This window comes from Rhineura floridana, chromosome 8, assembly GCF_030035675.1.
Source record: "Rhineura floridana isolate rRhiFlo1 chromosome 8, rRhiFlo1.hap2, whole genome shotgun sequence".
In the NCBI taxonomy this organism is placed as follows: Eukaryota; Metazoa; Chordata; class Lepidosauria; order Squamata; family Rhineuridae; genus Rhineura; species Rhineura floridana.
This window is the reverse complement of record NC_084487.1, coordinates 132,197,913-132,441,696: the sequence shown is the minus strand read 5'-3', so window position 1 is coordinate 132,441,696 and position 243,784 is coordinate 132,197,913. Positions and strand designations below refer to the sequence as shown.

The window sequence follows — 243,784 nt, the reverse complement described above, 5'->3', positions numbered from 1 at the left end:
AAATCACCAAAGAAGAAGTGGAAATGGAAAAAGTGGAATACAGAAACAAATTCTCAACATAGTTTATTTAACAAAATTTACAACAAAACCTCTAAGTGGTTTATAAGACATTTTAATAAAATAAGATAAAAACAATTAAAACCAAGTCATTAAAAGCATTTTAACCCTCCTCCCTCACCGAACCAGCCACCTAGTCCCTTCCCCTTTCCTCTTAAACCACCCTTTCCTGACCGGACCTGTGGTGGCAGCAGCAACAACATGCCAGCTGTGAGGAGAGAGAAGTCTCACCACCTATTGCATGCCTGGAGTGCTGCATAGCAGCACAGCAGACCTCCAAGGCCCTGGTGCCCCCCACCAATGTATTTCCCCCCCTCAAGAGGTACTGACATTGCAGAAGCCTTGTGAAAATGGGGATGGGGATTGGGGATGAAAGGAGGAGTTTTGTGGACTGGACGCCGGGGGTTATTGAATTGGGATTGTCTAGTTCTGTTCAAAGTCAAGCAATATCCTATTTGGAAGAAAATATTTCAGCTTATTTCCCAGCAGCTCTAACACATGAGAGGGGGTAGGGTAGGGCTTGTACATTGCAAGGAGGGGCCAATGCATGCTTCCTGGAGCTTCTTGGAAAGGTTGGATAGAATGTGGTGGATTTAGCCTGTGTCTGAAGATGTAAGCTAAGCTTCAGATGCTCAACACTAGTGGGGTTGCTTAGCTATTGAGAAAGCTTGTCTATCTGCCTTTTTTTTGGAGCCCTATACTGAAGTACAACTTAGCAGAATGGATTTATATTCAGTGATTTCTCCAACTGTGCCTCAGTCACACACTAGACTTTCCATCAACAATATGGCATGTAATAACATTAGGGAGGGATGGGAAATAGCCTTACAGGGAGAAAGATGTGCTTGCTGTTGGCTGATAAAAAAAAATCTGAGTAAATAGGAATTTTAGTACAAAGGGAATGCACAACCTCCAAAGAACTAAAAAATGAGAGAGACAAACTAAGCACACCATTCACAAAACAGGAGAGTATTGCTGCACTCTGAAAATTGTATGTCCCAACCCCAGAAAATGGCTGAAATCCCCCCCCCAATGTTACAGCCCTGCATCCACAGTTTCGTATTCATATTGACAAGAAAATGAATAATTGGCATGATTTATTTATTTATTATTTGATTTATATCCCGCCCTTCCTCCCAGCAGGAGCCCAGGGCGGCAAACAAATGCACTAAAACACTTTAAAACATCATAAAAACAGACATTAAAATACATTAAAACAAAACAACTTTAAAAACATTTTTAAAAAGCTTTGAAGATATTTTTTTTAAAGGTTAAAAAAATTTTTTTTAAAGGTTTAAAAGCATATTAAAAAGCCATTCCAACACAGAAGCAGACTGGGATAAGGTGTCAGCTTAAAAGGCTTGTTGAAAGAGGACGGTCTTCAACAGGTGTCGAAAGATAACAGAGATGGCGCCTGTCTAATATTTAAGGGTAGGGAGTTCCACAGGGTAGGTGCCACCACACTAAAGGTCTGTTTCCTATGTTGTGCAGAACAGACCTCCTGATAAGATGGTATCTGCAGGAGGCCCTCACCTGCACAGCACAGTGATCGACTGGGTATATAAGGGATAAGACGGTCTTTCAGGTATCCTGGTCCCAAGCTGTATAGGGCTTTGTACACCAAAATTAGAACCTTGAACTTGGCCTAGTAGCAAATGGGCAGTCAGTCCAATTCTTTCAGCAGTTGGGTGACATGATTACAGTACCCTGCCCCAGTGAGCAGTCTCGCTGCTGCATTTTGCACCAGCTGCACCAACCTCAAGGGCAGCCCCACATAGAGTGCATTACCAGCCTGGAGGTTACCAGTGCATGGACAACAATGGTCAGACTATCCCGGTCCACAAATGGCTGCAGCTGTCTTACCAGCTGAATCTGGTGAAAGAGATCATGTGGGCCACTGAGATCATGTGGGCCTCTAGCGACAAAGATGTATCTAGGAGCACCCCTAGACTATGGACCTGCTCTTTCAGAGGGAGTACAACCCCATCCAAAGCAGGCAACTGACCAATTATCTGAACTCGGGAACCACCAACCCACAGCGCCTCTGTCTTGCTAGGATTCAGACTCAGTTTACTGGCCCTCATCCAGCCCACCACCAAGTCCAGGCAGCAGACCAGGGCTTGCACAGCCTCTCCCAATTCAGATGTTATGGAGAAATAGAGCTGGGTATCATCAACATACTGCTGACATCTTGCCCCAAATCTCCTGATGCCCACTCCCAAGGGCTTCATATAGATGTTAAACAGCATGGGGGACAAGATGGTACCCTGCGGCACCCCACAGCAAAACTGCCAGGGTGGCAAAAGACAATCACCCAATCTTATTCTCTGAAAATGACCCTGGAGATAGGATTGGAACCACTGTAACACATGCCTCCAATACCCATCTCACCAAGTTGGCCCAGAAGGATACCATAGTCAATGGTATCAAAAGCTGCTGAGAGTTCAAGTAAGAGTAACAGGGTCACACTCCCCCTATCCTTCTCCCAATAAAGGGTGAAAGGCCAATTCGGTCCCATAACCAGGTCAAGATAATCTGTTTCATCCAAGAGTACTTGCAATTGCTGTGCCACAACCCTCTCAATCACCTTTCCTAAAAAAGGGGTATTTGCGACCGGTCAGTAGTTGTCACAAACCAGTGGGTCCAGGGTGGGCTTTTTCAGGAGTGGTGGGATCATTGCCTTTTTCAGGGTGGCTGGAACCACTCCCTCCTGCAATGATGCATTTACCACACCCTGGATCCACTCAGTCAAATCCCCTTGGCAAGCTTTAATGCCAAGAAGGGCAAGGGTCTAGAGGACACGTTGCTGGCCGCATCATTGCAAGCACCTTGTCTACGTCATCAGGCTGCATCGACTGAAACCATTCCCAAGAAGGTGCAGCAGACGTTGCACTGGACACCTCATTGGGGACTACAGTAGATGTGGATAGGGCAAACAAGTTTGAGAACAATTTATATGAAAGCTTTGTCCTGGAGATGATAGGAGGTGACTGAGACATAGTTTCCTTGTGTCAGTGGGTGTATTATTAGAAATGATCCAAAGATTATTTCTGTGTACAAACCTCAAGTTTCTTATTGGGTGACTATAATTGTTGTTGTTGTTGTTATGTGCCTCAAGTCGATTACGACTTACAGTGACCCTATGAATCAATGACCTCCAAGAGCATCTGTCATGAACCACCCTGTTCAGTTCTTGTAAGTTCAGGTCTGTGGCTTCCTTTATGGAATCAATCCGTCTCTTGTTTGGCCTTCCTCTTTTTCTACTCCCTTCTGTTTTTCCCAGCATTATTGTCTTTTCTAGTGAATAATGTCTTCTCATTATGTGTCCAAAGTATGATAGCCTTAGTTTCATCATTTTAGCTTCTAGTGGCAGTTCTGGTTTAATTTGTTCTAACACCCAATTATTTGTCTTTTTTGCAGTCCATGGTATGCACAAAGCTCTCCTCCAATACCACATTTCAAATGAGTTGATTTTTCTCTTATCCATTTTTTTCATTGTCCAACTTTCACATCCATACATAGAGATCAGGAATACCATGGTCTGAATGATCCTGACTTTAGTGTTAAGTGATACATCTTTGCATTTGAGGACCTTTTCTAGTTCTCTCACAGCTGCCCTCCCCAGTCCTAGCCTTCTTCCGATTTCTTGGCTATTGTCTCCATTTTGGTTAATGACTGTGCCAAGGTATTGATAATCCTTGACAAGTTCAATGTCCTCATTGTCAACTGTAAAGTTGCATAAATCTTCTGTTGTCATTACTTTAGTCTTTTTGACGTTCAGCTGTAGTCCTGCTTTTGTGCTTTCCTCTTCAACTTTCATCAGCATTCTTTTCAAATCATTATTGGTTTCTGCTAAGAGTATGGTATCGTCTGCATATCTTAAATTATTGATGTTTCTCCCTCCAATTTTCACACCTCCTTCATCTTGGTCCAATCCTGCTTTCTGTATGATATGTTCTGCGTATAGATTAAATAAATAGGGTGATAAAATACACCCCTGTTTACACCCTTTCTGATGGGGAACCAATCAGTTTCTCCATATTCTGTCCTTACAGTAGCCTCTTGTTCAGAGTATAGGTTGCAAATCAGGACAATCAGATGCTGTGGCACCCCCATTTCTTTTAACGCATTCCATGGTTTTTCATGATCTACACAACCAAAGGCTTTGCTGTAGTCTATAAAGCACAGGACAGAATATGTAAGGACAGAATATGGAGAAAAATTGGTTCCCCATTGGAAAGGGCATGAGATAGCTAGTCACATCAACTAGCCACTTAGATAAACTGCCTGATTTATAAGATCCGGCTGTAATCCATACCAAAGGCCCTTTCATTTGCAAGGCACTGCTGAGCTGATATTTTACACAAACACAATTGCTGTTCATGGGGCCTGCTGCATGGAATACACCACTGTACTATGTGCCACTGGGAAGTATAATAAAAGGGGGTTACATCTGGTTGAATTGGGAGCTGGGGTCATGGGCATCCACACAATTTTTTACAGGGGGAAAATTTCCGTGGGGAGGGAGAAAAGAAAGTAAAACACAGAAGGGAGAGGGAAGCAGGGTAATTTCTCACAAAAAACCCAATAATAATAATAATAATAATAATAATAATAATAATAATAAACTTTATTTCTACCCTGCCCTTTTTCCAATAGGACTCAGAGCGGCTTACAACTAAAAACAACACCATTAAAACATACAGAGTATATTATTAAAAAAGAATTAAACTATGAGAAAAATTAAAACCATAAAATACAGGTTAAAAACGGCGGACAATTTAAAATAATAAAATCATATAATGTAATCACCAAACCTATGACACTCAATCCTGGTCGTTCTCTATCCCAAATGCCCGTTGAAATAAAACAGTCTTTACTTGTCGCCGGAAAGACGGCAAGGAGGGAGCTGATCGCACCTCACTCGGAAGGGAGTTCCACAGCCTAGGGGCGGCCACCGAAAAGGCCCTATCTCATGTCTGCGTCATATGTGCTTGCGAAGGTGTGGGGAACACAAGAAGGGCCTCACCTGAAGATCTCAAATCCCGGACAGGTTCATGTAGGGAGATACGATCTGTCAAATAGTCTGGACCTGAGCCGTATAGGGCTTTGTAGGTCAAAACCAGCACTTTGAATTGTGACCGGAAACAAATTGGCAGCCAGTGGAGCTGTTGTAACAGGGGAGTTGTATGGTCCCTGTAACCAGCCCCGGTTAGCACTGCGGCTGCAGCTCTTTGTACCAATTTAAGTTTCCAAACAGTCTTCAAAGGCAGCCCCACGTAGAGAGTGTTACAGTAGTCTAAGCGGGATGTAACCAAGGCATGCATCACCCTAGTCAGATCAGGTAGCTCCAGGAACGGGCGCAGCTGGTGCACCAGTTTTAATTGGGCAAATGCGCTCCTGGATACAGCAGCAATCTGGGCCTCCAAATTCAAAGATGAGTCCAGGAGTACACCCAAACTGCGAACCTGAGACTTCAGGGGGAGTGCGACCCCATCCAGCACCAGTTGAATCCCTATTCCCTGATCTGCCCTCCAACGGACCAGGAGTACCTCTGTTTTGTCAGGATTTAATCTCAACTTGTTTGCCCTCATCCAGTCCATCACTGATGCCAGACACTGGTTTAGGACCTGTATGGCTTCCTTGGCTTCAGGTGGAAAAGAGAAATAGAGTTGAGTGTCATCAGCATACTGATGGCACTGAACCCCAAAACCCCGGACAACCTCTCCCAGCGGTTTCATGTAGATATTAAATAACATGGGGGACAAAACTGAACCCTGAGGGACCCCATAGGTCAATGGCCAGGGGGTCGAGCAGGAGTCCCCCAGTACCACCTTCTGGGTTTGGTCCTCCAGGAAGGACTGGAGCCACTGTAACACAGAACCCCCAAGTCCCATCTCAGCAAGGCGGCCCAGAAGGATACCATGATCAATGGTATCGAAAGCCACTGAGAGGTCCAGTGGAACCAGCAGAGACACACTCCCCCTGTTCAGTTCTCTGCGTAGGTCATCCACCAAGGCGACCAAAGCCATCTCTGTCCCATAGCCAGGCCTGAAACCAGATTGAAATGGATCCAGATAATCTGTATCATCCAGGAATCTCTGGAGTTGGGCGACCACGACACGCTCTATTATCTTGCTTAAAAATGGAATATTGGAGACTGGCCGGTAGTTACCTAGTAAAGAGGGATCCAGGGAGGGCTTTTTCAGCAGTGGTCTTATAACTGCCTCCTTTAAGCATGATGGAATTCTGCCTTAACTACTCCCCTGACCCAGTCGACCAGTCTCCCTCTGGTACTTCTAATGAGCCAGGAAGGGCAAGGGTCCAGTACACACGTGGTGGCACGCGCCGCTCCAAGGATCTTGTCCTCGGGCAGAACAAGTTGAATAGAATCCATTTTAATTGGACAAACAGGTGCTGAAGTTACATCCTCAGAGACTGTATCAATTTTAGCATCCAAGTCACAGCGAATCTGAGCGACTTTGTCCGCAAAGTGCCGTGCAAATTCTTGACAGCGGTCTGCTGAGTGGTCAGAATTACCCTCACGGGGGCTGGAACTTAAAAGCCCCCTAACCACTTGAAACAGTTCCGCTGGACGGCTCCCAGCAGATGCAATGGAGGCCGAGAAGAAAGATTTCTTCTTAGCCCATACTGCCTCGGAGTAGGCCTTCAAATAGGCTCTAGCCTGAGATTGATCAGCTTCGCTCCGAGTCTTCCGCCAACATCACTCTAGTCCCCGTCTGACACGCTTCATCACACCAGCTCCTTGGAAAACCATGGAGCCAGTTTGGCTCCACTCTGAAAGAGGGGACGCTCGGGAGCGATCGTGTCCACCGCCCTGGCCATTTCTCTATTCCAGAGGTCAACCAGGGGTTCGACAGGATCGCCTGCCAAGGTGACAGGAAAATCTCCAAGAGCCGTCAGGAAACCATCCGGATCCATCAGCCTCCTGGGACGGACCATTCTAATCGGTCCCCCACCCCTGCAGAGGTTCTGAGTCCCAGTGAGTCTAAACCCGACCAGGTAGTGATCTGTCCATGACAACGGAACCACCGCAAGTTCTTCCACACCAAGATCACCGTCATCCCGACCAACACAGAAAACAAGGTCGAGGGTGTGACCAGCAACATGAGTGGGGTCAGATACTACTTGGGACAGACCCATGGTTGTCATGGAGGCCATGAAGTCCTGAGCCACTCCCAACAGAGCAGTCTCAGTGTGGATGTTGAAGTCACCCAATACCACAAGCCGAGGGGAGTCCAACACCAACCCTGAGACTACCCCAGCCAGCTCAGGTAGGGAGACTGTGGAGCAGCGGGGTGGGCGGTACACCAACAGAATCCCTATTCTGTCCTGGCCACCTAACTTCAAGTACACACACTCGAACCCTTAGAACTGTGGGAGAGGGCACCTGGTCAGGGGGATAGTATCACGATAGACCACTGCGACCCCACCTCCCCGTCCCCCAGGTCTCGGCTGCTGTTGTACTGAAAAACCAGGTGGACAAAGCTGGGAGAGATTAACCCCCCTGTATACCCTGTACCAGTCTGATACCAGTCTGATATTTCCAGTAAGCAAGTAGAGGCCCATAGCAAGATATTATAGCCTTATGTTAAGCATAGATTTAGAATGTATTTGTTAGTGAGCCTGAGGGGTTGTATTTCCCCTTTCAGGCCCCTGCATTTCATAAGCACCTGAAAGCCTAAGATAGTCAAGGGCATGATGACCTGCCCAGTACCTTGTTAGAGAGGCATCAAAGGAGCCCAATTAGGCATATATCCAAGAATATGTTATCAGTAAGGTGTTTTATAGATGATTTAAGTCTAGGTTATACTCCCAAGGACGACGGTTAATGAGCGGTTGCTTGTTAGTATAGCCAGGTGGATAAGTCAAAGGACGGTCAATGATGGGAGTTGCTTGTTAGCAGAGATATATGCCCAACATATAGCTTGCCAAAGAAGTGCCAGGAAGTTTCCATATCATTTTCTAGCAATTAGTTTGCTTTTGAAGATGTTCTGTGGAAAGGTCAGAATAGCCAATTATAGGTAACAGGTGCCGTGATGCAATGTATTGATGCCTTAAAGTCATCATTTGTGTATGTAATCTTGCCAATATTGTATGTAATCATGCCAATACCACGTATAGGGTTGCCAGGTTCAATCCCTGAGACTGATCCTGTATCTTTAGGAGAAAAGAAAGTCAGCCAAGTGCAGGTGTTCTTGCAACGCTATAATGGGAAAAACCACCAGGTGGAATTCTCCCTCCCCCCTGCAGAACTTTTAAAGATACAAAAGACCTCTTGGAGGCTGGGCCTGGCAATCAAGAGGTCTTTTGTATCTTTAAAGTTGTGCAAGGGGAAAGGAGAATTCCACCTGGTGGTTTTTTGCATTACAGAGTTGCCAGAACACCTGGACTTGGCTGACTTTCTCTTTTCCTAAAGATACAGGATCAGTCTCAGGGATTGAACCTGGCAACCCTAACCACGTACTAGTTTCAATACTATAAAAGTGTTGCGTGTGCCCCAATGGGGTATTCAGTCTGACCCAGCTACTGCAGAGCTGTGGGACTGTTCCACTTTTATTGGGCTACTTGGCTGTATGCTGTAAGTTACTCAATAAATTTTAACTCTTTGTAAGCAAATCTCTTGTCTGCATCTCATCTCTGGTAACCCAAAACAACCTGGAGGTAAACACCCCCCCCAGGTTCATCCAACCAGGTTTCCGTAATACAGGCCAGGTCAGCATGCTCATCGAGGACCAAATCCTGAATGAGCATCGATTTTCCATTCACCAACCTGGCATTCACCAGCAGCAGTTTTAATCCAGGGGCACTGTCACCGAGGCCATCCAGGTTGTTTGAGTGGGAAGACAGCTTGGGGGTTATCAACAGTCGGTTACACTCTACCCTCCCGTGATAGCATGGCTGTCTCCCTACTTCGTATCTCCCTCTGCCTTCAACAACATTAATGGCAGCCCCTTGGATTCCCTCCTTCACCCCATGGATCCCCTCCTTTGCCCACTTATCCACAAACTTAAATGACCGTCTTAAACCAGGGGAGAGGGGCAGAGGCAGTCAGGGAGAAGGAAAGATATGTGTCAGCCTACAAACATTAGGGGGAGAACACTTCAGAGGAGCTAGCGAAATTAACGGAACTGGTCCTCGACAACTAGCTGATGACCCCTGTTCTGTATTCTCCAAGTCAGACCAAGATTAGTCGAAACTGGTGTTCAAAGATGCCCTATGAGAACAGACACTAGACAGGGTAGGGGTGGAATGAACAGTCTCAATATAGTTCTCAGATGAAAAAGGATTAGTCAAGTTCGTAAGGGTAGTTTTCAAGGATGACAGCCGTGACAGGATCTCACATTGTTCCTGTTCGGGAAGCGCACAGAAGCTGTCAATGAACAGAAGTTCTTTGAGATAAAAATTCCCGGAGCTGAGGATCAACACACTCTCAAGATGGCTCTCTCTGCCTTGCTCGGCCCTGAAGTTCAGAGATCCTATATTATCTGGGCCAGAGTTAACTGCTGGTGATTTCAGCGGTAAGTTAAAACGAGGCATGGAGACTCCTATATTGGACTTCTCCGATCTTAAAATTGAAGAGGCAGAATGTTCCCTCATGCTATGTGTGACCAAAGGCATGGGAGGAGAAACGTCTCTAAAGTGTCTTTTAACCTCTATTCCTTTGCCTAGAAGCACCTCCTTACACGAGTAATAATAAATAATAATAAATTTTATTTTTCAGCTGCCTATCTGTCCGGGTTAGGGACACTCTAGGCGACAAACAACAAGAATAAAAACAATCCATATACATCAACATAATCAAATTTTAAGCTAAAAAACCATTCATTAATTCAATTGTAACATGTTAATCTGTCCCAATCTTGTAGGCCTGCCTGAACAGCCAGGTCTTCAAGGCTCGGCAATAGCTGGACAGGGAGGGAGCATGTCTGAGATCGAAAGGGAGAGAGTTCCAGAGGGTGGGGGCCACAACAGAGAAGGCCCTCTCTCTGGTCCGTACCAGCCTAGCTGTTCTCACCGGTGGGACCGAGAGAAGGTCTTGCGAGGCTGATCTCGTCAGGCGGCACGATCGGTGATTCTGGAGGCGTTCCTTCAGATATACTGGGCCGAAACCATATAGGGTTTTAAAGGTCATCACCAACACCTTGAAGTGGGCCCGGTAGACAACTGGTAACCAGTGAAGATCTAATAATACTGGGGTGATATGATCCCAGCGACGGCTATGCGTAATCAAGCGTGCCGCCCCGTTCTGTACCAGCTGTAATTTCCGGACCATTTTCAAGGGTAACCCCACGTAGAGCACATTGCAATAGTCTAGGCGAGAGGAGACCAGGGCATGTATCACCTGAGGGAGCAGGTGAACAGGAAGATAGGGACGCAGTCTCCGTATCAGATGTAATTGATACCAAGCTGCCTGGCTCACTGCTGTAATCTGAGCCTCCATGGACAGCTGGGAGTCAAGTATGACCCCAAGACTGCGGACCTGGTCCTTCAGGGGCAAACTTACTCCATCAAGCATCAGGTCAGTAATTCATAGTTTCCTTTTATCTCCCACAAGTAGTACCTCAGTCTTGTCGGGGTTATTATTATTATTATTATTATTGCACTTTTAGACCGCCCTTTAGTGACAAGCTCTCAGGGGTTCAGCTTCAGCCTATTCTCTCCCATCCATCCACTTACAGATTTCAGGCACTTGGACATGGTGTTCACAGCCAACTCCGGTGAGGACTTAAAGGAGAGATAGAGCTGAGTGTCATCGGCGTACTGATGGCACTGCAACCCAAAACTCCTGATGATTGCTCCCAGCGGTTTCACATAGATGTTGAATAGCATGGAAGAGAGGATAGAACCCTGTGGCACTCCACAATGAAGAGGCCAAGGGTCTGAAACCTCATCTCCCAATGCCACCTGTTGCTGCCTATCCCAGAGATAAGAACGGAACCACTGCAGGACAGTGCCTCCTATTCCTAATCCTTCTAGGCGATTTAAAAGGATACTGTGGTCAACAGTATTGAAAGCCGCTGAGAGGTCCAGGAGGACAAGGAAGGTGTATTCACCCCTATCCGATGCCCTCCGCATATCATCTACCAGAGCGACCAACGCTGTTTCCATTCCATGACCAGTCCTAAAACCCGATTGGTATGGATCTAAATAATCCATTTCCTCCAAGTGTGTCTGTAATTGCGCAGCCACCACCCTCTCAATCACCTTGCCCAAGAATGGTAAATTAGAGACTGGGCGAAAGTTGTTTAACTCTTGGGGATCCAAGGACGTTTTTTTTAAGATGGGCTTTATTACCGCTTCCTTGAGGGCTGATGGCATTGCACCCTCTTGCAAGGATGCATTCACCACCGCCTTGATCCCTTCGCCCAGTCTCTCTTTACAGCTCATGATGAGCCATGAAGGGCAAGGATCAACCAGACAGATGGTCGGCTTCACAGTACAGAGCACCTTGTCCACTTCCTCAGAGAGAAGAGGCTGAAACCGATCCCAACAGACCGGAATGCAACTGGCCGACTCTGGTCCACTTCCTGTCTCCACGGCGAGCGGAAGCGTGCTCTTCAGATGCTCAATTTTGTCGGCAAAGTGTTTAGCAAAAGTATCACAGGAGATTTTAGAATGTTCCATGGGTTCCTGAGCAACTGGACCGACCAGGCTTCGGACCACTTGGAACAATCTCCTGGGACAGCACTCTGCCGACGCAATAGAGGCAGCAAAGAAATTTCTCTTTGCTGCCATTGTTGCCACCTGGTAGGCAGCTATTGCTGCTCTAACCCGTGTTCGATCGCCTTCAGTGCAGGATTTCTGCCACCGGCGCTCAAGTCGTCTCACCTCCTGTCTCAGACCCTGCAACCGTGGTGTGTACCAAGGTGCTGTCTGAGTTCTGTTCAGGGGGAGAGGACGTTTCGGAGCCACCCGGTCCACCGCCCTGGTGATCTCCTTATTCCACTCCATCACCAGGGATTCGACTGGGCGACCTCCAGTCAGCTCCATATCCCCCAGCGCATTCAGGAATCCTTTGGGCTTCATCAGGCGTCTGGGGCAGACCATTCTAATAGGTCCTTGTCCCCTGCGGAGGGCGTGCGGCATCGAGAAATCTATATTCACCAGATAGTGATCTGACCATGACACGGGGTTAGAAGAATTCACCCCCATTTTCAGAGCACTATCCTCCCCTCCCGAGACAAACACAAGGTCGAGAGCATGACCGGCTACATGGGTAGGCCCTATATTACTAAGGTGCAGATCCCAGGAAGTCATGGCTTCCATGAAATCCCGACGGGCTCCTGTGAGGACAGCCTCGGCATGTACGTTGAAATCCCCCATCACCACAAGATTGGGGGAGAGCAATCGCACAGCCGTGACTACCTCGAGCACCTCAGTCAGGGATTCTGCTGCGCAGCGGGGTGGGCGGTACACAAGCAGAATCCCTAAACTGCCCTTTGGGCCCAACCTCCAGTACATGCAATCAACAAACTTGGTTTCGTGGAGAGGGGGTCTGGCAAAACACAAAGATTCCCGGCAGATAACTGCCACTCCCCCTCCCCGCCTCCCAATCCTCGGCTGCTGTGCATATCGGAAACCGGCTGGACACATGGCCTCAAGTATAGGAGCTGAGGCCTCATCCAGCCATGTCTCCGTAATACATACCAGGTCTGCGTCCTCATCCAGGATCATATCCTGGATGAGTGATGTTTTCTGTACCACAGACCTGGCGTTACACAGCAGCAACCGAAGATTGGATGGAGTTCTGCTTCCCCCAGGTATCTTCTGGTGGTGAACAGGCCCGGAACAAGGGATGGATATTAAGCATCTATCCCTAGTTCCCTGATGCCGGCTTGGCCTGCTACCCACGCCCCTACAGAATCTGCAGCCTAGCCTTTCAATATTGTGGCCCCCCACCCCCCCACACACTAACCCCCTCTGATCTACACATAGCTCCCTCCGGTACGCCGACAGGCAGGCCTTCTCCCTAGGTGACAGTAAATAAAAATAAAATAAAATAAAATAAAAGTAATAAAATAAAATGAAAATGAAAATAGAAATGAAAATAAAATGAAAATGAAAATAAAATGAAAACTAAAATTAAAGATGGCAATCCAGCAGCAGCAGCAGGCTCTCCTTCCCTGGGCAGCGGTGTTCTTCTCTTCCTGCAGAATAAACAAAGTCCACAATAGAGGCTGAGGCAAACGTTACCAGGGCACGGGCCGTTTTTGAATTGTAAAAAAGATATTCAATCTTCGAGAATGCGTCAAGTTTCAAGGAAGACTTGACCATAGAGGACAGTAACTTCAAAAGGTGTATTTTGCGATCCCTCTGTGACAGCCAACCGTATGGTTTGGGGTAGTTGGTAAAAACCAAAACCCTATCTTCTAGCTGGAGGCACCACCTTTTACTTTCCAGAGTTGGTGGCTGCAAGTCTGTAGATTTTGTAGAAGAATAGTGTCTGTTGATTTTGTCTCATATCTCAGGTTCTACAAATGCTTTTTAAAAATGAACTCTGGGATTTATGGTTCAACTTCCCCCCTGGATGGATGGCTCCAGAAGGTGGTGCTTGAGGAACATTGCTCAGCCCCATGGGTGCTCCAGCATGGGGTCCTTCAGGGGTGGTCTTGTCCTCCATGCTATTAAATATCTACATGGCATGGATGACGTGACAGGTTCAGAGTGTGCTGCCATCAGTATGTCGATGACATTCAGGTTTATTTCTCCTTTTCATCTTCTGCAGGTGAGGCAGTGGATGTGCTGTACTGGTGTCCTATGAGACAAAGGACTGAAATCTGCTATTGGGCTGTCTGTGTGGTGTACAGACTGCTGTAGATGGGGTATTGGGCTTCCATGGGCAGAGGTACATTAGAAGGCCCTGTGTCCATTCCCACAGCTCTTTTTTTCTTTTGCATAAACAGCCGAGTTACTGGGATGTTCAGTTCATGGCTTTTATTAGGAATTAAGTGATCCAGAACACTCCAGCAGTTACCCCCACCAATGCCAGAGATACACCCTCTGGGCATTAAGGCAGCCTCCCTCGATTAGGGTTCTGGACAGTTTCCCCAATAGTCAGCCATTGGTTCCACTCAAGAGCACTTTGGTATCCAGGAAATACAGTCTAGCAGGTCCTTGTCTGGTAATGTTACCTCTGCATTCTCTGGTGCCGGCATGCGGGGGAGAGGGGACTCCTGCTTTCCCTTCCAGGACTGTCCCATTTCTCTGGGGGTTAAGGCAAAGAAGTCCACTGAATAAGGTCTGTGTTGCCTATTTCAGGGACTAGGAGGGCTCCCTTCTTCAAGCATGGTCTCTAGCTTACTAGGTCCCCAGGTTCTTCTAACCTCCTTCCAGCCAACTTCCCAGCCTAGGATGCACTTAAGCGTAGCCTCCAGACTTATAGTTCTCCCCCTTGCCAGTCACCCACTCCAGTCTCCTCCAAGTGTTTCTCCCTGCTTGCCTATTGTTCAGCCAAAGCTCCTCCCAGCTCTCTCTAGAGGTATAAAGAGTTCTGAAGCCTCAAGACCAGTAGCTGTGTCTCCTCCCAGCTGTTTCTTATCTGCCCTATCAGGCAACTCCATGGGAAGCTGCTTGTTTTGTCTGCCAGCCCTGTTGACTGGGGCCCTGCTTCTGCCTCTAAGCAGGTGGGAAACACAGGGTGCAGCAGGGTGGTCCTTAGTGGTCCTGCACGTAAGGCCACACTCCCTTTGAAAGAGTGGGCCCATAGTTTGGGGGTCCTGGATCCATTGTTCTCACTGGACACGCTGGAGGCCTCAGTGGCATTGAGTAGCTTCCAGCAGCTTAGGCTGGTGGCCCAACTACGGACAGGGATAACCTGGATACAGTAATCTATGCTCCGGGAACCTCAGTATTGGATTACTGCAATGTGTTTTAGGTGGGGCTATCTTTGAAGATGGTTCAGAAACTGCAGACAGTGCAGAATGTGGCTGTCCGATTGCTGACAGGCTTGAGCCGAACAGATCATATAGTGCTGGTTCTGTCACAGATGCACTAGCTGCCTGTTCATTTCCAAACCCAATTCAAAGTACGGATTTGATCTATAAAGACCTATATGGCTCAGAACCCCATTATCTTCAGGAATGCCTCTCCTCTATGACCCTCCAGTCTTCATCTGAGGCCCTCCTCTAAGGGAGATTCAGAGGGCAGTAAGAAAGGAGAGGGCCTTTTTAGCTGTGGCTCCCTGCTTGTGGAATGCTCTCCCCAATGAGGTCATTAACATCCTTTTGATGCCATGTAATAATATTTCTCTTTTTCTAGGCATTTGATGGGCTATGGTAAATGTTTTGCTGCTTATTAATGACATGGTTTCTGCTGCTGACGTTTTTGTTGTTTTACTGGATCTATTTATGGGTCGTAATGGTTTTATTTTAGTGTATCATTTTTTATTTTATGCTACGCCTCTGGCTTTTAATCTTTTGTAAGTTGCTTAGAGTAAGTCACTTGCAGTAAGTGACTTATAAGTGTACTATATCATCTTTCCCTATCACATAATGCTGAACCACACAGCACTATGATTAGATATAATTGCACAAAAAGTGGGTTTTGTTTGAAAGGTTACATTGTTTTTCTTCTGGTAGATACATGCACACTTGCATAGACAATCAGTTGTGTATGGAATTTGGTGTGCCTTTGACATCTGAAGGCAAAAGCATGCCAGAGTGGGGAAGCCATGAAGAGTGGGTTTACTAGAGCTAACCTCTGCATAAGCTTTGTGCAAGCAAATCAGGTTGAATGCTCAATAAGTAGGTGATTTGGAGGGGCAAAGCACTGTTTACGCTGCTGGGACAGGCTGTGAAACACCCCATTGGACAAAAGTGGGTGGCAGAGGTTTCAGATAATCTTGGGCCAAATCCATTATACAAGAAATATTTGCAAAGGAGCTAACAAGTGGTGAAGAAGAGAAAGGAAGGGGGGAGCTAGAAAAAGTGTGGAAAGATACATTAAAACAAAGAGAAGAAAGAATAAGAAACTTAATTGAAGAAATGGAAAAGAAACTAGTGAAAAAGATAAATCATTTTACTTAAGTATATGAAGAAATACTGTACATAATATAAGTATATCAAGAAACACCATTCATTTATCCCCATAGGGGACTTGGTCACACAGTAGATCCTGCAGGCTGGACGGATGATCCTGCAGGTCCATCAAGTGTTAGGTGTTGACCAAATAAAATAAAATTGTGGGCTTAGAGGACCACAACAGAAGGGATAATATTATTTGCTTTTTTATTTTTATTTATAAAAATATTTGCACATCAGAATTTCATGAAAAATATCAACACTGTTTACAAGTACGATACAATTAAAAAACCACGCAAAACTTAATGGTACAATAAAAAACCCCACAAAATTTAAAACAGATCACCAGGTGAATATGGAAAATGTTTTTCTTAATTGTCTGTATAAGTCTGATGGTAAAGAAAGGTTTTCAGCAAATGTTTCAAAGTTAACGCAGAAGGCACCTCTTGAATCTCTATTGGAAGAGCATTTGACAGGAGTGAGCTACCAGTGACAATGGATCCAGGAGTACCCCCAAGCTGTTCTATCTAAATCAGGAGAGGTGGTTGAAGTGCTAGACAGGAGTCTGGAGGCAGTAATGGGCTGGATGTGGGCCAATAAACTGAAGCTGGATCCTGAAAAGACAGAACTGTTCCAAGTTCTCATGTCCAGGTGATGGGAAGATAGCCTATTCTGGATGGGGTCGCACTCCCCTGGAAAGAGCAAGTTCACAGCTTGGGGGTACTCCTGGATCCATTGTCACTGGTGGCTCAGGTTATTGAAATGCACTCTACAAGTAGCTGCCCTTAAAGATGACTTGGAAACTTCAGCTGGTTCAAAATGCAGCAGCTGGATTACTGCCAGGGGTTCCTTTTAGAACTTGTATAACCCCTGTTTTAAAGTTGATTGCCAGTTCATTTCTGGGCCCAGTTCAAGGTGCTCACATTAGTTTTTAACGCCCTAAATGACTTAAGTCCCAAATATCTGAAAGACCACCTCCTTCCCAACAGATCCTCTTGAGATCAGCAGAGGGGCCCTTTTGGTAGCTCCACCACCCCCAGAAGCTCAGGGGTGCTGGCCCGGGAGAGGGTATTCTCTGTGGTGGCCCCTAAGTTGTGGAACTCCCTCCCGATTGAGGGGCATCTGGCAACTTCACTGTACGTTTTTTGGTGAATCCTAAAGATGCGTCTCTTTATTCTGGCCTTCAGCACTTGAGATGTATGTTGTCAGGATCCATGCTTTTCCTGTGAATGTAATTTGTTTTAATTGTTTTTAATACTGTATTTTCAATCACTGTAATCTGCCCTGGGACCTACTGGTGGATGGGCAATAAATATCATCATCATTATCATCTCCAGTCTTGGGGTTAAGCACCACAAAAACCTGCCTGCTCTTGAAGACTAAAAGGCATCCCTTCCCCCCCCCCCAGGTGCTGGAGTGGGTGGTGAGAAATGCCACCTTTTAGCCTTAACGAGCAGATACACAGCGGCTCGGGCTTGCAGGAATAGCGTAAGGAAAGCTAAAACCCAGAATGAGCTGAGGCTGGCGAGGGAAGCGAGGAACAACAAAAAGGGGTTTTTCAGATATGTTCGAAGCAAGAGAAAGACCAAGGAAATGGTGGGACTGCTGCTCAATGAGGATGGCAAAATGTTGACAGATAACAAGGAAAAGGCAGAACTGCTCAACGCCTATTTTGCCTCCGTTTTCTCCCAAAGAGGGAACAGTGTGCAACCTTGCAATCTCAGTAAGGGATCGGGATTGCAGTTCAATATTGATAAGGAGATAGTCAGGAAATACCTAGTTAACCTAAATGAGTTCAAATCTCCAAGGCCTGATGAACTGCATCCCAGAGTATTGAAGGAACTTGCGGATGTACTCTCGGAACCTCTTGCCATCATCTTTGAGAAATCATGGAGAACGGGAGAGGTGCCGGAGGATTGGAGACGGGCAAACGTCGTCCCGCTCTTTATCAAGGGTAAAAAAGAAGATCCGGGGAATTACAGGCCGGTCAGTCTGACTTCAATACCGGGAAAGATATTAGAACAGATAATAAAAGAGTCCATTGGCAACTATTTAGATGACAATGCTGTGATTGGTAGGAGCCAGCATGGGTTTGTCAAGAAAAAATCCTGTCAAACTAATCTCATCTCTTTTTTTGATTGGGTCACTAGCTTAGTAGATGGTGGAAATGCTGTAGATGTCATCTATCTAGATTTAGATTTCAGCAAGGCGTTTGACAAAGTCCCCCACGACCTTTTGATTAGCAAACTCATCAAATGCGGACTACATGGAAATACTGTCAGGTGGATTCACAACTGGTTGGAAAACCATACTCAAAGAGTGGTCATCGGTGGCTCTGCTTCGGACTGGAAGGAGGTTTCGAGTGGAGTACCACAGGGTTCTGTCCTGGGGCCAATACTCTTCAACATTTTTATCAATGACTTAGATGATGGGGTGGAGGGAAGCCTTATGAAGTTTGCGGATGATACGAAACTGGGAGGGATAGCTAACACAATGGAAGACAGGAATAAAATCCAAAGGGACCTGGATAGACTAGGAAATTGGGCTGAAATTAATAAAATGAAACTCAATAAAGACAAATGCAAGATTCTGCATTTAGGCCACAAAAACAAAATGCACGGGTACAGGATGGGAAATACCTGGCTTAGCAGTAGTGCGTGTGAGAAGGACCTTGGAATTGTAGTGGATCGCAAGTTGAACATGACCGAGCAGTGTGATGCTGCGGCAAAAAAGGCAAACACGGTTTTGGGCTGCATAAACAGAGCTATAGTTTCCAGGTCGAGGGAAGTAATAGTCCCACTATATTCTGCATTAGTCAGGCCTCATCTGGAATACTGTGTTCAGTTCTTGGCGCCTCAACGTGTGCACATTGGGGCAAAAAATCTTTATTTCACATATACACTAGTGGTGTCTGAACTGGTGTTGTCAAGGATCATAGTAAATGAAGATATTAAAGCAGTGTTTGGCAGCTGTGACAAAGGCTAATTCCTTGTTAGAAATCATTAGGAAAGAAATTGAAAATAAAACTGCCAATATCATATTGCCATTATATAAATCGCATTTGGAATACAGTGTGCAGTTCTGGTCACCTCACCTGGAAAAGGATATTGCAGAACTGGAAAAGATTCAGAAAAGGGGAACCAAAATGATCAAGGGGATGGAGCAACCTCCCTATAAGGAAAGGTTACAATGTTTGGGGCTTTTCAGTTTGGAAAAAACGGCAAGTAAGGGGGGGACATAATACAGGTCTATGAAACCATGCATGGTGTGGAGAAAGTGGGTAGGGAGTCTTTCTCCTTCTCTCATAATACTAGAACTTGGGCACATCTAATGAAGCTTCAATTGAGGCTGAATCCTGAAAAGACAGAAGTGTTACATGAATTCTCATGTCCAGGAGGTGGGAAGGCAGCTTGTTCTGCATGGGGTTGCTCTTCCTTGAAGGAACCGGTCCACAGCCTGGGGACCTTGATCCAGCACTGTCACTGGAGGCTTTGTGTTGCTGCCTACTGCCAGGGCACTCCCAAGGCATCTTTGGGTTCACTTGAGGATTGGCTGGCTTTCATGGGGCCCTTTGGGCTGAATAGGGTGCTGAATGTGTGATGATGATTAATCCGCCCTTCACCAAAGGTCCCAGGACAGTTTACAACAATTTTAAAATGCAGTGTTTAAAAACAACCTAAAATCACAAAATAGGGTGAGTCCCAAAAATATATGTCTCAAAAGTCAAAGGCCAGGGTAAAGAGTTCAACTTTCGCATAAAACTGTACAGTGAAGCCAGTGGGGGGGGGAGGGAGTTCCACAAATTAGGGGCTGCCACAGAGAATACCCTCTCCCAGGCCACCCCCAAGCTTCTGAGGGTGGTGGAACTACCAAAAGGGCCCCCTCTGCTGATCTTAACATCCAAGATGGTCTGTAGGGAATGAGGCAGTCTGTCAGTTATTTGGGACCTAAGTCATATAGGGCTTTAGACACTAACATGAGCACCTTGAACTGGGACCAGAAACGAACTTGCAACTAGTGCAGCTGTTTTAAAACAGGGGCTATATGAGATTTAAAGGGACCCCAGCTCCTTAATTTTGGACCAGCTGAAGTTTTTGAGTTGTCTTCAAAGGCAGACTGACATAGAGCGCATTTTATTTTATTTATTATTTACTTTATACCCAACCCTTCCTCCCAGCAGGGAGGAATTGCAATAATCCAGTCTGGAAGTTACCAGAGCATGGAGTACTGTGACCAAGTCATCTGTGTCCAAAAGGGGCTGAAGCTGGTGAACCAGCTGGAGCTGGAAAAAGGCCCTCCTAGCCACGGAGGCCACCTGAGCCACCAGTGACAATGTTGGCTCCAGGAGCATCCCCAAGCTGTGGGCCTTTTCTTTCCAGGGGAGTGCAACCCCATCTAGAACAGGCCGTCTCCCCACCTCCTGAACGTGAGAACTCTGGATATATAACACTGCTCCCTTTTCAGGATTCATCCCAGCCCTAGCAGGTCCACTTATTCAGTTAAGGTATTTTTATTCTCTCCGGGGTTTTAATGGTTTGTATTTTACATACTGGGAGAATGCATACTTTAAAAACACTGGAAATAAGTTTTCACTTTGCTGTTTTAATATTTAGGTTGTTGATTTTTTAATAGTTATGGGTTAATATGGTTTTTTTATTTAATTTGTACTGTTAACTGCCCTGAAATAAATATTTTGCTTATTTACTTAATGTATATCCCACCTTTCTTCCATCATGGAGCCCAAGGTGACATACCTATGGTTTCCAAGCAGTCATTCATATCATAAAAGGCAATGCCTAATAATGTCTTCTTTTTTTTAAAAAAAAAAAGCCTACCTTGTATGAACGTTGTGAATATCGTGCAACAGCAGGATAGATGGGTAGTATGGGGAGGGTGTAGAAGCAACATTGTGCAGATTTGTGTTAGGAACTCTGCAGGGTGTTGTGTAAATAAAGTCATGTTAACAATATCTCTGTGGAGCCTGGATTCAATAGTCAAGATTCAACAGATAAAACACTAAGACCCGGGCAGTTGACATGATCGCTCCTGCGCGCCCTCTCCTGTGTAGAGCTCATACAGCCCCATGGTATACTCTGGAGCTGAGAGCGATGAAACAGGATAGGAGACGGCTTGAGTGCAGATGGAGGCGAACTCCTGATGGCTGCAATCATACACTGGTAAGTGCTTATACTAAACAGTATTTAGGAGCTGTGAGGGTGGCAAAAAAACAATATTCTGCTGCCACTATTAAATCATCCATCTGCCGTCCAGCGGAGCTTTTCAAAATTGTCGGAGGGCTATTGCTTTCTGGCCCTAGGGACATGGTGGAATCATCTGAGGCCCACTGTAATGAATTTGCTAGGCACTTCCAGGATAAAATCTTTTGCATCCGCCAGGACTTGGACTCCAGTGTTGTAGCAGTTGAATTGAATGAGGTGTCCACAGCACGGTCTTGCCTTGATTTTTTGGATGAGTTTCAGTTGGTACAGCTTGAGGATGTTGACAAGGTGCTTGGAATGGTGTGTGCAACCACTTCTAGATTGGATCCTTGCCCCTCTTGGCTAATAAAAGCTAGCAGGGCTGGAACAGCCGGCTGGGCCAGGGAAGTGATTAATGCCTCATTGCGAGAGGGAGTGGTCCCTAGCTGCCAGAAAGAGGCGGTAGTAAGACCACTTCTGAAGAAATCATCCCTGGACCCAGAAAACCTTAATAATTACAGGCCGGTAGCAAATGTCCCATTTCTGGTCAAGGTCCTAGAACGAGTGGTTGCAAACCAGCTCCAGACACTCTTGGATGAAACCGATTATCTGGATCCATTTTCAGTCAGGTTTTAGGCCCAGTTTTGGCACGGAGACAGCCTTGGTATGATGACCTTTGTCGGGAAAAAGACAGGGGGAGTGTGACTCTGTTGATTCTCCTTGATCTCTCAGCGGCTTTTGATACCATCGACCATGGTATCCTTCTGGGGAGACTTGCTGATTTGGGAGTTGGTGGTACTGCTTGGCAGTGGTTCCGCTCCTACTTGGCGGGTCGTCTCCAGAGGGTAGCACTTGGGGAGCACTGCTCGGCACCCTGGGTCCTCCAGTATGGAGTTCCGCAGGCGTCAGTTCTGTCCCCCATGCTTTTTAACATCTATATGAAGCCCCTGGGTGCGGTCATCAAGAGTTTTGGAGTGCGTTGCCATCAGTATGCTGATGACACGCAGCTCTACTTCTCCTTTACATCTTTTTCAGGTGAGGCTGTCAATGTGCTGAACCGTTGCCTAGCTGCGACAATGGACTGGATGAGAGCTAATAAACTGAGGCTCAATCCGGACAAGACTGAGATGCTGTTAGTGGGTGGTTCTCCCGACCGGATGGTGGATGTTCGACCTGTTCTGGATGGGGTTACACTCCCCCTGAAGGAGCAGGTTCGTAGTTTGGGAGTTCTTTTAGAACCATCCCTGTCACTTGAGGCTCAGGTAGCCTCGGTGGCACGGAGTGCCTTTTACCAACTTCATTTGGTGGCCCAACTACGCCCCTATCTGGACAGGGAGAACCTCGCTTCAGTTGTCCATGCTCTGGTAACCTCTAAATTAGATTACTGCAATGCGCTCTATGTGGGGCTGCCTTTGAAGACGGTTCGGAAACTGCAGCTCGTGCAAAATGCAGCGGCCAGACTGATAACGGGGACCAGGCGGTCCGAACATATAACACCAGGCGTACCTCATCAGGAAGACTATTCCACAATTCGGGGGCCACCACTGAGAAGGCCCTTGTTCTTGTTGCCACCCTCCGAGCTTCCCTTTGAGCAGGCACCCGGAGGAGGGTCTTCGATGTTGAGCGTAGCGTACGGGTAGGTTCGTATCGGGAGATGTGTTCCACCAGATATTGTGGTCCCACGCCATGTAATATGTGTTATAAACATTTTAAATTTAAAATTTTTTAAGGAAGCCCATTTTTAATGTTGTTTGAATTGTTTTAAATATGTGTTTTATTGTATTTTGATATTGTCTGTTGTGAACCGCCCAGGGAGCTTCGGCTATGGGGCGGTATATAAATTTAATAAATAAATAAATAAAATAAATAAGGGGCACCCTCCAAGGTTCTTGGCTCAGCACAGATTTGATCTCAAGTTTACCTGAACCAAGTCCAACCCTGCTTCAACTGCTTGTTAGTTAGCAAGAAATTGTTACTGAAGGTTCTATAACATAATAATAGTGAGTCAACAATATGGCAAGATATTTTTTAAAAAAGAGACTAGAACAATGCCCAAATCAGCGATACTTCCCCACCCCCATTCCAATATTTAGTCTGTTTCTTTGCTCTCATATCATATAATGCTTGAAAGGTAAGGAAACAAATCTGCTTTCTAAACAGTCCAAGAACTTTTCCTGAAGAGTATTGACTTCTAGATTTTTAAACAAAAAGCCACATTTTCCCATGTCTGTAAATTGATTCCCAAAGTTGCAATCAAAACTTTGAGGCTGACTGGAATAAGCCTTGTTCAGGGCTAAATTTCTCTTGTGAACAACAGTGCTGAGTGAGCTAGTCTTTTAGATTACTTCTCATTGGCCTTTTTATATCTTCTTTCACAGAGCTGCTATTTTCATTTTTTTAATATAAAGTAGGCCAATCGTATGTATTCTATGTCAGTCAACTCAGAGTTTGCAGGTTATTGTTTTAATGAGTCCACATTAAAATGTGGAAGCCCACATGTACTTCTGTCATGGGTGGGGGGCAGTGGGATTTCAACAAGTTTTTAACAAAAAATGTATACCTTTTCCCCAATATTACATGAATTTAACCACTTTGGAAACATTGCTGACTAATTTAGCAAGTTAGTGTGATTGTTGCATGCTTATTTTTAGATTGGTATTATGAAAATAATAATGCATTTTTGCATTGTCTTCTTTCCATTTTTTTCAGGTTATTGCTTTTCCTTTAGCTATCTTTGTACTTCATAATGGTTAGGAAAATTTCGCATATTCCTTGCAATTTGTCATAATTAGAGTTATATGTGAAAGTAGTGTTATATGTAGAGTTATAAGTCTATGTGTAATTTAATAAATCAGATATAAAAAGTTACTTTAATTCATCCAGAGAACACAGTGCCACTGCTACCTCATAATATCCCATTTGGCCAACTTTACATAATTTTTTTGTCAAGAAGTATTCCCAATAATCTTTTTTTTACTGCAATGTTCCTTAAAGCTGAATAAAATCCATTTCTGTTTTCAGAGCTGTGAAAATACTTCAATGCCAAACATTGTGTGTCTTCAGTATTCTAACCTGTCCTCATCTTTTGTTTAATCAGAACTTTTACAATATCCTATAAAGGTCAATGCTAGCAAGTGAATCCATAAAAATGGGGTTATGACCAGTTTTTTCCTCCTCTTGTAGCATTGAGGTGCTCTATTATACGTATTACGTTTCTTTGAATGTTTTCTTTCCATAATCATCCTTTAATCCTCAGCTTTCCTAGATCTAAATTGCAGAATAACCTAACATTTCAATTGAGTTATTTTTCATTATGTCACACTGGACTTTGTCCATTTCATTTAATAATCAACACCCTTGTCAAACACTATCCAGATTCTAAGTTTTGTTTCTGGGATTATGAGAATATAATTGCAAGCATTTCAGTTTTCACAGATCTTCTAGTTCCTTTCTTCTGACATAGGAGTTGCCTCCACTTGCATGAGCATTTGCTCCTTCTCATGTTATTTCTTCCTATCTGTGTAACATCTGGCTCTCATAAGTTGGTTTTAGCTTTATCAAACAGAAATTTTAGTTCTTTAATTGGTTCCAATCAGGTAGCAGCTTTCACTCTAGAAACCCCATTACTTCCAGATGGCTTGACATGAAACAGGCTGTATTGTTAAGATCATGCAATTTGCTACAAAACAGTAGGTAGCAAACATTAACACTCACAGGGGTAGAATTTGCTGTCACTAATGGTCTCTGTATTTTTGTTCAACATTTTGTATATAAATATATAATCAATAATAATTTACTTGTCTCAAAACTGTACTGGTGAGTACCACCTTATCAAATAATTCCAGTTTATAGCTATAATTTTATAAACTACCTAGAGTAATCCAAATAGCCCACAGTTTAACATATGAATGCAAACAATTGCATCAAGAAAAATAAGGAAACTTTGACTTAAAGTCGCTCAAACAGTTTTGGAATTTGCACACAAATTCATTGGTTCGCTTCAAAGGCTCTTTTCATAGCCTGAAAAACAGAGAGAATATAGTAGATAGCACGTAAGTTCATTGTTATGTAGACATTCATGTATAATTTTAAAATTTTTGTAGCAATTCTAAGTACCCTTATTAGGGAATAATCACATCGTATTACTTGGATAGAAGGCAAAAGACAATTTACATTTTTTATTGTCTTAGTTAATTTTTTTTAATTGTTAGGCCCTTTTTCATCTAATATATGTCCAAATTTGACACTGCATATTTTTAAAGCCATTTAAAAATAATTTTTGGTACCATAACTTAATTCAAGAACACAACAGAAAAAGGATTTCATCCTTCACCTTTTTTGCTATTCTTACTCCTAACCATCGGTGGGCCCCGTGTACAACTGAGACAAGCGCATTTGTATAGTTTAGCTCTCAAGACAGAATGGCGCACACAACAAAGTACTGTTCAAAATAAAAATGTCCTAGTCAATGTTCTATTGATCTTAAAAAAAAAAGGGGGGGGAAGGAGAGCAGGCATTGACATGCATCAAAATCCAGCAAATTGTCTTCAAATGTGTTGCTCATTAACAATTATCAAATGCATACTATTTAATATTAGTAGTGATAACTATGTTGTGTTTATACACGGCAAACAAAGCTACTACAAATACGACAATGCCTTTTTATTAAACCACTTGCACAAACTTAGAAAAGTCTCAGGGCCACTTTACAAATTACGTAAGAGGTAAATGCAGATCAACATTGTTGAGCAATCTAGATGTTTCATTATCCCAGGGCTCCTTCACTTGACTCCTACATTAACCTTTTGCCCCAGCAGAGATTCCTAGCTCCACGATATGCTTCTAAAGGAGAGGTTCATTTGCATGCTGAAAAAACAGTGAGCAAAAATACACGAACGTGAAAAGCTTGGACAAGACTAAGCAAGACCTATGGGAGCTGAAACACTCGTCTCTTCTGAAAAGTGGCCCTCTCTTTTTGGTTATAAAGGAACATATATCATGCGCCAATCCTATATTCTGTGGTGTTCACAAGCTCTTAATATGAAATATTGAAGGTCTAGAATTTGAACATTTTATTTCATATGTCAGCATTTTAAGAGCAAAAAGGAATTTTTAAAAAATGCACACATCTAGCAATAAATTGTCATTATAAAAGGAAGAAAATAATAATACCAACCACAATTCCTTTCTCTGTAGATTCATCAAGACCACAGGATGAATGCTAACGAGAAAAACAGAAAAAGGAACAAAAACTATAAAATAAGATCAAAAAGAAAAGAAGAAAAGAAGAAAAAGAAGTAAGATGTGCAATATGAATTCAGTGGCATAAGACTTCAAATTGCTAGAACTCTGTTTTTAAAAATTCAGTGTCCTATGGCTTACTGTTTCCCACAATTCCATTTGTTTGGAAAAATTGGGAGAAATAAATCCATTGAGGACAACGTTAAAATTTATTTATTTATTTATTTATTTCATTAAACTTATAGACCGCCCCATAGCCGAAGCTCTCTGGGCGGTTTACAAGAACAAGAACAACATCAGAAAATACAATATACATATAACAATATAAAACATTAAAATTTAAAAATGTTAAGATTAAAACAGTTCCAACATATACTAACTAATTAAAATGCCTGGGTGAAGAGAAAAGTTTTAACCTGGCGCCGAAAAGATAGTAATGTTGGCGCCAGGCGTATTTCCTCAGGGAGGTTGTTCAACAGTTTGGGGGCCACCACTAAAAAAGTCTTTTTTCGTGTTGCTGCTCTCCGAGCTTCCCTATGGGTAGACACTTGGAGGAGGGTCTTCGTTGATGAGCAGGTTCATATCGGGGGAGGCGTTCCAACAGGTATTGTGGTCCTGTGCCGTGTAGGGCTTTGTAGGTTAGAACCAGCACTTTGAACCGGGCCCGGAAACATATAGGTAGCCAATGCAAGCAGGCCAGAACAGGTGTTATATGGTCGGACCGTCTGGTCCCCGTTAACAGTCTGGCCGCTGCATTCTGCACAAGCTGCAGTTTCTGAACCGTCTTCAAAGGCAGCCCCACATAGAGTTCATTGCAGTAATCTAGTTTCGAGGTTACCAGCGCATGAACTACTGAAGCAAGGTTCTCCCTGTCCAGATAGGGGCATCGTTGGGCCACCAGCCGGAGTTGGTAAAAAGCACCCTTTGCCACCAAGGCTATCTGAGCCTCGAGTGACAGGGATGATTCTAGAAGGACTCCCAAACTCCTTCAGGGGGAGTGCAACCTGCTCCTTCAGGGGGAGTGCAACCCCATCCAGAACAAGTCGAACATCCACCAACCGGTCAGAAGAACCACCCACCAGCAGCATCTCGGTCTTGTCTGGATTAAGCCTCAGTTTGTTAGCTCTCATCCAGTCCATTGTCGCAGCTAGGCATTGGTTCAGCACGTCGACAGACTCACCTGTAGAAAATGAAAAGGAGAGATAGAGCTGCGTGTCATCAGCATACTGATGGCAATGCACTCCAAAGCTCCTGATGACTGCACCCAGTGGCTTCATATAGATATTAAAAAGCATGGGGGACAGAACTGACCCCTGCGGAACTCCATACTGGAGGTCCCAGGGTGCCGAGTAATGCTCCCCAAGCACTACCCTCTGGAGACGGCCCACCAAGTAGGAGCGGAGCCACTGCCATGCAGTACCGCCCACTCCCAAATCAGTGAGTCGGCCCAGAAGGATACCATGGTCGATGGTATCAAAAGCTGCTGAGAGATCAAGGAGAATCAGCAGAGTCACACTCCCTCTGTCTGTCTCCCGACAAAGGTCATCATACAGGGCGACCAAGGCTGTCTCCGTGCCAAAACCGGGTCTAAAGCCGGACTGAAATGGATCCAGAAAATCGGTTTCATCCAAGAGTGTCTGGAGCTGGTTTGCAACCACTCGTTCCAGGACCTCACCCAGGAATGGAACATTAGCTACTGGCCTATAGTTGTTAAATTTTTCCGGGTCTAAAGATGGTTTCTTCAGAAGTGGTCTTACTGTCGCCTCTTTCAGGCGACCAGGGACCACTCCCTCTCTCAGTGAAGCGTTAATCACTGCCCTGGCCCAGCCGGCTGTTCCAGCCCTGCTAGCTTTTATTAGCCAAGAAGGGCAAGGGTCCAGCCTAGAAGTGGTTGCACGCACCAGTCCAAGCACCTTGTTGACGTCCTCGAGCTGTACCAACTGAAACTCATCCAAAGAATCAGGACAAGACTGTGCACTGGACACCTCATTCAATTCAACTGCTATAACATTGGAGTCCAAGTCCTGGCGGATGCAAGATATTTTATCCTGCAAGTGCCTAGCAAATTCATTGCAGCGTGCCCGAGATGACTCCACCATGTCCGTAGGGCCAGAATGCAAAATTCCTAGTAACTCCCACATTCCTTAATCTTCAGCACTGGAGAATCCCGTTTCAACTCTACTATGTTATGACACTGGTGTTTAATGCTTTGTGGCAGGGCCCATGAGAGGGGGGTGCAGGGGGTACATCTTACCTGGGCCCGGGGTCAAAAAGGGGGCCAGGAGCCAAAGGAGGGGAGCTCCCTTTTACTCCCTTTGTTATGACATTTCCTGCTGGCTCCCATTCTGCAAGCCTGCTACAAATGGTGCTTTTTTTTCTTTCCCCCCTAACTTGTGTAAAAAAGCATAACATTGTTCAAACAAATATTTGTATTTCTGTTGGATTCTTGAGGATTTTTTTCATTTTTTATTAAACTTACTCTGGAAGAAACTGAGCATGCTCGGTGGCCAAGGTAACAAGAGCAAGAGATACTTTGACCTTAAGAGGGTGTTGTCTTTAGGAAGCTATATTAACCCTTCCCCTTTATTATGAAAGGAAAAATGCGGTTTGAGGGCTCATATAAGGTAAGCAGTGTGAACCTTTAAACCCTATCACGATGAGAAAATCATCTCTCCAAAATGTATTCTCACAAATCAGGAGCCCAGAAAAGAAAAGACAAGAAAGAATGAGAGGAAAATGAAAAAAGGGGTCAACAAACGCTCTTTCATTTGGATTAAGTGTGGCTTCAAAATATTTTTCATTGAACTCACCTACAGAATTGGAGCAAGAAGAAACTGTTGGAAACCTCATCCTCAAACAAGGAGCAGTTGATTTGGGGAATCATGCACAGTATTTTTATGAAGGGGCCGATGCAGAAAATGAAAATGGAAAACAGAAAGAAACAGACATACAGACGCATGTGGAAGTGAATTTGGAAGATGAGAGGAGTAATCATAATGTAGGCCTTGACATTAGATGTATCACAACCGAGTTTCCATTTCAAAAGGAAATAGAAAAGTATGTTACGAATGGTCACATCCCTCTGCCTAAAACATTCCCAAAAGACACCTGCAATCAAGTGTTCCCAGAAAGCATACTGAAATTTCAAAGCACTAATGGAGAACTACATGTAAGAGACTGGCTTGTCTGGAGTCAACAGAAACAAGCTTTATATTGCTTTCCATGTTGATTATTTTGGCACAAGACAGTCAAGACTAGCACTTCTGCGTCTAAGTCTGCACTGGTATCTGCTGAAGGCTGGGATTCTAATGGGAAGTGGCGGAAACTTTCCTACAGGATCCCAAAACATGAAAAAGGCAATAGTCACAGAGAATACCTAGCTTGGCGAGAACTGGAAAGGCGCCTGCTGTCTGAGACAGGAGTTGACATCATCTTAGAAGCGTCAATCAAAACTGAAGCTGTGAAATGGTACAACCTTTTAAAGCGCATCATCGATGTTGTACTCTTCTTGGGAGAACGTGGTCTAGCATTTACTGGTTCATCCCATCAAATTGGTGATTCAAACAATGGAAACTTTTTAGGACTCATTGAACTGCTCTCCAGATAGGACCCCATCCTTCAGGAACATGTGCTAAGTGTAGAGGAGTCACAGAAAAGGAGTGAGTGGCTTCAAGTTCATTATCTGTCCCCTGACTCATGAAATGAATTTATTGCAGAATGCTCAAATCTTGTGAAACAACACATTTTGCTTGAGAGGCAATCTGCAAAGTACTTTGCAATAATAGTAGATTCCACACCAGATTCTTCCCATATTGAACAAACAACATTTCTTTTGAGATACGTACTTTTAAAAGAAGCGCAGTATGAGATTCAAGAAAGATTTCTCAAGTTTGCAGATTGTAGCAACAAAAGAGGGGAAGAAATTGCTCAGTTGATAACTGATACATTGAAAGAAGATGCTATTCCTCTCAGTGTTTGTAGAAGCTCAAGGCTATGATAATGGGGCAAATATGGCCGGAAAATACAACAGCGCACAAGCAAAAATACAAGAACAATGCTCAACAGCAATTTTTTCACCTTGCGGTTGTCACACACTCAATTTATGTGGAAATGATGCTGCTGAATGCATACTTGAAGCAATAACCTTTATCGGAACAATTCAAACTGTGTACCACCTGTTCAGTTCCAGTGCTAAGCGGTGGGAATTACTACAAAACCGTATTGGTTGTTCTCTTCATGGTATGTCTGAAACAAGATGGTCAGATCGTGTTGAATGTGTAAAGCCTTTTGCAGCTCACTTGCCTGGCATTAAATTAGCACTGGAAGACCTCTTAGAACTAAATTTGACAGCCAAAACAAGAAATGAAGTCCATGGAGTTTTATTATATGTGACATCTTTTGCCTGTGTGTTAATGTCAGCCGTGTGGTACAAAATATTAGCTGGCATAGATATTTGCAACAAGGTCATCCAAGTTAGAGATGCCACACTGGATGTTGAAGTAGCAAACATAGAAACAATTTGCAATTGTTTTTGACATGTATTTTTGTTCACCTTGTTGTAAGCCGCCTTGAGCACAATTTTATGTGGAAAGGCGGCATACAAATAAAATGATGATGATGATGATGAGAAACTCTCCTCACAGAGCTGACAAAACTTCGAAAGAACTAGAAATGCATGTGGAATGAAGCCAAATTGGTTGCGTCAAACCTAAATATAGAAATAAAACTCTCCCGTAGATGTGATGGAGTTAGGCGCAAGAGGGCAAGGCCACATGATGACAGCACACCTGATGCTAACTTGGAAGAAATGAATGACAAAGATGATACTCCAGAAGAGGCCTACTTCAGAAAGTGTGTGTTTTACGTTTTGGTAGACAATGTTATAGCAGGATTAACTGTCCGCTTCAATGCTGTTAAGCAGTTGGCAGAAAAATTTGATTTCTTGGGGAAATATCTCACCATGTCCGAAAGTGATGTGGAGAGAAAAGCTTTATCTTTATCAGAGCAATATCCTGCTGACCTTAATAGTAATGATTTTGGAAAAGAAATGCAACATTTACCCTCAGTACATAAAGCAAATTTTGTAAATGCACAGTTAAAGCCATTAGATCTGTTGAACTTGTTAACAGAGTACAGACTTGGTGACCTGTTTCCAAATGTTTGTGTTAGCTTAAGAATACTATTAACAATTCCAGCAACAGTAGCTTCTGGAGAGAGGTCATTTAAAAAACTTAAGCTAATTAAGAATTATTTAAGGTCTACAATGTCTCAGGAACGTCTTGTGGATTTGGCTAGGCTAAGTATTGAATCAAACATTGCCAGAACAATTAATTTTCATGCTGTGATTCGAAATTTTTCACAAAAAAAGGCCAGGAAAGCTCTTTTTTTAAAGTAAATAGTAAGTTTATCTACCTTGTTTCAATGTGAATTCTTTCTCCTTATCTGTATTGTAGCATAAACAAAGATGTTCAAATCAAATGTGCTTTCTTATCTCTGATCCTCTTATTTTATTTATATTTATCGTGGAGGGAGTATAAGAGCATAAGGCCTTAAATGCAGAAAATTAACAGAGCGCTCCACTCCACCCCTCTCTCGTCTTCCATACCCTTTTTGACCTTACAGGCTACAGCTCATGGCATAAAACCGTAGTGGATAAAAACAGAATGACTAATGGAGAAGCGAAGGGGCCCAAAAGAAACTTTATACCCCCTGATAAAATCCCTCTCAGAGGCCCTGCTTTATGGCATCTGCACTCATGCAGCAGTTACCACAGGCTATTTGAGCCCTTTTTACTAACATAGTTTTCAAATTAGACTATAAGTGACCCACCACCATTGCCGGCATTACTTTTAAAAGCAACATCCAAAAGTTCTCTTAGCCCAGATAAATAGGGTAACTCTTGTCATCTCAGTGCTATCTTCGAATAAAAATATGCAACTTGTCCATAATACAAGCCTCTATACCAGGGGAAGAGGTGAGCCAAAAAGGTTTAGTGGCCAATACAAGAGCCAGGCAATTGGCCCATACTCCCCTCTCACTTTCTTCAGTGCGCCTATTTGAGCATTTGCATATATGACTCAGGCTGGGTCCAATCGCCCATCCCCCAGTTCCATAGGGTGATTCATCTCCGACAAAACCAGAGGGAGGATATTGGTGACAACATTCAGGGGCCAAGTACAATAAACAAAACTTTCAGATAGAGGTAAGCATACTTTTCAAAATAAGGTAGCCGAGGTCCCTCCCCCGTTCTTGACAGAAACAAAGCGTTGCCACTGTGTCAGGAAGCAAGTTGACTGTCCTCAGCAGCCAGCAGCAAGGACGCTATGCCCCTACTTACTAAAGGAACACCTTTGGGCTTCTGAGGGCAGCCAAGTCACCACTTGAAGTCATGTCCATTTTCTCCCCTGTTTTTTTTTTAAGGAAGGAAAACACCCTTGCACAGCTTTTCTTCCCCCCAAGAATAATATGATTGCTTCCTTTCTCTCTGAAATCACCCCACCCCCGAGTCCAAGCTGAATGTTTGTGGCTTAGCAAGCTGTATGACTTGATCTTCAGACTAATGTCTGGGGGCAGGGAGCTGATGACAAGTGCCCCGTGATGTCTCTTGCCTTCTGTCTATTGCTGTGGCTGAGGAACTGATGTGTGGAGACTGTAGCTCTGAGAACTCCTTCTCTTTTGCCTCTGAGACGTTGCTGTAAAGTCATGCATAAGGGTGACTACGGCCTTATTCTTTCCATTCCTTATGGTGGGGTTTGAACTCATTTCTGAAGCCTGTCATGGAGGTTGCTCCTATGAGAATGCCATTGCAGCTGCCCTTGTCACGGTTCTTCACCCCCCCCGTGCCTGGCAAAAGGTCTCTTTTACCTCTTCTGTGGTCCTGAACTGTTATTCTAGGCAGGTCTGTGCTGGTTCCACCCAGAGGAGCTCTTTCAGTACAGTGTTATATTCCCTGCCCTTCCTTCTATTTGTGATGTGCAGTCAAAAGGTGCTTATGCGCCTGTGTCTGGATTTGAACCTCTGTACTTATGGATTCCTGGAGATACTCAGTTATGGGGCTGTTGCTGCTTGTCCATAACAAGGGTTCTGTGGCATCATCATCATCGTACCTGCGGTAGGTTGTGTATTGTATGTGGTGTTGGGAGATGTCATGTGGGCATCTCCTCAATGCTGGGAGTAAATTGGTTATTTCCATGGCTGACACCAGCCCATGATTGGTGGGCTGCAGTGATGTTGCAAATTGTCACCGTTGTTAGATGTGTGTCTGCCATTGTTATGCCATTCTATACTTTTTTGGAGTGGTGTGTTGTTTACATCCTGTTCTGTGCTGGATCAATATTAGATATGACCTAAGCTATGCTGATATCACAATAGCATCAGTAGCCCGCTGGCATAGCTGTACTATCGGATTGTTGGCTTGTTGAGAACACTTCTTATTGCTTTTTTCCCTGACATGAAAATTATTACATAGAATGTTTTATTATAACAATTCAGGATATATATATAATATAGAATGTTAAATACATGCTCAGAGTGTTTCATTGTACTGAGATACTCCAGTGAGGCAAAAGAGAAAAAATAAATACTACAAGGAAGGAACTTGAAAATGGAGCACAACCTGCACAATACTCACTGCAAAGCAAAGCAGCAAAAGAAACAGAAGCCTTTTCCAAATTAACATAGGATACCGTCAGCCTTTATTTCACATTTTTCTATTTCATTTTGTGAATTAAGATGTGTCCAGATTAGCAAACATTCATTGCAGTCTTAATGCATTGTTCTTTCTGGGCTGAGCAATCTGCTTTCTAAAGCTTTTCATGTTAATTGCAATATTTTATTGACCTGCACATGCTCTACTTTTTCTCATAGCTTACTGGTCTGTTCTTTGCAATCTAAATGCAGGCTTAATTTTAAACCAAGCCAAAACACATTTCAGTATGCACTACTGTAGACACTATCTGCTTCTTTGCTGAGGTGTTCAAAATGAGGAAAAAGACGAAAAGGAAAGGAGTGAGAGATCAACTGTGCAAAGACCATAGGGTCTCCGTCCATTTCTGTATCTCGTCACCTTGTCCAGTATTGTGGGGAAGATGTGGTGTTTGTTTTTACCCTTATCTCCAGAGTCTTCAAAGGAGGGACTGTACCCAGCACTGGGAGACCTTAAGTGTGGCATGTCTGCAAAGAGGACATCAGTGACAAGGCCCCTTGTAGGGCTACATGCGAGAGGTGGGCTGGACATGGCTCTGTCTCAGTGGTGAGCTGTTTTATTATTTGTTTTATACACACACACACACAAATATGTGTGTGTACTCTGAAGTTTGCAGTTACAGGACTGTGTTTCAATATAGTCATTGAACCACCAATTTGGAGTACTAAATAAATAATAACAGTAGATACTGGACTTTTCTAGAAGGGGTATACATTTTAAAACACATTTAAATAAACATGACTGTTCCATTGCTGTCATGGGGAATGGTATGCAAATGGGGCAGCCAAGTTTTTTTTCCATATAATTCCCCTGGAAAGAGATACAATGCCATTTCATTGGGGGACTTGTTGCATTAGCATTTTATTTATTTATTTATCAAACAATATAATCCATAATAATGCTTGTTTACAAAAATAAATGTCTTTCTCACATTACGTTTCCAATCCAGTAATTGATAAAACAACTCCATCTCTCTGCAGACATATGAGGCTGAAAAGTTCCGTTTCTCCTATGAACTAAATCCATCAATTTGTGCCTTTTTGCCAAGACATTTCAGTAGCAATTCCAAAATAGGTGGGGTTTGTAGCTTCAAATTTTCTGAAACTTTTACATAACTAGATGGGCAATAAGGTCTGTTGGGGCAATAAACAGCAGGCCTAAGCAGCCTAGCATGCAAGCATGGTGGAGGTGTAGTTAAAAATGGGGCACCTATGTCATATGAGAGCCTGGTCGATGACCCATGCAGCGCTCCTTCTGAGCACTAGGGAGGCTGGAAGAATTCAGAGGGAAGTGTATTTGGAGTAGGGATGGAATCTGCCTGCCAGTGACCTGCCCGATGCTGCCCACCCCTGCTGTCACAAGGAGATTTTTCGCCTATCCCAGTCTGCTGCCTGTTGCTTTGTCCCATGCAGTGGCACCTCCTTTTCCTCCTCCATGGTCTGGCCCTGCTCAGGGAGGCTGTTTTCATAACCTCTGCTCTGTTTTTCCACCTGGGCGGGGGCTCCTTTCCTGCCTCTGCCTCCTCCTCTTCTGTGGTCCAGAGGTGGGTGGGCAACAGGGCAGATCGGCAGCGAGCAAACACACCTGATCTCAGATTAGCATCCAGATCCTACAGATTCCCCCTCAGAATCTGCTCCCCTCTCCCAATGAATTACTATGAGGTGTTCTGTAGGCTACCTTTTACATTTTCCTTAATGTAAAAATAGTAAAAAAACTAAACTAAACTTAATAGCTGCTTGGTGTGTACATACAATCACAGGGACATTGTAGGAGGGAAACATGACTGTCCTATGGACCCATAGCACCAGCCACCATGTTTGTTCATCATACAGTGTCCCCAGGAGTGATGACATGTCATCACATCCCATTGTTTCAGGGCCATTTGTGGTTCTATTTTTCCATACAATGCCCTCTCAAGTGATGACATGTCATCTCTTCCCATTGCCCTCTATTTGTGACTCAGTTTTCACCAAGCATGGCAAGAGCTATGTTTCCTAGCTGCACCAATTACTATTTTAAGAAGAAAGAAATGTAAAAGGCATCCACATTCCACCCACAGATACATTTCACAAGTTTTACTGAAACTGTTTTGCTTTCCTAAAATATTTTGACTGAGGTCCAACTCCCAAATTGGCTCCAGTTTTTTCTTTAGATGAAAATACTGGCAGCAACTCAGCACAATATATAAAAGTGCTGTAAATTTGAAACAGATTGCAAATTACTAAAGAATTCTAATGACATATGAATTTTTCCAAAGTAGATAAAGAAATTGTAATTCTAACAAGGAATACTGAGAAGGATTTAAATAATACTGATTGGTTTGAAAATAAGCTACCTTTTCCTCTATTTCTTTTAGCTGCTGCTTCTGAAGTTCATTTTTGTCTTCTAGTTCTTGAATTCTCTGGAATAAATAAGAATATATTTTTTAAAAAATTAAAAAGACATTTATTGTAAATTGCCAAGCAAAATCCTGCTTTTTCACTCTAAAGTGGGGGTGGTGCTCTGGTCTGTGGGCTAATCTTTCCTCACCATCTGTCCAAGTTGGCCCGCAAGGCCATTTTCTCCAAACCATCATCATCATCATCATATCCCACCCTTTCTCCCAGTAGGAGCCCATGCCTATCTACCCATCGGAAGGCATTAATTGTGATTTCATCTGATGGGCAGAAGGGCAGGGTTAAATCCTACATTAGCTGTGCACACTGATAAGCAGGGATTAAATCCTCAGTTTGGAAGGATTCCATGCAGACCCCTTCACATGGGAAGTTCTGCTAAAATTAAGGAAAAAGCCCTCTTGTTAGTAGGGGATTCTGATGCAAGTCCTTTCTTCAATTATGTCACGTACAAGGTGCTTTGCAGTCCCAAAGTCTTGACTTCAAAAACCCTTGCAAAGTGCTGCAAGGCTGATCCTGATAAGTATCTGGTCCATGCAGCCAAAAAGGTTCCCCAACCCTGCACTAAAGCAATAAACAATCTGGAAAGATTTCACTATCTGCTTAATGCACTGTACTAGAATTAAAAAGAGGAATACAAGCATCTCCTAGATTAAACACATTGGACCAAAAGGCTACAACTTCTTTTCTTTGTTACTCTTGCATTAAGGTTTGACCAAAGCATGGGCAAAATTACACTGGACACTTATGAGTTCTTAACAAAACCATTTCAAACAAGAAGCCACCATAGAAACTGTTAAAATTGTCTTTTATTATGTGGTGGGAACGTGGGACCTGTGGCCAAATATTGCTAGATTACAATTGGCAATGGCATCTGAAAAAAATGTCTTGGGGGGGGGCACAGAAGGGGCAAAAGTATATTTCTAGGTGGGAAAAATATACTAGGTGGGGGGTGTTTGGAGGGATGCTTGCCTCCCTTTGGCATTACCCCTGATTACAACTTTCATCATTCCTTACTATTAGCCATGCTGGCTGGAGCTGATGGGAGCTGGAGTCCAACAATATCGGCAAGGCCACAGGTCCCCCATCCCTGGTAAATGGAATGGAGCATGAAAGAGTCTGTAGCACAGGCAGGCAAGAGGCAAGCGATAAAACCCTGACTCCATTTGAAGTTAGTGGCAGTTCTATTTCCAATTGCTCCAATCTGTTCAGTGGCCACTATTTTCTTAATTCTGCCCATTAACATACTCACTAGATTAATGTTTCAGATTGCTGTTTAACCTGATCATTCTGGATTTAAAAACAAAGTCAATAAATTGTTAATTCATAGATTGTACTTAAAAGTTATACTCAAGAAGCATGACAGGAGTGAAGGTTTAGCATCATTACATGGCGAGGGTCACCATACTGCCCACTTTACCTTGATTCTAGCTATGCCACCCAGTGCCCAGCTGCATCCTTAGCTGACCCAGGCTTCTCTTTCATTTTCAAAAAGTAAATTTTTCATTTGTCTCCAGAGACATGAGGCAAAATTTTCAGGCAACATCCTGCCCAGTCGTTTTTGAGAAAGAAGTTTGCTCCTTCCTTTCACTGTTTTTAATCCATTAGTGAAGTTACAGCTATGATTGACATTTAGGGAGGACTTCCAGTTGCATTTTGAAGTCTCTGGGGGAGGGTCTCCCCTCTGGTAGAGAAGTAATTGGTGCCCATCGAAAAATATTGAGAAATTTGGGATTTTAGGGTAACTGTGATGATGGGATGGTAGCATATCTCCCTCCAAACAAGAGCTATCAGCAAAGCTAGGAGTTCATATTCTTTCTCAGGTCTTATGTCACACAATGCTTGTAAACATTTTTTTAAAATACCCTTCCAATGGCAGTAAGTCAATCATTATTGCCCATATTGTTGAGGGGTGGGGGGAATGTTGTTGAGAGGGTGGGGCTCATGTCAGCTCTGCAAAGCAGCCCAGTGGTTTTGTCTACAGCATATTGCTCTGTATTGCAGGCCTGTGCTGTTAACCAGTCTCCTGGTGCGCTGGGTTGTTTTTAGGGAATTGGGAGTTGGGAAGGCTGTGAAGTTGATTGCAGCAGCAAAAAAAGTAATGTCCTGCCTTCAAGTCGATTCCGACTTATAGCGACCCTATGAAGAGGGTTTTCATGAGGCTGAGAGGCAGTGACTGGCCCAAGGTCACCCAGTGAGCTTCATGGCTATGTGGGGATTCGAACCCTGGTCTCCCAGGTCGTAGTCCAACACCTTAACCACTACACAGCAATGTGTGGACAATTAATTGCTTCCCTCGCTCATGGGGGGGATTAGGGGGCACTTATGGGTGGGTGATTATCACTAAAACAGCTTGAAGAGAGAGGTTTATCACATTCCCCAGGACTAACCCAAGACATTTTGCTGCCTGAGTTGAAAACAAGCATGCCCCATGCTCAATCCCTAGTTTGCATTCTCCTAAAACAAATTCAATATGTAGCTTGGAGTTAAACCTCAGGGTTGTTAAAATGCTGTTTACTACTCCCACCACCCTGTTTGCTATATCTGGTTACTTTCTGTCAATAGATGGTTTTGAATTTCTAGCCCAAAATATTATTTATTTATTTTTTCTATCTTATTTCTATTTTTTTTTCAATTAATTTTTATTCTAATTTTCAAAACCAAAATAATACAAAAAGAAAACAACACAAATCAATAACTAATACAAAAAAATACATATATATATAATATATAACAAACCTATCTCTTAATAGATTATAAAATCACCTTCCTCCAGCGGTTATCTTAGTTGGTTTCAAATCTCATTAACATCATATCATTTTAATATTCCACAAAAAGTCAAAGAGAAGTTTCCAATCCTTGAGATATATATCAATTAATTTTTTTTCTAAATAAACATGCCAATTAATCCAGCTCATCAAATCTACTAAATCCAGTAATTTCAAAACACTATAATTCAACTATAAATCTATAATATATAACAGACCTATCTCTTAATAGATTATAAAATCACCTTCCTCCAGCAGTTATCTTAGTTGGTTTCAAATCTCATTAACAACATACCATTTTAATCTTCCACAAAAAGTCAAAGAGAAGTTTCCAATCCTTGAGATATATGTCAATCAATTTTTTTTCTAAATAAACGTGTCAATTAATCCAACTCATCAAATCTACTGAGTCCAGTAGTTTCAAATCGCTCTTCTGTCATTATCCATATTGGGTCCATCTTCCATCTTTACGCACCCAAAAATCTTGCTGTCATAGTCATATAATAAAAGTCTGATAGGAATTTCCTCCATCACAGATATTTTCTTACCATCAAATCCAAACGTAACACTGAAGTATTGTTTCAAAGCCGCATCTCTGCTCCTCTTTTCCACATGATACACTAGTACATTTCTTGAAGGTTTTTCCATTGACACAAAACAGGGATTAATTCTATTAACTTTCTCCATTTCAAGTTCCATCAAATCCTTCCAGTCCAGGAATTTTTTTGAACCGATAATATCTTTATCTCCAATCTCTTCAATTCCTTCAGAGACAGCGCTGTATTCCAAACTGTAATATTTATCTCCAGGATCCGTCACAACCAGGAAATCCAAATCTTTTTTCATGTCCATATTTAAGCCAATCTCCATAGATTGAACCTTGCCTTTAATTTCTCTTTCATCCTTTTTTTGTTTTCCAGATCTATCTTTATTCTCCTTTCTCACAGAATCCTGAGTTTCTTTCAGCTCCTGTCTCATTTCATGAAATTCAGTTCTCCACGCTTGTCTATTATTTCTCAGTTCTTGTTTTATTGAGTTAATCCCATCCATTATTTTCTGAAGCATGTCTAGAAATAAAGTCCCTTCTTGTACATCCATGATCTTCTTAATTGCCATTCTTAAAACCAAAAGAACAAAACTCCTTCAATTTTCAATGTCCCAAGCAAAGAGCAGTTTATTTCTTTATCCAGTTACAAAGGAGTTAATCTTTCCAACCAACTAACGTCACACGCTAGACAGTCCTTATCTCTTAAATGTCCAGAAGTGCAAAAACAGCTTTTAGTTCACAGCGTTCAAATAACTAGTAACAGAGAGAATGAGCAGATTCATCAACAACAAAAAAAAGTAGATCAGAAAAAATAGTCCCTTACATATATTACACAAAAGTCTTGTAAATCAAAAAGATTTCTTATCTCTCCCAATCAGAAAGCTCTCATCCGTTGTAATCTTTAAAACACAATTTTCCATGTCAGCTTTTTGCAATAAAAAAAAAAGATAAGCTATTTATATTTTCTTCCCCCTTAGTTCCGTAAATAAAGAAAGAAAGTCTTACCTCATCTAGGTTATCTTAATTGCTGTTACTTTGACAAATCTCTTTAGCTATATAGATAAGAAAATGATAAATGTAGACAGGAGGTTTGCCGGCTAGTCCGTTGAAAAAAACGGGTCACTTATCCAGCTGAGCTAGCATAAAATCCTCGCTCTGTCTGAACTGCTGGAAGACAGACAATTCTGACGAATTCCAGGCTCCAACAATCGAAACAAAACTATGTGGCAGATCTCACGCTTCTTCCTTATCCGGAAGAAATCATCCCCAGTCAGAAAAAACCCTTCTGACTGAATTTAAAACTGGATAAGTTTCATCCAAGACGGGAGCCCGTCTCAGAGGCAGCACAGGCGGAGGGATCCTCCTGGGAAGTCTTTTTTTTCTATCTTATTTCTAGATCACCCTTCCTTTCCTAGAAGCCCAGGACAGCTTATAACACAATCAAGAAATATAGAAATGGGAAGGGAGATCATTTAAAACCTTTTAAAACTGCTTACCTAAAAAAAGACTGTCACTACCAAATAAGCTTTCTTACTGCTTAGAAATGCAAATGATTAAGGAGTATATAAATGTTATATATATATATATATATATAACACTGCAGACAAAAAACTAACTTTTCTCCCCAAAAGTATGAGTGGACAGATACATCTTCAGCTGATACCAAAAAAAGTTATCAAAAAGGAAGACAAACAAAATTTTGTGGGGAATTCCACAAATGGGGTGCCGCCACAAAGAAAGCCCTGTCTTGCATTGCCACTAGGGATAGGATGTGTTGGCCAGTGCCAGTTCGAAGGCAATCTGTTGCCGTAACAAGCTGGTATTGATTTTAGTTCATTCTTTGCCCACTAGCTGATGATTTTACCAATCCATTTTTTCCCCTTGGAAAAATATTTTAAAGGAAGTATTTATATTTATAAAGGAAATGTGAATAAACTGAATGAAATATTGATAAAAATATCAATGTTGGTATCAGTATTTTAGATATGATTTTTTTCTTTAAAAAATTCCATTCCAAAAATAGCCAAGGAAAATCACCACATAAAAATCTGACCCGTAACTATAGCAAATAAGTGAAAAAATTGAACATTTGGTATTGAACCGAATTGGGAGGAATTCTAGCACATCCCTAATCACCACCGTGTCCATAGATTTAACCACACACAGGGTTCTCCTGCAGATCTCAAGGCATAGAAACAGCATGAACTGGGCCTGGTAGTGTTGCTCTTTAAGGATCACTATACAATCCCATGTCACTGCATTGTTTAAGAGCTGTGTAGCCACATTCTGCACTAGCTGCATCTTCCAGACCCACGTAACTCCATGTAGTATACATTGCAATAGTCCAGTCATGAGGTTACCAGAGCATGGATTGCTGAAGCCAGCCTCTCCTGGTCCAGGAATGACTGTAGCTGGTGAATCAGTCAGAGCTGGGCATAGGCATTCCTTTCCACTTCAGCTGCCTGGACACCCAGTGACAAAAAAGTCAATGTTGTAATTGGTCAGCCTTGCCTAAAACAGCTTCCACTTCCATCCAGTCTACTGCTTTATCATATAAATGTTTAGCAAATAACTTACTAATTATATTTAGAAGATTTAATTGCTGGATCATTTATAATCCCATTCTTAAATATTGGCACCACAATGGGTATTTTCCTTAACTCTTAGATTTCAGTATCAGTTTTATAACTGCATTCCATTACATACTAAATCGTTGCAGGAGCTAGAATTGCTACTGTTGTGTTTCAGTTGTACTTTGCAGTTAGCCTAGGAACAGTAGAGATTAAAATGCCCCTCCATTGTCTGACAGGACATCACCATTCTATTTCCCCAGGTACTGGTGATACATATGCAGCTATTTGATGGGGTTTCACTTTTTCCTGACATTTTGAATAGCTCTACTGTTACCTGCCAAGCTCTTAAGGTGAGCAAGCTGAAGTCTTTTAGATGGGATGATAATAGGGATTCTGTTCCTCCAGGCATCAGTTACTGTGACTGAGCTGGACTTTCACTATCTGCTTCCACTTTTTGTAAGTCACAAAAATCTTGCCTCAATACACCAGGGGCTCATCTACATGGTGGTTTAGTGTCTCCTTTTAATTTGCATTGTTCACATGACGTTACTGGCAAACAGAATCTATCACACAGTTTCCCACCGTAAATCTGTACTAACCCAATCCTCTGATAATACAAAACGGGAAGGAAAAATGTCTTCATTCTGTATCTCTAGTGCTTGCAGACACTTTGCTCCGATGCTTTTAGGTGGGTGTGTCAATTGTTCCCCTCTCCAACCCACTCCCTCCTTCTCCCTTTGTTCATTTCATTTCTTGTGAGCTGAAGAGCAACTTCCAGCTGCTCTCTCCTGTTCTCCTGGCATTTTTATGTTGCTGCAAACAGTGCCTGCATTTCCCTCCCCTAATTTGTGTGCAAAAGCATAACACTGCTCAAAGATTTGTATTTCAGCTGTATTGTACCAGTGAAAAAACAAATAATTGCACTTCCGGGTTGTTTTTTTTAAAAAATGAAACTAACTGGTAAAACAAACTGAGCATGCTTGGTTGCCAGGTAACCAGAGGGTTTGGAAATGTTAAATTAGAGGGTGCGGTCATTAGGAAACTGAGTGATTGATCCTTCCTCTAGATGTGAACAGAAAACACAGTGTTTGCAGCTGGCATTGAGCTCTTACTGTGGACAGTGCAACTAGAAAACACATAAAAATAGCATCTTTAGTATAAAGTGGTGCTCCCATGTAGATAAACCCCAGGTCTTTTGATGAGACAGCTGCATCCCTTATTTTTCTGTGAGACTGAGGGATGCAGCAGGAAGGAACTCTCTTTCTTGAACTCCATGAGAGAGGGGGTGGAGTGGTGAAGAGCAAAGGGCAGGGAACAGCATCCACAGAGAGGGGCTGCCAGATTTGAGGAAAAGGAGAAGGCAATGGAACATGTGTTGTCTTATGTCTCCCATGTTGCTGGGGGAAAACTCCTGGGTTGGAAAACAAAAGCAGATGGATGGAGGACTTCTATGAACTCTGGGGAGAGAAGGTGATGTTCCTTTTATTTGTTGACTTTGAGCATGCCCCCCCATTCAAATTGGACCAGACTAGTCCACACCTGCACATATTTGAATTTGCATATGAGGAGCAACTTCAGTCTTTCCCACTTATACCAGCAGGCGTTTCCTTTTATATTTATTCCCACCTTCTGATTTGTTGATTCTATTATGCCAATTAAGTACTGACAGAGCATGCATACAAATTTCCCACCCCAGAAGTGTGCAAAAGCATACAGTCAGGCAATTGTAAATTCTCAGTATACAGTGTGTGGGGACAGGCTGCAGGTATTGGTGATGAAGGAAAAGCACTCTTGACATGTGTTGGCACTTTTAAAATTATTACTGCATAAAATGCAGGGCTCAGCCTGACAACAAAGAGATGGAAAAGCATCCGTGGGCCCAGCACACATTCCTGAGAATATGGATGGTCCCTTTCCCTGACAGACACTCTGTGCCTTTAGCAACCATGTACTTTTCCTCCTAAATGTTCTACTGCTTCTCAAGCATTATCACTACCTTGGAAAGGCAGGCCACCATTACTATCCCCATATTACAATAGTCTACTTTCTAGTGTTGTAACTATTTACTTGAGATCATTCTTGTGAGCAATGGAGGGCAAAAGCAATACCTGAAACTACATTTACGTTTAAATCAGTCTATTCCCTGGTACCTGCAGTTATCACAAGGGAAAATGAAATTGTTGCCCAAGTCTGCAGAAGCCTTGTGAATTTTGAAGCTTAATAGTTAGCAGATAACTTACTTCAAAGGGGCTATCCATTTCAGTATAAACTTATTTGAATTTTGCGATGCAGTTCTCTATCCAAACAATGTTTACAAAAAAAGCATATATTGAAGAAAAATGTGCATAAACAATATATTAGTGAAAACAACATACAAAAATGCATTATATTAAAAGAAATTGCTTATAAACATGTGTACCTTAGTCAAACCTGCATAGAAAAATGTGTTAATTAGGAGTCATTTGTACTAAAATGCTTTAGAATTTTCATAAGGATTTTTTAAAAAAGAAATTTGCAAACTGCTGCAGAAATGTGGAAAACTGAATTTAAGATTGGAGAAATAGAGAGAACTGAAATTGAGAGATCTTTTCATCCCAATTTCCTATTCTATCAATTCTAAAGAATTTTCCCTCTGTAAGAATATTGCCTGTAGCCCCATGAGCTTTTCATGACATTTACTTATGTAATGAAATTAGGCCTAGTTTGGGAACTATAGTGCATGTGGTGTTAATTTGACACAGCATAGAATGTGTTAACTTGAGATAACATAGAACTAGGAAAACAAAATTCCTAAGGTGCCTGTGAATGCTAAATGTTCAGTTGGTGTTTGATATTTAGATACTTAGTCTACCCATCCCATGTAACAAGATACTGTTCAAGTAGATAATGGCTCACTGGAATGTGTCTTGTTAGGAGGAGGGGGGGAGGCAGAGACAGCACGGATGAAGCGCTCAAGGTGAGGACGCTGGCTCAATGCAAGGCAATGGAAGAAAGTCTGGGGAACTTACTGACAAAGACGGGAGGGGCTGTGTGAGGAGGCTTGAGAGCATATATCACTCGTATCTGTGTAACTATGCTTTAGACTGGTTTTCAGGCACGAGCCAGATACCTAGTCTCTCTTTTGCAAAAGATATTGGTAATCAATAAAGCTGTTGACTTATCTCTTGGTCTCCCATCTGGTGTGTATTTTTGGAGCTTCCTCCAGATGTAAAAGAGCCTTTTTTGGTGTAACACTTACAGTCTGAAAATGTGAAGACTATAGATTAAGAAACATGTGAATACTTATTTGGTGGATATTCAATCATCCATCACCTTTTCTGAGGGAAATCTCCTCCCTTCTTAGTAGTCACTACCCTTCAGTCAAACAAACTAGGGGAATTTTTTGTCATTTATACCCATCAAATCACACAATAAACACATACAGTTCTTAAATCTCTGCCCCTGGGGAATGGTTTAGCGTGTCATTTTACTAGTCAGACAGGTATCTGATTTGTTCTCTTGAAAGAGGCAGAACTTTAGAACTACAGACTGGCTAAAAACACTTTGGAGTGAACAGTCTATCAGAAGACAGTTCTTGTCTCTTCTTCTGGTTCAACATCTGACAGTAACCAACAACACCCTACACAGTTCTTAGCTGTGAACACACTAATCGCCTATAGCAAAGGGTTTCTGAGGAGCAACAGGTTGATCAGCCAATCAGTTATGAAATCTGTTTGAAGCTGAATTTTTAAAAATGCATTCAAGCTGATCCACCAGGTTTTACAGTAAAAAGGGGCGGAGTTTGACTAGTGTCATGTGTCCCTGTTTTCAGAAAAGAAAGATGGAGAAACACTGGAACTAGCAGAACAGTGAGTGTGTCTCTACCCTTAGACTTTGCAGATTTATAAGAGTAGAGCTTTGTGCTATGGCTGTTTGCCTATGAATTCAAGGGTAGGGCTACATTTTAAACTGGAACATGGGAACAACTTTTTCATTTATACCAGAGGTTCCCAAATGTGGCCCATGACCACTAGTGGTCCATCAGCTTAATTCAGGTGGTCCACAGCATGTCCACATTAAAGTCATTTTGAATTTGAAAGGTATTTTCATTGATTCTTTTATTTCTTATATTGTATTACAGTCTAAATTCTATGGAATGCAAAGTGTAATACTATAAAATACAATATAAGAAATAAAAGAAGCAATAAAAATACAATTAAAAGGCCTGCACTGTGCATTACAATTGCTACAACAGGCAGAAAGTTACTGTAAACCGGCCAGAGAGCTTCGGCTAGGGGGCGGTATATAAATTAAATAAATAAATAAATAAAAAATCAGACACTCAGCAATTTTCAGGCAGTCTGCGAGGAAAAAAATGCTTGGGAACCACTTCTCTATATAACATGCACAACTTAAAGACCCCCTTTGGAATTCGGCAGGGTGAAATAAAAGGGGAGGTAAAGTCCCCAAATGGTGGTAGTTAAGGCAGGGCTAGAAATGTAGTGCCTAGGATGGAAAGTTCTAGGTTACCTGCTGTGCTTGCTGCAACAATTCCATGCGCTCATGTAGGATCTGGCAATCAAATTCACGGCTTTGCCTGAGTATCTGCCTCCGCACCTTCTCCACCGCAGCATGCAAGTCCTCCTTCTGGGCCTCATTCAGTGATTCACTCACTCTCTTTCCTGGCTCCTGCTGCAGAGTATTATAGAGTGTGGCTTCCAGCTCCTGGATTTTCTAAACCAACCCAAATCATATACAAAACAGATCCTTGTTTGAATACAGAAAGCCAACACCACACAAGATGAGCAACAACAGAACTGTAAGTGAAAAAAAGCTTGCAATATACAAGGGTACAATTCACAACAGAGACAAAAAACAAATGAACATCCTATGTGAAAGGCACACAACACTTCTTTGCGCTGTAGCAGGGCTGGCAAATTGGATCTGGCTAGTATGGGCCAAGTTTGCCAGCTGGGTAGGGCTGGCCACCTGAGGTCAGGTGAGCTATCTGCACAGTGCTATGTACGGAAGCCCCAATGATCACCCGATTGTCAGCACTTGAGAAGTGCTATGCAGGGGGCTTGGCAGGTGCTGCTGATCAGCTGTGTCTGCAAAAAAAAAAGCCTTTTGGCTCAGCTGCAAGATGTCATATTTGATGTCAAGTGTAGGGGAGGTGGGCATGGCTTGGCCAAAATGTTTTCGTGGGCCTAATTAGTTCTATGGACCAGAGGTTTCCAATCACTGCACTATAGGGACTATAGCATTATTGTTGTTGTTGTTGTTGTTGTAGTAGTAGTAGTAGTCATCACCGTCTCACCCTTCCTCCCAAAGGAGCCCAGGGTGGCAAACAGGCAATTAAACAATAAAAAGAAATATTTAAAACAATTCCAATACAGATACAGACTGGGCAAGATATCTACTTAAAAGATTTATTGGAAGTTCTATACTTAAAAGGCTTGTTGTTCATGTAGTAATCAGGTTTGCTACTGTGCTGGGCAAAAGAACAACACTGATAGGGGCCACAGCATTTTGCAGAGTACATGGTTTGCAGGTAGAAGGGTTCCAGGTTCAATCCTGGAGGTGCTGTCTCCAATGAAAAGGATCTTGGATTAGCAGGGCTAGGAAAGACTCCTGCCTGAGCACCTGGCTTGCTGTGCCAATCACAGTAGCTTAATAATGGGCTATAAGGACCAGTAGGCTGGCTTTGTGTTAAGGTATGTATATATTCAGAGCAGATCAGATTTCCAAGAGAACTCCATTATTATGGACAAACTAATTCCTTGTTTCAAATTGATGAAAATGAACATATCCCTAATTAAAAGTGCCCTCTACCTTTAAATATAAGTTGTATTGCAGTCTTATTTTCTATACAGGAATACCCCTCATTAACGTACGCAATGGGTCCAGAGCGAGTATGTAAATCGAAAATGTACTTACAGTGACGCACTACCTTTTCTTTTTATCTGCCATTAAATGGCAAAGCCAAACGTGTTTGAACGGGGAAACGGCAGCCGCCGGAGCCCTCCTAAGGAGGAGGGAAGGAAAGTAAAAAAGCCCCACCGCCGCCTGGAAAGAAACAAAGCTGGCGGCAAAAGGCGAGAAGGCTCCCAGCCTAGGCTCATCTCGGGGAAACGGTACCCGCCAGAGCCCTCAACAGGGCTGAGGAGGGGAGAGGTAAAAAAATCCTCCAACAAACACCCCATACAAAACGAAACCATGAGAGAGGGGAGGGAACGAGGAAAAGGGAATAATGGGTTCAGTCCCACACACTCAGTCACTCATAAAACTTAGCTATAACGCTACACTAGTAAAATTAAAACAGTTAAGTGTCCGTTCTTGTGAAGTGAGCGTACGTAAACGGGAATGGTGCTACTGTAAATATGTCTGTACTCACGAGTGTCCGTAAAGTGAAGGTCCGTATAGCGGGGTATTCTTGTAGCTTATAAAAATAGCACCTGCTGAGCTACTAACTTGAAACATGATATACATGATCTATCTGATAAAGTCTACATCCAAATTTCAAACCAATCCAACAAAAATGCCACAAGTTAAACAGTGCTGAAAAATGGTGAATTGACCCTTTTTTCTGCCATTTTTATACAGGCATATATTTCTTAACAATTTTGATGAAATTGAAAGTGTACTTTATTCAGATTTGTCAATGAACACATGCTTTTATTGGTTTAGTGATGTTCTGAGCAGCAGTTACAAAGATGTTAAAGTTTCCCAACCCCATTACAGTGTATGGCAACAACTACATGCAAAACAAGACGGCATGGCTACAATGATTTTTGAAATGAACATTTTGCCAGGACTACAATGTTTGCAGAGGGATCTGCCTTCTAGATGCTATGTGCAATGCCCATTATTTTAGTTATGGAATATGACATTGTGATGTAGTGGTTAGTCAAGGGGTCACAGATCTTCTTGGGTCTGTGGACACATTTGGAAACCTGAGAAACTGCCAGGGGGACTGCACCACACTGAACACCCCCAGACTGAACCCCTCCCCCCACATAGCCATACATGGAGAGGCACAGAAATAACATGTAACAGAACCTAGCATTTTAACCTGCTTTTCAAAAACCATGGAAATTCAATGATACAAAAAAACCCTGCCTGTTTAAGACCAGAGTTTAAGCTCTACTGTGTTGATTTAAGCTCCACAAAGCCAGGAAATTCAAAGCTAAGGTTGATGCCTTAAAAGATGTGCCCTATGATCAGGAATCATGTAATGCAACATCACAAATTGCTTGCTTACAACTTACCCTCCATGCGCTCACACTTAATCTTTCAGGCCCAAATCCAAATGGGGAGGAGGAAGTGCCTGGGACCAGCAATGATAGCCCACATTGTCTATGGGAGTCCCATGAATTAAAAACATTAAGCTCCATTGCTCCCAGAGGGACTTGCTCTTGTAATTCAAAACATTTGACAGCAAGGAGTCTCACACTGGCAGGGTGGCCTATAGCAGAACTTATCTTTTCTTTTAAGAAAAAGGGGGGGGTAAAAGGACAGAAGCAGAGCTGTAGCCCTCAGACTGACTGGTAAAGTGGATCCACTGGACTGCGGATTCGAAACTGGACTCATGATCCACTATGGTTCACGAATCGATCCACTTGGTTTGAATCAGAGAAGTCCTTTTTTGAATCTGAGGTCTAACTGGTGGTGACCGACCAGGAAAGAAATCTTGGAGCTGTCATGGATAGCCCAACGAAAATGTGGACCCAGTGTGTGGCAGCAGTGAAAAAGGCAAATTTCACTTTAGGGATCATTAGGAAGGGAAGTGAAACTAAAACTGCTAATATCATAATGCTGTTATGCAAATCTATGGTGCAACCGTGCTTGCAATTCCATATACTAGTTGCCTCACCTCAAAAAGGACATTGTAGAGCTGGGAAAGGTTCTGAAAAGGGCAACCAAAATTATAAAGGGGCTGAAACAACTCCCATATGATTAAAGATTACAACATTTGGGGCTTTTTAGTTTGGAAAAAAGACAAAGTGTGGCACACAACAGAGGTGCATAAAATTACACAGTGTGTGAACAAACTGGATAAAGAGAAGTTCTCTCTCCCTCTCATAATACTAGAATCCAAGGCTATCTAATGAAGTAGAATGTTGGAAAGTTCAGGACTGTCCAAGTAAAGTATTTCTTCACATAGCACAGTTACACTATGGAATTCACCACTACAAGATATAGTAATGGCTACCAACATGACTGGCTTTTAAAGAGGTTTATACAATTCCATGGAGGATGAGGCTACTAGTCATGATGCCAGTCTGTGTACTACTTCCACTACTGGAGGCAGTATGTTTCTGAGAATCACAAGCAGGAAGAGTGCTGTTGAGCTCATGTCATGTCACATGGCTAAAATGTTGGACTAAATGGACTTTTGGTCTGATCCCACAAGGATCTTCTTATATTCTTATCATGTTATCTCATAATAAATCATGAGATCTGAGGGATGGCCATTAGTGGTCCCCCATGGACCAGAAGCAATACTTACATCAACAAGGAGTCACGCCTTCAGTACAGTGGGTCCAACTCTATGGAACTCCTCCTATCAGAAATTAGGCAGGCACCATCCCTGCTAAATTTCAGTCAATTTTGTTTCAGTAGGCCTTTGCACAGGGAATGCTGTTCTAATGTTTTTTTCTTCAGTGTTTTGTTTTATGCTTACATTTCATATGTTTCTATTCTTTGTTAAGTCTCTTTGAGATCCAGATGAAGTGTGATTTTTACAAAATGAATAATCACCCAAATTTTGTGACCTTTGCTTATTAGTGGAGTTGCTGCAGCCCCTTGATCATTTTGCAGTGTATCTTCTCCACCCCTAAAAGGAGTGTCCTTCAAATAAAATAATTATTTTATTTAGTCAGTGTGAAAGTCAACTAATAAATTCACCACAGTGAAATGTCATGAGGGTTTCTAGCACAAATGGTGTAACAAAAGGAATGGTTAGACATATTCATAGAGGAGAGGTATGTTGAAGCCACATTAGTAAACCTTCATTAGTATACCTTCATATATAAATTTGCCTAATGGGGGAGGAGTCATCTATGCTAAAAGCCTTCATCACATCTTATTGTAGTGAATTCCTTAATTTGTTTATATATTGAGTTAAGAAAAGTATTACTTAACATTATTAGTATTGCTGGGAAAGCTACTACTTGTTGCATTCAGCATCATAAAAATATACCTGTCAGCTTAACAACAGCCCTGTTCAGGAGACACCAAGTGCTGCTCCCAGTGTCCCTAACACAATAGCTCCACCTGCTCCACCTCCAACCTTAGAAGCCTCCTCACAATTGAAAACCCTAACGGGGGGGGGACCTCTGGAGCACACTGTGTCTAATGGTAACTAGTTGGCTAAGCATTTCGAAGATAAAGTCACTCAGCTCCACAGTGATTTAGATGCTATTACTGTGACAGTGCCAGCCAAGGTGTCCAATGCAACATCAGACCCAGTGGTTCCAGTTAATGCAACCTGATGACGTGGACAGAATACTGACAAAGATGTGTCGAACCATCTGCTCATTAGATCTTGTATTGAAACCTTCTTTATCTGTGCTCAGAAAATGACGCTAGTCTGTGCCTTGATTAAGCATTCCCATAAACATACTTCCAGTGAATAGAGGGACACATCTGACATTTCCTTGTAGCTACTTTGGAAGACCTAAATATGGACTGTGTACTTTTTAGAGCAGAGATGGGGAATCTGTGGTCCTACAGATGCCCAATGGTCAGGGATGATGGGACTCATATTCTGCCAAACACACCTATGGGGCAAGTAATAAAAGGAATGTGGAGCTTGGAGTCTATTACCGACCTCACAATCAAGGAGAAGACGAGAATGTAACTTTTGAAAAGCAAATTGCCAATGTTTCGAGGAGGCATGATGTAGTAGTAATAGGGGACTTCATTTACCCCGATATCTTTTGGGAGACAAATTCTGCCAAACACGGCCCCTCCAATAAATTTCTGACTTGTGTTGGAGATAACTTTCTTCTACAGAAAGTAGGGGAAGCAACTAGAGGATCAGCTATCCTTGAATTGATTCTAACCAACAGAGATGACTTGGTGGATGCAGTGGCAGTTACGGGGGAAAGTGACCACTCTATCCTAGAGTTCTTAATTTCAAAGGAAGCAAAAGCTGAGAGTAGTCATGCATGTACCCTGGACTTCAGGAAAGCCGATTTTAATAAATTCAAAACAACTACTGTATGAAGTTGTTTAACAACTGGACCCTGCAACAAAATGTTACAACATGGAGTTCTCCTGTTTAGCATGCCAGCCAGCCAAACAGCCATACACTTCTCAGGGCTCTTCCCTCTTGTTGTGCGTTGGTGGTGTTGATTTGGGTACATAAGCATTAGCACTCATGCCTGAACATCAGAGACAGAGAATGACATGTCTTAAATTTTATTCTGATTTGTGATTTGCATTGGATACAGTTTATTGACTTACAGTATATTGTTTTCCATTTAGTTGTTCAATAATTATTTTTTTAAAATGAGAACTGACCTGACTCTGCCTCTTCTGTGTACCTGTTTAGCAGTTGAAGCTGAAGGAGGAAAGTCACCTGGCAGCTTGTAAGAGTTTCCAAAAAAGACTACTAACTTTTCCTTATACTTGGAAACGTTAGAAATAAACTTTATCTCTGTACGACTAGCATTGTTGTGGATAGCTTGAGCTGAACTTTAGCAATGATGGTTTTAAACAACGAAGGTCACAATCCCAAGAATTGCCATTGCAAGGCTATCACAGTGAGTCATTTCAACTTTCCAGTGGCGTTATTGCAGGGTGTTAAAATTTTGTGTATGCCATTTAAAACACATAAAAAATCTACAAGTCTAACTTTTTATCTAAACTAGGCAGTTTCTAATCTCTTAATTTAATGGAATAGATAGCATACATATATGCTTATTAAACTTATTTTAATCAAACACAGATTTCCTACCATATAAGCCTGGTCCAGAGCTTGCTTCCTGTAGTCAAGTTCTTCCTCTAAATAACCCTTCTGTTTACTGAACAGGTCCTGAATAATAATAAAAACAAGGGAGGGTTTGTTCTTCAGCTTGACTCAAAAAGGAATAGCCAGAGTCATAAGCTTTGGCACTTCAGGTGTCAATCACTAGTCTACAACAGCAAAAGAGGGAGCGAGAGCGAGAGAGCGAGAGCGAGAGCGAGAGCACCAAGGAGTATATTAGTAGTTAGATAACAATGTTGAACGTAGTGCTACTGAATGTATTTTCCATGACACGTGATCTGGCTCCATATAAAAGCTTGCAGTTTGAGTAGCCATCAAGCAAAAGTTCTGCCTACCGTGAATCAACATATGGAGGAGCAGGATTGTGCATACTATTTGCACTTTCACAGAGGGAGCCTATATAGCTGGGAACCCTGAGATCAGCAGGGTCCCTGTATCTAAGGTGCATGCTCAGTACACACAGAGTCAATCAATGAATTACGTTGAGGGTAGGGGACAATTGGTGAGAGATCCTACTCTGCCTCCAGCATTCAGCATTTATTTATTTTTATTTATTTGTTAAATTTCCATACCGCCCAACTAGCATAGCTCTCTGGGCGGTGTACAACAGAGAAATAATACAACGAAGAAATATAAATATACACAGTATATAAGTAGCCAAACAATAATAATAAACAACAAACTAATGAAAACATCTCAATAAATATACAATTAAGCAATCCCCACACACTTCACAACAGTGTCTAACAAAAATATGCTGTAGTCCAAATAACAGCAAAAATGAATCTCCAAAATTAAATCTTGACCCCAAAAACAACTAAAAAACAACTAACCCCAGTAGTCTATAGACATCCCGAGCAGCAGGTTCACGCGCACATACACACACACACGGTCTCTGGCCCCTTCAGCAGTTGCTGTTTTTGTAGCTGGAGAGAGACAGGGCCCCGCACTTCCAGGCCAGGTGGAAATTAGCCAGAAATGCAGGGAGCAGGTCTTGCAGAAACTCACACAGGTAGATGGTGTTTGGCCCCTTCAGCAGTTGCTGCTTTTGTAGCTGGAGAGGAACAGGGCCCCACCCCTCCAGGCCAGGTGGAAATTAGCCAGAAATGCAGGGAGCAGGTCTTGCAGAAACTCACACAGGTAGATGGTCTTTGGCCCCTTCAGCAGTTGCTGCTTTTGTAGCTGGAGAGGAACAGGGCCCCACCCCTCCAGGCCAGGTGGAAATTAGCCAGAAATGCAGGGAGCAGGTCTTGCAGAAACTCACACAGGTAGATGGTCTTTGGCCCCTTCAGCAGTTGCTGTTTTTGTAGCTGGAGAGAGACAGGGCCCCACCCTTCCAGGCCAGGTGGAAATTAGCCAGAAATGCAGGGAGCAGGTCTTGCAGAAACTCACACAGGTAGATGGTCTTTGGCCCCTTCAGCAGTTGCTACTTTTGTAGCTGGAGAGGAACAGGGCCCCACCCTTCCAGGCCAGGTGGAAATTAGCCAGAAATGCAGGGAGCAGGTCTTGCAGAAACTCACACAGGTAGATGGTCTTTGGCCCCTTCAGCAGTTGCTGCTTTTGTAGCTGGAGAGGAACAGTGCCCCACCCTTCCAGGCCAGGTGGAAATTAGCCAGAAATGCAGGGAGCAGGTCTTGCAGAAACTCACACAGGTAGATGGTCTCTGGCCTCTTCAGCAGTTGCTGCATGTCGAGATCCAAAACAGGCTATCGTTAGTAGACCTTTTCATGCATTACACATGAGAAGAGGGGAAGGGTGTAAAGAGGAGCTGTGCTTTTGGCCCCATCCTCATGATGGAACACAGTTCCCTCTTGAGTCTTGCTCCTGCCATCTATGCATTAGTACTGCTGTCTGAGGTGGGGAAACCCACAAGAAGCTTTGGACCGCCATAAAAACAACAAACCCAACTTCAGCATCATGCCACTGCTGCTACTGCTTGCACTAGCAAAGCCTTATTTTTTTAAAAAAGAAAAAGCTGCTGATGCCACTATACAGTAAGCCCCATGTTCTAAATTTAGAAGAATTCCCTGTGAAATTTGGAAGGTGTTCTGACCCCTTGCCTATCCTGCCACTGAAACTGAAGTCAAACGTTTTTGAAAGAACTTTCAGCTCAGCATGAACAAAAGACAATAATCTGCATATCTATTTCTAATCTGGATGTCTGCTGTGTAGAAGTTTACCCTGAGCAGTAAGAGGATCGCTTCTACTCTCTATAGAGGCCACCCAACTGTGCAGAAAAAATGTGTGTGTGTGTGTGGAGGTGTCGTACAATCCCCTTTTCCCCAAACCCCCCAAACTGCCCCACTTTAGGGTTACACGGATTTACCTCCTTCGTGGTGGCAGGTTCTATCTCTACCAGCAGACAGCAGAGGGCAGATATTCACTCTGAGAGTGAGTGTGTACATTGGTGTACTTCTTTCAAGTCACAGCTTTCTTTTCTCAGTCAATCAAAAGAGTCACCAGGTGGGATGACTCACACACCTGCCCACTCTAAGTGGGGGATTTTTGCTCAGTGACTTAGGAGGACTTCTTATAGAAACAGTTACTGGCCTGACTGAGAGGACCTCTTGATTTCCAAGGGAGAGATCCCCCTAAAAACATAATTGAAAGCAGGAAGTAAAGCGGGAGATCACCACATAATGAATAGCAAGTTCAATGTATATCACAGATGTGGTGCCCCCCAGATGTTGTTGGACTTCAACCCCATCAGCCCCAGCCAGCTGATGGTCAGCAACGATGAGAGCTGTAGTCTACAACATCTGGAGAGCACCACATTGGCTACCACCAATGTCCATTTTTCTTTTAAATTATGTTGTTATGCTATGAAGGCAATTTAATATTTAGATTTTCAATCTATGGGGTTATATCCAACTAAGTCCTACTCAGAGTAGATCCATTGAAATGAATGAACCTAAGTTAGTCATGTCCATTAAATCCAATGGGTCTACTCTGAGTAGGACTAGTGTTGAATACCACCAACTGTTTTTAAAAAATATACATATAACAAGAAAGCTGCCCACAAAACAGACCTGTGCTTTTTTATTTTTCCTTTAATAAAGGACCCATTTCACAAGCCTAAATGGATTGCCACAGAGGTAACTGTTGTGCCCCAGGTGCCCGGGGAGCTAGATCAGGGAGAGGAGGCAGATGAGGCAGATGTCCTTGGGGGCGTTGGAGGAGGGGGGAATTCTCCTGCACCCTTGTTGAGGCAGGTCCAGCCCCATCTGCAAGTTCCCTGCTTGAGCCATTGGGAAGCGACCCTTAGCGCGTGCCAACCCCACCCGTGCCAGAATCCCTGCCTGGCACTTCAAATGCTTCCCCGCCAACCTGCCACCTGAGGTTGCATCATCACCTACTGAAGCCCCGCTGTTGGATGGGCAGTTGGAGGCTCGCCCCCCCTTGTCATGTGTGAGAAGGAGTGAGAAGAGGGACTTTCAGAGGGTGGGACTCCGGCGGAGTTGTTGCTTAAGCGCAAAGACCTTCCCTACTTAAGCAGGTGCCCTCCCAGACTCTAGTGCTGAGTCAACTCTCCCCACACGCTGCAGAGACTGTTTAGGTAGACTAGTTAGGGAAAGTAATGAGTCAGAGTGGACAGGTTTATGAAGCACACCGCTTTGTAACCATCACACTAATAAAATGAGAATTAGAACAAACCTTGCCTCTGTCTCGTGTCTCGGACTCTGGGCAGGACAGCTTGACTCAGCCACCACCTCCTTTCACTGATGCTCCCATGTCCGAAACCATGGAGGCCAGCGGCAGCACTGAAGGGGGACTTCAGAGAACCATCAAAGCCTTGTATACTGAAGTCCAGAATCTCCAACTTGAGAATCAAATCCTTCAAGCCTTGTTTAACCAAGCTGCCCAAGGAGGTGTGGCACCAGCAGCTGCACCACCCACCCAAGTCAAGGCGCCAGTGGGACTACCTCCTTGCTATGGGGTCCAGAGTGACCAGTTTGCCACGTTCCTTGCCCAGTGTGAACTGTACATACGCGTATGACAAGCCGAGTTTCCAAATGATGATGTGAAGGTGGCGTTTATCATCAGCCTCTTGGAAGGGGCAGCAGCCACATGGGCTACCCCATTTTTGGTGAGAAACGATCCTGTCCTGAGTCAATATACCACCTTTATCGCAGCCACGACTGAGATGTTTTGTGACCCTCAGCGTAAAGAGATGGCATCCCAACAGCTAGGAGTCCTGAAACAGGGGAAAAGCTCCACTCAGACACTTGAGAAGCCCTTGTCCATCGAGACCATTGATGGGCAGTCCTTAAAGGCACCAGGGCGACAGAGACGCTGGGAATGGAAATCCCGGGACATATGGAGAGACTGTCATTCTATGTGGCGTCCCTGGCCCACTTCCCAGTGGTGTTAGGAATGCCCTGGTTGGTTCAGCATAACCCCACAATCTTCTGGGATGAAGTGGTGGTGGTGTTTACCTCGGGGTATTGCCATCAGCACTGCCAACCGTGGAAGAAGACTCCCCTCGACATCATGGCAGGAGTCGCACTGCAGGAGGGAGTCGTCTTGCCAGACAAGTATGAGGAGTACTGGGATGTGTTTGACAAAAAAGAAGCCAATCAGTTGTCCCTCCACCGACCCTACAAATCTGATGCCGGGGGCGCGCATCCCTTCAGGGTGGATCTACTCCTTGTCGGAACTAGAGTTGGTGGCACTAAGGGAATTCCGGGAAACCAACCTCAAGAGGGGATTCATTCGGCCATCCCATTCCCTGGCCAGGGCCCCTTTGCTGTTTGTTAAGAAGAATGAGGAGCTACGCCTGTGTAATGATTACCGAGAGTTGAACAAGATCACCATTCCCAACTGTGGTCAGCCAAGATTTATACCAAGTTGGACTTGAGGGGGGTTTACAATCTGGTACGAATCAAGGAGGGGGATGAGTGGAAGACTGCCTTCAAGACCTGATATGGACAGTTTGAGTACAGTAGGCCCCCGCTTTACAGCACTTTGCTTTACAGCGCTTCGTTTATGCGGTGGTTTTAAATTGTAACCCTGTTTCGTTTTTGTGGTGATTTTCCGTCATACCACAAAGACCCAATTGATGGCGCCCGACGCTCTGAGCGCGTCATCAGAGCTTGAAAACGTTCCTCCCACAGTTGGGCTGATGGGAGTTGTAGTTAAAGGAAGGAACGTTTCCAAGCGGGTGCCATTTTGTATACAGTAGGGCCCCGCTTTACCCACTCCTCAGCGCCATGCCAGGAGACCCAGCAAAGATAGAAGCGCTGCAGCCAAGGTAAGCAATGTGTGTTAATGTGTGTTTACTGAGTGAGTGAGCGAGCTAGCAAGTGGGGGTGGTGGTGGGAGTGTGAGTGGTCGGGGGACAAGTGAGGGAGGCTTTGGAGGTCTGGCAAGTGCTTAAACAAACATGGCAAACAGGCATGTGAGGAAGGCGGCGGAGAAAAGCATGCGAACAAACAGGCAGGGGGGAGTGTGAGTGGTGGTGGTGGGAAGCGAGGGAGGCTTTGGAGGGCTGGTGAGTGCTTAAGCGAACTTGGCAAACAGGCGTGCGAGGAAGGCGGCGGAGAAAAGCGGAACATCGATCAGCTGTTGTGGGAGGAGCTCCCTGCACTACAGCTGATCGATGTTCCACTTTACGGTGATTTTTGCTTTACGGCAGGGGACTGGTCCCTAACCTGCCTTATAAGCGGGGCCCTACTGTACCTGGTCATGCCGTTTGGTCTATCCAATAGTACTGGGGTCTTCCAGAGTTTTATGAATAATATATTTAGGGACTATTTGGATGATAACCTCATCTATTCGAACTCTCCAGCCGAGCATGAGGAGCCCTTGTGGGCAGTGTTACAAAGTCTCAGGGAACATTGCCTGTACGCCAAGCTGGAGAAGTGGGGCTTTGATTTAACCACATTGGACTTTTTGGGGCACTGCATTTCTCCCATTGGAGTGGAGATAGACCCAGGAAAGGTCTACAGCGTTCTCATGTGGCAAAACGAAGAAGGATCTTAAGCAGTTCCTAGGGTTCGCCAACTACTACTATCAGTTCATCGCAAATTACTCCAACAAGACCACTCCCCTCATGGACTGTCTGAAGGGTTCAGGTCCCTTCCACTGAACTGATGCCGTGCAAGTAGCCTTCGAGGAGTTGAAGGTTTGTTTCCCCTCTGAGCACATACTGCAACATGCAAACCCTACAAGTCCCTTTGTGGTGGAGATGTACACATTGGATGTGGCTATCGGTGCAGTGCTTTTACAACCAGCCCGGTGGGGGAGGGCTGAGGCCATGTGCATACTTTCCAAAGAAGTTGACGAGTTCTGAGCAAAACTATACTGTGTGGGCAAAAGAGCTGCTGGCCATCCGGGACGCTTTTGAAACTTGGCAACATCTTTTGGAAGGGGCGCAGCATGAGATAGAGGTGCCTGGAAAGTCTCCACACTGCCAGGAAGTTAAACCAGAGGCAAGTTTGCTGGCCTCAGTTCTTTGCTCACTTCCATTTCAAAATTCGTTACATTCCCCAGCTGCAGAACAAGTGGGCAGATGCTCTGTCCCGCAAACTGGAATATCTGGAGAACCCATCCCCGAGACCGCCACAATGGATTATACCCCTTGAGAAGATGGTGGCAGGGGTGTGTCAGGATTCCTGGGTGGAGGAACTGCATTCGGCGCAAAAGCAAGATCCATTTGTCGAGGAAAAGGATGCCAAACTAGAGGGGCAGCCTCCTGGAAGTGTAGAGGGCTTCACATTGAAGGAGGGTGCTGTGTCATTATGATACTATGTACGTGCCCCCTGGGGATGTGAGAGTCAAGGTCCTGCGGCAATGCCCTTACTCCCCCACCGCCGGGCACTTTGGAGTTTTTAAAACCTTGCAAGCAATCGCCAGGGAATTTTGGTGGCCCTGGATGAAGCGGGAGGTGGAGCGCTATGTCCAGTCCTGCCCCACCTGTGCCCAAGCCAAACACATTACGGGATGGCCAGCAGGACTCCTAGAACTGCTCCCTATGCCCGAGGGTCCTTGGCAGATTGTGTCTATGGACTTTATCACTGACCTTCCTTCCTCTCAGGGGAAAACAATGGTGTTCATGGTGGTGGATGCTTTTACTAAAATGGCCCATTTTATCCCGTGCACGGGATTTCCAAACGCTTGGGAGATGGCTCAGCTGCATGTGCAGCAATTTTCCGGTTGCACGGTCTGCCAGACAGCTTAGTCTCGGATCAGGGCCCACAATTTACAGCCCACTTTTGGTGTGCCTTGTGGCAACTCCTGCAGAGTGAACTGTCATCGTCCCATCACCTGCAGACGGACTGCCAGACTGAGAGAGTGAATGGCACATTGGAGCAATACCTCCGTTGTTAAGTCAACTACCAGCAAGACAACTGGGTCTCCTTTTTGCCCCTCGCGGAATTTGCTTACAACAAGGCGGTGCACACTACCACACAACAGACCCCATTCTTTGCCAACCTGGGATATCACCCTCGAGCTTCTGCCGCTCCACACATCAGTCCCATCGTGCGAGCAGTCAAGGAATTCATACAAGAGCTTCAGGCGATGCAGCAGTTGTTGAAGGAGCAGTTAGAGAGGGCGAAGATCGATTGTAAGAGGGTCACTGATCAACATCGACAAGAGGGACCTGAAATCCATGTGGGAGACAAGGTGTGGCTGTCCACGCGTTATTTGCCTACATGGGCACAATGTCATAAACTGGAAGACTGAAAGGTGGGTCCCTTTGAAGTTGAGGCTCAGATCAATCCAGTGGCTTTTCGTCTAAAGTTGCCACCTTCCCTCAGAGTACTTCAGGTGTTTCATCGCTCCCTGCTTTCCCTAGAACATCCTCCTGATCCCCAGGTGGTTGCATCAAGTCATTAATGTTGAGCAGAAAAAACACCCCAACATGCATCCATGTTCCTGTTAGTTGCCCAAAATGAAAGGTTACAGAACAATTGTTCTCTTACCTTTTCATTTTCCAGGTCAATCATCTTTTGAGTAAGGGCAGCTTCAGTTTCCTCTATTTGCTTTAGCCACTGTATGAAAATGATGACGGCAAAACAAAATTGCAGTTTAAGACAGAACTTATGCCAAACATTACCCTAAATGCTATTATTTTCTCAAGTTTGTACACAACAAATGGATTTGGACACTTGAAAACAATGACTAGTTGCAATGAGAAAGTATTTGCTATATTGCAATATATCAATACATTTCTCTCAGTTAGGGAACTTCATACATTGTTTTAGCAAATGCAAATATGTGTTTTCCCACATGGCTACACATCACAAGGAATTTATGGAGCATTAAATTGCATATCTTTTGTTTATGCTGAAAATCTAGGGTTTGACAGTCCTAGGGTGACATAGGGGCTTGATGCCAATTTAGGAAAGTCCCAGGAGAGCCTAAGCCCTAGCAACAAACATCAGAAGTGATGTTTGCACAATATTTTCCCCAAACAATTTCAGAAGATATCTCATGGGGAAAAGGCAGTTTCCAAGAGCACTTGAACTTTTATCTGCATTGCAATTGCATTGGCTGTTACAGAGATCCTTAGAGACCTAATTGTGGCCTGTTCAGCATTTGGGCTAAGAGGAAATCAGAATAGCAAATTATATACCTTTCTGAGTTTCATGTACTCTAGGCAATATATATGTGACTCTTCTCCTCAAGGTTACTGAGTATTTCATGCATTTCCAGAGTGGAAACATTAGTTTTTGGCTGGGCTACTAAACTGCATTAAATTTGCAGACAGTCTCCTTTCAGGGCCTATGCACATGCAATAGCTGTTATTATTCACTAATAGGCAAAGCCTTGCGGTTTAAGAATATGCCTATAGCCCACAGATATTTCTATCAAACTTTAAAAAGCAGGGAAATTGGGCAGCTGTAGTGAATGCACCAGGAGAGCAGGAGACCTGACCTCCCCCCGAGATATTGTATTGCCCTACAAATTTGTCAAAATGCAAACACAACTTGGGTTGGTCTTTCACAGTCCAATCCGCTTGCTGTGTAGCTTGGAAGAATTTGGTAACATGTTGCTCTGAGCATATGGTAAGTGGTGGCAACACCTGCCATCTCCAAAGATTTTTGCATGTTTGTTAGTGTTCTTCTTACTTTGCTTCTTTTCTGTGCTACTACTGTTTCTACAGAGAATCTAACCTAGAAAATTATATTTCTCTCATTATCCATCATATAAATCTGTGTCAAATTTATTTTTATTAATTTCAAAGTCTTTTTATTGGTCAATGTCATATGATGATGAAGACAGCCTTCTGTGTTTCAAACTGGAGGTTATGCTCTATTTCAGGCGCATTAACAGTTGAACCTGAAACTGCAATTTGATGTAAAATCAAACAGATTACAATATGTTGCTACTTAAGCAATTACTCTAGCTGTCGAAAAAACAAATTTGGTCTGCCCAAGATGCATGTTTTCAGTCTGCGATGCTTAAACTACTCCACTTAAGGAAATGTGGGCATGGTCAATTAAAAACATAGAGCACACCTAGAATTTTCCTAGGATATACTTCACCTCCCACTGTTTTATCTTGTGCAAACTGAGATACTCCTCATGTCCATTGGGAACTATTCTGCAGAATAGTCAGTGCCATTATTCCACAATTGTTTTTGGAGCATTTTAAAATGTTATTTATTTATTATTTGATTTACATCCCGCCCTTCCTCCTAGCAGGAGCTGGAACACAATTAGTGTTGCTGTACTTCACATATTCACAGAAACAGAAGCAAAAGAAAATGATTTACTATAGGAAACTACTAAAATTGCAGAGTAAATCAAACCTATTTAAAGTGACTATCTGAACTATATTGTTTTAATATTGTTGTTTCCTCCCTGCTAAAACAAGATCAGCACAGCACATGTCTTGTTTCTGTTATTTGGGTTGATTGCAGGTGTTGCTGCCACTCACCATATTGTCAGAGGCACATGTTTACCAAATTCTTCCAAGCTACACAGGAAGTGGATTGGACTGTGAAAGACCAACCCAAATTGTGTTTGCATTTTTACAAATTTGTAGGGCGGTACAATATCTGAGAGAGGAGGTCAGGTCTCCTGCTCCCTGGTGCATTCACTATAGCTGCCCAATTTCCCTGCTTTTTAAAGTTTGATAGAAATATATGTAGGCTATAGGTACGTTCTTAAACTGCAAGGTTTTTTTTCCTATTAGTGAATTTCTCTACTTTTCAATCTGGGAAGTAAGAAATGGGATCCTGTGCAAGTTTGCTGAGAATGGATAGATCATTTGCATGCTTATTGAGTTGAATGGGATTTACTCCCATGCAATCACATCTAGGATAGGTAAAACTGACCATGGGGAGGGAGGCCTGGAGTGGGCAGAGAGGAGGAAGAAGGAAGATGGGAGGAGAGGAAGAACGGAGGAGAAAGAGAGAGGAGAGGGTAAGGAGGGGAAAAGCAGGTTTGATCATTTGCATGCTTATTGAGTTCAGTGGGATTTACTCCCGTGCCATCATGGCTACGATAGGTGAAACTGACCTGGGGGAGGGGCAGGGAGGGGAGGATGAGGGCAGGAATGGGAGGGGAAGGGAGGGAGGGGGAGGAGATTGGATGGGTGGGCACTGGACAGAGGGGAAGCCCCTTTCCTTTCCAAAAGGAAAACATTGTGAACAGTATCATTCTTTTTCAGGGTTTCTCCCACCTTTTTATTCTACAGCACACACATGTAGCCTCCCACCCAAATTTACACCAAAGCTGTCCCTGGTCACATCCACACCAGATCTTTATTTCACTTTAGACAGTTATGGCTTCCCTGAAAGAATCCTGGGAAGTGTAGTTAGTGAAGGGTGCTGAGAGTTGCTAGGAGATTCCCTGTTCCCCTCACAGAGCTTCAATCAGAACAATCAATCAATCACTCTGGCCACTGGAGCTCTGTCAGGGGGATAGGAGTCTCCTCTCAGCATCCTTCACAAACTACACTTCCCAGGATTCTTTGGGAGAAGCCATGAGTGTCTAAAGTGAAATAAAGGTCTGGTGTGGGTGTAACCCCAATTAGGCAAACCCAGGAGCTGTGAGTCTGGCCTTTAGAACACTGACAGTTGGTTCTTACTGAGCATGCCTGGCCTTATCATTGAGTTCAATGCTAAATTTCTTAAATTAATTAACTCTTGTGGCTGTATAATAAGGCTACTTTAAATGGCTTGACAGGGATGGGTGGCCTTGTAGGCATGTGGCTGTCTTCCACAACTCATCAAGGGAACCATACCTTTTTCTTTATGCCACTGCAAAGCAGTGCTAGTTGTGTCTTTAGATTTTTGGTGGCATGGCAAAACAAGGAACCCTGTGATGGCTCATTGCACACAATTGTGCATGGCACTGTCATGTCTGCAAGGGAAACCATTTAAACTAGCCTGAGCACAGTGGCCATTTTCTATACACACTAGCCCTTAGTTACAGATAAAACTGAGATAATATGCAACATCTAAAAAGGCATACATATGAAACAAATCTTCTATTCCTCTAGGCAGTAGTGCAGTTGCAAATTCAGAATGGCAGGGTCCCTTCATGATAGTCACAGCCAAGCCCCCTCCCATCCTTGTTTTTTTTGCGCTGCTGGATTGAGAATGAGATTCTTGTTAATGCCTTCTCCTACAACAACAGAGGTCCCTAGAAGCCAATCAGCATGAAAGGGGAGAGTGTTAGCTGCTGAGAAGAGTCTTCGCTGTGGCTGACTCACCTCCTTTCACTCTGATTGGCTCCAATCAGTCGGAAAGGAGAAGGAAGCATGTTAGAAGATTCTTTTCAGTGGCTAACATACTACCCTTTCATGCTGATTAGCTCATAGGATACTGGAGACATAGGGAACCTGCTGGAACCTGGCTCCCCAAAATGTAAGGCGTCTAAGACCCCCCAAGACCCCGGACGACTACATCTCTGCCTGCAGGTAGAGAACGTAGGAAAAGAGCTTATACTGAGTCAGACTATTGGTCCGTCTAGCTCAGTATTGCCTGCACTGACTGGCAGTGGCTCTCCAGGGTGTCAGGTGGAGTCTCTCCCAGTCCTGCCTGGAGATGCTGGGATTGAACCTGGGACTTTCTGCATGCAAGACAGATGCTCCACCCTTGGCACACAGGCATATAAAAAAGGGCCTGTTACAGAAAACCTCTTAATCAGTCAAAGATCAGACTAGATGGTGGGTCACTAACGTGGTGCATGTGTTTGCGTTCCATGGCAAGCACTATGGCCAATACAAGCCCTCTTCTTCATCAAATATATTCAGCTCATTCCAGCAGATATGCTTGGTCCCAACCACCGGCTGGCTATACCCATGTGGCAAATGGATAGCAACCCCATGTGTGCTTCATGATAGTCACAGAAATTTCTGCCTATTGTGCTGATACAGCCTTAAGCCAACATTCTGGGAATAGTGCCTGCTAGAGCCATACCCCCTCTAGCAATCATCAGAGGCGTTATTCTTAATGAAAGCCAGAGGGTGACTTTTGCTGTAAGCTTGACACATGCAGAGCCACCATGAGCTGCCCTATCTAGTATAGCTGATGGGAGTTTTTCCCCACGCATGTGGCAGGTGTAGGGAGCCTAATTTGGATAGCAGAAGGCTAAAGCCCCCTCCCCACATTCCGATCCAGCTAATCGAGAAAGAAAAAATTGGGATGTAGCATGTTGTCTGCCCTTCTGCTTCCAGACTTCTATAATGCAGTGCATATTTTTTGACAGGAAAGTCTGCATATGCACACTTCCTACTTTGATACAAAAGAACTTATAAAGTAAAAATGTTTCGCATAAGTTTTGCAATTGTTTGTTCTTTTTATTATTTCACATACTTAAGGATTGAGAGAGGGCCTGGAGTGAATCTGGCACATATTAAGCTTTGCTCAAATCTGTTCTGTCAATCCAGTTCTTGAAAACTGGATGTCATTTTTAGTGAAAAAAAATACAGACTGTCTGAACATGTTCTGGGACACACTCTTTTAACCATTCTGTTTCTGCAATTTCTAGGGAGCTTGGTAGTAATGTGAGCTGAACCACTGTGTTAAGAGGCAGTTGAAATCTTGCCATGGGTGCAGACGGTGCTTAAGCGTTATATTGGACCAAGCAAATTCCATGTGAAGGCACCTACAATATTCAAGAATGAGTATTATATTTGTGATACTAACTGCAAAAAGCTACGAAAAATAGTGTGAAGCTGTATTTCTAGGGCGTGAGCCCCTTCGGGACTTATTTCTGAGCAAATACATTTAGGATTTCTAGAACTTCTTGAACTTATGAAGAAGTTCACTTCTATCACCTATAGCTTAAATCAAGAAAATGAGATTATCTGCCAGTTTAGGATAACATTCTGTTTCATCTAATGAAGTGCACTCTAGGCCATGAAAGTGTATGCATAATAAATTTGTTACATCTTTATGGTGCCACAAGGTACATTATAAGATTGTGCTGCAAGAATCTTAAATTTACATTTGACTATATATCTGTACTCCTATGCACTTTGTAGAGAAAAATTATGGTTGCCCCTTTTACTGTTTAATATTTTTCTGATAGCATTTCTTGGAAGAAGCTGCTTCAACCATTTAAAATAATCCTATTGTCCCATTACATTGTTTCATGCAATGAAAAACCTTCTAATTGGAATTATGCCCCCCCCCCATTCATGGCAAGTCCTTTTTTTCATTTGTGAAATGCTAGATGGTATGTACAAAAAGCAAGTGGCTTTCAAAAGTAATCTAATAGGGATTTTTAAAAGCAAAGAAAAAACCTGCAAATGAGTCTATTTCTACAAAGGTTGGTACGCAAGTGGGCAAGCACACTGCCAGATAAAAACTTTTAAATAAAATTAAGATTTTAAATATCAGAAAATATTGAAGGAATGGAAAGAAACAATGACAGTCATAAAAGTAGCTGCAAAATGTTTGTTCATCCAACTACTATTAAAGTTAACAAAATGGTCTGTACCTTTCTTTCTTCAGCACTAAAATAAAATAACACATTAGACACATGCCAGTCATTGCTTATACTGCACAGGTCTGATGGTCAAATTGGCAACTCAACCAGTGAGGACCTACCACTTGCTGAGTGCTATTACATTCTAATAGAAATTGAGCTAGTTGAAAGTGTTTTTAAAAAGACTTGCATGCAAGTCTTTTATGAGCAGAGCTACAGATATAAGCAGAATTGTCCAGAAAGCACAGCTTTTATGGGCAGACAAAATTAAGAGAAGCAAATCTTCATGGAATTCTACCTTATCACAGAGAGAAAGAACAGTCCCAGCTTGGATTATTGCAACCTGTTCTTCGTTCCTCAGATTCTAAAACACAAGAAGTTCAACATATTTTACACTGTAGTATAAATCCATCAATTAAAAACAACAACAGAATACCTGTTACAGCAGGAGCCATTGAACACATCAACTTCCCTTCCATTTAAAAAGTTTGGCAAAGGCAATCAAATTGTTGGGAACTATTGCTACAACATCTTTGGGAGTATACTGTAAAGTTGTAAATAATGACTTTTCAGTAGGATCATTTAGGCTGCAATCCTATACATACTCACCTGGGAGTAAATCCCATTTAACTCAGAAGGGCTTACTTCTGAGTAAATATGCATAGGATTGTGCTGCACATAAACAAAGTGAATTCAGAGTCTCTAAGCCCCTTGAGAGTCAGATTCTGGGAGATGGAGGGGAGTGAAGCCTGGGAGTAAAGAGTTGGAACCCTGCAGATTAGAGCGGCAACACTTACTGTGTTGGGCCAAAGCCAAATGGTACCTGATGGGAGCAGAGCAGAGTGTCTGGCTGTACCTGATCCCTCAGTATGGAGCCTGATTAACATGGAGGGAGAGGTAACAAGCAGCAAAACCTCTCAAGCCAAGCAGGAGGTTTTCCCCCTTGATTCTGGCCCCTCACCCTGAAAAAGAAAAAGCAGCTCCGAATTTTTGCAAGCTTTTAAGAATACATGAAGCCTTTCCAGCTTTTGTGAGTACTCAAAGGGAATGCTCATCAACAACCACCCCTCCCCCCAAATTGAAGGGCTGCTCTCAGCAAAACTGCTATTAGAGGGAAAAGCCCGCCATGAGGGGGTATAAGGGTGCCTGATAGTGGATGGGCTCGGGTTTCTGGCCCCTAGTAGCAGTTTTCTGAGGTGCTGCCATCCAAACCACCCCATAATCAAATTTATAGCATGCCACAGAATGGAATGCAAGCAGAATCTAGGCGGCTGGGGTGCGTGTGATGGATGGGGGGCTGCTTCAGATGGGCTGTGTCTGCTTTTAATTCTGCTTGCAGAGTTAAACAAACCAGCTTTCAGTGCTTGATATATCCTAGCAAAAACCATGAAACTTTGTTTTCTATGCTCAGTTTCATTATCATGCAAAATTCCCACTGAAGGCTTTTGATCATTATAACATTAGGGGGTCACAAGTACAGATCAAGTATGCTCAAAAAGTTTTGATTATCAAAATTTTAGGCTTCTGGCCCTAATTATTGTAATAATGTATGTATTTACATTATACTTCCCTCCTCCTGTTCTGTTACATGAAAATGATAACACTGGAGAAGTCATGAAAACTCTTTCCTATTTTCCCAGTTTTTAGGGCTTTTCATCTAACCATTGTCTCCTGTACTACCAGAGCTCATACGTTGTAGGCATTTCATAAAGTCCAGTCTTGGATTCTGGCATATAAGTACAAGGCAGAGTCCCTTTAATTACAGGAACTGCACATCAATATTTCTTTACAGATCCACAATGACAAAGTCTATTTTAATGGAAGGGTGAGCAACTGGTTTAAATACTCAGCTATACGAGAGAGAACTATGCAGAGGACTTTCAATTTACACATATTAGATATATGTTATTGATTCAATTTGCATTAAGTTTTTCAAGAACACAATGAATATCAAACTACATTTGGTAAACATTCTGCATCAATTCTACAATATTCCTGTTGAGAAATTTTAGCTGTCCAACATGAAAATCTGGACTTAAACCTCTGAAAAATCCCAATATATAAAACCAGAAGAATTGAACCAAAACAAGAACAAAAATGAGTGGGTGTTTTATTTGCTTTCATGATCCCAATAGTTTAATATTAATAGTAATAGTTTCATACTGAAATATATTTTGAAATTAGTTGACACTTTAAAGCTGCATTTTAAAACTGAAGTGTTCATTGTCAGAATTACAGTGAGGCCCAGTGAGTCACAAGGAAATGCCTAAGGCCACATTTAGCTCACAGGTTATGCTGCCCCACCCTCCGTTACTACACCCCTGGTGGCATGCTCTAACAAATGAAGGGTCCTTTTCACAAATATGGAATTGGAACTACTTAAATAAATACATTAGCTACCCCATTATCACCAAGGATATCTAGCTTCTTCATAAGTTCAGAAATATTCACATCCTGGAAAAGAAATGTTGACATTTATCTTTTAATCAATAATTAAAATCACATATTTGTGTTAGCTTTTAACTATTACAAATTCTTTCACATTAACTAGGCTGGAGAAACACCACCATGGAAGAAATTCTGGCTGCGACAATAGCAAAATTTCCATCATGTTAAAAAAGGTGAACCTAGTTTCCTCTCAGCTAATCACAGGAAATGCAGGTAAGAACAATTCTCAAAGTTACTAATGAATGCTATTAATTACATCATATATTCTGCTACTATTTACTAATTTGTTTAGATCCTGAGAATAATGAACAGTGAAATAAATATTTTGAAACCACATTATACTGCTACTACTAACACTGAATAGCATTAAACATTTTTGCTTTAAAAATACACAAATCAGGCTGTGTGGACTAGCCTAGATTGAACACATTTTACAGAGAGAAGAATTACTTCAATTAAAAGTCAAAACATCAAAAATGTTTCATGTAAAACAAAAGTAGTGGTATTAAGATGAGATGAGAATAAAAAAAGTGGAATCCACATGAAGCATGTAGGAAGAAGTGGAAAGTGTATTTGAGATTTGATGCTGAATTTTTGTAGGGGCTTGGAGAGAGACTGACATTTCCATAGACTTATATTGAAGGGTAGAAGCTGCATAGGTTTACAAGGTCAAACTGGATGTAATAGTGGCAGCTATGTTTGTTTAAATTGTGTTTCCCCTATTCATATATAAGCAGAGGGTATCTGATTTTAATTAAGGCAGAATGCAGATGAGGAAAGTGGAACCCTCTCCCCTTCACCATCTTACCTCCTTGTGGGCCGTCACCAAAACTCTTTTCTCCCTTAACACAGCTCTGATACTAGAAGTAAGCCATTCTGAGGGGGGAAAGTGCTAGGGGAAATAGGCCATGAGATATCTAGCAGGAGAAAAGGTTCCCTCCCCTATCTATGTGTTCTTTCTTATGTTTAAACCCTACTTTCTGCTTTGTGTGAATTAACAGGAAAGAGATTTGATTAGACAAATGTCACAGCTGTCATCACATCAAGTTTGGTGTCTCACAGACTATCTTCCAGATATTGCACAAGAACCAACAAATCCACATCTACCTTTATTCCCTCGTGGTGACAAAACAGCTGAAGTGCACTTCTGTTGTTTTCAGGGACTGCAGTTATATGGAGGTTAAAAGCTGGAGACCTTCGCTCTCTCTCCTAAGGGAAGATTTTGTTCAAAATAGAATATATGTTTATAAAAGACACCAACCAAACTTCTCTCCTACAAGTCATTCAAGACAAGTAAAAAAATAAAAACATAAACAGTAAGAATTACTGAATTTGGTTTGTGCAGAGTAGAACAAGATGCAACACAGGTGCAGTCCTCCCAAACCAACCTAGACTCAGCTACATAAAGGGACTGATAAGTCATGTAAGATTATTTACAATTACAAGAACATTACTTATTTTAACGTTTTCTTTTAAACATGAAAGTTATGTTTTCAATATGGCAGGTGAAAAGTCTGATATCAGCTTACTCTGAAGGTTAGTAAGGGTGGCAGACCAAGTAGAACCTTTGCACTTCCTTTTGCTTGCAACATAACAATTAAGCAAATTCAAATGCTGAATAGTGCTGATGGGAGTGTTTGTACAGTAGGGCCCCGCTTCTCCGCGTTCCGCTAATACGGCACCAGTGGGGGCAGTCAGCTGGAGGGGGGGCTGGAGCTCCCTGCACTCCAGCTGATCACTCTGGAGGAGGGGAAGATCAGCTGTAGCCTGCTACAACTGATCTTCTCCTCTTCTGGTGCGATCAGACTCCCGCTCGAGCTGATCGTACCCGAGGAGGGGAAGATCTGCTCTTCTCCTCCTCTGACATGATCAGTGGGTTAGGTTTCAGACCCCCGCGCTACACCTGATCCATTTTTTGGCGGTTTTTGCTTTTCGGTGGGGGTCTGGAACCTAACCTGCCGTATGAGTGGGGCCCTACTGTATGTGTGTGTGGAATCTGCAACACAGAAGCCTGGTTAAAGTGGTAATGATCACAAAGCAGCCAACAAGGTGTTTTTCCAGTGCAGCTTATGAGTTGACACAGAGCAATACTGTTCAGATTAGATTTTATTAATTATTTTATTTATGTATTAAATTTATATCCCACCCTTCCTTCTAGAAGGAGTCCAGGGCGGCAAACAAAAACACTAAAAACACTCTAAAACATCTTAAAAACAAAAGACTTTAAAACATATTAAAACAAAACATCTTTATAAAAAAGCTTTGAAAACATCTAAAAATGTTCCAATATCCATCCAGTCAAGGGAGATCATGCATTCAACTAAACATGAGACTTCCAGCTCTGGCATAAGTTTTCTACATGCAGTAGACAAGCAAACTCAAGTTCCACCCCTAATCTCACTATGCAGAGATACAGTCAGAAAGGTACGGTCCAAACAGACTTTCACTATTGTGTATGCAGCAGAAGCAGTCCAAGTGCTGAGACTTCAAATTACAGCAACAGCATCCTTACAAGTCCACCACCATTCTTACCAATCACTCCTCATGGGAGTCAATTCCTGTTATATAGTTCTATAGATACATTTCTTTTGTGGTTACCTATCTAGGAACAACCAGGAGAATTGGAAGCTGTCTCTGCCTGTGCAGCTGTAGAAAAAATTAGTTAGGATGCTATGGGATTCCAAGTTTCATTAAGAGTGAAGTCAGGATAGTGCATCACATTCTTCAGTGCTATCTGTAATGAATAGGATAAAATCTTTAGCATCCACCACGACTTAGACTCCAGTGTTATAGCAGGTGAATCAAGCGAGGTATCCAAAGCACAGCCTTGTCCTGATTTCTTTGATGAGTTTCAGTTGGTACAGCTTGAGGACATGGACAAGGTGGTTGGACAGGTTCGTGCAACCACTTCTGTACTAGATCCTTGCCCTTCTTGTCTAATAAAAGCTAGCAGGGATGGAACAGCCGGCTGGGCCAGGGAAGTGATTAATGCCTCTCTGCAAGAGGGAGTGGTCCCTGGCCACCTGAAAGAGGCGGTAGTGAGACCACTCCTGAAGAGACCCTCCGTGGACCCAGAAAATCTTAATAACTATAGGCCAGTGGCAAATGTTCCATTCCTGGGCAAGGTCCTTGAACAGGCCAGCTCCAGACACTCTTGGATGAGACCAGTTTTCTGGATCCATTTCAGTCGGGTTTCAGCCCTGGTTTTGGCACGGAAACAGCCTTGGTCACCCTCTATGATGACCTCTGTTGGGAGAGAGACAGGGGGAGTGTGACTCTGTTAATCTCTCTGCGGCTTTCGATACCATTGACCATGGTATCCTTCTGGGACGACTGGCTGAGTTGGGAGTGGAGGGACTGCATGGCAGTGGTTCCTCTCCTACTTGGCGGTTCGGCTCCAGAAGGTGGTGCTTGTCAGGCCCAGGATGGGACTCAGGAACCAGGCTTGTGGTTGAAAGCAATTCAGTTTTTATTAAGGTAATATCCAAACATAGACTGCGCCTTCTCATGAAGCAACACAAAGTTACAGGTCCTGCGACGTGGAAGAAAGTTGACAGAGCAAGGGACCGCTTTCCCGCCTGTCCCTTAAGAGGGGGGCAAACGGGCGCGAAGTCTTTCGCTCCTCCTTACCGGACCCTCAGTCACCACCCTCCTGCCCCCCTTCCTTTCCTGTCTTTTCAACTGTCTTCGCGTAGACGGGGGAAGCACGGGCCCCTCCTCTTCTGAAGTCTCCGACTCTGGTATGGGGGAAAGAGGGGGGTCAAATTTCAAACTGTCTTGCAATCTCTCGCCGCTTTTCTCTGGCTCAGGAGGCAGCGTGGGAACTTCGAGGGAAGACTCCAGTTCTGTGAGACCGTCAAGGTCTCCGTTGCTATGCAACGCTATCTCTGGAATTTCCTCTCCTTCTCCAGTCCGCTCTAACGAACTGGGCCCCTCCTCCTCCGTTTCTGAATCCTCATACCCCCAACCTGGCACCTGGACGTCTGACCCCCTGACAGTGCTTGGGGAACATTGCTCAGCCCTGTGGATTCTCTAGTATGGGATTCCACAGGGGTCAGTTCTGTCCCCCATGCTGTTCAACATCTACATGAAACCGTTGGGTGCAGTCATCCAGAGTTTTGGAGTGCATTGCCATCAGTATGCTGATGACACGCAGCTCTATTTCTCTTCCCATCCTCTTCAGGTGAGGCTGTCAATGTGCTGAACTGGTGCCTGGCTGCGACAATGGACTGGATGAGGGCTAATAAACTGAGGCTCAATCCAAACAAGACTGAGATGCTGTTAGTGGGTGGTTCATCTGACTGGATGGGGTCGCACTTCCCCTGAAGGAGCAGGTTTGTAGCTTGGGGGTTCTCCTAGAACCATGTCTGTCACTTGAGGCTCAGGTAGCCTGAGGGAGTGCCTTCTACAAACTCTGGTTGGTGAACCAGCTACGCCCCTATCTAGACAGGGATAACCTGGCTTCAATTGTCCATGCTCTGGTAACCTCCAAGCTAGATTACTGCAATGCGTTCTATGTGGGGCTGCATTTGAAGACAGTTCGGAAATTGCAGCTTGTGCAAAATGCAGCGACCAGATTCGTAACAGGGACCAGACGGTTTGCACAAATTATGTGAAGTTATAGAGGCTTCTCATAGTAATAGCAAAAAACATAATTCAGAACATTTTCAATCAAGATCTACTGTCAAAGTACTAATGTGAAGCAGACAACGACACCAGAAAGTATTGCCAAGGGAGCTAGGGGCCAATGCCGTGAGATGTGGCTCTAGTAAACAACCTTTCAACTGGCCATATGATTACTAACAAAAATTTACACAATGGCATTGCATGGTGATTGCTTCACCCTAGGGTCAGTTTGAATATGCATACATTAAATCCACGCTACAGGTTTGTATTAATTTTTCTTACTCAAATATGAGCATCTCAGCTTTTTGGTTTTGTTTTGCCTTTTCAAAAGCATCTAGTCCTCATAGAAGAAAACTAGTGTGACTATAATGTATGCCCTAATTACTTAGCATCTTTTAGGGCTCCTCTAGACAATTATTCATTGAAGCATTCATCCGGATTTGCTTGCACAAAGCTTATGCAGGTTAGAATTATGTCTGGTTTTTATTAAGCATTTGTTCTGATTTTTGCAGGGTAGTTATGCAATGAGCATTCATCCTGATTTGCTTGTAGGGTGTTCATACGTCTGCTTTTTAGCTAGTCCTGTCATTTTGTCTTAATATGCGTTTTGTATATATTTGAAACATAACTTATTCCAGAATTGCCTTGTAATGAAGAGCAGGTAAGAATTTTTTCAAAAATAACTTTATGAATTGGCCTATGTCTTGCATGGATATTAAAGGACACATATTCTTTTACAGAGAAGGTACATCTTGCTGCTGTATTCCAGTCCACCTATGCCAGGGGGTTGGGAACCGCTGGCCCGTGGGCCGGGGGTTGGGAACCGCTGGCCCGTGGGCCTTTCCCCCAAACCATATCCACCCCTCCATCAGCTGATGTCACTCGTGATGTTAGCTGATAGGTGGGAGGACAGGATTTAATCCTGCATTGGCAGTATGCCAGGATTGCAGGGAACAGAATTGCACAGCCAAGGCAGTAGGATTGAATCCCTGGGGTTAAAGCCCTTTGCTAAAGCGCCATGTTTCTCCTTGGGCAAGTGGGCGGGTGGTGGCAGAGAGGAGACAGGAGCCTGTACTGGACAATGCAGGCTTCATTCTCCTCTCCCCCAAGGGAAAGCTTTGAGAGCTTTCCTGCCCCTCCCCTTTCCACTTCCAACATTAGGGATGGAAAGGAGAAGGACAAGGAAACTTGCAAAGTATGGGTCTGGCAACATCCCTTGCACTGTGGTTCTCAAAGACTTGGGAATACCTCACAAGGGATTTTAACAGGTGGATGGACAACCCACCTGTCAATCATATAATATCATAATGACATCATATGATTGACAAGTAGGCTGTCCTATCCACCTGTCAAAGTTGGCCTGAGGGGTGGGATCAGATCTTTGTCCAAAAAGATTCCCCACCCGACCTCTACCCATCCTACAACTTCATCATGACTGCTGTCCAACCTGTCTGCCAACCACAGCTGACAATCCCATATTAATACAGCATGCAACGAAGCCTACATTGTACTCAATGGTGTGTCAGCAATGCCCATAGACACTTTGTAGATATTTATTTAGGAATGTAAGTAGAGGAGGGCTTCTGGCAGAATGGGACTGTAGGATCTCTCCTATATAAATGGTGAGGACCGTAAGTCAGTTAGGCCAGTTTCTATTAACTGGCACACTTTGGACCTATTTCTGTTCCTTTGCCTCCTCCAAGTCCTTAAATATTAAAGAAAATACTTTATTCCTTTTCAACTATTTTCTTCCATGGCTAGTAATAGATGATCCCCTAGAACAGCTTCTACAACCTGGCACCCTCCAGATGCTTTGGACTACAACTCCCATCATCCCTAGCCAGCATTGACAAGATCATAGGAGCTATAGTCCAACATCTGAGGACCCAAAGTTTAGGAGGGCCTCTGTAGAGGAAGTGCTACCTCACTATAGGGTACTGTCATCCCATCTCCAAACCTTACTAGTCATGGTGGCCAACTCATGGGCCATCTTGGTACTGTTACCCACTGGTCCTTGCCACACCTACTCACGTAAGGAAGAGAGAGTGTGGCTAGATAGCTACCATCCCAGGCCCTATCCCATACCATCTGTCACAAATGGTTTCAGGAACAGGGGCCAACTAGCCCACTGCCACTAGAAGACAGACATCTTCTGAAACACTATTGCTCTGGAAGGCAGCTCCTCCCTTCTTGGCATTCATGTTCTCATCTGTTCCCATTGAGGTGCGCAGCCATAATTGATTGGCACAGATTTTGCCACTACTCCTTGTGGGCCCAGCTCAGGCTCCAGGTCCAGAATCCTGTGACATCCTTCACTGCCTTGTCACTCAAAAGCTTCCCCATAATTTTTCAGCCCTCAGGTTGCTCTTAGACAGCAGTCTTCAGGTTGGCTCTTTTCAATTTCTCAAGGGTCTCCAGACAGGCAATCAACATCTGCCAAAACTGCCCTTCACCAGCTGAGGAAATAAGCTGGAAGAGGGCAGCTGGGGATGGGCAAAGGGCTAAATCCCCTTTCATCTGTTAGACCTAAGCTAGGAGGCATGTCAAATACACCCTCTACCCACTGACTATGGCTCATTAGTCCCAACTGACAATGCTTCAAGAGTTTGCTCCCTTCCCTCATGCAATGTGATGTGGGAAACTGAGGCTGAAATATAACAAGCCCCAAGACAGTGTTTATAGTTGAGGCAAGATATAAAACCAAGGTCTTCCAATCTCACTCTTTGCAGTCTTATCTGACTGCATGAAAGTGGCCTGCCCCCACCCTGCCAAAAGAGAACTCTTACCTATGAAACAGTATGAGTCTGGCCCCAATAGAGCTTTGCTTTGTGATGGAGCACTTAGGTTTCAGATAAGCAGTGTCAAATATTTATTTCACTCTTATTTTTACCATTTTCTGTCAAGAAAAAAGAACTTCTGTTCAAAAATTATCAAAATGGAGAGAAAATGTTGGTGAAGTTCTCATGGGTGGGATGCCATTTTTGTTGTTGTGCTTACATTACTTTTGAGGTGACCAAGGGCTTTTGTGAGTGTCCCTTCTTTCATTCTGCAATCCGTCTCTCCAAAGCTCTGCATCCTGCAGTCTTTCTGGGTGTGTTTCCTGAAAACCCCATGTTGTCCTCCACCGTGCACCTCACAAGTGTTTTTTTTTTAAGTGCAATCTTTTTACTTGAAGAAAAAAATCAGTGCAGAAAGATTTTTTAGAAAAGAAAGCAGTTCTCTTAAAAAAGGCGAAGAGGTGATAAGTTGCCTTAGAAGACGTGGGCAAGGCTATCTGCTCCTTGTTCCTCACTCCCACACCTCCCATGAACAGTTTCCTAGGTGCTCAGCTGCTTGGCCCACTGGCCTGCGTGTGCTATTGTTTAATGCCAGATCAGTGCATGATAAGACCACACTCATCCATGATTCGATTGTGGATGAGGATGCCAATCCGGCGTGCATTACTGAGACCTGGGTGGGTGAGCTGGGATGAGTTGATCTTACCCAGCTTTGCTTGGTCAGAGAAGCTGCTGGGCAGCAAGGGGGACGGTATACCAGCAGCAACCCTAGTTTACTGTCTCACTGGCCCGACACCAGCCAGCTCCAAGACAGAGAGATTTCTTGGTGTCAGGCCAAGGAGACAGTAAACTAGGCATGCTGTTGGTGTACCATCTGACCAAGCTGGTGGAAATGGTCTCAGCCTTGGTGTTGGAGGAGCTGAGAACGATAGGCGATTTCAATATCCATGCTGAAGCTGTCTCTAGTGTTTTGCCTTGGGACTTCATGGCCTCCATAATGACCATGGGGCTGTCCAGTTGTCACTGGTAAAACACAGGACAGGTCACATGCTCAGTTTGGGTTTTGCTCCAGATGGAGGAAGGGGTGGTCTGGAGATGGGGGGTGGTAGATGTCACCACATTGTCATGGTCAGATCACTTCCTGGTATGGTTTGGACTAATGGCTCTGATCTTCCCCTGCAGGGGCGGTGGACAAATTAAGATCACCCACTCCTGGAGACTAATGGAATCAAGTGGATTCCTGAATATCCCAGAGGTTATTGACACGGTTGCCCCTGAGCACTCTCTCCAGCACTGTGGAATCAGTTTTGTGCCTTGGTATACCAGGGAACAAAGGGTAATGAAACAGGCCAGTTGATGGCTAGAGCGCAAGTGGCAAAAGATGTGCTGCAAGGATAACCGGGCATGAGTGAAACAACATAATTGTGCCTACTGTGTGGTGGTGAAGATGGTGAAGAAGGCCCACTTCTCTGCCTCCATCGCATCCTCAAGCAGCTGCCCACTGGAGCTTTTTCATATTGTCCAGGGCCTGTTAACATCTACTCCAGGGAATGAGGTTTTACACTCTGAATTGTTTGCAAAGCAGTTCAAGAGTAAAGTAACTTGCCTTCGTAGCAATCTTGATGCCACATCCACATTTACTACAGTCTCCAGTGATGTTGTCCAGTGCAACATCTCAAGTAACTTCTTGGGTTCAATTTCAGTTGATGCTGCCTGATTATGCAGACAAGGTGCTTCCAAAGATGTGGCCAGCAACATGTCTTCTTGCCCCTTTCCCCTCTTGGCTAATTAAAGTTTGTTGAGGGGGTATGACTGAGTGGATCCAGGGTGTGATCAATATGTCCTTGTGGGAGGGAGTAGTCCTAGCCACCCTGAAAGAGGCGGTGATCCAACCGCTCCTGAAAAAGTCTATCTTGGACCCATTGGTTTATGACAACTACTGCGTGATCACATATACCCCCTATTTAGCGAAGGTGATTGAGAGGGCTGTGGCACAACAATTGCAAGTGCTCCTGGATGAAAACAGATTATCTTAACCCATTTCAATCTGGATTCAGGTATAGTTGTGGGACTAAATCGGCCTTGGCCACCCTGATGTATGACCTTTGTCAGGAGAAGCTCAACCTGTTATTCTTACATGATTTCTCAGCAGCTTTACCATTTGACAATGGTATTCTTCTAAGCTGACTTGGTGAGATGGGTATTGGAGGCACTGTTTTACAGTGGTTGTGATTCTGTCTCTAGGCTGTTTCAGAGAATAGCAATTGTCTTTTGGCCCCTTGGAAGTTGCGCTGTGGGGAGCTGCAGGGTTTATCTTGTCCCCACCAATGCTGTTTAACATCTATGTGAAGCTGTTGAGAGAGGTCATTAGATTTGAAGCAAGGTGTCAGCAGTACAATGATGATACCCAGCTGTTTCTCTGTAACATCTGAGTCAGGAGAGGCCATGTGAGCCCTAGATAGATGCCTGACCTCCTTGGTGGGCTAGAGGAGGACCAACTGAGTCTGAATCCTAGCAAAATGGAGGTTTTGTGGATAGGTGGTTCCTGAGCCCAGATAATTAGTCAATTGCCTGCTCTGGATGGGGTTGTACTCTCTCTGAAAAAGCAGGTGCATAGTTTGGGGATGTTCCTGGATCCATCTTTGCTGCTAGAGGCCCAGGTGACCTCAGTGGCTAGGAGTGCCTCTCACCAGCTTTGGCTGGTTAGACAGCTGCAGCCATTTCTGGACCAGGATAGTTTGACTACTGTTGTCCATGTGCTAGTAACCTCCAGGCTTGATTACTGCAATGCACTCTATGTGGGGCTGCCCTTGAGGTTGTTCCAGATGGTGCAAATGTGACAGCTCAATTGCTCACTGGGGCAGGATATCATCAATGTATTACCCCACTTCTGAAAAATTGCTGTGGCTGCCAATTAGCTATCAGGATAAGTTTAAGCTGCTGGTTTTGATGTATGTAAAGCCCTACACAGTTTGGGACCAGGATACCTGAAAGATCATCTCACTTCTTATATATACAGCCAATCCCTGCACTCTGCAGGTGAGTGTCTCCTGTAGATCCCATCTCCTCAGGAGATCCATTCTGCACAATATAGATATTGGGCCTATAGTGCTGTGACACCTACCCTTTGGAATTCCTTTCTCTTAAATATTAAACAGGTACCATCTCTGGGGTTTTTTAGTGCTACTGAAGACCTTCACCTTTCAACAAGCCTTTTAAGTAGATTGTTTTAAAGATGTTATTGTTTTATCACTTGTTTTTTGTCACCCTGGACAACTTTTGAGGGGAAGGGCAGAATTTAAATTTAATAAATAAAATCAGCAAGCATATCAATCTCAAGATGCTTGGCCTCCTCAGCTGTCCTTGTTTCATTCAAAACCTAGAGGAAGATGTCATGAGATAAGTCTTCCAATGGGCCCCTTTCAATCAGGAGATGCCGGCAGTCAGGGAGGCTGCAGAACACTAGACAACTGTGCAATGAGTAGAAAACCGTACACACACTTTTCTTGGCCAGATTCCCAACAATAAGATCTCTCTCTCTTTTTTTTTAATATAAATTTTTATTCGGGATTTCAAAAACAAAACAAAACAAAAAGAAAAAGAACAAATTAATAACTAATAGAATAAAAAATATTGACTTCCGATTTGTCATAAATCAGCTATAGGTCTATAGTATATAACAAACCTGTCCCTTAATATATTATAAAATCACTTTCCTCCAGTGGTTATCTTGGTTAATCATTAAATCTCATTAACATCATATCATTTTATTCTTTCCACAAAAAGTCAAAGAGGTTTCCAGTCCTTGAGAAATATATCTATCGATTTTTCTCCAAATAGACATGTCAATTAATCCATCTATTCAAGTCTAGTAAATCCAGTAGTTTCAACAGCTATTCTTCCATTATCAGTGTTAGTTCCATCTTCCATCTCCATCCTTGCACACATAATTCTGCTGTCATAGTCATATAGTAAGAGTCTGATAGGAATTTCCTTCACCACAAATATTTTCTTGCCATCAATTCTGACTGTGTTACTGAAATATTGTTGTAAAGTCATATCTCTGTTCTTTTTTACAGGGTGCACTAGCACATCTCTTGAGAGTTTTTCCATTGTCACATATCTGGAATTAATTCAATAAACTTTCTCTATCTCAGGTTCCATCAGATCATTCCAGTCCAGAATTTTTTTTGAAACATTGATAAATTTATCTCTGATATCTTCACCAATTCCTTCAGAGACAGCGCTGAATTCCAAGCTATACTCTTTGTCACTAGGATCCATCACAGCTATAAAATCCAAATCTTTTTCCAATTCCACATTTGATATATCTATTCCAATCTCCAGGACTTGTACATCTTCTTTTCTCATAGAATCCTTTATTTCTTTCAGCTCCTGTTTCATTTTGCCAAATTCAATTTTCATCTCTTGTCTGCCCTGTCTCATTTCTTGTTTCATTATCTTAATCTCATCCATTATTTTCTGAAACATGTTTAGAGAGAGAACCCCTTCCTGTACATCCAGGGTCTCAGCCGCTTTCTTGATTGTCATTCTTAAGACCGGAAAAAAACAAACCCTTCAATTTCCAATATAGCCACTATTCTCAAGCAAAGAGCAATTTATTTCTTTTTCCAGCAACAAAGGAGTTAATATTCCAAGCCTGTTGACATCATCTTATAGACAGACTGCCTTATCTCTTATGTTACCAAGAGTGCAAAACAAACTTAGTTCCCAGCATCAAAATAATTAGTGGCATAAAGAATAAGCAGATTCGTCAAAATAAAGTAAACCAGAAAAAATAGTCCCAAACAAATAGTACTCAAATGTTCATATTAATCAGATTTTTCTCTTCAGATTAGATGCCCCTCATCCGTTTATATCTTTATAATGCTCAATTCCATGCCAGCTTTTTGCAATAAAAACAAAGATAAGCTATTTTGATTTTCTTCTTCCTTAATTCCGTGTATAAAAGAGAAAGGTATAACTCACCCAGGGATTCTTTGTTGCTGATTCTATAACAAATCTCTTTTACTGTAACAATGATAAGAGTAATAGTAGTAGACAGAAGAATGTTTGCCTGTTAAAATCCGTTTTTCTTTAAAGAAAAAAAAAGTCTCGCTTAGTCAGTTTGAGCTTGCTTGAATTCCCTGACTCCGTCCGACATTGCTGGCTAACCTTCGTTCATAGGCGATCCTGATGAATTCCAGTCCCCAACAAACACAACGAAGCTTCTGTGGGTGATCTCTTCGTTTCTCCCTTGCCTGGGAGAAAGTTTTTACCAGTCAAAAAATTCTTCTGACTGGTTTTAAAACTGAAAAAGCTTCCTCTGAGATGGGAGCTCGTCTCAGAGGCAGTCACAGGCGGAGCAATCCTCCTGGGAAGTCCCAACAATAAGATCTCTCAAACCTGCACCCACCAAGAAGAAATTCCAAAACACCCTGTAAATCAATCAGAAATGGAAGCCTCTTTCACGTGGGAAGAAAACTTTCAAGGAATTGGGGAACAGGTTTCATTACGGCAGTAGTAAGCATCCTTCCACTGTGAAATGGATGGTCCACTCATCCACTTAGGGTATGTCAATAAGTCCCAAGACTTGTAAGTTTTCCTTCCCCCAAACTCCCCCCACCCTTTCTGGCTGCTCCCTAACCACCACTACCCACGCACCTGTCTTACCATGAACTAGCTTGCCACGGCTCTTAATGCTCATTTCTATAAAAAAAATTCACCCATGCACAGACGCCCCATCTGCACTATACATTTAAAGCAGTATCATACCACTTTAACAGTCATGGCTTCTCCAAAAGAATCCTGGGAACTGTAGTTTGTTAAGGGTGCTGAGAGGAGACCCCTATATCCCTCACAAAGTTACAATACCTAAAGTTCCCTGGGAAGAGGGATTATTAAACCACTCTGAGAATTGTAGATCTGTGTGGCGTATAGGGGTTTCCTAACAACTCTCAACACCCTTTACAAACTACAGTTTGCAAGATTCTTTGGGTGACGCCATCTCTATTTAAAGTGGTATGATACTGTTTTAAATGTGAGAGCCAGTGTGGTATATTGGTTAGAGTGTTGGACTAGGACATGGGAGACCAGGGTTCAGATCGCCATTCAGCCATGAAACTTGCTGGGTGACCTTGGGCCAGTCACAGTCTCTCAGCCTAACCTACCTCACAGGGTTCTTGTGAGGATAAAATGGGGAGGGAGGAGAACTATATACATCACCTTACATGGTTCCAGGAGATTCCAACACAAAAAACTCCACTGTCATTGCCACCTGGCCTCCTGAAAAACGTTGGAAACGTACACAAATTACCTGCTCACTGCCTTGGTTGCCAAAAATGCTGTCCAGAAGCAGGGGGCAGCTATCTTAGACTGGCTTGGCTTTCCTAAGGCACAGTACAGCCCCACTCCCAGAAAGTTTTTGTGTGCTACACCCTAAGGTAAAAATTGGAAACCTGTGGCCTTCCAGATATTGCAGGACTATAGCTCCCATGATCCTTGGCCATGCTGGCTGGGGCTGAGTGGAGTTCAATATCTGGAGGGCCACAGGTTCCCCATCCCTACTTTAGCAGGTGTGTGCAAAAGCACCCCCCCACACACACTTCAGCAAATGGGGAACTAAGAATCTGTGTAAAATTTTATTTCACTAATACTATTTTCATATCTATTTCATTCACAGCTTGATTTCCAAGATGACAAAGAGTTCATTTTCATAACTTGTGATATGAGCATATTATGCTTCTTTATGCTGATGTGAGGCCACTGGCCTATCTATCTCATAACTATCTACTCTGGCTGATAGTGGCTCCTCAAGAAGCCAAGAGAGTGCATTCCTCAGCCCTGCTACATAAGATCCTTTGAATTGGATAGGAAGACCGTTGACTTAACTTTAAAAGCCCTCTTGAAGATTACAAGTGATCAGTTCAGACCTCTGGCAAAAGCAAAATATCCCAACCCCTGGCAGCCTGCTTGGGAGGGGGGGTGGAGGGGAAGAGAGAAAAAAGAAGTGGCCCTGCCCGGCACTGATGTCAACCTTGTCCATGGCTGACACGCATGCAGCCCATGGCAAATTGTCCCTGAGGGAATGTGGCTGCCAATAGAAAGAAAATGTTTGCCCATCACTGCTTCAAAAGGACTTCAAAAAGACTGATATCTAAATAAATGCAGAACGAAAGCTTCTCAAATAAGAGACTAGAGGTGGAATGTCTATGCAGTATGGAGGTAATACATGCCAAGGTTTCTGAGGTCATGCATTATACTTGGCCTAACAATAATGTCATTGTGACACTTGTCAACGGCCTTTTAATTAGGCACTGTAATACAATTATGAAAATACTTTTGATGTTCCTATAGCAACAGTTTGACACACACCCCATTTTTAAAGTAAAAATGAAGTATGTAGCAATGACACCACCATCCACCCCTTCAACACAATGGAACCACTCTGAATGAATACAGTTGCTATAAAAACACAAACTCTATAGGTAAATATATTTTTCTCTATGTAAAATTCTTCCATTTTAAACTGCACTGTCACTTTACAAAGAATAGATTCAAATTTCTCTTTCAAAACTGACTGAAAGTAAACTTAAGGTAAGAAAAAAATGTTAAGATGAAGGATGTGTCATAGCCTTAGGCTATTTCATGCAGGATGCACAGAGGTGTGTTAATTAAAATAATGCCAGCTGGGAATTGGTAGTATGCATATCAGATGATGTCACATGCAAGAAAGCAGAGGTCATGGAAATGAAACAAAGAAAAAATATTTTATTGGCCACAAAACAAGCTGTATGTAATATACATATTATCTAGGTTACATTTTTGTAAAATTAGTGAGCATGCTCTTCAAAACTACATTAAGGCAGTGGCATTACTGTTCAAATATCTCAGCAGATTTCAGAAAATCCAATTAGTTTTCCCATACGCATGCAATGAACGCTATTGGATGTCATATGAATTTTAGCTTGGGTTCAAAGACAAGTTCTGCTCCATTTGTGAGTTTACAACTCAGAGAATCTCTTACTTCCAGTTCTAAGATTCGAAATTCCAGCAGCTCATTCTGGTCTTTGGCATCCTGCATCTCATTCATCAGCTGGTTTTCTTCTAGTTCTATTTTGCAGATCTAAGAAAAAAATATCATGGAACTATGAGTCTTTTATGACAAGGTAGAAACAGTATATATCTTTGCGCACATCTTTATAGCATGCAAGAGAAATGACAACCACTGTAACAATCCTATTAATGAAGTATAAGCAAGTGTGAATTCCATCACGTATGGACTTAGAAAGTCACTGCTGTGGCTTTGCAAATTTAGGTTTTACGGATACCTGTCCCACTTGGGCCTCAGAAAGATTATAGTTTTTAAGAGAATTGAGCATAGCATGACAGAGGGATTCCTTGTTTAATGAACAATATTTGGCACACAAGAGTCATATTACGGTCATGGGTTTTGCTGAAATTTTCTGGCATCATTACTCATGTGGAAATACAACTACATAAAAATAATCCTATAACTGGAGGAAGGCCCACACCCCTCCCAAAAAGTTGTTCAAGGTGACATTTCAAGCAAAACATGTGTCGATTCTTTTTGCCACTGAACAAGATGCTTTTTACCTTTGACTGTAGATGCATTTCAACAACCCCATCTTTTCCCCCTGTACAAGTCCCCAAGAAGGGACTTCACATTATGACATACAGTCATTTCCTGGAAGCATTTTAAAAGTGACTTTTTACACCACAGAGCTGCTCTAAGCAGTTTAAAATGTTAAAAAGCTTAAAAGGAAGAAAAAGGCATCAGACTAGTAAGTACTCCTGCTCTTTTTTGTAAAAATGGGTGGATTTTCTCCCTTCTCCTCCCCCCTCTCTCTCACACACAGACACACCCTCCCCACTGCCTGCCAGCCTCCCTCCCCATGGGACAGCCCCTCGCCATCCTCTGGTTGCTCCCAGCCAGCAACCCAACCAGCCTGCCTGATCCATTCTTGCCCTCATCCCACCTGCTTAGATTCATTCTGTTCCTCGCAGATCCACAGCCTGGGAAAGTCCAAAGAGATGGGGGAGGAAGTTGGGAGCATTACTCCTTCCCACTTTCTCTCACCTGTATGGACTTTTCAAGGCTGAGAACAGTACCCTGAGCTGCAACTAGGAATAGATGAATCTGCCAACTGCAGTTCTCTCTGTTTCTTTTTTTTAATGTTTAAATTCAGCTCTTCAAATTTCCAAAGGAATTTGTGATTTTTTTTAAAAAAAACTTCATAAAAATGCATCAGCATTTTAACATACATTTCTCCTAATTTTGCAAGCAAATTTCCCTAATAGCGCTTTTGTATTTTATTTTCACTAATATATGTATTTATATGCACACTTTACACTAGTATATGCATTTATGTACACATTGCTTGGCTGGAAAAGTGCATTGCAAAATTCAGATAAGTGTAAATTTCTGTTCACATCTTATTTTGGAAAATATAATGCTTTTAAATGCAAACTGAATCGAATTTCTCATCCATCCCTAACCACAACCTGGTGATTGGACCATTGGTCTCACCTGAAGGGTGATTTTCCTATGAGTATGGCCATCACAGCGGGTTGTAGCTCCACCTATCGTGCGAAGGCAAGAATGTTTTTGAAGTCAAGACTAGGGGCGTCAGGCCCCTCCCACTCTCCAGTTCATTCGCAGCGAGTCTAAGGAGAAAAATCTAAAAATACAAGAACAAGGCCAACAGGCCTGCCAGCAGGAAAATAACACAATAGTAACATGCATAATAACATGACTCCAACATAGCGATATAACAGAACTAGAAGTCTTGACTTCACTCTTCAATTTAAATATAATAGCGTAGCAGTAATATATAATACATTAGAAAATATCTAGTCATCCTCCAACTGGGAGGGTCGTGATGGCCGTACTCATAGGAAAATCACCCTTCAGGTGAGACCAATGGTCCATTTTCCCTATGAGTCCGGCCATCACAGCAGGATGTACCAAAGCAGCCCATAATAGGGAGGGACCACCCACATGCTAATCCTCATTAAGAACCTGTTGCAACACTCGTCTGCCAAAAAAGGCGTCAGCAGAGACATAGCAATCTATTTTATAATGCCTTATAAACGAGTGTGGAATAGACCAAACGGCAGCCCTGCAAAGATCAGCAACAGGAGCGTTGGTAACAAAAGCAGCAGTAGTAGCCGCTGACCTGGTTGAATGAGCAGTTATGCTAGCTGGCACTGGAAGCTTAAGAGATGCATAAGCTAAGGCAATACATGTCCGCAACCAGCGGGATAAGGTGGAATTAACTACTTTATGCCCCATAGAACGTGGGTTAAAGGATACAAACAGAGACTCAGTTCGTCGTATATCCTGGATCCTGGACAGGTAGGTCTTGAGAGCCCTCCGGACGTCCAACGAATGCCAAGCCTTCTCGAGCGGATGGGTAGGATTCGGGCAAATGGAAGGCAAAACAATGTCCTGGTTGCAATGGAAAACTGAATCGACCTTGGGATGGAAGGATCAGTCTTCAGTACAACAGAGTCCTTATAGAAGAAGCAGAAATGGCGAGCAGAGGACAATGCGCCCAACTCCGAAAGTCGTCTGGCAGATGTGATTGCGATCAGGAACAAGACCTTGAAGGACAGCATATGTAGAGGCACAGTCCTGATAGGTTCAAACGGAGGGCGTTGCAAAGCCTGCAGAACCTTTGACAGACTCCATGAGGGAAACCGATGGGCAACAGCAGGGGATTGTAGGGCGACTCCCCTCAGAAAGCGTTTGATGAACGGATGTGAGGCAATAGTCACACCAGAAGAAGACACTGATAAAATAGACGACAAAGTCGAAGCATGTCGACATAATGTGTTGGGTCTGAGTCCCATCATAAAGCTGCTATGGAGATATTGTAGCACCTGCTGCATGGTGGCCTGGGATGGATCGTGATGGTGGGACCGGCACTACTTGGAAAAAGCCACCCAAGTATGTTGATAAATACGAGTGGTAGATGGTCTTCTCGAGGCCAAGATAATATCAATAACAGCGTCAGACAGGCCAGCCGACCTGAAATGTCCCCGTTCAAAAGCCACGCTGTTAGATTGAGCCAAGTGGGGACCTGATGGCACACTGTACCCTGGGACAGAAGATCTGGCCTGACTGGAAGTGTTCCAGGATCCGTCACTGACATTGCAAGAAGATCCGTGCTATCAGAACCAGTTGTGCCCTCTCGCTCCGCGCCTTCCTCAAGGTCTTGGCTAACAATGGAACTGGTGGGAAGGCATACAAAAGATCGTCTGGCCACGGTATTGACAGAGCATCTACTGCTTCCGCTGTTGTGTCTAGGTATCGGGCAAAATACCTGGGAAGCTGGCAATTGCGGCTGGAAGCAAACAGGTCGATGGAAAAGTTGCCGAACCGACACTGGAGACGATGGAAAACGGTTGAATGAAGTTTCCATTCTCCCGGAAAGACCTGTTGTCTGCTGAGCCAGTCTGCAGTCACATTCCGGATCCCTCTGAGATGTTCTGGTTTCAGGGATTGCAGATGTTGTTCTGCCCAACCTAAGATGAGGAAGCTAGGTCCTGCAGAGGACGGGACCTGGTGCCCCCCTGTCTGTTCAAATGTGATTTTAAACATGTGTTGTCCATTCGAATGAGGACATGGGCCAAGAGAACAGAGACTGAAAATGAAGTAAAGCCAAGTGGGCAGCCTTTAGCTCCAGCCAATTGATGCTCTGAGTCTGCTCTGCCATGGACCAGACCCCCTGAACATACTGGGAGTTCCAGTGGGCTCCCCAGCCGATGCGACTGGTATTTGTGGTGACAACAGTCCTGCGGGGGTCTCTGAAAGGAGTGCCCTTGGAAAGATGTTAGACCCTCGTCCACCAGCAGAATGAAAGGCGGAGCTGAATTTAAGGGGATTGCTTGATGGTTTGAGCTGGCAATGTCATGTTGGAACGGTAGCAAGGCCCACTGGAGGTGGCGAGTATGAGCTCGAGTCCATGGCACAATATGGATAGTAGAGATGAGCATTCCGAGCGCCCTGGCTAGGGGCATGACATCTGCGAAGGATTTGTGCATCAGAGATCTTGTAATGTCTGTGATAGCGGTTATGTGATCTGATGATAGGAACACCGTCGCTTGCAGGGTGTCCAACATTGCACCTAGATGCTGTAGACATTGTGTTGGTTGTAGATGGCTTTTGTCGAAGTTGACTAGCCAACCGTGGGCCTCTACCCTGGAAGCGTCTATTCCAGCCTCCTCTGGAGGAGTGGGAATCATATGTAGGGAACTCGCAGCCTCGTCCCCCAGGCCGCGTTCCTTGAAAGGGCTGAGACGTGTGGAATGAAGTGAAAAAGCCTAAAAGGTCTGTGCTCCCTGTTTTTGACGGTGGCCAAGATGGGCTTTCGAGTGTCCTTAGGGTCAACAAGCACCGCTTTTAGTGCTTTCTCACCAAAAAGTAATGACCCGGCATAAGGTATCCGTGATAGATTAACTCTGGCAGTAGGGTCGGCCTGCCAGTGACGAACCCAGAGGGTCTGTCGGGCCACGACTTGAGATGCCATTGCGCGTGCTGCTAGTTGATTCACGTCCAAGGTGGCGTCGGCCACGAAGGCAGCTGTTTTGTGCAATTTTATAAGTGATCTGCGCATTGAAACAGGATCTGGATTGGGATCCTCGATGAGGTCATCCAACCACATCATCGCTGCCCTGGCGAAGATAGAAGCTGAGGTTGATGCACGCATAGAAAAGGCGGTGGCCTCATGGGTTTTGCGTAGTGCAAAATCCAGTCTCCGCTCAGTAGCATCCTTTAAATGAGATTCTCCTTCCCTTGGCAAGAGGGATCTGGAAACTAAGCTAGAAATAGGCTCGTCTATGCCAGGGACGGCCAGTTTGGTAGCAAAGTCCGGGGCCAAAGCATAAAGTCTGCCCGCAATGTTATTAAAGCGGCGTGCTTGTAGGGGGTGAGCCCATTCGTCTTTGGGCAGTTTGGCGATGGAGTCTGACACGGGAAGGTAGTGTTCAGCTGGGGTGGGAGATTTCAAAACCCTAGCCCCCTTTAAGACGGGAGTGGAAGAAGTAGTTGGAGTGGATTGAAGGCCAGGGTGTTCAACACTCTGCGCGCCAGAGGCTGGTAGTCTGAGGCGTCGAAGAGGCGATAGGATGTGTCCTGCTCATGCTCATAATGGTCACTCCAATCATCTCCTTCGTCTTGCAGCGCGAATGTGGACTCCTCCTCACCAAAGGTGTCATCAACACACCTCCCTTGGAGTTGTGAGATAAGCTCCTGGGATAGTCGCAGGGCTGGAACTGTGGACGGTTGCTCTTGGGCAGGCGGACTGGGCGGCCCCACAGGTAGGGTAGGAGAGTAAGCCCCAGGTGGGATGACAGTTGGCTGGTCAGGAAAGCCCGGAAAATCCTCCTTGTCAGAGGAGGCAGCAGGAGACCAAAAAAGGGTAGTTAGCTGTGCAGGGGATGACCCCTGAGGAGTCGGAACAGAGAAATAGCGAGGCCATCTGGCAGTGCTATAGCCAGAGAGGTGCTTTGTTTTGGCAACCGCTTTCGTATGCCTTAGGTGGTTTAGGCTTGGTCGCCTGGCTTGTCTCTGGCTGTTCTGCCATCATATATATATTAGGGTAGCTGTACACGGCACACGACTGAGGCAGAATGCACAGACCCGAAGAAGCTCAGTACATGGCACACAACTGGGGCAGAATGCACTGGGAGATGGCTTACACTGTCACGATGGGGCAGAATGTACACTATGAACAGGCTCAGGACACGGCACACGACTGGGGCAGAATGCACTGGCAGATGGCTAAGTACCCTGCCACGATGGGGCAGAATGTACAGAGTTAACAGTTCAGACAGCTCTATGTGGGGCAGATGGCCAAGTACACTGCCACGATGGGGCAGAATGTACACTATGAACAGGCTTAGAACAGGCTCAGGACACGGCACACGACTGGGGCAGAATGCACTGGCAGATGGCTAAGTACACTGCCACGATGGGACAGAATGTACGGAGTTAACAGTTCAGGCAGCTCTTATGTGGGATAAAAGTCAAGCCGCTGTATAGTATTCACAGCCTTGTATGTATCAACAGTCTTGTACACTGCCACGTAGGGGCAGAATGCACAGATCAGGCGGCTTGGTAGAGAATCAACAGTACACGGCCACAGCGGGGGCAGAATGTAGAGACCCGAGCAGTCACAGTGTACGACCACAGAGGGGGTAGGATACACTGGCAGATGGCTAAGTACACGGCCACAGAGGGGGCAGGATGCACTATGGTATCAGCGTTAATATAATGTAGGCTGGGTTTCAGGCTTGGTACTGGAAGGTTGCGGCTTGGCTGTTTGAGACATGCCTGGCTGTTCTGCCATCTTATATTCACTTTGGGTGCAGTACACGGCCACAGAGGGGGCAGGATGTAGAGACCCGAACAGGCACAGTGTACGACCACAGAGGGGGTAGGATACACTGGCAGATGGCTAAGTGCACGGCCACAGAGGGAGCAGGATGCACTATGATATCAGTGTTAGTAATGTAGGCTGTATTTCAGGCTTGGTACACGGCCACAGAGGGGGCAGGATGTACAGTATAGACTTCAGGCTTGGTACACGGCCACAGAGGGGGCAGGATGTACAGTATAGACTTCAGGCTTGGTACACGGCCACAGAGGGGGCAGGATGCACAGTTCAGCAACTGATATCAGAGCCACAGCCTTGATGATACAGCCACAGTAGAATAGATTCAAGTAGTTGTAGAAACGTATGTGCTCTGCAGCTTACTAACAGACACTGACAGGAAAGGTATACACTGACAGTGGCAGGCCTAGAACAGAGGCGTTTTTCAGTAAGGCCAATAGAAAAGGCGGGAAAAAAGTGGGAGGATCAACATGGCGCCCACAAGGAGCGGGAAAATTGAGCCAATGAGAAAGGTTTGGGGTGAGGAAGGAGCAATGGCAGTCTAAAGACAGCGCCAACTAGCTCAAGCTTCTCAAAAATTTTTAAAAACTCAACAGTCGTCGATGGCGGCTGGGGGACGAGCTATGTCTTAATAGCCGCGGAGACGGGCTCACGAAGCGCCAAATTTAAACGGAGCTGCAGCCGCAGGCTTCAATGGTCGTCACGGCGTAATTAACTGCCGCGGAGAAAGCCGGAGGGAGGGGGGGCAGAGCAAGGGAAAGAGCCGCAGCCGCAGGCTCTGGGGCCGCCAAAATAGGAGGCGATAAAAGGGAGAGAGCAAGGCGGCGCGAGGCGGAGAGCCGCGATCGGAAGCTCTCGATTAGACTTGCGGCCGCCTGCTGAGCGAGGGAGAGTCGCAGCCGCGGTCTCCCGGAATCGCCGTTAGGATTGGCAGAGAGCAGCGGCTCCTGCGAGGCTAAACGAGGGCGGAGGAGTGCCGCTGGGCGAGAAGGAAAGCCGTAAGCTCCCTTAACAAAAGGAGACTAAGGCAGCCGCCTTAGAGAGAGAGAACCGCAGCCGCGGTATCTCTGGGAGCCGTAGGCTAAAGTTCTGGGGGAAAGGATCAGGGAAGGGAGGGCCCCCCCCCAAGGAATTCCCCAGGAACAACGAGACAAATGATGTCAAAGACAAGACAGAGGGAAGGAAGAAACGTAGGATAGACAGATAACAAAACCTTCACACTCTGGGAAACGAATACACAAACAAAAAACAAGAAACTTAGCTACGCTATCTGGAATAACAAACTTGTTCGATACGAAGGCAAGAATGAACTGGGGAGTGGGAGGGGCCTGACGCCCCTAGTCTTGACTTCAAAAACATTCTTGCCTTCGCACGATAGGTGGAGCTACAACCCGCTGTGATGGCCGGACTCATAGGGAAAATGCTCTGAATCTAGTTTTCAATGTCTGTGGCAGTGGAGGAGAAGGGATATTCAGGGTCCCCCAGGAGAGACCCCAGAGGGCCATGGGTTACCCACATGTGTCTTAGACCTGACCTGTAGGCAATAGTACATTGGGAGAGGATGCCATGGATCAGGAAACATAGGATGGGGAGAAAATGTCACTTCCAGAAGTATAGCCCTATTCCAAATAGGGTAACCCTCATAACTTAATTTTTCATTTTTATAAATATGGAAGGTCAGGCCACAAATCTTCCAACATTAGATCTAGCTTGGCACTGAAGCAAACAGCAGGATGAGTCTACACACTATAAGCAGCAATGCCTCTAGCACACCATCTTCAACTCTTTCAGAGAACTACCATCTGTCTCCAGAAGTTCTGTAGTGTTCCTAAAGTTTGCTTTGATTAGCTGACTACTCTGAATGGCTTGTCTTGTCATTTGAGATAATATTTAAGGGGGGGGGAGTATAATTTCTCACTTATGTTTTTCTAGGATATAAAATTCATGATTAGTAGGAATACAAACTTTATGTGGCCCTTCATAATCCAGGAAGCTTCAAGCTGGCTAACTTAACATCTGTTCTTGGGTAAACTGGTGGAAAGCATTACAGTAGGGCCCCACTCATACGGCAGGTTAGGTTCCAGACCCCTGCCGAAAAGCGAAAACTGCCGAAAGGCAGATCAGCTGTAGTGCAGGGGTCTGGAACCTAACCCGCTGATTGCGCCGGTGGAATCAGCTGTAGCACGGGGGTCTGATCACCCCCGAGGAGGAGAAGTTCAGCTGTAGTGCACTACAGTTGATCTTCCCCTCCTCCGGTGCAATCAGCTGGAGTGTGGGAAACTCCAGTCCCCGCTCCAGCTGATCGCCCTGCTGGTGCCGTATTAGCGGAACTAATATTTACTGTATTAAAACTAAAATTGTCACGAACAAGAACAAGCCTTGATGAAAAAAGTAAGTCCTGCCTTGTTAATGATTTAGTTTGTCAAGATCATCTGCTAATATGTAAATGTGGTGATCAAGTAGACATTGTTTATTTGGACTTTCAAAAAGCTTCTGACGAAGTCCCTCACCATAAACTCCCAAATAAACTTAGAACTTACGAGATAAGAGCACAGTCCTCTTATAGACCAGTAATTGACTAAAGAACAGGAAGCAGATAAAAATAGACAACTTTTACGACGGAAGGATGTAAGAATTGGGGTGTCTAAGGATCTGTATTGGGACTGATGCTTTTAAACTTGCTCATAAACAATCTGCAGTTAGGGGTGAGAAGATGCAAAATATTAGTGGTGGGAAGAGAGGAAACCAGTGCCATTGTGAGTGTGGGACCCACCCTCGGAACATTTTCAGGTTCCTCCCACACCGATAGGCTAGCTTTTGGAGGCAAACCAGTGAATTGTGGGTGTGGGAAGATTGTCACAGACCTTGTGTATGGCATCTTTAAAAAAAGGAAAAAAGATGAATTCCGTGCTAGGGATTATTAGGCAAGGGATTTAAAACAACACTGTCAATATTATAATGCCTTTATACAAATCTATGATGTGACCACACTTGGAATACTGAGTACAGGTCTAGTTGCTACATCTCAAAAACGATATTGCAGAGCTGGAAAAGATGCAGAAAAGAGCAACCAAAATATTTGATCAGGGGGAAAAAACTATATTTGGATCTTTTTGGTTTAGGAAAAAAGTGACGAAAGGGGGGCACAATGGAGAAGTGTATAAAATCACACATGGTGGGAAGAACGTGGAGAGGCATACATTTTTCTCTCTCACACATAAACCACTGAGTATAATAATAATAATAATAATAATAAACTTTAATTTATAGGCCGCCTATCTAGCCAATGGCCACTCTAGGCGGCTTACAATAAAACATAATAAAATACAATAAACAATAGTATGAGCTGCTAGGTGATCTATAACTGGAGAGGGCTGCTGTTTGCACATCTTGATGGTGGCTTCCAGAGGCACCAAGCTAACCATTATGGGAAATAGGCTAATAAACTAGATAGATAATTAGCTGAGCCAGCAGGGCTCGTGTTCTTATGTGATCTTTATCAAACAAATAAGTGCAGTGTTCACAGTGTCAGAGAAAATCTGCATAAAATAGCAATCTCTGAAGTTCATTTTAGCTACAGAGTTTTTGTTTTTCCATTACCACAAAATATTTGTGCACTAATGAATCATTACTAAAACAATTCAGTTATGTTCTCCCTCACTCCCTACCACACACTACATAGATTTTTCTGAAGGCTCTTAGCAGTTTCATTCTGGCTAATGTACCTATTAATCACTCCCATTTAGCAAACAAAATTGCCACTGCAAAAACACCTTTAGTATCTTAGTGCTTATGATTTTGTAGCAATCAGCACTGGAAATACTGGAGCTATCATTTATTTCACCTACCTTTTCTAGCAATTCTTGGTTTGTCATGATGAGTGCCTGTTTTTCGTCTATCCATTTAGAGTCCTGCAAGAGAGTTTTCAGAATTAAAATGTATTTTATTTATTAAAAACACACTGCATCTTATCAATTATCAAGGCAGTTTACAAAACATAAAATAAGTAATATAAACATACAAAACAACCAGAAAATAAAAGCTGAATTAAAAAATCATATATTTTAAAATACTTAAGACTGTAAAAATATTTTAAATGTTTGGGTAAATAAAAGTAATTGCCTAGCATCTAAAACAGCAAAAGTGGCATCAAGCATACCACCCTGGGGAAGTTTATTCCACAGCTGGGACACCACTACCAAAAAAGCCCTCTCACCTCTAATGGTGGTAGCATTCAGATAAGGAGGACATGCATTCAGGTTGGTATGGGAGGAGACACATCAAGTCCTTGGGTCCCAAGCCATTTAGGCATTTAAAGGTAAGCAGTTGCACTATGAACTGGGGCCAGAAGTGACTGTTCAGTCAGTAAAGTTCTTTTAAGACTAGTGAGATATAATACAAGTGAGCAATGTCAGTTAAAACTGTGGCTACTGCATTCACTAACTGAAGCTTCTGAACTGTAATAATCCAGATGGGATCTTCCAGAGCATGGATAACCATGGAGAGTATCTCTGCCCAGGAAAGACTGTAGCTGATGCTTCAGGCAAAGCAGGTGGAAAGGTGCTACGTGCTACAGAGCTATTTCTTAAGGGGGAGTGCAATTTCATTCACAACTGGCTGAATACAATCTCCCTGAACTAGAGAACCATCTAGCCACAGGACCACTGTCTTGTCAGAAGAAAGCTTCAGTTTACTGGCTCTCATCCAGCCCAGATACCAGTCCAACTCTTCCACAGCTTCACATTGACTTTCAATGATAGTTTTTGACTAACACTAACCCTCTGTATAGAGAGATTTGTTCTCAACTAAATTGCAAATGCAACTGTTTCGAGTAAGGTTGGCAGGTACATGCTTATGCATTCTGAACTTAAAGAGTGCTACCAAATATTTAATATATGCTATTAGACTACCTAGTCAAGTCTGAGCTTACTGTCACTGGCTTGCCATAGGCAGTCAATGGTCTCCCATTGACTATATGAGGATGGCATGTATACCAAGTGCTTAAGAAAAGCACTATGTGATTTTGTGATGAGGATAAACATTCCTGTTTTTAAAGAAATTGAGGCAATTTGAAATATTTTAAATCTCATCCCAACTGAATGCATGAAGACAGTTACTTGTTTATTCAGGTGAAAACCATCCAGTATTAATGAAAGTGATAAAAGAATGTCTCTAATTCTGCCTCATATCAACAATTTTACTAAAAAATAACATCATGCATAAGAAAACTTTATTTGCAATTTTTTTTTTATTTTGAACAGCTATTAACAGTTTCATTTTAGCACTGAACTAAGCAGCAAAAGCAACATGCCCAAAGAAGAAAAAGTGTTTTTTCTTAAGACTGCAACAGACATTCACAACCATGGCACGATCCATAGCCTGATACAGTATTACACAAAAGGTCAAGCTAAATGTAAAAAAAAGCTCAGAATGGCTCCCTGAGCACCACGGCATGCCTGACTTTTTACCAGTTTTGCAACTGAGATAACTTCTTTCTTTTCTTTTATTACGGTCATAGACCTGAACAAAACATGAAAATACAAATCCTTGATAGATATACATAAACAACATTTATACAGGAATATACTTTTTATAAAAACAGTTTTTATGAATAATTTTTAAAAGTGACAATATAGATGTAAGATAAAGCACAGTTTTGATGTTAAGGACATTTAATCGATATTAGAGCTGTTTTTTCCATAAGGCTTGGGCAATATAAAGAAATTTAGCAACTAACTTAGTATTATTTTTGTTTTTATCTGACAAAAGAAACCGAACTACCCCTTCTGGGGAACTTTCCTGATGCCTTGAAATAAGCGGCAAGATGTATTTGGTTCTAGGTTCATTATATAGCTCACATTGTAAAAGAACATGATATAAAGATTCAGGAGAATTTGAATTACAGACACAATAATGATGTTCTATAGGAATTCCTAGGTATCGGCCCGTTAAATAAGCAGAGGGTAAGCAATTAAACCTCGCACGAGAAAACAAAAATCTATAATGGGGAAATGTTAGTTCTGTTAAATATGACAGTTGAGATGAAGAACAAAAACTCAGCCCAAAATGTAATGGGGAGCAGGATGTAGTTGCCTTAGAATATAAATACTGATAGTCAAGATCCCTTATTCTCTGGCTGATGATATAATTGGCTTTTTCAGAGTCCCAGGATGATAAGAGTTCTGTGGACAGGCCTAAACATTTTAGCTTATTATTGTAGGTTTTGATCCACGAGCTTGTAAAAGGGTCTCTCCATATTAAGTGGAGGTACCCTAAAGAAGGACCGGAATAAGCTACCTTGATCCAAAATCTAAAGGCATGTAGCCAGGCTGTGTGTTCTATTGAGTTTATTCCAGCCTCGAGTCTGAGACCAGCTGGGGAAACACAGTTTGGCATACCGAAAATGGCCCGTAAAAAGCTCGAAAGAACCCTTTCTACTTTTTTATTGAGTTCTGTAACCCAAATTGGTACTCCATAGAGAAGATGTGAAAGTATTTTAATTTTAAAGATTTTCATGGCAGCAGGGATATAACAGCCTCCTTTAGTATAATAAAATCTAATAGAAGCTCTGGAGACGTTTTGTGCTGATTGAATTGCAGTCTGTATATGAAGGGACCATGAAAGTGAGGAACAGAATAAAATACCTAGGTATTTAAATTTTTTTACTTGCTCAAAAGTTTTATCTTTTACTTTCCAATGGAGTGTCAGTTTTCTTTTGGTGAAAACCATTATTTTAGACTTTTGGAAATTAATAGCAAGAAAAATTTTTTCACAATAGCACATAAAGGCCCTGAGAAGGCGTTTAAGGCTAATCTCCGAAAAAGACATCAGAACCGTATCATCAGCATATAATAGAAGGGGACAATTTAATCCTGCTAATTTTGGGGAATGAAAATTTTCATTGCAGCAAATTGTGCTTAAATCATTTAAAAAAAGATTAAATAAGGAGGGGGCCAAAACACAACCTTGCCACACTCCTACTTGTGCTGGTATAGGTCTGGTCAATTCACCATTTATCCCATATCTCACCCTCAGAGAAGTACTATGGTATAACTGGCTGATTAGAAATAGAAGACGCTTATCTATAGAGGTCGCATTTAGTTTGGCCCATAGAAGATTCCTTGGGACTGAATCGAATGCAGTCTTGAGGTCCATAAAAGCGACAAAAAGTCCCCTATTTTTGTTGCTCATGTATTTTTCTGCCAGGAATCGTAATATTAAACAGTCTTCAATAGTGGATCTATTTGGTCAAAAACCTGCTTGCTCGGGACCCAGAATATTTTTTTCTTCTATCCAGGATTGTAGTTTGACATTTAAGAAAGATGCATATACTTTGCCCACTACAGATAGAAGACTGATGGGCCTATAGTTTCCAGGATCTTCCTTATCTCCTTTTTTAAATAAGGGAATGATGACCGCTTCAAGCCAGGATGAGGGTATCTTCCCAGTTGAATTTATCTGGGTAAAAAGGGATGAGAGCAGTGGAGCCCACCATTGGATGTTAGTTTTGAGCATTTCTGGTAAGATTGTATCTATTCCAGGGGCTTTTCCGCTTTTTAGATTTTTAATTAGACATATTACTTCATCTTGGGCAACCGGAGGCCAATCAGGACAAGAATCTGAGCTGAGCTGATAGTCCATAGGAATTTACACTATATTTATCAAACTGCAGGGAAAAATGATGTACCCAGGTATCATCTGGAATATTACATTGCTGAAAGTTTGTAGAACCTGAGATAACAGAAGTTTATACCAGCAAAGTGAATGCTGTTTCAGTCATCACTCTTGCACTTCCCTCCATGTTTCAAGAGAGAGATCCTCCTTTTATTTTTAAAAGTGGAACCTGAGTACATTTAATAGTTTTTATATTTATTTGTTTTCTTATTAATAAAACAATAACAGATTTTTCTAAAAAGCAAGGAGCTGAATTGTTCTGGGATTGTGGAGAGGGACTTCCTAGTGACATAAAAGGCGCCCAGAAATGGTGCCATGCATAGCTGGTCCCTGCTGTACATTTGCAAAAGAGGGTTTTTCCCCAGACCCCAACCAATCTTGCAGAGACAAGTTATAGATGGATTGAGTGCACTGAGGGTGCTTCTAAAGTAGTCCCACCACTAAAAAAAAAGAAAAAAAAGCTATGCTGGCCTTCATTCAAAGACAACTGTTTCCCAATCCAATTAACAAAATTTAACAACACAGAAATGCTCAGCTTTTAATCCATATATCAAGAATGTTACAAATAGATGCATATGTTAATAGTTTAACATTTGTTAAATTTTGCACCACTTGGCATCAAACATGACAACTTTATGCTCATAATAAGAACAGCAAGGAATCTGAACCAAAGCCACCTTATTGTTAACAGAACTATACAAGTTTATGTCTTGCCAGCCCAGATGCAGCAGAGCTGAACCACAATCAGAAAGGTTACTTTGAGCCTGACAATCTCTTTCAACTGATGTTCTACTACTATAAGAATAAGAGGAGTCATTCTGAATGTCAGGAGGACTGTCAAAACAACCAAAATGTGCTGCTTGTACACAGCAGTACCCAAGGCCTACCTAAAAAAGCTACCCTTCCCAGAAAGGACAGGACACTCTATGCCCACTTAATATTTTTTTCCAGAGATAAAGGGCAGTGGAGAAGTCACCATCCATGCCAGGAAGGCCCTGGGTATTGCCGTACGTACATGGTGTATCCAGGGTAGCTAAGCATCAAAAATAATTCCCATGACAATAAACTGCCTTGGAAGTACTGTACATCTACCATAGTGTCCAATGCCTCCTCAGGATCACCGGATTCCCATTATGGATATGACCCTCAGGGCCAACCACCATCTCTAGCAAATGGTACACAGTGAGGGTGCATAAGAGCCATAATTGCTGGGAGGAGTGATGAGTACTGGTAGGCCTTTGTAGGCCTATTTAAAATCCACAAACTCCCAAATGGGGCTGAATAAAATGGTTCCCACAAATCCCGCGAGCAGACTCAGATGTATTCTGGATCTTTCCCATTACTAAATAAAAATTGTACTTTCTGCATTTTGATGTTCCTTGAGTTATGTAAAATTAAGATTTTTTACTTGTTATAGAAAGATTAAACTTCCTAAAGAATCTGCTACTGTCTGTAATCAATCATTTTTGTTACTGAGAAATTCTGAGACTTCTATTTCATAGTCTTTTTAATGTGATCCAGAACCCCTCTCTTATATGTGATCCAGAATCTTCCTGTTTTCTTTGATAGAGGAACATGCGCTTTGCAATCATAGAGATCCAAACTGCACACATAGGTCATTCATCTGCTCACAAAAACAAACAACAAAAAATGAAACAAGAAAACTCTGTGCAAGTGCCTAAACATCATGGAGACTGTCTAGCTGAAAGGTGGTATCGGTCGAAATTCTCTCCTGCAAGGGTTGTGGTGGGAATCGTAAATATCATTCAAGATACTATTTGAACATATTAGAAAGGATATCAATCTTAGCATATTTTTATTACTTTACTACTTCTAATACTTCCTCTCCAGGATATATTTTTTCATTTAATGCATTTTTTTCTCATTGTCAGTTTTTCTAGTGGCAGAATAGCAGCTAATGTATATTGGACACAGAAATGTACCAGGAAGCAATGAAGATAAGAGCAGCGCTGCATGCAGAAGGAAGAGTGAACTGACAGAAAGTACAAAGAGAGCCTTTTACCTGTCCTGTCTCAATCAGAGCTTTCTCCAAGTCTTCAATTTTTGCTTGGCATCTGAGAAGTTCAGCTTGCAGTTGTTCACGTGTCTGAATGGAAAGTTCAAAGAACAACTGGGATATAGGAGGTTCTGCTATATTCTGTTTTTACACACAGTTCATCATTTCAAAACTAAGTATTTCCAGTCCTTTATTTACCACTCCAATTTATCTTAAAAAAAAATTAACTACTGCAAGCAGTAGTGAGGCCAACAAAATTGTTACTCAGTAAATACTGCACTGGATTTGGCAGTGAGAAGATAACAAGGATGTTATAAAAAAAGTTATGGAGAACAAAATTTGTTGAGTAGGGTTTAATTGGAACAGTTGCTAGAATAAGAACTCCAGCTACAATATTAAGTTTCGGCTGGAGAGATTTCAAATAGCTACAAAGACCTGAGAGGTAAACTGGATTAAAAAGTGAATGCCACAATGCCCAGAAGGTAACTGGAGCTTATTTAAATCAACACTGTATGAATTATCAACAGACTGCATATCAAACAGACTTATCTAGATGAGTAACTGCATTAAACAGATTTTAGGTAAACTGGAAAAAGGATCGGATTGGCCTATAATTTAGTGCTGCTGCCAAAAATTAGTTTAAACTGATTTCTGGTGGTAGATTGGAAACCCAAGCATCTCAGCACTAGGAATTACTGGAACATTTCCAAGCCGCATAAGGCCAAAGGGTGCATCAATTATGATGTCATTAATATGTTTTTAATTGATTGTTTTATATTATCACATAACAACAATTTTTATTGATTTGTTATTATTACTACTACAAACAAACACCTCTAGAGTTCTGACAAGTTGCTCTGTGACATTTCAGAGGCACCTGTTCTGGGTTCCACTTCAGAGATTGAAATGGCAATTCCAGAATCTAAAAAATTCAAGATCTAGTCTGAAATTTCAGAAGATTCCAGTCTCTGAAGTCCATCAAAAATGTCTCCACAGGAAGTGATCCCATCCCAGCAAATAGGGACTATATGCAAGAGGTCAAAATAAAGAAAAGAGTGCTACCAAAATCAGGTAGTATGCAATCTGACACAACTAAAGAATTAAAGAGGCAAAGCCTGGACATCTCAACTTTGAATACGTGCCAAATTAATTGAGAGAGCCTGTTTTTCCCCACAAAGCCACATTAAAAAAAATACCCTTGCTTCTCTTTCTGCATCATGCTTTCCCCCGACATGTTCTTGGAGCAATGCATATGCTCTTTGCAAAGCTTGATATTCTCTGGTTAGTTGACAGAACCTCAAGTCAGCTTCTTCTTTAGGAGTGCTCTTTAAAGAAATGCAAAAAAAAAAAGTTTTTTCCTGATGTTGCAAACATGGTTAATAGATTATCATTATCACCAATTTTAAAAAAGAACTACGTAAAGAAGCAAATCATGAAAGATAGGCATGCCATTCTCGTTAAGTCTTTCTAAACTTTGTACTTAAGTAATTAATGAATAGGCCACCAGTTGCTTGCCAAGTCCAAGTTGCAAATTGTAAGATATTATTGGTGATGATAACCAAACCACAAAGTTACCTATAGTTTCAATATATACTTTGTTGTTATGTGCCTTCAAGTCGGTTACGACTTATGGTGACCCTATGAATCAGCGACCTCCAATAGCATCCATCATGAACCACCCTGTTCAGTTCTTGTAAGTTCAGGTCTGTGGCTTCCTTTATGGAATAAATCCATCTCTTGTTTGGTCTTCCTCTTTTTCTACTCCCTTCTGTTTTTCCCAGCATTATTGTCTTTTCTAGTGAATCATGTCTTCTCATGATGTGTCCAAAGTATGATAACCTCAGTTTCATCATTTTAGCTTCTAGTGATAGTTCTGGTTTAATTTGTTCTAATACCCAATTATTGGTCTTTTTCCCAGTCCATGGTATGAGCAAAGCTCTCCTTCAACACCACATTTCAAATGAGTTGATTTTTCTCTTATCCGCTTTTTTCTCTGTCCAACTTTCACATCCATCTATAGAGACTGGGAATGGTCTGAATGATCCTGACTTTAGTGTTCAGTGATACATCTTTGCATTTGAGGACCTTTTCTAGTTCTCTCATAGCTGCCCTCCCCAGTCCTAGCCTTCTTCTGATTTTCTTCACTATTGTCTACATTTTGGTTAATGACTGTGCCAAGGTATTGATAATCCTTGACAAGTTCAATGTTGTCAACTTTAAAGTTACATAAATCTTCTGTTGTCATTACTTTAGTCTTCTTGATGTTCAGCTATAGTAGTCCTGCTTTTGTACTTTCCTCTTAACTTTCCTGCTGGGAGGAAGGGCGGGATATAAATCAAATAATAAATGAATAAATAAAAATAAACTTTCATCAACATTTGTTTAAAATCATTACTGGTTTCTGCTAGTAGTATGGTATCATCTGCATATCTTAAATTATTGATATTTCTCCCTCCAATTTTCACACCTCCTTCATCTTGGTCCAATCCCACTTTCCGTATGGTATGTTCTGCACATACATTAAACAAATAGGGTGATAAAATACATTCCTGTCTCACACCCTTTCCGATGGGGAACCAATTGGTTTCTCCATATTCCGTCCGTACAGTAGTCTCTTGTTCAGAGTAAAGGTTGCGCATCAGGACAGTCAGATGCTGTGGCACCCCCATTTCTTTAAAAGCATTCCATAGTTTTTCATGATCTACACAACCAAAGGCTTTGCTGCAATCTATAAAGCACAGGGTGATTTTCTTCTGAAATTCCTTGGTCTGTTCCATTGTCCAACGTATGTTTGCGACATGATCTCTGGTGCCTCTTTCTAAATCCAGCTTGGACATCTGGCATTTCTCGCTCCATATATGGTAACAGCCTTTGCTGTAGAATCTTGAGCATTACTTTACTTGCATGGGATATTAAGGCAATAGTTTGATAATTATTGCATTCCCTAGGGTCCCCTTTCTTTGGAACTGGGATCTATATAGAATGCTTCTAGTCTGTGGGCCATTGTTTAGTTTTCCATATTTCTTGACAATTTTTTGCCAAAATTTGGACAGATTTAGTCTCAGTAGCTTGTAGCAACTTTATTGGTATGCCATCTGTTCCTGGTGATTTGTTTCTTCCAAGTATTTTAAGAGCAGCTTTCACCTCACATTCTAAAATTTCTGGTTCTTCATCATATGGTTCCTCCATGAATGAATCTGTCATCCTGGCATCTCTTTTATAGAGTTCTTCAGTGTATTGCTTCCATCTTCCTTTTATTTCATCTCGGTCAGTCATTATGTTCCTCTGTTGATGATTCAACATCCCTACTCTTGGTTTAAATTTCTGTTTCATTTCTCTGATCTTTAGGAATAGGGCTCTTGTTCTTCCCTTTTTGTTGTCCTCTTCTATCCCTATACAGTAACTATTGTAATAGTTCTCTTTGTCCCTACGTACTAGGCGCTGTATTGTTGCATTTAGGGTTCTAACTGTGTTTCTTTCTCCTTTTGCTTTTCTTCTGTCTTTAACCATTGTAAGAGTTTTGTCAGTCATCCATTGTGGTCTTTCTCTCTTTTTAATTATATATTAAATATATTATATATATAATTATATATTAAATATTTACTAGCTATTGTAAAAGGTTAGCTTCACGGAGAAATGACATAATGTGCATAAGTGTTAAAGCTATTAAGTCCCAGAATTTTTAGGAATTTGATTTATTAAAGGGGCCAAGGTCTTGCTGTGTACATGAGTATGTTTTTTATTTATTTTATTACGTTTATATCCAACCCTTCCTAAAACAAGCAGTGAGTAGTGTTTTAGACCCTTCCTTTTATCCCTAAGGATTGGGGTAGGGTAGGCTGAGAATGAGAGATCAACCAAAGCTTACCCTGTGAACTTCATGGCTCAGTGGTGATTTGAACACAGGTCTCCCTAATTCAAATCTGACACTCTAGCCATCACACCACACTCTCACATACTTGTGCTTCCAATCTCTTCCACTATTACATTAGTAATATCCATCTTTTTTTCTATGTTTCCTCCTTGTCTCTTCTTCTGCCTTAAAGATCCTGTGTAAATGGGTTCCTGCTAGCAGGAAGAGTGGGATATAAATGTAATAAATAAGTAAATATACCACACACTCTCAGCAAAGTTGCGTTGATAAAAACTGCAATGTAGGTTGGGAGAGGAACCATAGCTCAGGGTGGTGAAACCCATGTTATACAAGCAGATGTTTCCAGTTGTTCAATCTCTAGCATATCTAATCAAAATTTACAAATTATCTCTTTTTCACAGTATTTATATACCATCCAGTTATAAAAGGCAATAAAACATAAAAAACCCAGCATAAGCATAACATCTAAAAAATAATAAAATCAGCAGCAGAATAAATTTAATTTAAAACCAGCTACAAATCTAGGTTTAGAAACAAGAAATTGTAAAAGCACTAGAAGTTTTAAGATGGGAAAACCTGGGAAAATAAAAAGGTCTTCATTGAATGCAGAAAAGACCACAATGTAGGTGCCAGGGGAGCTTCTCTGGGGAGACCATTCTACAATCAAAGGTACCACTGATGAAAAGGCCCTCTTTCTGGTACTTGGTGCGGCACCTGGAAAAGTGCCCCAAAAGCACTTATGGAAAGGTGCCTCAGTATTTCAGTGAGGAGTATATAAGTAAGTAGCCAGGGCCCTTGATGTTTAGGGCTTTGAAGCAGGTTTTTCAGACATTGTTGGACTACCATCATCCCTGACCATTTGCCACGCTGGCTAGAGTTGATGAAAGCTGTATTCTAATAGCATCTAGAGAGCAATTCCTCACCCCTGCTTTACATGTTAATACCAGAAATTTGAATTGGGCCCAGAAACTGACTGGAAGCAGATGGTAAACCTGACAATTTTGCCACCCTTGTTTGGACCAGATAAAGTTTCCAGACCACTTTCAAAGGCAACTCACATGCAACACATTGCAGTAATCCAAACAACAGGTTACCACAACATGGATAACTGTAGTAAGGCTATCTCTTTCCAGATATGGTCACAGCTGATGTATCAGCCAAAGCTGCCAAAAGGTGCTCTGAGCCACAGAGGCCACCTGGGCCTCTGGTGTAGTGACAAATGCTGGATCCAAGAACACCCCTAAAATGTGGACCTAATTCTTTAGGGGCAGAAGTGGGAATCACTGGCCCTCAGCCCTTTTGGATCGATCCCTCAGTACATTTGGAGCACATCCCGCAGCACAGGCTTTCTTCCTCAGCAATGCCCTTTCCTCCATTCAACCTCTCATGCCAACTGCTGAGAAGATCAAACAAGGTAGAGACAGCAGAGGGACACACTGATTCTCCTCCAGCAGCTTGCTGTGCTTTCCTAGCCAGCGTAGAATATGCCTACAAAGAAGCCTTTCTTGAGAACTCACTACCCTGTATGAAGTATACCACCTTCAAGTTCCACGGTGACACTTGGAACTTTCCTCTTTGGGCCACACCCTTTCACTAGAGACAGAGAAGGACACTAAATTGATTGCTGTAAACCGCCCAGAGAGCTTCGGCTATGGGGCGGTATACAAGTGCAATACATAAACAAATAAATAAATTGGTCAGAGGGTGGAAAGGGAAGTCGAGAGGAAAAGCCCCAAAAAACAGAGCCCTGGAGAATTGGCAAGAAAAGCAGCGGTGGAAGGTGGAGTGGGGCAGGGGAAGAGAGAGTTTCAGTATATTTTCCCTGCTTTGTGCATAGAAAGTGAGGAATGAATGAGTGGATATGATCTGAGCTCCTTCTGGGAGGAAGGGTGGGATATAAATTTAGTAAACCAACCAACCAACCAATAAAGGGAAGAGATGGGCAGAGTGAGAATAGAAATGAGAAACAAAACTGGGAACCAAAGTAATAAACGAAAACAAATAAACAGGCAAGAATGTCTAGACTTCTGTGGAAATTAAACCTTGTTTAAGTTTTGAAAAATTTAAGTGAATTAAGGTTGATTTTTCAAAAAAGAAAAACGTTAGCTAAAAAATGGTAAGGAATCGTATCAAATTTATGGGTACTTACTGTTGGCTTACTAGGCCTTACTACCAATGTGTTTTTTCATCAGGTCTGAAATGTTTCAAGATGTATGGGAAAGCAGCCTTATCTGCTGTGCTGGCCTGGGAGCGCTTATTCAAGGCCAGACAGTAGTTGTCATGGTAACGGGAGATAACAGCTGGGAAAGTTGTAACTGCTGTTAGTTCTTCCTTCTTCTGTGTGTGTCTTTGAAGCAAGCAGGTCTATCCTTGAAGGGGGGGGAGAATTCTACTTGTATCTATCCTCTTAAGCCTTTGGCCGTAATGTCTTAGTAAAGACTCTTAAACCTTTCTCAAGCCTCTGTGAAGTTTCTTGGTCAACTTAACTCCAACGTAACGTATGCTGTTCACGCAACAACGCTCACACATCAACACTTACATCTCCCAGGTCTTCTGGTGGTGTAGCTGGAGTCCTGTCTGTTTTATCTGTATTATTGGAGGTTACTGATGATGTTTCTGAATCAACTGATTCTTCATCAAATCCAAAAAATGTCTCCACAACATGCCTCTGAAACAAGAACAATATACTCTGATAGACATGCAAATTATTAATAGAACTATGCCAAAATACCTTTATTTCTATCTAGGGATGGGTGGAAAAATTCGACTTGGTTCGCATTTAAAGGCAAATCTATCAGATTTACATTTACTGAAACAATATGAGAACTGAAACACAGCCATCCTTCAAAAGTTGCACATCCAAATGTTGCGATGCAAATGGATTAGGGGAAAGCGTGCATAAAAATGAATATATTTGTTAAAACAATGTACAATAATGCATTACATTAGGGGAAACTGCTTGTAAAAGCATGTACATTAGCCCAAACTGCATATCACATGTGTTTTGTGTATTAGGAGAATTTTCCAAAAAATGCTGAATAATTTTCTAGACATTTTTTTAAATTGCATATTGCTGCAGAAATATGCAGAACTGAATTTAAGATTAGTAAATGAAAAACTGAGCGAACTGAAATTGACAGATTTTTCTATCCTATTTCTGTCCTTAAAAGTAGGAATAAGTGACAACAACTAGGGGCCAACAGGAATCCTACCTGGTACTCAGCATAGCACCTAATCCCAAAGATAACCACCCCCCAAACTATGCATCTCAGCCATATTCTCTTAAAATGAGATAGGAAAGTATTTTTATTGTCCTGTTCCCCCCCTCAACAAAGGATCCATCAGAGACTGATCGATCAATTAATTGATTAATGAATTATGGACTTATATGAATGAATGAATGAATCTTTATTTTTACCCCACCCTTTTCCCAAAGCTGGAACTCAGGGCGGCTTACAGATAAAAACTACATATGGTTAAAAGCATACAAAAATATACAATTAAAATACAATTAAAACTATTCATGACATTAAAACCATGAAGCATACACCTAAAATACAAAAAAACAATTTAAAATAATTCAGGTAAAACCATGGGACAATACAACTGATCTTATAGAGTCCTATCTTAAATACCTTCTATACTAAAAGCCTGTCGGAATAAAAAAAAGTCTTTGTCTGCCTACAAAAGGATAACAAGGAAGGGGCCATTCGTTCCTCCCTAGGAAGGGAGTTCCAGAACCTTATAGACCACTTACTATATATAAAGTATTGTAAAGTAGCTTACAATAAGGAGTCAGAGACTCAAAAACAATGAAAAGTCAAAGACATTCAAGAAATGCAATACACAAATACAATATTATGAATAACAACCAAATAAAATAACTAATACTTATATTACAGAATACTAAAAATAATAAACAACACGTTCCAGCAATCAACAGCTGGGAAATGCCTAGACAAAAAGATACATTTTCAGTAAGCACCTGAACACACTACAGATATGACCTCCTAAAAAGGTAGGGGGGAGAACATTCCAGAGAAACAGGCACCATGACAGAGAAGATATATTTCAGTATTACCACTAGATTGTAGTCTGCAGGTAATGATATTGTCAGCAGAGTCTCCAGTCATAATCTCAATGATCATATGGATATAGATGGAAAGTGATCTACTAGATAACCGGGCCCCAAGTTATGCAAGCCTTTATATGTTACTAACAAGATCTTGAACATAGCTCCGTAGCTAATAGATAGCCAGTGCAGTTCTTTTAGCAGTGGTATAACATGTGCACAGTTGGATATCCAAGTCAGCACATTAGCAGCCAAATTCAGCACTAGTAGCAGCTTCTGAATCACACAAAGTGCATTACAATAATCCAGTTATGAGGTTACCAGTTCATGGGTCACAGTGGTCAAACTATCCCTCTCCAAAACAAGAGTGCAGTTCACATACCACATTACAGCAGCTCACGAATGTGAACTAACATAAACATAACATAGCTGTAAATTAGAGTAAGCAGCTGAGAGGAGAAGAAAATATTGAGAAGAGAAGGGGTTAAATAAGTGGCACAGAACTTTCAGCCTATAGGCCCAATTCGGTCCATCAGGGGTCCATCATGTTGTTTTTCCCAAGACATGTGCACCTGCCACACACCTGATGTCACATGTGACAACTACAGCTGCAAAGGAACAACTAGGAGCTTTAAAGTGCACTCCTGGTTGCTTTTTGGCAAGCAGGGACTGTATTTGATGCCTTAACAGGTGCCAAATGCAAGCCGCCTTGGTATTGCCTCCACTCAGGAGTTTCTGATCACACCTGTCAAGTGGAACCAATTCCTGCTGAAAGTGGGGTTTGTACTTATAGCATGCTCCTAATTCTTTTCCTTTAAATCGTAGAATCATAGAACTGTAGAGGTGGAGGGGCCTGTTAAGACACGTGTCTGTTGAGAACCTGAGCATGTGAACCTGCCACCCGCGTGCCCCATTAAAAACACCTCCTTGAGAGGAGGGGGATCTTTTGCTAGGTATAAAACAAGCCCTGAAATGTGCCTAAACAGTATGTGTATAACCCCAAAAATGCAGGTCCAAACCAGACTAAAGGAAAGCTTTCATTTATTGAGAGAAAAATAGCATTACAAAATTACTGGGTGCTTGGCAGCATTAATCATTAATACCCTAACCCATTCATAACTCTACACTAAAGAAATAAAAGATTCCTATTGCTATAAGGAATGACAGGTATCAGAGTTTACCTATCTTATGTCCAGGAGTGGGCAGTGGAATACACCTGAAGTGATGTGAAGGACCTCTAACCAAAAAGCAGGAAGGAATCTCTTTGCTTCAAGGTTTGCACTAAGACACAGACTCCCTTCCCAGTCTGTGGCCTGCAGTCCTGCGCTGCGTTCCTTGATAGTATAGTTACACATGTTGGAGCTCAGATTGCCCTATTAGGTTTCAAACTCCACTCTTAAATACACTTTCCCTCTTACAAATCAATGTGAAAAGGAGGGGTTTGATTATGAGGTGATTATTTCTGTACTTTTAATCTTTTGTACACCGCCCAGAGAGCTATTCGCTATGGGCGGTTTAAAAATGAAATGAAATAAATAAATAAATCTCATGTTGTGTATTTCTTGCTGACACTCAGAAAAACTATTTCTGCTTTCTAATGCTGTCTTTGAACAATGGGATTGTTCTGCTGGGCAGGAGGTAAATCTGCCAAAAATAAAATTGGTGAGATAACATTTAATTCCAGGTCTTCACATTTCTGCCAAAAGTGCCAAAAGATGGTCCGTGCTTCTTGTCCTCATTTCACAGTACTTAGGAAGGCACAATGCGTCAGAAAACAGGGAGTGTGGGGTGGGAAATGTAGTCCAGAACACTCCAGGGCCTTGCCACCTCTTTGACTCCAAATGAACCAAAGTGGGGGTTAGCCAGGGCACATGTAACAAACCTATAAAGGCCACTGAGCCCAACCCCCTGCTCAATGCAGGAATCCAAATTAATGCATACCCAACAGATGCTGTCCAGATGCCTCTTGAAGGCCTCCAGTGTCGGAGAGCCCACTGCCTCTCTAGGTAATTGGTTCCATTGTCGTATGGCTCTAACACTTAGGAAGTTTTTCCTGATGTCCAGTCGAAATCTGGCTTCCTGTAACTTGAGCCCATTATTCTGAGTCCTGCACTCTGGGACAATTGAAAAGAGATCCTGGCCCTCCTCTGTGTGGCAACCTTTCAAGCAGAATCATAGAATAGCAGAGTTGGAAGGGGCCTATAAGGCCATCAAGGCCAACCCCCTGTTCAATGCAGGAATCCAAATCAAAGCATTCCTGACAAATGGCTGTCCAGCTGCCTCTTGGATGCCTCCAGTGTCGGAGAGCCCACTACCTCTCTAGGTAGTTAGTTCCATTGGCGTATGGCTCGAACAGTTAGGGAGTTTTTCCTGATGTTCAGTCGAAATCTGGCTTCCTGCAACTTGAGCCCATTATTCCGTGTCCTGCACTCTGGGACGATCGAGAAGAGATCCTGGCCCTCCTCTGTGTGGCAACCTTTCATGTACTTGAAGAGTGCTATCATATCTCCCCCCAGTCTTCTCCAGGCTAAACATGCCCAGTTATTTCAGTCTCTCCTTATAGGGCTTTGTTTCCAATCCCCTGATCATCCTTGTTGCCCTCCTCTGAATCTGTTCCAGTTTGTCTGCATCCTTCTTAAAAGCGTGATACCCAGAACTGGACGCAGTATTCAAGAGGAGGCCTAACCAGTGCTGAATAGAGGGGAACCAATACTTCACGTGATTTGGGAACTATACTTCTGTTAATGCAGCCTAAAATAGCATTTGCCTTTTTTGCAGCCACATTGCACCGTCGGCTCATATTCAGGTTGTGATCAATGACAATTCCATGATCCTTCTCACATGTCATATTGCTGAACCAAGTATCCCTCATCTTGTAACTGTGCATTTGGTTTCTTTTTCCTAGAACTTTGCATTTATCCCTGTTGAATTTCATTCTCTTGTTTTCAGCTCAATGCTCCAGCCTATCAAGGTCCCTTTGAATTTTGTTTCTGTCTTCCACGGTATTAGCTGTGCCCCCCAATTTTGTATCATCTGCAAATCTGATAAGCATGCTCTGTACCTCCTCATCCAAGTCGTTAATAAAAATGTTGAAGAGCACTGGGCCCAGGACCGAGCCCTGTGGTACTCCACTCATTGCTTCCACCCAGTTTGAGAAGAAACCATTGATAAGCACTCTTTGAGTACGATTCTGGAGCCAACTGTGGATCCACCTGATAGTTGTTTCATCCAGCCCAAATTTAGCTAGCTTGCTATTCAGAATATCATGGGGCACTTTGTCAAAAGTTTTGCTGAAGTCAAGATTTATTTATTTATTTATTACATTTGTATACTGCCCCATAGCCAAAGCTCTCTGGGCAGTTTACAACAATTATAAACATTAAAAACAAATGTACAAAATTAAAAACACATTTTTTAAAAAGCAATTTAAAAACACATGCTAAAATTCCTGGGAGAAGAGGAAAGTCTTGACCTGGCGGTTTTGACAGGAGCACCAGTCCTATCAGCCGGAAAAGTCCCCAGAGCCCTTTGGAAACCATCCGGATCCATTAGTCTCTGGGGGCAGACCAACTTAATAGGTCCCCCACCATTGTAGGGGGAAAAAGCCACTGTAAGTCTAAACTTCAGCAAGCAGTGATCTGTCCAGGACAGAGGGACTGATGTAAGGCCCCCCACATTCAGATCACCAACTCCATGTCCAGATGCAAAAACCAAGTATAGAGTATGCCCTGCTATATGTGTTGGGCCAATGGCATATTGGGACAGTCCCATGGTTGTCATGGAGACCATGAAATCATGAGCCGCCCTGGATAAAGTGGCCTTGGCATGGATGTTGACATCCCCCGGAACCAACAGTCTGGGGGATCTCAACAGTACACCTGAGACCACCTCCATCAGCTCAGTTAGGGAGTCTGTTGGGCAGCAGGGTGGGCGGTACACCAACAGAATCCCCAGTCTGTCCTGCTGACCCAACATAAGGTGCAAACACTCCAGACCAGTAGTCACGTGGACAGGGTGCTTGCAGAGGGAGATGGAGCTCCTGTAGACCACAGCGACCCCCTCCCCGACCCTCAGGTCTACCCTGATGCTGACCCTGGTGGACATAGCTGGGAGAGACTGACTCCCCCCTGCCCACCCACCCAGGTCTCGGTTATACATGCCAGATCAGCTGCCTCATCCACAACTAAATCATGAACGAGGAAGATCTTATTATGCACCGATGTGGCATTTAGGACCAGCATCCAAAGGTCTGAGAGCTGGCTGATAGGGCAACCAACAAACCTGCGGGTGTGAGGAGGACCGGAACAAGGCACAGTCGTTAACTGCCTGGGCCGCGTTCCCCTTACCTGGCAAGTCCTCCTCACAACGCCATATCTCCCTCTACCCGTCACTACACTAATAGAGGGCTCCTCACCACTTCGCTCAAGACCCGCAAAAGGCCAGGCAATCTGGCCAGGCAAATTATGTCCACAACATTCCCATAGTCTACAAGGGAGGATACCCGATCAAAAAACGAGATTAGTTTGGCAGTTTGTTCTTCATAAATCTATGTTGGCTCCTAGTAATCACTGCATTGTTTTCAAGGTGCTTACAGACTGACTGCTTTATCCCTGTACTTGAAGAGTGCTATCATAGCTCCCCTCAGTCTTCTGTTCTCAAGGCTAAACATGCCCAGTTCTTTTAGTTTCTTCTCATAGGGCTTTGTTTCTAGTTCCCTGATTATCCTTGCTGACCCCCTCCGAACCTGTTCCAGTTTGTCTGCATCCTTCTTAAAGTGTGGTGTCCAGAACTAGATGTAGTACTCAAGATGAGACCTAATCAGTGCCGAATAGAGGGGTTGGGTTACCTGATATTGTAGTAATGTCAGGTGACTGAAAGGTAGGTGGCCTGCCCACCTGTGAAAGTGGCCCATGGGGGAAGGAGAGCTCAGGATCTGGCCTGCTGGCTGGATCTTATCCCCCATTTCTGGAATAAATACCCATTTGCACAAGTCCTGCTTCATGTAAGTAGAGATGGACCTATTGTTACTAGTCCATCAGTCTTTGCTTTAAAATATTTTGAAGGTGCAGGGAATGCTTATCACATCTGCAGATGATACAAAATTGGGAGGGATAGCTAATACCCTGGAGGACAGAAACAAAATTGAAAGTGATCTTGGGCTCATCCACACGGTGATTTAGTGTGTGTCTGGTGCTACTTGCATCCCCTTGTAATTCTCATGGTTCACATGACGTTTCAGGCAAGCAAAAGCTATCACACAGTTTTCTCCTTTAAATCGGTATTAACCTAATCTGCTGATAATGCAAAAAGGAAAGGAAAAACCGTCTCAGCTGCACTGCGCTACTCCTTGTAGGTACTTTGCTTTGATTTTTTTTAGTGGGTGGGCTCTCTTATGCCCCATTGCCCGCTCCCTCTCTCTCTGCCTCCCGCAAAAGCTGCTGCACCTGCTGCCTGCTTTGCCTTTCACTCACTCCCCCCATCTGCCTTTCACTCAGGCTTGGAAAATGGAGAAGAGGAGTGGGGGTCTAGTCAGTTTCATTTTTTCTTATCAGTTGCACACAGAGGCACTCTCCTGACTTCAGCCTCGAACCTGAGAGTAAACATGCAAAATTAGAGGGCGGGGCCACAAGCACACAACAACACTAATCCTTCCCAGAGGAACGCCTACTTCTGTGAATAGAAAATAGCAGATGGGAAGCTACCATTGAGCAAGAAGTGTGGACCTTTTTTCATCTATTATGATTGTAAAAGCAGCATCGTTAGTATGAAGTTAGGCTCCCGTGTGGATAAGCCTCTAGACTTAACAGGGATAAGTGCAAAGTTCTACACGTAGGAAAAACAAACCAAATACACAGTTATAAGATGGGGGAAACTTGGCTCAGCAATATTACATGCAAGAAAGATCTTGCAATTGTTGTGGATCACAACCTGAATATGAGCCAACAGTGGTATGTGGCTGCAAAAAAGGCAAATGCTATTTTAGGCTGCATTAACATAAGTATAGTTTCCAAATCGCATGAAGTATTAGTTCCCCTCTATTTGTCACTGGTTAGGCCTCATCTTGAGTACTGCGTCCAGTTCTGGATATCACACTTTTAAGAAGGATGCAGACAAACTGGAACAGATTCAGAGGAGGGCAACAAGGTTGATCAGGGGATTGGAAACAAAGCCCTATAAGGAGAGACTGAAAGAACTGGGCACGTTTAGCCTTGAGAAGAGATGACTAAGATATGATAGCACTCTTCAAGTGTGATATCCCTTCAAGTATTTGAAAGGGTAACACCCAGAGGGTTAGGATCTCTTCTCGATCATCGCGGAGTGCAGGACAGGGAATCATGAATTCAACTAGGAAGCCGGATTTCAACTGAACATCAGAAAAAAACATCCTAACTTTTAGAGGGACAATGGAACCAATTACCTAGGGAGGTGGTAGGCTCTCCAACACTGGAGGCATTCAGGAGGCAGCTGGACAGCCACCTGTTGGGTATGCTTTACCTTAGATTCCTGCCTTAAGCAGGGTATTGGACTCGATGGCCCTATAGGTCCTTCTTACTCTACTGTTCTATGATTCTATTTTTATTTATTTAAATATTTTTATGCCACATTTCCATAATGATATAACAAGGAAGTGCTACAATATGCAGATACGCTGCATCCAGCCAGGGATGGGGAACACAGGATCCTCTAGATGTTGCTGGATTTCAACTTGCTATCATCCCTGACCATTGGCCATACTAGTGTGCAACAACATCCTATTCCTTACTTAAATTCTCATAGCTGGCTATGGATTGGTCATGACACCAGACACATTAATGACACCAAGTGAAATGAGAAACCAGCTATAATATAATTAAATGCCCAAAATAAAAGGGAGGAATTCATATGATTAGGAATTGAGGGCATAACACTGGGGGAAAACAATCAACCCCAACATTGTACCAAAATTCCAGAAAATGCAAAAATGAACATTTCCTGCCCACAATGACACATTCAGGCCAAGCATCAGTGGGAGGCCAGGCAGGCCCTGGCCAAGGGCCCCTACAGCTGGGCGGGTGGAGCTCCCCCTCTGTGATCCCCACCAACATCAGGTTGCAGGGCACTCCACTCTCCCAGGTGACACCACCCCTGTATGTGCTTAAATACCCCTGGTTGTGCCACCTTTTGTGTTGTATGCCTGCCATCACCCAAGATGGAAGTGGGGGCGGCAACACATCACGCCTGTCATCAATGTGCATGCCTGCCATCACTCAAGAAGGCGGTGGAGGCATGTTGACACCCCCGCTGCCATCTTGGGTGATGGCAGGTAGCGGAACCAGGTGTATTAAAGTGCAGACACGTGTGTATACATGGGAGTGGTCTGTTGCCCAAGGGCCCACGGCAGTCTCATGGTGGCCCTGGACGCAATAGTTGGGATTTTGATGCTGTGACACCAGGTAGTAAAAACCATCAACTTAAGCAGACTATGTGATATGACCAAAAGTAAGAACAGGTAGCGCTTTAAAATACTAACATCCTTGTAATACAATATTTACAACTTAGTTTTAATATCTCCTAGAAAGAGCAGTCTTTTCAATTTCCTGTTGTGTTCTTTGGTAAGTCACCTATTTAGTGTTTGGAAAACCCCCCCCCCAAAAAAGATGTGTGTGCGTGTATTAGCGATGGGCTTCATTTCCGCAATAATTGGATTTGCCATCAGATTCATTATTCTTTCTGATATTCTCTATCTTTGAGGAGAGAATTTTGAACTAGCAACTCTCAATGCCTGGTTTCGGATTCATTTGTCTTTTTTTCAGGTTTTTTGTTTTTTAAAATTCACTTTGAAATCATCAATAGCCTGAGTGATTCTTTTATCAATCTACTTTCTATGTTAGCTCTTCAAATGTGTATTCCCTTTCACTGATGTCAATGAAGTGTTGATTGTAAGAGACAGAAAGCAGCAGAGGGGAATGAGGTGTTGACTGTAAGCAGCAGGGGGGAAGACACTGACTTGATTATCTCCCTTAATCTGCTCTGCAATCACTTGAAAAGGAATGTAAACAGGCAATAGTTACAGAGTTCAGAATAAAGATCAATACCAGTGGAGAGTCGTGAATAAATAGTGATTATAATGTCAATAATTCTCTGATAATAATAGATATTGGAAGACATCAGAAAAATGAAAAGATATCGGAGGAAAAAGGAATCAGATAGTTAACGACCACTAGGGTACCACACTTAAAAAAACAAATGTAAAACCAGAGAGGATCCCATCCCTAGTGTGTGTGTTATGGATCAGCCCTTACACAGATCAACATCCCCTATGGGCACCTATGCCCTTAGTAGACATTGCTTTCTAAAAACTCCATGAAATGCTGTGACTGGAGGACACCAGTGTGTGAATGTATGAGGCCACTTTAAAAAGTTATATGAGGAGGAGAAAGAAGAGAGCACACACAAGAGAGTAAACATTGCAAATGGGAGTGGGAAGAATAGCAGCAAGAATTGTGTATAGATGAAGGGTGGTTTATTTATTTACGTAATTTATATTTCACACCTTCTACGTAAATGTATGTTTCTAGGGCAGATAACAAAGTAGTTATTCTTTTTCCTAATGTGGAAGAGAAGGCTTAGCAATATAGAAAAACAGTGACAACTTCATAAAGAAGTGATGAGGTAGGAGAAAGGACAAAGGGCTGGAGAGAAGAGGAACAGGGCTTCCCGCTCTCCCCCCCCCTGCAATATTCTATGGTCCTTTCTACATTATTAAACAGTTATCAATAACATTTGAGCATTTAATTAATATGCTTAACATATGAAAAATGCTTGGAAAGTATCACACATGGACTATTTCAGTGTAGGTATCTACTCAAGAGAAATGTAATCATTAAAATGAAAATGAACAACACAACATTACTGTTAGGTTAGGTGCATTGTGGAAGTTATGCAACACCTGCAATGTAATTTATAATGTTAACTGCTCAGTATTTATTAGGAAAGCATTTAGATAGTTTGACCAATGGTGGCAACATTTAACAATTCTCCTGTAATGCATGAAGTTTTGAAAGTATAGTAAAATTTGAACAAATTTGGAAGAAAATAACATGGTTTATTTCAGTGGTCTTGCCATTTATTTAAAACATTTCTATTCTATTTATTTGTTTTTATTTCTCTTTTGTTTTACGGTTTTTTTCTGTCATCTAGTATCCTCTTAGTATTTCACAAACTGGAAATATTCTCAATTATTATTTTGCCTGAGTTTGTATTTTACCTATCCAAAACAGTTTTTATTAGTATCATCAACCTGTGACTAATATAATTCCAGAAGAGGGTCCATAGTAAATTTATGAGAGCTACCAAAAATGTTTAGAATAAGCTACCAATTACATTACATTACTGGTCGACACAACTCTGATTAAAGAATAAGAGCTGTTTTAGAGTTAGAAGCTAAATTGTCTATTCTTTTCACTTTATTAACAAAGTGGGGATAACGGGGGAAACTAAGTTCAGCATCACAAGAATATGAACAGATAGCCAAGAGCTTCTTACCTTCATGCTTGTAAGTCATTTCTTGACAGCCAGAAAAATATAGGCATACCAGAGCACAGAGACAAATGAAAAAAGAGAAATACATGACAAGAAATATGTATTCCATTGTAATGATGCAAATACTGGACACTATGTTTATAAACAAGTAATTAAATGTGCAGAGTAGCAATTCTCCTCACAAGCTCTCCAGAATCTAAATAGTTTCATTACTCCATCGTAAAGTCAAACATGCTGGAAGGGTTTTTACCTATTTCACTCATCATAAGATTTAAATACCCATTAAGCATTATTTTAAAATCAAGATATGTAAAATCCTGTAAAGTTGATGGTTTTCAGAAGATCATGATGGTTAACTGTTTGCCTACAACTGCAACCCTTCAGTATACAAACAAGTTCCATTCTCTGTGCTGCTCCTAGAGATCTCAGCTAACTGGCAGGCATGCTACTTTCAAACATCCCATGACGATTAACAGAGTGCCCAATAAAGCCAGCGTAGCAACTGTTACCTAGTACTCTTAAACATCAGCAAGGGAATGATTAGCAGGAACACTGGGGGAAAGTCACAGTGTAATGCTGGAATTCATGATCTTATGTAGTGAAACATGTACCTTAGATTTCAGAAAAACTGCTTTTAATAACTCAGAGAAATGCTAGGTCCATTAACAGGGAAAGGAGCCCAAGATGGCTGCAAATTCCTGAAGGAAATATTACTAAAGACACAATCAGAAACAATTCCAATTAGTAAGAAAAATGAGTCGCATCGAAAAAAGCCAGTGTGGCTGCACAAAAAGCTTAGTGAGGAGCTGAAAATAAAAAAGAGAGCATGTATAAGAAATGGAAGGACGGACAAGTCACCAATGATGAATTCAGACAAGTAGCCCTCACTAGTAGAAGTATTAGGAAAGGGAAAGCTCAAAACAAACTGATGTTGGAGAGGGATGCTAAGAGAGAGCAAAGAGGGGTCCATGCATGCTCAAAGCAAGAGAAAAATGAAGTGGTAGGCCATAGCTCAATAAGCCTGATGAAATGTTAATGGCCAATAACAAGATGGCAGAACTGCTCAACTCCTTTTTTGCCTTTGTGTTCTGACAGAAGGGGAACTGTGTGAAAGTTTGCATTAGTAGTATGAGAGAAGCAGCTCACCCACAGTCCTAGCTTCCCAGGTGATGTCACTGCCTCTTACCAAGAGGGAGAGGGATGAGGCAGCGGGGAGGTTGGCACAGTGTGGCTGCACTGGTGGAGCCAATCTGGCACTCACACCAGTGTGGCCACATGACACATATTTCCCCATGACCTTGTCCCTCCTGGTAGGAGGCAGTGACACACCTGCTGGGAAGCTAGCTCTGTGGCTCCACCTCACTGGGTGAGCCACTTCTGCAGGAGAGGGATTGACGTTCAAGATTGATAAGGTATTGGTCAGGAAATACCCTACCCACCTTAAATGAGTTCAAGCCTTCAGGGTTAGATAGGGTTGCCAGGTCTCCGGTTTTGCCTGGAGATTCTGGATTTTTGGGGTCTTCTCTGGGTCTCCAGGTGAATCACCCCAATCTTCAGACTCTCAGCTTTCATTTAAAAAAAAACATTATGTTCCTAGGTGGTCTGGTTCAAGAGATATACACCAAAATGTCACCTCCCCGCTACTTCTGTAAAATGAGCTCGTAGCTGGTCACTCTAACCCTGTCCTTTGAGGTTTGTAGCCAGTAAGTGAAGTCAGGGTTGTGATTGACAAGGGATCTGTTGACCTCCAAGCAATAGCTAGAACTCATTGCAAGTCCAGAAAACCATTGCCTTTTCCTGCTTGTCTGAAAATCTCATAAACTGAGTAAGTTTATAACTTTCAGCAGTAGCAAATGTCCCTTTCCCTCTATGTTCAGGAGATCTAGAACAAAAGATCACAGCAGGATTTTGGAAGACATGCACAGTAAACAATTTTAGTTACGATTATAACCTTATTGTTTAGCTTTTACCGTTTAGTTTTTTTGATGTTTTATATGTTTTTGCTTTGTACGTTGCTCAGAGTGACTGGTTAATCCAGCCAGATGGGCAACTAATAAATCGAATAAATAAATAAATAAATAAATAAAAGTGTACATGCAGGGTTTTTTAAATTACTTGTGAAAATATCATTTTATATATTTTATCTTTCAAATAATTTTTGAACATAATTTTTTTTAAAGTGTACATGCAACTTATGATGCCATTACAATGTTATCCTTTTCTAATTATGAGGAGTCAAACAAGTTTAAATTTTCCTGGGCTGTAGAAAAAAGAAAGAAAACGGGCTGCCTTCAAGTCGATTCTGACTTATGGTGACCCTGTGAATAGGATTTTCATGGTAAGCAATATTCAGAGGGGCCTTTCTCTGATATGAAGCTTTAATCCTATACTCGCTTTTCTGGGAGTAAAGCTGCAATACTAATCCCACATACTGGGAATAAATCCCATTGAATTCAATAGTACTTTTGAGTAGACGTGGTTAGGATTGTGCTGTAAATCAATGGGATTTTGAGTGAATATAGCAAAGGATTGTGTTTGTGTTGTAAATCTTTCTCTCCGCCTCCAATCCAGTTTTTAAAGCAATTAGGCAGGGCTTACTTATGTTTAATTGCTTTTATTTTGTAGGAACGTAATACTGATTTTTTTTAAAAAAAAGTGTTCTGCAATGACCAACTGGTTTTGTCAATAAACTATTATATGGGTTGTGTGTATTTTTACATCTCCAGTGTGTGTGTATATGGAGTCTATTGTAAACCGCCCAGAGAGCTTCGGCTATGGGGCGGTATACAAGTTTAATAAATAAACCCTGTGAGGTATGGTTGCTGATTGGAAATCAAAGCATCTCACAAGAAATAAATCCATTTAAAATTCAATAACCATAAAAACAAGTGCAAACTGTTGCAAAATAGCTTGAAGAAGCATGCTTCTGAATTTTGGATTGCGTGAGTACCTTATCACTGGAGGTTGCAGTTCTGTGCATGCTTCCCTGTGAATAAGCCCCACTGAATACATTCGGACTTGCTTCTGAGTAAACATGCATTAGATTGCACTATAAATATATTTACAAATTGTGTAAAATAAACACCTTTGACAGTCATGCTTATATAAATATTTTTTCATACTATGTCCCAATAAGTACCTGATTCCACACTATGGTTGTACATTGTTATTTCCTCTACATTTTAAGTGTGCCTTTCTTCTGTGGGGTGGTCATGGTTCCCCTCTGTTATTTTCACCCTGAGGGGCAGATTAGGCTGAGAGATGGTGAGCAGCTCATGCTCACCCAGTAAACTTTGTAGGTGATTTCCATTTTAAAAATTAATTAATTTACATGCAGGCAGTTTATGAAGTAGATCCACACAATACCTTTAAAGCACATCCAACTTGCATTTAAAGTACATGACTTCCCCCAAAGAATCCTGGGAAGTGTAGTTTCCCCCTCACAGTTATAGTTCTCACCACCCTTAACAAACTACAGTTCCCAGGATTCTATGGTGGGATTCATGTGCTTCAAATGTGTGTTGAATGTGCTTTAAATGAATGGTGTGGGTTTGCCTTAGGTATGCTGTGCATTCATTAGTGAACTGAAAAGAACAATTTAAAAAAGATACTATTTTAAACAGAGGAACGGCTATAGCTCAGTGGTAGGGCATATGCTTTGCATGTAAAGGCCAAAATTCAATCTCTGAAAAAGACTATTGCCTGGAATCCTGGACAGCCAATGCTAATCCATGTCATCAGTACTGAGCCAGATGCAAGGAAATATTTGTGATAAAGGAAATTCCCATCAGACTCTTATTATATGACTATGGCTATGACAGCAAGATTATTATGGGATATTGATAATGGAAGAATGGCTACTGAAATTACTGGACTTAACAGGATTATTGAAGATGGAAGATGGAATTAACATTGATAATGGAAGAATGGCTATTGAAATTATTGGCCCTAACAGATTTGACGAGATGGATTAATCGACATGTTTATTTGGAGAAAAATTGATAGATATATTTCTCAAGGAATTGAAACCTCTCTTTGACTTTTTGTGGAAAGAATAAAGTAATGTTTATGAGATTTGATGATTAATTAAGATAACTACTGGAGGAAAGTGATTTTGTAATATAATTTAAGAGACAGGTTTGTTATATATTGTAGACCTATAACTGATCTGCGACAAATCGGAAGTCAACATTTTATTTTATTGTTTAATTATTTTTGTTTTGTTTTGTTTTGTTTTTGAAAATTTGAATAAAAATTAATGATAAAAAAAAGTACTGAGCCAGATGGCACCAAATGGCCTGTGTCTGTATAATGCAGATTCCTTTGTTCCTAAAAGAGGAAAGAGACCCAAGGGCCACAGTGACTCTGAAATCTATATATGTATTTTATTTACAACGTTTATATACTGCGTTATTGTAAACAAAAACCTCAAAGCAGTTCACAGAGGGTATTAAAACAATAAAATTATTGGAAAAAACAGTTAAAGACAAGTATTTAATAACATTCAAAATAATAAAAAACAATGAGTTAAAAACAGATAAAAAAACAACAGCTTCTATGCGCCTGAGTAGGCTTGCCTAAACAGAAATGTTTTTAGCAGCGTACAATGAAGGTGCCTGCCTAATGTCAGTAGGCAGGGAGTTGAAAAGCATAGGTGCTCCCACACTGAAGGATCCATTTCTTACAAGAGCAGAAGAAGTACTATGTGGCACCCATAACATGGAAAGCACACCTTAAACGTGGCCTGGTAGCAAATCAATAACTAGTACAGATTTCAGAGCAGAGGTATTATATGCTAACAGGGTCTCACTCATGTCAGCAATCATGCCACAGCATTCTGCACTAACTGCAGCCCCTAGCTCAGGATGTGCTACATGGGGATTTCTGTGACCTTGGCTGACTGGCTGCCAGAATTTTTTTAGTTTTGGTTTTTGGTTAGGAATCCTGACTCATTGTGGGATGCTGAGTTTTCTACCTTACTCATAGGAATTTTGTTGTGGTTGGTATGGTATTAAATTTAGGAAATCATCACTGTCTTTTCTTTTTCTGTTTGCATTTCATTTACCTTTAACCTCACTCCCTTACATCCTTAGAAGCAACAACAGTGGCTCCATGTGCTCAGCTCAACCCCCTTAAACTCACTGATTATTCACCTTGTCATTCTCATGACGGTTTATTTCTTGCCCAAAAGTGGTAAAAGAGAATTCCCATACTGGGAAGTGTGGCTGTAACTGCTGTTGTTCCAAGCTACTGCCTTGAAGGTAGATCAAGCCATTTGTGTTTTCTCTGTCAATTATTACTCACTGGAATTGGGTTGGCTGTCAAAGTCAAACAAAGCATCTATTAGCCAGAGGGGCATACATTTTCCCCTGGACCATGCACATTATACATAGAGGAAGAGATGAGCCACGGACAAAGGATCTGAGATGCCTGCACAGCAGCTATCAGAAGCAGACTTCAAACAGCACAATGTAAATGTCTCCACTGACTTGAGTTGCATGTTCTAGTAAGGGTTTGGAGGGGGAATGCTTATGAGAGACAGAGAGAGAAGGTAGGAGGGCACCACCTCATTTAGACCTAATAATGAGCCTCCAATGGCTTTAACCAACTTACAGTGCAATTGTATGCTTGTCTTAGGATCTCAGCACCTGATAGAGAGCCTTCTCCCTTATATCCCTGCCCAGACATGGTGCCACACTTGCCAGGGATTCTCCACACAGCAGCTTGAGGGAGATATCCTGATTGTGGAACTCCCTCTACCCACCAGATACTCTTTTTTAAGCTTTCTGTGACAACTGAAGACCTGAAGTTTATCTCTTCATGTTTTCTCATTTTTACCCAGGCTTTTGGTTGAATCTGTATTGCTTCATTTTGTAAATAGTTATTTAATGAAGTATATGCTCTCGCCTATTTACTATTTACTGTTTTATTGTTTCATAATTTACTGATCAAAACATGATTTTTGTTTTGTTTTATCAGTACTGTACCCTGATTCTGAAATGCAAGCAGGTAATAAATTTTATAACTAAATAAAACAAAGTGACTCCTCAGAAGAAGCCCCACCGAGTTCAATGGGACCTACTTCCAGGTAAGAGTGTACAGAATTGCAAACTTAGTTGTATAAAAAAAAAAATTAGGAAAGAGTGTCTCCATCAGGCCTTAAGTATATTTTATGTTACATTGCACAAAAGTACTCAACATCTACATATTTAAAAAGACAACAGGACAGAGATGAGAAGAAATCAGCATTTTAGTAGTATATTTTTTAAATTAAATGTTTATAAAGATGTCTTAAATTACTTTTCGTCTTTAGTACTATAATTTTAACATGGAAAAGAAGTTTGGAAAAACCATTATGCATCAGGATCAAGAAAAAACTCACTCACCTTTGTGGGTTTCAGATATTTTGTTTTCTGTTTCTTAGAGCGTAACCATCGTCCACTCTCCTAGAACAAGAAATGCCATTTAATATATACATATTATACATGTATATATAGAGATGTATACACACAGAGAGAGAGAGAGAGAGAGAGAGAGAGAGAGAGAATTCAACAGTTTCAAAATACATATGGCAGGTAATTTGAGATAATGGGTGTGGAATCTAAATGTATAACAGTTTCCTGCATAGGAAAACTAAAGGTCCCTTAATATAACTTTTGAAAGATGCACTTTTTGTACCGGTTGCCATATTTGAAAATCTGGGGGGAAATCACATTGGAACAACAACATACACATCTGACAAACCAGGAGAATCCTGAAACAGATTTTGGATAATTTCATCTATCCATTCCTTTTCTTTAGAGGCAGGTGCATGACTTATATGACAAGCAGCAATGAAAGAGAAGGAGAAGAAGGGTGTAAATCTGGACAAATAGATAATTTCCTTCTAATAGAGCAGTTCTAAATTAGAATGTAAACACTATAGTTTCACTTATACTTTTGTTATATATGGTTACATGCAACTCATTCTCTGAGGTTTCAGGCATTTTGGCATGTACCATGGCTTGGTTTCTTTGGAATGGAGGTCACTGGACACTGACGGCATTTCTGTGTTATGAGGTTTTATTTTCAGATATGCACAGGTTGAGCGTGATATCAAAAATTCACAGCATTCACACTCCAACAGATCTTTCCCCATTAGGTTTCTAGAGGAACCCCCAATGCTACAGCAATTGTTTCATACAGAGAGCAAATCAGGCCTATACATTTTGCTGCCTCTCATCCAACACTGCCAAGTCTATTGTTCTCTTTCTCACAAAGACACCTTGACAACATCACCTCCTTTAAGGCTTGGTGGCGTGGTTTTCACTACAATGAGAGGCAGAGACTTAATGACAGGGGATTGTATTCACCACTGAGAAGAGTCTTCTCAGTGGCTGACTGACCTCCCTCCACTACAATGAGATCCAATCAGCAAGAACGGTCAAGGAAGCGTGCTAGAAGACTCTTCGCAATGGCTAAGACATTTTCCTTTCATTCTTCCATTCTTTCTTTGACAATAGCATGGGACTGCAATACCTGGTGGAACGCCTCTCCCAATATGAACCTACCCGGACACTGTGCTCAACATCTAAGGCCCTCCTCCGAGTGCCATCCCATCGAGAAGCTCGGAGGGTGGTGACTAGAACCGGGGCCTTTTCCGTGGTGGCCCCCGAACTGTGGAACAGCCTCCCCGATGAGGTGTGCCTGGCGCCGACACTACTATCTTTTGGGCGCCAGGTGAAAACCTTTTTATACTCCCAGGCATTTTAAAGTGTGTTTTAATAGCATTTTCATCATTATTTTGTATTTTGGATGTTGTTTGGTTCTTTTATTGTTTGTTTGTTTTGTTTTCTTGATTTATTGTATTTATTGTATTTATACATTGCTTGTTTTTATCTTTTTGTACACCGCCCAGAGAGCCTTCGGGCTTAGGGCGGTATATAAATTAAATAAAATAAATAAATAGCCTCTTCACACAAGTCCATGCGGCTGCCTTCCACCATTCTTGTCACCAGCACCACTAGCAGACTGTTGCCATCCATGGTTTTAAAGATCAGGTTTACCCCTATAAATGCCTTCCAGCATTTCAAACGGTAGGCTGGAATCCAAACCAGATTTCCCAAAAGAGCTACTGGGCAGAATTTCTCCCCTCAGGAAAGATTCCTTTTTAAAACACTGTGGCGGCGCACTTGGGGGGGGGGGAGAATGAGAGGTGGAGACTTCATGACAGGGGATTGTGTTTACCACTGAGAAGAGTCTTCGCAGTGGCTGACTGACCTCCATTCACTACAATGAGATCTAATCAGCAAGAACGGTCAAGGAAGCATGCTAGAAGACTCTTTGCAGTGGGTAAGACATTTTCCTAAGTCAGTATTCCTTTTTAAAACAGTGTGGGGGCCAGAGCTTGGAAAAGTTACTTTTTTGAACTACAACTCCCATCAGCCCCAGCCAGCATGGCCACTGGATTGGGCTGATGGGAATTGTAGTTCAAAAAAAGTAACTTTTCCAAGCTCTGGACTGGGGGCACTCCAGGGGGTGTGCCCTTCCTTGCTGTTTGCCATCCTGTTTAAGGTTTTCTCTGTCAGGCTATAGCTCCATTGATTTCCAGCTCCTTTAAAGAGCGTCTGATCACTTCTTCATACCAGAGGAAACGAAGAAATAGTTGACTGCTTTGCAAAGAATTGGGAAGAAGCGAGAGGGGGAGTTAGAGGTGGAAGAGAGGGGGGAGAAAGGAGGAGGAAGAGGGGGCGAGCTGCTGTGTCAATGTGTGGTGTGTGCATTGCCTGCAGGCTGTGGGAAGAGGAGGAGGAGGGCACTTTTGAATCCTTCCTGCGCTCTGCTGCTCTGGTCTGGGGCAGCAGCGGCGCTGAAGCCTCAAGCTTGCCCTGGCAACATCTGACCCCTCATTTTATTGCAGCCAGGAGGAGGAGAAGCCCCAAGCTTGGTTGCCGCTGCTGCTGCCTCTGCTCTGCAGGGACCTCGCATGCCACAATCTGCCTCTTGTCACCAACCCCCCATCATCATCGCCGCTTTCTCTCAGCGGTGGCAGCAAAGCGGCAGCTCCGGCCTCTTGTGTCGTGTGTGTGTGTCTCCCCACCAGCCAACCACCCATGCCGTTCCCTACCTCGCCCTCCCTGCCTGCTCTTCCCCTTCTCCTCCCGCCTCCTCCCCGGTTCTGGGGACGATGAGCCCAGCTCACGATTGATTACGCACAAGACACCAGCAAACCGCTTTCTTTTCCAATTGCAACTCCCCACCTCAATAAAAAGAAGCCTCCCCCACACAGCCTTAAAAGAGGAATCCATTCACACATACACACAGAAATGCACAATAACAAGAAAGGGGAGGGAAGAGAGGGTGAGTAGAGCGAAGACAGAAGAGAGGGAGACTCTGTCTCTCAGAAAGACACACACATGCACACACATGGAGGGGGAGAGAGAAAAAAAAATTGAAAGGGCACAAGGCTGTTCATCAGAAACATGGCTGCCTAAGCTCAGACCTAAAAGAGGAATAACCCAGCCTGTGTCTTTGTCAGTTTCACCTCTGTAACCCTAAACTAATGCACAAAACCACAGAGGAGGGTGTAGAGGGGAAGGAGGCAGGCAGAGGGGGGGAAAGGAGGGAGAAAGGGGGGGAGAGGGAAAAAAAAGGAGCACTTAAGTGAAGAGAGGCGCTTGGGCTGCTCCTGCTTCCTCCGTGGCATTTCCCCCCCTTTTCACATTCTCCTCCTCGGTTTAATGGGAGATCAAATGTATTTTAAAAAAAAACCCAAAGAGGGGCAGAGGCAGGAACAAAGCAGGGGCAAAGGGTGGCTGCCCAGCAAAGGCTGGTTTTCTTCTCCTGGGCAATGGGATGTGTGAGAAGCTGCTTTTCCTGGAGCCAAGGAGAAGAGCCCTTCCCCCTTCCCCCTTCCCCCAGTGGTGCACCTGGCTTCTCCCTGGTCGCAATATTCTTCAATGGAAATGGATCTAATGGGCGAGGGAGAGTGTGTGCTCATATGAGGTGTCAATAATGAGGGCTGGTGCGGCCGTGTCTATGGCTGCTCAGTGGTGGCAGCGGCAGCAGTGCTCACAGCTCAGAGAAGAAGGGTGCCCCCTGGTGAGCTGTGCTGAAATTGATCGTTGGAGAAGCGGCAGAAAATAATAATAATAATAATTTAATTTATGTGTTGCCTATCTGGCCAGTGGCCACTCTAGGCCACGTACAACTCAATTACAATAAAATACATCATAATAATACAATACAAACGATAAGAATTATAAAGCAATGACAGTTCAGAGTAATAGGCAAACAAAAGGAAGTTTCTTTGTAGGCGGCTGGAAACAAAATGACGGTGACAGACAGCACTAGGGGGCGGATTAGGGGAGGATCTAAGAAAACAGCGATGAAAAACGTTTAGATGCTGCACTGGCAGTGAAGCGGGTGCGGTTTTTCAAGGCAAGTACATTTTTTTATCGCGTCGGTTAAATCCGGAGTTGGAAGCAAAAGCAGTACAATGCACTCGCTTTGCCTAAAATGTCAAGTAAACACTCCAAATTAAAATGATCTGCAAAAAAAACCAGATGCAACTTTTTTGGGCATGTAAACAGGCCCTATGTTGTGCAGGCTTGTTGTAGATGATAGCGGGAGGGGGGTTGGCCAACAATAGCTGTCATTCAGCTATTAAGCACAACTGTGATGTTATTCTTCAATGCAGAGCCATGTCAGGAACTTGCATTTTTTTCCAGTACTCAGGGGGCAACAATTTATCACCAGGAAAACACAATTCCGTTCCCCTTCAACTATGCGCCCCCTCCTATGTAGAGCTCATACAGCTCCATGGTATACCGTGGAGCTGAGAGTGATGAAGCAAGAGAGGAGGAGGCTGGAGTGCAGATGGAGGCGAACTCCTGACGAATGCAATTATGCTTTGGTAAGTGCTTCTTCTAAGCGGTATATAGTAGCAGTGAGGGCAGCAAAAAAGAGATATTTTGCTGCCACAATTAAGGCATCTCTCTCCCGCCCGGCGGAGCTCTTTAAAATTGTACGAGGGCTTTTACATTCTGGCCCTCGGGATATTATGGATTCATCTGTAGCCCGCTGTGATGAGTTCGCGAGGCACTTCCAGGATAAGATCGCATGCATTCGCCGGGACTTAGACTCCAATGTTATGACAGTGAGTTCCAACGAAGCATCCAGAACGCGGTCTTGTCCTTATTTATTGGATGAGTTTCAGTCTGTACAGCTTGAGGATGTTGACAAGATCCTTGGACTGGTGCGGGCGACCACATCTGTTCTGGACCCTTGCCCCTCTTGGCTGGTGAAAGCTGGCAGGACCGGAACCGCCGGCTGGGCCAAGGAGATAATAAACGCCTCTTTGAGAGAGGGAGTGGTCCCTGACTGCCTAAAAGAGGCGGTAGTGAGACCACTCCTGAAGAAATCCTCTTTGGACCCAGATAACCTGAACAACTATAGACCTGTGGCGAATGTTCCGTTCTTGGGCAAGGTACTGAAACGGGTGGTTGCCGGCCAGCTCCAGGGGCTCTTGGATGACACCGATTATCTTGATCCATTTCAATCCGGTTTTAGGCCCAGTTTTGGCACCGAAACAGCCTTGGTCGCCCTGTACGATGACCTTTGTCAGGAGAGGGACAGGGGGAGTGTGACTCTGTTGATTCTCCTTGATCTCTCAGCTGCTTTTGATACCATCGACCATGGTATCCTTCTGGGAAGACTCACGGAGTTGGGAGTTGGGGGTACTGCTTGGCAGTGGCTCCGCTCCTACTTGGTGGGTCGCCACCAGAAGGTAGTGCTTGGGGAACATTGCTCGATACCCTGGACTCTCCATTGTGGAGTCCCGCAGGGATCGGTACTGTCCCCCATGCTTTTCAACATCTACATGAAGCCGCTGGGTGCGGTCATCAGGAGTTTTGGGGTGTGTTGTCATCAGTACGCTGATGACACGCAGCTCTATTTCTCCTTTTCATCCTCCTCAGGTGAGGCTGTTAACGTGCTAAACCGTTGCCTGACCGCGATAATGGACTGGATGGGAGCTAACAGACTGAAGCTCAATCCAGACAAGACTGAGACGCTGTTGGTGAGTGCCTTCTCTGCTCAGATGGTGGATGTTCATCCTGTTCTTGATGGGGTTACACTGCCCTTGAAGGAACAGGTTCGTAGCTTGGGAGTTCTTTTCGATCCTTCCCTGTCTCTTGAGGCCCAGGTGGCCTCGGTGGCACGGAATGCTTTTTACCATCTTCAATTGGTAGCCCAGCTACGTCCCTATCTGGACAGTGACGACCTTGCTTCAGTTGTTCATGCTCTGGTAACTTCTAGATTGGACTACTGCAACGCGCTCTACGTGGGGCTGCCCTTGAAGACTGTTTGGAAACTACAGCTAGTCCAGAATGCAGCGGCCAGATTGTTGACGCGGACCAGAAGGTCCACTCATATAACACCTGTTCTGGCCCGTCTGCACTGGCTTCCTATTTGTTTCCGGGCTAGATTCAAAGTGCTGGTTTTGACCTATAAAGCCCTACACGGCATGGGACCGCAATACCTGGTGGAACGCCTCTCCCAATATGAACCTACCCATACACTACGCTCAACATCTAAGACCCTCCTCCGAGTACCATCCCATCGAGAGGCTTGGAGGGTGATGACTAGAACCAGGGCCTTTTCAGTAGTGGCCCCCGAACTGTGGAACAGTCTCCCTGATGAGGTGCGCCTGGCGCCGACGCTACTATCTTTTCGGCGCCAGGTGAAAACCTTTTTATACTCCCAGGCATTTTAAAGTGTATTTTAAACAGCATTTCCGTATTTTGGATGTTGTTTGGTTCGTTATTGTTTGTTTGTTTTTTTATTTTATTATTATTTATTGTATTTATATATTGTGCTTGTTTTTATCTTTTTGTACACCGCCCAGAGAGCCTTCGGGCTTAGGGCGGTATATAAATTAAACTAAATAAATACTAAATAAATAAATCCACCCCCCAGATAGCACATCAGCTACTCTATATTTTGGATACAAAGACTAGACGTATACAATGCAACTCCCCTCTCCCCACCACAAAAAAAGCAATATCCTGCCATGTTGGATCAGTTTCCTCCCTTCCTCTCTGCTTTTCTCTTCCCTCTCTGAAGTTGTTCTTTGAATCCTATGGACTCCCAACTTCAGAATAGCAGTGGCACATGTATATTCTCTCTCTCTCACACACACACAAACAAACAAACCATGAACAGCAGCAAACATGAGTGTCTCTTGTCAGGAGGCTACTCCCCCTCCCCCCCATCCACTGCTGCTGGAGAGCATCACTATTGTACTTGGGTTGGGGAGGTCTATGTTTTCTATTGCTAGAACTAGCTCTCCAGTGTTTAGCAATGAAGGAGACAGGCTGTGCCAAAATGCAATGTATTCTATATTTGGATAACATGACCATCTGCCCTTACAAATATAACTCTAAGAAATAAGAAAAGATCATAAAAGACAAGATTGATAAAGAATACATATTACCGCTGTCAGATCATCAAGAAGATGCTGTTGTTCTATAATTCGCAGTTTTAGAAATGCAACTTCTGTTTTTTCATGAGTGCTACTGAGATCACTCCATGAAGTGTGCCTTCTCAATCCTGGTTGAGCAGATGACTTTTCTTTCTATAAAAAAAAATTCATTAACACAGAGTTGGAGTCTTCATCTTAAAGCCCTTTCAAATCTCTTCACTGGAGCCATAGGGGGTATTGTTCCGTTGAGGGTGTGTGTCCAACTTCTTTTGCTTTATCTGTTTTTGTATTTAAATGTGAATAAGTTAATTGCCCATCAGGTCCGTCTCTTAGAATCACAGAATAGTAGAGTTGGAAGGGGCCTATAAGGCCATCAAGTCCAACCCCTTGGCTTCCTGTCTTTTGGAAGATTGTCAAGAAACTCTCCCCTCCCACACACACAAAATTACACTAGCCTTCTTTTCTTTGCATTTATTTTATTTTCAACTATGTGATGTAAATTTGAAAACTGAAAACTGAACCACTTCTGAGTTCAGCTTCTTGTCCTTACATTTACCCGGTATGAAGCGTTAAACATCCAAAGTTAACCAGCCAAAAATTGATATTGCTGGATCCACCCTGGAGCAATGAACGATTACATTTTAAAGTATCTTTTTAAAATAAAATAAAAAATCCTTCTACCCCCATACCCTGCTAGGATCTTGGTCTAGACTCCTGACGGCATTGCTCTCAAATGGTCACAGCTGAGACACCAGACTAAGTGAAGCGACATTAAGCGGGGTATGCCTGTATTACAATAGTTATTGTAGAGAAATATAAGAGGACAACAAAAAGGCAGAACAAGAGCGGTATTCCAAAATATTAGAGAAATTAAAGGGAAATTTAAACGAAGAGTAAGGATGTTGAATAATCAACAGGGGAACACACTGAATGACTGAGATGAAATAAAAGGAAGTTGGAAGCAATACACTGAAGAACTCTACAAAAGAGATGCCAGGATGACAGATTCATTCACGGAGGAACTGTATGATGAAGAACCAGAAATTTTAGAATGTGAGGTGAAAGCTGCTCTTAAAATACTTGGAAGAAAGAAATAGATGGCATACCAAGCGAGTTGCTACAAGCTAGTGAGATGGAATCTGTCCAAATTTTGACAAAAACTTGTTAAGAAATATGGAAAACTAAACAATGGTCCACAGACTGGAATCGTTCAATATACATCCCAATTTCAAAGAAAGAGGATCCCAGGGAATGCAGTAATTATTGAAGTATTGTCTTAATATCCCATGCAAGTAATGCTCAAGATTCTACAACAAAGGCTCTTACTATATATGGAGCGAGAAATGCCAAATGTCCAAGCTGGATTTAGAAAGGAAAGAGGTACCAGAGATCATATGGCAAACATACGTTGGATAATGGAGCGAAGCAAGGAATTTCAGAAGGAAATCACCCTGTGCTTTATAGATTACAGCAGTGATTCCCAACCTGGGGACTGCGGCCCCCTTCAATAGAAATAGGGCTGCGAACAAGAGTGCAGACTGCAGAGGAAATGCCAATGCTGCTGCTGCCGCAAGTACAAACGCGGGGAGGACAGAGCCTGCCTGCCTACTAGCTGGAGGTTGTTGGACTCCTACTCCCATCTGTCCCAATGAGTGTGGCCAATGGACAGGTATGATGGGAGTTGCAGTCCAGCAACATCTGGGGGAAGGGAGGATGCTGGCCGAGGCCAGAGATTTGCAGGGGTTGCTTGCAGCTGCTGCAGTCCTCCCTAAGTCCCCTTCTCTCCTTTCTGGAGCAGATTAAAAGATTAGCAACAAAGGCCCACAGCTAGGGGAAGCTGTTGTTGCCGCCGCCGCCTGCCTTCCAGAAGCCAGAACAGCGGCGGGTCTTTTCCAGCCTGGAGACAACACTACAAAGCTCACTTGGACACTGCCATTATTTAGGAGGCAGGCCTGGCTTTCATTCAGAAGCCCTTCCCTCCCCTCGTTGAAGCCGCAGTTCTTGGCCAGCAAGCACTGCCTGTTCTTTCCTGCTGCTGCTCTCCCCACTACACCCCACCCCACTTTACAACTTCAGTGGTTTATTATCGCTGCCACGCGAGACGGCTGGTTACCCCCATTCATCGCACTGATGTTCGTGCAGTCTCTTAATGTTTTGGTCATTGCGCCGCCTTCTCTACCAACTACCATTTGCTGGTTACACTGGCTGGACGGCATGGGGGTGGGGGAAGAGTCAAATGTCTGCCAGAGGGGCCAATGGGAAGGTGACAGTGTCCTACTTTGCGCAGAGAGGGCAGCGGTCACCTTCTACTTGGAAAGGCTGTGCAGTCCAAGTCTGGTTTAAAGATAACCCAAAGAAGGAAAAGCGGAGCTTGAAGCAAGATTTAGCAAGCTCACAGGTTACCTGGTCCCACAGGCTCCCCCACAATACTGAACTGTACTTCTATTTAAATTAAAGCAATTATTATATACATTTGCATCTATAATATAAATATACATAGGCAAATTTTATGCATATCTGTGTCCTCTTTCTAGTGATGCATTTCCTCTTGACAGTACTACTAGTGGCCACTCCATCCCAAATATAAATTACAGTTGCTGGAAAATAAAGTGAAGGCCATTCAAACTGTGCTTGAATAATGGGGCCTTTATTAAATGCACAAGCTGCACCCCTGACTCCTCTGTTTTAGCTGAGGCATGCCCACCAATAGCTTCTATCTTTAAAAAAAAACATACGGAGATCTATATCACAAGAGGTAAGGAGGCAGCCCCCTCTGCCTGTCCTGTAATTCAAGTTTTGTAATATTAAAGTACATATGCACCTTGATTTCGGCATTAGCCTGTGATGACAGGAGCAGTTTTATTACCAGTCACACCTATCTGGTCGTGATTCAGTGGCTGAGGTCTGGCCCTTTGTGGTGAAACTCCACTGCCCCAAACAGAGACTTCCTGGGGTTCCACTGCTTACCCAGGGTTTGGTTTCCTTGGAATGAAGGTCAGCAAAACCTGTGGAGCCTTGAGGATATACAGTTTTATTTACACATATATACAACCTGAGCATGAGGTGGAGGGTTTCTAAACATTAACAGTCCAACAGATCTTGCTTCCCTATTACGTTTCTATGCTACTCCCCAAAACCATGGCTTGGGGTTCAGCACACACAGGATGCCTCTCTTTGTCTTTCCAGCTCCCAGCTGCACATCAGACTCTCCCAAAATCTACCTCCTGCCCCAGCAGGTGAAGGGGAACAGCTACCCTCATTCCTATGTTAACACATCTTCTCTTGGCCAAGTCTTTGACATGTAGATCAGTATTTAACACAGTGATTCCCAACCTGGCCATGCAGTGCTGGCTGAAACCCAATATGGAGCCCATTTATATCCCCAAAAAGAGAGGTGCCGGGGTTCACACTTGGAATCTTATACAGGGGATAGCCCTGCATCTGATGACTAACAGTGCAATCTTACACATGTACACTCAGAAGCAAACACCCATTCTGTTCAGTGGTACTTACTCCCTGACAAGGGTGTAGTCCTCCATGGTGGTGGTGGGGATGTCTTTGCCCTTTACTTTTTTGGAAGGGTCCCTAGGTCTCCAGTGTCCTACTGGCCAATTAGCATGAAAGGGGAATATGTTAGCCACTGAGAAGAGTCTTCTAACTTGCTTCCTTGCCTTTTCCTGCTGATTGGAGTGAATCAAAGTGAAAGGAGGTGAGTCAGCCGCTGAGAAGATTCTTTTCAGTAGGTACTGTAACATGCTTCCTTTCATGCTGATTGGTTCCTAACCGTTGAAACTTTAAAGCACTCAGGGAAATGTAGCTCTCTGAGGAGAACAGGAGCCTCTTAACAACTCTCAGCACCCTTGATAAACTATACTTCCCAGGCTTTTTGGGGGGAAGCCATGAGTATTTAAAGTGGAATAATAGCAGAATAAATGCATGTTGTGAATGTGGCCTGGTTTCACTCTTCTTCACAATGTGGGTTTCAGAAGTAATTATCTGAGCAGATTCGTTTGGGGAGGGACCTGTTCTGGTGGGTGGGTGGGTGAGCGAGCGAGTGTGTATGCATGCACACCTGCACGCGTGTGCGTATGGGTGTGGATGTGTGTGTTTTGGGAGCTCCTGTGTGTGCGTGTTTTGGGTATGTGTGTGTACATGTATGTGTGTGTGTATAAGGTTGGTGTGTGAAGCCCCTAGTTACCTAAGTTTACCATCCTTCAAATTTTGTTATAAGTTGTTTATATTCTGAAATCTGCCCTGGGACTTTCTGGTGAAGGGCAGATAATAAATATCATCATATCTGTTGTTGAGATGAATAAAAAAATGACATTACTTAACACTTCATTATGTATTTTTCCCCAATTAACAGATACTAAAATTACAACAATTAGCATGTGGGGGTCACAAACATTTTTGAGTTTAAAAAGGGGGTCCCGTACTCAAAGGTTGGGAACCACTGGATTACAGCAAAGCCTTTGACTGTGGAGAAAACTATGGAATCCTTGAAAAGAAATGGGGGTGCCACAGCATCTGACTGTCCTGATGCGCAACCTATACTCTGCACAAGAGGCTACTGTACAGACAGAATATGGAGAAACCAACTGGTTCCTCATTGGGAAGGGTGTGAGACACGGGTGTATTTTATCACCCTATTTGTTTAATCTGTATGCAGAACATATCATACGGAAAACGGGATTGGACCAAGATGAAGGAGGTGTGAAAATTGGAGGGAGAAATATCAATAATTTAAGATATGCAGATGATACCATAACTACTAGCAGAAACCAGTAATGATTTGAAAACAATGCTGATGAAAGTTAAAGAGGAAAGCACAAAAGCAGGACTACAGCTGAATGTCAAGAACACTAAAGTAATGACAACAGAAGATTTGTGTAACTTTACAGTTGACAATGAGGACATTGAACTTGTCAAGGATTATCAATACCTTGGCACAGTCATTAACTTTTGGATTGGAAGATGCTAATTTCTTTGTCTTGGAGGGTATAAAACATCCGTGCCATGTGGAGGAGCTCTATCGAACATCATGGGAAACTGACCACTTTTGCAACAAGACTGTGTCCTCAATTTCTTCAGGACCTCCGGTCCATTGGACCCCTAACATTCCCCGTCATGCAGGTAATATGTTCTAGGAGACTTGATGAACTAGAGTTTAAATGCACAGGTGATGTTTTCAAATACTTATTATTTGGGGGTGGGAATTATTTTTAATTTACTAATCATGCAATACTGTAACAGAAACCTGTAACATTGTAGATAATTGTTATATAGTACAAAATGTTAAAGTGAAATGAAACAGTAGTTTGTGTTTAAATATAAACCTGTCCTGTGGCTGAGAGCTGAGAAGTCTACACTCCATGGTAATTAGCTGAGGCCCCTATCCTACCTGGTAAGGCTCTTGTACGCAGCAAAAAACCCTACCTCAAAAATATCAAACAAAAATGCCAAGAATACACATTCAAATTGGATTCTAAATGGATGGGGGGGGGAAGAAAACCTCCTTTGCAGAAAGGTAAAACATTGCTCTTTTACTACAAAGTACAACAATGAAATAATAAATACTTTTTTCTTTTTAGTCCGCTCTAATCCCAGAACAATTCTTCTATGATCTTAAAAGTTTTGGTATTAGAAGAATAAGGGTGTATGTCTTCTTCTTTTTTAGTTTCTACTGTGTGCCATGTAGTTGTTTTTTTTTTTAAATTAAATTAAAAAAAAATTCAGTTACTGCAAAACAGAAATAAAAATAACCCTCAAATGTATTTTTGTAATATCACAAAAGTTGTGTTTTATCCAATTTTTCTTAGCCGGGATGACAGAAAGTTGTGGTGGGCAGCTTGGAATTGGAATTGGGTGAAAGTTACATCAAGCATATTAGATCATACTGGCCACGTTATTTTTTACAAGTTTTTTTAAAAAATTGATGGTTTCACACAAGAGGCCTGCAAGATAGGCCATGCGGCCATCATTGATATTAAAAGTACCAGACCTTATTTAAAGACCTGGTCAAGTAACAGAAAATACTGATATAAAAATCAATATTTGGTATTTTGCTGTTTGACTGATGTGCATGCAAAATGCAACAGCCCCGTTAGGTGGGTTAAAAGGGGGCTCAATTAGTTACCATGGTGTTTTGACTTTGACACTCCCCAGTCCAGGTGAAGCCATACCCCAAGACAGGCTCCGTTCAATGATCTCCCTTTTTTCTTTGGTTTTGAATGTGTCAAATGATTTATTTTTATTTATTTATTTATTTATTTAATTAAGCTTATATACTGCCCGACTAGCAACAGCTCTCTGGGCGGTGAACATTAAAAATACAATAAAAATAACACAAAACTGTACACAAAACTGTACAGTCTAAAATCAAAATATAATAATTTAGAATTAACAGGAATTAAAATGCCTCAGAGAAGAGAAAGGTTTTAACCTGGCGCCGAAAAGATGATAGTGTCGGCGCCAGGCGCACCTCCTCGGTTCATATCGGGAGAGGCGTTCCGACAGATATCGTGGTCCCGCGCCGTATAAGGCTTTACAGGTAAGTACCAACACTTTGAATCTGGCCCGGAAGCGTATTGGAAGCCAGTGCAAACGGGCTAGCACAGGTGTTATATGCTCAGACCGCTTAGTTCTCGTTAGCAGTCTGATTAAAATAAACCTGAAATTATTAATTTATTATTTATTTATTTATTTATTAAATTTATTAGTCGCCCATCTGGCTGGCAATCCAGCCACTCTGGGCGACATACAAAATTAAAACACATAGTTACATTAAAATATTAAAATCTCAACCAGTAATAACCAAACCTAACCCTTTCCCAAGGACACTGAGGTAACAGGCCTGTTATGTGTTCCACAGAAATGGGGAAGAGCAGTTGTGAACTCACTAATGGAAGGGGATCACTCCCTAGTAGAGACCCACAGCTGGAACAGACAACACTCCAAAAGGTAGTAAGAAGCCTATCCCTTTATTAAATGCATGGGAAAAGGTTGCATTGTGGTTTCTTTCTGAAGGGCCAGCGGCAAAGACAGAACTGCAGTCCAAGGAGGATTACTGGACACTTCCTCATAGGTTGCCTGCTGCCCCCCTCCCTGAGAGTGTTTGTCAAAATGGTAGAGCTAGACTTATTAAGATTTGGGATACAGCCCAAGAGAGAAATGACTGCAGGCCTAACTCTGTCCTATATCAGCACAAGCGACTACTGTGGCATGGAAGTAGTTGTGGAGACAGGACCAAGGTTACAGACCGAAATGGCCCTAGGGAATGTAAGGGGGGGGGTTCAGACTGCTGGATTATCTATTTGTCCGGCATCAATTTGCAGCCAGTCTTGCTGAACTATCATGAGCAGATGATCACACAGACCCATGAGAATGGCAAGGGCATTCCTAAAGCTGAAGGAGCAAAAAGAGCCTTCTGAAGCCCAATGGGAAAACTGAGATCCTAGTCTAGGAAGAGGTAAGGATTAATTTCAGTTGCAAACTGAATAGTATAGATTTACTTTTGCATCTGTTTTAAAGAGCAAGTATTATCTACCTGTGTTGAAGAAGAAGGCATCTAAATCAGGAATGAGGAACCTCTGGCCCAGGGGCCAAAGTTGGCCCTCTAGGCCTCCCTGTTGGGCACGAGGCCATTTTTGGGAGACATCACCCACCTACCCTGCACGTAACGTAAGTGTCAGGTGTAAGGGAAGGGCTTCAAAGAGTCAACTGGGAGCTTAAAGTGAGCTCTCAATTGTTAAAGGAAACAGCTTCTCCCTTCCAGAACTGAGCAGCATGGGGGTGTTTGAAAACGCTGTCTCAAATAGCCCTGCACTGCTCTTTAAATCTCCGATTTTTGGAGGCTTAAAGAGCAGCATGGGGATGTTTAGAAAGCACTGTTTGAAAGCCCTACACTGGTCTTTCAAGTCCCCCAAATCAGGGCTTCAAAGCGCACCATCACCTGACATCACTATATCAGGTGACTGACAGGTGGGTGGCTCTGCTCACCTGTCAAATGTGGCTTGTCAGGGGGCGGGGAGAAAAGGTTCCCCACCCTTGATCTAAATCCTAAAATGGATGCACATGTGCTTGGGAAAATAAGGGATGGATGTGTTTTTTGGTCCTGACTGTGGCAACCAAAGCATCAGCTGAATCAACTAGTGAAGTCAACCTGTAGACATAACCAAAAGGAAGAAAATTAAATGCTAATTGCTTGAAGCCCCAAAATTATGGAATGACGTTCCTGACGAGGTGTGCCTGGCGCCAACACCATTAACTTTTCGGCACCAGGTCAAGACTTTTCTCTTCTCCCAGGCATTTTAGCATGTGTTTTTAAATTGTTTTTAATTTTTTTTAAAATCGTGTTTTTAAATTGTTTTTGTGTTTTAAAATTTGTATATTTGTTTTTAATGTTTTTAATTGCTGTAAACCGCCCAGACAGCTTCGGCTATGGGGCAGTATATAAATAAATAAATAAATAAATAAATAAAATAAATGTTTCCCTGTGCCTCTTACTGAAGTGGAACATTTTTAAGAGTCCAGTACCAATGAGCACCAGAATCTCTCTTCTTTTACTATGGGTGGGGGAAAGCACCCTTTCTCTGTTTGTTCCAGCCACCCGTGTGGGGCTGTTGTGTGCATATAAATCAAAACTAAAAAAAACGCCAAACATCAATTTTATATATATATTAATGTACTTCTGTCTTAAGAACACTTAAGAATTGTTAATCATGCAATACTTTAACAGAAAGTTTTTACATTGTAAAAAGTTGTTCCTTATACAACATTTTAAAGCGAAATGAAACCAATGTTTGTGTTTAGATATAAACACAATAATTACGATATAATTTGAGCAATGGAAGTTAAATCTCTGCTGCATGAGAAGCCCTGCCTTAGATTATTTTAGTCACATTTACATTAGTTTTTTCAAGTGCAAATGAAGCAGATCATTGCCCATTAAGTCTATCTTAACAATACAACAAAGAATTGTAATGTAATCAATATATCATTGACAGAAATTAAAGGGAATAAACCTTTCTGCAATTTACACAGAACTTGACATCAATAAGATTAAGAGGCAGATTTCTTTTTTAAAAATCTGTTTTCGAAAATAGATGTGGAAATTCGCAACATAAAAATCCGACCCTCAAAGATAAAGGCGGAAGATGGCATCGGCTATGGACGTGCTTTCAAACACCCTCTGCTTACTGCCAAGTTTTGCCTTCAGCTGAGTTCTTATTCTTTCGCAACCTGACTGACCCGCTGAACTCATGGTGTTTACCAGGAAAAGATATAGGGAGTTGGGAATTACGCCCTGTACTGCTGAGGCTCCTTTAAATGCGGGGGATTATCAGACTAAAATTACCCAGTTCTTTTCACTCCCCGAGGGAGACCTTGATACAGAGACAAAAGAGGCGCTGACAACTATACTATCTCCCCCAAATGTCAACTTAGACTGGTCCTTGGACCTAAATTACAATCTTGTTGACCTAAAGGAGGACCCTGCTTTGACGGATTTAGCCACGGAATTGGCAGCGGCTGGTTTTTCTACTCCCCGGCAACTCGGAAATGAGCTCAATTTGAAGGATCACTTGGGCAGCCGACCTAATGAACTGCCAACTTGCAGTGGACTCCAGCAACCACTTACAGACCCTTCTGACCTCCCACCTAAACCCCCAAGCACCAAAATACCTCTCGAGGGATGGCTTCTCTCGCTATCGGAAGACCTTGTCTGTGTAAAATCTTTTCTTATAGAGTGCAACAGTCTCCTGACTACCCTGGTGGGATTTTTCCAAAAGCCCACTGGGGATGTGGCTGCCAGCTGTAGAAAGCGTAATGCAGGCTCTCAAACCATGCCTAATCCACTCCCCAAAATGATGCCCACCAAAACTCAATCCAGTCATCTAACAACGAGCAAGAGAGCGAGTAGCCGATGTGGAAATATTGCTAAGAAAAGTAAAAACGTTAAAAACTCTAAACCTCCTCGCTACAAGATGAGGTTCAACCGGTTGTTTCGGCTACTGGATGGGCCACAGGCGCGGAGTCCTATCCTAAATCCCACCAAGAGAACCAGGCAGAGGGAAATCGCCAGCGCCCCTTCGCCATTTCTTCAGGATACAAGTACTTCCCCTACACCCTTTTCTTCACCGCAACCAGCCCAAGAGCTGTTCCGAGTCGTGACAGCGCAAGTCTCAGGAGCTCCACCCCCCGGTAAGAAGCCTCCCTCGCAGGGCCATAGCACAGCTGCCAGGGGGCGGAAAAACAATACTTCTGCCCACTGGAACTTAGTCCTGAATTGGTGCAAGCTGGTATTGACAAACTATCCTAAACCCGCAGGGTTTGCGTCACAATTTAAGCGCAAACTCCATCTCCTAGACATTGTGAATCCAGTCCTCCTGAGTCAGCTTCATTCGTCGGACATTGTCTCTGTCAAATATCTGTATTACAATGACAGAAATGTGCGGGCAGTGGTCACCTTTGGGGACCCGAGCTTTTCTAACATGATCTATTCATGCAGAGACCATCTTATATCAAGCGGGATTACGGTTCATAGACTATTTGAGAACATGATGCCTCCTTGGCCTTTAAGGTTTCCATACCCCCAGAAATGTGAGCAGGGCTTTGTGCCCTTTGTATTGCCTGTCCAGGCAGACGGGGCCACTGCCCCTGGGCTAGGGTCCCCTCCTCAAGCTGAAGTCGGCTTGCCGATAGGGCTAACATCTTCAAAGGCAAGGTGCCCAATGCCCGGGATGACACCACCCTTTGACAACGAAGAAAAGCAGTTGGTGGAATCCTTTCTAGCTTTACCTGCTAAAGAACAATCTGAAATTGTTAGGAAACTGGACCTCTTAAAAAGGCATCTGGAAAAGCTACAGCTTGAGCAACTTAGCCATACTATGCCAAGACAATCGCAAGAGGGTCAGCTAGTGTCGGGAGGATGAGCTGGGCTCCTGGGGGGTTGTCAGAAGAGGATTCAAATGGCTGGCAGAGGGAGGAGGGAGGAACTTACCCTCTGTGGAGCGAAGCCGAAACAGAGGACATGCCAGAGATAGGGTCGCCTAGCAACGGGGAGCCTGAGAGCCTTGAAGTTTTAGAATCCCCCCCAGACATTCCCAGGCCCTCCCTTCTCCGCAGCTCAGAGCAAGAGGGAGGGCTGATCACAGCAGAAAGGCGGAGAGATGGTTTACCCTCAGCCCCTCCGTTATCACCCATAGGGGAATCGGACACTTCAGAAGAGGAGGAGGTGATGCCTCTCCCCTCACCACGCACACGCAGACGGTTGAAAAGACAGGAGAGAAGGGGGGGAAGGCGGGCAATACCTGAGGGGGAGTTAAGGAGGAGCGAAAGGTTGCGCGCCCGTTTAGCTCCTTCTTAAAGAACAGGCGGAAAGCAGCCCCTTGCTCTGTCAGCTTTCTCCCAAGGTCCCAGGACCTGTATCCCTGTATTGCTTCATGAGAAAGCGCAGTCTTTGTTGGACATTACTCTAATAAAACACGAATTAACTACAACCTCTGGTCTGGTTCCTGAGTCGCATCCTGGGCCTGACAGCTTGACAGAGCCACCTAAATCACCCTCAACGCTCTCTTCACTTGACTGGGACAAGATGTCAAAGGGAGCAGCGGGGGGGACGAACCCCACTTCTGAGAGGGAAGAAGTGAAACTCTTGAGGACTAAGGTAGCTGAATTGCAGACGGATGTCCAAGCCCTGCTAGCAGCAGTCAAGGTGCTGAAGACGGATAATCAAACCTTGAAGGCCACGATAGACCAGATGCAAACAGCCCCTCCAGCTGCCGCAGTAAAGGTTCCCACTGGATTGCCCCCAAAATACGCGGGACAAAGTGATCAGTTGGCAACTTTCGTGGCTCAATGTGAGTTATATCTGGATGTCAGGCACATGGAGTTTCCAGACGATGGGGCTAAAGTGGCCTTCGTGATTAGCCTCCTGGAGGGAGAAGCTGCAAAATGGGTGACTCCGTATCTCGTGAGAAAAGATACTGTCTTAAGAAGGTACAGAGGATTTATACAGGAGATGACCGAGATGTTCCAAGACCCGCAAAGAGCTGAAACAGTAGCGCGGCAACTAGGCGCTCTGAAGCAAGCTAAAGGGACTGTTTCCGAGTACACTAACGCTTTTAAAATTCTGTCCCAGGAAACTGGTTACAATGACGCCGGAGTGGATTAAATGCTGAAATCCTGGATGAGTTGGCCAGGACCTCCCCCCCCGCTGACCTACCAGGGCTCATCTGGCTATGCCTACAGATAGATCACCGGATGGAAGGAAGGCGCCTGGAAAGGAAGCAGGAGGTCCCGAGATACTCAGCCTCGGCATCTCGCAGCAAGACCCTTCCCTCTGCAGGAATGGCAGGTAATGCAGCTGAGGGACAGGGAGGGGCTAGGCCAAGACTGTCGGAAGAAGAAAAGGAAAGACGCCGCCAAGAACGTTTATGCTTTTATTGTTCAAAGCCGGGCCACGTGGCCAGAGACTGTGGACTAAAAGGGGGGAAAGCTGAGCCGTCGGGAAACTAGAACACCCAGTCCACGTGCAGGCTGGTGGACTGGGGGCAGCGTTGTATAAAGGCCCCCCAACGATCCAACCTCCCTCAAAGGGGGTGTTGGTCTTGCCAATTCGGATTACAACTTCCAGAGGAGTGGTGTTTAATTCCACTGCCTTAATTGACAATGGAGCCTCCACAAATTTTATTGATGTAAAGTTAGTCAAGCGTCATGGAATTTCCCGGTGGGAATTGAATGCTCCCCTAGCTGTGGAGACTATCGATGGGAGACCCCTGAAGTCAGGAGGGGTGACACAAGCCATGGAGGAAGTGAAACTTCAAATCCCCGGGCACAAAGAGTTCATTTCGCTATACGTGTCAGATCTCTCGAACTTTGAGGTGATTCTGGGAATGCCCTGGCTAGCAAAGCATGAACCCACAATAAGTTGGAAGGAGGCGGTGGTGTGGTTCACCTCACAGTATTGCCAGGAGAACTGTCAACCTGAAGGAATCAAGAACACCTTAGCGGGGGCAGTGCAAGAGATCGAGCAAGTGACCCTGCCGCCAAAGTATGAAGAATTCAAAGATGTGTTTGATGAAAAGGAGGCAGAGACTTTACCCCCCCACCGCCCTTACGACTGTGCGATTGATCTAGTGCCAGGAGCCAGCATTCCATCAGGGAGAATCTACTCTCTCACAGAGATTGAGAGGGAGGCCCTGAAGGAATTCCTGGATAAAAACCTGAGGCGAGGATTCATACGCCCCTCACAATCCCCTGCTGGAGCGCCACTATTGTTTGTGAAAAAGAAGGGGGGGGAACTCAGACCCTGTAACGACTATCGCGCATTGAACCAGATCACCATCCCCAACAGTTACCCGCTGCCCCTGATCTCAGAGTTGTTGGACCGACTGCACTCTGCAAAAATCTTCACGAAGTTGGATTTGAGAGGAGCGTACAATCTGATCAGGATGAAGCAGGGAGATGAATGGAAAACAGGGTTCTTGACCGCTTACGGACAGTATGAATACCTGGTCATGCCGTTCGGACTTTGTGGAAGTCCAGGAATTTTTCAAAAATTCATGAACGACGTGTTTAGAGACTTGTTGGACACATATGTAATCTGTTACTTAGATGATATCCTGGTGTTCTCAAAGAACCAGGAAGACCACGACCAGCATGTGAAGACGGTGTTGCAGAGGCTGAGAGAAAATCACCTGTATGCTAAATTAGAGAAATGTGGATTTGACCTCAAGTCTCTAGACTTCCTTGGATATCGAATCTCAGCGGAAGGCGTGGAGATGGACCCAGGGAAAGTAAGCTGTATATTGGACTGGGGCCAACCTGTCACCAAAAAGGATGTACAACGGTTTTTGGGGTTTGCCAATTATTACAGAAAGTTCATTCCAGGGTTTTCCAAATTGACAGCTCCTCTGACTGACTGTTTAAGGGGATAGAAGAAGTTTCAATGGAGAGAATGCCACCCAGGCCTTTGAGGAGCTGAAGAGAAGGTTCGCTTCCGAGCCCATTCTGCACTTTGCTGACCCGACCCGCCCTTTCATCGTGGAAGCAGATGCTTCAGATTTTGCTATCGGGGGGGTCCTTCTGCAATTAGACCAAGAAGGAAAGGAGCTGCACCCCTGTGCGTACTTCTCTCGGACGTTAAAGCCTGCAGAGAAGAATTACACAGTTTGGGAGAAGGAGCTGCTGGCCATCAAGGACTCTTTTGAAAACTGGAGACAATACCTAGAGGGGGCCCCTCATCAGATCGAAGTGCGCTCCGACCACAAGAACCTGGAAAGCCTCCAAACAGCCAGAAAGCTGAACCAGAGACAAATAAGATGGTCCCAGTTCTTCACCAGGTTTAACTTCAAGATCACTTACCAAGCCCAAGCCAAAAACCAGAGAGCTGATGCCTTATCCAGACAGCCACAGTACAAAGAAAGTGAATCCGAGGACCAGCCTCAGTACGTGATCCCGCCAGAGAAAGTAATGTTGGGATCATGCCAGTCTTCATGGGAAGAGGAACTCAAAAAGGCACAACAAGAAGATGCAGATGTACTAAAATATGGGCAGGAGACGGGACAAAGTCAAGACTCAGAAGTAACCTTTCACTGGAGGAACGGACTTTTATGGTTCAAAACAGCCAGATATGTGCCAGAAGGAGAATTAAGGCTCAGAAACCTACGCCAGTGCCATGATTCCATCACAGCGGGACACTTTGGGATTTACAAGACCATTCAGAACGTGGCCAAAGACTTCTGGTGGCCTAAAATGCGTAGGGATATTGAAAGCTATGTAAAGTCCTGTTCTGTCTGTCTGCAGACAAAAACACAAACAGGAAAACCAGCAGGACTGTTACAACCGCTACCTGTCCCACATGAACCCTGGAAGGTTCTCTCCATGGATTTTATAACTGATCTACCCAAATCCCAAGGAATGACAGCCGTTTTAGTCGTGGTAAATCTACTCACCAAAATGGCGCATTTCCTCCCTTGTGCAGGGGCCTTAGAGGCTAAGGAAACAGCCAAGTTATTCATCAAAGAAGTCTACCGACTGCATGGGTTGCCAAACAGTGTAGTCTCACACCGAGGAACTCAGTTCACAGCCAAATTTTGGAGAGCAATGTGGAAACAGTTGCAGACAGAATTAAAACTCTCCTCCGCCCATCACCCCCAGACAGATGGGCAAACGGAACGCTTGAACGCCGTTTTGGAAAGATATTTAAGAAGTTATGTGTCCTATCAACAGACTGACTGGGTATCATATTTGCATTTTGCAGAGTTCGCCTACAACAATTCTCTACACTCCAGCACTCAACAAACCCCATTCTTCGCGAATTATGGATTCCATCCTAAAGTCTTTCCAAGCAGCTCAGAAGGAATGCTGGTACCGGCAGCTGAGGACTTCCTAAAAGAATTGCAAGCGGCGCAACAAACACTGAAACAGCAGTTAAACGAAGCCAAAACAGAGTACAAGCGAGTTGCTGACCTGCACAGGAAGGAGGGCCCCCCCCTTCAACCAGGAGACCAGGTATGGCTGTCCACCCGTTTCCTCCAGATGCCGGGCAAATGTAGAAAATTACAAGACAAAAGGGTGGGTCCTTTTGAAATAGAAACTCAAATTAATCCCGTGGCGTACCGGCTGAAGCTACCTGACACGTTTAAAATACATCCTGTGTTTCATTGATCCCTCTTGACGAAAGCTGCCCCTCCCAGTGAGCTGTGGCCGGAGGAGCCTCCTGGGTCCCCACTCCTGATAAATGAGCAGCTTGAGTTTGAAGTTGAGGAAATCTTGGATTCCAGGATCAGACGCCACAAGCTGCAGTATTTGATTCACTGGAAGGGCTATGGAGTGGCTGACAGATCATGGGAAAATGCAGATGATGTCCATGCTCCAGAGTTAGTAAAACTTTTCCATCAACGTTTTCCTCACCGCCCCAAGCCAGACAGGGGGAGGTGGGCACAGCTTGAGAAGGGGGATGGTGTCGGGAGGATGAGCTGGGCTCCTGGGGGGTTGTCAGAAGAGGATTCAAATGGCTGGCAGAGGGAGGAGGGAGGAACTTACCCTCTGTGGAGCGAAGCCGAAACAGAGGACATGCCAGAGATAGGGTCGCCTAGCAACGGGGAGCCTGAGAGGCTTGAAGTTTTAGAATCCCCCCCAGACATTCCCAGGCCCTCCCTTCTCCGCAGCTCAGAGCAAGAGGGAGGGCTGATCACAGCAGAAAGGCGGAGAGATGGTTTACCCTCAGCCCCTTCTTTATCACCCATAGGGGAATCGGACACTTCAGAAGAGGAGGAGGTGATGCCTCCCCCCTCACCACGCACACGCAGACGGTTGAAAAGACAGGAGAGAAGGGGGGGAAGGCGGGCAGTACCTGAGGGGGAGTTAAGGAGGAGCGAAAGATTGCGTGCCCGTTTAGCCCTTTCTTAAAGAACAGGCGGGAAGCAGCCCCTTGCTCTGTCAACTTTCTCCCAAGGTCGCAGGACCTGTATCCCTGTATTGCTTCATGAGAAATCGCAGTCTTTCTTGGACATTACTCTAATAAAACACGAATTAACTACAACCTCTGGTCTGGTTCCTGAGTCGCATCCTGGGCCTGACAGCTAGCGGCGGCAGCCGTCCACCGAGAAAATGAGAGGAGTCCGCAAGGCCAGGGACTGCCTCCATCTGTCCAATTATCTAAAGAAGAAACTAACCTAAATATTGAGAATGTTAAACCATCTGCCCATCCCTCGTGGACTGGCATGCGCTTTTTAGAGTTGGGAACTGGGCTCCCCGGGAAAGGGACAGGCCCCCCTGGGCATATCCCACATCCATCCAGGGATTATCATCTCCAATGTGAGCAGGCTTAGCCCATCATTGGAGATCATTACCCCCATGGAGGGCTTTTCGAAATGACCAGGGAAAAACCCTCCACCCAAGAACTCCACCAAGCCCCACTGATGGAAATCGAGCATTTATACTTTTCCCAGGGCCAACCCAAGACATAGCCCGGAGATTGTCCTTTCTCCCCCTGATGATACTCACCCCTGCTTGGCCAACCCAGTGATTACTTTTACAGGGCAGAAGCGACAGCTGACTAACTTCAAACCTCCCACCTCTTTGGGTTTGCTGTCCATCAAGACACCCTGCAATATGCCCACAGCAGTGTCCTCACCCCCCCCAAGGGAGGATCCCTCAGATGATAATCCCTGTCAGTCAATTTTTTAAAATCTATTATCATGGAATATCGCAGGATGGTACAACAAGCTGGGGGACCAAGAATATATATCTTATCTCCAGTCCTTTGACATTGTATGTCTCCAGGAGACCTGGCTCCCGGAATCTAATTCCATCTTGCTGGAGGGCTTCAGGGCCTGGGAGCAGCCAGCCGTGAAAACTACCAGTCGTGGCCGTGGCAGTGGTGGTCTTGCCACCCTGATTTCCACGACATTGGAAGTGCAGGTCTCCAAGGTTTGTGGTCCCATGCCAAGCACTTGTCAGGCACTGATAGTACAGGGTCCTATGGTGCCCCCTCTGATCTGCGTCAATATTTATATACCGCCCTATTCTCCCAAAGTGGATTTAGAATATTGGTCTGAGATAGAGGCCTTCATGGAAAATCTTCTAGTTAATTACAGTTCCCACTTGCTCTTCTTTTGTGGCGATTTCAACGCCAGAATGGGATCTAGTTTTCCCCTGGAAAAAGATCTCTGGCTCGATCATGGTGAATTTATTAGCCTCCCCCGACTTTCCCATGACCAAGTAATTAACAAATACGGACATGCCCTTTTTTCGTTGATTTTCAAATTCCATCTAGTCTGTCTTAACGGGTCTTATCTCGACCAGTCTAAGGGCTCCTTCATGTACGTCTCTGGGAAGGGAGCTAGTGTCATCGATGATATCATTGGGACACCTACCATCATCCCCCTCATCCAAAGCATGACCTTAGAGAACAGGATAGAAAGTGATCACTTCCCATTAAAACTTAAACTTCATACTCAGAACTTCCGCTCCACTGTAAAATCAGGCCTCCATATGCCCGGACATCTACAAGGGGTTAGACGTCTTAAATGGTCCCAGGAAATAGGAACTAATTTGGACTGGATGCTGCAGTCAGATAAATTTCTCCATCTCCGTTCTATGGCAGCCGAATCCCCAGGGCACATTTTCCAGATCTACCAGGACATACTCAGTGAAATCAGACCTCGTCACCTCAAATTTAGTTAGTAAAACGCCGTGTAGACCCTGATCCTGGTATGATAGTGAATGCAGAGCCAAGAAAAGGGAACTTCGCCATCTATCTAGAGTGCCAGCCTGTACTGGCTCCATATCTCTTTTCCAATGTTGTCGGAGAGAATATAAATCTCAAATTAGGGGGAAAAAAAGGGCCTTTCATGCCAACAACTGGAAAGCCCTGGCCCTTGCACTGAGTGAAAGGAATGACCCTAAATTTTGGGAATTGATACAAGCTGGACTTACATGTTCCAATTACTGGGTAGCCCCACCGATTCTGTTGGAAACATGGGTTTCCCACTTTTCCAGCATCTTTGGAGGTAACGTAAGTTCATCCACTGTAGCTCCAGGGAATATTTCCACCCTGCCATCTTCGCCACCTGTCACCAACTCCAAAATTTTGGATTTAATTTCCCAGCTCCGCCCTGGCAAGTCCCCAGGTGAGGATATGATTCCCCCTGAGGCATTTTTATCAGACGCCAACTGGTGGGCACCAGTATTGGCATCTCTATTTACCTATATTAATGCGACTGGTGTTATCCCCTCAGGTTGGCGCTCCAGCATAGTTGTCCCTATATTCAAGAAGGGAGAGGCCTCAGACCCGAGGAATTACAGACCTATCAGCCTTCTTGATGTCACCTCCAAATTATACGGACGATATTTATTAAATAAGCTCCTCGCCTGGGAAGCTAATAATTCCATCTTTTACGAGGAGCAAGTGGGATTCAGGAAAGGCAGGAGCACCATCGATCAGGCATTTGTTTTGCAGCACGTAATTTGCAAATCCATCAGGGGCCCAAACAAATCCCTGTACGTAGCTTTCATAGACCTCACTTCCGCATTCAATCTTATAGATAGGGAGCTATTATGGCAAAAAATGGCCCAGACCAATATGATAAGAGACTGCTTCATCTTATTCGGTCTCTCCACCAAGCCAATTCCTTGCAGGTGTGTCTGGGCCTGCAGGGTACTCTCTCTCGAGCGATTCTGATCAAAAGCAGGGTTGCATTTTGGCCCCTTTTTTATTTAACTTTTTCATAAACGACATTGTTCCTGCAATGACCTCTCCCTCTTTTCCCTCCCCTTCCATTGGCAACCGCAAGATCTCCCTCCTGCTCTACGCTGATGATCTGGCTCTGTTATCTCTAAATAAAATCGGCCTTAAAAGAATGTTAACCCGGCTTGGCACCTATTGTTCAGAGCACGGCCTGACAATTAATTACACCAAAACTAAGATTATGACCTTTGGTAAGAAGAGGACAATTGCAAACTGGGTCCTTAATGGACACCCCCTCGAACAGGTTCGCCTATTTAAATATCTGGGCATTTGTTTCACCGAGAACCTTTCTTGGAAGTCCCACCTAAGGTCAATTAAATTTGTTGGTGCCAGATCCTCAGCACAACTCAGGAGGTTTTTTTTACGTCAGCGGGGCCAACTGGTCAGCCCAATGATCAAGGTCTTCAATAAAGAATAAGCGAATAAATGGAAACTTCTGTATCAAATCCAAATTTTGCGGAATGCTGGCACATCCCTGATGGATGGATCCACCCAAAGAAATATTGGTACAAAGTTAGCTGGTAAACAGCCTCACCCTTTTCCAATTAATAATCTAAACTTTATAGTTAGAAATGAAAGCAACAAGGAACACATATGAGAAAACACCAGCATTAGCAATGAAATACGACTGGATGATGATAATTCTAAACAGAACAACAGTAACCTAAACAATTATCTCCTTCGATTGACAGAAGTGTGAGTGAAACTGTACCATTGGTCTCACCTGAAAGGTGATTTTCATAGGAAGGGGCCATCACTGTGGGAAATAGTTCCACCTATCGTGCGAAGGCAAGAATGTTTTTGAAGTCAAGACTAGGGACGTCATGCCCCTCCCACTCTCCAGTTCATTCGTAGCGAGTCTAAAAGAGATATCTAAAAATACAAGAACAAGGCCAACAGGCCCGCCAGGAAAATAACATAATAGTCACATGCATAACAACATGACTCTAACATAACTACATAACATAACGGAACTAAAAGTCTTGACTTCACTCTTACATTTAAATATAATATGGAAACAATAACATGTAACCCATTGATAAAATCACTAGTAATCCTCCAACTGGGAGGGTCGTGATGGCCCCTTCCTATGAAAATCACCTTTCAGGTGAGACCAATGGTACATTTTCCATAGGAAGTGGGCCATCACTGTGGGATGTACCAAAGCAACCCATATAGGGAGGGACCACCCACATGTTAATCCTCATTAAGAACCTGTTGCAACACTCGTCTGCCAAAAGAAGCATCAGCAGAGGCATAACGATCAATTTTATAATGCCTTATAAACGAGTGTGGGGAAGACCAGACTGCGGCCCTACAAATATCGGCAACAGGAGCATTAGTGGCAAAAGCAGCCGAGGTGGCAGCTGATCTGGTAGAATGAGCCGTTATACTAGCTGGAACTGACAGCTTCAGGGACTCGTATGCTAAAGTAATGCATGCCCTTAACCAACGGGATAAGGTAGGATTGGATACTTTATGCCCCATAGACCTTGGATGAAAGGATACAAACAGAGACTCCGTTCGTCGAATCTCTTGGGTCCTAGACAGGTAGGTCTTGAGAGCCCTCCAGACATCTAACGAATGCCAAGCCTTTTCAAGAGGATGGGTAGGATTCGGGCAAAAGGAAGGCAACACAATGTCCTGGTTGCAATGAAAAACTGAATAGACCTTGGGACGAAAGGAAGGGTCAGTCTTCAGCACAACAGAGTCCTTATGGAAGACGCAGAGGTGTCTAGCAGAAGACAATGCGCCCAACTCCGAAACGCGTCTGGCAGATGTGATTGCAATCAGAAACAGGACCTTTAAGGACAGTATGCGTAGGGGCACAGTCCTGATGGGTTCAAACGGAAGGCGTTGCAAAGCCTGCAGAACTTTCGGCAAACTCCATGAGGGGAACCGATGGACAACAGCCGGAGAGCGTAGGGCGACTCCCCTCAAAAAACGTTTGATGAACGGATGTGAAGAAATATGATCTCCAGGAGAGGACACTGAGAGAATGGATGACAGAGTAGACGCATGTCTACGTAGAGTGTTGGGTCGAATTGGAGTACCTGGTGCACATTGGCCTGGGATGGATCGTGGTGGTGGGACTGACACCACTTGGAGAAAGCCACCCAGGTATGTTGATAAATTCGAGTGGTTGATGGTCTTCTCGAGACCAAAATAATATCAATCACAGCGTCAGACAGTCCAGCTGACCTCAAGTGTCTCCGTTCAAACGCCACGCTGTTAGATTGAGCCAAGTAGGGTCCTGGTGCAGTACTGGACCCTGGGATAGGAGGTCTGGCATTACTGGAAGTGTCCAAGGATCCATCATTGACATTGCCAGAAGATCTGAGAACCACGGTCGGCGTGGCCAAAATGGTGCTATCAGAACCAGCTGTGCCCTCTCGGTTCGCGCCTTCCTCAAGGTTTTGGCTAACAATGGTATGGGAGGAAAGGCGTACAATAGACCGTCTGGCCACGGTGTTGTCAGAGCATCCACTGCTTCTGCTGTTGAGTCCAGGTATCGGGCAAAGTACCTTGGAAGTTGGCAATTGTGACTGGAAGCAAACAGGTCGACTGAGAGGGCGCCGAACCGACACTGGAGACGATGGAAAATGGCTGGATGAAGTTTCCATTCTCCCGGGAAGACCTGTTGTCTGCTGAGCCAGTCTGCTGTCACATTCAAAATCCCTCTGAGGTGCTCTGCTTTCAGGGATTGTAGATGTTGTTCTGCCCAGACAAATATGAGGGAGGCTAAGTCCTGCAGAGGACGAGACCTGGTGCCCCCCTGTCTGTTCAAATGTGATTTTACACACGTGTTGTCTGTTCGAATGAGCACATGATGCAAACGGAACAGAGACTGAAAATGACATAGAGCCAAGTGGACAGCCTTTAGTTCCAGCCAGCTGATGCTTCGAGATCGCTCTGCGTTGGGCCAAACCCCCTGAACGTACTGGGAGTTGCAGTGGGCTCCCCAACCTATGAGGCTGGCGTCTGTGGTCACGACGGTTCTGCGGGGTTCTCTGAACGACGTGCCCTTGGAGAGGTGTTGAACCTTGGTCCACCAGCGGAAGGAGAGGCGCAGAGCGGGGCTCAAACGAACTTTGCAATGGTTGGAGCTGGCAATGTCTTTTTGAAAAGGCAACAGAGACCACTGAAGGGGCCGAGTGTGAGCTCGAGCCCAGGGCACAATGTGGATTGTGGAGAAGCATGACGTCTGCGGATGTTTGTTGCATCAGGGACCTTGCGATGCTTGTGATGGCAGTGATGCGATCTGGAGACAGGAAGACCATTGCCTGCAGGGTGTCCAACATTGCCCCAAGATGTAGTAGGCGTTGGGTTGGTTGGAGATGGCTTTTGTCGAAGTTGACAAGCCAGCCGTAGGTCTGCAAAACATTGAGGGTGATCATTAAATGATGATGAGCCAGCTCTTCAGATTTGGCCCGTATAAGCAGATCATCCAAATATGGGTAGATATGAACCCCTTGGGTCCGAAGGTAAGCCACTAGGATGAGTAGCACTTTGGAAAATACTCTTGGAGCAGAGGAGAGGCCAAATGGCATCGCTCTGTATTGAAAATGTTGGTGGCCAAAGGCAAACCGAAGAAACTTTCTGTGGGCTATGCAAATGGGTACATGGAGATACGCTTCCTTAAGGTCGATAGAAGCCAGGAAGTCTCCTTCATGCAGACTTTCGGTAATGGAATGGAGAGATTCCATTTTGAACCTGCGGTATGTTACAAAACGGTTAACAAACTTGAGATCCAATACCGCCCTCCAAGATAAATCTCGTTTTGGCACAGCAAATAGGAGGGAGTACACCCTTTCCGATCTCTCAGTTGTGGGAACTGGCTCTATTGCCGCTATGTGCAAGAGGTGATGTATAGCTGTCTGCATGATGTTGTGCCTGGCTGGTGCCCTTGGGCAAGGAGACGGGTGGAATCTGTCTGATGGGGTTGCCCAGAACTCTATGGTATAGCCATAAGTGAAGAGGTCCCTGATCCAGGGGACCGTAGTAAGGCGCAGCCATCGATCTCCAAAATTAAGTAATCTGCCACCTATGGGGATGGCGTTAATACTACTTGTGTAGGCGAGGACCTCCCCTATATGAGGACGATGAGTTGCCCCTGTGCCCTTGGTACTGACCTCTGCCCTGGGGGCGTCGGTTCCAGGAGCCCCTGAATGCGTTGGAATCATAGGGTCTGAAACTGCGGCCTCGTCCTCCTGGTCGCGTTCCTCGAAAGGGCTGGTTAGAACGAAAGGAGGGAAATCGCCCGAAGGGCCTGTGGTCGATGTTCTTGACTGTGGCTAGAACCGGTTTGTGGGCGTCTTTTGGATCAACCAGAACTGCCTTTAGAGCTTCCTCACCGAAGAGTAGAGATCCGGAGTAAGGAGCCTTGGACAGGTTCAATCTGGCCGCTGAATCAGCTTGCCAGTGGCGAAGCCAGAGGGTGCGACGAGCGACTATTTGAGTCATCATGGCTCGTGCCCCTAATTGGGTGGCATCCAAAGTGGCATCGGCCACAAAGGCTGCTGTCTTACGTAACTTCAATAGTGCTCTTTTGAAGGCGACAGGATCAGGGTTATCATCCTCTAGAAGGTCATCCAGCCACATCATAGATGCTCTGGAGAAGATGGAGGCTGAGGCGGAGGCACGCATGGCTAGGGCAGTGGCCTCGTGGTTCTTGCGGAGGGCGAAGTCTATTCGACGTTCAGTAGTATCTTTTAGGTGGGATTCCCCTTCCCTGGGCAAGACAGATCGTGAAACGAGGCGAGCGATCGGTTCATCTATGCCAGGGACATCTAACTTGGTGGCGAAGTCTGGGGCTAGGGCGTAAAGTCTGTCAGCCATGTTCTTGAAGCGTCGAGCTTTGAGCGGGTGGGCCCATTCTTCGGAAGCTAATATGGCAATTGGGTCCGGCACCGGGATGTAGTGTTCAGTAGGTGCAGGGGATTTGAGGACCTTGGCCCCTTTGAGAGTTGGAGCGGACGAAGTTGAGGGCGCAGTCTGGAGACCAAGGGTATGAAATACCCTACGTGCGAGCGGTTGGTAATCTGAGGTATTGAACAAGCGATACGATGTATCCTCCTCATGATCTGAATAGTCGCTCCAGTCGTCTCCTTCAACATGGTCAGTGAAAGTTAACTCCGCATACGAGGCTTCGTCCGTACATCTGCCTCTGGCTACATCGAAGGGATCTGGCGAGCAGGAAGGATGAGCAGCATGGAACGCGCGTTGGTCCATGTTGAGTGGGGGTATGGCAGGAACCTGTGGTAGTGACTGCATTTGTGTGAAATAAGCCAGCATGGCTTGGAGTTGGGAGAGGAAATCAGGAGACAGACCAGATGTGTGAGATGTATGTGCCTGGTGGGCTATTGGAACAGATGTCTGAGGCGGTAAGCCAGAGGTAGGTTCGTTAGGCGAACCGTGAGGGGGAAAGCCAACAAACTCTTCCTCGTCAGAGGCCGTAGCAGGAGAATGGAAAATATCACTTATGTGTGTCTGTGCTGTGGTGGTTGTTGGCACAGAGACATAACGAGGGCGCTTTGGTTTACTATGGCTGGAAAGATGTTTTGTCTTAGCCAGTGCTTTGGCATGTCTGGTCTTAGACGTGTTAGTATGTTGTGGCTTGGCTGATTGTGGCATGTCTGGCTGATCTGGCACCATGTGTGTTGATGGTGACATGCCTGGCTGTTCTGCCATCTTATATGAACCTGGGTGCAGTACACTGCCACGGAGGGGGCAGGATGTAAAGACCCGAACTGGCACAGCGTACTACCACGGAGGGAGTAGGATACACTGGCAGATGGCGAATGCACTGCCACAGAGGGGGCAGAATGCACAGAGGTATCAACGTTAATATAATATAGGCTGTTTTAGAGTTGGCACACTCAGATTAGTGCTGTAGGCTGGGTTTGGCTTGTTCACGGCCCCATAGGGGGCAGGATATGTAATGTAAATCAGATTTAATACAAGTCAGCCACTGATATTAAAGCTCCAGCCTTGATAATGTAATCCAGCCACTAGGATTAAAGCTCCAGCCTTGATAATGTAATCCAGCCACTAGGATTAAAACTCCAGCCTTGATAATGTAATCCAGCCACTAGGATTAAAGCTCCAGCCTTGATAATACAATCCAGCCCACTAGGATTGGAGCTCCAGCCTTAATAATACAATTCAGCCACTATGATTACAGCCAGAGTAAAAATGTGTGTAAATCAGCCTTGTGTAAGTTTGTCAGCAGCACATATACACAAACATACAGATAGATAGCCTGCAGGGGAGGTATCCGAAGCTAAATAGATGGTAACAAAAAAGGCGGGAATTTTGAATTTCAAAAAATGGCGCCCGGAAAAAAAAAAACGGGCGGGAAAAAACGATCAAAAGGGGGCTGAGGGAGAAGGAGCAATGGCGGCCGTCGCAAGCGAACTGGGGGAAGGGCTGGCCAGCACGGACTCGCCGAAAGCCGCAGTAGCGGTTGGAAAAACTCTGGAAGAGCAGGTAAAGGAAAAAACGGCAGCCGACGCAGAGAGAGCCGCCGTCGCGGTCTGTAAAGCCCTTCGCAGTGGGATTTAAGCCACGTAGCGAGGGCAATCTGCGGTAAAGGAGTAACGGCGGGAGCCACAGCTGCAAGCTCCCGCTGAGATCTGATCAGCCGCAGCCGCGGCAACGATCAGGGGGGGGGAGGGAGGGGGATTCCCCTTCCCTCACAAGCGATCAAAAGCGATCAAAAGGAGAACCGCAGCCGCGGTCACTGAGGGAGCCCCCTGGCTACAAGGGGGGGAGGGGGCTTGAAACTGCAAAAATAAAGAGAGCCGCAGCCGCGGTCTCAGAGGGAGCACCCCGATCAAGGGAATAAAAGAAATTAAATAGCCCTGAGGAAAGGGGGAAGAGAGCCGCAGCCGCGGTCTCTGAGGGGATCCTCAGTAGGCTAGACACAAAAAACAGAAAAAAGGTTTTGAAGAGAAAAAGACAAAGAAATGCGAGACTTAGCTAAATGCTACGTGAAATTCCAATCTTGTTCGTACGAAGGCAAGAATGAACTGGAGAGTGGGAGGGGCATGACGTCCCTAGTCTTGACTTCAAAAACATTCTTGCCTTCGCACGATAGGTGGAACTATTTCCCACAGTGATGGCCCACTTCCTATGGAAAATGAGACACTGGGACATTACTCACTAATTTACAAGAAAAAAACAGGAAGTGAGCAGTCAGAGTGTACTGTACAATCCATGGTTTACAATGTCTCTACACCAATGCACAGAGTATAGAAAATAATGATGACCTTTAAATATAGGAAAGCAAATATGAAGTAGTAGGTATTACTGAAGCCAATTATGAGTAACCTGAGAATGATAGTCATGAATGAAAAGTAGGGACCAAAGTGCATAACTTATTTAAAAGGAATGAGAAGGAGCATTATATGTGAAGAATGTATACACAATCCTTGAATGTATACACCAGAAATCCATGAATCTGAGAATGGACGCTCAGTTGAGAACATTTGAGTAAAAAGAGACCAAAATGATAGTGATATAGTTGTGACAGTATAATCTAAGAAGACATCATCTATGACTTCTACCTGTCTTGGTGGTCTGAGGCAGATTACCAAATTTTCAGAAAGGGAGACATCACAGTAATAGAAAACTTTAAACTACCCTGAAATTTGTCAGAAGTCAGGCTCTGCTAAGAATGAAACGTCTATTAATTCCTGACTATCTTTGCTGAAAATGTTATATTCCAGAAGGTGGAGAAAGAGACAAGAGGATCTGCTATCCTACAAAAGATTCTCACCCACAAGGTAGAACTGGTTAGTGAGGTGAAAGTAGTTGGAGTCTTGAGTGAAGGCAACCACATCAACCTGGGATTCATGATATTGAGGAAAAGACAAGCTGATTATAGTCAGATGTGCACCCTAGATTTTTGGAAAGCTGATTCCAATAAGCTTAAGGAAATACTGGATAGCACCTCATTTGTGCATATGTGTGTGTGGGGGATTGCCTGATTTTGTCTGTGTTTTAGGTGATTTGTTATGGGGGGGGATTCCTGAGCATTGCCAGTTTTTCTTTTGTGAAATTGGTATTTTAGAGGTGCCTATAACAATTTTGTAGATTTCCAAATATGCCCCTGGGCCCAAACAGGTTCTGGAGCCTAAACACAGTCCCAAGTAGCTCACAAAGATAGGTCCCTCCCAGCAACAGGACCATGAAGTTCCTAGTTCAAACTCTAGCTATGTGCTTGGGTTGAGCTGAAGACTTTCCTCTCCAAGCCCACAGCAGCTGACGAAGTCATAAGGTCAGTCCTGAATGTGTTCCACTCTAGTTCCCTACAGGTCATAAAGTATTAGTTTGACCACATATTGGTGAATACTTCATTTCATAAAGTTATCCTTCTTGAATTTGCAAAAGTTCCCAAGGAAAGATTAAGAATGTTTGTAATTTGTGCCTTTGAGCTGCCCAATGGTTATTACCACAAACCTCATCAATTGGAGTTATGTTTATTATATATTTATTAATTTATTAAAATATATATACCCCTTGATTATTAAAAAACCTCTAAACAGTTTAAATGTTGATGTGTGAATCAAGCAGTCCAGATCAAAATATGCAATATGACTGTTCAATTGTAAAATAATTTTAGATACAGTTGAACCCACTTCTTTGCTCAAAGAGCGGGATATAAATTTGTTAAATAAATAAATTTATAAATAAATAATGTTGGTTATGAAAATGAAAAGGGCCTAGTACACTTCCTTATCATCCCTTATCACAACTGGCAAATGAAACACCGGGATGGCTACTGTATCTTGGAATCTTAAAGGCTCATATTCACCCCATCCCACAGAGAAACAAAGACCAAACATTTCTAATTGCCCCCTCCCCCCATTACACACAGCATAAATACATTGTCAATAACCATCTTCCTACCTGGACAATGTGGGGCATCATTAGTAACAATGGTGTGATTGGTTGATGGCAATAGTATAGCTTATTATAGATTATATGATATTATTTTATATTATATTATAGCAATATATTATAGATTCTGTGGGAGTGATCACCATTAGCTCTCTTTACTAACGCTATTGTGCTTTTCAGATTGCGGATGGGAAAGCATAAGATACCAATTAGTTAAACCAGTCTAAGTTCTGGTATAGCCATCTTGGACTGGACCATACTATTGTCCTGCCCATACCAATTCACACATTGAAAAGAAGTGTAGGTTTCAGAAGACCTGAGCCAGGTTCCTATGAGTAACTGAATCAGCCCTAAGCCACTGAAAGTATTCAGGAGTTTTAGTACGGAATTGCTAAAGTTTACCACATAAAACGTTAATGAACACTGAAGTAACAGAAACCAGTGTAATGTAGCTGCTGAAGCATGAAAGCTATGCAAGGATACATTGGGCAGCTGTAAAAACCCTCTGTCTGAAAGCACCCTAAGAATTGTTGCCATTAAGTCACTAAGAATCTGCGATATGAAGAAAATGACCACTTACCATTTCTACATATTCCCTGGAAAGATTCTTAAGTTTTTCTTCCATTCTTTGCATACTCTGCAATAGGCTCTCATTCTTCTTGTTCAGTCTTTTGTTTTTTTCTACAAGTGGCTTAAGCTGCACTTCTGTTTCCCGAGACCGTTTCAACTACAAAAAAAAATGCAGTTTTTGTTTTTAAAATAGAATAATAAAGGAATTCTTCATCGGATCACTGTGGTCTAAAATTATTGCTGTCAGGTAAGATCACATTTCCTTTTTGTTCTACTTACAGCTGGCAAAGTGACTGTACGATTAGATGACAAGGGAGTTAAAGGTATGTTAAAAAGAGAATTCAGAAGACTGAAGAAAAGCTCAATTCTTTGAGCCTTCACTGTAGACGTTATAGGGCAGATATCCATGCCTGAATTGACTTTTTCAGGGTGTCTGAAGAACTCTCCCTGTTCCACTTTTTCAAGTCCAGTCAGGATGGGAGGGGTGATCTTCCTGGAGATTATGGCTGTGTGAAGAAGCACTTTCTTGAATGCTGCGAGCTTTTGCAGCTTTTCCCAACACCAGAATTTATTTTAAAAAACCACATCAAATATAACAATACTGTTATTGTTGATGACTTCAGTCTAAAATGCTGAAATGGGTATTCCTTTAACTTCTGTCAACGTGGTGTTGATGGCAGCCACATTAACATCCATTGCTGTGCAAAGCTCTGTAAAAGCTAGAGCAAGAGAGCAGGTTTTGCTCAATCCACCCATCCTCCTTTCAGATTGCATTGGATCCTGGTCAATTTCATTATAGTAAAGACATCAGCTTCACGAGTCGTAAAACCACACACATAATCACACCCACACCACACACGAATTGTGTATTTCTGAGCCAATTTCTGAACTGATACATCACATACATGTTAAAGAGATTGGCTGGAGGAAGAAAAGCTTATCTCCCCTCCATCTAGTTCCCTGATTTTGCAACCCCTCTTCCCTTCGGTCCCCTCTTCTCACACAAACACAATTTTGGCAGCCCAGTCCTGCCCAGGCTTCCCTCCCACTTTGCTCTCAGCAGCAACCCCAAAAGTGAAAGCTGTCTTCTCTTGTGTGCGTACACACATTCTTCTCCACCACCTTCAATTGGACAGTTGCAATTTCCACTACTGACAGATAACAATACTGTTATATTCCGGTAGGAAAAAAACCAAACAAGTAAAAGCAAAAGATGGCAGAAAACAAATGAAGACGAAACAGCCTACTAATTTGATGAATTGAAATCTGAACTGGCACAAACAAGAACATTCCATTCCTAAGAATGACATTATGATATTGGCAGTTTTGAATTCCATTGAGTTCTAAGCACCTTGGGTGTATGCCATTCAGATTATTATTTATTATTATTTATTAAATTTCTATACTGCCCTATAGCCGAAGCTCTCTGGGTGGTTTACAAAATAAAAACAAATACAATATATAATATACAATTCATATTCAGTACAATTAAAAGGAAAAATACATCACATTTTAAATAAACATAACTAAACAATAACTCTCAACAATGTACATGACATAACAAAATAAATAAACCGAACGTAAGTTATAAAACTATCTAAAACTATTCTCCAATGTCCCATTCTGCTTCTCCCCACCTAACCCCATCTCCTGTTACCAATAGCACTATAAACATTTCTTCCATTGTGTTCTTTCTCCAAGACAACCCCAAGAGTGACGCTAAGTGCACACTTCGCGTTGCACTTAGTGCGATGCTCAGGTGCACGCCGAGGCACTGCCTCGGGCAGCTCTTCCCCTTCATATACCTGGAGCAGAAGACAAAAAATGGAGGCAGAGTAGGCAAGTGGCAACAGCTGCAGCAGCACCCAGAGTCCTGATGATTTGTCAACTTTTTATTTGCCAATAAGGCCTAAACTTCCTCTCTTGTCACCGTTTGCCTCAGTTTCTCACTTCCTTCTTGAGAAAGATGGTTTCTTTGTCTTCTATTATGAAGACAAATGCAAAGAATTCATTTAGCTTCTCTGCAATCTCCTTTTCTCCCTCAATATACCTTCAACTTGCTTGTCCTCCAAAGGTCCAACTGTATGCGTATCCGGTCTCCTGATACTAATGTGTTTAAATAATTATTTTTGTTGTTCTTTATGTTTTTAGGGATGTAAATTCTCTTCTTTTTGCATCATCTATTATCTGCTTGAATGTCTTTTGCCAAAGTTTGTGTTCCATTTTGTTCTCATTTGGAGATTTCTATTTTCTGAAAGAAGCCGTCTTGCCTCTAATAGCTTCTTTGCCTGTTTGTTACCCATGCTGGCATCCTCTTGGCCCTGATGATATCATTCCTGATCTATGGTATGTATACTAGCTGACCTACTATTGTTGTTTGGAACAGCCCCTAAGCATTTTGAAGAGATTTGACCCTATCAACTTTCCTTTTCAACTTCCTTTTTACCTATCCCCTAATTTTTGGGAAGTTTCCCTTTTGAAGTCATATGTGACCATGTTGGACTTTCTTAGCAATTGTCCACTTACACATATGTTAAAGGAATGGACTGTCCACTCTTCCCCACATTCCTGAGTATGTCCACCTGTCAAAGGAATTGAGAGCTGTGTAGGAATGGAAGGAAGTGGTTTGAAACTGGAAATACGCTGCATCTTTAAATGTCTAGCCAACTATTTCAGAAGCTCTGACAAACCATTTCCCCTTTTTTCTTTAATAGGTATGTGCATGTGCTCTTGCACAACAGTTGTGTGCCAAAGTGACAGGCCCAGAGAACTCCTCCCTTTTCTTTTTGTTGTACTGTTAGCCTACACAATGCTAAATAGATTTGAGAATGTCTGAGATGCTTTGCCTCCTTCCTGTGAATAGGTATCTTCCTGTCAACCCGGCTGTGGCTATTCAATGCTTCAACAGATACTTTCCCAAATTCTTACAAGCAGTGTTTACAATGGTCATCGCTAATTGGTTCATATCCAAAGCTGGGATACTCGCTTCCTCATCCAGTTTCCCTGTTATTTTTCTGTTTTAAAATGGGGGTGTACGTTCAAGGTTGGGCAAAGATGAGCTAGCTAAATTATGTGAAGCCTAGCCTAGGCCTATTAGGTATGTAAGTTTCCAGAGATCTTTCATTTCCTACAGGACCTGTTTATTTATTTATTTAAGCAATGTTTTTGGGGAGGTTGTATGACGTTGATTTATTAAGCATTTGTTATTTGTTTGAGGGGAGGACAGGGATGAGAACCTCCAGCCTGCAGTTCTAACTTGGCATGCCAAGCTTCTCTGTTTGGCTCTTGAGGCCTTTTTGGGGAACTCACATCCGCTTGACCCACACCTGAGATGTGTGGGATAGGTAAGGGTGAGGCTTCAAAGGAAAAAAATCAGGAGCTTCTTATTACTCCCTTGTGGACCTAGGTGTGAGGTGTGACCCAGAGTGAAAGCGGCAGAATAACGAGATCAGAGACTGATATTGTCCTGGCCAAGGCCATTGGAAACTGCTGGCATATTTTTCTCTGTTATGTTTAATATGAAATTTCAGTCTAGAGCACCTCATGAATCAGCTTACAGGTTACACAGGATTCTGCATCTCTACAAAGCCTAACTAGGCATGACTACTCAAAGCTCAAATGCTGTCACAGCAATTAGACGCATACCCCTAATACCCTTAAGTAGGTTCAGGGCAGGCTCTTTCTACTTGCATGAGGAAGGTGTCATAGAATGGGAATGCATGAGCAAGCAAGTGCTTCTCCTAGTTGGAAAAGTGGGGGCCAGCACAGCTGTCTGCGTGTCTGGGGTGATGGCTGCAGTGACACCTCATCGAGATCCTCTTCCTCTAGAGGTGTGTGTAGCAGCAGTGGCTTGGACTAAGAAGGGGGGACAAGGAGGGGCTGGCTCCTGCTCAGCCAAAGTTCCCTCTGTTGTAACTAGAGGTGGAGGAGCTGTCACTGTCAAAAGTGCTGAAGCCTTCTGCTTAAGCACCTTCTCGTTGCAAGCCACTGGGACCTTCTCCTGGGTCCGATTCTGTATCATCTTCTCCTTGATCACTCCAGGAATGCTCTACAGGACTCATGACAAATATGGGATAAAACAAGGCCACAACACTTTTATTGATTACAAGGGTTTGGCTTGGCATAGGGCAGATTCACCCATTGCACAGCCCACCTACTGTAAGATGTGTACCCCACCCAGCCCCACGTGTTGGGAGGACCTGGGAAATTAGGTCCCCCTTTGGAGAAGGAAAACGGGGTGTTTAGGGCCTCCGCAGCGTGGACCAGTGTTGGAGGCCTCTTGCCAACTGGGGGTGCCTCCACACATTGAGTGCCCTCCTGAGCTAGGCCAATGGGTGGCACCTCACATTGCTTAATGGGAGCCCATAGGGGAAGCATGGGGCCATTCCTGCCTTGCTTCTTGGATCAAGATCCTCCCTGATGCCAAATACCCACCAAGGAATGTTGTGATACAAGAAGGAAAATGAAGCCAAACAAAGAACCCCCTGCTATGACGAAGGCAAAAAGTTGCTGATATGGTCAATCAACCATTTGGGCAAAATTCCTTCCTAGCCCTGGCAAACAACAACTGACCAAGTCCACAGCGGGGGTGGGTAGGGAGTGGAATCTAGACAACCTCGATGAGTGGGAAAATTCATCCACAAAGGTGAATGGGTGGGAAAATCTTCACCAGACTGGCTGCAGAGGCCAGGGCAGTCCTTTTCAAGCAACGCACAAGCAAGATGTGGCTAGTTTTCACTCAGGTCCATTTGCAGGCCTCATTCTTGCCAGACCCAAACAGCCAGCCTATTGGTTCCCATGGTGATGGGTGGTAGGAGCACACCTTGCTCAAGGAGGGGGAAGCACTCTTTGAAACTGTCCCGCACTGATCCTTTCAACCTGCAGTGTCTGAGACTGAAGCAACCAGCACAGCACAGACTTTGCAACCCTTTCTATGCTCCCTGCCACAGTGGTGGCAGCAGCGAGGGAGGGACTAAGTGGAGAAAGAACAACAACAACAACATTTTATTGTGGTCAACCAACCACTAAAAAGTTCACAACTGGATAAATACATAATCATAAAATCAGAAGAACAAAGGTGAGGATTTAAGAGCTAACAATCATTGAATGAATAAGAGATATCACTACATTCAGAAGTATTGCTACCTGTTCAGTAATGAATGTATTGGATCCCGCAAGGAAAATACTCAGAAGAGTCTCTAATGATCGACTGGGAAATTGCCTCATAAAGGGATAGATCATGCGTTCTCTGACCCCTTGATAAAATCTATAGTAAAAAAACACATGGGAAACTGATTCAAGTCTATTTGGAAAATGGGAAATGGACTGCCTTCAAGTTGATTCTGACTTATGGCAACACTATGAATAGGGTTCTCATAGTAAGTGGTATTCAGAAGTCGTTTACCATTGCCTTCTCGAGAGCTAATTGGTAAAATGAGTACTGTTGGTTTGTCTCCTTCTTATCTCTTGTCCTTGCACCCAATGCAAGCTAAATCCATTGTTAAACAGAGAATAAAAGATATGGATAACCAAGAGCTACATTCCTTAGCAAATGGACATTGTTCATCACGATCACTTGGCCTGACCTGGTCTCCCTCTAATCAATCTATGCCATACCTACACATTTTAATGTTTCCTAAGTATAGAAGAGTTGTTCTGTTGGCACGTTTTAACATTTTACCCTCAAAAGATTTAAAACGGCAGATTTGCCAAAGTTCCAATTAAGGATAGCTGCTGCCCATGAAATCAGCTGGAACTTGAAACAGTTTCCCATGAGAAAGAAGCAATTGTTACTTTTTTATTATTACAAGGAGCTCTGCTGCTTTTAAAAAAGTATTATTAGTATGATCTGTGCTTGATCCTACTCATGCCATGCTTGGCCAATAATCTTAAGGGATTTGAACCTCCCTAGTCAAAGAGTGTCCTTTGCATAAGCATTTGGAGATTCCCAAATTATTGGGGTCCTGTTTATCTCTCTCACAGGAAGGTTCCCCAAGCAGGCTTTCATTTAAGATCTAGTAAATTACTTAATGAGGTGCAGCTGATAAGGATTAAAGTAAAAGTATTTGTCTTACTTTGTTGTCTTTTAAGATTGTTTTGTAAATTACTTACTAGTTCATTCCTTTCGTCTGCTAAGAGTGTGTTTCTGTCTCCTAGCTTTCGAATTACAGCACTGAGTTCTGCTATTTTTAGCTGAAATCTCCGCATCTCTCGTTCATCCATGTGCTGCTCCTTGAAAATAAAAAGCTATGTTAAAGCACAAAGCTGTCAAGAATTGAATTTCAGAGGAAAGTGAAACAGTATGTGAAACAGATGTAGTAAGGCAGTGTTTTCTCAAACAGTAGCTGGAGACCACCAGTGGGTCTCAATCCCCTTTCAAGTAGGCTTCACTCACTGACTCACTCACTCACACTCACACACACACACACACACACACACACACACACAGAGAGAGAGAGAGAGAGAGAGAGAGACTCCACACTTGCCCCCTAGCCATCCTGTAACCTTTTTGGATGAACCAATGCCAACAACACCAGCAGGCCTGGTGCTAACAGGTGGCCAGGTCAGGCACAGGCCAAGGGGCCCTGAAGGGGCCCTCCTTAGGCTGGGAGGATGGAACTCCTGCTCTGCGATTCGTGCCAGTATCAGGTTGCGGTACCTAGCAACCTGACACTGCAGTGGATTGGGAGCTCCACTCTCCCAGGAAACACCCACCATATGCAGACAGTGCAAGCTTAAATATGCCCATCTGCCCCACCTACCTCCTGCGTTACCGCATCAGTGTGCACATGCCTGCCATCACCCAAGATGGCAGTGGGGGCATCCCTAAGGGGTTGACTCCACTGTCGCCATCCTGGGTGATGGTAGGTGTGCGTATGCAGCGTGCTGATGCAGAAATGTGAGGCAGGTAGGCCAATTTAAGCCCGCACCACCTGCATTGGGAGGGGGTGATGGGGAGCATGATGACATGGGCCCAGGGCAGTCTGGTTCCCAAGGGCCCAGACATCCCTGGGGCCTTGAACACCAGCAACTCTCCACATGCTGAATAAAAGTGGCAGGGAGACAGAGAAGTTTGGGGGGGAGAGGTCTCTCTCCTCTGAGTGGGAAGGGCTTGAGGGTGCACCGAAATAAATTAGAAAGAGATAAAACGGTTAATATTTTTAAAAATAATAATAAATAGTGGACAGGAAGCAAGGGAATAAGAGAAGAATGTAGTTATATCAGGAAGTAGTACATGTAAAAGGAGCAAACTGGTGTGTGCACAAGTTATGCATGGAAGGAGAAAAAAAATCACAAGATGTGATAAAAAAATTATTTATTTATTTATGTTATATCCTGTCTTTTGTCTGTTATGGAACCTAAGGCACCATATATGAGGTTCCCAGGTAGTCAACCATTCAGGCACTGACCAGACCCACTACATAAACAGATGATAAAAAGTGAACTGCATGCCTCTATACTTTTGGAGTACTGTCGGGTACAACGTATTCCCAGAGGCCTGAGGATTCTAAAAGTACCAGGGATGTTTCAAGATAACAGCGAATTTATGAAAAAATGGTGCGCTATTCTTAACAAATGTTCCCAGGACCTCATGGTATTAATTATAGACACCTCCATAGAAACGAATACACAATTGAAGCTGTCTCTAGATGAAAAAATGGAACAGTATAAAAAAGAAAACATCGTAGATATGGATAAAAAACTATTCTCTTTGGATAAAGAGCTAAAGGATTTCCACAAGGATTTAAAAGTGTTTAAATATAAAAAGTTTTTAAGAGATGAGAATGATTACAATGCAAATAAAGTTTATCCGTGGCTCTTTAACAATACTAAAAAGGTTACTTTTTCCGAACACAACGTCTCCATAGGTTCACATACTGATTGGGAATCTACCACTGCTGACAGCAGTGAGACAGATAGTTCTATGTTTTTTTCTCCAGCCTGTTTAAACGAGAAAAAAAAAACAAAAAAGAACCAACAACTACAGAGGGAATCAGAAACGACGCAGAGAACATTCGTCTCCACCTTACAGACTCAGACAGAGACGTTAGTCGTCAACCTCTCTAGTAGACACCTCTCGGAAATAGAAACACGCATTTTGGATAAAGGATTATCTTTTGTCCCGACCCCACGACATGATCCAGTACAGACAAGGTTGGATTTATTTCGTTTTTTCAGAAATCTTAGATTATGATCTTTTTTTGGAAAGACTCCTTCTCAATTCATTGATTCGAAAAGGAGATTTAAGACACCTTCGAGATTTATGCCTCCGGCTCCTACTGAACATTCTATAGTAACATTTGAGGCATTTATACACAAAGATTTTGATAAACTAGAAAAATCCACTCAATCAGTCTGGAAAAATCTAAACAATACAGAACAACGGACTTTACAAGAACTGTCACATGATAATTCCATTATTATAAAACCGGCTGATAAAGGAGGGGCAATAGTGGTGCAAGACATACAACAATATCAAAACGAGGTACATCGACAATTATCAGATATAACTGCTTATAAAGCTTGTCCATATGATCCTACAGATAAAATCATTCAAGAAATAAGGAACGTATTGGAAGAAGGTGTCAGTTTGGGATACATTACGAAAGAAGAAGAGAAATTTTTATCTAAAGAAAATCCTAGAATTCCAGTATTTTATGTTTTACCAAAAATACACAAAGACATGAGACCCCCTCCAGGGCGTCCCATGTGTCTGGATGTGGGTCAATCTTAGAACCTTTATCTCAGTTTGTTGATTTTTTTCTAAAACCCTTTATACCACATTCCTTCTTATATTAGAGATTCCTCTGACTTTATTAATAAGACGCAACACATCCATATAGATGATTTGGACTTTCTGGTCACTATGGATGTTAGGTCACTGTATACTAACATTCCACAAAATGAAGCTTTAGAAATCATTCGGACAACCTTGGATTTAAGAGCAGACAATCATCCCCCCACGCATTTTCCTTATGATTTAGCAGAAATAGCCATGCGTAAAAATTATTTTAAATTTGATAAACAATTTTATTGGCAAATCAAAGGAGTAGCCATGGGTTGTCCCATGGCGCCAGAGATAGCAAATCTCTATATGGAAGATTTTGAAAAAGATATTAATAGGGAATCCAATCAGTATTTTGAGCAATTAATAGGATGGTGGAGATACATTGATGATGTTTTTTTAATTTGGAGAGGTACCTCAGAATCCCTTAGTATATTTGTGGAATGGATTAACAGTATAAATATCAATATTCAGTTTGATTATCAATACAATTTGAATCAGATTAATTTTTTGGATTTGGATATTAAGAAAGTAGATAATTGTCTACACTAGGATTTATAAAAAACCAACAGATAAAAATACGTATTTAAAATATGACAGTTCACATCCCAAAGTACTAAGAGAAAATTTACCTCATGGACAGTTCCTTAGAATAAAACGTAATTGTACTACAGAAGAAGATTTTGTGTCACAATCCTTATCCTTAAATAAACAGCTATGGAATAGAGGATATCCATTTCCCATTATTGAGAATAACTTTTAAAAAGTAGCTAACAGAAAACGGGAAGAACTTTTAAAAAAACCATCAGAAAAAATATCTACTCGTTTAAATTGTATACTAACATTTGATCATATTACCAACAAGACACAGGACAGTATAAGAAAGCATTGGCATATAGTAGAGCATGTTGAAGGGTGTCAGGAACCTCCAAAAATCTCATATAAAAGAACTAGGAATCTTAAGGACATTTTAGTGAAAAGGGATTTTAGAGGTGAGGCACAATTGAGGCAAAATTTACTCCCAGGAGCAACTTCTCCCCTGGGTCATCATCCTTGTGGGCATTGCATTTTTTGCAAAAATACTAGCAAGATGACAGAATTTGTGAATCCTACTAATCAGAGGAAGTATCATCTAAGACACTTTTCTACATGTAATACAGATAGAGTTATCTATGTTATACAATGTGGCTGTAAAAAACTGTATATAGGACAAACTACAAGAATGATAAAAATAAGGATAGGGGAACATTGGAGTAACTTAAGGAACAACAGAAGAGGGGCCCCTCTTGTAGATCATTACAATCAATGTCCTCATTCTATAACAGAGTGTAAGTTTTGGGTTTTGGAAAAGGTATATGGAAGGAATACAGACATCCTATTACGAAGGGAATTACATTGGATTTTAGAACTAGATACCATGATTCCAAATGGGTTGAATGAGGAATTTAACCTGTTGCCTTTAATTTAGAAAGCAGAGGTATCTTCAATTACAGTCAGGTGTGCCCAAAAAAAGGTTAAACTCGTTATATGCTACAGAGCTTTATTTAGCTTAGGATAGTCTCCACATAACAGAAGTTTGAAAAAACTAATAGTAAGAGTTGGCTACAATATTTTGATGAAGAATCAATGTGTGTAAGTATTTTTCATATAATTTGAGATGATTTAAACAAGATGTATGTATTTTTAACTGTGTGTTTGTATATATATATAAAAAAATTCTTGTTTGTTCTAGCCCCTGATGAAGGCTTGGTTGCACAAGCTGAATCGCGTTGGGCTTTGAGCTTCTACAGAGCATCTTGAAATACATTTTTAAGCTTTTTGTTATTATTTTTCAAAAAATTTTCATATATATATATTTTAGTACTTTTGTACATACAATAAATACTTTTTCAGCATTCTGGTTTTTACCTCCTTTTCTTTCATACTGACCAGACCCAGACCTGCTTAACAAGGTGGTAACCTCATTTACTTTCAAACAATACCGTGAGACTTTTAAGAAACATGGGGGGGGGGAATATAAAATAAAGATTGAGGGAATGTGAACTGTAGAACTCCATGCTGCAAAATAATACCACAACACTTTCCAAAGAGGGATTATATGACTAAAGAAAATGTCAGTAATTGCCACCTGATTATGCCAACCTCTGCTTCCATCCATTACCCTTTTGTATCTGGTGGGCCTCAATAATTTCCAATGCAGTCAAGTGGGCCCTGGGGATGCGCATCAAGACTGGAAAGCATGTAACTGGCACGAACACTTGCAAGCAGTTCAGGTCATATGAATGCATAAACAGAACGTGACAATAAGCCAAAATGCAATCTCTAAAATTAAAATGCGTTAGCCAAAGAAGGAAAAAAACTACTTGTAGGCAGTTCTGCTGTATGATCTAAATGTTAGCATAAAATTATTATACATACTATAAAATTAGTTTTTTGTAGAAATGAACAGAAACTTAAAATCATTCAGTTTCTAAACAATCCTGTTTGAAATTTTCAGTAAAAGTTTGAAAGAGGTTTTGATAACACACTATGGCTGTATTTGCATGTAACAATGGCCATAAACCATAGTTTAATAACTGGTACATGCAGCTCAAGCAGTCCCCACTCTGCTCCTCCTTTCCTAGAGTGGGGAAACACACTACAAAGAGGCAGGCTTTGCATTATGCCTGAAGCAGCACAGATATTCTGTTTCTCTCCAAACAAGCCACAACTGGAAGCAAAGGTTTGTCAGAAGCCACACAAAGCACAACTGGCATCCAAGGAGTGAAGTGGGGACTGCTTGAGCTGCATGCATAAGCACACAGCCTAACTAATTTGCCTAACTATGATTTATGGCCAGCGTTACATGCAAACACTGCAATTTTGTACAACTCAAAACTTTTATCTGCCATGCGAAAAAAATGTTGTTTCTCTTCCAAATATAAAATTTTGTTTTGAAAAACTAAATGGCCATTTTTTTCTAGATTAACAAACACACTGCCCTCAGAACAGTTTCTTTATTATATTCAAGATAATATCCAAGTCTATTAAGCATCCTTTTTACATGTTTAAAAAGGTGGTCAAGTACAAATGTGTTGTCATAGAAACAACTAGCTAGTAATGCTTCCATGAGAAAGGGGCAGGCTCCCCTCCATCTGGCCAGGGACCACATCATCCTAGAGGTAGGACAGGAGCTAATCTCTGTCTAGTCTATTCTGGGGCTGTGAAGACGAAGAGGTTTGACGTTGTCTGGTTTCAAGCTATAATGTGGGGGACTCCCCCCTAAACCTAACGGGAGAGCAAGATCTGTTGGAGTGTTAATGTTGTGAGACCCTTCATTTTATGTTCAGCTTGTATATATGTGTATATAAAACCATATATCACAAAGACACCGTAGTCTCCAGTGACCTTCATTCCAAGGAAACCAAAACAGAGGTAAGCGCTGGCATCCTAAAAGTCTCTCACCGCTCGGAGATTTATAATGCAGGAGGAAGGATTGTGGGTTATGTCAGCCCTGAAAAGCAGCCCAGTGTTATGCCAATTTTGCTAAAGCAAGGGAGAGGCAGTATATGGCAATTCTGAAATGTAGTCCAGTGTTATTAACCAGGCATTTTGGATCTGGATTGTTTTTAAAATGGGAAACACAGTGGGAAGGGTGCTATGAAATTAATTAATTGCACTGCTACTGCAATCAAGGGCTGGAGGAGATGAAGGGAAAGAATTGAGGGTTTCAGCAGTGAGTGGAAAGACATCATCTGAATGCAAGTCTACCCATGTATGGCAGCAGGTCTATCTATTGAGAAACAGCCAAGGGGTAGAAATTCAGTATAAGGTTCTCAGAGGCCAGATCTACCCATTTGCTAGAAAATTTGCTAGAAAAGGTAGACATATTCTCTGCAGATGCCCACAGCAGTAACTTTCCTTTTTCTGCCATAGTAAATATACCTTAAATTTCTTCTTTTAGTGGCTTAGATTTTGTCAAAGAAATCAAGGATATGATCTCCATTTTCATGGTCTAATGAAAATCCATTGTATATTCCTCTTATGAGGTTTCAAAGTTCCCATCTTAAATGGGAAGTGATGAAGGTCAAGTTATGCAGCACATGAATACAATACAATTAAAATAAACAAGTGTTCAGAGATCTCTGTTATAGATTCACTGGATTTGCACCAGTGGACTATGTTCCAGGTTTGCTGTATTACACTGACCCAGTTTGCACAAAACCATGGCCTACCGTGAAAGAGCAAACGTGCAGACTGTCAGAGTGATCACAGCCACTTTGCTCCTCCCTGGTTATTTTGCTGCTGATCTGAGCTAACCTATGCACTGGCTTGCATGTTGTCTGAACCTGGGCTCATGGTTTAGCTCTCTCAGATAAACCATGAGCTGTCAACCATAAGACAAACCTTGGTTATAGCTTGTGGGAAACAAACCACTAAAGGTTTAGCATTATGCATGAACCAGCACAGATGGTTTCTTTCTTTCTAAACAAGCCACAATTGGAAGCCAAGGTTTGTCAGAAGCCACACAAAGCACAACTGGCATCCCAAGAAGCAAAGTGCCTATAAATATGTGTATATTAGGGGAAATTCACGTTAAAATGCTGATGAATTTTCATGAGGTCTTTTTTTTTAAAAAAATGGCAAAAGTTAGAAACTGAGAGAAACTGAAATTAATATATTTGCCCTTCCCTACTGTAGCCCTAGATGGATGAATTCAGAAGAAAATGTACATGTTCATGTTTCCAAGTCTACAGACTTGGAAATCACTGGTGGAGCGTGGCAGTATTTGAGCAAATTCACTCTCATGCTTCAGAAAAATCCATTTAATGCTATGAAGTTGGTCAGGGATTTACAGACTATTAAATTTATGCATTTACAGACTATTAAAAAGTTTGCCAATAAAGTATCCACCAACTCTTGGGTATTTGAAGCTTTCAGTTGAAATACACATAATTTATAACTGGAAAACCCTGGAGAAAAAGAATGTTTTTAGAAGTAAAGACTTTCGGAGGATGGATGCAAAACTTAGTGCTGCATTTTGAAAGTGTATTTTTGTGTGTTTTGCTTTTGCAGGTTATAACCTGCCCTGGGAGTATTTGAGCATCTAGGTGCTTGCTTGCTCACTCCCCTGGGTTGCTGTCTCTTGAGACATCTGACGTCCCTGTAAGTGTGGCAACGACAGGGATCCGCTGCCTGACCCTGAATCCAGAGAGAGGCTGCAATCAATCTTGCAGCCTCTTATATCAGCTCCTGGCTGGGTCAGGGGACATAAAAACCCAGTCCGATTGTGCCCAATTCTCTCAGAGACCTACTTGGATAATTGGTTCAGGTAGGTTTTGTTGGTGGGCTCTTGATGCGTCCATATCAGGTGCTTAGGAGGAATCTTAGTAAGGAGGGACATGGGTGATGCCACCCCAATCTCAACGATCATGGGTAGAGGGAGGTATATATGCGGAGGTGGTGAGCTACCACAGAAGATGAAGGCAAGGCTATCTACACCTTGTTCCTCATTTTCACTCCTTCAATGGATGGGTTGCTCATTGCTTATCTGCTGTGCCCACTGGCATGTGTATGCTACTGTTTAACGCCAGATCGATACACAATAAGACCACATTCATCCATGATTTAATCATGGAGGGTGCCAATTTATTGTGCATTACAAAGCTGTGGGTGGGTGAGCTGGGAGGAATTGATCTGATCCAGCTTTGCCCATCTGGATGCTTGGAGCAACACCACCACAGGCTGCAGGGAGAGGGGGAGGGGTTGCCGTGGTCTACAGAACTTCCATCTCTGTCACCAGGAAACCACTCTGTCTTGGAGCTGGCTGTGAGGGCCTGGAGACAGTAAACTAGGGTTGCTGCTGGTGTACTGTCCACCCTGTTGTCCAGCAGCTTCTCTGACTGTGTTGGGGAAGGCTGTCTTGGCTGTGGTATTGGATGAGCCCAGAATGACAGTCCAAGATGATTTCAGTGTCCATGCTGAGGCTGCCTCTACTGTTCCAGCTCGTGACTTCATGGCCTCCCTGATGACCATAGGGCTGTCACAAGTTGTCATTGGCCCAAAACATAGGGCAGGGCACACTCTTGACTTGATTTTTGCTCCAGATGCAGGAAGGGGTGGTCTGGAGATGGATGTCACCCCATTGTCATAGTCCAGCCTTTCCCAACTAGTGGGCCACCAGATGTTGTTGGACCACAACTCCCATCAGCCTCAGCCAGCATTGCCAATGGTCACAAAAGATGGGAATTGTGGTCCAACAACATCTGGTGGCCCACTAGTTGGGAAAGGCTGTCATAGTCAGACCACTTCCTGGTGAAGTTTAGACTTACAGCTCTGATCCTCCCTTGCAGGAAGGACAGACAGATTAAGATGGTCCACCCCCAGAAACTAATGGAATCCACTGGATTCCTGAATGCCCTGAGGGAGTTCCCAGTAGATAGAGCAGGTGACCCTGTTGAAGACCTTGTCACACTGTGGAACAGCGAGGCGCATCAGGGTCTTAACATGGTTTCCCCTCTTCGGCATTGTGGAGCCCAGTTTGCACCCTGGTACACCAATGAGCTAAGGGCAATGAAACAGGCTGCATGATGGCTGGAGCGCAAGTGGTGAAAGACATGTAGTGAGGTTGATTGGGCACTAATAAAACATCATAACTGTGCCTATTGTGTGGTGGTGAGGGAGGTGAAGAAGGCCCACTTCTCTGCCACCATCACAGCCTCAAGTAGACACCCAATGGACCTTTTCTGTACTGTCAGGGATCTGTTGACATCAACTCCAGGAAATGGCATTTTAGACCCTTCAGAGGCCCACTGTAAATTGTATGCAAGGCACTTCGAGGGTAAAATTGCTCACCTCTGTAGCAATCTTGATGCCCTATCCACATCTACTGTAGTCCCCAGTGAGGTGTCCAGTGCAATGTCTGCTGCAACATCTTGGGACTGGTTTCAGTTGATGTGGCCTGATGATGTGGACAAAGTGCTTGCCATGATAAGGTCAGTAACATGTCTTCTCAACTCTTGCCCTTCTTGAATTATTAAAACTTGCCGAGGAGTTTGACAGAGTGGATCCAGGGTACGGTCAATGTGTCTTTGCAGCAGGGTGTGGTTCCAGCTGCCATGAAAGAGGCAGTGATCTGAGTGCTCCTGAAAAAACCCACACTGGACCCATTGGTTTGTGACAACTACCACCAAGTCGCAAATACCCACTTCTTGGGTAAGGTGATTGAGAGGGCTGTGGTGCAATAATTGCAAGTACTCTTGGATGAAACAGATTATCTTGACCCATTCCAATCTGGGTTCAGGCTTGACTATGGGACTGAATTGGCCTTGGTCACCCTGATGGATGACCTTTGAAAGGAGACGGACGGGGGGGTGCGATCCTGTTACTCTTACTTGATCTCTCAATGGGTTTTGATACCATTGACGGTGGTATCCTTTGGGGCTGACTTGGTGAGATGCGTATTGGAGGCACTGTTTTACAGTGGTTCCAATCCTATTTCCAGGGTCATTTTCAAAGAACAGCATTGGGATATTGTCTTTCAGTCCCCTGGCAGCTGTGCTGTGGGGTGCCACAGGGTACCATCTTGTCCCCCATGCTCTTTAACATCTATACGAAGCCCTTGGGAGAGGTCATCAAGAAATTTGGGGTGAGGTGTCAGCAGTACCAGTGATGATACCCAGCTCCATTTCTCTGTAACTTCTGAATCAGGAGAGGCCATGCAAGCCCTGGACTGGAACCTGGAATCAGTGATGGGCTGGATGAGGGCCAATAAACTGAGTATGAATTCTAGCAAGATGGAGGTGCTGTGGGTTGGTGGTTCCTGAGTTCGAATAATTGCTCAGTTGCCTGCTTTGGATGGGGTCATACTCCCTCTGAAAGAGAAGGTTCATAGTCCGGAGGTGCTTCTGGATCCATCTTTGTCACTAGAGGCCCAGGTGACCACAGTGGCTTGGAGAGCCTTTTACCAGCTTTGGCTGGTAAGACAGCTGAGACTGTTTCTGGATGATAGCCTGACAGCTGTTGTCCACACACTAGTAATCTCCTGGCTGGATTACTGTAATGCGCTATATGCGGGGCTGCTCTTGAGGTTGGTCTGGAAGCGGCAGCTGGTGCAAAATGCAGTGGCAGAACTGCTCATTGGGGCAGGGTATTGCCAACATGTCATCCCACTGCTGAACGAATTGTACTGGTTGCCCATTAGCTACCGGGCTAAACTACTTTTGGTGTACAAAGCCCTATACAGCTTGGGACCAGGATACTGAAAGATCATCTTACCCCTTACTTACCCGGTCAATCACTGCACTCTGCAGGTGAGGGTCATCTGTGGATACCATCTTATCAGGAGGTCTGTTCTGCACATCACAGGAAGCAGACCTTTAGTGTAGTGGCACCTACCCTTTGGAATTCCCTTCCATTAAATATTAGACTGTTATCTTTTCGGCACCTACTGAAGACCTTCATCTTTCATAAGCCTTTTAAGTAGAGACCTTATCTCAATCTGCATGTGTTGGAAATGCTTTTAAGATGCTTTTAAAGCTTTTGAAAAGATGTTATTAAAGATGTTTTGTTTTAATATATTTTAAAATCTGTTTTTATGATGTTTTGGAGTGTTTTTAGTGTTTTTATTTGCGGCCCTGGCCTCCTACTGGAAGGAAGGGTGGGATATTAAATAAATAAATAACTCCACCCCATGCAGGGAGTTAGTTACAATCTATTAGCTGGAATCACTATACTGCTGAAATAACTTCAATTTTGATATGCATGTGAAAAACAGTTTTCTTACCGGGGTTCCCACAAGTTCAGTCACATCTCCCACACCAGGAGGAAGTTCTTTCTTGGGGCTGCCATGGAACCGTTCTGCCTCTTTGACTTGAACAAGTTGTTCATCCAGTGCTTCTTTTTGGAGCAGCAACTTTTGTGTATGGCCTGCCTGCACACCAAGATCTTTCTCCAGAGCGAAAATCACTCTCTCTTTGCCTTTTATCTCATCCATCTTAAAGAGAGTAGAAAGCAACAAAATGTGAGCTTCTAATTAAATACTTCTAATTAAAGGAAATGTTCTTTTATTCTAGCAACACTTTAATGTTAGCCAAATCATGCCAAAGGTGTAGCACTGGATTAAAAGCCAGGGCTGTTTCTACAAAAGTCCATATTCTAGTTCTGATTTTTGTTTAGTGTGTTCTTACTTGGTAATAGCCATGTGATTTTCTTTGAGAACTGATTTCTTCCCATAAAGGTTGTGAAATGACAAGGTAAAGTAATTGCAAACAAGTGGTACAGCATCTGAAAATATTTACTTTATGTGGTGGTATGAAAGAAAATTCTTAGGATGTCATTATCACAGATAAAAATTCACTCACTTTCAAAACACCACTACAGCAGCACTCAGGCGATATACTTTTCTGAGGTACTTCAATAATATGTTGCTTAAAGATTGTGATTTCTTTTATTAAACACAGATTTTACCCTTGGATCAGATGGTCAGTGAGTGATCAACTAATATAAATTTGAACTGTGTATTTATTCAGAGAACGCTTTGAATTCCCCAGTGTTAGCACCTTCAGTACTATGTAAATATCTAAATATGTGAAAATGGGTGTGTTTAACAGATATATAGAAATACATTTTCAGTATTCCTGAAAATGAGATAATCTCAAATAATTTTACCACGCAAAGCAGTCAGCAAGAAGCTTTAGCAGCTCAGATTCAAGGAGTTCCTCAACAGTATTAAATAATATTGAAAAATAAAATGGAGTGCCTTCAAGTCGATTCCAACTTATAGCGACCCTATGAATGGTAAGCGGTATTCAGAGGGGGTTTATCATTGCCTTCCTCTGAGGCTGAGGCAGTGACCGGCCCAAGGTCACCCAGTGAGCTTCATGGCTTGTGTGGGGATTCAAACCCTGGTCTCCCAGGACGTAGTCCAACACCTTAACCACTACACCATCAGTCACAGAAAGAGATACCGCAAACATGTGTTTGAGAAATGTTGTCTTTATGTTTGAATCTAATGTAATATTTTCTCCAGCTATACAAATGTATGCTATAAACTTAGCACTGTATGTAACTCCTTTTAAAAACCAAAATGAACTCAAAGGGTAAAAAAAAGACCAGGGATGATATTTGAATACAAAACATGTGATCTACTAACAACATTGTTCCCTTGCTAAAGCCTTGAGCAGTCATCATACATGAATCTTCCCAAGCAAGCTGTGCGTGTGTGAGTGGGGGAATACAGTAGACTGTCCATCTTTTGTTTGCTATGCTTCTGTATGTCAGCCAATAGCCTAAGAATGCCTTCATGAACATTCTATATACATAATGAAACTGAATGATATATTGGAAACAATTTTTATTCATTCAAAAGCAGACTGATACACTGCGTTTCAGCTAATATACCAAAGCAGTGAACAACATAAGACAACGTAAGTTTCATTAAAACAAATCAAAAGACAAAGACAAAATCCCACAATAAACACAACAAACAGAGAAAACAAGCCAGATTTAGATTTTAATCTTATGCACGTTTACCTGAGAATAAGGGACATCAAATAGAGTGGGACGCCTAAATAAATATACACTGGGTTTCAATGGTAGGCTTTAAAAACACACACCTGTGCAACTGGATGAAGGCCATAGGATTTTTAATGCCTTTTCCATTCTGCCTAGTTAGTCCATTTTACATAAGACAACCAGTCCTTATCACTTCAATAGTACAAGTAGCAATCTGTATTTAGGAAATATGGAAATGATGTTTAGATTCTAAACTTTAGAGCCCAGAGGTTCATCAGAATTCCCCCACAATGGGAGCAGAGCAGGTAAGCAGCATCAAGAGGTCAAAAACTGTATGCTTAGGAAGGGGCACCTAGTTTCAGATCAGAAGTGATTATTCCTACATAGGAGGTATATCTGAACAGTTCACTGGTTCTAGACATTGCTTATCAACTATTAAATGGGTCTATGTGAGTAGTGTGTACACCAAAAAGCACCAATCTCTTTGTTTAAGGGGAGGGGCTTTCATATGTTGAAAATTCAACTATAGATGTTGTGCCTTATAGAAAATAAAATATTACAGATACATTTTTGTCATTTAACCTTGAAATGTATTCACCAGTGGGAATCTGACCTAAAACATTTCTCTCCATAAACAACTGAAATCTGAAGCAGATCCTCGGGACACAGGTTGATAAAATTAAAGCTAGCCTACAAGTTAGGATTTTCAACTTTCTGTGCATGTGTGATTATGATTGCCATCTGTTCTATCTACACATTCCTGTAAGGTCCACTGAATACAGTAATCACTGTTCTCTGCCAACATGATTTATAATCTTCTCGTGTAGCTCCTTAGTCCCCCCCCCCAGGCTAAAATCCAAAGGTGTTTCTCATTGCAATTCAACCTGAGATGGCAATTGGTTGAGGACAGGGCTCCAACTAAATCTCTTACACCAACATAATTCCAAATTACAATGGTGCAAATAGAAGTCAGTGTATGGGGCATACAAAACTGGCATGAGAAGCAGTCAGCTTTAGGCCAAACCAGACATGACTTTGTTATGTTTGACAAAAGGGGACATCATGGAAGGAGGCTTTAACCCTTTCCCCCCAACCCAGTCCTACTTGGAATCCTCCCTTTTCAGCACCGGCTATTTGCAATGGGTGACGATTACAGTAGAACCATTGTGCAAGGCAAGCGTTAAAGCTCCCCACCTGTGCCAAAATCTCAGTTGCCTTCTTCCTCTCCTAGATATTTTTTTTTAAAGCCTTATCCACCAGGATTCACCATGTGATAGACCTCATGCCTAGTTTTGACCCTTAGTCTGATACAATCTTCTTTCAGGTCAAAGCTCTCTCTTCCTCACTGGTGTAAAATTAAGACAGGAAAAAACTGGAAACCTGTATCACAAATAGGGTATGTGGCCTATCTCCAGAACTTAAGAACACACAAATAGGAACTTTGTTGGATGCACAAATGCTTCTTTTTTGTGCAGGATCCATTCACTACAGTTCCTATAAACAGCAAGCCTGACAGTACTATGCACTTCCAACATTTGCTAACATTTGTTTTCTTAGACCACTTGTAGGTACTTGGTCTCAAGGCTCCAGACATATAAACTCACAACAGGAACCTCAACTCCATTCTCCCAACTCAGGATGTAGGGGACAATGTATGCCTAATGTAACTGTACCCCGTATACTGTGGCCATGAATATATGTAGCTAAAAATATGCAGGGTAAAGGCAATCTGGAGTATAGGCCTCCCTGTTGGTGAACACCAACCTCTCTGTTCTACTCCAACTATGGATACTTTTAGACATCCAGAGCAGCATCAGCAAAAAGGCATATTTCCACTATAATTCAAGATCCTTAAAAGAGATGGGTGCATTATCTCAGTGAATACAATATTGTTTGGGATCATGCTATATGGCTAGGTCGTTCCATGAATGACACTTACCAGGAATGGTGGATGGGGAAGGGCACTGTCATGGGTCAGAGATTTTGAAGGCCCTAGCATACACTTTTGCCTGCAGAGTATGGGAGCTGCTTTGTAGGATGATTTCAGGGTGTGGTCTGAAGGCATTATGAGGTCAACACCTTGTTGAAACTAAGGTGTGGGTCTGGTCACTGTCTGGATAGGTGATCATCGAGGAACTACATCTATATCTTGGGTTCCATAGCAGAAAAAAGGCAGGGTATAAACATAATAAACAAACATAATGTTAAGTGTAGGTTCCATTCTTTTTGAAATTATCCTTCTGTCTGAAATTGCTATTGCCCTCCAGACCCCTCCCCCAATACAGTAGGCTCTTGATTTCACAGGCTATATTTCTACCTTTCTGGGTGAGCCAAAATACCCACCCCTTTCTTCTTGTGGTATTTTTCCCCAGTGAGCATCTCATGGTGTTACTTCCTGAGAGCTTGCTATAATATTTCCATTCTTGTTTGTCCAGGTGGCTCTCTGACCTTTCCCTTGAAAGAATCTTTCTATAGCATAGGTTATCCATGCACACTTGAAGCAGTGGAGCTAGCTGCCCTCCGTCTCTGGTTTTCTCTATAGCAAAAAGGATTGTTCTGTTGCTTGTCAATGTTTGGACTGCCCTTGCTTGAGGGGAGCCTCTGATTGCAGGCACAAATATTTCTGCTACTAGAAGAACCATGTGAATTCCTTCTTGCAGCATATTTGAAATGGGTTACATGCCATCATCAAGGATTTTCTGCCATTGTAGTTTGGTGCTTTCCATACATAGGCAGTGTGGGGCACTGTCAGGAGTGATGCTGGAAGTGGTGGCTAGCAATGTGGTTGCCAGGGTCTCTATGACAGTGGCCAACTTTGTTGCTGCCTAAGATTTATTTTCTACTACTAATATTGTTCTTTTGACATATGCTTTCTCAGCAGTAGATACTAATTACTTATACCTTACTAGCCTCTGATGTAGCAGCAGCAATCTTAGACGGGATGACAGTGGTTCCGTATAATTTGCAAGTCTTTGTATGGTATCAAGAGAAACTACAAGCTTTTCATCCCAAAGTTTTGCTAGAACTGTTATTTCCTTCTTCCCCATTTTAAGTACACCACCTCCTGCCTTTCTACAACCCATTCCCTTCCAATCCCTTTTCAGGGGTTTAATTCTCATCAGACACAGGAATCTAGGACTCTCATTTCTGAAAGGCATAAATCAGCACAGGTGGGATCTGAAGCATAATGTTGCAGTCTATCCTCACCTCATAGTATGAGTGCTGCTGTTCAGAATTCTAGGCAGCCAGCCAGTCAGAACATCTCCCAGGATACTCTATTCTACCTCCTACCTTCTCTTAGCCATTTTTCATGTCAATGGAAAATCAAGAGCACATGGCTACTGAGCATGCTCGGTCCTCAGTGGGTTGTGCTTTGGGAGACAGGTGGGTTACCCTTAGCTTCTTTTTAAAACAGATTTTAAATAGCCTTCCTCTCTGCATGCTTCATTTCTCAAAGGTCTCATTCTGACCACACAACCAAGTGAAGCAGCAAGTGCCAATGGCTATCAGAGGAAGTGATATCGACCAGTATTTGCCTTACATTTCAGTTTGCTGCATTACTAGACATTACGATGAATCAGACTTTAGGGGTTTCCCCTACTTCAGATTTACAAGTCAATATCAGAAAAACCACAAGAATATTATCAGTATACTGGGACAGTATACTACGGCTGGGATAGCCAGATCAAAACTTTAAAAGTTAAATGTTGCATTAGCCTTTGACTTGAGTACTGGCCTGAGGTGCTGGAAAGAACCAAAAATATTGAGAAAATAGAAAGAAAGATGCCCAGTAATAATTCCTGTGCCGACTTCAGAGGAATTAAAATTAAGGCATACCGCTTTCCTTTGCTAGACAACCTCAGGTGCCTTATGATCTGGAAGGTAATTCCTGTGAACCTTCATTCTTCAAAACGTCCTCCTTCCACTGAGAAATGATCTATCCACTCCAGTGACAAGGCTTGCTCAATTCTTATCAATTCTAAAGCGAGGAGCGCTACCCAATTTCGGGCTTAAAACCGTGAGAAAAAAATATATAATAGAACACTCAGCTGACACCAAACACTAGCCCCGCAGTGACAAATTAGTCAATCAGAAAGAAAAAAAAGAAGGCTTTTGTATGAGATTTGAACTACTGCTGGCTGGCACCATGAATCTGAGCAAGTCAAGATTAATTTCTTCCTCTAAGAAGGTTTGTAAGAATGAACACTTGTGGTTGAATACCAATATTCCTTTCTATTAGTGGAATTCACAGCAGAATTCACAGCATCCCTGGAGGGACTGACCTGTGACAGGAAATCTACAGTAGTTGTCATGTCAGGAGCACACACATCCACTCTGCAATGGCATATAAAGACACTGGATAACATACTCTTTAAGGCAACACAGGTGGTAAAAATAGCTGAAGAGGCTGCACTCTTACAAATGTGCAGTAATATGATTCTATTCTGCAACTTGTAATTTACTAACGGTAGACTTGTTGTGCTTCTCCATTAGGTGCTTACTCCAGAACTGTCACTCTGTTCACTCACTTTTTGAAGGGCATTTACACAAGGTAGTTAACCAAACCACTACCCTCCTGTGTTTCACTGGTGTTCTTCTGAATTGTTGAATGAATTCTTTGTATCTGTCTTCAAGAGGAATATAAAGAGCAGATCCTTGTGCCTGAACTAATTTTTGCAGGATGGGAGTCTGAGGAACTGAGGCAAATGGTGACGAGAGATGAAGTTCTAGGACTTATAGACAAAATAAAAGCTGACAAATTGCCAGGTCCAGATGGCATCCACCTATGAATTCTGAAAAGTGAAGCTGCTGATCTTCTAACAAGAATATGTAACTTATCCCTCAGATCCACCTCCATACTTGTGGACTGGAAAGTGGCCTATGTAACACCAATTTTTAAAAAGGGATCCAAGGGGATCTGAGAAATTACATGGTGGTCATCTTAATATTTCATTCCAGGAAAAGTGGTGGCAAGTATTGTTAAAGATAAGATAACCAAGTATGTAAAAGGGGATCTGAGAAATTACATGGTGGTCATCTTAATATTTGGTTCCAGGAAAAGTGGTGGCAAGTATTGTTAAAGATAAGATAACCAAGCATGTAGAAGAACAAGCTTTGCTGAAGCAGAACCAGCAGGGCTTCTTCAAGGGTAAGTCCTGTCTTACCTATTTAATAGTTCTTTGAGAGTGTCAGCAAGCATACAGATCCACTTGTCACAGTATAGTTTTAAAAAAGCTTTTCAAAAAGCTTACTTTTCAAAATGCTTTCAACAAAGTACCTCACCAAAGATTCCTGAGTAAGCTTAGCAGTGATGGGATAAGAGGAGAGCTCCTCTTGTGGAACAGGAACTGGTTATGCAACAGGAAGCAGAGAGTAGGAATAAACAGACAGTTCTCCCAATGAAGAGAACTAAAAACTGAAATCCCTTGAGGATTGGTATTAGGACCTATGCTTTTTAACTTGTTCATAGATAGTTAGGGGTAGCAAAGTTTGCTGATTATACCAAATTGTTCAGGGTGGTTAAAACAAAAAGGAACTATCTGAAGAGCTCTCGAAACAGTGAATGGGCAATAAAATGTAAGCAAGTGTAAAAGGATGCACGTTGGGGCAAAAAAATTCAAATATACACTCATAGGGTCTGAACTGGTGGTAACTGACCAGGAACCAGAATCTGAGATCAATAAAGATGACCACCCAGTGTTCAGCAGCTGTAAAAAAGGCAAATTCCATGTTAGGGATCATTAGGAAAAGAACTGAAAATAAAACTGCCAGTATCATAAATGCCATTATATAAATCTATGGTATGACTGCACTTATGTCCTTGTGGACTTCCATAGGCATATGGTTGGCCACTATGATAAGAGGATGCCGGATTGGATGAGCCACTGGCCTGATCCAGCAGGCTCTTCTTAATGTTCTGAGACTGCAGAAAATCTTTATTTATTTATTGCAAAGAGCAGAAGAGCAAAATCACAAAGGTGTTTGAAAAAAGCAAACATAAAAAAGCATGGCAGTGACACTCAGCTCTCTTGCCAGAGCATCAAAGAGGAGAGGAGACTGTAGCCACTTTGTTCCACTGCAGAGCTTTTTAAAATGAATTGGGGTGGGGTGTAACTCAAAATGGCACATGAAACTCATGCAAAAGGGCTTTTTTAATCTTCATATTAAATACATATTTAAATATTTATTGAAGGACTTATAAACCAATTTTTCTAAAAGTACATCAAAGAGGCCTACAACATACAAAGACACGATAAAATTAAAAACCAAGAAAACATCCTTAAAAACAACAATGAAGCATCAAGATATACTGCATTGGTGGGGTGGGAAGAAAATTTGTATTAAAAGGCTCTAAAAATTGCAGTTTTTAAGAGATGCCTGAAAAAAATAAGGAATAGTTCTTGCCAAACCTCTATTGATAGGGAGTTCCACAGAGCAGGGCCTACCACACTAAAGGCTTGGCCCTTGGTGGAAGCCAACCAAACCTCAGGGGCATGGGGAACCATCTAAATTGCCCCATCAGAAGATCTCAGAGATCAAGATGGAACATCGGGAGTCAAATGGTACTTACGGTAATATAAACATCATTAAACATGTATTTTAATAGTAAATGATTGTAATTTAAAGATACTTGGCATTAAACATGAAATTAAAAATGTCCAGAACATTTTTTATTTTTCTTCTGCAAAGTCCTGCACAGCATAAATCTCTGGAGCAGGCTGACATTCTCTCCTGTCTCAATAGCACAATAGCAGGTCACTGATCATAATAGATCATACCAATCCTATTCAGAGCTATGTTTAGCCACACATCACCTGTCAAAGTTGTAATACTTGTTCTTGTGTCATTCACAATAATATGAAGTGACTTAATTCTTTCCGTTTGCACTGAGTGCTGGTGAGAGAGTTGTAATCGCTGTCAGATGTTTTTGTGCCATGCCAGACAACATACCAGAAAACAGTGGGCAAAGATGCACAGAAATTTAACTCCTAAATCACTTGTGTGAGAAATAGGGGGCTTCAGAAATTGCTTGCCACCGTTCATGTTTCCTCTGAAAACACACCATCTTTCCCTTGGAAGTCTCAAGCACACAGTATCAATCCTGTCTTCACAACTGAGTTACTGTGTTCACAGCAGATATAGTGTCTTCTTCAGTATCAAGGCTTTCTGCTAAAAAGATTTCTGCTGATTGCACACTTTCCACATGAATTGCACATAGAATAGTAGAGTTAGAAGGGGCCTATAAGGCCATCAAGTCCAACCTGCTGCTCAATGCAGGAATCCAAATGAAAGCATTCCCGACAGGTGGATGTCCAGCTGCCTCCAGAATGCCTCCAGTGTTGGTTCCATTGTTGTACTGCTCTAACAGTTAGGAAGGTTTTCCTGATGTTCAGCTGAAATCTGGCTTCATGTAACTTGAGCCCATTATTCCGTGTCCTGCACTCTGGGACAATCAAGAAGAGAGCCCGGCCTTCCTCTGTGTGGCAACCTTTCAAGTACTTGAAGAGTGCTATTATGCCTCCCCTCAGTCTTCTCTTCTTAAGACTAAACATGCCCAGTTCTTTCAGTCTCTCCTCATAGGGCTTTGTTTCCAGTCCCCTGTTCATCTTTGTTGCCCTCCTCTAAGAACATAAGAGCATAAGAAGAGCCTGCTGGATCAGGCCAGTGGCCCATCTAGTCCAGCATCCTGTTCTCACAGTGGCCTACCAGGTGCCTGGGGGAAGCCCGCAAGCAGGACCAGAGTGCAAGAACACTCTCCCCTCCTGAGGCTTCCGGCAACTGGTTTTCAGAAGCATGCTGCCTCTGACTAGGGTGGCACAGCACAGCCATCATGGCTAGTAGCCATTGATAGCCCTGTCCTCCATGAATTTGTCTAATCTTCTTTTAAAGCCGTCCAAGGTGGTGGCCATTACTGCATCTTGTGGGAGCAAATTCCATAGTTTAACTATGCGCTGAGTAAAGAAGTACTTCCTTTTGTCTGTCCTGAATCTTCCAACATTCAGCTTCTTTGAATGTCCACGAGTTCTAGTATTATGAGAGAGGGAGAAGAACTTTTCTCTATCCACTTTCTCAATGCCATGCATAATTTTATACACTTCTATCATGTCTCCTCTGACCCGCCTTTTCTCTAAACTAAAAAGCCCCAAATGCTGCAACCTTTCCTCATAAGGGAGTCGCTCCATCCCCTTGATCATTCTGGTTGCCCTCTTCTGAACCTTTTCCAACTCTATATCCTTTTTGAGATGAGGCGACCAGAACTGTACACAGTACTCCAAATGCGGCCGCACCATAGATTTATACAACGGCATTATGATATCGGCTGTTTTATTTTCAATACCTTTCCTAATTATCGCTAGCATTGAATTTGCCTTTTTCACAGCTGCCGCAAACTGGGTCGACATTTTCATCGTGCTGTCCACTACAACCCCGAGGTCTCTCTCCTGGTCGGTCACCGCCAGTTCAGACCCCATGAGCGTATATGTGAAATTCAGATTTTTTGCTCCAATATGCATAATTTTACACTTGTTTATATTGAATTGCATTTGCCATTTTTCCGCCCATTCACTCAGTTTGGAGAGATCTTTTTGGAGCTCTTCGCAATCCCTTTTTGTTTTAACAACCCTGAACAATTTAGTGTCGTCAGCAAACTTGGCCACTTCACTGCTCACTCCTAATTCTAGGTCATTAATGAACAAGTTGAAAAGTACAGGTCCCAATACCGATCCTTGAGGGACTCCACTTTCTACAGCCCTCCATTGGGAGAACTGTCCGTTTATTCCTACTCTCTGCTTTCTGCTTCTTAACCAATTCCTTATCCACAAGAGGACCTCTCCTCTTATTCCATGACTGCTAAGCTTCCTCAGAAGTCTTTGGTGAGGTACCTTGTCAAACGCTTTTTGAAAGTCTAAGTACACTATGTCCACTGAATCACCTCTATCTATATGCTTGTTGACACTCTCAAATAATTCTAATAGGTTACTGAGACAGGACTTTCCCTTGCAGAAGCCATGCTGGCTCTGCTTCAGCAAGGCTTGTTCTTCTATGTGCTTAGTTAATCTAGCTTTAATAATACTTTCTACCAGTTTTCCAGGGACAGAAGTTAAGCTAACTGGCCTGTAATTTCCGGGATCCCCTCTGGATCCCTTTTTGAATATTGGTGTTACATTTGCCACTTTCCAGTCCTCAGGCACGGAGGAGGACCCGAGGGACAAGTTACATATTTTAGTTAGCAGATCAGCAATTTCACATTTCAGTTCTTTGAGAACTCTCGGGTGGATGCCATCTGGGCCCGGTGATTTGTCAGTTTTTATATTGTCCATTAAGCCTAGAACTTCCTCTCTCGTTACCACTATTTGTCTCAGTTCCTCGGAATCCCTTCCTGCAAATGTTAGCTCAGGTTCAGGGATCTGCCCTATATCTTCCACTGTGAAGTCAGATGCAAAGAATTCATTTAGCTTCTCTGCAATCTCCTTATCGTTCTTTAGTACACCTTTGACTCCCTTATCATCCAAGGGTCCAATCGCCTCCCTAGATGGTCTCCTGCTTTGAATGTATTTATAGAATTATTTTTGGTTGGTTTTTATGTTCTTAGCAATGTGCTCCTCAAATTCTTTTTTAGCATCCCTTATTGTCTTCTTGCATTTCTTTTGCCAGAGTTTGTGTTCTTTTTTATTTTCTTCATTCGGACAAGACTTCCATTTTCGGAAGGAAGACTTTTTGCCTCTAAGAGCTTCCTTGACTTTGCTCATTAACCATGCTGGCATCTTCTTGGCCCTGGCGGTACCTTTTCTGATCTGCGGTATGCACTCCAGTTGAGCTTCTAATATAGTGTTTTTAAACAACTTCCAAGCATTTTCGAGTGATGTGACCCTCTGGACTTTGTTTTTCAGCTTTCTTTTTACCAATCCCCTCATTTTTGTGAAGTTTCCTCTTTTGAAGTCAAATGTGACCGTGTTGGATTTTCTTGCCAATTGGCCATTTACATGTATGTTTAATTTAATAGCACTGTGGTCACTGCTCCCAAACGGTTCAACAACACTTACATCTCGCACCAGGTCCCGGTCCCCACTGAGGACTAAGTCCAGGGTTGCCGTCCCTCTGGTCGGTTCCATGACCAACTGGTCTAGGGAATAGTCATTTAGAATATCTAGAAACTTTGCTTCTTTGTCATGACTGGAACGCATATGCGGCCAGTCTATGTCCGGGTAGTTGAAGTCACCCATTACTACCACATTTCCTAGTTTGGATGCTTCCTCAATTTCATATCTCATCTCAAGGTCTCCCTGAGCATTTTGATCAGGGGGACGATAGATCGTTCCCAGTATTAAGTCCCTCCTGGGGCATGGTATCACCACCCACAACGATTCTGTGGAGGAGTCTGCCTCTTTAGGGGTTTCAAGCTTGCTGGATTCAATGCCTTCTTTCACGTATAGAGCGACTCCGCCACCAATACGTCCTTCCCTGTCCTTCCGATATAGTTTATATCCAGGGATAACTGTATCCCACTGGTTTTCTCCATTCCACCAGGTCTCCGTTATGCTCACTATATCAATGCTCTTCTCTAAGACCAAGCACTCCAGTTCTCCCATCTTGGTTCGGAGGCTCCTAGCATTAGCGTACAGGCACTTGTAAGCAGTGTCTCTCTTCAAGTGTCTTTGGCACTTGTGGTTTGGCCTGTGGTAATTTTGCTCTTCTGAATTTATATCCTGTGCCCCTGCTCTCACAATGCCTACTTCTAGGCCTACCCCTTTTAAAATTTCATCATTTTTTTGGTTTTTATCCCAGGGGGGAGGTTTATTCCGAACCGGACCTTTCTCAGCTCCTGTCGGGTTTCCCCCCTCAGTCAGTTTAAAAGCTGCTCTGCCACCTTTTTAATTTTAAGTGCCAGCAGTCTGGTTCCATTCTGGTTCAAGTGGAGCCCGTCCCTTTTGTACAGGCCCGGCTTGTCCCAAAATGTTCCCCAGTGCCTAACAAATCTAAACCCTTCCACCCGACACCATCGTCTCATCCACGCATTGAGACTGCAAAGCTGGGCCTGTCTGGCTGGTCCTGCGCGTGGAACCGGTAGCATTTCAGAGAAAGCCACCTTGGAGGTCCTGGCTTTCAGCATCCTACCTAGCAACCTAAATTTTGCTTCCAGGACCTCACGGCTGCATTTCCCCATGTCGTTGGTGCCAACGTGCACCACGACCACTGACTCCTTCCCAGCACTGTCTACCAAACTATCTAAACGACGGGCGATATCCGCAACCTTCGCACCAGGCAGGCAAAACACCTTGCGGTCTACACGCCCATCACACACCCCACTGTCTATGTTCCTAATGATCGAATCACCCACTACAAGGATCCCTCCACCCCCTGGAGATATATCCTCGGCACGAGAGGATAGCTGCTCATCCCCCAAGGAATGGGTCCCTTCTAAGGGATTGTTTCCCTCTTCCTCAGCTGGATGCTCTCCTTCCCCGAGACCATCGTTCTCCATGATAGCAGGAGAGCTATCATCGCTGGAGTGGGACACAGCTATAATGTCCCTGAAGGCCTCCTCCACACACCTCTCTGCCTCTCTCAGCTTTTCCAGGTCTGCCACCTTGGCCTCAAGGAAATGAAGTCGTTCCCGGAGAGCCAAAAGCTCATTGCACCGAGGGCACACCCACGACTGCTGTCCAACAGGCAGATAGTCGTACATGCTGCAGGCTGTGCAAAACACTGGAAAGCCCCCACACGCCTGCTGGCTTCTTACCTGCATAGTTTTGTTTGAGGTTTATTACGTCAATAGGTTGGAGACTGTGGTTTAGTTGAGGTCAGGGAACAGAAGGGCAGAGTGGGGGGCCCTGGCCTCCTCGCCCTGCTGCCGAACTCGCTCTGCTGCTTAACTCGCCTTGACGCTTCGTGTTCCAGTTTGTCTGCATCCTTCTTAAAGTGTGGTGTCCAGAACTGGATGCAGTACTCAAGATGAGGGCTAACCAGTGCCAAATAGAGGGGAACCAATACTTCATGCAATTTGGAAACTATACTCCTGTTAATGCAGCCTAAAATATCATTTGCCTTTTTTGCAGCCACATGTTGGCTCATATTCAGCTTCTGATCAGCAACAATCCCAAGATCTTTCTTGCATGTAGTATTGCTGAGCCAAATATCCCCCATCTATAACTGTGCATTTGGTTTCTTTTTCCTAGGTGTAGAACTTTGCACCTATCCCTGTTAAATTTAATTCTGTTGTTTTCAGCCCAATGCTCCAGCTGATTAAGATCCCTATTAATTTTGTAGCTATCCCAATTTTGTACCATCTGCAAAACTGATAAGCATTCCCTGCAACTCGTCATCCAAGTCATTAATAAAAATGTTGAAGAATACTAGACCTAGGACTGAGCCCTGCAGTACCCTGCTCATTACCTCCCCACAATTTGAGAAGGAACTATTGATAAGCACTCTTTAAGTATAATTCTGTAGCCAACTGTGGATCCATCTGACAGTTGTTCCATCCAGTCCACAATCAGCTAACTGGCTAATCAGAATATCATGGGGCACTTTGTCAAAAGGTTTGCTGAAGCTGAGATACATTATGTCCACAGCATTCCCACAGTCTACCAGAGAGGTTACCCAATCAAAAAACGAGATAAGATTAGTCTGGCAGGATTTGTTCTTGATAAATCCATGCTGGCTTCTAGTATCACTGCATTGTTTTCAAGATGCTTACAGATTGACTGCTTTATAATCTACTCCAGAATTTTTCCATGGACCAATGTCAGGCTGACTGGTCTATAGTTCCCAGGTTCCTCCTTTTTGCCCTTTTTGAGGACAAAATTAGCCTTCCTCCAGTCATCCGGTACTTCACCCATCCTCCACAATTTTGCAAAGATAGTAAGACAGTGGTTCCTTCAGCCAGTTCTTTCAATACTCTAGGATTCAATTCATTGGGCCCTGGAGATTAGAACTTGTTCAAAGTGATTAGGCATTCCTTGAGCATTTGTCTATCAGTCTCAAGCTGCAATCCTGCCCCTTCTACTTCACATTTCTCAGCAGCGTCATAGACCCTCTTTTGGGAGATGACTGAGCCAAAGTAAGAATTGAGCACTTCTGCCTTTTCTTTGTCATCATTTTGCCATCCTCACTGAGGAGCTGTACCACCATTTCTTTTCTCTGTCTTTTACTATGGATGTACCTGAACAAAGCTTTTTTGTAACCTCAGCTCATTCTCAGCTTTAGCCTTCCTGATGCCATCTCTGCAATTCCGTGCTACCTGGCTGTACTCTTCCTTTGTGGCCTAGCCTTCCTTCCTGTATGTTTCCTTTTGTGTTTTCAGGTCATCTCTAAGCTTTCTGTGAAACCATATTGCCTTCTTCTGCTGTCTTCCCCCTTTTCCCCTTGATGTAATTGTTTGCCATTGTGCCTTTAGAATTTCCTCTTTTAGAAACTCCCATCCATCTTGGACTCCCTTTTCTTATTAGGATTGCTTGCCATGGAACCTTACTTACCACTGTTCTGAGTTTATTAAAATCAGCTTTCCTGAAGTCCAGGTTACACATATGGCTATTTTCGGGTTTTGCTTCCTTTTGATTCTGCCCTGGGTTCCTGCTGGGAGGAAGGGCGGGATATAAATCAAATAATAAATAAATAAAATCAAGAACTCTAGTATAATGTGGTCACTTTCCCCAGAGTTCCCGTAACTGCCACTTCATCCACCAAGTCATCTCTGTTTTTTAGAATCAAGTCCAGGATAGCTGATCCTCTAGTTGCTTCCTCCACCTTCTGTAGGAGAAAGTTATCTCCAACACAAATCAGGAATTTCTTGGAGAGGCCGTGGTTGGCAGAATTTGTCTCCCAACAGATATTGGGTTAATTGAAGTCCCCCATTACTACTACATCATGCCTCCTTGAAACATTCATAATTTGCTTTGTAAAAGTTCCATCCTCGTCTTCTCGTTAATTGGGTGGTCGGCAGTAGACTCCACCATGTTGTTTTTATTCCTTGCCCCATTAATTTTAATCCAGATACTCTCGGTGGAGCTATCAAGCTCATCCTCCTATATTTCTGTGCAGGGATATATATATGTATTTAAGAGTGGGCAGTTTAATTATTGAATGTTGTTGTTGTGATTTTATATTGTATTTTATTATGCTGTTGTACGTCACCTAGAGTGGCCGTTAATTCGGCCAGATAGGCGACTCAAAAATAAAATTTTATTATAATTATTATTATTATTATTATTATTATTATATATTTAACATATAGCGCAACTCTCTATGAATAGACTATCCAAAATACAATACAAGATAGTGCTGGAAAATGAGACCCTCAGGTCAGAAGGCACTCATCGAGTTACCAGGGAAGAACAAAGCACAAGTAGCGCTGTGACTAGTGATGCAGCTGAGTCAAAGCTGAAAGGAAGCCCAGATGCTGAAGCACACAGATGCAAAAGGAGAGTCCGGAGTTGTTCAATGTACATAATAGGATAATGGAATGCGAGAAGCATGAACCAGGGAAAGTTAGAAATTGTCAAGCAAGAAATGGAACGTATCAATATTATAATACTTGGCGTGAGTGAATTAAAATAGACCAGAATGGAACACTTTCAATCAGGCAACTACAAAATACGTTATGCAGGAAATGAGAAATTAAGGAGAAATGGGGTTGTTCTAATAGTGAGAAGCAATGTAGCAAAAGCAAATAGGAGCTATAACGCAAAATCTGAGCAAGTAATATCAATGAGACTTAAAGGGAAACCTATTAACATAACCATCATCCAACTCTATGCTCCAACATCAAACACAGAAGAGGAATGGAGAAATTTTACAGGCCCCTAAAGAGCAACTCCTAGCTCTGAGAGGTTGCGGGGCGAGGAAGGGCAGCCGCGGCGGGGGGTGGTGGTTTCCTAAGCGTCTTCAGTCCTGGCCCTCCTTTGCGCCTCAGTCTAGCACCACCCTGGGGAGCCCCTCTCCCTCTTGGGGGCTTGGTGCCCCGCCCCTGGGCTTTCCTTGCCTCCCATGGCATGGCAGTCCTCACTAGCCTCCCTCCCTCCCTGCAGAGGCGGGCAGCAGAGCCCAGCAGCTAGCTCGCAGCGGCATCTTGCTGGTGGTCCTGGGCCACTTGACCTTGGTGCTGGGGGCCATCATCCATGGCCCCCTCCTGCACCACATGGCCAGGACAAGCACACCATCACCTCAGAGTACGTCGTGGCTAATATTGTTGCGGTGGCTTCTGGGCTCTTGAGCATTGCTGCCTGCATCCTGGCAATCCTGGTGTCCCGGAGCTTCTTCCATCGTTGCCTGCCTTGGATCCTGGTTGTTATCTCCCTGGCAAATGTCTTGATCTCAGGAGACTGCTGCGTGGGGCTGGCACTTGCCATCTCCCTCACTGTTGTCGACAGTAGCTGTCATCTCTTTACCGGTTGCAACAGTTCTGCCCTTGCAGCTGATGCCCACACTGTGATAACAAATGAGTGCCCTTTTGACACTACCCGCATCTATGACACAGCACTGGTCCTCTGGCTTCCTTCCATGTTGATGGCAGCAGTGGAAGCCGGTTTGTCTGCCTGGTGTTGCACAGCCTCCCTCTCTCTCTGTGGAATTGGCCCCTCTTCAGCCTCCTACAAAGTGGTCCTGCTTCAGGCAGGAGGTAGCTGCAGAGGAAGGCTCTTAAGGGAAGCCTCACCACCAGTCTCTGGTTGAGATGGACAAGGAAGAGTGCTGCCTTTGAGGGTGGAGGGAAGAGAGCTACCCACTTTTGCTGCTAGACTGTCCTTCATGTTCTTGAATGGACAGATGGGCTTGTGTTCAAGGTGCAGAGCTGGCCAGGCAGGAATCTCCCCCAAATTGTTTTTTTTAAGTTTTTTTAAATTTGTATATTTGTTTTTAATGTTTTTAATTGTTGTAAACCGCCCAGAGAGCTTCGGCTATGGGGCGGTATACAAATGTAATAAATAATAATGATAATGATAATAATAATAATAATTTTACGCAGAAGTACAGGAAGAAATTGATCACACACCAAAACAAGATATGCTGGGGGACTGGAATGCAAAAAAACCCAGAGAAGAACTAGAAATTGTGGGAAAATGGGGCTGTGATAGAAATGAAGCAGGAGACAGACTTATTGAATTCTGAGAAGCCAATAATTTGTTTCTTGCAAACACATTTTTTGAGCAACCAAAAAGATGACTGTACCATCACCAAATGGTCAATATAGGAATCAAATTGATTATATAATTGGAAGCAGAAGATGGAGAAGTTCCATACTTTCTGTGAAAACAAGACCAGGAGCAGACTGCAGTACAGATCATGAACTGGTCATATCGAAATCAGAGTAAAGCTAAAGAAGAACAACAAAGCAATCATAATGCCAAAATACAATTTAAATAGCATCCTAGAAGAATTTAAAGATCAAATAAGGAACATATTTGAGGCTTTAAACCTAGCTGATAGAGAACCAGAACTATGGAGTGAAGTCCAAGAGATTATCGGGGAAGAATGCAAAAAGACAATACCTCTAATTCAAAAGAGAGAAAGACCTCAATGGATGACTGAAGGAACTCTTAAAATGGTTAAAGACAAAATGAAAACAAAAGCAAAAGGAGAGAGCAACACGGTTAGAATCCTAAATGCAATAATACAGCAACTAGTATGTAAGTACAAAGAGAACTACTACAATAATTATTGTATAGAAATAGGATAAAAAGAGGTAGAACAAGAGCCCTATTCCAAAAGATTAGAGAAATTAAAGGGAAATTTAAACCAAGAGTAAGGTATGCTGAGTAATAAACAGGGGAACACACTGACTGACCGAGATAAAATAAAAGGAAGATGGAAGCGATATACTGAAGTATTATATAAAAGAGATGCAAGGATGACAGATTCATTCATGGAGCAACCGTATGATAAAGAACCAGAAATTTTAGAATGTGAGGTGAAAGCTGCTCTTAAAATACTTGGCAGAAATAAATCATCAGGAACAGATGGCACACCAATTGAGCTGCTAGAAGTTACTTAGACGGAATCTGTCCAAATTTTGACAAACATTTGTTGACAAATATGGAAAAGAAAACAATGGTCCACAGACTGGACGCGTTCAATAAGAACATAAGAAGAGCCTGCTGGATCAGGCCAGTGGCCCATCTAGTCCAGCATCCTGTTCTCACAGTGGCCAACCAGGTGCCTGGGGGAAGCCCGCAAGCAGGACCCGAGTGCAAGAACACTCTCCCCTCCTGAGGCTTCCGGCAACTGGTTTTCAGAAGCATGCTGCCTCTGACTAGGGTGGCAGAGCACAGCCATCACGGCTAGTAGTCATTGATAGCCCTGTCCTCCATGAATTTGTCTAATCTTCTTTTAAAGCCATCCAAGCTCGCTGTCCTGTAATTCTAACAAACCGCTTTCAGCATCTCTCAGTGGACAGCACCTCTGAAGAGCCTCAACAAACTCGCCTGCATCAAGAGCCACTGGCTGCAAAGGAAGACTCCACACCCCAGAAAAAGGAAGCTGATGCAACCACTGCTCGCGGCAAAAAGAGGAGGGTGCTGGTGGTTGGAGACTCATTGCTCAGGGGGGTAGAAGCACCGGTATGCCAGCTGGACAAAATGAATCGGGAAATCTGTTGTCTCCCTGGGGCACGCATCTGGGACGTCACTGACAACCTGCTGAGGCTCATCAGGAACGAAGACCAGTACCCCTTTCTCCTCATCCATGTGGGCACAAACGACACGGACAGAAACACCTCAGACTATGAGGCTCTGGGTAGGAAGGTCAAGCATTTGGGGGCGCAGGTGGTCTTCTCGTCAATTCTTCCCGTGAAGGATAGAGGACTACAAAGGGAAACAAAGATACTGCAGGTCAACGACTGGTTAAGCAGATGGTGTCGAAGGGAGAGGTTTGGATTCTGGGACCATGGTCTAAGCTTCTTGGAGAGGGGACTGTTGGCAACAGATGGGCTGCACCTCATGAGAACTGGCAAGAATCTCTTGGGCAGAAGTATGGCAAAACTCATCAAGAGGGCTTTAAACTAAAGCCTCTGGGGGATGGAGATGATAGCTCAAATACCGATCCAAAAACAGCGGGCTGTAAACGCAAGGATTTGAAGGGTACACAAGACACTGGGAGAGAGAAAGGGATGCATGGCAAAGCTCACGGTATATTAACGGAGGAATCCAATCGGGGGACAAAAGAGACTTCTGGTGTCTATATACCAACGCGCGGAGCTTGGGAAACAAGCAAGAGGAGCTTGAAATCTTAGTGCATCAAGGCAAATATGACTTCATAGGGATAACAGAGACTTGGTGGGATGACTCCCATGATTGGAATATAGCCATTCAAGGATATAAACTCTACAGAAAGAAGCAACAGAAATCAAAGAGAACGAACAAAGTGGTCCGGTAGAGACCATTTGGGTAAAAATAAATGGAGAAACAAATAAAACCGACATGATAGTAGGTGTCTACTACAGACCCCCTGGACAAGAGGTGGTAGATGAGGCCTTTCTCAAACAAATCTCTGAAATCTCAAGGAGGCAAGAAGTAGTAGTGATGGGGGACTTCAACTACCCGGATATCTGCTGGGAGACGAACTCTGCAAAGCACAAAGCCTCCAACAAATTCCTGATGGGCCTTGCTGATAATTTCCTCTTTCAAAAAGTAGAAGGAGGAACAAGGGGATCGGCAATCCTGGACCTGATATTAACTAACACGGACGAATTGGTCACGGGAATTAAAGTGGTCGGTACCCTGGAGGAAAGCGACCACGTAATGCTGGAATTCGTGATTCTGGGGAAAGCCAAAGAAGAATATAGTCAAATATGGACCTTGGATTTCAGGAAAGCCGATTTTAGCAAGCTCAGGGAAAGGATGGGTAGGATCCCGTGGTTAGATAGACTAAAGAAAAAAGGAGCCCAAGAAGTGTGGGAGTTCATGAAGGTATTACAAAAAGGTATTACAAAAAGGTATTACAAAAAGCGCAATTGCAAACAATTCCAAAGAGGAAGAAAAATGGAAGACATCGGAAAAAGCCAATGTGGCTATACAGAAGACTGGTGGAGGAGGTCAAAATAAAAAAGAGCATGTATAAAGAATGGAAGGAAGGACGCATCTCGAAGGAAGAGTACCGACGAGTGGCTCGGGCTGAGGCTGGCGAGGGAAGCGAGGAACAACAAAAAGGGGTTTTTCAGATATGTTCGAAGCAAGAGAAAGACCAAGGAAACGGTGGGACTGCTGCTCAATGAGGAGGGCAAAATGTTGACAGATAACAAGGAAAAGGCAGAACTGCTCAACGCCTGTTTTGCCTCTGTTTTCTCCCAAAAACGGAACAGTGTGCAACCTTGCATCGGTAGCAATCTCAGTAAGGGGTTGGGATTGCAGTTCGAGATTGATAAGGAGATAGTCAGGAAATACCTAGTTAACCTAAATGAGTTCAAATCTCCAGGGCCTGATGAACTGCATCCCAGAGTATTGAAGGAACTTGCAGATGTAATCTCGGAACCTCTTGCCATCATCTTTGAAAAATCCTGGAGAACGGGAGAGGTGCCGGAGGATTGGAGACGGGCAAACGTCGCCCCACTCTTTAAAAAGGGTAAAAAAGAAGATCCGGGGAATTACAGGCCGGTCAGTCTGACTTCAATACCGGGAAAGATATTAGAACAGATAATAAAAGAGTCCATTGGCAACTATCTAGATGACAATGCTGTGATTAGAAGGAGCCAGCATGGGTTTGTCAAGAAAAAATCCTGTCAAACTAATCTCATCTCTTTTTTTGATCGGGTCACTAGCTTAGTAGATGGTGGAAATGCTGTAGATGTCATCTATCTAGATTTCAGCAAAGCATTTGACAAAGTCCCCCACAACCTTTTGATTAGGAAACTGGTCAAATGCGGACTACATGGAAATACTGTCAGGTGGATTCACAACTGGTTGGAAAACCGTACTCAAAGAGTGGTCGTCGGTGGCTCTGCTTCGGACTGGAGAGAGGTTTCGAGTGGAGTGCCACAGGGTTCTGTCCTGGGGCCGATACTCTTCAACATTTTTATCAATGACTTAGATGATGGGGTGGAGGGAAGCCTTATGAAGTTTGCAGATGACACGAAACTGGGAGGGATAGCTAACACAATGGAAGACAGGAATAAAATCCAAAGGGACCTGGATAGACTAGAAAATTGGGCTGAAATTAATAAAATGACATTCAAGAAAGACAAATGCAAGATTCTGCATTTAGGCCACAAAAACAAAATGCACAGGTACAGGATGGGAAATACCCGGCTTAGCAGTAGTGTGTGTGAGAAGGACCTTGGAATTGTAGTGGATCGCAAGTTGAACATGACCCAGCAGTGTGATGCTGTGGCAAAAAAGGCAAACGCGGTTTTGGGCTGCATAAACAGAGCTATAGTTTCCAGGTCGAGGGAAGTAATAGTCCCACTATATTCTGCATTAGTCAGGCCTCATCTGGAATACTGCGTTCAGTTCTGGGCGCCTCATTTTAAGAAGGATATAGACAAGTTAGAGCGGGTTCAGAAGAGGGTGACGAGGATGATAGCCAGTATGGAGAACAAGTCTTATGAGGAAACGTTGAAGGAACTTGGCATGTTCAGTCTGGTGAAGAGAAGGCTGAGGGGCGACATGATTACACTCTTTAAGTACCTGAAGGGCTGTCACATAGAGGAGGGTACAGATTTGTTCTCTGCTGCCCCAGAGCGTAGGACTAGGTCTAATGGTTTTAAGTTGCAGGAGCACAGATTCAGATTGGACATTAGAAGGAACTTCTTGACAGTAAGGGCAGTTCAGCAATGGAACCGACTGCCTAGGGAGGTGGTGGGATCCCTTCGCTGGATGTCTTCAAGCAGAGGCTGGACAGCTATCTGCGGGAGATGCTCTAGCTGTGGATTTCCTGCTGTGAGCAGGGGGTTGGACTCGATGGCCTACAAGGCCCCTTCCAACTCTATGATTCTATGATTCTTCCCCTGCAGGCTGTCCTTCAGTCTCATCCTCAAGTGCCTGGAAGCAGTTCCATGGTTCCACCAGTGAAGGGTGTGTTCTCGCTCTTCTGCTGCTAACTGTCATCCTTTTCCATGGAGTTTCCTCCACTTTGTTGTTGCTCTCCACAACAGTCTCCTCTTCTGCTTCAACATGCTGTAATTCTTCCACCTCCTGTACTTCTCTTTGCTTTTGTTGCTCCAGTGTTCTAAGTACTCTTCATCTTCTCTTATAGTTCTCAGTGCAGCCACCCTCCATTCCAGGCCCCTCACTTTTTCTTCCAACAGCACCACCAGCTTGCACTTGTTGCACATGTATGCCATGTTGTTCTCAGGCGAGAAAACAAACATTGCGCACACTTTGCAGGTCACCACCACTGGAGTGTCCTTCCCGTCCATAGTCTCTACTGCCTTTTGTTTATTTCTTTCTACTTGTACAAAGTGTGCTTCGTCCTGTCCCCCTTCAGGGTAAATAGGAGAGTCCTACTGGTATGTGCTGCACCATACAAGGGGGAAATTTTTTTAGGGACCTCCTCCATCAAACTCCTGTTAGCTCTCCCTGTTTTTTCACTCTGTAAGAGCTGGCTCGTGTGTACCTCCTCTGGACTAGCTGACACAGCTCCCTCTACTCTGCTCTGCTTGGAGTCAGGAAACAGAATGAAAATGCCCAGCACACACAGCTGCTTCCAGTTGCACTCAGCAGCTATCAGGCCACGCCCCTTCCAGTCAAGCTGCTATGGAACCCTTTAAGAGCACACAGCTTCAGAGCTCTCTTTGTTTCTGTCTGTCTCGTCCTCTCTACACTTCATCCGCCAAACTCCTGTCAGCTCCCCCTGTTCACTTGCTCTGTTTGCTCACTCTCTGAGAGCTGGTTTGCTTGTATCTCCTCTGGACCAGCTGACATAGCTCCCTCTGCTCAGTTATTTCATGCATTTGTAATGTTGGTTCTAACGGATGGGGCATAAATTCAGTTCAGTTTGCATTTAAAACTGAATCTATCAAATTCGCACTTTCTGAAACAAAGTGTACTGAAACAGCCATACTTCAAAATCCACACTTCTCCAAATTTTGTGATAGTTATTCAACTAAACACATGTAAAATATGTGTAAAAATACATATATTAGAGGAAAGTGTGCACAAAATGAATATATTAGCAAAAATAACATAAAAATGCATTGTCTGGGAGAAATTGCTTGTAGAAATGTGTACATTAGTCAAAACAGCGTACAAAACTGTTTTTATTAGAAGAAATTTGCACTGAAATGCACATAAAGAATTTCCATGAGGAATGTTTTAAAAAATCACAAATTGCTGCAGAAATGTGAAGAACTGGATTTAAGATTGGAATAATGAGAAACTGAGAGACAGATCCTTCCATTACTATTTGCTTTCAACATGCCTAGCAGTGTTAAATTTGGATTTCGATTCATGTTTCCCAGGGAAAAATCCTTCTTTAGCTGTAGTTTTCAGATTGCTGAATCTCTGTAAGTACATCAGGAAGGTAAGAGCATCACATTGCAGATTTTTCTGTAGAACCTGGTACACATTTAAAATATATCCTTAAATTCTCTTAAATTCTTTGCCTGTCATTCCATGTTTTCAGTAAAACCATGGTCTTCTGCTTTTTCTTTTCTATCTCCAGTCTCAATATTTTCCCACACTTTCTGACAACCAGGCATGTTGTACAACACTGTAGCACTGAGGCAGACCTGTTGCTGTATAAACCTTACATCATCATGTAATGGAAATTGTTTTGCTTCAGGAAAGACAGAATGTAGCAGCTGTGTTTTATTATTTAATGTGCAGAAGTAGTTGTTCAAAGCTTACATGTTAGTCTTCCAATGATGGACTGATTCTGCAGCAAGATCTGATTGGTGAACACAACACCAAAAAGGCAAAATTTCTCTCATATACTGCTCTCTTGAAGGTTTCCAAAGACCAGAGTGTTTCCTGTGTTTGCTGATTGTCCATCTGTAGTAATTCTGTCACTTTTTGACATATTTTCAGGGCTTCATTCACTCCTTCAAGCAAACCTTTTGCTCCATTCTGCTTTGGCAAATGCATTAGTAGGAAAAGTGTTCTCAGATTTCCATTTTGTACTGCAATTCTACAGCTTAATAATTGTTACCTTCCCTTTGTTTGCCGACACTGCCATTAATCTGAAGACTGAACACCATCAAATATTTTACCAGCTCTTTTCAGCTCTATGCATTAATACACTACAACTTTTATCTGTAATAAGCAGGATCTCTGTAGGTCATAAGCTGCAGGCTTTTTAAAAAGCTGGGTATCATAAGAGTCAGTGGTTCTCAAACTTTTTTGGTTCGCGGCGCACTGTAAAACATATAAAAAAATTCTGGTGCACTTCGGGTACAAAATTAAAAATATATTAATATATTTTAAACTATGAATAAAAATAAACTTAGAAAACTATTACTTACCCTATACAAATGGGTTTCTTCTCATTTTTAAAATATACTTTCATAATATTTGAGGCACACCTAGCCACCTCTTAGGGCGCAAAAGTGTGCCTGGGCACACCGTTTGAGAATCACTGATCAGAGTACTCCTGACACCTCACCACAGATCTCCTGATGATCTCTCCCAAGGGCTTCATATAGATGTTAAACAGCATGGAGGACAAGATGGTACCCTGCAGCACTCCACATCACAATTGCCAGGGGGCCGAAAGACAATCACCCAATGCTATTCTCTGATAATGACCCTGGAGGTAGGATCGGAACCACTGTACAACAGTATCTCCAATACCCATCTCACTAAGTCGGCCCAGGAGGATACCATGGTCAATGGTATAAAAAACTGCTGAGAGATCAAGTATCATCAAAACTTTATTGCCTAGCCATAGGCCTCTGCAATATACAATTTTAAAACAGAAAGAACAGCCAACATTTAAAACAATTTTAAAAAAGGAAGACATTAAAACAAAGACCATATATCCCTGGGTCATATACATCAGATATATTTGGGGGTAGATAACCATAATCCCCTTATGATTTGTTTAGTGCTTCTGCAACATATTTTCCTCGTAGCTTTTGTGCCGCCAAGGCAAAAAGGGCTACCCTGTGCGTAACATAGTAATCCTGGTCTGATAGAAGGTAGACAATATTTTCTTGTGGAGGACCTGGCTGTATCAACAAACTATCGAGGAATTTGAGTCTCAGATGGAAATATAATGGACACTAACGGGTAGTGGAAGAGATCTTCGATCACGCCTGCTCCACAAATACATACATGCTGGTCCCTAGGGACCTGGCTATATCGGCCTGATAAGACCGCAGATGGCATTGTTTGAAATCTTAGGGCAGTAAATGCTTGCCTAAGGTTTCATGAAATAGGGTAGGCCAAATAATTTGCTCTCTGGTGGTCCGTTTTTATTGCTCCATACCACCTTGAGAATTTGGAGTTTCTGATGGCCAAGCGATCAATCCAGTTACTATGTTGAAAAATTGCTTCCTTCAACTTGACTCGGTCTGAAACAATTGGGTTCGGAGTTGTTATATGATAGAGGTGGTATAGGTTCGATATTCTGGCACTCCAGTAATTGTCCCTTAGAGTCATATCGTGACATTATTTAGTAGGGGCATTTTTTATAGAGTCCCAAAAATTTAATAGAGTGTAGTGAGCACAAGCGGTGAGTTGAGGAAGGCCAAGCTCTGCTCGAAGAAATGCCGCTGGAGTGCCCGGAGGAAGGCACAAAAGTTTCCTTAAGAAACTATTTTGGATTGCCTCAAGACTGGGCATGATGGAAGTTTCCCATCTCCAAACCGGGGCCCCATAAAGGATCTGTACAAGGACCTTGTTTATAAAATATTTTAGGGCGGGGAGGACAAGATTGCCACCAGCTGTTCTATAAAAACTCAGGATTGCACCGCATGATCTTAAGGCTGTAAGTTTAATTTGATTTATATGTTTTTTCCAGGAAAGATTGTCCTGGAAATAGATGCCCAAGTACTTAAAGGCACGGCCTTGCTCAATTGGCTGGCCGTCTAGGGACCAGGAGAGATTCCGGGGCCTCTTGCCAAAGACCATGATTTTAGTTTTAGAGTGGTTGATCGTGAGGGGTTTTTTTGCGCAGTATGCACTGCATTTTTTAAGCAATCTCCTCAGCCCAATTTGTGTAATGGATAATAGTACCATGTCATCAGTGTAAAGAAGTATCGACACTTTCCTATTTCCAACGGCGGGGGGGGGGGAAATTCAGAGGTTATTTCGTTGAGATAGAAGTTAAAGTGAAAAGGGGCCAATAAACAGCCCTGCTTTACTCCCTTATTAATGGCTATGGGTTCTGTAAGAGAGCCTGTAAAGCCCACCCTAACTCTTGCAGTGTTGTCAGAATGTAATTCTCTAATAAGAAAGAGAAGGCGCTTAGCTATGTTGGTTTTGGCTAATTTGGCCCAGAGCCTTGCTCTATCTATAGAATCAAATGCCACTGCCAGATCCACAAAGGCGGCATATTGGTGTTTCGTGGGGCCGAGAATACTCATCCTTGCAATATGGTATAACGTTAAGCAGTGATCCATAGTGCTCTGACCTTTACGAAACCCTGCTTGAGCCAGGGAAATAACCTGGTTAGTGGTTTCCCACTCTTCAACTTTGGTTAACAGGTATTTAGAGTATAATTTGACCCCTGTATCAAGAAGGCTAATGGGGCGATAGTTGTTTGGTTCACGCTTCTCCCCTTTCTTATAGATGGGGATAATAATGCTTTGCTTCCATCCCTCCGGGAAGATGCCAGTATTATAAACTTGTGTAAATAATTTTGCTAATATGGGCGCCCATCAATCCGGAAGATTTTTAAAGAGTTCCGGGGGAAGCATATCCTCTCCGGGGGCTTTGCCCAATTTCAGTGTAGACATGAGTGGTTTTATTTGCGAAGCCAGGACTGGAGGCCAGTCTGGGAGGGGGTGGTCCAAATGGGGAGGGGCCGCGGTGGCTTCAGTGGGGGCCAAATATAACTTGCTGAAGTGCGCGTGCCAGACTTCAGCAGGAATCTGCCAAGAGTTTAGGGGAGTTGATATATGCATCCCTTTGGCCATCAATTCCCAGAGTGAGCATTCATCTTTTTTACCCACGGCTTGATCCAATAGTTGCCATTGGGTTCTAGCATACATGTCTTTTTTCCATTTTAGTAATGCCTTGTATGAAGCACGCAAATAAACAAGGCGTGAACACTCAAAACTTTCCAGGTGTCTCGTTACACGGCGGGCGTAATTGGTTAGGTGACATTTTGCTAATTTGCACTCATGATCAAACCATCTATAATTCGATGAGCCTAGTACCGGCGGTTGTTTGTTCAGAATCAGCATGGGTCTCAGTAAAGACACGATTGTTTGATATGGCTTTGTGACATCTGATTCAGATGTTAGTATGGTTTGTCTGATTGAAGCCGGGAGGTTACTATACAAAAATTCCGAAATGGAAGAGCACAGGGTCATAGACCATCGAACTCTCCATTCAGAAATTTGTATGCCTTCCAAGTTTAGTTTTAGAAGGGGAGGAGTTGAATGTGCTAACTTCATTTCAAGTGAGAGGGGAAAGTGGTCACTTTCCACTCTATTAATTACATCGAATTTTAGTATATCCGTGAGCAGGTTTTTAGACACAAAAATGTAGTCTATTACACTCGCTCCCGTACTAGTTAGGTATGTGAAAGCACCTTTGGACTGGTCAAGCGAAGAACCATGGAGACAGTCCAAAAAATGCAACATCAAAACCTCTATCAGTCTGTGGCCTTGCATGTTTAACAAATGATCCTGTGAGACTCTGTTCCTTAAGGTGGAAAGGAATCTCTCATCATGATTCAGGGACATTTCCATATCTGACTCAAAATTTCCTAGTCTTGAAATCCCCACATAAAAGCAATCTCGCGTCAGGAAATTGATGCTGAATCTGTGACAGGGTTTCTGAGAGAGCCTTCCAGATGCTGGGGGGGGGGGCATTGACTTAGCTACACTCGGCAGGAAATAAACATTCATAATAATAAGTCCTACTGAGGGTCCCCGAAGACTCAGCACCTGGACATACTGCTCATTGTTCAGGGGGGTGATCTCCACTGGGAAGTCCACAGAAATTAAAATAGTAAGGCCGCCACTTGCACGACCTTTACGATCGGTCTTCTGGGTGGGTGTAGAAAAAACTCTATAACCACTGAGGGACAATGGATTGTCGTGGGTCAACCAAGTTTCCTGTAGACACACTATCGTGAATTCATGCATAAGGAATCCAGCTCTGCGTCTCAGTGTTTGTTAGACCAGCCCATTACGTTCCATGACAGAATCGATATTTGTCAGGCAGGGCTAATCAGGTCTATTTCCTTAGCAGTGCTAACACAACAGTTTGTTCTGGGATGAAGATGGGAACCTGCAGAAGGGGTAGGGCCTCTCTGTCTCGATTTTATTGCAGGGCTGTGGTGGTGCTCTGCATTGTTCTCTTTCAGAGTAAAAGGTGCATTCTGCTCATTTTCCGAGTTGAGTGTCTGCTCCTCCCCAAAGTTAATAAGGACAATGGGGGGTGGGAGCTATCACTGTTGTGGGAGTACATGGTGGAGGCCTTTACAGAGTTTGAAATAGTGTTATTTATGATTGCCGGGCTGGTTGCATGCAATGGAGAGGGTTCAACTAGGGCTATTGAGGAGGGATTTGATGTTACAACTTGGTCCCTTGTATTCCGATTTGTTTCGAGTAGGGCCCCCTTCTTTATTATTGTAGATCCTACCTCGCCTTCCTCCCGTTCGGCAATATAGAGCAGTGCCAGGGAGGGTCCAGGAGGGGTCCTCTCGTGTATTTTTTGAAGAAGGGCTTTTAGGTAGTCAAGCCTGTGCATTATTTCAAGCCAACCACCCGGGATAGCGCTCCAAAAGAGCGGAGTAGGGTTCGTTCCTCTTCATCAAGATGGCCATTTGCCCAGCCATCAGTATCTTGTCTCAGAATCTTCATGGCAGGAGACTTCTCTTGTGTGGTCTCAGTCGCTGACGTCATTGGGTGCCCCTCTGAATCCTCCAGGTCGATAAGCAAACCATAGTTCTCACTTGTGGAGTTCTGCGGTGAAGAGAAACTAGCCGGGTAGCATGAAAGGAGGTTCACTGGGGAGGCTCTGTTTTCAAAAAGCTGGGTAAGTTCAATACCCTGCTTGGCCAGTTGATCCTTCAGGGCCAATATGTGTTTCACTGTTTTAGGTGAAGAGAAAGTGACCACGGCCCTTGCTCTCATACCGTTGAAATATAGGTACTCCACTAAAACAATTTCCTGGGTGGTTATGTTTAGAGAGAGGAGACCCTTTAATATTCCAACTAGGTGCTTTTTCCGTACGGACTGGTGTATTATGCCCTTTGGTTTTGGGAAGTTGACAAATGCCAATTTACATTTGTTTAATACTAAGTTCCATCTTGGCATGCTGGGTGGTTGCATCTGTGTCTGTTCCCATACTCCTTCGTTAAAACCCCCTGCCACGGGTCTTGCTGGGGTTCGTGACAATCCTGAGTTTCTGAGGTTGAGGCCAAAGCTATGGTCGGGGGGGGAGGGGAACCAAGATTAAAACAAGCCTCTTTTTGTGCTACCACCCCGCTCTCGTTAGCAGATTTTAGAAGAGAGGGGATCTCTTTCCTCGCGGCTGAGCCCTTGTCCAGTAAATTGAATAGTTTTTTGAAGTTCATTTTACTACCTCGAGCTTGTTTTTGACTTTTGAGGTTTTTGCTCTTCTTTACTTTGGTGGATTGGATCTTTTTTTTCATCCAGCAAGTCCTTGGATTCGGCACGATGGGCTTGCTCGCGATGGGAAGAGGTGATGTAGTCGAGTTTGGGGGCAGGGACAACCTGACTGATACTGAGTGAGCAGCGGGCTTTTGATGCAACTTAACCAGGGTTGTCAATAGTTGATTGCTTTCTATCAGGAAGTCTTTCACTTTCTCTATCTCTGACAGCAACATGAATAGCCAACCCAAAAGAGAAGACCCCAGTCCAGACAGATTGACATGAACAAGGGTTCTCTGATGCTTGTTTCTGAGATTTTATAAGTTCTCTTTCTTGTTAAACCTATCTATGAAATAAATTTCAGGAACTCTCGAGTCCTGAATTGTTTCTCAATATATCAACAAACAAAACAAACTATCTTCAGGTCAAGTTTGTTCAGATAAAGAGCATATTGCCCAATCTTGTTAGGAGGCTGTTTGCGCACAAAATCCCCTATAAAAATAATCCTTTCAAAAACCTTGCAAGGAGGAGAGCCCTTTCACATTGAGGAAAGTTTATGCACTTGAATTTATTTAAATTATTAAAAATGAAGTAATTTGTCTTGTCACACTCCAACCTCATGAGGGGAAAAGAAGTAGTTCTCAGGAAAACAGGGAGACATGGCTGCCATGCTGCTTCACATAATGCTGCACGGGAATTTCAGAGGTGTTCTTAGGAAGAAAACCAGCTGTTTATTCTGGATTTAAAACTATTGAGGCCCCAGTTAATTTAGTCATCTGAAGCTGCACTACAAGGATCTTCCTCCCACTCTCCACAAGGACACAGGTGGTCCCTTCTCCAAATATTAACATTCAACTTGCTGACAGTACATCTTGTATATTCTTTATATATTTTGTTGATTCTTTACCAAACTTAATAGGCCTCAGTACTGCTGTTAGATGTGTTCCATGCACATAACTGTGCAGGAAAGGAAAGGCTGAAAACAGCCGTCCTTTCATATGCCTGCTCTGCCACTGTGAAGCACTGAGGGAGAAAAGGCAGACTAGAGCAACCACATTTCTGGTAATATTCCCAATGTAAAGACAGGCGGTCTCCCAGGAAACACTTTTCTTGGATTACTTAAAGCACTCAGGCTTAGGCATCAGTGGTTTCTAGTTGCTGGAGACCATCTTATAGCTTACACACACTGATGAATCTGGTTGGAGTGTTTCCCCCCGACAACTGAATGAGAGCAATCACCATTGCTAGACTCCTTCTGTAACATTTAAAATGGTGTGAGGCATTGTGAACAGAGCTTGGAAAAGTTACTTTTTTGAACTACAACGCCCATCAGCCCAATCCAGTGGCCATGCTGGCTGGGGCTGATGGGAGTTGTAGTTCAAAAAAGTAACTTTTCCAAGCTCTGATTGTGAAACACCATGGGGTATGGCAAAGAGATGGACAGGACAGGTCACGGGTAAGCAATCATTGTGCCTCATTCCCAGTCCAAAAGTGGAGAGTAGAGGGAATATGTGTAGCAGACTAGCAGCATTTCCATTCTGCATGGTGGGAGAAGCAAAGCCCAGGAACCTACACCAGGAAAAGAAGGCCACTTCTCCTAAAAAATGTTCTTCTTTCATTAGCGATGCTCTTTTCCTCAGTTTTTGGGGTTGATGTGTGACATAAGCAAACATGATTCAAATCCCTGCCCGAATGGCTGCCTCTCACACAAATTAAAAAAGCTTCTGGAATAAAATTCAAATAGTGTCACAAAGACATGGACACAAACCATGCTAGCCACTACAACCTTGATGTTGTTCTTGCTGGAAGCCTTGTCTATCAGCAAGAGGAGGTCCTTCCCAAAAATAAAGACTGTCCCTTCCTGGAATTACTGGAAAAACAATAAATTGAGCTCCCTCCACCAGCCCCAGTCATTAGTTCAATGGCTTTGGAGCTACCAGAAAACCTGCTCTTTTGGTGGAGGCAAAACCAGAATAGGAAGGTATGCCATGCCTCAGAAAATATAAATTTTTTTGAATAAGCTCTCCCTCTGGGAGTGGATGGGAGAAGCAATACATCCTAGAATGCCCTTCTTTTACTAAGACAGAATTATGTTACAGGATTAACATCAATTTCATTTACAAAGTAAAGGAGGAGTAAATCAAGTAGTCATGATACTACATGGTTATTACAAAAAGGCCTCTAATACTGGAATATGCAATGAGATATAAAACATGATGCATTGCATTACTAGATGAACCTACCAGCTTACGGATGTCCCTCTCGCATTCACGCTTTATCCTATTAATTTCATCTTGATGGGACTGGTAGGCTATGCGCAGGTCAGCTGCCTTCATCTTATCTGCCTGCATGATGTTACTCAAGGCTTCTTCCAATTTTTTTTTCCCTGACTTTAGTTCTATTATCTCTTGCTGCATCTTTATACGCTCAGCATCAAATGATTTCCGGGCTTCCTCCCTGGCTTCATTTAAAAAGGCGGTTTTCACTTTGTCAGCTGCTCCGTCTCGCAGTACATTTACTTTGGACTGCAATCTTTGGATTTCACCGTCTTTTATTTTCACCATACGAGCCACTTCTTGCTCATGCTGCCGAATAAGTACCTCTCGGACAGCCTGGAGTCCCTTCATTTTCTCCTCATGGAGTTTAGCCTTCAGTTCAGACACACAGGCTGTGTGCTTGCGCTGCTCCTGTTCTCGGTCTTGTTTTACTTCTTGGAGCTTCTCTCTCAGTTTACCCACCTGAAACACCATCATCAACAAAAAACCAGCAGATTACTATTAATACACACAACTGTAGAAATGTTTAACAAACAAATTAAACACTAGGTGCATATCTAAAGACTTTCTGAATCTAGTACATCTAAACTTGGACAATGAAGAATGTGTTGAATATCAATTGGATTCCACAATAGCCTTTGACGCCAGAACAAAATCCCTATATTTCAAAACTCATAGCCTTACCACCCACCAAGGGGCATTACAATATCTCACAGACTGCTTTTCAGCCACAATTGCCCTCAGATCAGCACACAGTAAAACAAGCAAAATACTTTTCAAATATTACTACAGCACCTTTCCACCAATTAAGTTGACAATTTTTTCAATGAACCAATAAATATTTATTTTTAACCATGCACTGTCCAAATCTGTTTTGAATACAGACATAAATTGAAGACATTTGTATGCATATTTGTAATATGAAAGCCAAAACTGACATTAGTACATACATACATCAAAACTGAAGTTACTTTTCTGTCCAAAGGGCAATGTTTGAAAAAAAAAATTTCCTCAGCCATTGTTCAAGCCAGCCATACAATCCTATGCTTGTGAAAAGTAATGGACTACTCTGACACTCAAACACAACCCAGCTAAGTCATACTTAAATGGTACACATCTTGTCTTTGGCAAATAGATATGAAAATTGAAGATTATTGCTAATAGTCTAGAAGCTTTAATATATATTACTATCCTGTATAATACTACACTATACAGAAATGGCATCTGTCTTCGTAGTGGAAGATCCCTGTGCCTAAACCAACTTTCTTGGGAAGGGAATCTGAAGGCAGATAGTGGTGACAAGAGGCCTTAGTAAGTAAGTAAGTAAAATTTAATTTTTGTGTCGCCTATCTGGCCGAAGCCACTCTAGGCGACGTACACATTAAAATTCAATAAAATACAATACAAAATAAAATACAGCGCAGTCAAGAATGATCATTTTAAAATAGCGGCAGTATAAGACAATGTAGGGCAATCAATAAACAATTAACACTCATAAAAAATTAGCCCACCCCGGAGGTCCCGAAGGCCTGTCCAAAGAGCCAAGTTTTTAAGGCTCGGCGAAATGTATCTAGGGAAGGGGCATGGCGGAGATCAAACGGGAGGGAGTTCCAGAGAGTGGGGGCCGCCACTGAAAAAGCCCTCTCTCTAGTCCCCACCAACCTAGCTGTTTTCGTTGGTGGGACTGAGAGAAGGCCCTGCGTGGCTGATCTAGTCGGGCGGCTTAATTGGTGGTGCTGCAGGTGCTCCTTCAGGTAAACTGGGCCAAGACCGTATAGGGCTTTAAAGGTTAATACCAACACCTTGAATTGGGCCCGGAAAACAACTGGAAGCCAATGTAGATGAAATAGCACTGGCGTGATATGATCACGGCGACGGCTGTTTGTAAGTAAACGAGCCGCCGCATTCTGCACCAGTTGTAGTTTCCGGACCATTTTCAAGGGTAGCTCCACGTAGAGCGCATTGCAGTAGTAATCGCAGTAATCGAGAGGTGACCAGGGCATGTACTACCAGTGGGAGCTGATGAATAGGGAGATAGGGTTGCAGCCTCCGTATGAGGCGTAGTTGATACCAAGCTGCCTGGCTCACTGCCGAAATCTGAGCCTCGATGGACAGCTTGGAATCAAACCTTACTGACAAACTGAGAGCTCACTAATCACTGGGTCGGGATGGCAGCCATCTGAGAGTTCTCAAATGTGAAATTGCTGATCATCTGACAAATATATGTAACTTATCCCCGAGATCAGTCTCCATACCTGAAGACTGGAAAACAGCCATTGCAATACCAATTTTTAAAAAGGGTTCCAAGAAATTACAGGCCAGTTAGTTTAACATCCATTTCAGGAAAACTGGTGAAAACCAAGACAGAATTACCAAGCATATAAAATAACAAATCTTGCTGAAGCAGAACCAGCATGACTTATGCAAGGAATATGTCCTATTTCACTAAACTCTTTAAAGTTCTTTGTGAGTGTCAACAAGCATATAGATGACCCAGTTGACACTGTGTAATTAGATTTTCAAAATGCTTTTGATAAAGTACCTCACTAAAAACTCATCAGCTTAGCCATCATGGAATAAGAAAGATCATTTTATGGATCAGTAACTTGTTAAGGAACAGAAACCAGAGAGTAGGAATGAATAATGGGCAGTTCTCCTACTCGAGAAATATAGAAAGTGGAGCCCCCTAAGGACCTTTGCTTTTTGAACATGTTCTAACTTTTAGAGCGGTACAGCAATGGAACCAATTACCTAGAGAGGTAGTGGGCTCTCCAACACTGGAGGCATTCAAGAGGTAACTGGACAGCCACCTGTCGGGTATGCTTTAAATTGGATTTCTGCATTGAGCAGGGGGTTGGATTCAATGGCCTTATAGACCTTTTATGTCCTGTTCCCTGATCAGTAGCACTAGCCAATCAGAGGAGTCCCTCAGGACCTATTAAGTAACCTAGATTTGGGATGCAGTTTTGAATAACCTGCATACCAGTCAGCTGCACGCATTTTCATTTGGGTCAATCAGGTGTATGCATCTGCAATATCTAGCTCTTATGTTCCCTCTTTTTCTTTCAAACAGCAAAGGTCATTTAGTCCAACCCTCTGCTATAGGTAAAGCATTTTAAAGCATCTTTCCTTTTAGCCAATTAAATTAGAGAATGGATGGATGGAAACTAATGTTGCACTAGTGCCAGCACAATGTTATGCCTGGAGACAGTGCAATGTTGTTCTCTCCAGTTTCAGAGCAGCATTATGGCAATTACTCCATAATATGCTGATTATGAACAAAACAATCACTTTGAATATGTATGGGGTAGTGGATTTTCCCCCCTAAATGCGTCACCAAAACACTTTATGGAGTAGGTTTTCAGATCAGAGAGAGTGTACCTTCCTTGCAAGGTTCTGAGCCTCAAAACAGGTTTGTGTGTGATTTTTTTTTAAAAAAGCAGACACAGCATTGAAGAACAGAAAACAAATTCTGGTGGACTGCTGTTTCATTTCTTATACTTTGTTTCTCTCCAGGCTTTATCAGCCCTTAAAGGGTTTTTTCCCCCTTTCTCCACAGGGTGATATTATCATGGCTAATCAAGATTGCAATGAGTTTAGGAAGATAAATATTTACTACTTGTATAAAAGTAGTTCAGAGCCCTTTTTATACATTGCATTATCTAATTACTTAAAAGGCAAGATTTTTTACTAAGGGGCTATTGACACAAGCATAAACTGAAATATTATGGAGAGTTACTCTGCCCTAATCCAAGTCCTTACATATGGCTTACATTTGACTAAATTTGCATATAGTTGCAAATAGTTACAATGCCCTGAACTCAAAAAGTACATAAAAATAAGGTACTCTTCTCATGTTTTTTGCTTATTCTGCACTATATTAACCTACTGCACAAGATTTTTGTTTCAGGATTACAAAATTAACCAAAGCCCTATATTATTTATTTATTTATATTTATTTATTTTATTTTATTTATAGACCGCCCATAGCGAATAGCTCTCTGGGCGGTGAACAACAGAGTTAAAATACAAAGTTCCAATATAACATACAAGGTCACAACAAGGTAGAGTAAAAAACATTGAATATAAAACATGAACGTTAAAATGCCTGGGAGTATAACCAGGTCTTAACCGGGCGCCTAAAAGAAAGTACCGTAGGCGCCAGGCGTATCTCCTCAGGTAAGCTGTTCCATAGTTCGGGGGCCACCACAGAAAAGGCCCTGGATCTAATAATCCTCCGGGCATCCTGATGGGTTGGTACCCGGAGGAGGGCCTTAGATACTGAACGAAGTGAACAGTTAGGTTCATAGCGGGAGAGGCGTTCCATCAGATATTGTGGTCCCACACCGTGAACATGTAGAGGAGGAAAGTTTCACCTGTGGGTATCCTGCATGGACTAGGCTATTGGACTGATGACCTTAAAGGTCCTTTCCAACAGCATTCACTCATTCATCCATCCAATCTACAGGGATATTGGTTGCCAGTTGCTTATAATGTGGAATGGTAGCTTCAGTTGCTTAAACTTCATGTGTCTATTCCAGTGGACAGACAAATCTAGGACTCCAGTTTACCATTCTGCCACTGATATTTCTTCAGTTCCAGGGTAGTAGTAAAGCTAGAACTACCCACAGCATAAGATATCATATCTATATTGCTAAAGTAACACGTCTCCCTAACAGCTGCAGTTTCCTGGCATTTTGGAGCCTGAGTGAACACGGAAAACCAGAAATGCATATTAAGCCAGAACGTTTTTCATTAAGTGAATATAGAATTCAATGAGGCCTTTATAGCTCACATTTCAGTTGATAAAGGATGCATGCCACCTTGTTGAGTGACTCTTACGAGAAAGTGTGAGGTATAAATTATCCAAATAACTAATGGCTACATTGCACATCTGTTTCCTCCCAACCATATCAAGTGATTCCACTACATTGCAGTAGAATGCCAATATTATCTCTGTACAACAATGCTTCTCTTGCAATGTTTCTTCAGATGATTAGGAAATATTTCTTCTCCTGTGGGAAATTCTTTGGCTATATCAGTGGAAGTGCCTTGTGGGAAATGAAGAAGGTGAAGCATAGGAGTACAGTAGGAGCTGTAGGCTTAAGAAGCCCACTCTAAATCCACAGCTCACCATCTCTAATTATATTTTTTCCAGCTGCCCCTTAATCACTAGGGCAGGGGTAGCCAACGTGGAGGGTACTACATCGGTTATCCCTGCACTGGGGTGTCTCCCACCAAATTTTCCAGTTTTCATGCAGCCAAAACTAGTAATAACCCTGAAATCTGTCTTAGCCTTTTAGTTAGCCTTTCCCCTGATGGAGTAATTTACGTAAGATTTTACCCTGATGAACAGTGACAGTCTGAGCATATGGACAGAGTATGTTTTGTTCTGGGTGCCAGGAGCTCAAGAAGGGCCTACTGAGTTAGGTCAATGGTCCAGCTTCTTCGATCAGCAAAATCAGTATCTCCTGCCAAGTGGAACTCTTGAACGAGAGGTTGTTATAACTTTTTGGAATGTTCTAAAAGTGTCCCTACTTTAAAAATCAGTGACACAAAGGAACAAGTATTGAGATTTCTATTCAAATGAATTTGGAGACTACCAAATGTAAGCATTCCTAGAACTAGAGGTGACTTTCTACCAGTTAAATATGTAGCTTCGTTCTATGCATGAAAACATGCCCTCCAAACGCTAGATAATATAACCCAATTTAGTTTCTATTGAGTCTTTAGCTAGTGCACCATCTTAAATTAATGTCCACTTTTGCTAATTAAGTATCAGTTTCTCAAATTCTGTTCTTTGCTTTAAGAAGGGAACTACAGATCTGAATAACTTATTTTTCCAAAGAGACCAGCTGTTCACTGCACCATGCTGCACTGCAACCTGAGAACTTGTTGCATCAGGCTTGCACACCATCTTCTCTATGGAAAAGAAAGTTAATTAAGACTTTTAAAAACATTTGGCCAACTACCTTACCCAGTGCTATGTAACTGAGGCCTAAAGTCACATTGGAAACAGCTCATGTGCATGTATCATTCATTATCCTTAGGCACCAGCATATTTAGCAGCAGATACCTCCAACCTCCCTTCCTCCACCTTGTTAAATAACTTAAGACAGTTTTGAGGTCTTCTTCCTGAGAAACCAGGTGTGAAGTCAACCTAACAGACTAGTACTTATTTCAGTTTCCCCTATGAATTCTATCTGATTGGCTGATACAAGCCCAAGCTACCAAGGACAAGGACTGGCCCACATGCAAAAGCAAGTTTGTCCCTCCCTGTCCATGTGAAACTGGTTATCTATTAAAGTCAGATCTGGAAGGTTTATTTACTTAAGAGAGGTGTATCTTGGCCTAGCACGGGTAGGTGTTAAGCAGAACTATTTGTTTGTAAGATTTTTAAAGATTTTTTAAATTGTTTTTTCACTTGTTGTTTGCACAGGAATCCCTTTTGGGAGAAAAGGTGGGATATAAATTAATTAAATAAATAAATAGTTGTATCAATATAAGCAGACTCCCGTGTCTCTGTTCTGAGGGGGGATGTGCATGCCTTCACTGTTAGACATTTGATAAACAAAACTGTCCTTTGAAACCAAATATATTGAGGGCCCCACCTGATCAATCAATATCATGGCCCCGATAGTATAGAAAGCTTGCGTTGTTGGTTCTTTTGACAATTTTTAAATACTTTAATTGCTTTATGTCCTCTAGGTCTCCTCATGCCATAGCAGGTCACACTATAGAGAAAGTAGGTTTATGCCCCAGATCAGTTTTGGGGCGTTGCGAGATACAGGTATCCACAGGCTTCCACACTGGTCTGATTCTAAATGGGCAACAGAAGATTCTCACTCTCTCACACACGCACTTCACATCCATCCAGAGGAATAGTTCTGCTTATAAATGAAAAGCTTGCTCACTATATTTTAGCTTTTTAGATAGCCCCAATAAAAGATACTTTGCTGCTATTGTTGCTCAGAATACGACAGGGATTAGAAGCCCAGCAGATTACCCCAAAGAACATAAAATTAAATACATAGCATGCACAGTGTGTGAATAAACAGAAATTTGCACTTATTTTAGTTCATCTACATATAGTAAACTTATTTAGTGGCTATGTCTGCTTGCTCCTCTTAAAATGCTTTGCTAGCATGGTAGGAAAGTATTTATTTATTTATTTATTAAATTTCTATACCGCCCCATAGCCGAAGCTCTCTGGGCAGTGCACAACAGTCAAACATCAAATACAATAGGCTACATATAAACAATGTAAAACTTTCTTTAAACTTACTTTAAACTTAAAATTATCAAATTCACCAGAAAAATCAAGACAGTTGTCAACACATACTAAATGTTAAAATGTTAAAATGCCTAGGATAAGAGGAAAGTTTTAACCTGGCGCCGAAAAGATAGCAATGTTGGCGCCAGGCATACCTCATCAGGGAGATTGTTCCATAGTTCAGGGGCCACCACTGAGAAGGCCCTTTTTCTTGTTACCACCCTCCGAGCTTCCCTATGGGTAGGTACCCAGAGGAGGGTCTTCGATGTAGAGCGTAGTGTATGGGTAGGTTCATATCGGGGGAGGCGTTCCACCAGGTATTGTGGACCCGCGCCGTGTTTAAAACCAGCACTTTGAACCTGGCCCGGAAACATATAGGCAGCCAGTGCAGGCGGGCCAGAATCGGTGTTATATGATCGAAACGTCTAGTCCCTGTTATCAATCTGGCCGCCGCATTTTGTACAAGCTGCAGCTTCCGGACTGTCTTCAAAGGCAACCCCACGTAGAGCGCATTGCAGTAATCTAACTTTGAGGTTACCAGAGTGTGGACAACCGAAGCGAGGTTCTCTCTGTCCAGATAGGGGCGTAGCTGGGCCACCAGTCGGAGTTGGTAGAAAGCATTCTGTGCCACCGAGGCTACCTGAACCTCAAGTGACAGGGATGGGTCTAAAAGAACTCCCAAGCTACGAACCTGCTCCTTCAGGGGGAGTGTAACCCCATCCAGAACAGGTCGAGCATCCACCATCTGGTCAGGAGAAGCACCCACTAACAGCACCTCAGTTTTGTCTGGATTGAGCCTCAGTTTATTAGCTCTCATCCAGTCCATTGTCGCAGTCAGGCATCGGTTCAGCATATCGACAGGCTCACCTGAAAAAGATGAAAAGGAGAAGTAGAGTTGCGTGTCATCAGCATACTGATGACAACGCACCCCAAAACTCCTGATGACCGCACCCAGCGGCTTCATATAGATATTAAAAAGCATGGGGGACAGAACTGACCTCTGCGGAACCCCATACTGGAGGACCCAGGGTGTCGAGCAATGCTCCCCAAGCGCTACCTTCTGGAGACGGCCCGCCAAGTAGGAGCGGAACCACTGCCAAGCAGTACCACCAACTCCCAGATCAGCGAGCCTCCCCAAAAGGATACCATGGTCGATGGTATCAAAAGCCGCTGAGAGATCAAGGTATTGTCTAAAAGATGAGAGGGGGACATTTTTAGAGTTCATAAGCCTATAATCTTTCACCTGAGCTCCTCAAATGCACCTTCCTCTTAAACTCAGAAAGAAAATAGTATCACTTTCCCCCGCTTTAGAGCTGTAGCTTTAGTTGTTAATGTCAGCAACAGTCACACCTTCAATTAAAAGAGTTTAAAGACTTCTTTCTATGACTAACAACCAAAACACTACTGCAAATTAGAAAGACAGCCATGCTTAACAGACCTAGAAGCAAAGATCAAGGATGAATGAAAGCATACAGAAGTGAGGAACATGTGTTCTGTTGCATTTCCGTATCAATAATCTTTAGATTACCTAAACACATAAAGAGGAAGAGACTCTGGGATTAAATTTAGGGGAAGATATGAATAAGAGTTGTAAGGGGCCTATAAGGCCTTTGAGTCCAACCCACTCCTCAATGCAAGAATCCAAATGTGCTGCACAGTTCTTATCTATTAGAAAGTCCCTAAAACTAGAAGTACAACTATTATTAGAAAAATGCCTATCAACCCCATCCAATAAAAATAGCATGTGAATCCTGATAATTGGAGGCATTTTTCCAGATATTGTCATGGGAACTGCTGCTGGCTGTGATCTCTTAGTTCACATATTGGCCTTGTTTGGGTGAGGTGATAAACCCCATCATTTATCATTGCAGACACAGGCACAAATCTGAGGCTTGCTGCAGCACTCCCCCCCCCTTTAGGTTATGATTGGAAGGAAGAGTTTGGAAGCTTTCACTTCTGTTTTAGACTAATCCAAGTTAAGATTTATGACTGAACCCAAACTGCAGTTACAGCTATGGTTAGCTGTAACAAGCCAGGGTCATACATAAACTAACAACTGATAATCTTAACTACAGTTTAAGGTTCAGACACAATACCAAACTAGTTAACTGAAACTGGAAGTAAAAGCTTTCAGTTACCTCCTCACAGTCACATTGGAGGGGAGCACACAAGCCCAAGGCTTGCACATGCAACAGTAAACCTTTGTTTATCATTACATCCAAAATGGGCTATTATGTTTGTTCATAACAGTGAACACCACAGAATATCTGCATGGACAAAGACTGCACTGTGTGAACCAGCCTCAAGAAGTTGCAGGCAGTTTTCCTATCCAATTGCACTAAGCTTCCCACAGATTCTCATTGTGCATGGCAGAGAAACAAAGGGAAATAGAATGAAAAATTGTTACTATATTCATTTCCAAATTTTGTTGACTAACAAGCAACACTGGGGAAATCTGACAGCTAGTTATTTGTTTAACTATCTCGTAAGGACAGAAGCAGCAAAAATTCAAATCAACTGCAAAATCAAACAGAAGCAAAAGCTACTTGATGATTAAAAAAACCCAGACCATTTCTATGTCTAGCATTACATCTTGCTGCCTTTGGCTTCCATAAACTGATATCCCTATGCAAATGAACAATCTACAGACAAGGGTACTTAATACTGGAATGAGATCCAAAGCCAAGATCTTGGGAGCATAGTCAAGCCTTGCCTCTATAAGTAGCTATAAGTATGAACGGTTTTAATATTGGAATTAGTTTAATTTTATTTTAATCTAGACTCTGTATGTTTTAATTATATGTGTTTTTTATCTGGAAGCCGCCGCAAGTTCCAGTTTGGAAGGATGGTGGGGTATAAAGACAATAATAATAATAATAATAATAGCCTCTAAAAATCAGTAAACAATGTAGATCTTACAGGCATTCTTCACACATTCAATATGGCACTGTAGCAGAAAGCTCCAACCCAACCCATGCACTCTCATTACAACACCTGTAAAGAGCACCCACATGTACAGATGAATGTGCAGGCGATTCTCTGCATGATCAGAAACCTTGGCATAGTGTTTCAAACACATTCATGAACACACAAAGAACATCCGTTATGGGGCAATTAGGACATGAAGAATAATTACAAAGCCACAATTTATACACGGACTGTGGCTAAACACTCATCATTAACAGAGCCTAGCTGTCTGTATTCATGAACACACATTTCTTAGCAGGCTCAGGAAGTTATTTATATTGTGCACCAACATTATCATCTTCCACTTCTTGGAGGCATACAGGAACATTAAAAGTGGAATCCTGCCAGCTCAGTATAAACGTGCAGTACTAGATCTTATTTTCTAAGGCCCTATCTGCACTATACACTTAAAGCAATATTATACCATTTTACCAACAGCCATGGCTTCCCCCAAAGTATCCTGAGAATAGTGGTTCATTAAAGGTGCTGAGAGTTGTTAGAAAATCCCAATTTCCCTCTCAAAGCTATAATTTCTTTCCCAGGGAACTCAACTGGACATACTTCCATGTAGCATTATGTTTACATACCTTGCCTTTTTCCTGCTGATATTCAATCTGAATGTTCATCAATTTAATCCGCAAGTCTTCACTAGCTGCAGCTTGGACAGCGTCAGTCTCCATATCCTTTTCTCCCTTTGTGCGGCTTTTCTTCGACATAGCTTAAAATATGTATTCTTATATTGACAAGCAACTCTACACACCAAAGATTAAGTCATGAAGCAGCAGACGCTGCCATCCCATATAGAACCCTGTGCTGCCATAGTTACTATCCTTCGTGTTCTAAAAGAAGCAAAAAACAAAAACAGAAATTGGAGTTACCTGTTTGACCAAACAAAACTTCTAGTGAACATAAATGACGTATGTTGCCAAAAGTGAACGTGTTTCATTTCCATTTATTGCAGTGGAGCACAACGCAACATACAAACATCCCTGCTAGATTAGATCAAAGGTGTTTCCAGTTAAACTAATGAGACCTAACTTGGCTAGATTATACTATATGTATTAAACCAATATCCAATAATTGTTATGTCAACCATTAAGTATAATGTACTTTTCACAGTATATGCTGGAAAGACAAACTTTCATCCTGTTACAGTAAAACCCCACAAGTAAAAAAGGTTTTGGCCCAGTCTATCTGAAGGAGCGCCTCCAGCATCATCAGCTATGCCGCCTAACAAGATCGGCCTCAAAAGACCTTCTCTCTATCCCACCAGTCAAAACAGCTAGACTGGTGAGGACCAGAGAGAGGGCTTTTTCAATTGTGGCCCCCACCCTATGGAACTCCCTTCAAATAATCTCCGCCAGGCCCCCTCTACGATGAGTTTCTGCCGGGCTGTGAAGACCTGGCTCTTCAGGCAGGCCTTTGGGGTGGGCTAGATTTTACCATTATCGCTTTTAGATTTTAATGTTATTGTATTGGCGTGTCATTTTGTGTTATTTTGTATGTCATCCAGAGTGGCTGGATGGCCAGCCAGGTGGGCAACTAAGAAATCCAATAAATAAATCAAATTAATTAAATTTAATTAAAACCTACCAAATCTATAGGAAAAATCTCAATAGTGGGTGAAATGCTGGTCCAGGACTAAGATAGCACTTGCAGTAAACATGCTTGTAGATGAACAGTAGCTAGAAAGCAAAACATCTGTTTTAGACTCTGCTACCTGACTTGTATCCAATCTAGACAGCAATTCTGAGGCTATTTTGCCACCTAATGTTGTCTTCACCAATGATTGCATCAAGTAGCATCACTGAAAGGCCTTCTTCCCAGATCGATTTTTTACTTTTAACAAATTGAAATGCAGCGTGGTGCAATGGAATGAAGGTGAAAGTTATAGAAAAGCAGATCAATGCTATCCCACCAAATAAGATCTTACACAGAGCAACACAGGCACTCAAACCGAAGAAATTAAGGCAGATGCAGACAGAGTAACAGCAACAAAATGTAGAATGGGGAGAAACTGCATGTTCTAATACAACCACCTGACTTAACCCTTGCCCTGCTATCATGAGCTCAGAGGGGGAGAGCCAATCTTAACCTCATGGTTTTCATGCAGTTCCTCAGGAAAAAGACTGTAAACCAGCTATTTTAATTTTTACAGTTAAAATCACTACAGAAATATACTTTCCATAAAGTATCATCCACATACCAAGAGAGTCCCAACATGCGGATAGGGGCAGGGACAAAGACACAAGCCCTGCCCTTAGTGTCCTTGCATGTGTCATGCCCCCACCCTCACCCCCAGACCATCCTTGTGATGAGTGGGGATGGTCTGCAGGAAGCTTTAACTTGTGTTTACCTGAACAAAAGAAGAGCACTGTGTGCAACTGAGGACCATGGTTGTGTGGTAGGTTCTAGCAACATGAATAGAACTTTTCCTGCTCCAATATATGGGCAAGGTAACTCAGTGGGGGGTTGGGGCAGAGCTTGTGTGCACACCCCTGCACCCTATCCATGGATACCAAGTTTGCATATGCAGGTAAATGCCTGAAAATACCTTTCACTGTTATGTAGTACAGCACCTGTACATCAAATGTTTTGAGGTGTGCCCGTTTTTACACACACACACACACACACACTGTCAATGTGCACCAAGCACTTCATTAGCATACACTTCCCATAAAGTATCATCTACTCCATCAAGGATGAAAAGGAAGATTTAACTCTAGTGTCCCCAAATATAGTTTCTGCAAGGGTTGCAAGAGGCAGAAGCAGAGATGCTTTAAACAAGTGTAAAATTATGCATATTGGAGCAAAAAATCTGAATTTCACATATACGCTCATGGGGTCTGAACTGGCGGTGACCGACCAGGAGAGAGACCTCAGGGTTGTAGTGGACAGCATGATGAAAATGTCGACCCAGTGTGCGGCAGCTGTGAAAAAGGCAAATTCCATGCTAGCGATAATTAGGAAAGGTATTGAAAATAAAACAGCCGATATCATAATGCCGTCGTATAAATCTATGGTGCGGCCGCATTTGGAATACTGTGTACAGCTCTGGTTGCCTCATCTCAAAAAGGATATTATAGAGTTGGAAAAGGTTCAGAAGAGGGCAAGGGGATGGAGCGACTCCCTTACGAGGAAAGGTTGCGGCATTTGGGGCTTTTTAGTTTAGAGAAAAGGCGGGTCAGAGGAGACATGATAGAAGTGTATAAAATTATGCATGGCATTGAGAAAGTGGATAGAGAAAAGTTCTTCTCCCTCTCTCATAATACTAGAACTCGTGGACATTCAAAGAAGCTGAATGTTGGAAGATTCAGGACCGACAAAAGGAAGTACTTCTTTACTCAGCGCATAGTTAAACTATGGAATTTGCTACCACAAGATGCAGTAATGGCCACCACCTTGGATGGCTTTAAAAGAAGATTAGACAAATTCATGGAGGACAGGGCTATCAATGGCTACTAGCCGTGATGGCTGTGCTGTGCCACCCTAGTCAGAGGCAGCATGCTTCTGAAAACCAGTTGCCGGAAGCCTCAGGAGGGGAGAGTGTTCTTGCACTCGGGTCCTGCTTGCGGGTTTCCCCCAGGCACCTGGTTGGCCACTGTAAGAACAGGATGCTGGACTAGATGGGCCATGTTCTTAGATGGCCAGATCAGTTCTAACAATCAAATATTGGTTTTTATTTATAATCCCCAAACCCTTGCAAGAATGTGCCTGAAATTCGGCACACTTTGTTTCAAAGAGGACTCCATGCCTGAAAATTTAATATTTATTGTACATATTTTTAACCCACTTCACCCGAGGTCCCAGGATGGGATAAAAAACCAAAACAAACTATTAATCAGTCAAACAAATGGCAGGAGAGACAAATTAAAAATACAGTCAACAGAAACAATGCACCTCACTCCTCAAAGGCCTGGTCAAAGAGGTATGTCCCCACCTGCATTTGAAAAAAGAAACATTTCATCCAATTCTACCAAAAGATAAAGAGGTGTATCATCTTTAACAAGAGCTCTCAAAACAGTATCCTTGCACAAAACCCCTGCATCTATTTATCTAACCTTTGGCAGGCTTCCATCAGCCAGATGCACTTACAAGCCCCCCTCAGACCTTTGCACTAAACATGTTAATGTCAGGGGTAGAGTAGGCATGGCCTATAATGTTGGGAGCAAGGCTAACACTGTCCCTCTGCACAGTTTTGCTGTTACATGTGCCTGAAGAGAGCTCTTGACTATGATCTACTGAAATAAGCCAGCTTGGTAGATCATGGTTTGACAGAGGGATCCTGCTGGAACAAGACTTTTTTTTTGTTTTCATAACTCACTCCAACACTGATGCTATTCAGTTAAAACTTTCAGTGCTACAACTCTCATCTCTGTGTCAAGAGTGATTAGAAAAAAGGGATTTTTTGATACTCACCTCAGCTGTTTTTACTATGGAACTTTTAATGGGAGCTCACCACCTGAGCTCACAATTGGCTCTATCTGCTCTGTCAAAGGCAAAGGAGCAGGCTCCTTGCACTCAGAGTCCTCCTGCTTACTACTAATTATGATGTCATAAGGCAGAAAGCACAGCCATTTTGATGGTGGGCTTTTGGGAACCTTGTGTAAACTCATGCAAATTCAAGAGAACCAATTTTTACCCTAACCAACTTCTACCCAGACCTCATGAAAAAGCAGAAATTGAGAGAGAGAATGGAGATGAACGAGCATACTCTCTCTCTAGCTACAGGCACATGAGCGGCTTTAAAAGCAGCCAGACCATTTTCTCTGGCTTTGGTTTAGAAAACATTTAAGACCTGTCCACACATCTCCCCCTGCTACAGACCTCAGACCTTTTAGGACTGCCCAATGTACACTGCCTCTATGTGCCAAAGTATCTCACAGACTTCACATTATGGCTTGCAATGTCAAACTGAACCCTTGGTGATTACTTACAGGAGACAACTACTCATTACACACAAGATCCTTGACTGGATCTCCTGATATTTTTATTTTTACTCAAATTCATCCACAGTGCAAGAGCCAGCCTTTCTCTCTGCGCTATATCTCCAATTTAACCCACCACCAGCTGTTATGTACCAGTATTACATGGCTTCCCCAGAAAAACAAATAGCAGCTGGGTGAGGGAGAGATAATTTGGATTAGGAGAATTTTGAGGGGCAGAGCATTTAAACACCCTATTCCACATCACCACTACTTTTATCTAAGAATGTGGCTGCTTCAAAATGAAAACCTGTATTTCACACATGTAGTTTTCTCCTCCCAAATTATTCTCGGGTTCAAGGTAAAAAGAATTCAATTTTCTGATAGCATAGGAAGAGAAGTTTGGAGTCTGAGCACAAAATCCTGTCTTGCTCAAGAAATTAAAGAGGTCTTTATATATTATTTATTTTATTTATTTTGTTCGATTTATATACCGCCCACAGCCCAAGGGCTCTCAGGGCGGTGCACAACATGGATAAAAAACAATAAAATCACAAAAACAGTAAAATATATTAAACAAGTAAATAACCAAGATAGATTAAAAACACAAATAGGTTAAAATAAAAAGGTTTTAACCTGGTGCCTAAAAGATAAAAGTGTAGGCCCCAGGCGCACCTCATCAGGGAGACTGTTCCATAATTCGGGGGCAACCACTGAAAAGGCCCTAGATCTTGTTACTACCCTCCGAGCTTCCCTGTGAGTCGGAGCTCGGAGGAGGGCCTTAGATATTGAACGTAGTAAGCAGGTAGGTTCATATTGGGAGAGGCGTTCCGCCAGGTATTGTGGTCCCGCACCGTGTAAGGCTTTATAAGTCAAAACTAGCACTTCGAATTTGGCCCGGAAACAAATAGGAAGCCAGTGCAAACGAGCCAGAACAGGTGTTATTGTGCAGACCGCCTAGTCCTCGTCAGCAGTCTAGCAGCTGCGTTTTGCACTAGCTGAAGTTTCCGAACTGTCTTCAAAGGCAGCCCCACGTAGAGCGCATTGCAGTAATCCAATCTAGAGGTTACCAGAGCATGAACAACTGAAGCGAGGTCGTCGCTTTCCAGATAGGGACGTAGCTGGGCTACCAACCGAAGGTGGTAGAACGCATTCCGTGCCACCGAGGCCACCTGCGTCTCGAGAGACAGGAGTGGATCGAAAAGAACCCCCAAGCTACGAACCTGTTCCTTCAGGGAGGGTGTAACCCCATCTAGAACAGGTTGAACATCCACCATCTGGTCAGAGAAGGCGCTCACCAACAGCGTTGAGCCTCAGTTTATTAGCTCTCATCCAGTCCATTATCGCAGCCAGGCAGCGGTTCAGCACATTAACAGCCTCACCTGAAGAAGATGAAAAGGAGAAATAGAGTTGCGTGTCATCAGCATACTGGTGACAATGCACTCCAAAGCTCCTGATGACCGCACCCAGCGGCTTCATGTAGATGTTAAAAAGCATAGGGGCCAGGACCGATCCCTGTGGGACTCCACAATGGAGAGTCCAGGGTGTCGAACAATGTTCCCCAAGCCCTACCTTCTGGAGACGATCCACCAAGTAGGAGCGGAACCACTGCCAAGCAGTACCTCCAACTCCATGAGTCTCCCCAGAAGGATACCATGGTCAATGGTATCAAAAGCAGCTGAGAGATCAAGGAGAATCAACAGAGTAACACTCCCTCTGTCCCTCTCCCGACACAGGTCATCATACAGGGCGACCAAGGCTGTTTCAGTGCCAAAACTGGGCCTAAAACTGGATTGAAACGGATCTAGATAATCGGTTTCATCCAAGAGCACCTGGAGCTGGCTAGCGACCACCCGTTCTAAGACCTTGCCCAGGAATGGAACATTCGCTACCGGTCTATAGTTGTTCAAATTATCTGGGTCCAGGGAAGGTTTCTTCAGGAGTGGTCTCACTACTGCCTCTTTTAAGCAACTAGGGACCACTCCATCTCTCAAGGAGGCATTTATCACTTCCCTGGCCCAGCCGGCTGTTCCAGCCCTGCCAGCTTTCACTAGCCAAGAGGGGCAAGGATCCAGCACAGAGGTGGTTGCACACACCAGTCCAAGCACCTTGTCAACGTCCTCAAGCTGTACCAACTGAAACTCATCCAATAAATAAGGACAAGACTGTGCTCCGGATGCCTCATTAGGTTCAACTGCCATAATACTGGAGTCTAAGTCCCGGCGGATGCATGAGATTTTATTTTGGAAGTGCCCAGCGAACTCGTTACAGCGGGTGACTGAAGGTTCTATAATTTCCTGAGGGCTAGGATGTAAGAGCCCTCGGACAATTTTAAAGAGCTCCGCTGGGCGGTTGAGGGATGATTTAATAGTAGCAGCAAAATATCGCTTTTTCGCTGCCCTCACCGCTTCTGTATACAGTTTACTGGAGGCACTTACCAAGGCGTAATTGCATCCATCAGGAGTACGCCTCCATCTGCACTTAAGCCTTCTCCTCTCTTGCTTCATCGCTCTCAGCTCCGGGATATACCATGGGGCTGCATGAGCTCTGCATGGGATAGGGCACGCAGGAGCAATCGTGTCCACAGCCCTGGTCATTTCCGTGTTCCACAGTTCGACCAGGGCTTCAACAGGAGCGCCTATCTTATCAGCTGGAAAATCCCCCAGAGCCCTTTGGAAACCCAAAGGATCCATTAGTCTCCAGGGTCAGACCCGCTTAATAAGTCCTCCACCCTTGCAGAGGGAAAGGGTGGCTGTAAGCCTAAACTTCAGCAAGCGGTGATCTGTCCATGACAATGGGGTCGAGAAAAAACTCCCCACCTCCAGATCACCATCTCCATGTCCAGTGGCAAAGATCAAATCAAGAGTGTGCCTCGACACATGCGTTGGGCCAGTAGCAAATTGAGACAGCCCCATGGTTGCCATGGAGGCCATGAAGTCCTGAGCCGCCCCAGATAAGGCAGCCTTGGCATGAATGTTGAAGTCCCCCAGTACTAATAGTCTGGGGGACCTCAACAGTACCTCCGAGACTACCTCTGACAGCTCAGTTAGGGAAGCTGTTGGGCAGCAGGGTGGACGGTACACCAACAAAATTCCCAGTCTGTCTCTTTGACCCAACACAAGGTGGAGGCATTCCAAGCCAGTCGTCACCTGGACAGGGTGCTTGATGAGTGACAGAGAACTCCTATAGGCCACAGCCACCCCACCTCCCCGGCCCTCGGATCTACCACAGTGCTGAACCGTATACCCAGGTGGGCAAAGCTGGGAAAGAGTAAGTCCTCCCTGATCACCCACCCAGGTCTCGGTTATGCACGCCAGGTCGGCACCCTCATCGACAATTAAGTCATGGACGAGGGAGATCTTGTTGTGTACCGACCTGGCATTTAGAAGCAGCACTTGGAGATCCGAGAGCTGGCTGATAGGACAACCAACAGTCCTGTGGATGGGAGAAGGACCGGAACAAGGTACAGACACAACTTGTCTGGGACGAGTTCCCCTTATCTGGCATGTTCTTCTCACAACGCCATACCTCCCATTACCTGTCACTACGTTAATTGGGCCCCCCGAAAGTCCCCCCGGTCGGAGCTAAGTCCTCTCTCCCAGACACATGATAAAATACACATAAGTTCACATGTATATACTCATATACTCAATCTCATTCACACTAAACACACTCCATAAATCAGCCTCACAAAAATTCAAACTAAGACAACTCATATAAAACTCAAACTCATTCACACTAAACACAATCACAATTGAAACAATAGCAGCAGCCGTTGAAATATGTCTCCACTCCGCCAAAGTCACGAGCCAGAGGGCGTTTCACTCCCCCCCCGTCAGTGCCGCGGGGTGTGGAGGGGCCGCCGATGTCTTGGGCCAGAAAGGTGCGCCACACCCTACCACCGCGGCAAGGCGAGAGTGTCCCGTGTTACGCCGCCGATGTCCTTCTACCCCTTAGATCTTGCGCGTTCAGAGTCATCAATTGAAGGCAAGTCACGCTGTAGGAGTAGCCTCTCCCCTCCCCAGGATCGGATCCGCCGCTCCGTCTCTCCAGCCGAACGCGGGACAGATAAACAGCGGCCCACGTCCGTCACTTCTCCGCTTGAGAAGGAAACGCCGCCCCGCCTCACAGGAGGCAGCCAGCAGAGGAGGCCCCCGCAGGAGGCAGCGAACGGCCACTGCGGGAACGCCGGTCACAACGGCCGCCCAAAGGCCCAACAAGCAGCGACTCAGTCCGCCACCTCTCGTCGCCCGAGGAGGGAACGCCGCCCCGCCCCGCCGCGAGCGGCCAGCGCAAGAGGCCGTCGGCAGCCACGCCAGAAACGCCGGTCACACGAGGAGCGCCCACGGCCGACCACCGGGAGAAGGCAAGGACTGCCCCCCCACAGATAATATCAATAGGGAGACACGGGAGGGATGCTCACCCACAATCACCATGCAAACATAACGATGTTTTTTAAATATATATATAGAAGGTTCAAATCCCATAGAGGTAACAAAGGTGATAAGAGACAGCAGTAGGTTAGGTCAACCCTTTCAAGTGATAATCGAGCATTAAAAGAACTTCCTTAACCAGCAACCACGCTGCAAGCGTTTCTTTTACACAGAAGTAACACCAAGTTCAAGGAGACTTACTCCAAAAAATGGTTGCAATCCTACTTACTTTTTCCTGGGAGCAAGCCCGACTGAATACAATAGGGCTTACTGCCAAGTAAATATACACAAGCTCGCGGAGGATGCAAGAGATCCAACAGAACTTACTCGACGCCTAACCTCCGAAGGTCGCCACACCCCTTGTTCGTTAGTCGAGAAGCGTTAACGGGACCACCTAAAGAGAAAGAGAGCGACAAATAGTGCAGTTCAGGGAGGGCGACAAAAAGAGGCAACCCCTCTCCCGCTGCTTTTTTTAAAACGTCCCTTCCATGAACCTGTGGCAGCCCTGTCGAGAAGAGCCTCCCATTTTTTGTGCGTGGGGGTGATGCATAGTGCGGAGCACGCAGTAGATGGCATTCTCCGGGCAGGAAGGATGCGGTAGGGTGGGTCCCTCATGCCTCGAGACCTGCTAGAACCGCTGACTGAGCGTCCAGGAAGCCCGGGCCGAGCCACACCGTACTTCACAGGTAACCACAGCAGCAATACTGTGGCCGCCACCCTCGAGAACATCCTTCACACTGCTTCCCTGCACGCGGCTGCTCACTCCTCCCGGGATGCGTCCTGCTGCTGGTGGCGGTAGGGTCCCACCCTACCAACAAACTGGGTGTGGGGGAAGTCCTCGCCACATTCACTTGCCTTGCTGGGAAAGGGCGGGGAGCGTTTCGAGGTAACCAAGGCGCCGATAGAGGTCTCTCCCTCACCTCCCGAAATTAGCCTCCTCTACGCTCCGCCTCGACCAGCTCCGGCTGCAACTCCAAACCCGCCTCTGAGAGTCTTGAAGCGCTCCACGCTCCCTCCCGATTGGTGCCAAGCCCCGCCAGTCCGTTTGAGCCAGCGCGGCTGCTCCTTTTTTCTCCCTCGCCCAGAACTGAAGTCTGTCTGCGGGCTGTAAATGCAGGGGAAGAAACTGTGCGGCCGCCTTAATCTTTGCACTAGTCATAGTGTGGCTCAGAAAACACCGTAATGTAAAACACATTGTGATAAAAAGCAAATCTGTATCAAAAATACTCAGGAAAAGGTGCACCGCCCGGACCGGAACTAATCTTGTTTTTTGTATTTTATGACATAAAAATTTAACAGTGGTAATAAAATGACAAACAAATATGTATTACCTAAATATTTATTTCAAGTGTGGTAACGTTACAATAGCAATTAAATCAGGAACATGAATCATAGAGTTGGAAGGGGCCTTGTAGGCCATCGAGTCCAACCCCCTGCTCACAGCAGGAAATCCACAGCTAGAGCATCTCCCACAGACAGCCGTCCAGCCTCTGCTTGAAGACATCCAGCGAAGGGGATCCCACCACCTCGCTAGGCAGTCGGTTCCATTGCCGAACCGCCCTTACTGTCAAGAAGTTTTAATTACAGCAAAATCATTAATTGTCAAAGTTTGTAACTAAATATCTTAAAGACCACCTGATTTCCTGTTCCATCTCCATCACTGAGAACTTCTGACCGGGCATTTTTGGTGGTTCCTCACCCCTGAGGTTTGGTTAGCCTCCACCAGGGACTGAGCCTTTAGTGTGGCAGGCCCTACCCTGTGGAACTCCCTACCCATAGCGGTTTGGCAGAAACCATCCCTTCTTCCTTTCGTGCATCTCTTATTATTTCTTATTTATTTTATTCATATCCACCTTTCCTTCCCCCCTAGGATGCACACCTTAACGTGGTAAGGGAATTTGGGAGTGTTGAAGCAATGCCGTCAGGAGGCTAGACCAAGAGGCTAGACTCCTAGCAGGGGCACCCAAGACAGAGTGGTCAAAGGTGAGACACCAGACTAAGATGCATCCAGACTCAGAGGAATAATAATAATAATAAATAAAATTTTATTTGTTAGTCGCCCATCTGTCTGACTTAACAGACACTCTGGGCGACTTATACAATATAAAACACAATTTAAAACATATTCATACAACAGTAAACCACCTGTTAGTAATAGCCTAACCCACCCCAGAAATCCCATAGGCCTGCCTGAATAACAAGGTCTTTAAGGCTCGACGAAAAGCCATCAGGGAGGAGGCATGTCGAAGGTCAAAAGGAAGCAAGTTCCAGAGGGTGGGGGCCATGACCGAGAAGGCCCTCTCTCTGGTCCGCACCAGCCTAGCTGTTTTCACCGGTGGGACCGAGAGAAGGTCTTGTGAGGCCGATCTTGTTTGGCGGCATATTTGGTGATACTGGAGGCGTTCCTTTAGATAAACTGGGCCGAAACCGTTTAAGGATTTAAAGGTTAATACCAACACCTTGAATTGGGCCCGGTATACAACTGGCAACCAGTGTAGCTCCATCAACACTGGGGTGACATGATCCCGGCGACGGCTTTGCTTTATTAAGCGTGCCGCCACATTCTGTACCAGCTGCAATTTCCGGACCGTCTTCAAGGGTAACCCCACGTAGAGCGCATTACAGTAGTCTAATCGAGAGGAGACCAGGGCATGTATCACTCGTGGAAGCAGATGTATAGGAAGGTAGGGTCGCAGCCTCTGTACCAGATGAAGTTGGTACCAGGCTGCCCGACTTACTGCAGCTACCTGGGGCTCCATGGACAGTTGAGAGTCCAAAATGACCCCCAGGCTGCGGACCTGGTCCTTTAGGGGCAGTCTCACCCCATTAAGCACCAGGTCAAAGTTTCCCAACCTTCCCTTATCCCCCACCAGTAACACCTCGGTCTTGTCGGGGTTCAGCCTCAGCCTGTTCTCTCCCATCCATCCACTTACGGACTCCAGGCAATTGGACAAGGTTTCCACAGCCAACTCTGGTGAGGATTTAAACGAGAGATAGAGCTGCGTGTCATCCGCATGCTGGTGACACTGCAGCCCAAAACTCCTGATGATAGCTCCCAGCGGTTTCATATAAATGTTGAATAGCATGGGGGCGAGGATAGAGCCCTGTGACACACCACAATTAAGGGGCCAAGGGTCTGAAACCTCATCCCCCAACGCTACTCGTTGATATCTGTTGGAGAGATAGGAACGGAACCACCGTAAACAGTGCCTCCCATTCCCAATCCCTCCAAGCGATTTAACAGGATACCGTGGTCAATGGTATCGAAAGCCGCTGAGAGATCCAGGAGGACGAGGAAAGTATGTTCTCCCCTATCCAACGCCCTCCTCATATCATCCACCAGAGCGACCAAGGCTGTTTCAGTTCCATGTCCAGTCCTGAAGCCAAGGAAGGCAATGATAAACTACCTCTGAATACCTCTTACCATGAAAACCCTATGAACAGAGTATTCAAAATGCAACAAGAGATAGTGCCGGAAGATGAGACCCCCCAGGTCAGATGGCACTCACCGAGCTACTGGAGAAGATCAAAGTACAAGTACAAGCAGAGCTGTGGCCAATCACGCAACTTACTTAAAGCCGAAAGGAAACCTAGAGGCCAATGCACACAGATGTGAAAAGAGAATATGGAGTTGTACGATCTACACAATAGGAACATGGAATGTGAAAAGCATGAACCAGGGAAAGTTAGAAATCGTCAAGCAAGAAATGGAACATATCAACATGACAATAGGTGTGAGTGAGTTAAAATGGATGGGAATGGGACATTTTCAATTAGGCAACTACAAAATATTTTACGCAAGAAATGAGAAATTAAGAAGAAATGGGGTTGCTTTAATAGTGAGAAATGATGTGGCAAAAGCAATCAGAAGCTATAATGCAAGGTCTGAGCGAATGAAATCAATGAGATTTGATAGGAAGCTAATACTGTTTTTTTTAAAAATGTTCTGCAAAGACCAAGTGGTTTTGACAATAAACTATTATATGGAGTGAATGCATTTTTACATTTCCAATGTGTGTGTATATTATTTATTATTTGTTAAATTTATATCCTGCCCTTTCTCCCAGAAGAAGCCCGGGATGGCAAACAAAAATACTAAAAGCACTCTAAAACATCTTAAAAACAATAGACTTTAAAACAAAACACCTTTAAAAACATACTAAAACAAAAACATATTTAAAAACATATCTTTAAAAAACCAGCTTTAAAAACATCTTAAAGAGCAAGTCCAAAAAAACACAAATGGGGATAAGTTCTCTACTTAAAAGGCTTGTTGAAAGAGGAAGGTCTTCAGTAAGCACCAAAAAGATAACAGAGATGGTGCCTGTCTAATATTTAAGGGGAGGGAATTCCAAAAGGTAGGTGCCACTACACTAAAGGTCTGCATCCTGTGATGTGCAGAACGGACCTCCTGATACGATGGTATCTGCAGGGGGCAGTGATCAACTGGGTAAATAAGGGGCAAGACAGTTTTTCAGGATTCCTCATCCCAAGCTGTATAGGGCTTTGTACACCAAAAGTCTTTTCAAAAAATCTGTGAGGTAGGGTTGCCATTGCCCTTGATCCCCGGTCTTGTTCTCTCCTTTTGAGCTGGTACCCCACTGGCAATCCTTTCTGTTGCTGGGCTGGAGAATGCATTGTTGAGAAAATCCCCGTGACTGAGTGTCCAGGCCAAGCACTTTAAATAAGCCTTACTTCTGCACATGCGTTGCTCTGTTCAAGCCATGCAAGCTGTTGCTGGCACTGCTTGATTACAGCATTTGTTTGAGCAGGCAGCAAGCAGGTGCCAGGCAGAGCAATGTGTGAATGCCAGCAAGGTGTTGGAGAGTAACCCCATACAAAAGAGGCACATATTAACTTGTCCTGAGTGGGAAAAGCCTGCCAAATAGGTCCAGGAGGAGTTGTACAGGGCACATTTTATATATATTCACATTCTGAAAGGAGCAGTTCATAATGTTTGTTACTTTTTGGTAGAACTGAATAAAATCTGCAGGTGTGAAGGGGATGGATCCTGCCAGAAGTCAGAACAATAGCTATAGTAGATTTCTGCAAGGGCAGCCTTTAGAGTTTTGGGATGATTAACTAATTATTATGTTAATGTCCACTGTTATTTTATGGGCAGTGTTTCTGGAAATAGCATACATCAGAGAGGTACCCCTAGGTAAGAAACCTGCTAATTTAGCGAAAAATATGTTCAGACATTTCGTTTTTCTTTTATACTAGGCACCTTGATTTGGGTGAGGAGGGGAATTAAAAGGGACTGCTTTCAGCATCCCTGTAGTTTTGAGGGTAATGATTTTATTATGGAAATGGCATACACCATAGAGGTGCCCCTAAGAAATTAGCCTGTAAAATTTCTGAAGGATAGGTGCAGAGGCTAGGGTGTTACGATGGACGAAAAACAGCTTCCGACTTGTGCTCTGCTCGGTTGGCACCAAAACTCACAGAGCCTAAGAACAAAGTTGATTTGACAGGAGTGGATGTGTGGGCATGTGGCATACAGGCAGAAAGACTTGAACATCCATCATTTTCCAAGCAAGCACCATCAGCAGAACTAGATAAGAACATAAAGCAGACAATAATTATGACGCTCTCCAGGTTATGCTGTACTCCCAAACCATGCAATTAATTGGCCCTACTCTGCTCCTTCTTTTGCCTGGCTGGAATGTGTCATTGAACTGTGATAATGCCTTTTGCTTGCCTGGATGGAGAGATGTGCGGGTGTAGAAACCTTTGACTTTTGAATGGTTGAAATGTAGTACAAAGATAAGAATCACATTTGAATCTGGCCCAACCCCCCATTGGCATGTGGCCCGTGAGGGAATGCAGCCCTTGGTCTGAAAAGGATGTTGAGTATTTATGTGTGGAGACCCAAGGGAAGGTATCATTAGCGTTGTTGGCAGAAGAGTGTGAGCAATTTATTCAAGTTTCCATGTGTGTTCTGGAGGCAGGCTATTTTGTATTTTTGTATACCAGGTGTCCATTCCCCATAGTTTCCATCATTAGTAGTTCCATAGTGAGCTTTAATTGTGCACGAGAGTTGTGGTTTTCTTTTTCTGAGGCATTGGCCTGGCTAGTCCTTTATAAGAACAGCCAGAGCAACTTCAGCTGAAGAATGATGCTGTCATCTCCTAGTTAGGAACATAGGACTGAGGGTAGAGGCTTTTATTTTTGTATGACTTCCCTGCAGTTCTGTGAGTCCTTATCAGTTGGCCTTGGGGCTGTAACTGCTGCAGGGTAACTCAGCAGTTGTGGCTTTTCTTTTTTGCTCCTTGCTACTGAGTTATTGACACCTGTAGCTTGAGGAGGCAGTTCCACAAGCTGTATAGGAGGGCCTGGCTAGTGCTTTAGACAAACAGCCGTGGTTCCATTAGATTGATCCTGAAGGGGTGACACCAAAGGGTATTATCCCTTGGGGGCTGTGGCAAGGGTACCACCCTATTTGATTTTGTTTGTTGTCTCTGGGAAGATGAGTGGTATAGCGCTAAGGTGCGATTGTCGGTATTGTTTTGCCGCCCTGGGCTCCTGCTGGGAGGAAGGGCAGGATATAAATCAAATAATAAATAAATAATAAATAAATAAATAATTATTTGCCCATATTTATATGTTAGCGGTCCTGTGACTAGCCAGGATATGAGACTGGCTCAGTCCTGTGGGTTTGGTACCCTGAGTGGGAGATAAGGAGATGTTTGATTGTTTTTAAGGTGGTTGCTTGAGTGAAATGATATTATTGTTAGTGTCTGTCCCATTATTATATGTGTGTGGACTATTGTAAGAGACTGGAGTGGTTGTGTGTTGTGGTAGGAAGTACTTGAAGATGAGCTTGGGAGGGAGTTAGGATGAAGAGTGTCCAGTTATCCCAGTGATTGGGGGAGGCATGGCTGGATGGGGGTTGTCAGGGGGTTATAGATGTTTGTGCCCTGTCCCTTGTTCTGATCTCCCCTCCCATTATCAGTGTCACTGGAGGTTCATCCACTGTGCCCAATAGCCTGTTATTACTGAACTCCAGGTCTGTTCATAATAAGACCATGTTCATCCATGATCATATCATGAATGAACAGGCTGATCTGGTGTGCATAACCAAGATAGGGGGGATGGGGCCCCCTGACCTGACACTGATTTGTCAGCCTGGGTTCTCAGTGCAACACCATCCCAGACTAGAGGGTCAGGGGGAGGCATTGCCATAGTACACAGAAGCTTATTTTCTCCCACCAGGAAAACTTTTCACCTAGGAGCTGATCTAGAGGGCCTGCACCTGGTGTGAGGCCATGGAGAGAAACTAGGGGTGCTGTTGGTTTACCAATCACCCTGCTGCCCAACCACATCCCTGATTGAATTGGCTAAGGTTGTTTATAGTGTTGTATTGTGGTCCTGAATGACTTCAACATTCATGCTGAGGCTGCCTCAGGGCCAGCTTGGGACCCCATGGCAACCATGAGACTGCCCCAGATAGTCACCAGCTCAACGAACGAAGCAGGGCATACCCTGGATTTTGTCTTTGTCCCTAGTGGAGAGGGGGTGGTCTAGTTGTGGGAGGAAGTGGTTGTAACCCTATTGTCATGGTCAGACCACTTCCTGATGAAGTTTGGATTTGGGGCAGCATGATTGAAGATCAGTTCAGACGGTCTGCCCCCAGAGCCTAACAAAACTTGGCAGATTCCTGAATGCTCTGGGGGATTTCCCAGTGGTTAGAGACAGCGATCCTGTTGAGCCCCAGGATTAGAGATGTGAAGGCCTGGGAATAAACCAGAAAAATTCAGGAAGAAATGAGTTTTTTCCAAAGCCTTTTTTGCTTTTTTCCCAAAAAAATGGAAACATTGAAAAAAATGAAGAAAAAATGGATTATGAATCCATTATGAATTAAATGTTTTTTTCTCCGTTCTTTTTATGGGAATGGATGCTTTGTCTGCTTGACACTGTGGAGGACTAGCAGAGACATAAATAATTTTCTTATTAATGTCGATGTTTTTTTCTGTTTATTTTTAAATTGCTTTTTGCCTGCTCCTCATTAACTGGCAAAATGAAAGAGGTTCCTTACAGTTTAGATGTTCCTTACAGTTCAGGATCTTGTAGATCCATTTGTTACAAAAAAGGTAAAAAATTTAAAAAGTAAATTCAATTTGTAATAATTGTTTGAATAAAATGTACTTTTAATATATCAAATGTGATAATTTTATGCCAACCAACTTGTACAGAATTACATTTGATGTTCCCGAAGTAACAGAGTGACTTTCAATCTGTAAAAAGTGCTAATATTGTATTTTTTCAATTTCCCCCAAATTTCCATTTTTTCTGAAAAAAAACAGGAAAAAGGTTTTTTTCCCCATGGCTTCAAAATTTCCAGAAATTTTACATCTCTACCCAAGACTCATTGTGGAATGGAGATATGAGAAGGGATGTTGACACAATCATTCCCAAGGGTCCTCACTCCTCTTCGAAGCTGCAGAGCGTGCACTGCACCTTGCTTTAATGAGGAGTTGTGACCATCTTCCTATATTTTATGGGATAAATTTCAGTTTATGTGCCCTGATAATGTCGACAGGACTCTTACAATGATGCAACCAGCTTCTTGCTTTCTTGACCCATCTATCCTGGCTGGTTAAAGCTAGTCAGAGAAGGGGATTAACTGGGTGGGTCCAGGGTGTGGTGAACACATCTCTACACAACTAAGATGCCTGCTGCTCTTAACAAGCAGTAGTGCATCCACTCCTGAAGAAGCCCTGCAGTTTGGAATAACAACCACACAATCACAAATACCCCCTTTTTGGTTAAGGCGGCGGCAAAGCAGTTGCAGGAGTTCCTGGACGATACAGACTATCTGGTTCCATTTCAGTGTGTTTCAGGCATAGTTTTGGGACTGAATCAGCCTTGGTCATCCTGATGGATGACCTGTATCAAGAGCAGGATAGGGGGAATCCTGGGCTCAAGTTGCAGGAAGCCAGATTTCAACTGAACATCAGGAAAAACTTCCTAACTGGTAGACTATGGCTAACGTAGAGCCATACGACAATGGAACCAATTACCTAGAGAGGTAGTGGGCTCTCCGACACTGGAGGGATTCAAGAGGCAGCTGGACAGCCATCTGTCGGGAATGCTTTGATTTGGATTCCTGCATTGAGCAGGGGGTTGGACCTTATAGGCCCCTTCCAACTCTATGATTCTATGAATGCATCTCTCCTCCTGCTTCTTGACCTTTCTGTGACTTTTTACACCATTGACCACAGTATCCTCCTGGACCAGCTCTGAGGGATGGGAGCTGGGGGCACTGTTTTATGGTGGTTCTGTTCCTACCTGCAGGGCCATGTCCAGAAAATAGCATTGGGAAGCTGTCTCTTGGCCCCACAGTCTTTGTGCTATAGTGTGCCACAGGGCACAATCCTATCCCTAATGCTGTTTAGCATCTATATGAAGCCATTGGGAGCTGTCAGGAGTTCTGGGGGAAAGTGTTATCAGTACACTGATGATACGCAGCTCTATTTCTCCATAACATCTGATTCAGGAGAAGTTGAGCATGGTCTGGAACATTGTCTGGCTGTAGTTGTTGAATGGATGAGGGCTAATAACTGAGCTTGAGCCCTGGGAAGACAGCCCTGTGAGTGGTTCCAGTGTTGGGGAGATTGACCAGCTGCCTCCTCTGGATGCGGTTACTCTCCTTCTGAAAGAACTGGTGTGTAGATTGGGGGCGCTCCTGGATCCATCTTTGTCACTTGAGGCTCAGGGAGCCTTGATGGCTAGGAGTGCCTTTTACCAGCAATTGCTGGTGTACCAACTATGGCCATTCTTGGACAGGGATAGCCTGGTTGCGGCGATTCATGCACTGGTAACCTCAAAGCTTGATTATTGCAACGCACTGTATTGCAATTATTGCAACCCTTGAGCCTGGTCCAGAAGTTCCAGTTGGTGCAAAATGCTGCAGCTAGACTGGGGCAGACTACCACCAGCACAAAATTCCAGTGCTTAAAAGCTTGCATACTTCCTGCCCATGTTACCACACCAGGTTCTAGCATTAATTTATAAAGTCCTTGATAACTTGGGTCCAGAATATCTTGACTGTCTGATCCCTTATATTCCAGCCTAGTCATTGAGATCTTTGGGAGATGTCTCTTTACTGGTCTCTGTGACATCCTTCCCCAGCACCACCTGTGAAGCTCTCACTTTGTGGCTACCAGCAGATATGAACGTCAAGTTTATTCTTACCCTAGCACAGATCTCAACAGATCCCCCTGCTAGGCCTTACTACCCAACACTCTGTATCTCTTATAACCTTTAGACTGTGCCTTAGTCTCTGCCAGGCTATCTCGATACCTTGTGTCTATGGGTATAGATAATTCCCAAACCTCCCTGCAGCCTCTTGCACTGAAGCTTACAGCCCTGGGTTTCTCTGTGGTACTGGATACAATATCTTTTCCTCCGCCGCTGCCACCATTTGATACAACTGTTCAGCCTTGGTTACTTGCTATTCCCCCTGGTTTGTGTTTCCCAGCTGAAGGAATCAGGCTTTTGTTTAACCAAGAAATATTTATTAAGAATTAGAAATAACAAGATTACTTAAGGAATGTTTCACAAGCATATGGTTTCATCTATATTCTGTTATGTACTTGACTTCTTACTAATTGCCTCAGAACTCCCACTCACTCTCAACAACAACAACCTCCAAACACCACCTCACAGCCACCATCTCAATTCACCACCAAACCTCTACCAAACCTTCACCCAGATTCAACTGTCATTCTTCCATTTATACTCCCAGCCATTCAAACGCTCAGCTAGTCATTCAGCATTCTACTGCTCATGTACTCCCCCTCCTCTTTCACTTCACTTACCATATATCTTCTATATAACCAGCACTTACCATATTTGCAATATAAGCAGGAACATCACAGTCTCCCATGGCTCAGATGCATGGCTTGAAACTAGAAGTTGTACTTTCAGTGTTGTGGGCCCATGCCTGTAGAACTCCCTCCTAACTAACATTAGAGAGGCACCCTCCTTGTTGAATTTCAGGTGTTTGACTAAAGCTTTCTTGTTCTAGCAGACATTTGAAAATAATGTTTGGTTTTATGATATTATTGTTCTGTTTTATGTATGGCTTGTTTTTATGTACCCTGCTTAGAAATGCAAATTAAGTGGCATATTAATGTTTTTAATAACTAAATGAGATAGGGCTGAAGTGATATAGCCTCATGTTGCATGCCTTATCTAAACTAGGATCTCCATGTGGCGTTTATATACTGATGGTTGTGTGCCATGATTACACCATATCCTATGCTCTATTATGATGGGATGGTCATCAATGCAGGGCCAGCTGTTTTTGGATTTTTCTCTTCCCACTCAATTCAATGGCAGGTGGGGGGGGATTTCCTGCATCAGGTCCAGGCCTAGTGTTAAGTTGTACTGTTGGCAGTGGTGTGGCTATGAATTGTAAGGGTACATGATTTGAAGTAAGTATGTTCTTTCCCCTTCCCATCCACATTTGCACCCCACTTTGGCCAACCCACTGGTGTATCTTTAGTGATGGTACTTCTCTGATGGTGTCTTCCTGGTGTACTGTGTAATTTTAGTCCTCCAATCATGGTTCATATTTGCCCAGTGAGAAGAAAGTAAAGCATAACCAGTGATAACACCAATGACTCAAGATTGTAACTAAAATGAATCAATCAGTTTATTATTGTACAGTGCTTCATAGAAAGTAATATGATGTTGGAATCAAAATATATCCACATAGCAACATAATGTAATACATTACATTATGTTGCTATGTGGATATATTTTGATTCTCTTTTATGCTCTTTGAGAGACGATCTTAGGTGCCCAGTTTCTGCACATACCCAGATAGAGCCCCTTTTGAGGCTGGAAAGATCATAGGCCGAGCCTTCATGCATGCTCAGCAAGGAAGTAAAGCCTCCATGAAGCTGCTGCTCATACCCTGTACCCTGAGTTTCTTGGGAGATTCCATTCACTTTGCCCCAAAAGCATCCTGGTGCTGCGGTGGGAGGGGGATGAGCTGGGCAGTGGAGGAGATACAGGCATTGAGGGGTGATTTGGCTGGGCCTTAGAGGAGAAAAAAAGTTGGATGAACACAGCATTTGGACTGGGATGCACAGAAGAACGGGAGGCAAGGCAGATTGACAAGATTGGGTGATCAACGAGCTGTTAGGGGATACATGGAAAAGAGAGATGATGGGGAAAAACAGAAGTGGGGGTTGCAAAGTTAGGAAGAGATAAGCAGGAAGGAGTGACTCTGAGGGCTCATCCAGATGACTGCAAAATGTGTGACACGCACGCTATGTGTGCTTATTATTTTTCGGTCGTCCAAATGACACATTTTCACGGGTTAAATCCGCTCCTTCCAATACCAGCAAAAATGCGGTTTGCTATTTGAAATTGGGAATTTCATTGGGACATTTTTTTTCATTGGGAAACAGCGAACAAAAAGGCGAAAAGTGAGGACTATCAGCTGACAAATAGGATATAGAAATGGTGGATTATCCCACTCCGTTTGGATAAGCCCTAAGTCTGTGATGCTGTGCTCTAAGGCCTTCATTGCATCACAAAGGCACCTCAGGAAAGCTCTCTGAGGTGACATTACTTTGTGAGCAAAGTTCTGCCAGTTCCAGTGCGTCTCCACCTCTCTCTTCTGAAAACAGGGGCACACGGGGCTAGTCAAACCCCTGTCCCTTTTTACTGTAAAACCTGGTGGGAGCAGCTTGAGTGCATTTTTAAAAATTCAGCTTCAAAGAGATTTTGCAACAGATAAGCAGTTCAACCCATTCCCCCTCCAGGAGTGCCTAATGGAAACACTTTGATCTGGCGACTAGTGTTTTAGATGGCAACCTGGTGCCTTCCAGATGTTTTGGACTACAACATTTGGAAGGCACCTGGAGGGGAGGGTTAAATAATAGACTTTCCCAGTCACCTAAAGTTCAGCCTCTAACTTTCACCTCTCTGAAACTTTTCATCACAGAAGAGC

General features: G+C 43.3%; 2 protein-coding genes across 5 annotated transcripts; both read right to left on the bottom strand.

The window, feature by feature from the left end:
- Positions 1-25,024: 25,024 nt before the first annotated feature.
- Positions 25,025-231,871, bottom strand: JAKMIP1 (janus kinase and microtubule interacting protein 1). 4 transcript variants are annotated; one of them, XM_061582551.1, is made up of 23 exons: positions 231,735-231,871; positions 231,142-231,208; positions 222,044-222,295; positions 211,184-211,678; positions 178,557-178,766; positions 167,119-167,238; positions 161,018-161,164; positions 132,291-132,431; positions 125,203-125,262; positions 107,762-107,890; positions 102,545-102,673; positions 101,355-101,438; positions 95,506-95,568; positions 85,264-85,362; positions 70,942-71,043; positions 69,787-69,840; positions 67,685-67,750; positions 61,423-61,491; positions 53,468-53,545; positions 47,035-47,238; positions 36,580-36,645; positions 26,475-26,519; positions 25,025-25,318 (listed from the first exon to the last, which is right to left on the bottom strand). In XM_061582551.1, exons 3-23 carry the CDS (start codon positions 222,170-222,172, stop codon positions 25,286-25,288), a joined length of 2,523 nt encoding a protein of 840 aa, XP_061438535.1. In that variant the 5' UTR covers positions 222,173-222,295; positions 231,142-231,208; positions 231,735-231,871; the 3' UTR covers positions 25,025-25,285. The 4 variants fall into 4 exon arrangements, with proteins under 4 accessions (XP_061438535.1, XP_061438532.1, XP_061438533.1 ...); XM_061582548.1 differs by lacking the exons at positions 25,025-25,318; positions 26,475-26,519; positions 36,580-36,645; ... (4 more) ...; positions 69,787-69,840; positions 70,942-71,043 and adding an exon at positions 223,050-223,141 and having other exon boundaries at positions 84,988-85,362; positions 231,735-231,865; XM_061582549.1 differs by lacking the exons at positions 25,025-25,318; positions 26,475-26,519; positions 36,580-36,645; ... (6 more) ...; positions 231,142-231,208; positions 231,735-231,871 and adding exons at positions 223,050-223,141; positions 231,044-231,130 and having other exon boundaries at positions 84,988-85,362.
- Positions 118,659-118,925, bottom strand: LOC133390820 (uncharacterized). The gene is made up of 2 exons (XM_061640220.1): positions 118,820-118,925; positions 118,659-118,681 (listed from the first exon to the last, which is right to left on the bottom strand). Exons 1-2 carry the CDS (start codon positions 118,923-118,925, stop codon positions 118,659-118,661), a joined length of 129 nt encoding a protein of 42 aa, XP_061496204.1.
- Positions 231,872-243,784: the final 11,913 nt, after the last annotated feature.

What these genes read in the sequence shown, in the direction of transcription:
- LOC133390820 (XM_061640220.1), bottom strand. Translation starts at nt 118,925, where the DNA reads ATGGAATACATATTTCTTGTCATGTATTTCTCTTTTTTCATTTGTCTC. An exon ending in AATGACTTACAAGCATGAAG is followed by an intron (nt 118,682 to 118,819) that starts GTAAGAAGCTCT and finishes TTCTTTAATCAG; the next exon opens with AGTTGTGTCGACCAGTAATG.
- JAKMIP1 (XM_061582551.1), bottom strand. Translation starts at nt 222,172, where the DNA reads ATGTCGAAGAAAAGCCGCACAAAGGGAGAAAAGGATATGGAGACTGAC. An exon ending in GTCACCACGAGGGAATAAAG is followed by an intron (nt 69,841 to 70,941) that starts GTAGATGTGGAT and finishes TTTCTTTTCCAG; the next exon opens with GATGTGAATATTTCTGAACT. An exon ending in TAAAAGAAATAGAGGAAAAG is followed by an intron (nt 26,520 to 36,579) that starts GTAGCTTATTTT and finishes TTTTCTCGTTAG; the next exon opens with CATTCATCCTGTGGTCTTGA.